This window comes from Bufo gargarizans, chromosome 2 (genome assembly GCF_014858855.1).
Source record: "Bufo gargarizans isolate SCDJY-AF-19 chromosome 2, ASM1485885v1, whole genome shotgun sequence".
NCBI classification, from domain to species: Eukaryota; Metazoa; Chordata; class Amphibia; order Anura; family Bufonidae; genus Bufo; species Bufo gargarizans.
Window position 1 is genome coordinate 343,769,054 of NC_058081.1, and position 243,793 is coordinate 344,012,846.

The 243,793-nt window shown below is 44.6% G+C and overlaps 3 protein-coding genes across 5 annotated transcripts; 2 read left to right on the plus strand and 1 right to left on the minus strand.

Annotated features, from left to right (window-relative positions):
• Positions 1–5,832: 5,832 nt before the first annotated feature.
• Positions 5,833–59,493, plus strand: GAS2L3 (growth arrest specific 2 like 3). 3 transcript variants are annotated; one of them, XM_044277387.1, is made up of 11 exons: positions 10,486–10,549; positions 31,801–31,859; positions 34,594–34,647; positions 39,031–39,074; positions 39,615–39,783; positions 41,009–41,127; positions 42,440–42,581; positions 44,906–44,969; positions 45,066–45,201; positions 46,703–46,810; positions 57,323–59,493. In XM_044277387.1, the coding sequence occupies exons 3-11, from the start codon at positions 34,629–34,631 to the stop codon at positions 58,589–58,591; spliced, it is 2,070 nt and encodes a 689-aa protein (XP_044133322.1). In that variant the 5' UTR covers positions 10,486–10,549; positions 31,801–31,859; positions 34,594–34,628; the 3' UTR covers positions 58,592–59,493. The 3 variants fall into 3 exon arrangements, with proteins under 3 accessions (XP_044133320.1, XP_044133321.1, XP_044133322.1); XM_044277385.1 differs by lacking the exons at positions 10,486–10,549; positions 31,801–31,859 and adding an exon at positions 5,833–6,334; XM_044277386.1 differs by lacking the exon at positions 31,801–31,859 and having other exon boundaries at positions 10,425–10,549.
• A 6,633-nt stretch (positions 59,494–66,126) lies between these two features.
• LOC122925887 lies at positions 66,127–219,094 on the minus strand. The gene is made up of 15 exons (XM_044277233.1): positions 219,009–219,094; positions 218,291–218,357; positions 215,974–216,107; positions 215,664–215,798; positions 205,251–205,321; positions 200,188–200,267; positions 194,728–194,793; positions 124,823–124,905; positions 122,166–122,285; positions 112,195–112,323; positions 99,448–99,624; positions 98,435–98,585; positions 97,431–97,555; positions 96,559–96,692; positions 66,127–67,196 (listed from the first exon to the last, which is right to left on the minus strand). The coding sequence occupies exons 1-15, from the start codon at positions 219,092–219,094 to the stop codon at positions 66,919–66,921; spliced, it is 1,836 nt and encodes a 611-aa protein (XP_044133168.1). The 3' UTR covers positions 66,127–66,918.
• Positions 219,095–219,900: 806 nt separating this feature from the next.
• Positions 219,901–221,913, plus strand: LOC122925994 (polyadenylate-binding protein 1-like). The gene has a single exon (XM_044277388.1). It carries the CDS (start codon positions 220,064–220,066, stop codon positions 221,900–221,902), a length of 1,839 nt encoding a protein of 612 aa, XP_044133323.1. The 5' UTR covers positions 219,901–220,063; the 3' UTR covers positions 221,903–221,913.
• The last annotated feature ends 21,880 nt before the right edge of the window (positions 221,914–243,793 follow it).

Below are 243,793 nucleotides of genomic sequence, written 5' to 3' on the forward strand. Positions count from 1 at the left end.
TTATGTATATAATTCCACATGTGTTAATTCATAGTTTTGATGCCTTCAGTGTGAATCTACAATTTTCATAGTCATGAAAAAAAAAGAAAACTCTTTGAATGAGAAGGTGTGTCCAAACTTTTGGTCTGTACTGTATATATATCAGTTAGTGTCAGCTTAGAATTTTACACGAATGCACCATCTGCGTACGTGCATTTTGCAACCACTGAGCACCGATCAGTAGTGTCCATTACTGATTGCGCTGCAAATTTTTTTCTCTTTTTTTTTTCTTCTAAATTTTATTTCAAATTTATTACAAGCCCCTTCACATGTGAAAACACAACATACACACCCCTAACACTAAATAAAGGTTTACACATTTCCCACGTTACACCCCAATAAAAAATAAATGACCTGTCCGTCCCAACGAGTATACTCAGCTGAAGAGGCATATGCCATGCTTGCCTCCGATACTGGGTCTGCCAGTGAGGGAGAAAAGGATGCCACTTTCCTCCACTCCTCTACCCCCTCATCATCATCCGCTGATGAGGGACACTCTAGAAGGTGCCCCAGGGTAGCAGCGGAGGCAGCCCCCCAGAGTGAACCCTTATGGACAGGGGCGTAGCTAAAGGGTCATGGGCCCTGGTGCAAGAGTTCAGCTTGGGCCCCCCTTCACTCAGCACTGGTGCACCTAGCTTTTCTGCTAATATAGAAATGCCCCTCCCCCCTTCCCATCAGTCCTACTGTTGAAGGGTTTGTCCTCTTTTTATTACTGATGATGACCTATCCTCAGGATAGGTCATCAATATCAGATCAGCCAGGGTCCTCCGGCACCCCCGACGATCAGCTATTTGAAGAGAGAGCAGCGCTCATATGAGAGATGCTTTCTCTGTTCTGTTCACATGCTCGCCGTAGCATTTGCAGTGATGAGCAGGTAAACAGAGCAGAGAAGACAGCGCTCATACAAAAAAAGCGGACAACCCTTTTAAAGACATACTTGGAAAACATTACATACAGCGCTACAGAACATACAGGGTAATACAGCGCCACATATGTACCTCTTACATCCAGTGACTTCTCTTCTCTGATGTAGATATTCTCTTTCCTTTTCAGCCGTGCCTCGTCTCTGCAGAGTTTAACAAACATATTACTTTCCTACTTTTCCATCCTCCTCCTCACCTTCTCAACATCCCCATCCTGCCACCCCCAATACTGTGCCTACTGTGCTCCCCAATACTTTCCTGCAGAAACAGTCCCCTTGAAAATACTGGTACCACACAGATAGTGCATCAGTACAAAAACACCCCTTTATATTGTGCGCTAGTTCAAAAAAAATTCCCCCTTCCTTTCAGATCAGACCCCCATATAAAACCCTAAATGAGATCCCACCATCTCAGACCAAAACCCCTTTAGACCTCTATATCAGACCACATATAAGACCCTAGTTTTAGACCTCGGATCAGACCCCCATTAGACCTCCATGTAAGACCCAGACCCAATATCAGACCTCAGATAAGACCCCCATTAGACCTCCAGACCCCCATATAAGACCCCCCATTAGACCTCCAGACCCCATATCAGACCTCCAGACCCCCATATCAGACCTCCATACCCCCAATCAGACCCCCATTAGACCTCTAGACCCCCAATCAGACCCCCATTAGACCTCCAGACCCCCAATCAGACCCCCATTAGACCTCTAGACCCCCAATAAGACCCCCATTTTACCTCCAGACCCCCAGTCAGCCCTCTCCAGACCCCCCAGTCAGACCTCTCCACACCCCCAAGTCAGACCTCTCCAGAGCCCCCAGTCAGACCCCCCTGTCAGACCTCCAGACTCCCCAGTCAGACCTCCAGACCACCCAGTCAGACCTCCAGACCCCCCATTAGACCACTTCAGACCCCCATTAGATCTCCAGACCCCCAGTCAGACCTCTCCGGACCCCAAGTCAGACCTCTCCAGACCCCCCCAGTCAGACCTCTCCAGACCCCCCCCAGTCAGACCTCTCTAGACCCCCCAGTTAGACCTCTCTAGACCCCCCAGTCAGACCTCTCCAGACCCCCTAGTCAGACCTCTCCAGACCCCCCAGTCAGACCTCCATAGCCCCCAGTCAGACTTCCAGGCCACCCCATTAGACCACTTCAGACCCCAGTCAGACCTCCAGACCCCCCATTAGACCACTTCAGACCCCCCCCATTAGACCACTTCAGACCCCCAGTCAGACCTCTAGATCTCCCATACACCACTCCAGACCCCCATTAGACCTCTCCAGACCTCCAGTGAGACCTCTCCAGACCTCCTATTAGACCTCCATATCAGACCTCAGATCAGACTGTAAAATAATAAAGTAACCTACCTCTCCTGCCGCCACTCTCCTTTTCCTGGCTGTCTTTTCTTCTCAGGGCCCGCGCTGCAGTCATCTGACCTCCTGCAGCGTCAGGTCAGAGTGCGCTCTGTATGTCCTAACGCTGCAGGCAGCCAGGACACAGCAGCACGGGCAGGAAGAGAGGTAAGTACTGTACAGTGCTCACAGAGCTTATATCCCCCTCCTCCTAAAGACTAGTGAGCGCTTCCATTATGGAAGCGCTCGCTAGTATTCCCTTTATAAGATGCACTGCATCTTAAAAAAGGGAAAATTACAGTACCACTGGCAAGGGGGGGCCCTGGCTTAGGGGCCCGGTCGCAACTGTAACTGCTGCGACCCCTATAGTTACGCCAGTGCTTATGGACCTCACCCGCTAACTATTACACCACGCGGCAAAAAAAACTTTTCGTCTGCTACTGGGCAAAAAACATTTGTCCTATACTAAATTGAGTGTGCGGATTACAAATCCGAAGTCAGAATTGTTGTAACACGCTTTGTCAGATTCTTGCGCTGATCATAAGTAGTGAATTTGCCACATATGTAGCAGAAATTGTCTGTATCGTTAACACGTTTATCCATCTTAAGTTTCAAAACTGATAGCACTATAACAGGTCACTTTATCAAAATCTGACCAGCTTGCCTTATATACTTACTGCTGACATCAGCCTGAGTGCGTCCGGACATGTCCATTGGAATATCTCCAATATAATGCATTAATATTATAACTGAATAGGCTTTGCTTGTATAACTTAAAATCTAGACATGTCAGGCAAATTCCGATTTCATATTTGTAATCAGCGCGCTTATTTTAGTATAAATCACAGTTTTTCTCTCAGTAGCAAAATCATTGTTGCGCATTTTGTGGGCAGCTCCGGAATACAGATAGACTGTGCGGGCTTCACTGAACTCGATTTTTTCAAAATCTTCTTCTATGAAGATTTTGTACATGTAATGGTGGCCCAAACCAATTTATACGCCCAACAATTGTCACTGACAGACATCTGAGAAGCTCTGACAGACGTTCTTCAGAACCTCCTGCTTGAGGTTCTTTTGTTTTGCTTTCGTTTTGTCATCTCGTTAGCCTCTCTCAGCTGTCATGTAGTTGCACTGATTGCATCCCTTTAAATCCCTTCCCATACTGCATCACTTTGCGGTTTATACAACTTCCTGGAGTGTGTACATGCTGGATGCTGCAACTGATCCTTCTACAGATAAGTCTGTTCATTGATTTGTGTTTTCCTGTTTGCTTGATCCTAGGTGACCCTGACTCCCTCCGTATTAAGTGTAGGGAGCCGGTGGTCGTGTCCCCTCACTATTATAGGGTGTTCAGGTGTCATACAGTCGAGGCACGAGGGCATGCAATTTTCTATCATAGAGATCTTTGCATGGGCTGAGAAGACAGGGAGAGTTTCAGGGCTTAAATAGGGGTCACCCTTTTGTTCCTTAGTTTCGGATCAAGCCAGTCGGATCCTTATTTGTAACTTCTTGTTTTCTGTTACACCATCCGTGACAACAATTCATTGATCAGAACCCTACATCGGCATACGCTAGATCCCTAGGTTGGACCCCAGTAAGTGCAGCTTAGATTATATAGTTTTGGGGACTCGTGCTGCATATGGGCGTTGTAAAGAAGGCAAACATTAGACAATATTGGAGTTCGGACATTTTCTACCAGACTCCAATTTACAGTAAGACCATGACCCGTAAACGATTTGAGTCAATTCAGAAATTCCTACACTACAACAACAATGCACAGTGCCTACCCAAAAACTACCCAACATTTGACCGTCTATTCAAGGTTAGGCCTGTCATTGACCACTTTAACACCAGGTTTGCTGAGGTGTACAACACAGATAAAATTGTCAGTGTAGATGAGTCCCTATTACTTTTCAAAGGGAGGATTATATTTCGCCAGTACCTGCATAGCAAACGGGCACGGTATGGCATAAAGATATACAAACTTTGTGAGAGTAGGGCAACCACTGAGAATGGGTGAAAGTAGGGCTCTCCTCCATGAGAACATGCTGGTGGTTAAGTACAAGGACAAGAGTGAAGTCCTTGTACTGACCACCATTCACACTAACACCGGCTCCTCTGCTCCTGTACGAGGTACCACAACCACTACCCCCAAACCAGTTTGTATCCTGGACTACAACAGGCACATGGGAGGGGTGGATCTTTCAGATCAACTTCTGAAGACCTACAGTGCCACACGAAAAACTAAAGTGTGGTACAAAAAGCTGGCGGTACACATTGTACAGATGGCAATGTGCAATGCGTACATGCTATTTCAAACTGCACGCTAAACAGGAACTTTCCTTCAGTTCCAAGAGGTGGTTATCAAGGCCCAAATTTTTTTAAGCCAGGCCGGGGAATGTCCCAGTACTTCTGGAAGTCATGGTGCCCGTGTTGTACCAGGGCAACATTTTCCAGGTCAAGTCCCCCAGACAGAAAGGAAGGAGAGGACCCCAAAAAGATGCAGGGTTTGTTCCAAAAGGGGAATAAGGAAGACACGATTTACCACTGAGAAACCTGCCCTGAAAAACCTGACCTGTGCATGCAGGAGTGTTTTAAAATCTACCTCAAATCCATGGAGTATTAATTTAATTTCACCCATGATGTACCCTGTAATTTTACCACCTTATATCTCTGATTTAGTCCAATTACCATTCCAGCTAAATCCGCTCTCCTAAACCCATATGTTGCACCTTCCACTCTGAAGACTGCTGTGCGCCCATACACCAGTTTTTGAGCACATATCGGGTGTTTCTGTAAACTCCAGATTCAGGGTAATAGATTTTGAGTTTTGTTTTGCTGTTAACCCTTGATGTGTTGCAATTTTTTTTATTTAAATGTAAAATCTGCTAAAAGAAGTAAAATTTAGAAATTTAATTCCCATTTTCCTTTAATTTTCATGGGGGCACCTAATGGGTTAACAAAGTTTGCAAAATTAGTTTTGAATAGCTTCAGGGGTGTATTTTCTAAAATAGGGTGATGTGTGGTTTCTAATATGTAAGCCCCACAAAGTGACTTCATAACTGAACTGGTTCTTAACAAAATTTGGCTTTGGAAATTTTCTTAAAAATTTTCCCCAAAAAAATAAAATGTAATTTTCAAAATGATACAAACTTGAATTAGACATATGGGGAATGTAAAGTAATAATTATTTTGGAGGTATTAATATTATAAAAGTAGAGAAATTGAATTTTTTTCGAAATTTTATGTAAATTTGGTATTTTTTATAAATAAAATATTTTGACTCAAATTTACCACTGTCATGAAGTGTAACATGTGTCGAAAAAACAATCTCAGAATGGCATAGATTAGTAAAATAGTTTTAAAGTTATCATCGCATAAAGTGACACATGTCAGATTTGCTAAAAATGGCCTGGTCCTTAAGGTGAAAAATGGCAGGGTCCTGAAGAAGTTAACTTTTCTTTTTCTTTCTATTTTTTATATATGTGTGAGATTGTGAAGCAGCTCTCACTGTTCACTGTGAAATATCAGACTGTAATTCTGTGTTTTGGCCATTAAATGCCGCTGTTTCTTAACATGGCTAACATTGTGCAAGTATTTGAATATTCAATTGTAGTTGGAGACTCTCTCAGTCTGGAGAAGAAGCAGGAAGCAGAGCAGTATACAACTTAGGAGAGAGGCAGAGGGGCTGGAGAACAGAAATCGGTCGCATCCAGGCGTCAGGGAGCCTGAGTTGCAGCTGAAGGAGGCTGATCGCAGTCCAAATCCCAGAGTCCGTCCGGAGAAAGAGGATCTGTCTACATATAGGCCTGGAGCGTTCTTCAGCAATCGGAGCTGCAGTTGAGTGACCTCACCATTTGTTCCAGAACCAGATTCTGTTCTGAGGAAAGAGCATCAATTTCAGGAAGATGACGAGAACGGAGGAGCAAAGTTACAAACCCGGCTGGATCGCATGTTGTGGCAGGGACTTGTTGTTTGGTCTGGACTCGCCAGCGGATACAGTACAGACCCAGGTTAGTAAATTCGTCTACGCACCTCATAGAAGTTTTGGCGCCTAGAAACTGAATTACGGCCTGTAGTTAGCTAGTTAGGGCCTCTATCTTGTGTCAGGCCAAAAGTGTTGTTATCATTCATCCTAGGAACTTCAGCCAGTTTAATGTGTTTGCCCAGGAGTGATTCTTAGGCACGTGCTACCTTATCAGTTAAGGGAAAGGGGGAAATTCTGTGTAATGTTGCAACATTGTAAGCTCTTGTGTTGCATCGCAGGCTATCCCGTCCTACTCACCCAGTTATTCGCATTTTCTTTGGGGTAATAACAGGTATGGCGAGGCAGAGTTAGCTCTGCTCGCAGTAGATAAATTGTTTAAGTGTTTTCCGGGTACCATCGGAGGGCGCTGTGCTGTGTGACACAGGAGTGTAAGTAATCTAAACTTATGTTTACTACATTTAGGGTTGTGTTTGATAACCCGTTACAGTAAAAAGTCTGTTTTACAAAAGCTGGTGTCAGAGTTGCTTTTCTCGTTCGTGACTTCGCTTACATATGTAGGTTATTATGATTATTTGTGCAATATATTTAATTAGGTAATTTTGTATTATTTTGCTTAAAAACTGTCTCTGAAGTCCTAATCCATCTTCTTCAGAGCAGTACTGTTGGCTGAAGACAGGGGCGTAGTGAGAGGGGGCAAGCAGGGCACATGCACTGGGAGCAGAGGGTTGAGGGCATGCCCAGGCAGTTCATTTAGATGGTGAAGCAGGGAGCGGATGGTTTCACAGTTCAGCAGAGCTTTACTGCTCCCCAGCAGGCCACACATCGTGCTGCTGGGCTATGAAGGTGGAGCAGGCAGGCCGGGGAATCAGCCTCCTCCTACACAGCTAAGCAAGGCAGTGTGTGTATGACCACATTGTGCTTCTGTTGCTGGAACCCCGGATGTGATCAGATCATCGGGGAAACAGTATTCTGTGTTTTTTTTAATTTATTTTTACTTTATTAATGGAGCTGGAGGAGGCACAAAAATGTGGGCATTACTATTGTGTGGGGGCACAATGTGGGCATTACTACTGTGAGAGGGCACATTGTGGGCATCACTACTGGGAGGGGGCACTGTATGGGCATAACTTCGGTGAAGGAGCACAATGTGGACATAAGTACTATGAGGGGGCACAATATGGGTATTACTACTGTGAGGTGGCAGAATGTGAGCATAGCCTTCTCACTGCTTCCGCAGGCCATGACTATTTCACTGGCCTGGGCGTAGCTCAGTCTTATTAATTTCAATGGGGCTGAGGCAGCAAGACGGCCACGGTGCTACTGCCAGCAATTTTCATCACAACTGAGCTGTGTACCAGCACCCTAAGGGGACTGGATGAGTATAGTTATGCATTAGGCGGAGTTAGAGTTGTGACTTACTATAAAATAATCTGCTGCAACATGCTATGTACTGTACTGATATTGCCCCTCTTGAGTGTGTGTGGTGGGGTGGGGGGGTTCGGCTGGGAGTGCCATACTGAAGCCTTGCCCTGGGTGCAGGAAAGCCTAGCAACTCCTCTGGCTGAGGATCCTGGCTCACTCTCAAAGTGGAATTACATATGTAGATAATCGGGCAGATTATTGGGAATGAACGTTGTTGTGAACACTTGTTCCCGACAATCTGCCCGTGTAAAGGTGCAGCAGATCACACTCTCGTTCATCGGGTGACCCTGTCGTACCTGCAGCACCTAAATTATTGTTTCTGGGCAGCAGATGTTGCTGTGTAAATTGTGATCTGCTGCCCAGAAACAATGCAGCTGTATGAGGACGAGCGATCAAAATAGGGATCCCGCATACTGTGGAGGTGATCTATGCATGTAGATGCAGCTTTCTCCTCCACTAAACGAGCAGCCGACTGTTGATAAAAAATAAAGCGCTTTCTTTGCGAGAATCTGCTGCTCGTCTGCCCTTATAAATGCACCTTTAAGGGTCTTTTACACTAGCTGAGAATCCACAAATCGCTAATGAGTATTCATAGGAACGCTCATTAGCGATTATTTGGCGGTGTAAAGGTGCCGCTGATTACCCTATGAACGAGAAAAACTCTCGTTCATTGGGTAATGGCATAATTCATGTTGTTTGCTGGAAGTAGATTGTGCCGTCTAAGCAGCCTCTGCTGCCAGCAATTAATGGTTCAGTATGGAGACGAGAGATGGCATTACTGATCGCTTCTCCCCATACTGTGGAGGAGATCTCTGCATTTACATACAGAGGTCTCCTCCACTGATGAGAAAACGTCAGAGAGTAATGCTGCGGCTGCAAAATTGGCCTTTACATGCAGATCCATCCTGCTGCCCTTACTGCCTCCCACACAATGACTGCCTGCACTCTTGGATCTCCCTGGCGGCTCGTTAGCATGTCGAGCATACAGAGCTCACCACTGACGGTATAGATATCAGGGAGGCAGGGCAGAGGTTTTTCTATAGTATATAAGGTCACAGATCTCTGTACGGGAGGGAGAAAGCAGCGGGGCGGCTATGTAGTGAGAGGGAGCCAGGCGCATCTTCTGCCAGTCCCGTCAAATGTGCACTGCCCTGGGATGAAAATGGGTGGGACTCACACAAACTCCTCCCAGAAATGGGTGCTTCTGTGCAGTGTCGGACTGGGGTACCGAGGGACCACCAGTAAAATGTATTTTGGGGGCCCACCCAGGGGCATACATAAAAATCATTGGGCCCCATAGCAAGAATCAGAATTCGGCCCCATAACTCCGCCCATTACCCATCCCTGGCTCCTCCCCGTCACACCCATTTGCTAATAAATAAAGAAATACAATGTATAAATAACCTTTTGAAACCGTTACGGATAAATCTTTTTGTTTTTTATTAGAGGGAACCGGATTCCTCTGCCTTCACTCACAGGTGCCGCGATCAGCATTGATCGTAGTACCTGAGAGGTTAAATGATGGGGCGGTGCACTGTCCTGAGTCCGAACAGGAGTGCTGGGGGGTCAGTGAGGCAACTATGGGGGTTTTTCTGGTCCTACTATGTGAGCTGATTTAAAGGTAATTGGTATTTGCTGGACCATCCCTTTAAGAGGTTTTTCAGGACAGACATTGGAGGCCGATCTTTAGAATATCAGTAGGAGATGACAGCGCCCAATAGTGTCCTCATCCAGTCTGACCCCATCACCCCTAGAAGGAGCACATTAACCCCCTCACTGCTGTAGACCCCCAGGGACGTCTCCCAATATTTTATACAAGTTAGGGAAAAACTGCAATATCTAGATCTATACACACGTCATCCCAACCTTGTACATTCCTCATACACTTATCTCAGCGTCCTCCCCACACAGCAGACGGGTATGTAGTGTACTAAATCTAATGTTATATGTACCACTTGTGCAGGGGTGGGAGACTAGGGGCCCACCTTGCTCAGGGGCCCACCGGGGGATTCCCCTGTGGGCCAGTCCGAGCCTGCTTCTGTGTAGGTATGGGGCATTCCCTGGGCAGGGCTTACATCCCCTGATTTTGCCAGCTGAAATGTCAGTAAGTAGGCATTGAATGAGGCTGCAGAGACCAGAAGTGGCAGCGCCCAGAATCACCCAGCTGTTTCGTGACCCTGCCTGCAGTACCGCTAGTACCCTGATGGGGGCCTTATACCGCTAGTACCCTGCTGCCAGGATCGCCAACTGTCCACAAATTTCTGGACAGTACCTAAAAATCTGCACTTTTTTCCTGTGACCATAAAAAATAAATAAAAATAAAAAGAGGCTGGGGGAACTGGACTGGATTATTTTGGAGGTAATTATCATTTCTCAGCTCACAGTAAATGCTGGTGATGAGTCCTTATCAGTATACTGAGCTGTTGACGTGTATCACTTATCATTCAGTATGGTTTTCCAATTTCTCCATAATACACATTGTCTGTCCGTGATTTTGAGAGACTTTGTCCACATTTTGGTTGGCAGCCCCGCTACTCTGCAGCACCTGTCCAGAAAGCCCCGCTCCCTCCAGCTGCTGCCGAGCACGCAGACACGCCCCTGGGCGGGGCTCACGGAGGAAGAAACACCCAAACCCTCATTGGACGGTTCGAAGCAATGTAGTGAGAAGCAGCCAGCGACAGCGCAGAGTGAGGAGATGGGCGGGGCCGGCGGTTTGTCCGAACTGGAGAGTGTGTGGGAGCTGCAGTGTACGGAGGGCGCTGAGAGCACAGCTAGTGGCCGGAATACCGCCCGTTACCGGGACTTAGCGGGAGCCGTGGTGAGTAGTAACCGGCAATAGTCTGGCGCCGTATAGAAGAAGCCATGTGGCGGGCGCTTCTGAGGTAACTGTGATTTATAAGTAGTGGAACAGCAGGTGGCGCTGTGTTAGGCTGGAGAGGAGCACGTAGCTGTCACTTCAGTTGCTTTGAGGGGGATTATATAACTCCCATTACTATGTGTGTATTGTGTCTATGTCCAAGGACCCTGCTCCTGGAAGATGACAGCAGTAGTCACACTTACCTCAGACAGGAAACTTACCACACAGCCATACATCCTCACCACTTATATAATGGACTGGGTCTGGCAGAACCAGCACTCTGGGGCTGTGAGTGTGGGGTCACCTCTGCCATTCAAATGGGCAGCTCAGATTAGGGCTCATTCAGACTAGTGAAGTCTGCTGATTTTCTGTCTGTGTATACTGTGCGGTATTTTAGCATTGTGGTATTGACCATGCTGATCCATCCAGGAATGGTGACGCAGGCGGCCTTCGTGTATACGTGGGGTGGCTGGACCCATGGATACGTTCGGCGGTGCAGTGTTATCATTAGTAGTATAGAGGCTCCTATTACATCCCCTCAGTTTGCAGTCAGGTTAGGATTTGGGGAAATCTTGGATGTATGAAGATTGTTCTAGTCTCTGTACACATTAGGCTACTTTAACATCTGCGTTTTTAATTCAGGTTTACATCCTGCAGAAGACCTCAAAACCTGAATTAAATGGATCAGTTTTGTTCCTAACTTCCCATTCATTGTCAGTGAGGACAAACCTGATAGGTTCACACTTGCTGCAGAGGATTTCGTCAGGCAGTTCCATCGCCGGAACTGCCTGCTGGATCCGACAATCCGGACGCAAACGGATGCATTTGTGAGACAGATCTGGATGTCACAAATGCATTGCAATACTGGATCTGTCTCTCCGGTGTCATCTGGAAAAAAGGATCCGGTAATTATATATATATATATATATATATATATATATATATATATATATATATATATATATATATGTTTGTTTTTTTTTTTAAAGGTCTGTGCATGCGCCGGATCTGTTTTGCTGGAACACTTAATGCCGGATCCGGCACTAATACACTTCAATGTAAATTAATGCTGGATCTGGCATTCTGGTAAGTGATCAGTATTTTTGGCCGGAGAGAAAACTGCAGCATGCTGTGGTGTTTTCTCCGTCCAAAAAAGGTAAGAGGGACTGAACTGATTGATTGCTCTCCATTCAGCATTCGTTAGGATAAAACTGATCAGTTTTTTTTTTCCGGTATTGAGCCCCGAGGACAGAACTCAATATCAGAAAACTTTAACGCATGTGTGAAAGTACCCTCAGTTCAGTTGCATTTTGGGGCCGACACAAAACCTCTGCAAGCAGCTTATGTGTCCGGTTTGCAAAATGCAACAAACCAGATCCGGCATGAAAATCAATTTAAGTCAATGGTACCGGATCCGTGTTTGGTTTTTGTTACCGGAAAAAAACAGATCCGGCACCCATTGACTTACAATGATTTTTATGCCACATCCGATTTGTTGTGTTTTGATTTAATACAACCGGATCCGGCTGAAACGGAGCCATCGGAATGTATTAAATGGAACGGATCAGTTTAATTCAGGTTTTGAGATCCTCTGCTGTATCTCAAACCCTGAAGTAAAATCACACAGATGTGAAAGTATGCTTAGGGCTCTTTCACACGAGCGGATGCAGTGCATGGAATCTGCTGTGTGAAAGACAGCCAAGCACCGCAGCGGACAGCAGAGACACGGAGCAGTAACATGATTGATAATGCTCCGTGCCTCTCTGATCTTTTTACTACAAAATCACAGTGAGATAAAGTTATCACCGTGATTTTGTAGTAAAAAGATCACAGAGAGGCAAAGAGCATTATCAATCATGTTACTGCTCTGTGTCTCGGCTGTCCGGAACGGGGCTTGGCTGTCTTGCACGCAGCAGATTACCCGCACGGCATCTGCTCGTGTGAAAGAGCCCATAAAGGGGTTGTCTGGGTTCAGAGCTGAACCCGGATATACCTCCATTTTCACCCCGGCAGCCCCCCTGACTTGAGCATCGGAGCAGTTTATGCTCCGATGCTCTTGTTTGCTCTGGGCTAAATCGTGCAGGGCAAAGGCATTTTTGGGGGGAATCCGTTGACGTACCGGGCTCTCCATGGGGCTGCCAGGAAGCCTTTAGAGCTGTCCTAGCCAGTAAAACGACTAGGGCAGCGCTAAAGCACGCCCATCAGAGCTGGTGACGTCACCGAACACACTGCCGGGCGGAAGCTTCCGCCCAGCAGTGTGTGATTGTAAACAAGAGCCTGTGCCCTGCGTGATTTGGTGCAGGGCAAAGGAGAGCATCAGAGCATGAACTGCTCCGATGCTCAAGTCAGGGGGCTGCCTGGGTAAAATGATGGGTATGTCCGGTTTCAGCTCTGAACCCGGACAACCCCTTTAAGGTGGATTTAGCCGCACCAATAATCGGCCAGACTATCGGGAGCGACCGTTCCTGTGAATGGTCCTTCCCGATCATCTGGCTGTCTAAATGTGCCATTGATCACCCAATGAATGAAAGAAACGCTCGTTCATCGGGTGATCCTGTCTATGCAGGCACCACCGATCGTGCAGACTAAACAGAGATCTGCTGCTCAGAAACCTTGATTCTGTATGAGGACAAGGGATCGCTATAGCCGTCCCTCGTCCTCATACAGTGAAGAAGATCGCTGCATGTAAATGTCTCCTTCACTGAGCGAGCAGCCGACTGTCGGGAAGGGACACTGCCTTCCTGACAATCGGCCTGTTACCTGCCTTTAGGGAGGCTTTCCTGCTGGGTCCAGTCAGTCTGCGTTCCCAGTGTATGTTAGAGGTATACATCAGGAGGATTTCACCACTTCATGGGCATATGCTGCCTATAGGTTCCGATATAAAAATAAAGGTCTCGTTCACATTTCTGTTTTCCACTGATGTGTGCTGTCTGCATTTTCCACGGACAGCACTTGTGCCCATTGATTTTAGTGTGTTTGTTCACCCACCAGCTTTTTTTTTTTTTTTTTAACAGTCAGTGAAAAAAAAAAAATCAGACGTACTACTTTGGTCCGTGATGTGGACCAAGCATGCCCAGTGAAGTCTATGGGTCTGACACAACACGGATGTCGTCCGTGTTTGGTCTGTTTTCCACTGCCCGCTAATAGGAGATGCAGTGTTCGTGGAATACAGAGGACACACGGACCAAACACGGATCCTTCATGGATGAAATATGAACAAATTTTCTTCCCAAACATCAAAAGAACATGGAAATGTGAACAAGGCCTCAGGGTCTGTTCCAGCTTTTCGGAACGTAACTTTGTGTAGCAGCGTGTTGTACCTGTTGCTCCCCACAGCTTCAGGACACATCACTGCTGAGGCCAGTTATTGGCTGTAACGCTACATGTGACCAGGTTTGTCTGGACAGTTACAGGACCAGAAGACGGGCTGAATGGAGCGAGACGGAGCAGGTGAGTATAATTTAGTGACAGGTCCCCACAGCAAAACACTGGGTCGCATTCTAAAAGTGACCCAGACTTTTTGCTAAAATCATTTAGTGAGCAGCCCAAACCAATGAGATCTAATAGTCATTAGGACCCAGCACTCCCCACTGCTGATTGTGGTGGCGGGGGGGGAGGGAGAGAGCCAGGACCTCATGAGTTTCGGGACTCGTTGGCTTGCACTCTGTATTGTAAATCTCCAGAACTTGAGATGTTCAATAGATTTTAGCAAAACTACTGGGCTAAGGAAAGGGACCCAGTGTTTTGCTAAGGGGACCTGTGAACGTCAGGGCAGTAAAACTAGTGACAGATTCCCTTTAAAGTATTAGATGACGACAACCAGATTGTAGCAACTCCTATTGTAATGTCATATAATACATGAAGGAATTTCTGTATTGTAATATATTTTATGGTTTCCTGCGTCTCGATCCCGGTTTCCTTACTTGTTGGCCGGTTTGAAAGGCAAATTACAGATGCCATTGCCTATTGTCTTCTGATCTCATCCAGAACATCCTCAAGTTGTGGCTATTTACAGCTTTTCATTGTATGACCTCCCTGCCTAGAGATGACCTGATGTTGGTTGTGCATGGAAATCCTCTTGTGGTATAGGCATCCTGTGACAACCTATGACAGTATCTTACGAAAACATTTTGGTTACTGGTGGCTCTCTGCCTCATAGACTATTATCATGAACAGAGGAACCCTTCTATGACGGCCATATTCCCTAATGGAGACTATGGAAAGACACTTGTTCCTCAGGGCCCACCGGCCGGCCATAGTTTGAGAATAACCCACAGAATGAATACCTGTTCGAAGTAATTATGCATGGGCACTATTATATCACCTGCTCAATACTTAGGAAGTCCTGAAAATATCACCGGCAGGTGGGCCCTGAGGACTGGAGTTGAGGTACCCTGGACTGATGGCGTGAGACAAACCCATTAATCTAATACTTGAAGTGGCAGCAAATGCAGGAAAGAGCTGTGCTCCTTTGGCCTCTCAGCTGGCTGAACTGGTAAATTTGCCATAGTTACTGGGCATATTGGAGTGATCCAACAAACCATCTTGGTTCTAAACTGGTAAAGAAGTTTTACACCTGGCATCAGGGCAGCTACAGGAGGGGCCACTAAAGGCACAAACTACCTCTTCTGCCAATTAAAGGGGTTGTCCAGGTTCGGAGCCAGGACATACCCTTATTTTCACCCAGGCAGCCCCCCTGAGGCTAGCATCGGAGCACCTTTATGGTCCGTTGCGCTCCCTTGTCCTGCGCTAAATTGCGCAGGGCACGCGCTCTTTTGTTTTCAATAATTACACTGCCGGGCGGTAACTTCTGCCCGGCAGTGTGTTCGCTGACATCACCGGCTCTGAGGGGCGGGCTTTAGCTCTGCCCTAGCCGTTTTACTGGCTAGGGCAGTGCTAAATCCTGCCCATCAGTGCCAATGCCGTCACCGGGGTTCCTGGCAGCCCCATGGTAAGCCCTGGTACGTCACCGGAACTCCAAAAAATGCCTTTGCGCTGCGCAATTTAGCGCAGTGCAAAGGAGAGCATCGGAGCAGTTCATGCAGGTTGGCTGCCGGGGTGAAAATGCTCTGAACCTGGACAACCCGTTTAAGGGGGGGGGGGGGGAATGCGGTGACATAGACCACTAGACACTGCCAAAACTAAAAGGAGACCAGGTTCATTTTTGGGGCATTAGCTGTGGCTGGCTGCAGGGCTGGGGATCTTCCTTCACATGTACAGTAGCTGTATAGTTTGTAATTTGATTTGTTGGGTTTCTGCTGGGTGATGCTAAGGTCTGTAAAGCGCTGCGGAATATGTCAGCGCTATATAAGTGCATAAAATAATTAGAAACATGACAGATTTATCAAATGCAACTTTAAAAAAGGTGCCTTCATACTTCAGTAGGGGAGTGGTGTAAAAAACTGAGCTACTTGTATAGACCAAAAATAGTTATTTATAAAGATGCACAAGTTATCAAATACTAGGGAAGATATGTCAAAACTAGTGTACCCATATGCCAGTCTTGATCTCCCTGCATTGGCATGAGATGCATCTAATTTAATTAAAGGGGTTATTCTGGTTACATTGTTTGTTATTCACTATCCACAGGATAGGGGATTACGATTAGATGTTGGGGGTCCCACCAGCCACTCCTTTCATTTGAGGGGGCTGCAGGAAGTGGCACAAAGGGGATGCGGGTACTGTTGAATGGGAGCAGCTTTTAATGGATTGTATAAATAGTAGAAGTAGCAGCATATAAATGACCAGGAGAGCAGCCCGAAGAAAGAACGTGTGAGGTCAGTGACTATTGGGAAGAGCTGCAGCAGAAGAAGAGCAGCCATCTGTGTCAGCTAAGGCTACTTTCACACTCTCGTTTGGTGCGGATCCATCATGGATCTGCACAGACTGAGCAGTTTAGATAATACAACAGTCTGCATCCGTTCAGAACGGATCTGTTTGTATTATCTGTAACATAACAAAGACTGATCCGTCTTGAACACCATTGAAAGTCAATGGAGGACGGATCAGTTTTTTATTGTCATAGAAAATGGATCTGTCCCCATTGAATTACATTGTGTGTCAGAATGGATCCGTTTGGCTCAGTTCCGTCAGGCAGACAGCACAATGCTGCAAGCAGCGTTTTGGTGTCCTCCTGCAAAGCAGAATGGAGACAGAACGGAGGCAAACTGATGCATTCTGAGCGGATCATTTTCATTCAGAATGCATTAGGGCAACACTGATCCGTTTTGGACTGCTTGTGAGAGCCCTGAACGGATCTCGCAAACGGAAAGCCAAAACGCTAGTGTGAAAGTAGCCTTAGAGAACCAAGGCAGTGCAGGGGGAGAGGAAGGCTGTCTTAGCTGACACTGACAAATATTCATGAAAAGAACGTCATGCCCTCCGCAGCTCTGCAACTGCGAAGGGGCCAGAACAGTACTAGGTATGTGCGGAAATAGGATTTTTCTTTTGCTCGACTTCATTTATCTTATGTGTATGTATGTATGTGTTTTCTTTTTTTTTTTTTTCTGTAACTCTGACATCCCCTTTTAAAGGGGTAATCCCATAAATAGGGCTGCAGTAAACGAGTATTCTATAAAAAAAAAAAAAATTTGGGGGATATAGACAGTTTTCCTTTTATAAAAACTTATCAGACCCCTTGCCATCAGTCCCCAACACCCTTCATTCCCCCATGTGCGATCTGCCCCAGTGCCATCAGCTCCTTTCCCCGCCCCCGTGCCTTCAGCTCTCCCCCCCCCCCCCCACCCCAGTGCCATCAGCTCCGTTCCCCCCCGTGCCATCAGATCTCCCCCACCCCAGTTCCTTCAGCTCCACTCCCCCAGTGCCATCAGCCCCTCCATGCCATCCATTGCCATGTCCCCCACTCCGCCAGTGCCATCACATCAGCCCCCTCCGTGTCCGCCAGTGCCATCTGTCCCCCCTTCAGTGCCATGTCCCCAGCGCCAGTGAAATAAAATACTTACCTTTCCTGTAGGGGCGCTGCTCCACAGCTCCTTCCTCTTCTCTGCACGCTGCAATGGATCCTGACGTCGCACAGCATCGTGTTATAGTGCGTGCTTACGATTCAGTCGAGTAATCGTTTCAGCCCTACCCATGAATAATGTAAAAAAAGGATTATCTGATATCATACAATGACAGTCTCTTTCTAACAAAGCTAGAACCAGCCATGTACCTTACATGGATCCAGAGATCTCCCCATTCATTGCGCCAATTGCTCTGCTAGATTTATTTCAAGCTGGCAGCTCACAGGGTATGTCCTTTCTCATGGATGTGTCCTTTCTGCTGGAGCTATGGTGGCCTTTCGGTGAGCTGGACAGAGAAATTAGAAGAAGAACAAACAGCAGGTGGCGCTATACTGATAGATTTCAATGAATAATAACTCAGTGGCTATAATACACTTTTTAACTACATACAATTACAAAAGTATTCAGATCCAGGTGCTGGTTTGAAGGACAACCCTTTTAAGCAGTGAGCTTCCCGTGCTGCGTTTGAACAGTATGATATCTGTTGCTTATGTTTTCCACATTGATGCTGGCATTTCTAGTTTGTGACAAAGAGGGCTCTGTTATAAAATGTCATAGGACAGTTTTCTGGTGCATAAATTCCTTGGCACTTGCGTTGCTGGCAACAATATCCAGAATGGAAATTCCTCCATTCTTGGGTAGCCCCTGTGGGCAGCAACACTGAGGGTCTGGCTGTATTCAGTTTCCTACGCCATATGACACTGCTTGATCACTTTAGGCTTCCAGTTCTGCCCAGTTCGTTGCTTTTCATTACTTCATGGCATACTTGCACGCGGCATAAATCTGATCATCTTGATGATGGTGCTTTGATAATACACAGATGCATTAGATTCTGGGGGTATGTACTCATACCAGCCAAACAAGAGACCCCCACCCCCCCCCCCCCAATCCAAATCTGGGTGCTTACTCCTCATCAACACAGAGCAGGGTGTTTAACTGGATGAGGTAGTTTAGATCAGGGATAGCAAACTCGTGGCCCTCCAGCTGGTGCAAAACTATAACTCCCAGCATGCCCTGATAGATGGAAGTTGTAGTTTTACAACAGCTGGAGGGCCACAGTTTAACATCCCAGACTTGGGGGAGGAAAGAACACTGTAAGAACATACGTCTTTGTGTAGGTGGTGGCCTTTTGGAGTCCAGTACTGGCCAGTAACTTTCCTACCTGATACACTCTCCTTCCCTGTTTCATACACCCCGATCCAGATGGACTTGTCAGAAACCAGGAAGGAAAAAGCACAACCACAAGAGTTCTCAATATTTTACACTAAGTCCAGTACAAATCTCTGGTACTGGTCCTTCTCGAAACTGCTTTGACAGAGTAACACAGTCTGCTTAAAATAATAACACACAAAAAATAACATGTTTTTATTGAACACACCATGTAAAAATTCACAGTGCAGGTGGAAAAAGTATGTGAACCCCTAGACTAATGACTTCTCCAAGAGCTAATTGGAGTGAGGTGTCAGCCAACTGGAGTCCAATCAATGAGATGAGATTGGAGGTGTTGGTTACAGCTGCCCTGCCCTATAAAACACACACCAGTTCTGGGTTTGCTTTTCACAAGAAGCATTGCCTGATGTGAATGATGCCTTGCACAAAAGAGCTCTCAGAAGACCTACGATTAAGAATTGTTGACTTGCATAAAGCTGGAAAGGGTTATAAAAGTATCTCCAAAAGCCTTGCTGTTCATCAGTCCACGGTAAGACAAATTGTCTATAAAATGGTTCAGCACTGCTGCTACTCTCCCTAGGAGTGGCGGTCCTGTAAGGATGACTGCAAGAGCACAGCGCAGACTGCTCAATGAGGTGAAGAAGAATCCTAGAGTGTCAGCTAAAGACTTACAAAAGTCTCTGGCATATGCTTACATCATTGTTAGTGAATCTACGATACGTAAAACACTAAACAAGAAAGGATTTGATGGGAGGATACCACAGAGGAAGCCACTGCTGTCCAAAATAAACACTGCTGCACAATAGCACCTGGATGTCCCACAGCAGTACTTGCAAAATATTCTGTGGACAGATGAAAGCAAAGTTGAGTTGTTTGGAAGAAACACACAACACTATGTGTGGCGAAAGAGGCACAGCACACTAACATCAATACCTCATCCCGACTGTGAAGTATGGTGGTGGGGGCATCATGATTTGGGGCTGCTTTGCTGCGTCAGGGCCTGGATGGATTGCTATCATCTAGGGCTGCACGATATGGGAATTTTGTGCGATTGCGATTAGGGCCCTAAAAATTGCGATAACGATATGCGATGCGATATTTTAAAGGAATTGTGCTAGAGGTCAATTTGCTTGGATTTTCCCATATAAGCCGCTGACGCGGCTGGGTATGACAGTTATGGGGATCTGTGGATGACGCTGAGTTGTGGGGGATCTGTGGAGGGTGCTGTTATATGGGGGGATCTGTGGAGGGCGCTGTTATATGGGGGATCTGTGGAGGGCGCTGTTATATGGGGGATCTGTGGAGGGCGCTGTTATATGGGGGATCTGTGGAGGGCGCTGTTATATGGGGGATCTGTGGAGGGCGCTGTTATATGGGGGATCTGTGGAGGGCGCTGTTATATGGGGGATCTGTGGAGGGCGCTGTTATATGGGGGATCTGTGGAGGGCGCTGTTATATGGGGGACCTGTGGGGGGCGCTGTTATATGGGGGACCTGTGGGGGGGCGCTGTTATATGGGGGACCTGTGGGGGGCGCTGTTATATGGGGGGCGCTGTTATGTGGTGGGCGCTGTTATATGGGGGACCTGTGGGGGGCGCTGTTATATGGGGGACCTGTGGGGGGGCGCTGTTATATGGGGGACCTGTGGGGGGGCGCTGTTATATGGGGGACCTGTGGGGGGGCGCTGTTATGTGGGGGGCGCTGTTATATGGGGGACCTGTGGGGGGCGCTGTTATGTGGGGGGCGCTGTTATATGGGGGACCTGTGGGGGGCGCTGTTATATGGGGGACCTGTGGGGGGGCGCTGTTATATGGGGGACCTGTGGGGGGGCGCTGTTATATGGGGGACCTGTGGGGGGCGCTGTTATATGGGGGACCTGTGGGGGGGCGCTGTTATATGGGGGACCTGTGGGGGGGTGCTGTTATATGGGGGACCTGTGGGGGGCGCTGTTATATGACAAATTATCTGACCCAAGAGAGAGTCAAAAAGAGCCACCCCATAAATGCACATCCAACCATAAAGGGATACAAAAATATATATAAAGTTTATTTAGACACAACAACACACACGCATTAAAAAATTGTATACAATAGGGAACAAAGTGCGGTATGCAATAAAATATATGTAACCGACACATACAGGTCCACTGAGTTTATCACATCTGAATGTATGTGTAATCAACCAGCATATAGAACAATACAATAAATCACATGTAGCAAATGTAAGGTAAGGTAAGACCACTAGAATTGAAAATGCAGACAGACCAACATAGGGTCCAATATCAAGAGCCAAACCTACATAGCCAGCTGGTGCAGTGGACCTGGAAACATAACAAGCGCCCAACACGTGTCGCCGGAGCAATCCGGCTTCCTCAGGGGTAAAGTTAGGGGGGGCGCTGTTATGTGGGGGGCCAGCTTAAGACAGATAGCATCTTATGCTGGTCCTCCTCATGTGTCCTAAACTGCGCACATAACTGCCTTTTGCGTGTAAAGTGTTTTACTAGTGTGTGTGTGTGTGTGGGTGAAACAATCTCTCTTCTAACAGGTCCGGCCTCTGTACTCACTATGAATGCAATGCACTGCAGCGAGGTGGCCGGCCGGCGCGTGACTAACGTCACTTAGTAACGCTCCTGCTTCCTGAAGTGGGAGGAGCGTTACTAAGTGACGTCAGTTACGCGCCGGCCCTATTATATATATTTATTTTTGCGGCATTTTCGGGTCGGCCAAATCGCCATATCGCATTTGGCGATTATCGCGATTCGATTATTTTTTCGATTTATCGTGCAGCCCTACTATCATCTAAGGAAAAATGAATTCCCAAGTTTATCAAGACATTTTGCAGGAGAACTTAAGGCCATCTGTCCAGCAGCTGAAGCTCCAAAGAAGATGGGTGTTGCAACAGGACAATGACCCAAAGCATAGAAGTAAATCAACAACAGAATGGCTTAAACAGAAGAAAATACGCCTTCTGGAGTGGCCCAGTCAGAGTCCTGACCTCAACCTGATTGAGATGCTGGGGCATGACCTCAAGAAAGCGATTCACACCGGACATCCCAAGAATATTGCTGAACTGAAACAGTTCTGTAAAGAGGAATGGTCAAAAATTACTCCTGACTCCTGATTACGTCTGATCTGCAACTACAGGAAACGTTTAGTTGAAGTTATTGCTGCCAAAGGAGGTTCAACCAGTTATTAAATCCAAGGGTTCACATACTTTTTCCACCTGCACTGTGAATGTTTACATGGTGTGTTAGATAAAAACATGGTAACATTTATTCTTTGTGTGTTATTAGTTTAAGCAGACTGTGATTGTCTATTGTTGTGACTTAGATGAAGATCAGATCACATTTTATGACCAATTTGTGCAGAAATCCATATCATTCCAAAGGGTTCACATACTTTTTCTTGCAACTGTATATGGGTCATGTAATAAAAAATACCGGTTTGTAATTTCAGGCAGCAAGAATCTCCTGACAGGTCTCCTTTGGGTCCATTCACGCGTCCGTTGTTTCGAATGGGTACAGAGCTGGTCCAGATCTGTTCCGCAAAAAGCCGAACAGATCAGGAAAGAAACAACGGACGTGTGAATGGACCCTTAGGCTTGCTTTGCATGGAGTGTCACAACTGTGCATACCTATGGTAGCCAACGGCCACACACATTGGCAGTATTAGTTGAGGTATTACCTTACAAATGTGTGTGCTCATTGGTTGCAGAAATCCAGCCTAAAGCCTTTGACTGCAGCTGCTGGCTTCTGTCCCAGCCTCTTGAACTAGTAGTGAACAAGCAGCCTGTGTGAGCTCACACACCATGTTCTCAGCCGGGCATTCTTCTGTGGTGAAATGATGAAGCATGGAAATTGTGCTACTAGAACAGATGTGGTATTATCTTCTGTGCTCCATTCCTGAAGATCTCACCCTGTGTTTCCCTGATATCATATGCTCGGCTCGCTTGTGTGGGTGTAGTGACATGCATGTTTCCAGTTCAGCTGAACCCTCTAATGTTTAGCACAAGGATTTCCAGTGTTTGCTACCAGATGCATGAATGGTGGGTTTGGTTAAAAAGGCAAGAAAAGCCTTTAAAAAATAAAATTAAAAAAGAAGTTAAAAAGTCCTAAATCGAACGTAGATGTTGAACTGAATACAAGCAGTGTAGACTGGGGAAAGTGCATCGGTTATTAGAGAGGGACACGCTGAGGAGCTCCTTATCCCCTTTGTTATAATGATCCGGATGGTCTGTGTCTTTAGGGTCTATGCACTATATGGCTAGGTACACACAGTGTAAAAATTATGCTGTGGAAGGGATCTGACAATCCGTAACTAAATCCTTGTTATATGCAGATTTTGGTGCGGATGTAGTTACTGATATCATTCTTTGCATTGTAATGAATGAATTCCCCAGAGAAAATCTGCAGCATTTCCGCAGCGTAGGGGTATGTTCTGTCCCTGTGCCAGAGAATCCAATCTATGCCAGCTTCTTGCTAGTGTAGCTTTGGACTACAATTTACATCCTTTAGGCTACTTTCACACTTGCGTTCAGAGCGGATCCGTCTGGGGTCTGCCCAGACGGATCCGCTCATATAATGCAGACGATGGGATCCGTTCAGAACGGATCCGTCTGCATTATATTGTAGAAAAAATTCTAAGTGTGAAAGTAGCTGCAGACGGATCCGTCCAGACTTTACATTGAAAGTCAATGGGGGACGGATCCGTTTGAAAATTGAGCCATATTGTGTCAAATTCAAACGGATCCGTCCCCATTGACTTGCATTGTAAGTCTGGACGGATCCGTTTGCCTCCACACGGCCAGGCGGACACCCGAACGCTGCAAGCAGCGTTCGGGTGCCCGCCTGCTGAGCGGAGCGGAGGCCAAACGCCGCCAGACTGATGCATTCTGAGCGGATCCGCATCTACTCAGAATGCATTAGGGCTGGACGGATGCGCTCGGGGCCGCATGTGAGAGCCTTCAAACGGAACTCGCAAGCGGAGCCCCGAACGCTAATGTGAAAGTAGCCTTACTTGTTTAAAGGGCATCTGTCAGCAGATCTGTACCTATGACACTGTTTGTCCTGTTACATGTGCACCTGGCAGCTGAAGGTATCTGTGTTGGTCCCATCTTCAAATGTGTCCACATTACTGAGAAAATTGTATTGTATGCAAATGAGCCACTGGGAGCATTGCCGTTACTCCTAGAGGCTCAGCTCTTTGCAACTGCTGCATCCTCCCTACTTTGATTTAGAGAGCCAGGTATAATGACTTTCACTGTCTGGCCCTGTCAATGATAGTGGAGAGGGTTTGTCAGTTGCAGAAAAACCAGAACCTCTTGGTGTAACGCTAACGCCCCTGTGGCTCCTAGAGGCTCATTTGCATCTTTTAAAACATCATTTTTCTCTGCAATGGGAGCACATATGAACATGAGACCAACACAGATGTCTTCAGCTGCCAAGTGCACAGGTATGCAGCATGGCTCTGTGGGGCTTCCTTCTGCTAAGCCCAACTAATGATAACTACAATATGCCATAGGCCATAATTTGCTTATTTATTTTTTTCAATCATAAAACCATTTTAAAACATCAATGCACCTTGTATTTTATACTGTATCTTAAAACAATTGTGCACAACCAGTCTGATGTTAAAGAAGCACTCCAGGATTTTTGTCTTTGCCTATATAAAACAGTCTCTTGTGTATGCTATGTGTATGTTATGTACACCTGCGTATTTTGTGGGTTGTCAGATATCTTGAGTTCTTCTTCCCTTCAGATATTGTTTTCATAATGAATACTACATTTCCCATCATGCCTGGCTATGCAGAGATAAAGGTCAGAGTCTCACCACACTGCACTGCTCTGTGTAATGGCAGCCATGACAGATCAGTGACAGTTTCTATCCCCTCACACTGTAGGATCTCCATGTTCTCCTATGTGATACAGGTTGAGCCTCTCTGCCCTGTCAGCTCTTACATGCAGAAGGCAGGTAGATTAGTGTGAAGCTACAAGTCATAGAACTATGATTATCACTACAATTGATCCTCAGGTAATTACACCTATACCTAACAGGAATACTAGTCAATAAGACAATGAGTAATACTAAATTCCTTTTAAAATAATTAATATTTTATTGAACATTATTAAAATACTGATTACTTAATAATACTAAGGGCTCATTCACACGGCCGCTAACCCGCCGTGCCCGTGCTGAGGTCTGCAAATTGCAGTCCACAATGCACGGGCACAGACCGTGGGCCAGCACATGCGGATCGCTGACCCAGTCACTTGAATGGGGTCTGCGATCTGTCCGTTCCGCAAAAAGATAGAGCAAGTTCTATCTTTTTGCGGTGTGGAGGCATGGAATGGAAGCACTCCGTAGTACTTCGGTGGGATTCCGTTCAGTGCTTTCATTCCACAACGCATCTCCGGATTTGCGTTCCCTTTCAAGTGAATGGGTCCGCATCCTTGATGGGGAATGCACACAGCCGGTGCTCCGTGTATTGCGGAACCGCTGTATGCAGATCGCAATGTGGCAACGGAGGGGCAACGGCCGTGTGAATGAGCCCCAACAGTAGGGAATCTACTCAATAGTGCCATATTGCAATCACCATTTACAGCTCTATAATAAAAAAGGTACCAAAAAAAAATATAGATAATCCACATCTATTTCATATACAAAGGATGATATCCTTGTATACAATATACGTTTATATATTTATCGGGCCATTAAGTGCCTCCTCTGAACCAAATTCCTGAAGAAGCAATACCGCTGAACGTGCGTTGAGGGGAAGTTGCCATCTTGCACCTGCACCTTGGTATGTTGTAAACAGGTCTTTTGTTTTGTCGCCATATCTAACTATATCAGCGAAAGGTATTCCTTAGTGAGGTAAAATCAGTTACTCTGAACATGGACCAAAGAAAGCTAAGGAGAGAGTTGTTTCAGGAGATTAGAAAGAAAATTATAGACAAACATGTTAAAGGCTCGAAGACCATCTCCAGCTTGATGTTCCTATTACTACAGTTGTACATATCATGCTGATGTTTAAGGACTACAGGACTGTAGCCAACCTCCCTGGATGTGGCTGCAAGAGGAAAATTGCTGAAAAATTTCAGAGAAACGAGGATAAGAGCTTATGCACACGGCCATCATTTTGGTCTGCATCTGAGCTGCTGTTTGCAAACCCATTCATCTCTATAGGGCCGCAAAAGATGTCCAGTCCACATCCATAAGTCCATTTTGTGGTTCTGCAGAAAAGTGTCCTATTCCTGCCGTTTTGCTTACAAGGATAGATTTCCACAGGAGTAAAAAAAAAATATGGTGGCAAGCACTTGGTTGGTATCTATGTTTTGCGGATCCTCAATTTGTGGACTGCAAAACGCTTACGGCTGTGTACATGCGCCCTAATACGAATGTTAACCAAGGAGCCCAGAACACCTTCCAAAGAGATTAAAGGTGAACGCCAAGGTAGATCAGTGTCAGATCACATCAACCAGTGCTGTCTTTAGGTGGATTTAGATGAGCAGATAATTGTTACGATTTTGACGCTAGCGATGGTAAATGAACGATTGTTTCATGTAAAATCTGTCTAATGACCAGAAACGCTCGCTCAACATCCGTGAAATCATTAGTGTGAACAAGTAGAATCATCGGTTGTCGTTAATGACATGCACAATGATCGTTTCATTTAAATGCTAGTTGTCTGCCACAATGTTTGGTTGTTTAGTTGCTGGTGCCTGTGATCGCTTAAGCGATTATTTGCTCATCTAAATCCACCTTTAGCCAAAGTTGACTAATGGAAGACGACCGAGGAGGAATTTGCCAAAATGAATATTGACAAGCCACAACTTCTGGGTCAATGTCCTTTGGACAGTTGAGACAAAATCTGAGCTTTTTAGCAAGTCACATCAACTCCATGTTTCACAGTACATATAATCCTTTTCCTTGTATGCTTCATTTTTGTGTCTGTGAACATAGAGTATTGGTTATGTTTTTGGGGCTGCTTTGCTGCATCTGGCGCAGGATGTCTTAAATCTGTGCAGGGTAAAGTTAAATCTCAAGACTATTAATGCATTCTGGAGCAAAATCTTGGTCTGGGTTGCAGGTCATAGGTCCTCCAGCAGGATAATGACCCAAAACACGCAGCTAAAAACGTCCAAGAATGGCTAAGAGCAAAGCATTGGACTACTCTGAAGTGTCCTTATATGAGCCCTGATCGAAATCTTATTGCTTATCCCTGGAAAGAAGCTGATAAATGCAGTCTGGACAAGGCACCCTTCAACCCTTGAGACAGCTCAGGTTACAGAAATCATTTGGTTGCAGTGATTGCCTCAAAATATTAAGTTGAGGGTACCATCGTTTTTGTCCAGGCCAGTTTCATTTGTTTGATTTATAAATCATTCTGTTGAACCACAATTCCAAAGCAATGTCAGGATTTTCAGTACATTATTATTTTCCCATATCATCACCATGACGGCCACAAGGAGATTGTCCCATGACCTCTGTGGGGGCAGGAAACAGAGAATAGGTTAAATTGCCCCCTCCCACCACCACACCTCAGTGTTCCTGTCCCCACTGTGGCCAGGGTTAGAGAAAAGTCTCCCTGCGGGCTGGCAGGGAGATGAAGATGGGAAATTGTTTCCTACACAACTTTATTTTTATTCTTCTCCAGGAGGGTCTGAGGACGGTCTCCTGGTTTACCTGAAGCTCAATCGGAGCTCCCTCAGTCCGCCGGCGGCCGTGTGCTTACGCTGGACTGAGGGGTATCGGGAGGGCTCGCTCTGGCTGGTTTGGAGCCTGCTCCCGGGCCGCAACTTCCTCCTCCTCCACCTCCACCATGGGCTGTGCAGCGGCTGGCGTGTGCGCACGCCGACGTCGAGACGTCACTTCCGGGTTCGGTCACGTGACGCAACCCAGAAGCAGAAGGCAGAGCTGTTTGAATAAAAGGCGGGACGGCTACGGAACGCTGATCTGAGGTCTGTAAGTACCGGTACCGTACCGTATACTGTCCCTACTACTAGAATGTCAGGTCCCGATCTGCAAACTTCCATGGAGCTTGATGCTTCCTCTCTGCCTCCTGCTGAAGAGGCTCAGAAAAAGGTTAAAAAAAACCTCCTCGCTGCATTTCTTGCGCTAAGATTGCCTGATGAATATGGAAAGAAGCTATGCAAAGAGTGTATTTCCGATGTGATCCAGCAGGAGCAACCCTCCCTTATGGATAGTATTAGATCCGTGGTTCAGGAAGAACTTAGGGTTGCTAAAGCCGCTCCATCTGATTCCCAGGGCCAGCCCTCTCACAAACGTTCACGTTCTAAGATAATTTCCTCCTGGATCTGATGACGCGGATGATAAGGCTTGCACTTCCATGCAATGGGAAGATGATATCTATATCTATATCTCAAAACCAGAGAAAAGACTTGGAATTTAAGAATCTGTTATGGTTTGACCCTTCTCAATCCAAACTATTCGATGAGACCCCTAAGATCGACGTGCAGGTGGCGAAAGTAAATAAAAAGACTGCCCTGCCGTTTCAGGATGCTGCTCAATTAAGGGATGCTATGGAAAGCAAGGCAGATGCCCTTTTGAGAAAGTCTTGGGAGGCCTTGATGTATAATGTTAAGACCAACATTGCAGCAACATCAGTAGCTAGGTCTATGTATTTATGGCTAGGAGAGCTAGAAAATCACCTGAGTAACAAGACTCCTAGGGAAGAAATCCTGCAGTCTATCTCTTTACTTAAGTCAGCTACAGGATTCCTTGAGGACGCCGCGGCTGAATCTATCAGATTCTGTGCTAAAGAGGCTGGACTTTCCAATGCGGCTCGCCGGGCTTTATGGATGAAGTCCTGGTCGGGTGATAGGATATCCAAACAGAAGTTAGTATCTATTCCCTTTTCAGGAGAATATGTATTCGGGCCTGTTCTAGAAAAGATGCTAGAGAAAGCGGCTGATAGGAAAAAAGGATTCCCCGAAGAAAGATTTTATAGAAGGAACCAGCCCTTTCGGTCATACGTTGGACAAAATAAGGCTGCTAGGGGGAAAGGCAAGTCAGGTCGTTGGGCTTATCCCAAGGGGGTAAAGGAAGAGGTTTCCTTAAGAGTCCAGGACCTGGTAAGAAAGGGAGCAGTAATCCCAGTTCCCGTGTCTCAAAGAGGTCAGGGGTACTATTCAACCCTATTTTTAGTAAAAAAAAAAAAAAAAAAAAGAGACTTTCAAACTATTATAAACCTGAAACAACTGAACAAGTTTTATTCTTTACAGGAAGTTCAAAATCTCCTTCCTTTGAGTCTCTGAAATCAATAGTACCTCTGATTAAAGCTAGGAGCATTCATGTGCTCGGTCGACCTGAAAGACGCTTACTTGCATGTTCCCATTCACCCAGATCACCAGAGATGCCTAAGGTTTGCGATCCCAGACCCTTTCAATCACATCCTCCATTTTCAATTCATAGCACTACCCTTCGGGATTTCAGCTGCACCAAGGCTGTTCACCAAACTGGTGATAGAAATGATAGCTCCACTCAGACAAGAGGGGTTAAATATAGTGCCGTACCTGGACGATTTCTTAATTATAGCAGACTCAAGGGAGCTCCTACTGTCAGACTTGGAAATATTTTTATCCCGTCTGTCACAGCTAGGATGGATTGTGAACAAACCCAAGTCTGTTAGTACCATCCACGAGGGTGAAATTCCTAGGGGTTACACTAGACTCCCTAACACAGTCTACTTTCCTGCCACAGAACAAGATCCAGTCTCTGGTAAGCAAGGTGAGGCACTTTCAACACCGGAAAAAATGGTCAGTGAGGGAAGCAATGAGCCTTCTCGGTCTTCTAACCTCCTGTATGCCTTCAGTCGAGTGGGCGCGGGCTCACTGTCGTGTGATACAGAATTGGCTATTGTCCCAGTGGTTTCCAGGGTCTCTCTCTCTCTCTCTCTCTCTCTCTCTCTCTCTCTCTCTCTCTCTCTCTCTCTCTCTCTCTCTCTCTCTCTCTCTCTCTCTCTCTCTCTCTCTCTCTCTCTCTCTCTCTCTCTCTCTCTCTCTCTCTCTCTCTCTCTCTCTCTCTCTCTCTCTCTCTCTCTCTCTCAGCAAATCTGGATGGTGAGCGAAAGTTGACAAAGCTTACTTCCAGGGAACTTGGCAGCATCACATATCAAATTTCAGGGAATTGTATGCGGTAAGGGAAGCTCTACTTTCAGCCAGGCAGCTGATAAGAAGGCAGCATGCGAGGGTCCTATCGGACTCCTACCTGAAACACCAAGGAGGTACTCTATCAAGGAGACTCCAGAATATCACAGAGGAAATTTTCTCCTTTGCAGAAAAAGAACTAAGAACCATATCAGCAATGCACCTGAAGGGGTCCCAAAATCTAGAAGCAGACTTTTTAAGCAGGCAAAAGATAGATCACACAGAATAGCCTCTGAATCAAGAGGTCTTCAACATGCTAACCCAGAATTGGGGACTTCCTCCAATAGACCTATTTGCAACAAAAAAAGGAAACAAAATTACAAACATTCTGCTCCCTTGGAGAATATATGCCTTCTGTCTGAGATGGTATTGGGATCTAGTGTACGCATTCCCTCCAATGCCTCTCATCCCGAGGGTCATTCAGAAGATTCTGGAAGGGAGAACCACAGTGATATTGATTACCCCGTTCTGGCCCAAGAGTAGTTGGTTTGCTCCGCTCCTGAGACTGGCAATAGATGACCCGGTGAGACTCCCACTCAGAGGGGACATCCTATACCAGGGCTCTTTACTACATCCTCATCTGGAATTCCTGAAACTCACTGCCTGGATCCTGAGGTCTCCATCTTAAAGTCACAGGGCCTGTCGGACAAAGTCATAGCCACCTTGAGATGCTCCAGGAAAAAGGTGACATCTGTGATATATTTGAAGATCTGGAAAAGGTTCTGCTAATGGTCAGGTGAAAAGAATCCAAACCTTGAAGGACCTAACATTCAAAAGATTCTGGATTTTCTACAAAATGGGCTTGAACTAGGTCTCTCTCCATCTACCTTTATTAAAGGTTCAGATTTCCGCATTAAGCGACTTCTTTGATACCAACCTGGCAGACCATAGATGGATTAAACGGTTTATAAGAGCTGCCCGTAGACTTAAACCCACCTTGAGATCTCGCACCCCGACCTGGGACTTAAATCTAGTACTCAATAACCTTATGTGTTCCCCATTTGAGCTGTTAGAGAACTGTTCAATTAAGTTACTTTCATTTAAGACCACTTTCCTTATAGCAATTACCTCTGCTAAAAGATTGGGAGAGAGTGTGCTAAAATTAGACCCAGGTTTCCTGCCAAAGGTAGCCTCAGACCGCAACAGAGGCCAAGAGATCTTTCTTCAACAATCCTAAGGATCAGGAGGGAAAATAAATTTCATTCCCTTGATGTTAGATGTACAGTCCTTTAAATATTTAGATGCCACTAAAGATTTCAGGAAGTCTGACAGCCTGCTTGTCCAGTTTGCTGGGAAAAATAAGGGATCCAAGGTCTCAAAATCCTCCATTGCAAGATGGATAAAAGACACCATTACCCTATGCTATAGGAATCAAAATCTGGATCCTCCATCCAATATTCGGGCACATTCTACCAGAGCTGTATCCACTACTTTTGCTGAAAGAGCAGGGGCTTCCCTGGACGATATATGCAGGGCTGTCTCCTGGTCTAGCATTCACACATTTTGTGAGACATTACCGCTTGGATTTATCCGGAACCTCTGGCCTCTCCTTTGGTCGGAAGGTTCTTCAGGCGGTTGCCCCCCCCCCCCCATAAGAAGTAATTTTATAACTCTCCTTGTGGCCGTCATGGTGATGATATGGGAAAACCGGAATTAGATTTACCGGTAATTCAGTTTCCATGAAATCACCATGACCGTATATTCCCTCCCCTTTTTTATGAAGTTTCACCTTTTATTTCTCCTGGTATGAAGTAATACTGGGAAATAATACATTTCTTGCACTTGATATCTTTGGAACACTGAGGTGTGGTGGTGGGAGGGGGGCAATTTAACCTCTTCTGTTTCCTGCCCCCACAGAGGTCATGGGTCAATCTCCTTGTGGCCGTCATGGTGATTTCATGGAAACTGAATTACCGGTAAGTCTAATTCTGGTTTGTCAGTTTCAAGTTGTTTCAGTGACCATTATGGGTTTTTATTTCTTTAACGGCAGGGTACATACAATTTTGTCCACATTTGTATCTGCACTCCTGGCCCTTTACTTATAGGAGACCTAATATCTTCAACAGAATTCAACAGAGGAACATGGAGAGTGGGTGTGGCCTGATAACTGCCAGGAGGGATTTGAATGGTGATGTCATCCTGTAGTTCACAGGAAGTCAGCCAAACTGGAGAGACAGAGTTCCTGTTTACACATTAGTGCCAGCTCTGGACTGCCGCTTGCACCTAGAATGTATGGGATTCTAGGAGAATGTAGCCACGCCCCCAAATTGTTGTAAGAACTAATGTTCTCAACCAAAACTACCCTTACTCTAAATGTATTCCTAATGCTAACACACACGAGACCACCCACAACATTTAGAAAGTTTTGCAGCCCCCAAAAAAACAATACTTACCGAAATGCTACTTTTCACCCCATCTCATACTCTCATGACCTCATGTGACATAAACCTGTCAGGAGCCATTACATTGTAGGACTGCTGGTCAGGCTTGAACCAAATTCTGAATAATGAAAAGGTTCAAAATATATGGATACAGCTGAGCTAGGGTGTAACACATGACACTGCTAGAAGACTGGTGGTGAGTTAGTAATACATGAAAACTAAAACTGAGTTCTTCAAGAGATGGATGTGGAGCTTTTACTGTTGTCAGGTTTTCCCTCCACTTACACTAATGGCGTATAATGGAGCTGGATGCTACTGTGTGGTTGCTGATTTCCTCTCAGATTTCTCCCTTGTGTAAGGTGAGAATGACCTTAGGACAGTGACTGCCTCAGAGGGCATATGTGGTCTGCATCCATATGTTCAAAGCTAAAACCAGAAGTGCATCAAATAAGAGAAGTGCACTTTCCCATTATACATCATCTGGTTTAGCTTGCACTCCTGGTTTTGCCTTTTAATTTCTTAATGTGAAATGACGTGCAGGAACATCATCTGCAGGGTGTACTTGCTGCAGATTCACATACATCGGTGTGAATACACAGACCCAGGAGTGCCTAGCTATAACTGACGGCCAGGATCAGCAATTGGGCCTCATTCACATCTCCGTTTTTAGATCCAACAGGCTGTTCTGGCACAGAGCAGCCTACCGGATCCATTTTGACTGTAATGGGCCCGGTGGTGATCCAGATGATAAATGCAGGGTTTCAGCCGGAAGAGAACTGTTGCATGGTTTGTCTGGCCGAAAGAGGGCATTTATGCTGGAAATCGTCCAGGTCACCATTGGACCCCATTGCAGTCAATGGGGATTGGGGGGTGAAGTAGAGGATCCAACAGGTGGCTCTGTGCCGGAACAGTCTGTTGGATCTGAACACGGAAATGTGAATGAGGCCTTACTCAGATTCCAGATTGATTTTTAGAATGGCTGGGTCTTCAACCTCTGAGAATAGAGTCCCCTCTCTGAAAGGAGCTGTAGTGCAGATATTGGTTCACTGCGCCATTTGTTTCTAGGAGACAATAGACCTGATTTATCATACCTTCACTCCAGAATTCTGGCGTCCAAAAAGCCACAAAAATAGGGCTCTGCGACTTTTTTTTTGCACATGTGCAGCACTCGTTCCAGTTTTGTAAAGTGGGTGTGGTTAGCTATGTTAGTTCACTCCAGATTTATCATCCAGACATTAATTTTTTTTTTCTTTAAAAGTCTCAATCTCGCTCCAGGAGGACAGTGGAGTAGGAAAACTGGAATAACTTCTGTAGACAGAACTGTTAGGTTTAAGGTTAAGAAAAAAAATGATCAAGCAACATAAGACATTTAATAAATGTGGCATAAAATACTCCAACGCAGACTCAAGCAAAACTGACTTCAAATATTTCCCCCCCCAAATGTATCAGTCCCAGTGAATGAAGTGATGGACCAACATGTGCACTACTGCTCCACTTCTGGTCAGACCCTCAGTGATTTCATATTTACCACCTAGCCTATTGAACAGCTGTTTTGTCACATTATTCCCTCTGAAAGTTTATCTGAAAATGGTGCCATTAACAAAAAACGAAAGGGGGGGGGGGGGGGGGGGAAGCAGCTCCAACTTGACTACAACACTTAAAGGCCTGGTAGGTGATTAAAATACAGATCAGTGGCCTTACAGCTATTTCCTATTTTAGTGACAAGCTAGTGCACAAAGGGTTAATACTTTTTGGTTACAGAATATATAGTTAGGAGGGGTATTCCCATCTGGAACATTTATGGCATAGAATAGATTGATAGGATAGACCAGTGGTCTCCAACTCCTGTCCTCAGAGCCGGTCATAATTTGAGAATATCCCACAGAATGAATGCCTGAGGTAAGTCCTGATGTACTGACACTAATTATATCACCTGCTCAATACTAAGGAAATCCTGAAAACCTGACCGGTAGGTGGGCCTTGAGCACTGGAGTTGAGGAACACTGGGATAGGCCATTAATGTTCAGTAGGTGCAGGTCTTACCTCTTGGCCCTGAAGTGCACGGAGAACACACTGCGCATGCACCACGTCCTCTCCATTCACTGCTATGAGACTTTCAAATATGGCCTAGCCAGCCAGGGCCCTGTCCTTGACATAGAATATGCCATAAATGACCTGTTTCTGTCAGTATACCCTAAACATCTCAGATGGGAATACCCCCTCAAGCATTGTCTGTGTACTTAATCTGTATATTCTTCTTTTTCTGAAGGTCATGGCGGCCAGAAACCATTTGTAACACAGCTCATGCTGGAAGGTTCCACAGGTGGGTTTTCTCATAGTTTCAGCTTTTAAAAAGTACTAGGTACTTGAACTCTTGTGGATGCAGGGCAGTAGTGTGCTATGTGGCTTGTATCCTGAAGCACATGCTTTTAGTGTGCGTCCCCCATACATTCAAGCTTCTGAAAGCTACACCTTCTCGGCTGTCACTTATGAGAAGCTCTACATGTTAGAAATAGAGTACTAAGAAGGTAGCCTTTTTGGTCCAGGTTTTACACATGCATGTAATATATCTGGGGTTTGTGAAAGTATTGTTGGGATAAAGCAGAATTAAAAACATTTTTATTTTTATTTTTTTGTAGATCCAGCTCGCACACTCCTGTGCCTTGACACAGTGTTGGTTACCTGTGCCTAATCCAAAGGTAGAAGGTAAGTCCAGCACCAGGTCTGCAGATAAGTCAGTCCGTTATTGAAACTTGATAAAGTCAACTGCAATCCTCAAAGTGCATAATCCTAGGCGTTTGGATGCGTTTCTGCTCACCTGGTGCTGGACTTATCACATACAATAGGTAGAAGGTGTTTTGTAGTATTGAGGTGCACTCGTGGGAGACTTGTTGCAGAGATTACTTCGTATACGTTCCATGAACATGAATGGGCCAGTATCTGCAGCATTGTGCAGAGATTTTTGCAAACTGAATTCATATGTATGGAAAGTTGCAGAATGTTCTGCAGCAAGTCTACCGTCTCTGAACGTACACTCCTGTAGTTTAAGATTTCTTGTATTATAAATTTTCTTAAAAGCTATAATTGTATTGATTACCAAAGATGATAAATGAAATTGGCCATGGGTGGTAAAAGTTTAGATTGTGTCCATAAGACCATTTTCTTCACATCTCTTTGGGGTTTTCTAGGATTAAACACTGACGACCTGTCCTTGGGTGTTTAATCCGTGGAGATCCGCTCTCCCAGGAACCTGCCGATAAGCACTATACATCTGAGTGTGTCTGGTACTGCTCACCGCTGCAGCCCTTCATTTTTGGAATTTGTGAGAGTACCCAGATGTCAGACCCCACTAATCATAAAGGGAGTGAATATCCTAGTCATAATCCATTGCTATTTACGATGGGAATAACCTATTTAGTCTCGGAAGCCTCTGTTAGTGTTTCTTGAAATTCTAGGAAACCTTCTACAGCCAACTCAATCCTCCTGGGATAAAATGATCTGTTATACTGTATATGTTGTATGTATGCCCTGGAAAAAGTGCTTGAAAAAGCAAGCAAAACGGATTTTATAAAACCCATCACTTTTACGTTTAAACAGTTCTAGTTTAAATGGAACCTGTCATCAACTTTACGCTGACCTCACTGAGTCAAAGAGTCAAATCTACTTGAGAGGAGTCATGGTTATTCCTAATCTCCTGCACTCTCACCCATCTGCTGATGATTGGCAGTTCTCTCCTAGAGAGAAAGGGAGAAAACTAGGTAGAAGACTGTCAGTCATCAGCAGGTGGACGGGGAGAGCAGGAATCCGTGACTCTTAGGTGGCCGTGAATCTTTTCCAGGCCTAGTCTGCAATGATTGTGATTAGGGATGAGCTAATCGACTTCGTATGAAGCATCCAAAGTCGATTCGCATAAAACTTTGTTCTAATACTGTATGGAGCAGGAGCTCCGTACAGTATTAAAATGTATTGGCTCCGATGAGCCGAAGTTATTGCTTCGGAAAGTCTCGCAAGACTTTGCACAATAACTTCATAAATTAATTTGTACTGTAAAAAGCAATTTCCCGAACTCTGGTTCGGTTCCAAGTGGTACCTGCTCCGTACAGTATTAGAATGAAGTTTAATGCTTATTGACTTCGGATGTTTCATCTGAAATTGATTTGCTCATCCCGAATTGTGATGTTGGTTCTTGGCAACCACTTACTTTTAACTTTCAAAATGACAGACCACTGAAATCAACTTACCTGTCTCTACTTTATGCTGCAGTTAGTATGGGCAGCATTAAAGTTGATGACAGGTTCCCTTTTAAATATACTGTCTGATTTGGGAGTTTCTCTTATCCCGGGAAATTTAGGATTTTTATATTCATTGCCTATCCTCATCATAGGCCATCAGCAGTGGGGGTCTGACACCCCGCACCCTGCTAAGGCTACTTTCACACTTGCGTTCAGGGCGGATCCGTCTGGTATCTGCACAGACGGATCCGCACCTATAATGCAAACGCTTAGATCCGTTCAGAACGGATCCGTTTGCATTAACATGAACATAAAATTTTTATATATATATATATATATATATATATATATATATATATATATATATATATATATAATTTTTTTTTTTTTATATATTTTTTTTTCATGGTAATGCAAACGGATCCGTTTGAAAATTGAGCCATATAGTGTCAAATTCAAACTGATCCGTCCCCATTGACTTCCATTGTAAGTCTGGACGTATCCGTTTGCCTCCGCACGGCCAGGCGGACACCCGAACGGTGCCAGACTGATGCATTCTGAGCGGATCCGCATCCACTCGGAATGCATTAGGGCTGGACGGATCCGTTCGGGGCCACTTGTGAGAGCCTTTAAACGGAACTCGCAAGCGGAGCCCCGAACGCAAGTGTGAAAGTAGCCCAATCCGTTTTTCCTAAGTAACGTTGGCTATGTCCACCACACAGTGGAGAGAGCTGTGTGGGCCTAAGATACTGGGAAACAGCTGATCGGCGGGGTACAGGATGTCAAATCAGATATTGATTTTCTATTCTGAGGATAGGCCATCAATATAAAAATCCTGGACAATGCCTTTTAAAAGGTTTCTGTCATCAGAAACATTCTTAGTAAACTAGCTGATATTGGATTCAGCTGACATTTTCTGGGTGTCTCAGTTTGGGCAAATTTCTTTTAACTTCTATTTTATGCAAATGAGCACCGTTCTCCCTCCTTTGGCAGTGTCCTCATCTTGATTTACATCCTGCCTGGTCCTGAATCTCACACCTCCGCCGTGACATTCATTATGCGGCACAGGTGTAGTAAAGGAATGAGGCTTGCCAGCCGGATGTAAATCAAGATGAGCAGGAAACGGCCAAAGGAAGAAGAAGAACGGAGCCTCTAGAAGTAGGGGCAACACCCCCATTGTTCCCAGAGGCTCATTTACATACAATAAAAGTAGAATTTTCTGTAAAATGGAGGCACCTAGAAATAGAGGCTAAAGGCCCTTTTCACACAGGTGAGATTTCCGCGCGGGTGCAATGTGTGAGGTGAATGCATTGCACCCGCACTGAATCCGGACCCATTCATTTCTATGGGGCTGTGCACATGAGCAGTGATTTTTCACGCATCACTTGTGCGTTGTGTGAAAATCGCAGCATGCTCCATTGTGCGTTTTTTTCATGTAACACAGACCTCATATAAATTAATGGGGTTGCATGAAAATCGCAAGCAAGTGCGGATGCGGTGCGATTTATTTATTTATTTATTTATTTATTTATTTTTTTTTCCTCTTTCCCTTCCTTCAGGCACGGTTGCTAGGTGACTATCGGGATGGGGACCCGATCATTATTATTTTCCCTTATAACATGGTTATAAGGGAAAATAATAGCATTCTGAATACAGAATGCATAGTACAATAGGGCTGGAGGGATTAAAAAATAAATAATTTAACTCACCTTAATCCACTTGTTCGCGCAGCCGGCATCTCTTCTGTCTTCTTTTGTGAGGAATAGGACCTTTGACGTCACTATGCTCATCACATGGTCCGTCACATGATCCATCACCATAGTAATGGATCATGTGACGGACCATGTGATGAGCGTAGTGACGTCATCAAAGGTCCTATTCTTCACAAAAGAAGACAGAAGAGAAATGCCGGCTTCGCGAACAAGTGGATTAAGGTGAGTTAAATTTATTTATTTTTTAATCCCTCCAGCCCTATTGTACTATGCATTCTGTATTCAGAATGCTATTTTCCCTTATAACCATGTTATAAGAGAAAATAATACAATCTACACAACCTTGAACCCAAACCTGAACTTCTGTGAAGAAGTTCGGTTCTGGGTACCACATTCAGTTTTTTTATCATGCGCGTGCAAAACGCATTGCACCCGCGCAATAAAAACTAAACAAGGGAACGCAATCGCAGTCAAAACTGACTGCAATTGCTTATCTACTCGCGTGGGTTTGCCGCAATGCATTGGGACGCATCCGCACCTAATCCGGACACGCTCGTCTGCAAGGGGCCTAACACTGTTACATTCAGCTGACATGATGCATGTCTAATGTCATCCAGTTTACTAAGCATGCTTCTGACAGAAACCCTTTAATGCTTCTAAATGTAACTCGGAATCTAGAATCTCAGAATACTATATGATAGCTTGAATTCATTTAGATTTGATGGCAATTATATTGTATACTTTGTTTTTATCTGTTTTTAGAAACGAGACATAATCTTCTGAGAAATATGAATCACGCAGTTCAGGTAAATATTACTTTCTATTATCTCCCCATTCCCACAATAGACACATAAAGTAAGTACTTCTGTAAAAGCTCTAGGCGTTCATACAATGATGCGGTTTTACTCCTTACACAGCTTGTTTTAAAAGAAACTTGTATTTATAAGGCAGGATTCTGATTTCCATCTGCAAAGCACAGATTATTTCTGGTTTTCCAGTCCAATTCAATAGGTTTACTTGCTATGTGGGCGCAGTATGGATAAGGCACAGATGGTAAACACTGGTTTCTAAATCAGGTCTTGGAACGGTCTTCCACCCTATACTCATGCTTTATCATAGTGGTCTCCAACCTGTGGCTTTTCAGCTGCTCTAGAGCTATAACTTTCAGCACATAGACTATCTCTGGTGTGTCAGGTCTGGTTTTCATTTCTGCCTCGTATGTTGTTGTCTAAGCTGCCATGGAGATTGTAAATGGACTCTATACATACTGTGATGCCCAGTAATCTTCAGTTCTTTCTCTTGAAACATAGTTACCACATACAATTTTAATTTCTTTTCTTGTCCAGGTTTGGTTTGGAGACGATCTTCCATTAAGTCCAAGAAGCCCTCTAACGCCAAGACATGGCCCGGGTCTGTCTGATGTTTCTCAGTATGACCAGTGGTTGGCTGTTCGCCATGAAGCCTCCCTGGTACCTATGCAGGAAGACCTGGCCATATGGTTAAGTAGCTTGTTAGGTAAGTATTAGTTGGTATATGTTCCACTGAGGGGCTACAATGTCATAATCGGCAACTCTCAAGGGCCGCAATAAAACTTAAGAGGATATTATTATCTGCCATGTTTTATGGTGTATGGTATGTGCTAGGTATCGGGAGAACAAGCATCCTCTTATCCCCAATTGGCACTCTGCATTGTTGGACTAACACTACAGTGGAAAGAGATGTTGAGAATTTTCACTATGGATTTCATTCTTTACAATATAGAGGCTGAAATCCATGGCATATATACAACGACTATATCTGGGACAGAATCTGAAGTAAAATATGCAGTTTTTGCTGCAAATTCTCTGGCAAATCTGCAATAGATGGTATTCAAGTTACATCCTCTGTAAATGTAGGATTTTGATACTGTTTGCTTATCCTGAGGAAAGGCCATCAATATTAAATCTGCAAAGGTCTGACCCCTGGCACCCCAGCCGATCAGCTGTTACTTTGTGGCGTTGACACCGGAAGCACACAGCTCTGGTGCTGACTACAAGGTAACTTCCGATCAGTGGGAGATGTGGGATATCAGACCCCCACTTATTTGCTATTGATGGCCTATCCTGAGAAAATCTTAGGGTACTTACACACTTGCGTTGTTTGGTTCCGGCAGGCAGTTCCGTTGCCTGAACTGACTGCCTGTTCAGGCAAACTGTATGCAAACGCATGTCATTTTTTCTGACTGATCAGGATCCTAATCAGTCTGAAAAATGCCTGATCAGTCAGAAAAATGCATTGCAATACCGGATCCGTTTTTCCAGTGTCATCAGGCAAAATGGATCCGGTATTTATTTTTTTCCTCATTTTTAAAGGTCTTGCCATGCACTAATACATTCCTATGGGGAAAAGTCTTCAGTTTTTTTCGCCGGAGATAAAACCGCAGCATGCTACGGTTTTCTCTTTTGCCTGATCAGTCAAAATGACTGAACTGAAGACATCCTGATGCAAACTGAATGGATTACTCTCCATTCAGAATGCATGGGGATAAAACTGATCAGTTCTTTTCCGGTATAGAGCCCCTGTGACAGAACTCTATGCCGGGAAAGAAAAGCGCTGATGTGAAAGTACCTTATCTGTATCATATTCCTGGAAAACCTCTTTGAAGTGATTGTGGCTTTAACTTTGCAAACATTTTTAGAAGACCAACATGTTAACAAAACCTTCACTTAGTAATATATCCAACCTGATGGTGTTTTTACAGGTGTAGAAGTTAGAGGGGAACGATTTATGGATGATCTTGACAATGGTGTCCATCTCTGCCAGCTGATTTATGTTGTGCAGCACACTATGAGACAATGCTGCACAGCTGAAGAGCTAGTGGTAAGTCTGACTTTTAAACTGTGCCTATATTCAGATGCGTAAATGAGTCATTAAAAAATTCCCGATCCACGTGTCGCCAATATAATGTATTTTCAGCAATTCTCTCCTCTACAGGCCTAATCTCTAATGGTCATTTTTTTTTCCTGAGCTCAGAACCAGAAAGGGTGGGCATCGTCTGCTTCAATGTTACACCTCACTCAAGTGCACTGCGCAGTGTTTCCCAGTCCTTAATGTGTGCCTACTTTAGATAAAATAGAAAAGGTTCTGATCACAGCCTTGATCGAGCACTGATGTGATATACTGGAAGCTGACATGTTTCGCTGGTAAAATAGCACCACTCCAGAAGAGACCTGTTTGGTGATCCTCTTGGGATGGTGCACACAACAGCCAGGAGCAGAAGGGAGAAATGAGTCGCCTCTGCATTTTGGATTGCTTGTGTCATGAGCCACTTCAGCTCAGTACCAACAGCATTTGGACTGGCATGATGGCCACTTTATACAAGGCCAGAATACTTCCTCTGCTGTCTGTCATGTGGCAGCTCCATAAAGAGCTTTTGCGGGTAGTGATGTCACTAGCGCTCTCTGAGGTGTCCGTTTAAAGGGAATCTGTCACCCTGATTTTGGACCATTATGTACAGTAATACACGAGTAGTACTGCAGATAAAGAGTTCAGATTACTATCTTTACTTTCCTACTGCCCCCAATCCCTTGCAGACATTGCTCAGTTGCCTTAAAATACATTCGGGACTGCTGTGCATGCGCACAAATCCTCTCCATTATGTTAGAAATGCACAGCAGTCTGGACTTTGTATTTCAGTGCAACTCTGAGCACTGACAGTGGGGGAACTAGGGCAGAAGAAAAACTAGTGATCTGGACTCCTTATCTGCAGTAATACGCGAGTAGTACTGAAGATAATAGTCCCAAATCAGGGTGACAGATTCCCTTTATTGGGGGCCAACGAGTGATGCAATACAGTGGTATAGGTCACCCATAGTCTGTGGTGGTTATTTTTCTTTCTGGGCATTGTGGAATGCAGTAGCCTTGCCTACTATGCTATTCCTCTGTGTGTGTGTGTGTGTGTGTGTGTGTGTGTGTGTGTGTGTTTTTGCGGGATACTGATGTATTTCTGACCAGGTGGATGGCCAAAAGGGCATTCTATGTACACATTTAGGTTCCTGACAGATACACTAACAGTAGGGTAACATGATGTCAGTGCAGCCTTAAAAATTGGTACAGGTGCTTCTACCCTTGTAGCAGAACAACATAATCTGCCAGCTGTGTCTTCTGCTGTACACTTCTCTGTATCTTCCAGAGAATGCCCATGAGGAGGGTGCCATGCAGAAAAGATGCTCCATCTGGCTCTTTCTTTGCTCGAGACAACACGGCTAACTTCCTTCGTTGGTGTAAGAGTATTGGGGTAGATGATGCCTATCTTTTTGAATCTGAAGGTCTGGGTAAGTCTAGAGTACATTTTTTATTTTATTTTTATATAAAATGTTTTATAAAAATTACTGAGATTCCAGCAAAACAACTGAAGTGTCTATAGAGATATAGGCATGAAGGAGGTAAAAAAGCAGGACGATGAAGAAATGGTAAGGTAAAAAAGTGAGGCCATCTTGGGAGAGTTTTGGGAAAAGGAAAACAGACTGTCTATACTACTCTGTGGAACACTTATGTAAACACAATTTTATTTTTAAACTTTATTTTTATTTTTTTTAGATTTTTTATTTTTTATGCCAAGCGTTTGTCAGGTTGTGGAAAAAAATTGTCCCAGGGCAGATGTTAGGACCACCGTTCTTAATAAAGCCTAATGCTGTGTTTCACGGCCGTGAGCGGTCCGTGGTAACCCGGCCTGGATTCCTGTCTGGTTGCTATGACGCCATGCAATTCATGCCGCCGCTGCACTACAGTAATACACTCGTATAGATCATACGAGCGTATTACTGTAGTGCAACGGCGGCATAAAGCGCACGGCGTCATAGCAACCAATGACGCCGTGCGCTCCTGCTCTCAGCAGGAATCCAGGCCGGGTTACCACGGACCGCTCACGGCCGCAGAACACTGCTGTGCACATTCGGCTTAAATCCTTAACCCAATTACTCTATTGTGCAGTAAAAACTCCATGCAGATGTTGTGCTCGGTCTAAACAGTGAATATCATTTCTGTGCCAGTGGTATTTTCTCAGTTTGATGACCAACAGTGTATCGCTTAGGGTAAAGGTTCCCAACTTTGTGAGCCATTTTGACAGGTGGTGTTGAGCCACACTAGGCATTAAAAGGAATAAAGTCTATTTAAGATGTAAAAGAGTCACATGTGGGGGCAGTTGTCAAACTGGTGTAAAGTAGAATCGGCTTAGTTGCCCATAGCAACCAATCAGATTCCACCTATCATTTTTGACAGCTCCTTTGGAAAATGAAAGGAGGAATCTGGTTGCTATGGGCAACTAAGCCAGTTCTACTTTACACCAGCTTAATAAATGAACCCAATGGTTTTTGCATGAATATTAACCAGCCACTATCATCACCTTCATGGTGTCACTAGGGCACAGTGGTTTCAGAGCTGCTGATCCAGATGAGGTGCTACATATGACTACCAAGCCACTTTTTGGGAAACACTGGTTTGGGTCATGAGTAGAAAAAATATGTAATATTTTATAAGTCAAAATAAGGTATAACCCTATGTTCAGAATTCTGTGTTGGTTGCTTTCATAATTTCATTGTCCTGTTACATAGCCAGATTTGCAGTATGGAGCTTAGCTGTTCACATATGTTTCTTGTCTGAAACCAGGGCTTCTTATCTAGCATGTGGCAGATGGTCTCTGTATTGTGTGTTTCTTTAAATAATCGCGTGATCCTTTGTTTATTGACCCAGTTTTGATCATTAATGATGGCTTTGTTACGAAGTTCCTATGATGAGTGACCAAAAATAACTTCCAACAATAGACTCCTTTCAGAGAGGCCATTTTGAATCCGCTAGCCACTTCAAATAGTAAACCTCGTGAACACATAGATGAAAATATTTGGAAACTGTTAAGAGGTGCAAAATCCTTTTGCTAAAACTTTATATACTTCCACTTACAACTCTACATCGTGTTCTTAAATATGCCTTCAAGGAGATGGCTGAGCGGCTGACCAGCAGCTGCTATGTAGCATTTGTCAGACAGTATCTGACAGCTCATTATGAGTGCTAATGTGTCTCCTACTGCAATTAAATTTGTCTGCCCCAGTAGTCCTTTTCAAGTCTTTTCTTCTAAAGCTATTCTATTTTGATTCATGAATAACGGTGTACAAAAAATATCTTTAAGGGGCTGTTCACACTGCGTTTTTCCCGGCAGAATTTTGATGTGGACACCACACCAAAATTCCACTGGAAACTGCATGGTGTCGATCTCCTATTATTTTCAAAGGGAGGAAACACTGACTATTGTTGAGTGGTGGTTTTAAATGTTGTTTTTTTTCCCCAGTATTTTGATACTGATGACCTGTCATCAGTATCTGATAAGTGGGGGTCTTACACCCTGGACCCCTGTCGATCAGAACTGTGAGCACCACGGCCTTCTCCATGGTCACCAAGCACAGCGCCGTACACTGTATAGCGGTTCTGTTTGGTATCGCGCTCAGCCACAAGTGTCAAAATATGCTGTGTGAATGGTCCCTAATAGTAGCTGCTTAATATAAAGTATTTGTATTTTTTTGCTTGCATGTCCGATAGTAGTAAGTAGCAGATCAGATGAGGAGACCACACTTTTAAATGGTTTGATGGCTTAAATGTCTTCTAGTTCTACATAAAGATCCCCGGCAAGTGTGTCTCTGCCTCCTTGATGTGGGCCGGATTGTATCCCGGTATGTCCCCCGACCCCTTTTTTTCCATCTTACAAACCGTACCTACCTGTCATAATATGATTTTTTTTTTTTTTTCCTTTCTTTAACCTGCTAAAGATATGGAGTGGAACCACCTGTTCTTGTAAAGCTTGAAAAAGAGATTGAACTTGAAGAAACACTGTTAATGGAATCTGGACCGCTAGCTCCTACCACTATTGAGAAAACCTGCTGTCATCACGAGCTGCATGAGGCTGTAAGATGCTGTTGGAATGCATATTCTTTCTTTAGCTGTTAGGGCTAATGATGAGTAGTGACTGAACATGTTCTCACTACAGAATCCCTGCCGAATTGGCATATCACATACAGGGTGTAATTTCTCTATTTAGGAACTTAGCTGTAAACTAGCTGCATATTGTATACTAGCTTATATACTGTTAAATCACCCACTGCTCCAGCGTTTAGTTTAGTGGGCTGCGATGGCATTTGATGATATCATGCCATACCAGCACATGACTGTGACCAATACGTACCTGCTTCCCAGCACTGGCTCCTTAGCTCCGCTGGGCTCCCTGGATGTAAACTTCCTGTTTGACGTGGCAGACAATGGTGACCTGCTCCACTTGCGTCTTGACAAATGGTCATGTGACTCAGGTCACTGTTGCGCCAAGTGCTTGGCTACAGCGGCATCAAACTGGAAATGTACATCCAGGGTGACTAGCGGAGCAGCAACGGCCATGAAGTAAAAGAGCTGTGACCCAGCGCCAGGATGCAGGTAAGTATGCTTCCCTTTGCAGGTCTGCCCATGAGGGGCGGCTTGCCAAAACCCAAACCCAAAGGTGTACACCTCCTTTTAAGAGTTGGTTTTCATGAACAGTAATGCATTGTGTGAACTTGTAAATGTTAATTAAACTTATAATGAGCCTGTTGTAATATATACTCGTGATATCGGTCATGACCAGGTAAGTGTTGCTGAGTAGTATGTGTTCAGCCAGCTGATCGTGCTGGGGAAATTGGGCAGTTTGTCATTCTGACACATTTATTTAATGTTTCTCATGGCATATAATATATTGTCATGAGCACGTACAGTTTTGAAATATCTGTAACGAGGGTATTACAGCCTGGAGTTACTTTCTGATCGTTTACTTCTTTTGCATTACACACATCCCGGGACTTTGATAATGCTTTGGGAGTTAGGACTGGAAATTTTGAAGCATCCTACCTATAGCACTAACTATAAAACTTTTGTGCTTCCACTTTTAGGCTCTATTCACACAACTATATCCGCTTTGCTGTCCGCGTGGATACCGGACAAGTGTGTCCCATATTTTCTGGTCCCGCACATTTTGCCCTATGTTACAAATGCCTATTTTTGACCACAAAACAGACAGGAATATGACATGTTCTATCTCACGGAGCTACCCCCAAACAGCACAGTATACCGTCCCCATCTTTTGCTGATCCATTGAAATGAACGGGTCCGCATCCGACCTGCAAAATATGCGGGTTGGATGCTGAATGAAAATATGTTTGTGTGCAAGGGGCCTTAGAAAAGGGTTAAGTGGAAAAGTAGACTAGAGATTAGTTTATTAAGCAATTAGATGAAAATCCGTTGTATTACAAAATGCTTTGGTGGGAATCTTTTGATTCCCCTCATACGTATATGGCGGCGTTAATTTAAATGTTTAGCTAATAGTAGTCACACTGTCAACTAACCATATTTTTGCACATGTTTGTTCATTGCATTCTCTTTGTAGGTGACCCATATTGCTCAAGATCCTCCCTGCAACTGCTCCCACAGATTCTCCATTGAATACTTATCAGAGGGCCGCTATCGATTAGGGGATAAAATCCTATTCATAAGGGTGAGTGAAGGGATGTAAAATGTGTGTGTATAGGTCACTCCTAAAATGTGTTCGCTAAAAGTCCATACGGATCCGTGCATTATTTATGAGGTGCCCATTAATAGGTCAGAAAGTACATCACTTAGAAAATTTCCAGCGTGCTAACATCCATTTGGAGCTGCCGTCTAGGAGTAGATAATTATTATGCAGCCACAAGAAACAATATAGTCCTTTTTAGAAATGGGTGCTGGTTTATTTATACTGTAAAAGAATATTAGAGGGCTGGTAATTTTAGAGTGTATTGTCGGAAAGGACAGTCTAAATGAAGTGGCAATGTACCTGATAGATATCCACGTGCACATCAGCCTTTTGTTTCCTTTCTATGAATTGCTGGGGCACCAGACAGTTTGCAGTTTCCTGGGGGAAACATCTGTTTCTGTAATCTGAATCTGAATACACAGTAGTTAAAGGAAATGGTTAATGGAGTGGTAAAGTTTTGGAAAATGAAAGCAATGCTCATGGTACTGAAGGTTTCTATCATATACAAGTCTACCATGTAAAGTCATAATTAAAATTTTTTGTTATCTGGCTAAAAAGGGTTGGTCACTAGCTACAATGTTGGTCGCTGTTACTGTTCTGCGGTGATCACATTCCAAAAATGTATATGTGACCGCTGCAGCTGGTCATGTGCCCACAATACTGTCACCCCTAAGAACAATGATTGGCTGCAGTGGCCACATGCAGTTGGTAGCAACAAAATTTAGCAAACCTAAAAAGGGCGGGCAGAACCACCAAAGTGGTGGCATTGAAGTGGCAGGGGATTTACCAGGTGAGTAATACTTATTTTATCACATCCTATGCTTTTAGCTGGTGAGTTAAATGTCCTGGGCAACCCTTTAGGCTTCATAGGGCTGTCAAGGGTATTTCAGGATTTTACCAAGTGATGGCCCATGCTCAGGATAGGCCATGAATCTCTGACTGGGGTCAGGCACACTGTGCCCCTGCAGAAGCAGGGAATGGGAGCAGCTTTGCAGTAACCAGGCCAATCCACTATACAATAGATGGAGCTGTGTTATGGCACGGAGCTACCCCAAAACAATTGTTTGGCAGAGTGTTAGACCCCCACCGATTTAGATGCTGATGGTTTATCCTGAGGAAAGGCCATCAAAGGTAAAATCCTGAAATATGCCATTAAAGGGATTCTGTCATGAGATTTTACCCCTATAACCTAAACATATGCTCATGTCCGTGAGTAATATGAATCCTAAGCTGGCATTATTAAACTTCACTGTGGCTTTATTTTTTTATAACCTAGTTTTTATGACCTGTCAATCACTCACTTAAGGTGCCCAAGGGGGGTCCATTAATACAGGGTGCCTGGCCAGACCCCTCGCTGTCCAGTGCCCAGCGCCGCCTTTCCTATCTCAGCACCGCCTCCGCAATCCTACCCGTCCCTCTGCCAGATCTCGCACCTGTGCACCTAGGCTCAGCCTGATGCGCTGTGGACTCCTGGCAGCAGCTTTGTTGAGCGAAGTGCGCATGCTGGGCACCCTGTATTAATGGACCTCCCCTTGGGCACCTTAAGTGAGTGATTGACAGGTTATAAAAACCTGCTTTTTGTGCAAATAGAGCCACAGTGAAGTTTAATAAGGCCAGCTTAGGATTCTTGTTATTACTCCGGACATGAGCATATGTTTAGGTTATAGGTGTAAAATCTCATGACAGAATCCCTTTAAGTATCCCTGGCTGATTTCTTTTATGACAGTAATTTATATTGAGAAACACGCTCAGCTTGGTGTAATAGTAGGATGGGTTTTTGGCCTCTGGACTTCTCCAGAATATTCCCTTTTGCAGACCACAAGTAAAGATGTTGCGGATAAGGAATTAAAACACAAAGTGGTAATTTTTAATCACTTGCATTTATGGCTCATTTAGACCAGCAGACAATTCACACACTAACAATTCATGTCTGTGATAATTGTATAGTGTAAATGTATGTACTGAAAGCGCTTGTTCAAAATAGTTTATGCAAACAAACTGCCGTTTGCCATTTATGAATGGTGGTAATGTAAAGATACATGGTTTGATCTTTCAACAATGTGATGTAGAAACAGGTAGATTATGTAAATTGCTGCTGTGTAAATACAGTGAATGATCCTGGATTAAGTGAGTAAATGATCGCATGTGAACAAATTTGTTTTCAATAATCTTTGATCGAAAATGCTAGTCTGTGATCAGTTTTAAATCGCTAAATTCCAGTGTTAATCGCTAAAACGATTATGCACCTGTCTAAAGTCACCCTTACCCTGGTGACTCCATTAGCGAGATAGTGACATTTACACTCACATAAAAATCTCAGAAAATGAGTGCCCTGAAATACAGAGAAAATTATGTGCTGCTCATTTAACACATTCAAAGACTTCATTCAGTTCCCTTGTGATTCCTCCTTGTGATAGGAAAATCCCATCAGGAAAACAAAAACCACCCACAAAACAGAACACATTGCTGTGTCCTCATTCTGTCCAGTTACAGGCACAATTGGAGACGCAGATGAATTCTGAATCCTATCAATTTGGTTTCTTTAGACACGGTTGCAGAGACGACAAATTTAGATCTGTAGCTAAATAATTTAAAAAACCCGACAATGTTTTATACTTGTAATAACATATATCTCCTAAATTTTTTATATATATATATATATATATATATATATATATATATATATATATATATATATATATATATATATATGGGCTGCATGATATGGGAATTTTGTGCGATTGCGATAACGGTATGCAATGCGATATTTTAAGGGAATTGTGCTAGAGGTCTATTTGCTTGGATTTTCAAGGCAAAAGCACACACAAATTACTGAATGCAGAAATGTAGTTATGCTTAACTGAACTGAAATGCACAGTGTTTTTAAAAATAAAACATCTTTTACTAAATTAAATAACATTTGCATTACTGCAAAAGTACAAAATACAAAACTTGCCATTTTCTTAATAGCACTGCACAGAACAGATAAATAAAATAGAATAAATAAAAGAACATTTGTTCATTAAATTAACGACTTGCCTCCAGCCCCTCCTCCCTCCCCATACTGTAACTGATGTATTGCCAGCCACGCTGTGCAGCATAGCGGCCGGCGATACATCCGTGTCAACCACGTAAAAAGCCAACCAGGCGCACTGCCATTTTCAACTTTTGGGGGGGGAAAAGTTTGTCTTATTAAGCGAAAAATATGGTAATATAATTGCAGCATTTTTGGGTCGGCCAATTGGCGATTGCGATATGGCGATTAATTGCGATTGCTTTGGCGATTAATGTGCAGGCCTAATATATAAATATATAATCTCATTCTATCTCAACTAATATACATGTATAACCTAATATAGAGATAGATGGAGACAAAAAAATAAACACACTAAGGAGTTGTTGGAATGGAATGAAACTTTATATTTGTGAATGTAATGATATATGTAAGGCTACTTTCACACTTGCAGCAGAGTGATCCGGTAAGCAGTTCAGTCGCCGGCAAAACTTATGCCAACTGATGGCATTAGTAAGACTAATCAGGATCCTGATCAGTCTTAAAAATGCCTGATCAGTAAAAAAAAATGCATTGAAATGCCAGATCCGTCTTTCCGGTGTCATCTGGCAAAACGGATCCGGCATTTATTTTTCCCTTATGCCCATGACGGCACTCTTGAGAGCCCGCCTCTATCCAGGACAGGAAACGGGAACTTCTATGGAGAGCTTCTTAAGGAGGGACCCGACATCTATCCAACAGTTCCTGTTTCCTGTCTTTGGAGAGCTTTTAAAGGGCTGCAGGTATCTTTGAATGTAGCCATAGGGGTTACCTGGTGCGGCGTAAGTCTCCTCTTGGAGCCGCCTGAAGTCTGGGCAAACACCCTTCCCGTTCCTGGCTGTCGCTGAATAACCCTCTGCTGGCAGTTCCGGCGGTACCAAGAGGTACCGCTGTCACATCGGATCCTCCTGGCGGTGTTCGGGAGGTTCGGGGCCTGTTCTCCCTGGCTTGCAACATGCCTGGAAGAATTACAGAGGGGAAGGCAGTGCAGAGCTTTCTGGGCAGGCGCGCAGTGCGAACCAGAAGTGATGCGTGCGCGACTTGCGGTAGTTGGAACGTACGGCATCCCGGAAGTCAGCGCTGCAGGCCGCAGAGTGGAGGGTGGTGAGGGCCAAACCTGGAGTATTTAACTCCGCTCAGTGCGCAGGTGGAGGGGTGCCAGCCAGAGGACGTCTGGAGATCCCTTTTATGGAAGACCCTCCATCACTGGACCTTGCCATGGAAGAAGAGGGTGGTCAGCGCACTGAAATCCAGGCCCATGATTCCAGATCGGTACTCCTGGTGGGATAAGGGGGCTAATCCCCAACTTTTTTTTATATACTTTGTACTAAGAGGGTCTTTTTCTGTTTGTCCCCAGAAAATAAAAAAGAGCCCCAGGAAAGCTATCGCTAAAACACGCTGGAAGGCATGTGCTACTTATAAGAAGAAGTTAACCCCTTCCTGACTTAAGCTGCTCTGCGGGCGTTGTATTGGGATAAGATGCTAGAGAAAGAATCTCCATCTTTCATGCAAAACATCAAAAGCATGGTGAAAACTGAGATAGTGGATTCTTTAAGAGTTTAAAAAAACTCCTTCCATCTACCCCCCCCCTTGGGCAGACAGTCGTACCAGTCGCTTCTCAGATCAGATTCTTCTGAGGTTGAAGCAGATCAGGGAGAGATCCGAGATTCTTCGGATTCGTCATCTGAGGAGGAGTCAGCGGGTAAACGGCTTTTTTCGCATGAAGATACAGACTCCTTACTTAAAGCCATTAGGGCGACAATGAAGGTGCAGGAGTCCAAAGAGCAGAGCTCTGTTCAGCAAATCATGTTCGGTGACTTGGGTCACAAGAGATCCAGAGTTTTCCCAATTAATGAGAATATAAAACTTCTAATACAAAAGGAATGGAAAAAAACTGAAATTCTTTGTCCTGAAAAATGTTAAAAGAAAGTATCCGTTTGATTAAGGGGAATGCTCTAATTGGGATAAACCGCCAAAATGTCCCAAAAAAATCAGCGTTGCCCTTTGAGGACCTCCACCCAGGCATTTAAGCCTAACATCGCAGCTACTTCCACAGCAAGATCCCTTAAAATATGGTTGCAAGACCTGGAGGCGCATAAAGAAAACAAAACCCCAAGGAAACAGCTGCTAGGTTTTCCCCACAATCCTTAATGTATGGACTTTATCTCAGATGCATCTGCTGATGCCTTAAAATTGAGCGCTAGGTCCGCAGCTTTAGCTAACTCCGCCAGAAGAGCGGTTTGGTTAAAAGGATGGTCAGGAGTCACAGGGTCAAAGAACAAACTATGTGCTATTACATGCCAGGGCAACTTTATATTTGGATCTGTTCTTGACGATCCTGTTAGAAAAAGCTGCGGATGACAAAAAAGGGTTCCCCTCCAGCAGACCCACAAATAACCGCCAGTTTTTTCGTAAAAACAAAATTTAATAATTTCTGAGATAAGAGACATTCTGGAGGGATAACAGAAATAAGAAAGAAAAAGGTCTCCCTTTCAGCTCCCAGTCTAGTAACCGTTCCAAGCCTGCACAACAATGACTGTGCCAGCCCAGTGGGAGGAAGATTGTCCCCTTTCCTTAACACTTGGGAATCTATTTCCGCAAGCCCTTGGATTCTAGGGGTAATAAGAGATGGATTTAGTCTAGAATTTGCCTCTTCCCCACCGGAAAGATTAAAAATGACGAAACTCGACGGCAACTCTATAAGAAACCAGGCCTTAAAACAAGAAGTGTTTTTCCTGTTGACAAAAAGTCCCAATAGATGTTCTGGAATCAGAAAGAGGGAAGGGGTTCTATTCCTCCCTTTTTCTGGTTCCAAAACCAGATGGAACCCTCAGGATGATAATAAACTTAAGACAGCTAAACCAGTTTCTCACGTACAAGAAGTTCCAAATGGAATCGATTTCAATCCACAATAAAACAGCTTTTTCTGAAATGTGTGATGTCAACTCTCGACATAAAGGATGCATATTATCACACCCAGGATCCATGCAGACTCCCAGAAGTTCCTGAGGGTAGCAATTCTCATTGATGGAGAAATCCACCATTATCAATACAGAGAGCATCCTTTTGGGGTATCCCAGGCTGTTCACCAAGTTAATGGCAGAAGTAATGGCGCATATGAGAGAAAAGGATATCCTAGCAATTCCCTACCTAGACAATATATTGGTAGTAGCAGAGTCAGAAAGCATTCAATCTTCCCACCTTTAAGAAGTAATCAAAATATTAGGGAATTTAGGATGGCGGATAAATCAAACTTAACCCCATCAAAAAGCTGTGTATTCTTAGGCCTAATTCAAGACTCTATAAACCAACGCTGCCTACTTCCCCAGAACAAAGTCTCCAAAATTTTAGGTGTACAATCTTTAATTACATCAAGACACAGAACAATAAGGCAAAGGATGGCGGTGTTGGGCAGGATGACGTCCACAATTCCGGTAGTCAAATGGGCATTACTACATTCTCAAACTCCAATGGCAAATTCTGAAGGAATGGCAGGGGCCCCTATCCCCCTTGGAGGCCCAACTGAATCTTCCATCCCACGTCATCCAATCCCTGCAGTGGTGGTTAGATCCATCAAACCTTTCTCAAGATCTCCTCTGGGATACAATTCTCAAAGAGAACAGATTCCAGTCCCATGGGTTGGGGTGCTTACTGCCAGGTAGAAGTTGCTCAGGGAGAGGTCTCCTCAAGAGGAAACAGACTCTCAAAACGCAAGACAATTAAGAGCGGTACTGTGGGCTCTGGTAGCGTTTCTCCCCAAATTAAAGGAAAAGTGGTAAAAAAAAAATTCAGACAACACCACGGTAGTGTCCTATTTAAACAGGCAGGGCGGGACAAGGTCCAAAGTCCTCATGTCCTATTAAAGAAGAAATCTTCTTTATAATCGTCCCTTCAGTCAGCTTCATAAAAGCAGTGCACTTGAAAGGTGCAGAAAACGGAAAAGCAGACTTTCTAAGCCGAAATCGCCTACATCAAGAAGAATGGTGTTTCAATCGGACAGTATTCAATCAGATAATACATCTCTGGGGCAAACCCTTGATAGACATGTTCGCAAACAGAAAAAATTGCAAATGTCATCTGTTCTTTTCTCTAACTCCAGAGGATTCGCCCACAGGCATAGACGCCTTCTCCTAAGCCTGTCCAGACAACCTTCTATATGCCTTCCCACCAATGAGTCTTATTCTGAGGGTCCTACAGAAACTGAGGCAGCACAGGATGAGACTAATCCTGCGCAAACTTTCGATAATGGAACCATGGATTCTGCCAGACACGCAGGACTTGCTACATCAGGGACCAGTGTACCATCCAGAAATGAACAACCTACACCTTGCTGCCTTGTATCTGAGAGGGCCATTACTAGAAAAGAAAGGCCTGTCCGGAGATGTGATCAATACTCTCCTGTTGTGTAGAAAGGACACTACTTCGTCCATTTACTTAAGGGTGTGGAAGAACTTCTTCTTTAAAATTTTCTGGTGTCCCAATAGACCCTTTGGACCCCCCCTCCAATGCCTGTGGTTCTTGATTTTTTTTTTTTTTTTTTTTTTTTGCAGAGCGGCCTAGACAAAAAACTGAGAATCAGTACTCTTAAGGTTCACGTATCAGCCCTTAGTGCGTATTTCGACTCCCCCTTAGCCAATCATGCTTGGGTAAGAAGATTTTTTTTAAAGCAGTCAATCGTACTAGGCAAATACCCAGAACATCTGCTCCTCCATGGGACCTTAACCTAGTTTTGTCCAGTATGATGAAGCCACCGTTTGAGCCTCTGCTAGACCTACCAGCAAAGATGATATCCTTCAAAACTGTTTTTTCTGGTGGCTATCGCCTCGGCCAGACGAGTAAGCAAAATATCTGCCCTTTCCACTTTACCTCCCTACGCTAAAATCTTGGACGACAGAGTAATTCTCAAACCAGACCCTTCCTTTTCTTCCCAAAGTAGTCTCCTTTTTTCATAGATCACATGACCTTGTCCTGCCCTCCTTATGCCAAAAGCCAATAATGAGAAAGAAATGAAATTGCACTTTTTTAGATGTCAGGAGATGCCTCCTAAGATATTTGGCGCTAACTGAACCCTGGAGAAAGTCTTTGTACAGTATGCTGGGAAGAATGATAAGGTTACTCTCAGAACTCTTTCCAGGTGGATTGTGGCAGCTTTTTCCTTGGCCTATTCCTCAGTAGGACAACCCTGCCCTTTAGGGTTTGGGGCACATTCAACTAGGTCCGTCTCCACTTCCTAGGCTGAAAAAGCCAAAGCTTCCTTGAACAAATCTGTAGGACCGCCACTTGGAAATCACCTACTACCTTTTTTCGTCATTACAAGCTGGATCTACGCGGCAAGGATCAGTTATCCTTTGGAAGAAAAGTCTTGCAGGCTGTTATCCCTCCCTAAGTCTAGTTTCTATTCTAGTCCTCTCTCAAGGGTGCTGTCATGGGCATAGGTGAAATACAAGATTACACTCACCGGTAATCACTTTTCCATGAGCCCATGACAGCACCCGCTATTATTCCCCCCCCCCCCCCCCCAAAAAAAAAGAAAAAAACTAACGGCAATACCCAATAGTACAGGAAAAGGAGTAGGACTGCACTCCGGAATAGTGATAAAAAACTGTAGTTTATTCACCCATATTATGGCAAGTCTTGCGACGTTTCGGCTCATAAGAGCCTTTCTCAAGCTTGAGAGAGGCTCTTGTGAGCCGAAACATCGCAAGACTTGCCATAATATGGGTGAATAAACTACAGTTTTTTTATCACTATTCCGGAGTGCAGTCCTACTCCTTCTTTTTTCTATATCGCAAATAACTGGTGGATAGATGCCAGGTCCCTCCTTAAGAAGCTCTCTATGGAAGTTCCTGTTCTGGATAGAGGCGGGCTCTCAAGGGTGCTGTCATGGTCTCATGGAAAAGTGATTTACCGGTGATTGGAATCATGTATTTTTCCGGATCCGGTATTTTTGAATGCACTAATACATTCCTATGGGAAAAATTGCCGGATCGGGCAAGTCTTCATTTTTATTTTTTTCCTAGTCAAAGACTGAACTGAAGACATCCTGAACCTATTATTCTCCATTCAGAATGCATGGGGATATAATTGATCAGTTCTTTTCCGGTATTGAGCCCCTAGGATGGAACTCTATGCCGGAAAAGAAAACCGCTGCAAAATCTAACTCTGAATGTGCATGTGTTTTTTCTTTCACTCGTTTTCAATGGTTTTTTTTTTTTGGTGATTTATTTTTTTTATTTATTTTTTATTTTTACCAATGGGTTTTTGCTTCAATACAAAACTGCATTTTCAGGCAGATCTGCGCCAAAAACTGTGCAGAATTCACACAAAAAACAGACTCTTAAAGAGCTTTTTTGCAGCTTCTTTTTTCCATGCTTTTTTTTGTGGGGGGGAAAAAAAGTGTTGCTTCCCATGGAATTTTGGAGCAGATTTTGAGGAACAAACGGTACCAAAAAAGTGTGTGAACCGTCTCTTAGAACGAAAAGATAGGATTATTGGAGAAAACTGTACAATTTAAAGGAGGCTCTAGTACCCTCATGGGCCACCTCTAGCCTGGACACAAGAAGAGATATGGTTGGGCATGAAGTCATACAGGTTCCATATGGTATCCTGTGGCACATTTTCCTAGAGATGTTACAGCAGGGCCTATAGATCCTGTACACTCAGGTTGCCGAAACTGGTGTTCCAGCTGGTCTCATAAGTGCTCAATTTGTGATTAAATATGGCGACCAGGTAGGACAAGAAAGTGTTGTAATCTGGAGGAGACATTCCTGGAAAATCCTTGCAGGTCAAACAATCCTCTCAACTGGTAGTCTGTCTAGGCCGTCAGGAGCCTGTTTGCTGTGTGAACTTGCCCTCGCATAACCTCTGCTCCCAACACTTGTTAACATCTAGATCGGAATGGCCTGTATGGCAGACAGTTCATTGAAACGATCATCCTGCTTCTCTCATTCCACTGATGTGCCCTCTCTCAAAGTCTGTCAACCAGGAAAATGGTCTACGACTGTGTCGTAGATATCTTAAAGATGGTACCCTACCCAAAAGTAGCCTCTGAGAGCCTTTTTTATAAAGCAGCGGGGGAAAACACTTTAAAACTGTAATAATTTACAAATGTGCCTGAAGCATAACTGCATGCCAGGTTTAGCGGCATTCTAACACTTCTATCTGGATGCGTTATTTTATTAGTTTGTGTTTGGCCCACATTTACTAATACTGTCTAAACTAGATTAGAAGGTAATAATTACAGTCTTCAACTGTGTCACATTTATCACAGTGACTTATACTGAATGATAAATCTAGCTTAGTTTAACTCTAAAGTTTGATCATAAATTGCTGTCATATGCTAACAATATAATCACTATAAGATGATGAGTACAGTATAGCCTTTTAATACTATTGGGTGAGTAAATGCAGTTTAATGTTTGTTTGTTGAATTTCTTTTCCAGATGCTACATGGAAAGCATGTCATGGTTAGAGTCGGAGGAGGATGGGACACGCTTCAAGGTTTTCTGTTGAAATTTGACCCCTGTAGAGTGCTGCAGTTTACAACTTTGGAGCAAAAGATTTTACAGTTCCAGAAAGGTGTACAAAGTGACAGTGTGCCAACACAAGCAAGCAAATCTCTACAGCCTCCTGTAATGAACCCCTTATCTGCAATCAATGGTTCACAAAAAACAGCCTCTACCCTAACCCCGCAAGTAACCCCTTCCAGTGGTATCCTCAAAAGTCAAAACTCTCCTATGTCGACTTCTAACAGGGGGACTAAGAATCCGCCAATTTCATCAGTACGTCCCAAAATCCAAGTCCTGCCAAGAAAGGGGTCTCCGTTACTTCCTGAGCCACAAAAGAAGGTAGCAAAGAAATCAAATTCCCCACCACATATTTCTACAGGTAGACCTGAAACCAGAGGTACACAGAAAAACACTACTTCACCTAGTAATGTTGGGAAAACCAATGGCTTACACACTACTAAAGTTGCACAGAATGGAGAACTTGTGATGCAGTGTGGGGGTAAGAACCAGAAGATACAGGCTCCTAAAAGTGCACCCACATCTTTGGCCTATCCTATAACAAAATCTAAGGGTGTGTCTGACCTCCGGGCAAAGCCAGGACCGTTAAAAACAAGTTCTTGTACACCAGCTATTACATCAAGTAAATCTGAGTCCTCTAAGAGGACTGAGGTTGTAAAGCAGAACTGCAAGAGCACTGCCAATCAGAAATGTGTCTCGGCCACTGTTTCCTCCAAGGATGTAAAGATAAGTAAAAAGGGAGACACAGCAAAGAACAATCTCCAGGAGAGGAAGCCCTTTGTGGTATCTTCACGTGTGCCTGACAAAGTCACGGTTTTTCCGTACCTTTCAAAACCTTCATCGAATTCGCCAACTGCAGTCCAGTCAAACACTGCTAAACCAGTCCAGACTGCCAGAAATGTCACTAATAAGACTGCGTCTGATAAGACTACAGCCTCTGGACGCACACCACTCTCTGTTGTTAAACTTCCACAATCTGCACCCAAAACACAGGCTATACCAAAGACAAAGCCCTCCTCAAAAACTCAGCCTATGAGCAGCACCTTAAAGAAAGATAAAGAACCAACTGCTTCTGATCAGCTTGGTTCAAAGGTAAAACTGCCTCGCCGGGCCGCTCCAAATTCCATGAAAGATAAATTGGCTAAGAGCAAGGAAGACCACCTTATTGTATCAAAAAATAAGTGAACAAAACACCTTACCAGGGTCATTGATGTAATTGATCATTTTCCATATTGTGTGCAAGTCCACTTTGGTTTTACTGCAGACATAATTTAATGTTTTTATTCTCAAGTACAATTATATGCTCTACCTAAAATAACACTATGCAAGAAACACATCTACAGGTGTCATTTACTGCTATTCCTCAGGTAGATGTGTACACGCCAACTGTGCTCTGTATGAATAATCCTGCTGGCGGGAAGCCATATAGTTTTTAGACTGCTACCAAATGCTGCCTTACTGTGGAGACAGAAATATTTAAGTGCCTTCATGTTAGGCTTTTAAAGGCATCTATAGGTGGGTAAATCACATTTCCAAGTGCATTTTAAACTGGAACTATGCAAAATGTAATAAAACCATGTCAAGACAGCCAGGTTTGTTCTCAATTACACATTGATGTTGGCTTATGTGGTATGGTGTGTACATAGGATTTTTTTTTCCAGAGTTGCGCAGTGACATTTGCAATGCTAACTTCTAGTGAATGGCGGAATCATGCCACATATTTGCTGTAATGTATAGAAACATATGCATTATTTTTTTAATGGCAGCTGTAGGAATTTAAAGGGTTTTCCCCAGGATTTTAATAGTGAGGTCATCAATATCAAATCGGCGGGCACCCCCCCCGATTTAGCTGTTTCTTTACCTGCTCACTATCGACAGCGCAGCGGTGAGCAGGTGTAACTACAAGGCTCCCATTCGCGGCTTGTAGTTGCACCTGCTCACCATTGCAATGTTGAACTAGGTAAGGCTGCTCGCACATGGTGTGGTCTCCTCTTCAACTAGATGATCGGCGAGGGTGCCGGGTGTCAAACCCCCACCAATATTTATATTGGTGACTTATCCTGAGGATAGGTCATCTTTTTTTTAAATCCTGGAAAACTCCTCCTTTAGGCCCCATGCACACGGCCGTTGTTCACAGCCGTGTGCGGGCCGTGGAACTGCGGCCTGGATCCCTCCTGAGAGCAGGAGCGCACGGCGTCACTGGTTGCTATGACGCCGTGATCTCCCTGCTGCCGCCGCAATACAGTACTACACTGGTACGATCTATACCAGTGTATTACTGTACTGTGCCGGCAGCAGGGGGCGCACGGCGTCATAGCAACCAGTGACGCCGTGCGCTCCTGCTCTCAGGAGGGATCCAGGCCGCGGTTCCACGGCCCACACACGGCTGTGAACAACGGCCGTGTGCATGGGGCCTTAAAGAGGACCTTTCACCAGAATAAAACATCGAAACTAACTATACATACATGGAGAGCGACGCCCAGGGATCTCCCTGCACTTACTGTTATCCCTGGGTGCCGCTCCGTTCTCCCGTTATTGCCTCCGGTATCTTCGTAGTTAGGCTCCATCCAGGGGAACCTGCCGTCAGCTCATTCTTCCATGCTGTAGCGCTGGCCAATCGCAGCGCTCAGCTCATAGCCTGAGAGAGAGAAAAGCCTCTCAGGCTATGAGCTGAGCGCTGCAATTGGCCAGCACTGCAGCATGGGAGAAGGAGGCGTCGGCAGGTTCCCCTTGGTGGAGCCTAACTACGAAGATACCGGAGGCAATAACGGGAGAACGGAGCGGCACCCAGGGATAACAGTAAGTGCAGGTGTGTCCCTGGGCCGCCGCTCTACATGCCTGTATAGTTAGTTTAGGTCCATCCACTAAAGGCCACACTGCACCCTCTATGACAAGACCAAGTGAGTGGCGTAAAGTGATGCGCTATTCGCGTAGAAATGTGTGAAATCTGCAACTGTTGGACTCCGCTTTTCTGGCACAAAGGCTGTAATTTGATAACTGCGAGCACATTGAAATGTCCTGGGGGGGGGGGGGGGGGACTGAAATATTAGTTTTGCAGTAGAAAAAAAGCTCTTTAAGGCAATACTTCTATTTCGTTTTTTAAAATGATGGTGTCTGTAGTATCATAACTAAGATTTTAGGATGATAAAATGCCAGCTATGTGAAAACTACCTTAAATGTAGAATTGGCCTTGGGTCTTCCATTTCCTCTCCCCTTCCTATACTATGACTCATTGTTTTGGTCCTTAAATCAGTATCGCCCTCTCTGACAAATATTGTGGGGGAGGGGAAGAGTCTTGCATATGTTAATAACATGGCGGGAGAACATAACCAGGCCCTGCACCAAAGATAACAGTTGACCCAAGGCTTGACAATTTGGGAAACTTAAAATATTAATGGAGAAAATGAGTGTTAAAGATAAGTACTGTATATACTAATACAGTTTTGGCAGAGAAATATTATACATAGTGCCTACTACCAGAGTAAAATATCTCCCAGGGGTGTATTACAATCATGTGGTCACTGTTTCCTGTAGGTATATGACGTGGACTACACCCCTATCTCTGCATATGGGCTCATTTATTACGTGGCCTCAGCTGGACAGCTTGTCCTATTGAACCGCACAGTAGTGCCATATAACTTATTACAGCAACGACTGCATTCACTTGTCATTATGTCCGTACTTAATGGGAGACTTAAAAAGTCATCTTACAGTAACGTGACCACCTGCTTTTAGCAACCCTAAATATGAACTTACATTTAAGATTTGGTTCATCATGGGGGGAAAAAACGACAGTACAATGTTAAGTAATCTAACAAACCGATTAGGTAAGATAATACACAAGGGTTGTTTTCAGCTTAGCAGTTAATGTTAATAAAATATAATTTTTCCTTTCTCTTGTCACTCCGAGCAATGTAATGTGGGGTTTTATTGTACGTCTCGGGTGTCTTGTACATTGTAGGTAGGTCATTAGTTTACTATATCACCAGTTTGCTTATATTTTATGCTTTATATGCTGAGCTTTACTCAGACTGGTGTCTCACATGCCAGTCTTATAATGTTAGTAAAATACACAACATTTAATAAGGGGTGCTGGTCTAAATAACTTTGGCACTTCTTGGCCTATCCTCAAGATGGAAAACGTAATCTACACCTGCTATGCGTAGGCTTAGATTTGTGCTTTAATTTGAAGCCTTTTCTGTCTTTACTGACCAGTCTGTTGGAATCTTGCCCTGCCCCTTACGGTTTCAAAGTTCCCCTACTTTTGTTGCCACTTTTGAAAAGGAAGAGAGAAAAGTTGTAGAGAACATAATCCCTGACATATAGCCCCAGAAAAACTTATTGTACTGTATGTAATGCCCCCACAGAGAGATGGCTATATATTTCTAGGAATATACTGTAGGAATTGGTGAATGAAGGCCACCAGGACAGCTTCACTAATGAGATCAATACATCGGCAAGGGAGCAGGGAAGATACTGAGCATATAGTCCACTTCTACCAGAGAGCAAAATGTAATGTGCATAAAAAATATTTTTATTGCATGTATTTTGCAATAATTTGCAATGCCCTTATTCAGTGCATAGTAATACTTTTTGTGGGATAACCAAGGGGTTTTGTGAGATTCTTATATTGATGACCTATCCTCAGGTTTGATATTTAATTGGTGGGGGTTTGACCGCTGGTGCCCCCTCCAATCTGTTGTTTTGAAGAGGCTGCAGACTCCTCACAGCTAACCAGACACTGTGCCATACATTGTATAGTGGCTGTGCTTGGTATTGCAACTCAGACCAATTCACTTAAATAACCGTCCATTCACACGTCCACAATTTTGGAATGTGCTGTCCGCATACGCATTTGGGGATCCGCACTTCCGCATCAGTGCTTCCATTTCCGCAAAAAAAAAGAACATATCCTATTGTCCGCAATTGCGGACAAGATTTAGGCATTTTCTATTATAGTGCTGGCGATGTGCAGTCCGCAAATTGCGGATGGCACATTGCCAATGTCTGTTTTTGCAAAACACTTACGGATGTGTGAATGGACCCTAAGGCTGAATGCACACGGCCGTGTTCCGCAGCCGTGAGCGGTCCGTGGTATGCCGGGCTGGACTCCTGTTCAGAGCAGGAGCGCACGGCGTCATTGATTGCTATGTCGCTGCTGCGCTACAGTAATACACTATACGGCTCCTGCTCTGAACAGGAATCCAGCCCGGGATACCACAGACCGCTCTCGGCCGCGGAACACGACTGTGTGCATTCGGCCTAAGACTGAGCTGCAAATGGGCATGTCAGTATATGCATCTTGGGAAAACCCCTTTGAAGGGGTTCTGAAACCGCCTTTGTAGTCATTATTCACAGCCAAGAGCTGTACGAAATGGGAAAGTATAACCTGCCTAATGAGATGCAGCAAATATTAATGTTAGTTTTTTACTGACTCAATTGATTTCTCATATAAAAAGCTAGCCATATATTCTATGTATTCTATAAAAAAAAGTTAGTCTAAATATTATAGAAATGGCACGAAGATGTTTTGCTGCAACGTCTGTAGTACAGCACATATGAGATCACATACACAATCGCAATCTGCTTGAATCTCTAACTACCATAAATTACAGTATGTCCAGTTAATATCAAATCTTGGACTCTACAGCAAGTAGTAAACGAGCCAATATTGTGAACATGTACCTTATTAATCTGATGCCTGTGCACACCGTGTGGGTGGTTGCACACGTCCAGTGTCTGTTTTTAATATAGCCAAAAACACCACGGCCAGATGTTAAATATTGGCCACTAAGATGTAAAATGCCCTACAAACACTGGGGATATTTTATTATTGCCCCCTGTGTTTTTATTTTTTATTTTTATTAATACTTGTGTACTTGTATTTAGGTGCCTGCAGCATTTCTACACCACCTTTATCACTGGGGAGTAGCCAGGGGGTGGTGTGAGCAGGGCCATCAGCACAGCTTACTGGTATAAATGACTGAAATTTACTCCAGTCAGGGGCCGGAGTAGATTTCAATCTAAGTGCACTGACTTGCGGTGCGTGCGCCTGCACCTCGTCATAAATTAAGCTCATCCTCCGGCAGTTTTTTATTTTTATTTTTTTGCTTCAAGTCGCAGAATGCTCTTGGTGTGGCTTTTTTTTTTATGTGTATTAATGAAAGTAAAACATGACTAAAAACACCACAACGAAAGAAAAACCTTGTAAAAGAAAAAAAATGTTAAAGTGAATTTCTTGCCATTTTTTTACCTGCCCAAAAAATTATTCTTTAAGGATTCTAATGCAACAATGAATACAAAATACAAATTTCCTACTTTTATTGTCACCAAATCTATTTCCCGTGTCTTGCTTGGTTACAGAAAAGTTATGTTTTTGGGTAGTTTCCTTATATGCACATCTCTTCTACTGGCAGATGCCTGGCTATGGCCTAGTTCTGTGATGGCTAACCTCTGGCACTCCAGCTGTCGTGAAACTACAACTCCCGGCATGCTGCATTTATTTCTATGGAGTTCTGAGAACAGCCAAACAAGTGTAAGTCTTAGGAGTTGTGCCGGAGGTTAGCCCTCACTGACCTAGGTGAATGGGAGAACTATTGTACTTTGGCTAGGGGTAAGGTCTATCGGCCACCAAACATCAATGTGTTTTTAGCAGCTGTAAGCCCATGTTTCCCCAAACCTCCCCAGATAGAACAGTAACCATATCTGATGTTTCCCGGCCATCCTTTATTGCGTTAACGTTAAATTCATGATTATCCTACCATCAATACATACTGTATAATAAAACTCTCTCGTTAACATATGCCCACATTGCTGATAATATATTTTTCATTTTTGGTAACATTTCTTCTTGAGCATATTCCTTGTAGTGAGTGTATTGAAAGTTGCACAAATGACACAACAGCCAGAACAACTGATGATTGTACGTATTATACTATATAATCACCCTAGTAAAGCAATGCACTAATCTTGGTAAGGCAGCAGTATGTGTTTTAACTGATCTTTATCTTATAACATTAAATCTAGAAATAAATGAGTAAGCAGGATATAAGCCTTGCAAATTTGCAGGAACAGTCTTGTATAAAGCCTGCAGGAACAGTCTTGTATAAAGCCTGCAGAGAACACGGGTTCCTTTTATTGACTGGGAAATGGCTGAAGGGTTGGTCCTGGCCACGGTGCTGTGCTTGGCAATCTTTTTTATCCTACTGCAGACAGGGCAAAAGGGGAGGCTCCAGCTGCAGCCAGCTGTCTTCCCTCCTCACCATCTTGTCTGGATGTGGCATAGCTGGTATCCTGGGATACACAGAGAAGGTTTCTCAGTTTTAGTTATGAGGCTCAATAAGCGCCAAGGAAATGGGGAGATTAAAGGGGTTTTCCAAGATTTTCATACTGATGACCTATCCAGGATAGCTCATCAGTAAGAATGAGCGAACTTCATATTTTGAAGTTAGTGTGCAGGTATATGCTGAATTGCGTTATGGAGTCTGTTAACACGGACCATAACGCCATCCGTCATGCAGGCCACAGACTTCTATTATGACAGAATAAATAATGGAATGCCTCTAAAGGCATTGCGTTATGGTCCGTGGTAACGGAATCCATATTGCAATTCAGCATATACCCGAACACTAACTTCAAAATATGAAGTTCGCTCATCCCTAGTCATCAGTTTCTGATATGTTGGGCTGAGCGTGATACCAAGCACCAGGGCCGTTTCTAGGGGCGGACGGGACGGGCGGCCGCCCGGGGCGCTGTCAGAAGGGGGGCGCCCTCTGTTTCTCGGCCATGCGCCCAGGCTCCCTCCCTCTGACATCTCGCCTGACCTGCGCCCGAGTGCCGAGTCCTCTCACTCTTCAGACAGTGCGGGCGGCACTTGCTGACGTCACGCGCCTGCTCCTCCCACTAGGCGGCGCAGGTGCGTGACATACAGTGAGTGAGTGAGCGCCGCACTGCCTGCCTGTTACCGCCCGCCCTGAGCCCCTGAGCAGTGCTGATGCCTGCTGTGAGGCGAGTGATGGTCTGGGGGGGGGGCGTTAATTACAATGGGGGGAATTAATTACAATGGGGGGGCCACTGTGGGAGACATGAAAATGGGGCGGGGGGGGGGGGGGGCACTGTCACTGTGGGGGACATTAAGTTTAATAAGGATCACTATGGGCATTATTTAGAATGGAGGCTGCTGTGGGTGCCATTACTCATTATAACTGTATAATGTCTGATAGGCCTAGTCCTGAGCTGAGTTATATTACCCTGCCCATGCCCTGTATAATAATGTACCCATCCCTGATACCCCTTAGTTATATTACCCCGCTGGAGTAATATAACTAAGGGGTATCAGGGTACATTATTATACAGGGCAGGGTAATATAACTCAGGACTAGGCCTATCAGACATTATACAGTTATAATGACATCCACAGCAGCCTCCATTCTAAATAATGTCCATAGTGATCCTTATTAAAAATAATGTCCCCCCACAGGCAGGCAGTGCGGGCGGCGGCGCTCACTCGCTGTACCTCACGCACTGCGTGACGTACAGTGAATGAGGTGAGCACCGCCGCCCACACTGCCTGCCTGTTACCGCCCGCCCGGAGCAGTGCTGAGAAAGAAGCCTGCTGTGAGTGAGAGCCTGAGTCTATGGGACAGTGGGTCACTGGGTGCGTCACTGTGACCGTCTGTGCAATGTGGTTCCACATTTTTTACAATGGGGGAGACACTTATTTCATCGAGCAGTTGTGGGGGGGGGGGAACACTCGCCCTGAGAGAAATTTTACCTAGAAACTGCACTGCCAAGCACATCCGCTATACAATGTGCTTGGTAAACTTCAAGATGGCAGTGGGGCTCACAGGAGAGCCAGTGCCTTCTCAAACAGATGATCAACGGAGGTCCCATGTGTCGGTCCACCACCAATCAGATACTGCTGACCTGTCCAGAGTATAGGTAATCAGTATAAAAATCCTAGAAAACCCTTTTAAGGCCTCTTTCACACCTCAGTGATTTGTGAGACAAAACCAGATGCAGGTGAAAAACACAGCACAGGAGAACATTTCTCTATTATACCATATCTATTTGGAGGCCCCATTACTGGTTTTGGCTCAGTCACTGACCAAACACTGATGTGTGAAAGAGGCCAGGCCTTAGGAAGGGATTACAGGGATATTTTTGTGCATGGTATGTTGTATTCTTTTCTTTTGAACACTACTATTTCTTGTCTTGCATCTCTCCAGCCATGAGCGCTAAATATTTTATTGTATTTACAATTGTTTTTCTTCTTTATTTGCTTTGATGTTTGAAGTATAGAAAACTGCACTTTAAGAAAAATGGTTTGAGGGAAACCTTTTCTTGTATTCTGAATAAAGATGACTAATATAAAAGCAAATAAAAAATTATAGAGGGATTATGTAACATCGCCTTATTTTTAACTCTATTGTAACAGGAAATCAATGTCCCCTGCACTGAGTCACAGTTACTCATAGGACATGAGGGCTGAGTAATGTTTTTTTTTTTTTTGCTTACATGTGTTTTTTCTTGGTATAAAATTGTAGGAAAGGAATGTAGTGAAAGTTTCCATCCAGACCAAGATCAAATGCTTGGCACAAGATGTCAAATTCAATTGGACCAATGCTGATTTGTAGTGTCAGGAAGATGGAACATATTTCGGAAAATGAGATTTGGCCTGTGCCTCTTGGATCTCTGCTTCTCAAAATTGACTTAATTTCTTTCCAATACTTGATAATATCTTTGGTGATTCTGGCCTGGATGACTTCCACAGGACTCTCTTTTCTGACTCCTGCAGACATAAGAGAAAAATAAGCTTAAACAGGGGGAAACTTTATGGATCACCTTTTGATTGTATTCAAGAGGCAATGGAAGAAATATGGACGAATAGTGTTTTCCATTGTCCGTAGAGTGTATATTATACAAATTATTACATACAAAATATTTCAAATCGCTACACGTTGTGGAAGAATAAAATATTTGAAGAATTTATAAAGTTATTTTTCTTCAACTTTTAAAGTGTTTTATTGGTTCTCCAGCCACATCAGAAATATACAGTGTGTTCAGGTTGTAGTGACTCCCACATACAGCAAAAGAAGTCTGGCTGGAAGGCACAGCATCATCCACCTCTGATGCAGGGAGTTTTGCTTATATAGGGCTGTCACAGATACCACACACACTCTTAAAAACCAGCCTTAGGGTATGTTCACATGGCTAAAATCTGCCACTGATTCAGCAGCAGAAAATGGGTGTTTTACACTGCTGAATCCATAATCAAAACTACAAATCGTTTTGTTTTGTTTTTCCTATAGCTGATTTGGAAAAAAAGTCAAGTGACAGGTTACTTCTTAGAATAAGATTTGACTGTGGATGTCATAGGTGTCAATGGGTATGCAGAAAAACCTCCACTCAAAAAACTTTTACAATGCTAGTAAAATCTCTGACAACAGTTTTCTGGAGTAGGAGCATGATAAATGACCCCCAATGTTGTGTAGGATGCCTGCAGGAGAATGCGTGTAAGTGTGCTGCGCATGCAGCAGAGATTGTGTGTGTGTGTGTGTGTATCTATGTATCTACTGTGCATGTAGTAGTGCTGTGTGTATTAGGGTTTTTTCAGCTGAGTGTGTGTGTGTAATGGATAGATAGATAAGATATATCTCTTATATCGATCACACACACACACACAAAAAAAAAAAGATCCATCACTAAATACATTTGAAAGTAAACGGTGACGGATCCAATTTTATTTTATTTTTTGGCTCCATTAAAAAAAAAAAAAAAACTATCCATCACAATTGACTTGCATTGTTTTTAGTGACTGATACGCTTTGTTCCATTTCGATGACTGGACACAAAACTGCAGCTTGCAGCGTTTTGGGTCCCGTCACAAAACAAAATGCTGCCGGATCAGAAGGCATCCTGAACGGATCTCTTTCCATTCAGAATGCATGGGGACTAAATGGAACATTTTTTATTTTTCCGGTTTTGAGATCCTCTGCTGGAACTCAATACCGGAGGAGTGTTTTAAGTGTTTTGAATGTCAAAGTGGGCAGGGCTACCAAACTGGTGTAGATTACACTTGGGTTGATAAACTATGTTCGACTTAAAAGGCGCAAAATATAGCGGTGGATTAAGCTTACTTTTGTAGTAGTGTAAATTGTCAAAGGCGCACAGTAGATCAAATTAGATGGACTTTTAAATAAAAGTCACAATTTTAGCGATTAAATGTTGGATATTGGCCTTAAAGTTGGATGTTCAAAATCCGTTGAGCATTGATGCATTGTGGCAAATACTATTAAATGTCACATTTCAACACGTCAGCGTAAAAATTTTTGCATTTGTTTATAAAATGACAGATTATTAGCCTACAATTACAAAAGACACATTTTAAAAATAACATGCACCTTTTGATAAATGAGGTGAAACAAATCACCACTTTTGATTCGTAATTTAAAGATTTTTCTGGTGCAAAATACAGTTATTGATAAATGTCCCCCATTTATGCCCATCATGTGACCATATGCGTCAATGCTATTTATTTCAATGGTCAGAAGATGACATACTAAAATTGGTGACATTGACCCTTCCACCTTCATTAACAGTGTTCCAGACAAAAAAAATAAAAAATCCAGGAGCCACTAGTTCCTAACCAGAAAAATTTACGAACTAAATTAAATTTAGTTGCCAAATTCAAAATGGATATAATAAAAAAAAAAACACGTCTTACCTTGTGTAGTTGCCTATTTTATTTTTTTTGTCTTTCCTTTTGATTCGTTCTTCTAACACCATCAATCTTGAGGGGTTGTGCACTAATTTCTATGAACTCTTAGGCCTCTTTCAGACGGGCGTTGCAGGAAAAGGTGCAGGTGCGTTGCGGGAACATGTGCGATTTTTCTGTGCAATTGCAAAACATTGTAATGCGTTTTGCACGCGCGTGAGAAAAATCGTCATGTTTGGTACCTGAACTTCTTCACAGAAGTTCGGGATCGGGCTTTGGATCGGTGTTCTGTAGATTGTATTATTTTTCCTTATAACATGGTTATAAGGGAAAATAATAGCATTCTGAATACAGAATGCATAGTATAATAGCGATGGAGGGGTTAAAATAATAATTTAACTCTCCTTAATCCACTTGATCGCGCAGCCAGCATCTCTTCGGTCTTATTTGCTGTGTGCAGGGAAAGGACCTGTGGTGACGTCACTCCGGTCATCACATGGTCCGTCACATGATCTTTTACCATGGTGATGGATCATGTGATGACTGCAGTGAAGTCACCACAGGTCCTTTTTCAGCACACAGCAAATAAGACGACAGAAGAGAAGCCGGGCTGTGCGATCAAGTGGATTAAGGTGAGTTAAAAAAAATGTAACCCCTCCAGCGCTATTGTACTATGCATTCTGTATTCAGAATGCTATTATTTTGCCTTATAACCATGTTATAAGGGAAAATAACAATTATCGGGTCTCCATCCTGATCGTCTCCTAGCAACCGTGCGTGAAAATCGCACCGCATCCGCACTTGCTTGCGGATGTTTGCGATTTTCACGCAGCCCCATTCACTTCTATGGGGCCTGTGTTGCGTGAAAAAAACGCACAAAATAGAGCTTGCTGCGATTTTCACGCAATGACAGGACAGACAGAGAGAGAGAGAGAGAGAGAAAAAAAAATTAAAAAAAAATAAAAAATTGGCATTTTTTCATATCTGTAACCTCTTACTCTTAATATATCCTGTTCTTTCTATTACACAGTTGGAGTTCATTAAATTTTCCCATTCTTTTATTGTTGGTAACTCGGTGCGCATCCATATTCTTGCTATCGGTAGACGAGCTATAAAACATGATTTATATAACATAATTTCATTCTCCTTTGATAACTCATAAGGAATTTCACCCAAAATACATATAGAAGCTGTCCACTGGATTTTAAGACTAAAAATATCCCCGATTAATTGGATCAGACTGCACCAAAATGGTTGTATCTTTGGACACCTCCACCACATATGAATAATGTCTGCTTTTCCCTAATGCCTCCACAACAGCACTTATAGGAGGGATGCCCCCGTCCCGGACAGGAAACGACGTAGAAGCAAAAGATTTAAGAGCCTCCTCCCCCTTACCTAGTCAGTCGTTGTTTCCTGTCCGACGGACGTACGTGGAAGCCGCTCCTGGAGCCCAGGAGAAACTCTTTTCTTTCCGCCCAGCCTCACCTCGGTCCCTGGGGTCCTTCCCCACGCTTATGTGGGAGGGCTGGAGCAGGTAACGGGTCCTCGGGGACGCATGGCCCCCCTTCCTGTTCCTGGGAATAAGCCCTGCTTGCAGGCATCCCCGCTCGCGTGCAATAGTTTCCGGGTTAACTATCGCGGGATCTGACGTCAGCGGGTGAGATTCTCCTTGGGCAAGAGAATCTCGCGAGAAGGCGGAGCGGAATTTAAAAGTTCCTTTCAAGCAGTACAGAGTCCTTATGCTACGCTAGACCATGCTGGGCCCTGGAGACATGGACACCGCCAGAAAGCCCGTGGATCCCTCTGTCTCTGCCCGGTAAGCCTCCTCCCCAGAGAAGAGATATGCTTAAAGCTGTATATCCTATACATTACTATACTTTATATTGCTGCACTTGGTGCCTGCTGCTTTCCACCACCAGTGAAGGGTCTGGCTTCTCAAATAGTTTTTTTTTGCTGGTCTCTAAATGTTCTCCCCATTGTGTTTTTCTGTGTTGATCTTAGGCCAAAGAGACCACGACCCCAAAACCGCCTGATGGAGATCTGGCACGAAAAAAAATTGCCATTTGTCGTAAAGCACTCTCCTCCAAATAAAAAAAAACATCTGTGCCCCAAGTGCACAGAAAAAAATGTCTTGGAGGAATCTCCTTCCCTTCTCGAGTCTAAGAGGTCAATAATAAAAGAAGTTAATGCGGCAGTAGACCTGAGAATGCCGTCCTCCCCAAGACCATCCACCTCTCAAAGATCTCTAGCCTCTGACACCGGGTTTGAGTTGGATGAAGGGGAAGTGTTTTTTGGGTCAGCTCGGGGAAACCCCTCTTTCAGCTGGAAGAAACAGATGGGCTCTTAAAAATCATCAGAGCGACTATGAAGAATGAGGAGGTGAAGGAGGCTCATTCTGTACAAGACCATATGTACCAAGAGTTAGGGGAAAGGAAGAAATAAACCTTCGCCATTCACAATAATGTTAAGTCTCTTATTGCTAGGGAGTGGAAAGATCCAGAAAAAAGGGTTGCTATATCAGGCGCCTTTAAACGCAAATACCCCTTTGATGACTCTGACTCAAACCTGTGGGGAAAAACCCCAAAGGTAGATGCACCAGTAGCCCGGATCTCTAAAAGAACCTCGCTACCTTTTGAGGATACTGGCCTCCTCAGGGACCCCATGGACAAAAAGTGCGAAAGCCTTTTAAAAAAATCATGGGAGACTAGCTATGCTGCGGCCAAGTATAGCTTCTAACTGTACTGCAAGAACACTCTCAGTTTGGCTGAACCAGCTAGAATCACCTGGCGGCTGGTACCCCACGAGAAGAAATCCTGGCTTCCCTACCAGCTCTCAAGAAAGAGTCTAATTTTATTGCTGAAGCATCGGCGGACTTAGTGAAACTCTCTGCCAGATCAGCAGCCTTATCAAATGCCACAAGAAGAGCTGTCTGGCTCCGCACCTGGTCAGGGGACCTCAAAGAACTGCCTATGCGCTATCCCGTGTGAAGGCGATAGATTATTTGGTACCACTTTAGATTATATTCTGGACAAAGCTGTGGACAAAAAGGGCTTCTGTATGGAGAACCGCTATTTTCATCATAAGCGTGCCTTTCAAAATCAAAGAAAGCCCGAAGGGGATCCTAAGAAAAGAGTTCGAAGAGATGGCAGCCCTCCAGAGGTAGGGGTAGAGGGTTTCTCTTTAACCCCGAAAATGCCTCATCCTCGAAACAACGACGCCAGAGGTCAAGTGGGGGGCAGACTAATCCGCTTTGCTTCCGTCTGGGAAAATATGGGAGCATCTCCCTGGGTGGTAGACACCCTAAGTCAAGGCCTAAGGTTAGAGTTTCTTTCAGTACCAACAGATCGTTTCATGATCAACAAAATTCAGCCTCATCGAGAGAAACAATCTTGCCTAGAGTCAGACATTATGTCTCTGATTCAGAAAGGCGTAATTCGTCAGGTTCATGCGGACGAACAGGGCAGGGGGTTTTACTCCCCTGTCTTCTTAATCCAGAAACCAGACAGAACCTATCGACTGATTATAAATTTAAAAGGCCTAAACAAGTTTATCGTTTACAAGCACTTCAAGATGGAGTCGGTGAAATCCACCATAAATGTCCTGCCCCAAGACTGCTTCATGGCGACCACCGACCTTCAGGACTAGGGGCGTAGCTAGAAATGACACGGCCCCATAGCAATATTTTTTTATGGCCCACCCCCTCCCGGATCTCCCACCCCCACATACCTCTCGGACCTCGCCGCCACATCCGCAGCTCATCATGCACTTGCGACGGTTACGCGTAGGACTGAGCACAGACAGTTGGTCACTGGCAACGCATTTGTGCCAGTGTAGGAAATGTATGAATCTAAATGTCTGTGTATTAAAGAAGATTGTTTAAATTGTACAGGGGTCTGTAACACAAGAAGGTGAAAGTACATATCGTGGGGTGTGTATGTGTATTAGACAGAAGGTAGGGATATGTATCTTGTGTAGTTTGGGTATTAGGGAGAGTAAGGGGTATACATCTAGTGCTGATACACGTGTAGGTGAAGAGCCGCCTATTGCACCGCCACTCGCCACATGAATTATTATTTTTTTAAATCCTCAGCCGGTGGCCCGGGCCCCCAGTGGCGTGGGGCCCCATAGCCATTGCTGTCGCGATCCCTACGCCAGAGTTCCGGACGTCTATTACCACGTACCAATTGTTATGATCCATCAAAAGTACTTAAGAATTGCTGTCTTTATAAAAAAAACGGCTCTGTCACTTTCAATTCACAGCCCTCCCCTTTTGGGCTCTCCTCGGCCCCAAGGGTATTTTCAAAGATCATGGCAGAGGTCGTCAAAACCCTTCACCTAAGAGGCATTCAAATTATACCTTACCTGAACGATTTTCTGGTAGTTGCTCCCTGTGCAGAGACCCTTCTGTCCCACCTAACAGACGTTCAGGAATTTTTTACCACTCTCGAGTTTCCCATTAATTAATGTACTTTCTTCCACAGAACAAACAGATCGAGCTCCAGGAAAAAGTCTCGCTATTCTGCAGCCAAAAATTCACAATGGTAAGAAACCTCATGACCATTCTAGGTATCCTTCAACGATCCAGTCAGTAAGGTGGGCAATACCACACAAGACTGCTTCAGGCGTTCCTCCTGTCTTCCTGGGATGGCACCTCCTCGTCCCTGGAAAAAGCGAGTAAAGATCCCGAAGTCGGTAAAAATCTCTCTTATGTGGTGGAGAATCAGAAAACCCCTTCAGACGGGAGGTTCCTGGAGACAAGGAGATCAAATGATCATAACCACAGATGCCAGCAGCATCGGCTGGGGAGGTCACTCAGACGGAAGAGTGGTCCAAGGCACTTGGGGAACAGATCTGCTACAAGCCTCCTCCAACTTGAGGGAACTCTCAGCGGTATACAACGTCATAGTCGCTCTCTTTACGCCTACATCACCAAGAAGTATAAAAGTCTTCTCAGACAACACTACAACGGTCGCCTATTTAAACAAACAGGGAGGAACCAGGAGTCGCTCCCTAGCAGCTGTAAGTGAAAAAAAATCTTCTCCTGGGCAGAGAGCAACCTTATTTCCCTTACAGCCCTAGGCCTCATGCACACGACCGTTTTTTTTTTAAGGTCCGCAAAAACGGGGTCCGTAGGTCCGTGACCGTTTTTTCGTCCGTGGGTCTTCCTTGGAGGATCCACGGACATGAAAAATGCAAAAAAAGTCAAGTTTGCCATTGAAATGAAAGGAAAAAACGGACACGGATGACAATCTTGTGTGCAGCCGTGATTTTTCACGGACCCATTGACTTGAATGGGTCCGTGAACCGTTGGCCGTGGAAAAAATAGGACAGGTCATATTTTTTTCACGGCCAGGAAACGCGGATCACGGATGCGGCTGCCAAACGGTGCATTTTCCTTTTTTTTTTTTCGCGAAAAAAAGACCGGTAAACGGCACAATGGCCACAGATGCACACAACGGTCGTGTGCATGAGGCCTTACATGACATAGGAGAAGAAAATTCTTTGGCCGACTTCCTCAGCCGAAAGAGGGAGCGTGGTCCCTAAATACTAAAATATTTCATCAGTTGTGTCTCAAGTGGGGGACTCCAAAAGTAGATCTGTTTGCGACAAAGATCAACAAACAGACCAAACAGTTCTGTTTCCACTATGGATAGATGCCCTGTCCCGACCATGGCCAAACTGTCGTCTTTACACCTTTCCTCCCTTCAGCCTAATATCGAAGACTCTGATAAAGGTGCAGGAAGAAAAGGCCAAGGTAATCTTTATAGCCCCTCACTGGCCGAGAATATCCTGGTTCCCCCTGTTACTTCATCTTTCGGCAGGGGAATCCTGGACTCTCCCATCCGTACCGGATCTCCTTCATCAAGGCCCAGTAAATCACCCAAACATCAAACACTTGAACTTGACGGCCTGGAGACTGAACGCAGTAGCTTTAAAAAAGAAGGGACTCTCGGATTCAGTTATCTCCACTCTTATGCTCAGCCGAAAACTCATAACATCCAGAATTTATCTGCGGACCTGGAAAGCCTTTAAAAAATTCACGGGTGATGTAATTTTGCCAGATATTCCTCAAATTCTGCACTTCCTTCAAGCTGGACTTGACAACGGCCTCAGGCCAGCAACCCTGTTGGGCTAAGGGCTCACTCCACCAGAGCAGTATCATCCTCATGGGCCGAGGCGGCATCAGTGTCACTAGAAAAGATATGTAGGGCCGCAACTTGGGCCAATCCTATGACATTCTTCAATCACTGCACCCAGGACTTACCGTATTTTTCGCCCTATAAGACGCACCGGCCCATAAGACGCACCTAGGTTTTTGGGGAGGAAAATGAGAAAAAATATATTTTTAACCAAAAGGTGTGCTGTGTGTTTGGTGGGTTTGGAACTAATGGTGGTCTGTGGATGGCACTATTACTGGGGATCTGTTGATGACTGACACTGTTATGGGGGGATCTGTGGATGACGGACACTGTTATGGGGGGGATCTGTGGATGACGGACACTGTTATGGGGGGGATCTGTGGATGACGGACACTGTTATGGGGGGGATCTGTGGATGACGGACACTGTTATGGGGGGATCTGTGGATGACGGACATTGTTATAGGGGGGGGATTCTGTGGATGACGGACACTGTTATGGGGGGATCTGTGGATGACTGACACTGTTATGGGGGGATCTGTGGATGACTGACACTGTTATGGGGGGATCTGTGGATGACTAACACTGTTATGGGGGGATCTGTGGATGACGGACACTGTTATGGGGGGATCTGTGGATGACGGACACTGTTATGGGGGGGATCTGTGGCTGGCACTGTTACAGGGGGGGATCTGTGGATGGCACTGTTATGGGCTGGGGGGATCTGTGGGTGGCACTGTTATGGGCTGGGGGGGATCTGTGGGTGGCACTGTTATATGTGCCATCCACAGACCCCCCAGCCCATAAGTGCGATCCACAGATCCCCCAGCCCATAACTGTGCCATCCACAGATCGCAATCCGTCCCCCCACGCCCTGCCCGCCGCCGCCATACAAATATAAGATGTCATATTGAATTAATAGTTATTAAACATGCCCCCTAACTCCAATTACTACCTTACATCCTAATCGCTGCTGTAAAATTCAGGCAGGCAGCCGGCGCGTCTCTCACTGACGTCACTTGCCTGCACCGCCTACTTCATTCATAAAGTAGGCGGCGCAGGCACGTGACAAGAGTTACGCTGCCGCCCGCCAGACCTGCCTGAATTCTACAGATGCGATTAGGATGTAAGGTAGTAATAGGAGTGAGGGGGCATGTTTAATAACTATTATTTGAATATGACATCTTATTTTAGTATACCGGAGCGGCGGGGCGGGGATACTACACTGACTGCACCGCCCCGCCGCTATTGCCGGCCCCGGCCCCAGCTCCTCCTCCCAGTCCCTCCCCGAGTCCCCGCTCGCATCTACATCGCAGCTTGCGATGTAAAACTGCAAGCATTCGCCCCATAAGACGCAGGGGCATTTCTCCCCCATTTTGGGGGAAGAAAAAGTGCGTCTTATGTGGCAAAAAATACGGTATATCCGGTAAACCACCCTCACTCATATGTACCAAATGGCTCAAAAAATCCACCTGTGTCCAATTCATCATTATTGCAATATTAGCTATTGCAATATTAGCTACCATATAGTACAGTCTGATATCTGGGACCTCTAGTCCTCCTTGTTCGCAAGATCTTGTAAGCCAATGTATCTTTCTCCTTACCCTTTTAGTTGACCAGATTAATACATTAAATAATTTCTGTGTCCTGAAAAACAAAGTTCCCCAAATAAATGGGACTGTTTCTAATGACATAGCAACTGGGACAACAATATAATTTTGATTAAACCAATTCCATCTGCTTTATTTATTGGCAATCTATTCCAAACTGTAATCCTCTCCTTCATCCTATCAAGTACTGGTTTAATGTTTAATGCTATAAACTTATTAGGGTCCTTGCATATTTCCAGACCTAAATATTTAAAACTGTCCTGGGGAGTAAGAATCTTTAATTTTTGCTTCTGAAATCACATTCTTATCACTCAGAGGGAGCAAGGTCGATTTGTCCCAGTTAATTAATATACCTGATTGTCTACCAAACTCTTCCACCAACAGCAAGACATATTGCAGATCATTCCCTGTATCCTCCAGAAAAAAAGCAAATCGTCTGCATATAGAGAAATTTTGTCCTCTCTCCCCCTCAGTCCGAAGCCCTGCAAATCCACAAACTATCTAACTTTAATAGCCAGGATTTCTATTGTCAGGGCAAAAACCAAGGGGGAGAGAGGACAATCCTGTCTCACCCCTCGTTCTATACGAAAGCTATCATAAAGTACCGTATTTTTCGCCCTATAAGATGCACCGGCCCATAGAACGCACCTAGGTTTTTGGGGAGGAAAATAAGAAAAAAAATTGGGGGATCTGTGGATGACGGACACTGTTATGGGGGGGGATCTGTGGATGACGGACACTGTTATGGGGGGGGGGGGATCTGTGGATGACGGACACTGTTGTGGGGGATCTGTGATGGACACTGTTACAGGGGGATCTGTGGCTGGCACTGTTACAGGGGGATCTGTGGCTGGCACTGTTACAGGGGGGGGGGGGGGGGTCTGTGGATGGCACTGTTACAGCGGGATCTGTGGGTGGCACTGTTATATATGATGTTCCCAATAAAAATGTCATCCACAGATCCCCCGCCGCTCCAGTATACAAATATAAGATGTCTTATTCAATTAATAGTTATTAAACATGCCCCCCAACTCCTAATAGTACCTTACATCCTAACCGCTTCAGTACAATGGAGGCAGGCAGGCCAGGTGGCCGGCAGGCGCGTCACTCGATGGCGCCACTTGCCTGCGCCGCCTGCTTCATTCATAAAATAGGCGGCGCAGGCACGTGACATCAGGGAGTTACGCTGCCGCCCGCCCGGCCTGCATTGTACTGAAGCGGTTAGGATTTAAGGTACTATTAGGAATGAAGGGGCATATTTAATAACTATGAATTTAATAAGGCATTTTATATTAGTATGGCGGGGCGGGGCTATAGTACAGTGACTGCACCGCCCCGCCGCTATTGCCGGCCCCCAGCTCCTCCTCCCAGTCCCTGCTCGCTCGTACATCGCAGCTTGCGATGTAAAACTGACAGCATTCGCCGTATAAGGCGCAGGGGCATTTTCCCCCCATTTTGAGCGGGGAAAAAGTGCGTCTTATACGGCGAAAAATACGGTATACCATTAACTGATATTCTGGCTTTGGACTCTTTATATATAATCTTCATCCAGTCTATCCTGGACCAATACCAAATTTTGTCATGGCTTCTCATACAAAGTCCCAATTCACAGAGTCAAATGCTTTATGCGCATCTAATCATAAAATAGAACATTGATCTTTATTAGTCTCTGTGAACTGGATATTTTGCAAAGACCCTAAGCAAGCCCAGTGTTGTAGACCTATCCGGAATGAATCCATTTTGGTCCTTATGAATCAAGTGTACTATGACCTTCCTCAGCCTTTTCGCCAAAATTCTAGCCATAATTTTACAGTCATTATTCATAAGTGAAATTGGGCGATACGAGGTGGGGTCCGATCGATCCTTATCCTTTTTGGGGATTAAAATAATTGTCGTGTCTCCCATAGACTCTGGTACACATCCTGTACATTTTGAATATTCAAATACTTCCATTAGTCCATTTGCCCAAAATTCTTTCTCTTTTATTTTTTATTTTTTTTATTTTATATAATTCATTTGGAATGTCTTACCAAGTGGTGCTTCATTTATTGCTACTAGTATCTCATTTAAGGATATAGGCCGGTCTAATGCTGCCTGTTGGTCAACGTTAAATTTTGAAATTCCTATTTCTCGCACATATTTTGCCATCTCTTCTCTATGTATCTGGGTTTTTCCTGAATAAAAGTCTTTATAAAAGGTATTAAATATATCCCGTATATTTTCCTGATCATTATATAATAGGCCATCTTTTCCTCTAATTACGGCAATATTCTCAACTACATCCATGTTCTTAATTATCTTAGATAAGACTTTTCCCGGTTTGCCTCCTTCCCAATAATTCCTAGTTTTGACAAATAATTCTTTATTCTGTGCCTTTTCCTTTATGTAATTATTAACTGCTTTTAACCACTAATTTTTTATTTCCGGTGTTTCTTACTTATCATCTGTACCTCCTTATTTGTAATTATAGTTCTTAAATCTTCCTCTTTTTTCTTATATCCTTTTTTAAGCTCAATAATCTTTTTGTTTATCTGTCCTCTTAAGTAGGCCTTAGCAGTAGGCCTTAGACCACATTCACTCCAGCTGTATCCCTATTAATTTGAAAAAAATATGTCAAATCCTTTTATTATTTGATCTTCTTTACCTATTAGATTGAGCCATATGGGATTTATCATGTAGTTTTTATGTTTCACTTTCAAATACTCGACTTTCAAACCCACCTTTACCAATACTGGGGAATGATCTGAAATACATCTCGGTTCGTACAAAACCTCTATTTTTTTTTTGTAGTGTTAACTGATTACCAAATATCAAGTCTATTCTTGACAAGGAGTTGTAACTTTTACTATAACATGAGTACTGTTTTTTGCTTCTGGGTTCTGAATGCTCCATATATCCCACCAGCCAACTTCTTGAGTTCGTTTTTTCAGCAGAGTATTTATTTTTTTGGGGTTCTCATTTTTTGTTACTCTATCTAAGTCATTATTCATTGTGCAGTTGAAATGACCCATTAATATTAATAAAGAGCCGCTTTTGTCTAGCAGGAACTCGTATAGTTGTAAGAGCACCTCGTGTCTATAAGGTGGAGGGATGTATACCCCAACTAACACACATTTTACATTTTCAAAATAACCATATAGAAACATATACCGTCTCTCCACATCAATGTTCTTCGAAATTATAGAACACATAATATCCTTATGAATAACAATACTAACCCCTCTGCTATACCCATTGAATACAGAGTGGAATTGATGAGCTATCCATTTTCTTTTAAACAAGTTTAATCTGTCTACTGTCTTTAACCATATGAGTCTCTACTAGACAAACCAGTGCTGGAAGATATCTCCCAATGATATCAAATACTTCAATTTTGTTTAATTTCTCTCCAAGACCTTTCACATTCCAAAATAAAATTTGTGTTGATCATATTTTTTTCCTTTCATAATATATATCGAAGGACCAATAATGGGAAGAAAAAAAAAAGGGGGAAAAAAACAAAACAAAAAAAAAACCTCTCCTTTAAACCTCCCCTTCATATCCACCCCCCCCCCCCACCCCAAACCTCACATGATGTCCTCGAACCGTATGGACTTGAACATCCTACCCAACTGGCGTATATTCCGTATCACCCCCCCCCCCCCCAGCCACCATCAACAAGTTACAATGTGCCATTTGTATTATGTTATCATAACCCATAGTTTCCAACCATTTCTGTACTTCTTGTGAGGAAGAAAAGAAATTAGCTTCATCTTTATACACCACTCTGAGTTTTGCTGGATACAGAAGGGCGTAATCTTTTTTTCACTTCTATAAATATTCCTTGTTCTCTTTGCGTTGTTACAGAATAGTCTGGGTATATTGAAACCTTTTAACCATTAATTTCAACCATTGTAATGGTCCTATTCTCCTCATAACCATTTCTTTATCCTTCAAAGGAAACATTTTTGCAATAATAATTCTAGGTAGGTTTCCTGGTATATTTTTCCCTGGAATTCTATGTGCTCTCTCAATTATGAACTGGCTAGACAAGTTTTCTATTCCTACCACTTCAGTAATCCAATTCTGGATGTATTGTGCACAGTTTGTACCCTCCTCTCAGTCTCAGAAATTAGTGTATACAAACCCTTAAGGAGTAAATATATTTTTTTTAAGGGGGTTTCAAACCGATGTTCTTCTATATGTGACACAAAATGGGTTAAAATGAACTATCCCCACTGCACTAATTAAAGAGGGGCGCCACTGCAACCAGTGACCACATCAGCAGGCATCAGCCCTGTCCATACCCCCCCCCCCTCCCTAAACAGACTGCGCTCCATGCATCCCCCCTCTACACAGATTGGGTGAATATGACTTTACACTGTCCCTGCTGCCCTGTACATAGTGCACACAGCAGCAGGGAGCTTACCATGGCAGCCAGGGCTTCAGCAGAGTCCTGGCTGCCATGGTAACTGATCGGAGCCCCGCAATTACACTGCTGGGGCTCCGATCAGATCCTACCACTGCACCACCAATTTGTGCCATCTGCAAATTTTAAGTCGCACTGCCGCCCATCTGGAGCGCTGATTAAACTATCCAGCAAGTTTTAATTAAAACAATATTCACTTTCTCTTATAGCCTAGAAAATGCAGTACTTCCTGCTGGATCCACCTCAGGCTTTGGCTCAAAAACTTCACTAAAAACTGTGTGTGCGTTTCTCAGGATTTTTGATTTTGATGGCCTATCCTCAGCTGTTAGTGTAGCTATGGTGGAGGAACTACTGCTCCATTGACTGTATAGTAGACAGAGCTGTTAAAGGGGTTGTCTGGGTTATATAAAGACTCAGGCAACCCCTTTTTAAAATGCCTAAAATAACAAATGACTGGATACTCGACTGTTTTCTCCTGCACTGTGCTCTGGTTCTCATTGCTGCTATTTTTCTTTATTTAAATTTTTTCTGGCTGCACTACTAATGCTCTGTGCATGCTGGTCACTGTGGTGGCCAAGCACTGGTCTCTGTAGAGACATACCATGCATGGCTGAGGCCAGTGATTGGCTGCAGGAGGGCTCGAAGAAACAGTGGGAGAAAAAGGGTGAGTACCTATTCATGTATTCTAGGCCATTTAAAGGGGTTGCCCATGTCTTTATATAAGTCAGATGACCCCTTTAATTGCAGCCAATACCCAGTAAAGTGAATGGGAGTAGCACTGCAGCTACCAGCTATATCCACTATCCACCATTTTTCGGGTTTAACATGCAAAGCTGGATCCGGTTTGACGGAACACACGGTGCCGGATCCGGCATTAATGCAAGTCAATGGGAAAAATGCCGGATCCGGCGTTCAGTCAAAGTGTTCCGTAATTTTGGCTGAAGGTAAAAATACAACATGCTACGGTTTTCTGAAAAGCCTGATCAGTAAAAAAGACTGAACTGGATGCGTCCTGAACGGATTGCTCTCCATTCAGAATGCTTGGGGATAAAACTGATCAGTTTTTTTTCCAGATTTGAGCCCCTAGAACGGAACTCAGCGAGAAGAAAAACGCATGTGTGAAAGTACCCTAAGCCCAACACTTACCTAGGGACGATCGCCTTAAGAAGGCACCTGGCCTCTCATCACCGAGCCCAGTGGGAGCAACACCCTCAGAACCCACAAAGCCACACTCCCCGTCCTGCCTCTTTTCCTTCTCCTCCCAGTTGTCCTCCACTCCATCTTCCACCGTGCCGTCGTCGCGTTCATCTGGCAAAAGGCAGGTTTCCTTGCCCCAAATGTTCGAGCGATAAAAGATGACGCCGGATAACCCTCTTGCCCAACGGCTGACCGCTGGCTTGTCAGAACTGCTAGCCTGCCAACTACTGCCATATAAACTGGTGGACTCTGAGGCCTTTAGAAAATTTGTGGCCATTGGAACACCGCAATCGAAGGTCCCGCGCTGAAACAGGGCAAAATGACACACGTGCCGTGCATGGCGCACGTCCTGAACTTAGTCGTGCATCGATTTGTTGCCAAATAGCCCGGGGTCCAGGACGCCTTGTGGCAGGCCAGGAAAATCTATTGGAAGAGAAAAATTATATATCCAGCTCACCATAAGCGCTCGGTGCACGGAGAGGACCGAACTCGTCCTTTTGTACAATCCCAATAAAAGCAAATTCTCCAGCATCCGTCAGTATTAGTCGTCTTTATTGTAGATCGGTATAAAAGTACATACTGCAATCTTCACCACCCTCCACCACAGGTTAACATGTTTCAAACTGGAAAGTTCTTAATCATAAATAAGGTTATAATTAAGACCTTTCCAGTTTGAAACATGTTAACCTGTGGTGGAGGGTGGTGAAGATTGCAGTATGTACTTTTATACCGATCTACAATAAAGACGACTAATACTAGAGAATGCTAGAGAATTTGTTTTTATCAGGAAAATCTCTAGCCATTTTAGAGGATCTTAGACTGCCATGGCTCGCCTTACTTACATGCAGCGGCGACACCACCTGCCCGTCAGACTTCTGATTTGTGACTGCCCGACGCAATGGAACTCCATCTTGTATATACTTGATAGGCTGCTGCAGCAGAAACGTGCAGTTAACGACTACCTGTACGAACTCTGCGGCAGGACAGGTTTTGGGGAGTTTTTTTTTACCACGCCAGTGGCTGCTCATGCGCGACGCATGCAGACTTCTGCGGCCTACGCCTTCTTTCTGTAGCGTGCATTAAGATGAGGAAGTTGCAATGCTGGATGAATTCCTAAGGGGGGCTACTCCATCTGAGACAAGTCAACAACAGGAGTCTGAAGAGGAGTCAGAGGTGGATGGTGCCGGGGCGGAGGAGGAGGAGCAAGAAGAGCATGCTTTGAATGAGGCATGGATTAAAAATGAATGAGGCATGGATCTCGGAGGAATTCAACACATGTGACGAGTCGACCACGTTTGATTGAATTTCCTCATGACGGCCCACAAATATCCACCACCACCCAGAACACATCATGGTCCCTGTCGTAGGTAAATACAGCGGCATAAAAGGCCTTTTATGTCCGTTGAATGCCTAATTTTTGGGGCCTGCACTGGCCGACAGTTACATATTTATCCTGTGGCCTAATGTGCCTCCAGCCACAGAATCCAAAGTTCTTTGCTGTCAGGTAATGCCTAGTGCCTAATTTTTGGGGCCTGTACTGGCCGACAGTTACATATTTATACAGTTATATATTTATTCTGACACTAGGGCTGGGTTTACATCCTATTTTTGCCATCCATTTAATGCATACCACAAATGTATGCGTTAACATGCCTCAGACTGATGCCGTCCAGTGGCGTCCGTTCACCATACAGTTCCATGGTAGAAAAAAAGAATTACGTTAACGTATGCATTTTTTTAATAGACTCTGCAGGATACAAAAACGTGGAGTGTTGCACATTTGTATACATGAAACCGATAAAAATTTTCTAGGCTCCAGCAGGGCACACTTTTGAGTTTCCCTTTAAGACGCATACAAATGGCCCCTGATTAAAATACATATTTTTTGTGGGAATTTTTGCCAATGATCCCCCTCTGGTATATCACTGTCCATGTTGTGGGACTATTTGTGTACTTCTAGTAAGTGTTTGGGGCCTGCCGCGAACTTGTGGGTCACAAAATTTGATTGCGTTTGCGAACCGTCCCGGCCGATATTCGTCCATCACTACCTGTTACGTGACCAGGGTGTGACTGCCAAGGGTCGATCTATTTCACGCACTCAGTCTCTTATGCCCCTACACGCAGGCCTCAGATTGAGCCTAGATCACAGACACAGCCGCTCATGCACCCCAACACGCTGCCACCATCTATGACATTTAAATTATTACACCGATTAATTAAGGGTTCATAGAAACAGTGCCCCACTGGCTCACAGTAACACAGGCCACACTTATAGTAAATACACGGTAATGCAAACCGCACTCATACACTTAAAAATTGAGGATACTGGGCTCATTCTGGGCACAAGGCAAAACTATTAAAGATGTGCTTTAATGTACTAAAAAGGTACAGCACTTGGTTCTAAACATTACAAGAAATAAGAAACATACATAAATATGCACAAAACAGTTATAAAAATAAAAGGATAAAAACAGAAAGGTTCTTACTCAATGAATTGTGTGATAAGGCTACTTTCACACTTGCGTTCGCAGCGGATCCGTCTGGTGTCTGCACAGACGGATCCACTCCTATAATGCAAACGATGGTATCCGTTCAGAACGGATCCGTCTGCATTATATTTCAGAAAAAAATCTAAGTCTAATTGTTAGTCAGACGGATCCGTCCTGACTTTGCATTGAAAGTCAATGGGCGACGGATCCGTTTGAAATTGCAACATATTGTGTCAACGTCAAACTGATCCGTCCCCATTGACTTACATTGTAAGTCTGGACGGATCCGTTTGGCTCCACACGGCCAGGTGGACACGAAAACGCTGCAAGCAGCGTTCGGGTGTCCGCCTGCTGAGCGGAACGGAGGCGAAACTGAGCCATACTGATGCATTTGGAGGCGATCCTTATCCACTCAGAATGCATTGGGGCTGTACGGATCCGTTAGGGGCCGCTTGTGACAGCCTTCAAACGGAACTCACAAGCGGAACCCCGGAACGCAAGTGTGAAAGTAGCCTAAGTCTGTTCTTATTTCCGGGGTCAGGAAAACGTGGAACACAACCCAGTGTTAACCGGATCTCCAAATGTCCTCAATCGTTCATTTTTATCCCCATTGAGCAGAGGGTGGAGTTGAGAGGAGTCTCCCTCCTCTTCTTGTCCCAGCCTTCTGGGAAGGCCTTATAACCCCTGCAGGCTTCACCTCTTACTCAGTTGGTAAACATTAAATATTAATAAAACCTGTCTTCCCCTCCACACTAATGGATATCCGGGCACTGACATGTTTTAATAACGCATATTTCATCAGGCTGATTTGAATCTAATCAAATGTGAATGTGTATTAGCTCCTACTGATCCAGATGGAACGGCATCATACAGAGTGACATGCAAACATATAGAGTCACACAACAGATATAAAAACATACACAGATAATAAGGTTATAAGAAATGTTATCCATTTCTCACGATGACCTTTCAACTGAATTGGTCAATGTTCAGTCTTAGCTTAAAAGGGGTATTCCGGTACGTAAAAGTTATCCCCTATCAGATCAGTGGTGGTCCTACCACTGGACCCCCACTGATCACGAGCGCTTGGCTACCTCCGAAATTCCCATAGAAATGGAGCGGCCACGAGCATGTGCGACCGACTGCTCCGATCATTTCTGTGGAGCAGCAGTTGGTACTGAGCCCTTTTCTCGTGATCTGATACTTATCCCCTATCCTGTGTATAGTAACATAGTATATAAGGCTGAAAAAATACATTTGTCCATCCAGTTCGGCCTGTTATCCTGCAAGTTGATCCAGAGGAAGGCAAAAAGAAAACTGTTGGTTAGAAGCCAATTTTCCCCACTTAAGGGCAAAAAAAATCCTTCCTGACTCCAATCAGAATAACTCCCTGGACCAACGACCCCTCTCTAGTAGCTATAGCCTGTAATATTATTGCACTCCAGAAATACATCCAGGCCCCTCTTGAACTCTTTTAGTGAACTCACCATCACCACCTCCTCAGGCAGAGAGTTCCATAGTCTCACTGCTCTTACCGTAAAGAATCCTCTTCTATGTTTGTGTACAAACCTTCTTTCCTCCAGGCGCAGAGGATGTCCCCTCATCACAGTCCTGGGGATAAATAGATGATGGTAGAGATCTCTGTACTGACCCCTGATATATTTATACATAGTAATTAGATCTTCCCTCAGTCGTCTTTTTCTAAAGTGAATAACCCTAATGTTGATAATCTTTCAGGGTACCGTAGTCCCCCCCCATTCCAGTTATTACTTAGTTGCCCTCCTCTGTACACTCTCCAGCTCTGCTATGTCTGCCTTGTTCACAGGAGCCCAGAACTGTACACAATACTTCATGTGTGGTCTAACTAGTGATTTGTAAAGTGGTAGGACTTTGTTCTCATCACGGGCATCTATGCCCCTTTTGATACAACCCATTATCTTATTGGCCTTGGCAGCAGCTGCCTGACAGTGGTTTTTACAGCTTAGTTTGCTGTTCACTAAAATTCCTAGGTCCTTTTCCAAGTCAGTGTTACCCAGTGTATTACCATTGTGGGGATGTGCTCGTGGTAGGCTACGGTAGCGGCGGCAGTATTGAGGCAATCATAGACAGTCTTTGTGATACACTGTGACTTTATTCACACCAACGGCATAACAGGCAATGTGCAGACCACACAGGTGCATATCCACATAGTGCATAGAACAAAAGTCCTTCCATAGAAAATAAACAGCAGGTTTGAGTCACCTTGTTTTGGACAGACCACAGCAGTTCTGCAGGCTTCTAGGCTATCTGCCTTTGTCTCCCTCAGGCCAGAGCCCCTTCGGCTTGTAGCACCACAGGTCCCAGGGCTATCCTTCAATGTGTGCTGCGCCCAGACTCTCCTTTATCAGCACTCACTCTGTCTGTGGAAATCTCCAGCTCAGCAAGACACACCCCACCCCCATCATCAGCAGGCTGGGTTCTTAAAGGCCCAGCTCCACCAAAAACCTGGGCTGGCCGTGGGGAACAGGCACCCCCCCCACTCTTTACCTGTTCCCAGTAAGAACCGGCCCGGACACGCTGCGCCAGCAGCATTCGCCGCTGTAACCGCAATGATCCGGTTCTTACTCCACCGAGGCCAGGACCTCTGGTGGCACGTATCGTCCATCCATTATTATTCCGGGGACTCTCCTACATATCCCCCCCTTTGTTCACCCCTGAGGGCTTGAACATACTGTTCAAGCCTGAGGGGGTGAACACACGCACAGCAGTGTACCCGGGATAGGGCATCTGCGTTCCCCTGTAAGCGGCCGGCCCTGTGCTCAACAGTGAACTTAAAGTTCTGGAGGGACAAGAACCACCTGGTAACCCGAGCGCTCCCCTCCTTAGCCCGACTCATCCACTGGAGAGGGGAGTGGTCGGTCACCAGACGGAACCTTCTCCCCAGAAGGTAATATCTGAGAGACTCGAGTGCCCACTTGATGGCGAGGCACTCTCTCTCCACAATGCTATACCGGGTTTCTGCTGGGGTAAGCTTGCGGCTTAGAAAAACCACGGGGTGCTCTTCCCCGTTGAGCTCTTGGGAAAGCACAGCCCCTAGTCCTACTCCCGAGGCATCTGTTTGAACTACAAACTCCCGCTTGAAGTCGGGCGTCACCAGAACTGGGGACTCACATAGGGCCGACTTCAAACGGGAGAACGCCTCCTCCTCCTTCTCCCCCCAGCGAACCATCACCGACTTTCTACCCTTCAAGAGGCCGGTTAACGGGGCTGCCAAGGTGGCAAAATGGGGAATGAACCTCATGTAGTACCCAATCAGGCCCAAAAATGACCGTACTTGCTTGGACGTACGAGGCCTGGGCCAATTCCGGATTGCTTCAACTTTATTTACTTGGGGCCTAATGACTCTGCGTCCAATCACATACCCCAAATAGCGAGCTTCCTCTAGTCCCACCGAGCATTTTTTTGGGTTGGCAGTTAACCCCGCCTTCCTTAGAGAATCTATCACTGCCTGAAGTTTTGACAAATGACCCTCCCAGTCTGGGCTAAACACGACTATATCATCCAGATACGCGGAGGTATACTGGTGATGGGGCTTGAGGACGACATCCATCAGACGCTGGAACGTAGCCGGAGCGCCATGCAACCCAAAAGGCAACACCCTATACTGAAAAAGCCCCTCCGGGGTGACAAAGGCCGTCTTCTCCTTTGCCGCCTCCGTCAGAGGTACCTGCCAGTAGCCCTTCGTAAAATCTAGGATCGAAAAATACCGGGCTTTTCCCAGCTGCTCTATCAACTCGTCTACCCGAGGCATGGGATAGGCGTCAAATTTTGATACCTCATTCAATTTCCTAAAATCATTACAGAACCGTAATGAACCATCCGGTTTGGGAATAAGGACAATCGGGCTAGCCCACTCGCTCTTTGACTCTTCTATGACCCCTAGACGTAGCATCGATCTTACCTCCTGCGAAATGGCCTGTCGCCGAGCCTCCGGTACTCGGTATGGTCTTAGGCGGACTTTCACCCGGGGCTCGGTGACAATGTCATGCTCGATCAAGGTGGTACGTCTAGGAAGGTCAGAGAATACGTCCCTATTCCGACTAACAAATTCTTTCACCTCTTGTGCTTGTTTGGTCGACAGTCCGTCCCCTATCGTCACCCCAGCGGCGTTCTCCGGAACACCTGGTGACCCCGGGTCACTCCCTGACGTCCCGACAGAGGGCGGGCTGTCTGCAAACAAATTCTCTCTGTCTCTCCAAGGTTTTAGTAGATTCACATGATATACCTGTTCGGGCTTCCGCCTCCCTGGCTGGTATATCCTGTAATCAACTGGGCCCACCTTCTCCTTAACTTCATAGGGTCCTTGCCACCAGGCCAAGAATTTACTCTCGACCGTGGGCACGAGTACAAGAACTCGGTCCCCCGGTGAAATGTCCTTACCCGGGCGGTTCGGTTATATACCCGACTCTGGGCCAGTTGTGCCGCTTCCATGTGCTCACGGACGATCGGCAACACGACCCCTATTCGGTCCTGCATTTTTCCTATGTGCTCTATCACACTTTTATGAGGCGTAGGCTGTTGCTCCCATGCTTCCTTAGCGATATCCAGTAGCCCACGGGGATGTCGCCCATATAACAACTCAAAGGGCGAGAACCCCGTGGACGCCTGGGGCACCTCCCGTACCGCAAACAAAACATAGGGCAACAGTAAGTCCCAATCCCTCCCGTCCTTAGCCACGACTCTTTTTAGCATGGACTTCAGGGTCTTATTAAACCGTTCTACTAACCCATCGGTTTGGGGATGGTAGACGGACGTGTGCAGGTGTTTAATATTTAATAGCTTACACAATTCCTTTGTTATTTTGGACATAAAGGGTGTCCCCTGGTCCGTCAGAATCTCCTTTGGTATCCCCACCCGGGCAAACATACTCATGAGCTCTTTAGCTATTACCTTGGCCGACGTATGGCGCAATGGGACCGCCTCCGGATAGCGAGTGGCATAGTCTAACACTACCAGGATGTGTTGGTGACCTCGGGCTGACTTAATAATGGGGCCTACCAGATCCATGGCGATCCTTTCGAAGGGCACCTCTATAATGGGCATAGGTACCAGTGGACTGCGATAGTGAGGTTGGGGGCTAGTCAGCTGACACACTGGACAGGACTGACAGAACTTCCGGACTTCCTCATATATCCCAGGCCAATAGAACCGTTGTAGAATTCGCTCCAGCGTTTTCTTAACCCCCCAGATGACCACCCAACACATGCGCATGCGCTAAATCCAAGACCATTCGCCGGTAAGGCTGGTGCACCACCAGTTGTTCCACCACCTCCTGCCTCACCTTGTCTACCCTATATAACAGGTCCTGGTTATAGGCCAGGTGAGGAAATACGGTATCGGCGCCGGGACGCTGGGCAACAGCATTAACCACCGACACACCTTCTCTAGCCCGCAATAACGTCGAATCCTGGAGCTGTGCGGTCCCGAAGGTTTCTCGGGGTACCTCCAGATCCAGGATGGACGAACTTTCTACTGTCTCACCCGCCAATACTTCTAGGGGAAACCGGTCAGGGTTACACTCTACCTCCTCTACGGTGACCCCTACAGCTGGGGTCCCTGCCTCGGGGTCCTCGGGCTCGGGACCTGGACATTTTCCTTCCCCATAGGTAGGCAACCCGTTCCTCCACAAAGTCCAGAACAGGGGAAAGTCCCTCCCCAATATTGCGGCATAAGGGAGCCGTCTCCCCACCCCGACGACATGTGGTACCTCCTTTCCACACACTGCCAGGGTAACCTTAGTGGTGGGATACTCCCTGCGATCCCCATGTATACAGACAATGGTAAGGGTTCGCCTTTCTGGGAGTTTTTCCGTTACCAGCGACTCATGGACCAGAGTTACCAGGCTCCCAGAGTCCAGCAGGGCCTGCACGGAGTGTCCATTAACAACGACATCACACACCGGAGGGTTGTCCGCCGCCAGCAGGGGGTCAGCTATATACACCGGTTGGGCATAAAAAGAGGACCGGCGAGCGAACCCGCAGTCCATGGGTTCGGATGCCCTAGGGCAGTTGGATGCCACATGTCCCCAGTCCTGACAATGCCAACATCTGATCCTCGCAGCCTCCCTCCTCCCCAGGGTATTCCTCCCACGGACTGGAGATCCACTCCCCTCCTTATGTGGTGGGATCCCTTTTTCAGGATCCCGGGTCGGCAGCGGGGGCTGACGTGACTTCGGTAGTACCGCTGAGTCCCGCCCCAAATCCTGAGTGGCCATATACCTCTCCACCAGGCTAACCAGTTGTTCCAGGTTGCCTGGATCGCCTTGTCCCACCCAGCGCTGTATGGCTCTCGGGAGGGTACGCACGAACCTGTCGACCACGACCCTTTCAACCATCTGAGAAGGGCTCAATATCTCAGGCTGAAGCCATTTTTTTACTAGGTGAAGTAAGTCATAGGCTTGTGACCGGACGGGTCGGGACTCGGCAAACACCCACTGATACACCCTGTGCGCTCGCACATAGGTGTTTACCCCCCAACCTGGCCAACACCTCAGCTTTTAGCCTCTCATAGTCCTTGGCCTCATCGCAGCTGAGGTCAAAATAGGCCTTTTGTGCGTCCCCCACCAGAAAAGGCGCCACCACCTCGGCCCACTGCTCCAACGGCAGCCTCTCTTGCTCCGCGGTTCTTTCGAATACCATCAGGAATGCCTCTATATCATCTCCCGGACCCATTTTCCTCAGGGCGGATCGGACTTTGTCCCTGGCGGTAGACACAGTCGGGGTTGTCGCAGTTAAAACTCCTTGCAGGGATGTTCGCACCGACTCTTGCATGGCTACCAGCTGCTGCATTAGGAGAGTGTTTGTTTGCTGCTGTGCACACATAGCCTCCTCATGTCTTTTTTGCTGTAGCTCATTACTTTCCCTCTGAGCCTGCAATGCCTGTTGCTGCTGTACATTACTCTGAATCAGGTGCTTAATGGCCTCCTCCATCTTGTCAGGAACCATAAAACTTGCAGGCCTGATATATGACATGCAGTCCAACACAACTTTTGCTTCAGGCCTGCCTCACTGCAGGAATGCCCGCATCCTCCACCAATTGTGGGGATGTGCTCGTGGTAGGCTACGGTAGCGGCGGCAGTATTGAGGCAATCATAGACAGTCTTTGTGATACACTGTGACTTTATTCACACCAACGGCATAACAGGCAATGTGCAGACCACACAGGTGCATATCCACATAGTGCATAGAACAAAAGTCCTTCCATAGAAAATAAACAGCAGGTTTGAGTCACCTTGTTTTGGACAGACCACAGCAGTTCTGCAGGCTTCTAGGCTATCTGCCTTTGTCTCCCTCAGGCCAGAGCCCCTTCGGCTTGTAGCACCACACGTCCCAGGGCTATCCTTCAATGTGTGCTGCGCCCAGACTCTCCTTTATCAGCACTCACTCTGTCTGTGGAAATCTCCAGCTCAGCAAGACACACCCCACCCCCATCATCAGCAGGCTGGGTTCTTAAAGGCCCAGCTCCACCAAAAACCTGGGCTGGCCGTGGGGAACAGGCACCCCCCCACTCTTTACCTGTTCCCAGTAAGAACCGGCCCGGACACGCTGCGCCAGCAGCATTCGCCGCTGTAACCGCAATGATCCGGTTCTTACTCCACCGAGGCCAGGACCTCTGGTGGCACGTATCGTCCGTCCATTATTATTCCGGGGACTCTCCTACACCATTTATAATGTACGGGTGACTTGCATTATTCCTTCCCATGTGCATAACCTTACATTTGTCAATATTAAACCTCATCTGTCACTTCTCTGCCCAAGCCTCCAATCTATCTAGATCCATCTGTAGCAGTAAACTGTCCTCTTCTGTGTTAATTACTTTACACAGTTTAGTGTCATCTGTGCAAGCCTTCTACAAGATCATTAATAAATATATTGAAGAGAATAGGGCCCAATACTGACCCTTGAGGTACCCCACTAGTGACAGTGACCCAATCTGAGTGTGTACCATTAATAACCACCCTCTGTTTTCTATCTCTGAGCTGGTTACTTACCCACATACAGACATTTTCTCCCAGTCCCAGCATTCTCATTTTATATACTAACCTTTTATGTGGTACAGTGTCAAATGCTTTGGAGAAGTCCAGATATACGACATCCATTGATTCCCACTGTCAAGTCTAGAACTTACCTCCTCATAGAAACTGATTAAATTAGTTTGACATGACCGATCACTCATAAAGTCATGCTGATATGGCGTTATTTGCTTATTTTCCTTGAGGTACTCCAATATAGCATCTCTTAGAAAAACTTCAAACAGTTTACCCACGACAGATGTTAAACTTACTGGCCTATAGTTTCCAGGCTCTGTTTTTAGACCCTTTTTGAATATTGGCACTTTGCTATGCGCCATCCTGTGGAACACTCCCTGTCAGTATAGAGTCTGTAAATTTCAGAAATAAGGGTCTGGCTATGACATTACTTAATTCTCTTATGATAGGGGGGTGTATGCCATCTGGTCCTGGCGATTTGTCTATTTTAATCTTTTTAAGACGCCGCTGTACTTCTTTCTGGTCCAGACAGGGCACTTTTAATGGGGAATTTACTTTTACATTATGCATTTCATCTAACAGTTTATTTTCTTCAGTCAATACAGTGGAGAAAAAAATATTTAATAGCTTTGCTTTCTCCTCATCACTCTCTGCAACTCCCCCCTTATTACTCTGTAGAGGGCCGACACCTTCAGATTTATACTTTTTACCATTACATAATTGAAAAACATTTTAGGGTTAGTTTTGCTTTCTTTGGCAATTAATCTCTTGGTCTCTAGTTTGGCTGTTTTTTACATATTCTATTTATAGTTTTTCAGTGCTTCCTCGCTACCCTCCTGTTTTAGTGATTTAAATGCTTTCTTTTTGTCATTTATTGCTTTCTTTACAGTTCAATTTATCCACATTGTTTTTTTTCTTGTATCTTAATCTTTTATTCCCATAAGGAATGTACCTCTAACAATTAGATTTTAGGATGCTTTTAAAAATATCCCATTTTGTCCCAGTTAGTTAGCTATAATTTAGCTTTTTTAAAGTTTGGTATTTTTGTTCCTCCCTGAAGTAACACTCTTTTGAATGATAATTTGAAGGTTATTACTTTATGGTCTCTGTTTTTCAGGTGTCCCCCGACCTGCACATCTGTTGTTCTGTCAGGTCTATTGGTTAATACTAAGTCCAGTATGGCCGTCCCTCTAGTCGGGTCCTGAACCAGTTGGGAAAGGTAATTGTGTTTGGTTATTGCCAAGAACCTGTTTCCTTTATGAGATATACAAGTTTCAGTTTCCAAGTCTATATCTGGGTAGTTCAAGTCCCCTATAATAACCACCTCATTATGATTTGCTGCCTCATCTATCTTGTAGCATATTTTCTGTGAACTCAGAAGTTTATTATAAACCACCTATATACCAGTTAGTAATTTATTATTGTTTTTGCCTCCATGTATTTCTACCCACAGTGACTCCACATGACTTTACATAAAGGCAGATCCCTCCCCCTCTCCGGATTTGGCGATCCTTTGTAAACAGACTGTAACCCTGCCCAGTCATAGCTATCATCCAGCCATGTCTCAGTTATTCCCAGTATGTCATAGTCCTCCTCACACATCACTAATTCCAGTTCACCAGTTTTATTAGTCAGGCTTCTGGCATTAGTATACATACATTTAAGAGGGTTATGTATATTTTGAACGGCTGATCTAGTCCCTCCTTCCATTTCTCCCCGAGTCCCATTACCTTGCCCCTAGTCTCTTATCTGCACTATCTTCCCATCCTATAACATAATTACCCTCCCCCAATCCCTAATTTAAACACTGCTCCAACCCTCTAGCCATCTTCTCCCTCAACACAGCTGCCCCTTCCCCATTGAGGTGCAGCCCATCCCTACGATAGAGCCTGTAGCTAACAGATAAGTCGGCCCAGTTCTCCAGGACCCCAAACCCCTCCTTCCTACACCAGTTCTTGAGCCATTTGTTAACCTCTCTAATCTCCCGCTGCCTTTCTTATGTGGCTCGTGGTACCGGTAGTATTTTGGAAAATACTACCTTTGAGGTCCTTGCCCTAAGCTTTTGACCTAAATCCCTAAAATCATTTATAAGGACACTCCAGCTACCTCTAACTTTGTCATTGGTTCCAATATGGAGCATGACCGCTGGATCTTCTTCAGCCCCTCCCAGTAATCTGTCAACCCGATCCGCGATGTGTCGAACTCTAGCGCCAGGAAGACAACACACTGTTCGACGATCCCGGTCTTTGTGACAGATTGCCCTATCTGTACCCCTAATAATTGAGTTCACCTGTCTGACCTGCCCTGCTCTGCTGGTTCCCTGCTTACTGGAGCTGACATTCCCCTGACTGGCAGAGGAAGTGTCTGGCTGCAGCAGTGCTCTCTCTGAACTGACATCCCCCTCATCTGCCAACTGTGCAAACTTGTTGGGGTGTGTCAGATCAGGACTAGCCTCCCTGGCACTCTTCCCCCTACCTTGCTTTCTAACTGTTATCCAGCTAGCTACCTCACTTTCCTGAGCCTCCTCGCTACCACCCTCCCCCACATCTACCCCATAGAGTACTTGCTCATTGAGCAGCAAACTCTTTCCCAAATTGTCAACGCCTCTTAGGGTTGAAACTCGCCCATTTTAGATACTCGATGTGCGATTCACATTTTGAACAAAGATATGCGCCCTTAAATGGCTGTTCCAGGACTGCATACATTAGACAAGATGTGCACTTGACTGCGCTGTAAATAATGGAACACATATTAAATGGGGATCACGCAAGAAAAGAGAAAAATACAATATAGTGCATTGATAAGAATCTAACTTACTGTAGTCCCCTCCTAAAGTCCCTGAATCTCAAGTCACGTGATCTAAAGTCACACACTCAAACATGCGAAAACTCTCAAACTCGCGTTATTTGCCTGCTTGTATAAATGCAGCTCTCAAACCAGACAGCTTTTTTTTCCTCTGGATTCAAAGGGGATAACTTTTACCTACCATAGTACCCCTCTAATGGGCTAGATTTGTTTGCATGTTGGTTGATTATTTCTAATAAAGGGAGTCTATCACCATGACGTTCAATGTTAAAACCAGCACAGTTCCTTGTAGGGCTGGCTGAACTAAATGTTCATCCCTTTTAACTCGGTAATCTGTTGCTTCATTCTGGAAAATAATATGTTTAATCCATATGAAAATGAGCAGTTAACTGAAATGTGTCAGCAAAAATTTTATCTGCCAGTTAAAACCAGAGCAACACATATGCTTTAGTTCTAATTTTTTTTTAATTTTCTGATTGCAGATTTCTTTATTTTATTTACTGAACATGATTATGGGGACGGTCATCTTGCCTGAGCTGTTCTTAACAGCATCTAGAAAGCATTAAGAAAATTGATTTATGGCAGCCCCATGGTCCATAGACACAATCGACAACAGGGGACCTCATTGACTTCTATGGGAGAGTTTTCTAGGCATGCACGGTAATCTTTGCAGAGGTCATTGAGCTTGCTCTGCAAGGCATAGTGCCTCATTTAACAGTGAATTTCATGGTGACAAATTCCTTCATGATTGCATCTTACCAAAATCCTTTGGTCTTCTCATATTCACAAAATATGAAAGCAGCTTTTGCAAGGAGATAGATTCAACAGGGTAAGTTACTGGTAAGCTGCGCCACAGGGTTTCCAATTCTTCAGGTAGCAGAATACAGTTCATTCTGCAAAATGCAATGCAGCATTCTTAGGGAACAGTGCCCTCTAGTGGGGAAGATGCACAAGTAACAGTCCACTCATCTAATTTAGAAGTTTTCCTGTTTTTATCAGCAAATTAAGGGCTCATGCACTCTACAGTTGGATGTTTTTTGCGGAATGGCCATATGGACATGGGATGCACACAGTCATTTCCATTTTTTTTGCAGCCCCACTGAAGTGAATGGTTGTGTGCTGCAAAAGAAACGGAACGGACACGGAAATAAAACAAGTTCATGAGTCCGTCTCCCATACCATATAGATTGTAGGCCCTCTCTCCTTCTGTACCAGTTTGTAACTCGTCTTGTTCATGCTTAGTGCAATTGTCTGTATTATGTATGTGCACCCCTTATCACATGTACAGCGCTATGGAATTAATGGCGCTTTAATAATAAATAATAATAATGTGCATGAGACCTAAGTGACTACTGTATAAACATTTCATGTGTTTGCCACGATAGGCAGTGATACAGTTTCTAGTTACATTATAAACTTTACTAGCCACCTCACTTTCTATAAAATCAGCATGGGACTGGTAGAGCACTATAATCTATATTCTGACCAACATTTGTTGTCTACTTTGTCTGCTAAGCATCTTCGGGCAGGCTGAAATCATTTCCCATCCCTACTTTTAAATGGACAGCACATGCTGCTATGTTGTGGAGGACCCCTGACCAAGTTTTACTGTTAGCTTCTCAAAGGCTTACCGAATAAACACTGCATCAAGTTTCTCCTTGTCTGCACTACATTCATCATTCCTACATTCACTGATGAAAGATCGGCAGAACTGCCAGAATTTATGCTGGAGAAGATCCCAGACCATCAAATGTATCTACATTATGGAGAAAAATATTCCACATTAACAAATTGCTATTTTGTGTCAGTATCAAATATTTATGGGAGACATGCAGAAGGCTGTAATTGTTATTTACTTAATAGTAGTCTCAGAAGCAGGGTACACAGTCAGTAGAGTTAGGGTCCATTCACATGTCTGCAACTGTTTTGCGGTCTTCAAATTGCGGATCTGCAAAACACGGACACTGGCCATGTGTGTTTCGAATTTTGCGGACCGCACATGGCCAGCACTATGATAGAAATGCCTTTCCTTGTCAGTGTCTGCGGACAAGAATAGGACATGTTCAATTTTTTAGCAGGGCCACGGAACGGAAGTGCAGATACGGACAGCACACTGTGTGCTGTCTGCATCTTTTGTGGCCCCATTGAAAATGAATTAGTCCGCACCCGTTCTGCAAAATTGCAGAACGGATGCGGACTCGTTTTGCGGACGTGAGAATGGACCCTTATAGGGAAAGGCAATGACCAAGACTTGAAGTTATTTTATATTGCTTTCTAGCTGCTATTTCCTAAGTAGGTGTCTATGAAATGAATGCCCGTACTCTAGTCTCAGGATTGATTACTGTCCATAAATGAGAAGCTGCCATCATCTATACATATTGCTATGCTTTTGGTTTCTCTTAAGACTGAATAATATAGAACTCTAGATAGCTCTACAAAGATGAAGAGTCCAGTAAACAAGTATACTGAAGAAGAACTCTAAGTACTGCATAACATTTTTCTCTGCAAATGAAAAGTCTACTTGAATTTATTCTAGGAAAAAGACTTTCACGTTTCTCTGTACGGATACCATTTTGATGGAAGCCAAAACAAGAAAAATGTTGAGCTACAGTATGGAAATATATGCTGGAATTACCTCTGGTAACTTTCTTGAGGTTTGTGCATGAGTATATCTTGATAAATCCATTTCAAAACTTTTTCGATAACGAATTTTGTCAATGCGATAATGGACTTTAATCAGGGATGAACATCGTTCCACTTCTTCCTTTAGCTCAAATGTTGAAGGCCTTACATGACAAAATGATAATATTGAAAGGAAACAAATGCACAGTGGTAAATTAAATAAAATATCTTAGAAACCTTTCTATGGTTCTTTAGTTTCAATGCCTCCAAACCCCTTCAACGGCTGTGCACCTGGCTATCTCCATTAACCCCCCATACACCTATATGATCAGCAGCATGTTTAGGTATCTTCAATGTGGAGAGATGAAAGCCGGAAGGGTAAATTTGCTTAGCAACTATTTTAATCAATAAAAATTCCACCTGTCCTACCAGTTTCACAGGGGATAACTCCCCACTTGTGCTGCTGTTAGGACTAAGGGAAAACACATTTGCAATTACTGCAAATTGTCACCTTTCCTGTGAAGCCCACCTTTTTACCATTAAACTATATCCACTAGGTGCACATCATTTCTGTAAACCTTGATGTGCCAAATTACATCACATTTTGGTGTAATTCATACCAAAATCTAAATGCACTCACAAAAGTAAATGTGGACCACTGTGTTAACCATCTAACATCACGGAAAAAAAAAGTAGCGTCACAGGACCGGGCTTCAATGCTGCAGAACAAGGTGCATCTATGGGCATTGCTATTACACACTGATGCATTGTAGAGGCAGCGGTGACACATCAAAGAAAGTATACTATAATCTTTTACATATATACATTTAAAAACTAAAGCAAAATAAGATGAAGGCAGCCGCCATCTTGTAGAAAATACTTGGAGAAATTTCTTAACCCTGGGGTTTCTGAAAGATTCATCATTCAAAGATTTTTTTTTTTTTATAGAATACAAAGGTGAAGCATTTCTGCAATTGTCAGTTTGTTAATAAATAAGCAGCGGTGTGATCACAGATTAAGATCTACCTGTCTTGAATAAGAACAAAAAACTTCATAAAAGGTATAGAAGTGGAACCCTCTTCTCCAAGAAGAACAGCAAAGCTTTTGACTTGCTCTGGCGTGAGTTGAGTTTGAACTGTTTTCTCAAGGAGTTCTTTAAATTTGTCTTGATGAATGCAGCCATCTCCCAGAGCATCAGCTTGGCTAAAATGCAAATACATGAACATACAGTGAAAAATAATGCATTTCTAAACAACCGATTAAGGCTACTTTCACACTAGCGTTCGAGCGGATCCGTTCTGAACGGATCCGATCATATAATGCAGACGGTGGCTCCGTTCAGAACGGATCCGTCTGCATTATAACTTAGAAAAATTTCTAAGTGTGAAAGTAGCCTGAGCGGATCCGTTCCGACTTTACATTGAAAGTCAATGGGGGACGGATCCGCTTGAAGATTGAGCCATATGGTGTCATCTTCAAGCGGATCCGTCCCCATTGACTTCAATTATAAGTCGGAACGGATCCGCTCGCCTCCGCACGGCCAGGCGGACACCCGAACGCTGCTTGCAGCGATCAGGTGTCTGCTCACTGAGCGGAGCGGAGGCTGAGCGCTGGCAGGCGGATGCATTCTCAGTGGATCCGCCTCCCCTGAGAATGCATTAGGGCCAGGCGGCTGCGTTCAGGGCCGCTTGTGAGCCCCTTTAAACGGAGCTCACGAGCGGACATCTGAACGCAGGTGTGAAAGTAGCCTAAGGCTACTTTTAAACTTGTGGTTTCCCTTTCCGCTTTTGAGATCAGTCATAGGATCTCAATAGCGGGGGAAAACACTTCCGTTTTGTCCCCATTCATTGCCAATGTGGAAAAAAATGAACGAAATGAAATGAACCAGAAAATGGATCCGTCGCCATTGCCTTACATTGTGTGTCAGGACGGATCCGTTTTCTCTGACACAATAGAAAACGGATCAGTTTTCTCTGACACAATAGAAAACGGATCCGTCCCCTATTGACTTTCAATGGAGTTCATGGTGGATCTGTCTTGGCTATGTTAAAGATAATACAACGGGATCCGTTCATGACGGAGGTAGGTGGTTGTATTATCAGTAACGGAAGCGTTTTTGGCTGATCCATGACGGATCCAACAAGAATGCTGGTGAGAAAGTAGCCTAATATATTTCATGAGAGAAGGCTTACTCAATGACCAGAGAGGTAGGAAAAGGTTCTAACAAAGAAACTAGAAACAGAGGGAAATAGTCTTAAACCACTTTTTAAGTGGAAAGGTCCAATTCCTAACTAAAAAACGATTACAATAAAAGTATAAAATCCCACGCTTAAGGCTGGGTTCACACGGACGTGACGGATTTGTTCAGGATGCGTCCCGGGTGTATTGCGGCAAACCTGCGCGAGTAGGTACACAATTGTAGTCAGTTTTGACTGTGATTATGTTCCGTAGTTCAGTTTTTATCGCGCGGGTGCAATGCATTTTGCACTCGCGTGATAAAAAAACTGAATGTGATACCCAGACCCGAATTTCTTCACTGAGGTTCAGGTTTGGGTTCAAGGTTGTGTAGATGTAATTATTTTCCCTTATAACATGGTTATAAGGGAAAATAATAGCATTCTTTAATACAGAATGCATAGTACATAGTCAATTGAGGGTTAAAAAATAATAAAAAATTAACTCACCTCCTCCAATTGATTACGTGATTGGACCTTGTGATGTGACGTCACCACAGGTCCTTTAGCCGGCAGCTCATGATTAAAGAAGTAAGAAGAAATCGGCAACTATGTGATCAAGAGGAGGAGGTGAGTTAATTTTTTTAAAAACATTTAACCCTCAATTGACCTTCTACTAAGCATTCTGTATTAAAGAATGCTATTATTTTCCCTTATAACCATGTTATAAGGGAAAATAATATAGTGAATAGACTGTCATCATAGCAACCATGCGTGAAAATCGCACCGCATCTGCACTTTCTTGCGGATTCTTGCGATTTTCACGCTGCCCCATTCACTACTATGGGGCCTGCGTTGCGTGATAAACGCACAATATAGAGCATGCTGCGATTTTCACGTAACGCACAAGTAATGCGTGAAAATCACCGATCATCTGCACAGCCCCATAGAAGTGAATGGGTCCGGATTCAGTGCGGGTGCAATGCGTTCACCTCACGCGTGGAAATCTCACCCGTGTGAACTCAGCCTAACTTGGAGAAGTAGAACTTTCATATTGTTTTTACATTGCAACTTGTGTCATTTTAGCAGTTTACTTAGGGTACTTTTACACTAGCGTTTTTCTTTTCCTGACATAGAGTTCCGTCCTAGAGGCTCAATACCGGAAAAGAACTGATCAGTTTTATCCCCATGCATTCTGAATGGAGAGAAATTTGTTCAGGATGCATCAGTTCAGTCACTGAACGGCGTTCTCTCTGTCCTAAATTTTGGATGAGTTGCCGGCATGCCGGACTTGGCATTAATTTACATTGAAATGTATAAGTGCCGGATCTGGCATTAAAAATACCGGAATGCCAGATCGGTCCTTCCGGTCTGCGCATGCACAGACTGGTAAAAATGTGAAAAAAAATTGAAACTGATACGTTTGTCTGTATGACAAACGGAGAGACAGATCAGTTCTTGCAATGCATTTGTGAGACGGATCCGGATCCGTCTACAAATGCTGTTCGTTTGCATGCAGATTGCCTGATCCGGCAGGCAGTTCCAGCGACAGAACTGCTTGCCGAATCACTCTGCCGCAAGAGTGAAAGTAGCCTTTGCTCTCATTTCACTCCAGCATTTGGCTGAATTTACAGGCATGAAAAAGCACTGCAGATTGCAAAAACTTTTTCTGCAAGTTTTTATTACATTCACAAAGAAGCAGGCAAAAACTGCATATCAAAAAAAAAAAACGTGAGATATATTTCGCCTGTGACTACACCTTAGGGGACCCCCTCCTATTCAGGTGGAGGGAGACATAGAGCATGAAGTGCAACATGTTGTTGATTCTCATACAGTCATCCCTTCATTACCTAATGGATTGTGGACCTGAAGAACGTTTTTGGGTGCCAGTCCGATCTGTACATGCAGCTCATCTGGTCTGATCTTTTCATAAAAAGTCTCCACTTAACCCTGGCCCTAAATGTAAGGATGCAGAGGCATCTCACAGAAGAAGGGTACTGTGAAGATTATACCCAGCCAAAATTCTGTGTATTATTGTGGCAGAAGGCACTGGCTGCTCGACCCATCAGTGAGGCTGGGAGCCAAACCAGTAAGATTCCTGTCTTGGCGTCGGAGGTTGCACTACATTTTTTTCTGGAAGAGTGAAAATAATTTTGAGGAGCACTTTTAGCCAAGGAAGAGTACAAATTTTGAAGTAATTCATATATATAATACACAGGCCTACATAATGTTATGAGGTTGCTATTTATGCAGAGAAACCATTACTATTCCTTCTATAATGTCTTCCATACATAAATAGCAAATTTATCCAACATAATACACTAAACAAAAGACCACTGCCGCCATAACAGAGCTAGATGCCGACATAATACTGCCATACACAGTGCTTCCATTTGCAGCTGCCTCATTATAGAGTCAGACATGGTGATTCCATATACAGTGTCCCCATAACAGAGCCATAAAAAGTGCTCCCAAGACTACTCTGTAATTATTTGGCTATAACTGCCCAGTTCCTGCTGTGTATTCACCTCTGACCCAGTCACCCCATCCATTAGTGCCCACAGCACCTCTTACAAGAAGCTGCTTACCGCACCAGGACACCACTCCACTGGCACAGGCGTCCTCCGCAGTGGTCTCAGAGTGGCGCAGCAAATGGCCTGATAGCCTGCCAAAACTGACAAATTAGCAGCCTCCTTACCAATAACAAAGCTTGATACGTAGCTCTGTTACATGCCCATTACATAAATAGCTATGCGATATGCACATTACATACACTGCTCTACTACATGCTCTTAACACAGATAACTCTAACTCTACTATATGCACATTACACACAGAAAGTTTTGCAATAGGCTCATCACACTTACCTAGTCCTGCTTTATACACGTGCTCCATAAGTGGGGTCATTTATCAAACTGGTGTAAAGTAAAACTAGCTTAGTTGCCCATATCAACCAATCAGATTGCTCCTTTCATTTTCCAAAGGAGCTGTCCAAAATAATAGGTGGGATCTGATTGGCTGCTATGGGCAACTAGGCCAGTTCTACTTTACACTAGCTTGATAAATGACCCCAAAAGTACCTTCAGATTCTCCAGCACAGTCCTATGCAAAACCTCATGTGTTCCCTTAACCACTTCAGCCCCGCTAGGTGAAACCCCCTTCATGACCAGAGCACTTTTTACACTTCGGCACTACACTCCTTTCACCGTTTATCGCTCGGTCATGCAAATTACCACCCAAATGAATTTTACCTCCTTTTCTTCTCACTAATAGAGCTTTCATTTGGTGGTATTTCATTGCTGCTGGCATTTTTACTTTTTTTGTTATTAATCAAAATGTAACGATTTTTTTGCAAAAAAATGACATTTTTCACTTTCAGCTGTAAAATTTTGCAAAAAAAACGACATCCATATATAAATTTTTCGCCAAATTTATTGTTCTACATGTCTTTGATAAAAAAAAAATGTTTGGGCAAAAAAAAAAAATTGTTTGGGTAAAAGTTATAGCATTTACAAACTATGGTACAAAAATGTGAATTTCCGCTTTTTGAAACAGCTCTGACTTTCTGAGCACCTGTCATGTTTCCTGAGGTTCTACAATGCCCAGACAGTAGAAAACCCCCACAAATGACCCCATTTCGGAAAGTAGACACCCTAAGGTATTCGCTGATGGGCATAGTGAGTTCATAGAACTTTTTATTTTTTTGTCACAAGTTAGCGGAAAATGATGATGATTTTATTTTTTTTATTTTTTCTTACAAAGTCTCATATTCCACTAACGTGCGACAAAAAATAAAAAATTCTAGGAACTCACCATGCCCCTCACAGAATACCTTGGGGTGGCTTCTTTCCAAAATGGGGTCACTTGTGGGGTAGTTATACTGCCCTGGCAATTTAGGGGCCCAAATGTGTGAGAAGAACTTTGCAATCAAAATGAGTAAAAAATGACCGGTGAAATCCAAAAGGTGCACTTTGGAATATGTACCCCTTTGCCCACCTTGGCAGCAAAAAAGTGTCACACATCTGGTATCGCCGTACTCAGGAGAAGTTGGGGAATGTGTTTTGGGGTGTCATTTTACATATACCCATGCTGGGTGAGAAAAATATCTTGGTCAAATGCCAACTTTGTATAAAAAAATGGGAAAAGTTGTATTTTGCCAAGATATTTCTCTCATCCAGCATGGGTATATGTAAAATGACACCCCAAAACACATTCCCCAACTTCTCCTGAGTACGGCGATACCAGATGTGTCACACTTTTTTGCTGCCAAGGTGGGTAAAGGGGCACATATTCCAAAGTGCACCTTTCGGATTTCGCAGGCCATTTTTTACACATTTTGATTGCAAGGTACTTCTTACACATTTGGGCCCCTAAATTGCCAGGGCAGTATAACTACGCCACAAGTGACCCCATTTTGGAAAGAAGACACCCCAAGGTATTCCGTGAGGGGCATGGCGAGTTCCTAGAATTTTTTATTTTTTGTCACAAGTTAGCGGAAAATGATGATTTTTTTTTTTTTCTCTTTTTTCCTTACAAAGTCTCATTTTCCACTAACTTGCGACAAAAAATAAAAAATACTAGAGGAACTCGCCATGCCCCTCACGGAATACCTTGGGGTGTCTTCTTTCCAAAATGGGGTCACTTGTGGGGTAGTTATACTGCCCTGGCAATTTAGGGGCCCAAATGTGTGAGAAGTACTTTGCAATCAAAATCTGTAAAAAATGACCGGTGAAATCCGAAAGGTGCACTTTGGAATATGTGCCCCTTTGCCCACCTTGGCATCAAAAAAGTGTCACACATCTGGTATCGCCGTACTCAGGAGAAGTTGGGGAATGTGTTTTGGGGTGTCATTTTACATATACCCATGCTGGGTGAGAGAAATATCTTGGCAAAAGACAACTTTTCCCATTTTTTTATACAAAGTTGGCATTTGACCAAGATATTTTTCTCACCCAGCATGGGTATATGTAAAATGACACCCCAAAACACATTGCCCAACTTCTCCTGAGTACGGTGATACCAGATGTGTCACACTTTTTTGCTGCCAAGGTGGGCAAAGGGGCACATATTCCAAAGTGCACCTTTCGGATTTTGCAGGGCATTTTGTACACATTTTGATTGCAAAGTTCTTCTCACACATTTGGGCCCCTAAATTGCCAGGGCAGTATAACTACGCCACAAGTGACCCCATTTTGGAAAGAAGACACCCCAAGGTATTCCGTGAGGGGCATGGCGAGTTCCTCGAATTTTTTATTTTTTGTCGCAAGTTAGTGGAATATGAGACTTTGTAAGGAAAAAAGAAAAAAAAAGAAAAATCATCATTTTCCGCTAACTTGTGACAAAAAATAAAAAATTCTAGGAACTCGCCGTGCCCCTCACGGAATACCTTGGGGTATCTTCTTTCCAAAATGGGGTCACTTGTGGCGTAGTTATACTGCCCTGGCAATTTAGGGGCCCAAATGTGTAAGAAGTACCTTGCAATCAAAATGTGTAAAAAATGGCCTGCGAAATCCGAAAGGTGCACTTTGGAATATGTGCCCCTTTGCCCACCTTGGCTGCAAAAAAGTGTCACACATGTGGTATCGCCGTACTCAGGAGAAGTTGGGCAATGTGTTTTGGGGGGTCATTTTACATATACCCATGCTGGGTGAGAGAAATATCTTGGCAAAAGACAACTTTTCCCATTTTTTTATACAAAGTTGGCATTTGACCAAGATATTTTTCTCACCCAGCATGGGTATATGTAAAATGACACCCCAAAACACATTCCCCAACTTCTCCTGAGTACGGCGATACCACATGTGTGACACTTTTTTGCAGCCTAGATGCGCAAAGGGGCCCAAATTCTTTTTAGGAGGGCATTTTTAGACATTTGGATCCCAGACTTCTTCTCACACTTTCGGGCCCCTAAAAAGCCAGGGCAGTATAAATACCCCACATGTGACCCCACTTTGGAAAGAAGACACCCCAAGGTATTCAATGAGGGGCATGGCGAGTTCCTAGAATTTTTTTTTTTTTTGCATAAGTTAGCGGATATTGATTTTTTTTTGTTTTTTTCTCACAAAGTCTCACTTTCCGCTAACTTAGGACAAAAATTTCAATCTTTCATGGACTCAATATGCCCCTCACGGAATACCTTGGGGTGTCTTCTTTCCGAAATGGGGTCACATGTGGGGTATTTATACTGCCCTGGCTTTTTAGGGGCCCTAAAGCGTGAGAAGAAGTCTGGAATATAAATGTCTAAAAATGTTTACGCATTTGGATTCCGTGAGGGGTATGGTGAGTTCATGTGAGATTTTATTTTTTGACACAAGTTAGTAGAATATGAGACTTTGTAAGAAAAAACAAAAACAAACAAAAAATTTCCGCTAACTTGTGCCAAAAAAAATGTCTGAATGGAGCCTTACCAGGGGGGGGGGGGGGGGGGGGGTGATCAATGACAGGGGGGTGATCACCCATATAGACTCCCTGATCACCCCCCTGTCATTGATCACCCCCCTGTAAGGTTCCATTCAGACATCCGCATGATTTTTTACGGATCCATGGATACATGGATCGGATCCACAAAACACATGCGGACGTCTGAATGGAGCCTTACAGGGGGGTTATCAATGACAGGGGGTGATCAGGGTGATCACCCCCCTGTCACTGATCACCCCCCCTGTAAGGCTCCATTCAGACATCCGCATGATTTTTTACGGATCCATGGATACATGGATCGGATCCACAAAACACATGCGGACGTCTGAATGCAGCCTTACAGGGGGGTTATCAATGACAGGGGGTGATCAGGGTGATCACCCCCCTGTCACTGATCACCCCCCCTGTAAGGCTCCATTCAGACGTCCGCATGTGTTTTGTGGATCCGATCCATGTATCCATGGATCCGTAAAAATCATGCGGACGTCTGAATGGAGCCTTACAGGGGGGTGATCAATGACAGGGGGGTGATCAATGACAGGGGGTGATCAGGGAGTGTATATGGATGATCACCCGCCTGTCATTGATCACCCCCCTGTAAGGCTCCATTCAGACGTCCTGCATGATTTTTACGGATCCATGGATACATGGATCGGATCCACAAAACACATGCGGAAGTCTGAATGGAGCCTTACAGGGGGGTTATCAATGACAGGGGGTGATCAGGGTGATCACCCCCCTGTCACTGATCACCCCTCCTGTAAGGCTCCATTCAGACATCCGCATGATTTTTTACGGATCCATGGATACATGGATCGGATCCACAAAACGCATGCGGACGTCTGAATGGAGCCTTACAGGGGGGTTATCAATGACAGGGGATGATCAGGGTGATCACCCCCCTGTCAATGATCACCCCTCCTGTAAGGCTCCATTCAGACATCCGCATGATTTTTTACGGATCCATGGATACATGGATCGGATCCACAAAACACATGCGGACGTCTGAATGGAGCCTTACAGGGGGGTTATCAATGACAGGGGGTAATCAGGGTGATCACCCCCCTGTCACTGATCACCCCCCCTGTAAGGCTCCATTCAGACATCCGCATGATTTTTTACGGATCCATGGATACATGGATCGGATCCACAAAACGCATGCGAACGTCTGAATGGAGCCTTACAGGGGGGTTATCAATGACAGGGGGTGATCAGGGTAATCAGGGTGATCACCCCCCTGTCACTGATCACCCCCCCTGTAAGGCTCCATTCAGACATCCGCATGATTTTTTACGGATCCATGGATCGGATCCACAAAACGCATGCGGACGTCTGAATGGAGCCTTACAGGGGGGTTATCAATGACAGGGGGTGATCAGGGTAATCAGGGTGATCACCCCCCTGTCACTGATCACCCCCCCTGTAAGGCTCCATTCAGACATCCGCATGATTTTTTACAGGATCCATGGATACATGGATCGGATCCACAAAACGCATGCGGATGTCTGAATGGAGCCTTACAGGGGGGTTATCAATGACAGGGGGTGATCAGGGTAATCAGGGTGATCACCCCCCTGTCACTGATCACCCCCCCTGTAAGGCTCCATTCAGACATCCGCATGATTTTTTACGGATCCATGGATACATGGATCGGATCCACAAAACGCATGCGGACGTCTGAATGGAGCCTTACAGGGGGGTTATCAATGACAGGGGGTGATCAGGGTAATCAGGGTGATCACCCCCCTGTCACTGATCACCCCCCCTGTAAGGCTCCATTCAGACATCCGCATGATTTTTTACGGATCCATGGATACATGGATCGGATCCACAAAACGCATGCGGACGTCTGAATGGAGCCTTACAGGGGGGTTATCAATGACAGGGGGTGATCAGGGTAATCAGGGTGATCACCCCCCTGTCACTGATCACCCCCCCTGTAAGGCTCCATTCAGACATCCGCATGATTTTTTACGGATACATGGATACATGGATCGGATCCACAAAACGCATGCGGACGTCTGAATGGAGCCTTACAGGGGGGTTATCAATGACAGGGGGGTGATCAGGGAGTGTATATGGGTGATCACCCGCCTGTCATTGATCACCCCCTGTAAGGCTCCATTCAGACGTCCGCATGTGTTTTGCGGATCCGATCCATGTATCCATGGATCCGTAAAAATCATGCGGACGTCTGAATGGAGCCTTACAGGGGAGTGATCAATGACAGGGGGGTGATCAATGACAGGGGGTGATCAGGGAGTGTATATGGGTGATCACCCGCCTGTCATTGATCACCCCCCTGTAAGGCTCCATTCAGACGTACGGGTGACTTGCATTATTCCTTCCCATGTGCATAACTTTACATTTGTCAGTGTTAAACCCCATCTGCCACTTATCTGCCCAAGCCTCCAGTCTATCCAGATCCCTCTGTAGTAGTATACTGTCCTCATCAGTGTTAATTACTTTACACAGTTTAGTGTCATCTGCGAAAATTGATATTTTACTATGCAAGCCTTCTACAAGATCATTATAAATATATTGAAGAGAATAGGGCCCAATACTGACCCCTGAGGTACTCCACTAGTGACAGTGACCCAATCTGAGTGTGTACCACTAATAACCACCCTCTGTTTTCTATCACTGAGCCAGTTACTTACCCACTTACAGACGTTTTCTCCCAGTCCGAGCATTCTCATTTTATATACTAACCTTTTATGTGGTACAGTGTCAAATGCTTTGGAGAAGTCCAGATACACGACATCCATTGATTCGCCGCTGTCAAGTCTAGAACTTACCTCCTCATAGAAACTGATTAAATTTGTTTGACGTGATCGATCCCTCACGAAGCCATGACGTCTTCTCTTTTGGTGACGTCATCGGCGCAGGTGCACTGAGGGAGTGCTGAGGAGGCGAGCCTCTGCGCCGAATCAACACAGGCGCGCGATTTTTGAAATGCTGACAGGGCCAGCCGGAGGAGGAGATCGCGTCTGGCCCTGTCAATCAACAGGAGGAGGGGGCGTTTTTTTGCGGCTGCTACCAGCAAGTAGACGCCCTGCATTTATGTCTTGCCAGCATAGTCAGTGTTATATCTGTTTGGTGCATTCTCTCTGTGTGTTCTATATGATTGCTACATTCTGTGTAGTTTGCTCTTGTGGTGCATGTGGACCGCGCCGATATCCTCCATTGTATGCATATTTTGCTGGGGTTAGTCGATTACTGCGGTCCACATGCGGTCGGGCTGCTCCCCTAATAAAAGACACGCCACAGTGTCATGGGCTGAGCAGCTCCTCCAGAATTGCCACAATTTTTTTGTTTTTCATTTTCTGCCTTGCTAGATTTGAGTGTGTTTGCCTTTACTTGGCACTCTAACACTCTTTTGCACCTGGTAACCTCCATCACATGGTCTGGTGTGGGTGTGGCTCGCGGCCTGGCTTCATCCACATCGCACAACCGCAGTATTCATGCTGGGCAATTGTGGGGAGCTTGGCTGTGAGCTGAATTATATCATCCCCAGACCGTGTTCACACCATAGTTAGAGCAGTGGTTAGGGCCCCTTGCCATGCTGAGAACCGTGACGTGGTGCATGATGGGCTCCGATATATCCATGACTGGAACATATTGGCAAAAGTCTCAGCTTTTAATACCTGCATTTATGTCTTGCCAGCATAGTCAGTGTTATATCTGTTTGGTGCATTCTCTCTGTGTGTTCTATATGATTGCTACATTCTGTGTAGTTTGCTCTTGTGGTGCATGTGGACCGCGCCGATATCCTCCATTGTATGCATATTTTGCTGGGGTTAGTCGATTACTGCGGTCCACATGCGGTCGGGCTGCTCCCCTAATAAAAGACACACCACAGTGTCATGGGCTGAGCAGCTCCTCCAGAATTGCCACAATTTTTTTGTTTTTCATTTTCTGCCTAGATAGGTAATTAGCATATTATAAAAGTATGTTTTTTTACATATCTACAGAACGAAAATGATTAACATCATGATGTATAGCTATATCGCAGGATAGGGATTATAAGTACCCCCAAAAAGAAAAATGAGTTTAGTGGGGTGACAGAAGCCCTTTAACACCTCCCACACATGTGGCTACTCACATGACTGTGACATCACCACAGGTCCTGTAACCGTAATGTGCTCTTTAGTATGGAGAAGTCAATGAGGGGCAGGGCTTCCTAGACCTCAGGCTAGAATGGAGGGTTTTGCCAGACTTCGCAGACTGTTGATATAGCACTTCAGGCTAGAAAACGATCATGCGTAGAATCTTTCTTCATAGAGTAACCTGAGCAGACGTCTGTGACGCTTGTACAGGCGTTATTGCGACCTCTACTCAGCGTAAAATCCCAGTACTAGGCGGGTTATTTAAAAGGAACCTGGTACCCGCACTATGCTGCACTCATTTCATCTGGCCTTGCGGCAGGCTCTGGTGGAGGACCTAGGGGTTAGTCTTAGCTTCCGCCCAACTGGAGTGGTTAAAGAGGACCTGTCCCCTCTTCTGATATGCCTGTTTTAATAGCTTCATACATCCCCAATGTAATACCAATTCTGGAGCATCTATTCTTACGTCTGTATGTTTTGCCATTCCTTTATTATTTCTACTAGAAGTTATGAATTAATTGCTATTAGCCTTCAGTAAGGGTACAGATGGGTGGTAACCAGTTGGGGGGGGGGGGGGGGGGGGAGTACCTGCACAGACTGACTCTATCCAATCAGGCTGCCATTTTCAGACTGTGTAGGTACACCCCCCCAACTGGTTACCGCCCCTCTGTACCCTTACTGCAGACTGCTAGCTATTCATTCACACAAGGAATCATACAATATAGTGCCATTACAATAGATGTTCCAGGATTGTTATTACATGAATGCATTAAAACAGGCATGTCAGGTGGGGTTACAGGTCCTCTTTAAGGAAGACTGGTAGAAATTTCAGTTTGCTGGTTGTGTTTCCAGAAGGTGACCATGATATTTCCTTACAATGTTGAGCTTTGTAGGCCTGTAAGTGACATACAAGCTCAGAATATATTTTTTTTTTTTACACAAGATGCATGATTAGCTGTAACCAAGGTGGGAGTATGGAGAATCATATGTAAAAAAATATAAAGAAAAAAATCTTTACAGTTTCTACTTCTCCAAAAAATGCAAGTTTATACAAATATAGCTAATTCACTTACCGAAACTGTGTAAGTAACTGAATAAAAGGGGCTTGGCAGAACTGGAAAAGCAGCCATTCCGCTCCTTCTGCTGATAAGCCTTCTCTTGTGCTATTGGAAGACCCGCTGATATTACCACCCTGTCTGAAACTGCAAATAAGTTAGATTCATCTATATATACTTTATTATTTTCACAAAAGATATTTTAACTTGCCTGCTCGAAACTGCCCCTCTGTGGCCTCTCTGCCTAATGACTTCAGTGCTCTCTGCTTTTAGGGCGCACACACACACACTCTCCAGCTTATAAAGCACAAACATCCAAATATCTCCACGGCCTATGGGTAGCATTCCCTGGGTGGTTAAGGCCCCTTCCTTCCCTTATGGAGGGTGCCAGAGCAATAGGTTTGCTAGCTTGCTAGTCCCTCCAAAGGTGCACTGTTATTCCATTTTTGATTTCTGCCTGCTTACTGGATTTGACTCTCTGATGCCTGACTTCTGTCTGACTCCTGTATTAACGGACTGTTTTTACCAGATTGAACTTACTTTGCTTGCCCTGACCTTGGCATGTTCATTGATTGTTATTTTTCCTGTCCTTTCTGTGCTAAAGGACTAGTGTCTCTTTTTTTTTAACTCGTTTTATTGAACAAATTATCAGAAAAGTTCAGAGAACATCAGTATACATGGAAGTCGATAAGACATTCATGAACATAAACAGTACCATATACAGTACAGACCAAAAGTTTGGACACACCTTCTCATTCAAAGAGTTTTCTTTATTTTCATGACTATGAAAATTGTAGATTCACACTGAAGGCATAAAAACTATGAATTAACACATGTGGAATTATATACATAACTAAAAAGTGTGGCAACAATAAAGGGTGCATGCTCCAACACGTATAACCACTTGGGCAGTATAATTAACGATTTATTCGTCCCGGCACGGAAAATGAGAGACCACCCCATACCCTAAATTTGTCTGCACTATAGTTCAGAAGAGGCTGTATGTTGAGGCTATGAAAAGAGGCCGCATCTTTAGTGATATGGATCCCTAGGTACTTAAATTCAGAGACTATAGGTAGCTCGGTGTTGAGAGAGGATGAGGGTAAGGCTCCTTTCACACCTGCGTTCAGGTGTCCGCTCGTGAGCTCCGTTTGAAGGGGCTCACAAGCGGCCCTAAACGCAGCCGTCTGGCCCTAATGCATTCTCAGTGGAGGTGGATCCACTGAGAATGCATCCGTCTGCCAGCGCTCAGCCTCCGCTCAGTGAGCGGACACCTGAACGCTGCAAGCAGCGTTCGGGTGTCCGCCTGGCCGTGCGGAGGCGAGCGGATCCGTTCCGACTTATAATGGAAGTCAATGGGGACGGATCCGCTTGAAGATGACACCATATGGCTCAATCTTCAAGCGGATCCGTCCCCCATTGACTTTCAATGTAAAGTCTGAACGGATCCGCTCAGGCTACTTTCACACTTTTTCTAAGTTATAATGCAGACGGATCCGTTCTGAACGGAGCCACCGTCTGCATTAATATGAGCGGATCCGTTCAGAACGGATCCGCTCGAACGCTAGTGTGAAAGTAGCCTAAGGAGTACAGCGGAAATAGAACAGATTTAGACCAATTTATCATTAAATCGGAAAATTTACTAAATGTCTCAATAAGAGCAGTAGCTTGAGGCAACGTGGATTCAACATCTGACCATGTCATCCGCGTATAGTCCCACTCTGTCCTCCTGATCACCTATAGGTATCCCCTTGAGGATTGGACCTAATGCGGATGGCTAAAGGTTCGATCGCTAAGGCAAATAGCGGTGGCGACAACGGGCACCCTTGCCTAGTCCTACGGCCCAGATCAAAGTTCGCAGAACACATATCATTCACCAGAATACCAGCTGTAGGCTGTTTATACAATATTGATATCCATCTAATAAATGCGGGTCCAATCCCAAAGCATTCAAGGGCGGCTAGTAGGTTTGGCCATTCCACTGAGTCAAAGGCCTTGGCAGTGTCCAGAGACGCCAAGGCCCATAGACTCCCCCATTGAAGGCCTATTTGAGTAACTACCTGTACTCTACGGATATTATCCGTTGTGGACCTACCTGTCAAGAAACCAGACTGATCCGGATAATTAAGGCTTAGAATAACCCTGTTCAATCGCTGTGCTAAAATCTTGGCCAAGATTTTATAGTCCAAATTTAATAGCGATATGGGCCTGTATGATCCACAATCAACTGGATCCTTGCCTGATTTAAGGAGTATCACAATGGTAGCTTCATACAGTGAAGGCGGCAGGATACCCTTCGAGAAGGAGTCATGATACATTTGTAGTAGACGAGGAGTTAATTGGTCAATGTACCTAAACTATACTTCTAGGGGGAGCCCATCTGGGCCAGGGGATTTCCCATTCACCAAAGACTCAATGGCCTCTAATATTTCCTGATCCGATATATGACCCTCCAAAGATTGAGCCATCTCATCAAAGAGTTTGGGATATTCTAATTCTTGCAAGTAAGTATTAACTGTCTCTGTATTATAGTCTACTCGGGCCTCATACAGGTCTTGATAAAACTCTCAGAAACGGTGAGCTATGGCCTCCAGTTCCGTTACCACAATACCCCCCTCATCTCGAATACGTAAAATAGCAGGAGAAGCCTGATTCTGGTGAACAATATGAGCTAACAACTTGCTAGACAGGTTGCCGAGTTCAAAATAAGATTGCTTGGTAAAAAACATTTTGCGATGGGCTTTTTCATGTAATAAAGTAAGGTATTGTCTACCTATTTGTAGCCAATTGTCCCTATTCTGAGGCGTCGGGTCCGTGACATACAGCCTCTTCATCCTAGCACATTCCACAGCCAGGTCCTTTTCCTGCTTAGCTGAGTTACGTTTGATAAAGGAGATATAAAATCTCAAGCACCCTCTTAAGTACTTCTTCAGCGTCTCCCACACTAGTGACTTATCATTATAAGAGGCATGGTCGGACAAGAACACAGACAGCTGGTCCGGTATACGATTCGAAGGCGGGAACAGTGTGAGCCAGAAAGGATGTACTCTCATGGATCGTCCCAGGCCCCTAACACTAGCCAGCAAGGACAATAGGATAGGGTTATGGTCCGACACCCCTCTAGCTCCATACATCACTTGATAAGGGAGTGAGCACACAGTGGAGTCACCAAATACATAGTCAATGCGGGATAGGGAGTTATGACTAGCTGACTGACATGAGTAGGACCGTTCATCAGGGTGCTTAAGGCGCCATAAGTCCTCCCACCCCACCTCCGTCATCAGTTTGGACAGTGACAAATCTGATTGAGCACTCCCCCGCGGCCACTCGTCACCATGGAATCTGTCTAGCAAAGGATGTAGGGTCATGTTAAGGTCTCCCATACAAATAATCCTTGCTGAGGGAAATGAAGCCACGAAACATATGGCTTGATGAATTACTTGGAGGGAGGAGGGGGCGAGGGATATAAATCCCCAATATAACATATAATATGCAATTAATATATGCTGCCACAAAAATGTACCTTCCCGCATTGTCTATCTGTATTTTCTCCACCTCCCATCTTAAGTATTTATGCACCATTAGGGAGACTCCCCTAGCCAGGTTAGAGTAACATGAATGGCGAGACCATTGAACCCAGGGCTTACACAACCTCCTGGTAGACACAAGATTATGAGGGTTAAATTAACCGACCACTGAAAACACCATGGTACGCTTCCTGACACTCCCAAGGCCCCTAACATTCCAAGACATTAACCGTATATATGCCATTGTAACATCTTAGAATAGACATGCCGCTCTTTACTCTCTAATACATGCGCCCACCTCCGGTTATACAGTACAGACCAAAAGTTTGGACACACCTTCTCATTCAAAGAGTTTTCTTTATTTTCATGACTATGGAAATTGTAGATTCACACTGAAGGCATCAAAACTATGAATTAACACATGTGGAATTATATGCATAACAAAAAAGTGTGAAACAACTGAAAATATGTCATATTCTAGGTTCTTCAAAGTAGCCACCTTTTTCTTTGATTACTGCTTTGCACACTCTTGGCATTCTCTTGATGAGCTTCAAGAGGTAGTCACCTGAAATGGTTTTCACTTCACAGGTGTGCCCTGTCAGGTTTAATAAGTGGGATTTCTTGCCTTATAAATGGGGTTGGGACCATCAGTTGCGTTGTGGAGAAGTCAGGTGGATACACAGCTGATAGTCCTACTGAATAGACTGTTAGAATTTGTATTATGGCAAGAAAAAAGCAGCTAAGTAAAGAAAAACGAGTGGCCATCATTACTTTAAGAAATGAAGGTCAGTCAGTCCGAAAAATTGGGAAAATGGGAAAACTTTGAAAGTGTCCCCAAGTGCAGTCACAAAAAACCATCAAGCGCTACAAAGAAACTGGCTCACATGCGGACACCTCTGCTGCGGAGGATAAGTTCATCCGAGTCACCAGCCTCAGAAATCGCAGGTTAACAGCAGCTCAGATTAGAGACCAGGTCAATGCCACACAGTTCTAGCAGCAGACACATCTCTAGAACAACTGTTAAGAGAAGACTGTGTGAATCCAGGCCTTCATGGTAGAATATTTGCTAGGAAACCACTGCTAAGGACAGGCTACAAGCAGAAGAGACTTCTGTGGGCTAAAGAACACAAGGAATGGACATTAGACCAGTGGAAATCTGTGCTTTGGTCTGATGAGTCCAAATTTGAGATTTTTGGTTCCAACCACCGTGTCTTTGTGCGACGCAGAAAAGGTGAACGGATGGACTCTACATGCCTGGTTCCCACCGTGAAGCATGGAGGAGGAGGTGTGATGGTGTGGGGGTGCTTTGCTGGTGACACTGTTGGGGATTTATTCAAAATTGAAGGCATACTGAACCAGCATGGCTACCACAGCATCTTGCAGCGGCATGCTATTCCATCCGGTTTGCGTTTAGTTGGACCATCATTTATTTTTCAACAGGACAATGACCCCAAACACACCTCCAGGCTGTGTAAGGGCTATTTGACCATAAAGGAGAGTGATGGGGTGCTGCGCCAGATGACCTGGCCTCCACAGTCACCGGACCTGAACCCAATCGAGATGGTTTGGGGTGAGCTGGACCGCAGAGTGAAGGAAAAAGGGCCAACAAGTGCTAAGCATCTCTGGGAACTCCTTCAAGACTGTTGGAAGACCATTTCAGGTGACTACCTCTTGAAGCTCATCAACAGAATGCCAATAGTGTGCAAAGCACTAATCAAAGCAAAAGGTGGCTACTTTAAAGAACCTAGAATATGACATATTTTCAGTTGTTTCACACTTTTTTGTTATGTATATAATTCCACATGTGTTAATTCATAGTTTTGATGCCTTCAGTGTGAATCTACAATTTTCATAGTCATGAAAAGAAGAAAACTCTTTGAATGAGAAGGTGTGTCCAAACTTTTCGTCTGTACTGTACATCTTCAAATATCTCACATGATATGATAGTACATATATTACATATATGCAGCAGGATACAAGGTGATAGATCCAGTGTGGCAAAGCAGTATACGGGGTGTGCTATTGGTTGACTTAACCCTTCGCACTAAAACGGACTTAAGGAAGTACGTAAAGAACTTGTACCCCAACTTTGTATTATTCGAGCACACCTATATAAAGGGAGAACCTTCCTCACTATACAAACAATCATAGCTCGTAAATCTGTGATTTATCTGAAGCATATCACAAAATAAACTTGGCATAAGTGCTGCTTTACCACAGCCAGCACAGATCAACAACATTGTACAATAACGCAATACTGAAAAGCAGGTGCTATGCAGTGAACATTAAATATCAGATATTAGAAGGACAAAGCATAAGAAGCACCAAAATATAAGATGAACAAAGCATTCACATGTCAAAGCATATCTTCAAAAATCCCAGAGATTAACGGGGAAATCCTTGACAAATAACGGCATCCAGGATTTGTGACGAGTGTTCATCTCGGGGATCTCGCTGGACGCGGTTTGCCCTCCAGCCAGGCCGCAGCTTCCGCAGTAGTGTGGAAAAATCTGATGGACACTCCGTCCACTACCCATAGCCTGGCTGGGTAGGCCATTGAGTATGGGAAGTTTAAATCCCGGAGACGTCTCTTCACCACTGTGAATGTCGATCTGCAGACGTCAGTAGTCGCGCCAATAATGGCCGCGGAGGTGCTCCAGGAGGCAATGGTTTGGCCGGTACTTGATGTGCCTTTCAATAATAAAGGCAGAGGAGAAGGTGGGGTCAGGGAAAGTGGCTTGCAGCCATGTAGACACAAATTCACATGGGTTACTGCCCTCTGCACGCTCAGGAAGTCCCACTATACGTAGGTTGTTGTGGCGTGTGCTATTTTCGTAGTCGTCGCACTTTTGCTGCCAATAATCCACTTTCTTTTCCAAGTCAGCCAAACGAGCCAGCAATGGGTTCAGTTGATCTTCCACCGTGGACACACGGGTTTCCACCTCCTTAATACATTCACGCATGTTTTGCATGTCAAGCCTCAGGAGACCAATGTCAATCTTAACCTCCTCCATCTTCCCAGAGAGAGAGTAGCGACAGGTAGCTATAGCCTGGAGCAATTGATCGGTCACCTGCTTGAGGGAGGGTTCGGTGTCTGGCGCAAGGTCCTCACTGGGAGCTGGAGAGGCACTCCGGGAGGCCGAGGGCCTGCGCCATCTTGGAAATCAGGCCGTGCAAACTCTTTGAGCTTTTCAGCGGTCAACAGCGCCTTGTTCCGTGCCATCCCGGTTTTGCGGGTGCGTCCCGACCTTCTCTCCTCCGTGGATGTTATGGTTGCGGTTTGTAAGTTCAGGATAATGGCAAAGTTAGGGCAACGATGACGGAGCTCAGCTAGACACGTCCGTCCATCTTGGTCTCAGGCCACACCCCCGGACCAGTGTCTCTTGACATCCTGGGTCAGCTGTCACTGGACTACTTTAAGAGGTAAGACCTAATTCCCATGCAGTTGAGTCCAGATAGCTTTAAAGGGGGCCACTAAGATAAAGCCTTTAGAAGCAGCCACAAACCAAAGCTGTTCAGTGACACAGTGGGTTCACACCACTTTGTCAAAAATGTATAAAATAATATTTAGCAAGTGTTTGTTTAAAGTAGAATGCCAGCTGTCCTAATATACTACAATCTGTCACTTTGTGCCCTTAATATTCTAGTTTTCATACTTGTGGCTAGTGCAGTTACAATAGGTCAACATTTCCTGTAGCTCAATCCTCTAGCTTTGCTGTATGACTGGAACACAATAAATGAGTCATGTATAAAAGACCTGCTGGCACAGCTGCAACTCAATAAATCCGGAACATTCACACAAAGGTTCACTTGTACCTCCTTTCTTTTCTACAGTATCGGCGGTACAAGCAGTCAATATAATTCACATAGAAGTGGAAGAAGAATAGGCAGCACTCACCAGATGTGAGAAAAATCTGAGTCATTTCATTATCATTAGATATCATTAGGTGGGCAGGCTAAAGTGGTTCTCCGGGAAAAGAAACTGTAGATAATTGTGGAAAAGAAGAGGAAAGATTTTGCCAGCTACTGATGCTGCAGCCACAGCCTGTGCCTCCAAAATCCTGTGACTGAGCACAACATGCATACTCAACTTTGCTGCTAGTCAGCCTAAATTGGGAACAGGAAGACTGTACTATGTCAAAACAATACCCTCCCATTCTAAGACGGTTTCTCACATGTAACATGGCAGCCACATATTGTTAAATAAAGGTATCTATGCATTTTATTATATTCACATGCCAATCATCACAATTTTAATAATTTAATGACAACTGTATTGTACTGCTGAAGGCTTAGATAATGCAGGTTGGTAACACTATGCACACAGAGCTCTGTATGCAGCTAACCTGTCTCTTGCAGGTCTCTAGGGAAGGGACTGTACTCCATCACTTCATGGACCCTGTAATGATCTCTAACATTTCTCTGTCAATTGCACTCCCATTCACTGCAGTTGTAAAGCACACATACCCTACTGCTCTGCCTATACAGGAAGGGTGTCTCTAATATCGCTAACCACAGGAACATTTTTAAAAATGAAAAAAGAAGTAGCTACAACATTTAACAAAAAACTGACACACTATTTTTTGTTCTACAGACCTACATCTAATTATTGAAATTAAAAATGACATCCCCTTTAAGCATTAGGCTACATCAGGGGTGGGGTACCTTTTTGCTGCCGAGGGCCATATGGATACAAAATTCTCAACTTAAAAATTTGACGGCTATATTTGGTCTAACATATAATTGACTTAGTAAGTTGCATAAACTGTGGTTCAATAAAAAAAAATCTAGAGCGCTGTATTTTTTCAGCACAAAATGGTGCCTGCGCTATATATTACATATAGTACAGCCACCATTTTGACCACACATAGCAGTCTAATTTTTAAGTTCAGAATGTATTTAGTTCTTTATTTGGTATTAATGGCAGCCAAGCTAAACCCAGGGGTGTTCAGAGAGAGGTTCACCCAGCTTTCTCTCTCCCTGCCACTGCCCCTGCCTCTTCCTTTACGACTGTCCCTGCCTTTATCCCTTTCTCAGCCTCAGATCTGCACCAACACCTCTATCAGCCTCCTATCAGACTTCCCAGCCTACATCAACCTCAGATCAGACTCCATCAGACCTTCCAGCCTCAGATCAGCCCCCATCAGACCCCCCAGCCTCAGATTAGACCCACAGCCTCAGATAAGACCCCCATCAGACTCCACAGCCTCAGATCAGACCCCAAGCCTCAGATCAGACCCCAGCCTCAGATCAGCCACCATCAGACCCCCCAGCCTCAGATCAGACCCTCCCTAGCCTCAGATCAGCCCGCATCAGACCTCCCAGCCTCAGATCAGCCACCATCAGACCCCCCAGCCTCAGATCAGACCCTCCCTAGCCTCAGATCAGCCCGCATCAGACCCCCAGCCTCAGATCAGACCCCATCAGACCCTCCCTAGCCTCAGATCAGCCCCCATCAGACCCCCCAGCCTCAGATCAGACCCCCAGCCTCAGATCAGACCCACAGCCTCAGATAAGACCCCCATCAGACTCCACAGCCTCAGATCAGACCCCAGCCTCAGATCAGACCCCCATCAGACCCTCCCCAGCCTCAGATCAGACCCTGCCCACCCTCCTTTAGCCTCAGATCAGCCCCTATCATACCCCCCAGCATCTAATCAGACCTCAAGTCAGACGTTAAAAAAAAAATATATATTATCTAACCAGCTCCGGATGGCGCTGCAACTTGGCAGATTCACTTACCCTCCCTGGTCTTCTTCCCGCCGAGCTGTACAGTTAGATGTGCACTACGTCTTACACTGTACGTGTCAGGACACAGAGCAGGACCAGAAGAAGACCAGGGAAGGTGAGGACAGCCAATGCAGTGCTATTCTCCTCTTCCCATGCCTCCTGCATGCTAATGATCACTTCCATAATGGAAGCGACCATTAGCATTTTCATTATGTGTTCTGGCAGGGTCTGGGGGCCACACCCCTGGGCTACATGGTGCCCTGTAGTTGAGCAGCATAAGATCGCAATGTCAGGCTACCCACATTGCAAATAATGATGGTGCATGTGGTCACGTTGCAAAGTGCTCTAGCCTTATTAGAGGGGTTGTCTCATCTCGAAGTTACTAAGGTGAAGTTACTAAGGTGTAATGAGACCAAGTCCCGACCACCAGCAGAGCAGCCCGACACTCGCTGTTTCAGTTCTTCACATAGCAGTGAATGGGAGCTACAGAAACAGCGCAGCTGTTATTAATTTGCTTGCTACAGTTTAGGATATAATACTTCAATCACATCTATATAAATAACATGTAACTAGCTCCACAGGATCTCTTTTTTTCTTTTTTTCTACTTAGTTTTTCATTTTAACATGAACACATGATCTATATAAAATGACTTTAACAATCATAATTAACACCTAGAATAGACACAAGGGCACACTGGTGACATGGAAATGGTGTGTGATATCTTCACCTACCCTGAGCCGTGATCTGCTTGTTCCACCATTCTTTTCATGAAGCTGAGCCTGGATCTGCTCTTCAGTTTATTCACAAATACCAGGAAGTCCACAAGACCATCTTTTCTTCTCATATTAAATCTATTGCCAGAAATATATATTTAATACAACTAATAAGTATGCCCACAAAATAAATCAAATATCTACAGACTGTTTTTCAATAGAAGAGGACAGTATACAGAGGGATCTGGATAGATTGGAGGCTTGGGCAGATAAGTGTCAGATGGGGTTTAACACTGACAAATCTAAAGTTATGTGCATGGGTAGGAATAATGCAAGTCACCCGTACATACTAAATGGTAAAACACTGGGTAACACTGACATAGAAAAGGACCTAGGAATTTTGGTGATACTGGCATTTTAAATAGTATATGTCACACGAAAAATGTTATGTTAACATATTATTTAACAATTTTGGGTGATTTTTGTTTTCATTTTCCATGTTACTACCTATATAAAAAAAAATACCTAAAATCATGTAGTTTTTGGACTGACCATTATCCTAAAAATGGTGACCTTGACGTGGTGAGTGGCTTATTACGCTTTGGCCAAAATGTACACCAATGCCTCATTCAACATCCAGCATAGAGGCAGGGCAGAGTGCTGGTTGCATTTGTGTTTTTGCATTTGTATGTGTATTTCGCCATAGAAATGTGCACCTGCATACAGGGTTGTGCTGACTGAACCCCCCACATTTTTTTCTTTGTAGTATATATTGGAGGCGTGGCGATCTCCATTCAGTCATGCACACCTGACCAGTTAGTCTGCCCTGGAGGCTGGTTTTAAAGCCAGTATAAAACTGAGTCTGCTTTTATAGCGCCTACCAGTAGCCATTTGGCTCCAGGAGAAGTATAAAGTGGCCTCAACATGCATGTTGGTACTTGCATCCCTGGATCCGATGGAAGCTGTTATGGCACCGGACGGGGTTAAAAGCAGAGTGTGCCTGGCATGCATGCTGTACCTGCGCTCCCTGGACTTTGTGTGGCTGTCATGGCCCATAACAGGTAGGAACTAGTGTTAGGCACCACTCATAGAGGCGACCTTGACGTGGCGAGTGGCTTATTACGCTTTGGCCAAAATGTACACTAATGCCTCATTCAACATCCAGCATAGAGGCAGGGCAAAGTGCTGGTTGCAGAGTGCCATTGCATTTGTGTATTTTGCGTTTGTATGTGTATTTTGCCATGGCAATGTGCACCTGCATACAGGGTTGTGCTGACTGAACCCCCCACATTATCCTAAAAATATGTTTTGTCTTGTACTGTACTGGTAACTTTTCACTAGTCACCGCATTGTCATCACAGGCAAAGTTTCAATGACAGATGATACCTCTGTATGGACAACTGAGGTTCCACCATTCACAATAGGTGATATCACAGCTTTTATGCTGCCTCTTGACTTCTGCACTGGTCACACAGCATGCCTAGAAAAATCTCTCATAGCAGTCTTTTGGCAATTTTTTGGTATGGAGAATCATGATACTACACTTATCGTGACAACCTTAACAGGCAGTACTTTCAATTAGACTCCATGTAAACGTGCAACACTTTCTATATATTACATTAATTGCATGGGATTGTACATTATTACATAAACACCAATGTATGTCGGGGAAAAAGATCCGTACGATCCGGATATAACCCCAATTGTCCTAAGATTATAGGATAATTGTATGGAATCATGTATTATTAAATATGAAATTGTATTTTATCGTTATATGGGGCATAATCCCCTCTTCTCACTTTTTATGCACTTTTTTATGCACCTCGTCTCACTGGCACTGTTCACTCTTTGCATGCGTTATTTGTTTAGTGTTTTTCATTTCTGTTTTTCACGCATTGATCATTATTTCTATACTAATGATGGATCTGGTATGGTCATCTATATATGAATTTATAATGGTGATGAATTTTGAGTGGATTCACATTCATGCTGAAATATATAATATATGGTACCTTGGTTGACATACACAGTCCGCTCACCATACGCTACGGTCCATTACATGCGTACTTGGAGCGTAGCGTTTGTTGACGACATAGGGGGAGGAGTTAAGGCACTTGCTGCCGGGCCGCACATTCCGGCCTTACATGATGACGTGTGTGCTCCAGTCTGGAGCGCAGGACGTCATTTCCGGTCCAGAGTTGGCGGCGGGAAATGGTTCGGCTGGAACATTCTCAGGTGGGATTTATGTTTTGTGATAGCGGAGGGTATATATATGTAGGGAGGGACTAGCCCAAATCAGCACTGCCCCTGATGAAGCATCAGGCGAAACGCGCGTCAGGACGAGGGAGATACAGACTTTAGTTACAGGTACATTCATGTTTATGTAGAGACTTGATGGTTTGGTACTCTTCATCCGCAGTCCAGCACTTTGCACTTTTTGCAATGTATTTATGATATGTTGTGCGGTGACCCCATATTTCTATTTATGTTTGTTGTACACTCATTGTTACTTCTGGCCATCTCCTGTGTGGCAATTTCCTTGCTCCATATGTGGTTGTACCACCAAAATAATTATATTGTGTTTTATGTAACATGTATGAATAAAGGAATTTATTGTTTCTTATCCGGACTGGCCGTTTTTGGTGTTCATTATTACATAAAGTCAAGGGACTTACCTGGCAAGTAAGTGTTCCAAATCTACAGCTGTCATAGGAATATTAAACTTTTTCAGTACAAGCCGAAATTCGGACCTGTTAATCTGAAATAAAACAACAATATGTATAATGTATTACATTTTGTTTTCTGAAAATCTTTCAAAATCAAGTTTACTTGTGGTTGGTCTGTGAGACAAGTTAGGACTGGACCTGTCCATCAGAGGCACTTTGGTTAACTAGAAGATAGTGTGTTCACTGGGAGAACACAGGTAGGCTGAAAGGCCCAAGTGGCTTGTCCACTGCCGAGGATGCAGTGGGCTGAAGGCCATGGTGTGTGATGCAGGGCCTGCAGAGTGACCTGCTGGTACACTTTGACGATACCCAAGGGCAAGAGCTGTCATCCTGACATTGCTAGGGGAGGCCTGGAGATTTAGAGAGAACTGATGCTGAGCTGATTCGTTGCCACAAGCTCCATAGCTATGCAGTACGCCAGTCCTTCAGGGTGAGCAAATGGAGGTCACGGGGGTCAGTTAACAGACCGAGGGTTGCTCTTAGTACTCAGAGTTTGTTGTATACCCTGGGTAGGCGTACAGCATTGATGAAGAGGCTGGCAAGTAGATCCTCTGGGGCACTCTCTAGATATAGGGACCAGGCCGGGTGATTGGTGAGGTGCCCTGGGTGTTGTAGGTTTAGCGTGCCTGCGGCAAGATCCCATACAGTTCGTGACGCCAGTGCCGGTTACGGTGGCACACCGATTGTTTGGAGAAATAATGGAGGTACACACGATTGTAGTGAACTAGAATTCCTCTTTACTGAACAGTTCAACTATGTACATACTCCAGATAGTTCCATAAGAAGAATAGTTGGTAACAGGCAGGCTTTACACAAATGGCAGGTAGAATCCTAGCAAGATAACTCAGAGGGAATAAAACTCACAGATCAGGCTGTACTTTCTGCAGAATCCTGTCTGGCTTTCTCCAAGGCCCGTATGCCTAATAGCTGGCTTTATCCTTGGGTAGGGAAACCTTCCTCTGGTATAAATTCTCTTGCTGTCAATAAACTTCTGCCCTTCAGCTTTCTACTTGGCTGGATAAGATTAGCACTGCTCTGTACTTTGCAAGATGCAGGATAACTTCAGGAGGAAACTTCTTCTCCTAGATGCAGGTTAGGAACCTGGGCTATCTAGCTGCATGTTAGAAGCTGCTCTTCAGCTACCACCTGGCTAAAGTGAACACTGGCTTCGAACCACACACACCCCTCTCCTGGACTAGACCCGTCTATATACAGTCATGTGAAAAAATTAGGACACCCTTTGAAAGCATGTGTTTTTTTGTAACATTTTTAATAAAAGGTTATTTCATCTCCGTTTCAACAATACAGAGAGATTAAAGTAATCCAACTAAACAAAGAAAACTGAAGAAAAGTCTTTTCAAGATCTTCTGTAAATGTCATTCTACAAAAATGCCTATTCTAACTGAGGAAAAAGATAGGACACCCTCACATGTATTCCCTCTTAAATTGGCTCAGATCTCACACAGGTATATCACACCAGGTGCACATAATTAGTAGATCGTTACTCTGCATGTTGAATGAGGCTTGCCCTATTTAAACCTCAGACATTTAGTTTGGTGTGCTCCTGACTGTTGAAGTGAGAGTGAGCACCATGGTGAGAGCAAAAGAGCTGTCAGAGGACTTCAGAAAAAAGATTGTAGCAGCCTATGAGTCTGGGAAGGGATTTAAAAAGATCTCAAAAGATTTTGAAATCAGCCATTCCACTGTCCGGAAGATAGTCTACAAGTGGAGGGCTTTCAAAACAACTGCCAACATGCCCAGGACTGGTCGCCCCAGCAAGTTCACCCCAAGAGCAGACCGCAAGATGCTAAAAGAGGTCTCCAAAAACCCTAAAGTGTCATCTCGAGAACTACAGCAGGCTCTGGCTACTGTTGATGTAGAAGTACATGCCTCTACAATCAGAAAGAGACTGTACAAGTTTAACTTGCATGGGAGGTGTGCAAGGAGGAAACCTTTGCTTTCCAAGAGAAACATCGAGGCCAGACTGACATTTGCCAGAGATAAAGTTGACAAAGACCAGGACTTCTGGAATAATGTTCTTTGGACAGATGAGTCCAAAATTGAATTATTTGGACACAACAGCAGAGGACATGTTTGGCGTAAACCAAACACAGCATTCCAAGAAAAGAACCTCATACCAACTGTGAAGCATGGAGGTGGAAGTGTCATGGTTTGGGGCTGCTTTGCTGCAGCAGGACCTGGTCAGCTCACCATCATAGAATCCACGATGAATTCTACTGTGTATCAGAAGGTGCTTGAAGAACATGTGAGACCATCAGTTAGAAAATTAAAGCTGAAGCGGAACTGGACCATGCAACATGACAATGACCCAAAACATACTAGTAAATCAACCAAAGATTGGCTGAAAAAGAAGAAATGGAGAGTCCTGGAATGGCCAAGTCAAAGTCCAGATTTGAATCCCATTGAGATGCTGTGGGGTGACTTGAAAAGGGCTGTACGTGCAAGAAACCCCTCAAACATCTCACAGCTGAAAAAGTTCTGCACTGAGGAGTGGGGTAAAATTTCCTCAGACTGATGTCGAAGACTGGTAGATGGCTACAAGAACCGTCTCACTGCAGTTATTTCAGCCAAAGGAGGTAACACTCGCTATTAGGGGCAAGGGTGTCCTATCTTTTTCCTCAGTTAGAATAGGCATTTTTGTAGAATGACATTTACAGAAGATCTTGAAAAGACTTTTCTTCAGTTTTCTTTGTTTAGTTGGATTACTTTAATCTCTCTGTATTGTTGAAACGGAGATGAAATAACCTTTTATTAAAAATGTTACAAAAAACCACATGCTTTCAAAGGGTGTCCTAATTTTTTCACATGACTGTATACTAGGGGTTCCCTAGCTCCCTCTACAGCTTGGGAGGAGAAACTACACCCCTAGCAGGCCTGATACACAGTAGATAACATGAAAATACACATTACAATGCGATACAAAATACCATGACCATGTTCCACAGGAGGTGGAGAACAACATGACTCAATAGACCCTTGAGTAGTGCCCATCTTTACGTAGTCGGACACTACAGCTATAAGGAAGGGGCCTGGGAGCAGTACTAAATGGTTTTGTCATGGCAGGCTCCCAGGAGCACAATTTTAACGAGGCAATGTCCTAACAGTGACAGGATGTTTGCAGGACCTTTGAGAACAAGCGCAGCAGGTCATAGCCAGACTCTTATTTCTGATATTTAAGGACTCTATACTGACAGGGAGTGTTCCACAGGATTAGCGCATAGCAATAATCGTGCCAGTATTCAAAAAGGGTCCAAAAACAGAGCCCGGAAACTATAGGCCGGTAAGTTTAACTAACATCTGTTGTGGATAAACTGTTTGAAGGTTTTCTAAGAGATGCTATCTTGGAGTATTTCAATGAAAATAAGCAAATAATGCCATATCAGCATGGCTTCATGAGGGATCTGTCATGTCAAACTAATTTAATCAGTTTCAATGAGGTGGTAAGTTCTAGACTTGACAGCGGCGAATCAATGGATGTCGTATATCTTGACTTCTCCAAAGCATTTGACACTGTACCACATAAAAGGTTAGTATATAAAATGAGAATGTTTGGACAGGGAGAAAATGTCTGTATGTGGGTAAGTAACTGGCTGAGGGATAGAAAACAGTAGTTATTAACGGGACACACTCAGATTGGGTCACTGTCACTAGTGGAGTACCTCAGGGGTCAGTACTAGGCCCTATTCTCTTCAATATATTTATTAATGGTCTTGTAGAAGATGACACTAAACTGTGTAAAATAATTAACACGGAAGAGGACAGTATACTGCTACAGATGGTTCTGGATAGATTGGAGGCTCGGGCAGATAAGTGTCAGATGAGGTTTAACACTGTCAAATGTAAGGTTATGCGCATGGGTAGGAATAATGCAAGTCACCTGTACATACTAAATGCACTGGGTAACACAGACATGGAAAAGGACCTAGGAATTTTGGTGAACCGCAAGCAGCTGCTGCCAAGGCCAATAAGATAATGGGTTGCATCAAAAGGGGCATAGATGCTTGTGATGAGAACATAGTCCTACCACTTTACAAATCACTAGTCAGACCACACATGGAATACTGTGTACAGTTCTGGGCTCCTGTGAACAAGGCAGACATAGCAAAGCTGGAGAGGGTTCAGAGGAGGGCAACTAAAGTAATAACTGGAATGGGTGGACTACAGTACCCTGAAAGATTATCAAAATTAGGGGTATTTACTTTAGAAAAAAGACGACTTAGGGGAGATCTAATAACTATGTATAAATATATCAGGGGTCAGTACAGGGATCTCTCCCATCATCTATTTATCCCCAGGACTGTAACTGTGACAAGGGGACATCCTCTGCGTCTGGAGGAAAGAAGGTTTGTACACAAACATAGAAGAGGATTCTTTACGGTAAGAGCAGTGAGACTATGGAACTCTCTGCCTGAGGAGGTGGTGATGGTTAGTTCACTAAAAGAGTTCAAGAGGGGCCTGTATGTTTTTCTGGAGTGTAATAATATTACAGGCTATAGCTACTAGATGGGGGTCGCTGATCCAGGGAGTTATTCTGATTGCCTGATTAGAGTCGGGAAGGATTTTTTTCCTTATAGTGAAGAAAATTGGCTTCTACCTCACAGTTTTCTTTTGCCTTCCTCTAGATCAACTTGCAGGATAACAGGCTGAACTGGATGGACAGATGTCTTTTTTCAGCCTTATAAAATATGTTACCTGACCTCCCAGCATGGTGACCTCATATGAGCATACTTGGAGCGTTAGGTCAGTAAGAGGATGTGCCTATCAGACAGCTTGTGGGTGCCACCAAGAAACAAGTGCAGGCCTTGAGCAGAGTCCTCTCCCACCAGCCATATTTGTATGTATGTGTATAAATATGTGTGCCTGTATGTGTCTAGTGTCTGTATATGTGTGTATGTATATATAAAGTGAGGAACAGAAGTATTTGAACACCCAGCGATTTTGCAAGTTCTCCCACTTAGAAATCATGGAGGGGTCTGAAATTCACATTGTAGGTGCATTCCCACTCTCAGAGACAGAATAAATAAAAAATGTCAGGAAATCACATTGTATGATTTTTAAAGAATGTATTTGTCTTGCACTACTGAACATAAGTATTTGAACACCTGAGAAAATCAGTGTTAATATTTGGTACAGAAGGCAAATGTTTCCTGTAGTTCTTGACCAGGTTTGCAAACACTGCAACAGGGATTTTGGCCCACTCCTCCTCTCCAGCCTTGTGGAGGTCCACCATTTTGTCTCTGGTGTCTTCTGACAGCACTTTGGTCTTGCCCATGGTAGTAGTTGGCATCTGACTGACTGTGGGGTGGACAGGGGTCTTTAAAGAGCTCAGACAGGTGCTACTAAGTTAGATTAATCAGTGGAGTAGAGATGGACTTTTTAAAAGGCACAGTAACAGGTCTTTGAGAGCCAGAATTCTTGCTGTTTCTCAGGTGTTCAAATACTTATGTTCAGCAGTGCAAGACAAAGAAATTCTTTAAAAATCATTCAATGTGATTTCCAGAATTGTTTTATTTTATTCTGTCTCTCAGAGTGGGAATGAACCTACAGGTGAAACTCAAAAAATTTGAATATCGTGCAAAAGTCCATTTGTTTCAGTAATGCAACTTAAAAGGAATTGCATTAATGCAGTTAAAATTATAATTTTGTGAAAAGGTTCAATATTCTAGGCTCAAAGTGTCACACTCTAGTCAGCTAATTAATCCATACCCCCTGATTAAAGGGTACCTCAAAATTGAGACTTTGGGGTTCCATAAGCAGAAAGCCACAATCATCCAAATTATAACAAATAAAGGCTTGAAATATCTCGCTTTGCATGTAATGAGTCTCTCATATGTTAGTTTCACCTTTTAAGTTGCATTACTGAAATAAATGAACTTTGCACGATATTCAAATTTTTCGAGTTTCACCTGTACAATGTGAATTTCAGACCCCTCCATGATTTCTAAGTGGGAGAACTTGCAAAATCGCTGGGTGTTCAAATACTTCTGCTCCTCACTTTATATTTATATGTTGTGGTAAAGTGCACGGTAGAGGTATGGTGGGGGGTGTATCTGACCTGTTTTTTCAGTTTAGCTGGGTGAGAACTGAAATCCAGAAATGGTATTGCTTCAGCAAGGCATAGTTGCTGGAGCTGTTTTTTTTTTAAGTTGTATAGGCTGGATTTCTTTGGACTGGGAGACAGGTTGGTAGTGGGAGTCTTTCAGTCCACACCCCTAGTCCATTACAGGTTCCCTAGCCCCAGGTGAGGCCAGCTGAGATAATCAAGGAGGGATAAAACAACCATCTGTGCATGAGTCAGGGGGAGAGGAAGTGACCCTAGAAAAAGAAGGGAAGCCTGTGAGGCTTGGTGTGGTCCGAGCAAGGAGGGCTGGAGGACCACGAGGCTGAGTGAAGCCGGATCTCTCCCCTGGTGTGGGACTTATGCCTGGTGAGCTGACCTGCTGAGTAGGCCTGCACAATATATCGCCAAAGCAATCGAAATCGCAATTAATCGCCATATCGCAATTGGCCGACCCAAAAATGCTGCAATTATATTACCATATTTTTAGCTTTATAAGACAAACTTTTCCCCCCCCAAAAGTGGGGGGAAAATGGCAGTGCGCCTTATAAAGCGATGGTTGACTTTTTACGTGGTTGACACAGATGTATCGCCGGCCGCTATGCTGCACAGCGCGGCCGGCGATACATCAGTTACAGTATGGAGAGGGAGGAGGGGCTGGAGGCAAGTCGTTATTTTAATGAACAAATGTTATTTTGTTTATTCTATTTTATTTATCTGTTCTGTGCAGTGCTATTAAGAAAATGGCAAGTTTTGTATTTTGTACTTTTGCAGTAACGCAAATGTTATTTAATTTAGTAAAAGATGTTTTATTTTGAAAAACACTGTGCATTTCAGTTCTTGAGTTAAGCATAACTACATTTCAGCATTATCAGTAATTTGTGTGTGCTTTTGCCTTGAAAATCCAAGCAAATAGACCTCTAGCACAATTCCCTTAAAATATTGCATCGCATACCGTTATCGCAATTTTTAGGGCCCTAATCGCAATCGCACAAAATTCCCATATCGTGCAGCCCTACTGCTGAGTGTCGGAACCTGATTCCCTGTGTGTGTACTGTGCTCTATAGGTGAGGTAGAGATGACACATGTATTAGGTAGAGCCCAGACGGGCACCTGTTTATTTTGGTTTATGTTTGTGTTGGTGCTTAGAAGTTTAGAAGTAAATCTTGAAAGTTCTCAGAAATTTTCAAAAATCTACTTTTTAAGGACCAGTTCAGGTCTGAAGTCACTTTGTGAAGCTTACATAATAGAAACCACCCAAAAATGACCCCATTCTAGAAACTACACCCCTCGAGGTATTCAAAACTGATTTAACCCTTTAGGTGTTCCACAAGAATTTATGGAAAATAGAGATACAATTTCAAAATGTAACTTTTTTGTCAGATTTTCCATTTTAATATTTTTTTTTCCAGTTAAAAAGCAAGGGTTAACAGCCAAACAAAACTCATTATTTATGGCCCTGATTCTGTAGTTTACAGAAACACCCCATATGTGGTCGTAAACTGCTGTACTGGCACACGGCAGGGCGCAGAAGAAAAGGAATGCCATACGTTTTTTGGAAGGCAGATTTTGCTAGACTTTTTTTTGGACACCATGTCCCATTTGAAGCCCCCCTGATGCACCCCTAGAGTAGAAACTCCATAAAAGTGACCCCATCTAAGAAACTACACCCCTCAAGGTATTTAAAACAAACGTTGTTAACCCTTTAGGTGTTCCACAAGAGTTATTGGCAAATAGAGATGACATTTCAGAATTTCAATTTTTGGGCAAATTTTCCATTTTAATCAATTTTTTTCAGTAACAAAGCAAGGATTAACAGCCAAACAAAACTCATTATTTATGGCCCTGATTCTGTAGTTTACAGAAACACCCCATACGTGGCCGTAAACTGCTGTATGAGCACACGGCAGGGCGCAGAAGGAAAGGAATGCCATACGGTTTTTGGAAGGCAGATTTTGCTAGACTGTTTTTTTTTTTGACACCATGTCCCATTTGAAGCCCCCCGATGCACCCCTAGAGTAGAAACTCCAAAGAAGTGACCCCATTTTAGAAACTACGGTATAGGGTGGAAGTTTTGTTGGTACTAGTTTAGGGTACATAGGATTTTTGGTTGCTCTATATTACACTTTTTGTGAGGCAAGGTAACAAGAAATAGCTTTTTTGGCACAGTTTTTTTTGTTTGTTATTTACAACATTCATCTGACAGGTTAGATCATGTTGTATTTTTATAGAGCAGGTTGTCACAGACGCGGCAATACCTAATATGTATACATTTTTTATTATTTATGTAAGTTTTACACAATGATTTCATTTTTTAAACAAAAAAAATCATGTTTTAGTGTTTCCATAGTCTAAGAGCCATAATTTTTTCAGTTTTTGGGCGATTATCTTGGGTGGGGTATGATTTTTGCGGGATGAGATGACAGTTTGATTGGCACTATTTTGGGGTGCATATGATTTTTTGATCGCTTGCTATTACACTTTTTGTGATGTAAGGTGGCCAAAAATGGTTTATTTAGCACAGTTTTTATTTTTTACGGTGTTCACCTGAAGGGTTAGGTCATGTGATATTTTTATAGAGCCGGTCGATACGGACGCGACGATACCTAATATGTATACTTTATTTTATTTACGTAAGTTTTACACAATAACAGCTTTTTTAAAACAAAAAAATGATGTTTTAGTGTCTCCATATTCTGAGCCATAGTTTTTTTTATTTTTTTGGTCGATTGTCTCACATAATAGATTCATCATCAAGTTACTGGAATATACTCTCACCCATAACTTCTTTTTATTCAATTCAAAATTCTACCACCAGCTCAGGGGGACGGCGATGGGTAGTCCTTGTGCCCCAACCTATGCCAATCTCTTCCTGGGCTGGTGGGAGGATACACATGTCTTCCCTGATCACGTCGTCTGGTGGTCCAGCAACATTCAGTTCTGGACCCGCTTTATAGACGACGTGTTTGTGGTCTGGAAGGGAGAACCGACTGAGTTCAAGCGATTTGTAGCCGACCTGAACAGAAACGAAATTGGACTCCGGTTCACCTCTGAACACAATCTCTCCAGCATTACCTTCCTGGATGTGAAAGTAACAAAAGTAGGTGATAGGTTATCAACAAACATATACAGGAAGACTACAGCCACTAACTCCCTCTTGCACTGGACCAGCTACCACCCCACCCCCCTCAAACAGGGTATTCCAAGAGGTCAATACCTCCGGGTGCGTAGGAACTGTTCCAGTGACGAGTCTTTCTTTAGAGAGTCTAGGGCTCTACAGAACAGATTCACGGCTAGAGGCTATCCACAGCCTGTCCTGAATGATGCCTTCAAGCATGCATTAACTAGGGACCGGAATGAACTACTAACGCCCAGAACCAGGATGACTCATGGCCCCCAACCGACCAGAATCATCTCCAACTTTGACGCTGCAAATCATGATGTGAAAAGCATCCTAGGCAAATACTGGCCCATACTGAAAATGGACCCTGACCTCTCTGAGATTGTTACGGACTATCCAGCCGTCTCTTATAGAAGAGGTAGGAGTCTGAAGGATCGTCTGGTCTCGAGCCACTTCACACCACCTGCCAAGGTTGGTACCTGGCTTGACCGGAAACCCACGGGCATTTTTAAGTGTGGTGGCTGCAAAGCATGTGAGTTCTTGAACACAGCGAAAACAATCACAGGTTCGGTGACGGGTCAAACATTCTTGGTTCGTGATTTTATTAAGTGTAGATCCAAGGGTGTTATCTATTTGTGTCAGTGTGGATGTCCTTTGGACTATGTTGGAAAGACAATAAGGGAATTTAGAAGGAGAATTTTAGAGCATGTTAATGATATAAGGAATCAGGAGGCCACACCCGTGTCGGCACACGTTAATGACGTCCATGGAGGTGACCCTAGGTCACTGAGCTTTACGGTACTTGAAATTGTACCTCCATCTCCACGCGGGGGTGATTGGGATAGGAGGATCCTACTGAAAGAGAGCGAATGGATCCATAGACTCCGGTCCCAATCCCCCCGAGGACTCAATGAAAGGCTAACTTTTTCATGTTTTCTGTGACTTGTGTTGTTGTTCTTTGATTGGGTCACTTGTCCGTTTACCGATTTTTTTTGGCCCGCTGCATATTTTGAATCCATCTGGACTCTGGCTACATCCTTTAACCCCCTCTACCCCTTTCCCTTCCCTTTATTTCCCTTGCAATCCTTAGGCTCGTTTGAATTTTGTGGCCCCCTTAACTGGGCTTGGTGTGCGAAACACCAGAATATTAATTATCGTGTTTAGTGAACATTATCTGTTTCACTGAGGTTCCAACAAGCCCCTGACTTATCATAATTAGGGCTTGTAGATATTGATGATCGCGACTATGTATTAGTTTCACTAGATGTTCTTCGCTCTCATGTCTCACCCCTCATATTTAATTAATTGCCCCCCCACCCCCTCCCCTGGATATGTGCCAATTATTTTCTTCCTTGTTATCTTGATCATCCTTTATGGGGGTCTTTTGATGCCATGTCATGGGGTCTGAATTGTATGAAGGACCTCTTTATTTGAACATAAACACTCATATAGATCCCTAAATTGGATCAATATTTATATACAATTAGGCAACTTTAATCATCCAGATTGTAAAGGAGATTATTTCCTGGTCTCCTGTACTCCTATGGTCGAAAATGTGATCTGCGATTTGTCAAGATGACATCAGCCTTTAGCCTTACCTGACCGCAGACACGTATGGCCAGCCGATGCGCTCCAGATCAAGATGCGCTTCAGACGGGAACGCACGGATGATGTCACTTCCGTGAACTACTTCCGGTTTTGGAGATCGCGGCGTGCGTTCCACAGTGGAACGCACGCTCTTTTCAGGAGCTACAGCCTTGACGCCTCCACCGGATATTCGGACGTGCGTTCCACAGTGGAACGCACGCCCACTTCGATGATCTACAAAGCAATTACCATTATTTGGCACATGCCCATACAGGGAATAGTTTATTGGGGTATAGGGTATATAAGGAGTGGATGTCCATGTGAGTTTTGACATTGGACCCTAGGAGGAGCAGCTTTGAGGGAAGCACCAGGACTGGCTCTTACTGTGAGTAATCTCCACACTTTGTCTGGCATAGGACTAGGCCACTGCTATTTGTTATGTTTGAACATACGTTTTCCGTTGTTCAGGAGACCTACAATGGACAGGCCACCTACCTGGGGCTGATGTTTATTCTATCAATAACGCATCAAAGGTATTCTTATCCCCTTGATGTCGGTGGTATCTCTTGGTGTTGAATGATTCATCAGCAATACTATATATGCTTTTGTTTTAGTTTATCCTAACATTAATCATATATGGATGCGGTGGACACCATTATCTGCATGGTGACGTATAGTCGGGAAGGCTTGCCTTGTAGGACAAACTGTTTCTATTCTATACACTGCACGATCCTTGGACACAGTGACTTATCCCCCTGATGGGGTTCATAACTGTGGTGGCGGTGTCTCACCTAATAAGTATTGGAGGTGTTTATATATCCGTGTATATATACATGTATGTGTGTTTGTGCATGTATATATATATATATATATATATATACATATATGTGTATCTTTTTCTCCTTGCAGATACCTACCTCTAAATCATCCTATGCGTGACTTGGACCCACATGCCAGTGAATGCGATATTAATTCGTCCTCTCTCCCCTCCTATGAGCACCAACTAATCCAATTTTTATTTTATTGTCGTTTGTGATTTGACACCACTGATAGTTGAACGGTCTCTAAGATCCAATATATGGATACCCTAGTATTTCTTGGGTCTCCATCCGTTCCACTTCTCTCAGTCTTTACTATTTTTCATCTATCGATACTATATATATAAAATTATTTACCCCCTGATGATCCCACACCGTGGGGGAAACGCGTTGGGGTTGTGCCAATTTATTTTGTCTGTGATATCAGATAATATCAGAATAGGGTGTCATTTTAACAAGTTAGTCTCATGTACTCTGTACCTCTTGGTGAATTTTACCACTAGGGCTGTATACAGTGTGCACATTTTGTTGTGTGTTTGGTCCATTTTGTCTGGATGTGCATTGGTCCACCGTTAGTCTGATAACTATTAGCCTATTTTCAATAGGGCATTATAGGAGTCGCTAGCCTAGGATCAAGGGAAGGGGGTCCCCACCACTAGGGGTCGCCCCTGGGCAGAGGGTCTAGCCTCAGGGCATGCATTCAGGGAAAGTTCCCCTATCAAGGTAATTAGCATGTCCTTTTTTGGTGGATCCGTGCACATCGGGACATCAGTGGATCTTTGGTTGTGGCATTTATTATTAAAAGTGTAATCTTTCTATAAAGGGTTATTGCCTAGCTGGACTATAAGATTGTCTCAAGTAGGGGCTCATTTTTTGCGGGATGAGGTGATGGTTAGATTGGTACTATTTTGGTGGGCGTACGCTTTTCTGATCGCTTGCTGTTGCACTTTTTGTGATGTAAGGTGACCAAAAAATTGTTTATTTAGCACAGTTTTTATTTTTTACGGTGTTCATCTGAGGGGTTAGGTCATGTGATAAGTTTATGGAGCTGGTCGATACGGACGCAATGATACCTAATTGTCTATTGACCATGGGGCAGCCGTAGTGGATCGCGGACCCATTCACTTTAATGGGTCCGCGAACCTCCCATTCTGCAAAAAGATAGAACACTCGGTAGTGCTTCCGTAGGGTTCCGTTTCGTGCTTCCATTCCGCATCTCCGGATTTGCGGACCCATTGAAGTGAATGGGTCTTTTCCCTATTTTTTTGGAAAAGGATGCATTTTTTTTTTTTTCTTGAAACTTTTTTTTTTTTTTTAAACTTTAAGGGTCTGATCCTTGTTTCAATACAGCACAATACATCTGTATTGTGCTGTATTGAACTGTTAGTGTCTTACACTGTAAGACGCTAACAGTTGCCTAGTAGGGATGAGCGAACTCGAACTGTATAGTTCGGGTTCGTACCGAATTTTGGGGTGTCCGTGACACGGACCCGAACCCGGACATTTTCGTAAAAGTCCGGGTTCGGGTTCGGTGTTCGTCGCTTTCTTCGCGCTTTTGTGACGCTTTCTTGGCGCTTTTTGAAAGGCTGCAAAGCAGCCAATCAACAAGCGTCATACTACTTGCCCCAAGAGGCCATCACAGCCATGCCTACTATTGGCATGGCTGTGATTGGCCAGAGCACCATGTGACCCAGCCTCTATTTAAGCTGGAGTCACATAGCGCCGCCCGTCACTCTGCTCTGATTAGCGTAGGGAGAGGTTGCGGCTGCGACAGTAGGGCGAGATTAGGCAGATTAACTCCTCCAAAGGACTTGATTAACTGATCGATCTGCAGCTGTGGATCATTGAGCTGCTGATCCTCAATTGCTCACTGTTTTTAGGCTGCACAGACCGTTTGTCAGTCTCATTTTTCTGGGGTGATCGGCGGCCATTTTGTGTCTTGTGGTGCGCCAGCACAAGCTGCGACCAAGTGCATTTAACCCTCAATGGTGTGGTTGTTTTTTGGCTAAAGCCTACATCAGGGTGAAGCTGTGACACCAAGTGCATTTAACCAGCAATAGTCTGTTCATTTTTTGGCCATATACAAAATCAGGGGCAAGCTGCGCCTGTCACCAAGTGCATTTAACCCTCAATGGTGTGGTTGTTTTTTGGCTAAAGCCTACATCAGGGTGAAGCTGTCACACCAAGTGCATTTAACCAGCAATAGTCTGTTCATTTTTTGGCCATATACAAAATCAGGGGCAAGCTGCGCCTGTCACCAAGTGCATTTAACCCTCAATGGTGTGGTTGTTTTTTGGCTAAAGCCTACATCAGGGTGAAGCTGTCACACCAAGTGCATTTAACCAGCAATAGTCTGTTCATTTTTTGGCCATATACAAAATCAGGGGCAAGCTGCGCCTGTCACCAAGTGCATTTAACCCTCAATGGTGTGGTTGTTTTTTGGCTAAAGCCTACATCAGGGTGAAGCTGTCACACCAAGTGCATTTAACCAGCAATAGTCTGTTCATTTTTTGGCCATATCCCAGTCTAATTCTGTCACTAAATCCATACCGGTCACCCAGCGCCTAAATACTAGGCCTCAAATTTATATCCAGCTAAATCTGTCCCTAGTGCTGTAGCTGGGCGAGTTATTTAGTGTCCGTTCAAGCACATTTCTTGTTCTGGGTTGAAATACAATTCCCAATTTAGCAATTTCATAATTTAGTGGTTCCTGCTATATCAGAGCTCTTTGAAATCTATCCCAAAAAGGGTATATAATATTGAAGGTGCACATAGGGTCATTCAGAGTAACTTCACACACACCCGCTACTGTGTATTTCCAAGTCTAATTCTGTCACTAAATCCATACCGGTGACCCAGCGCCTAAATACTAGGCCTCAAATTTAATTCCCTCTAAATCTCTCGTTACCCACCGCTGTACTGTTGTTGCTGGGCAAGATATTTAGTGTCCGTCAAAGCACATTTTTTGTTCTGGGTTGAAGTACAATTCCCAATTTAGCAATTTCATAATTTAGTGGTTTCTGCTATATCAGAGCTATTTGAAATCTATCCCAAAAAGGGTATATAATATTGAAGGTGCACATAGGGTCATTCAGAATAACTTCACACACACCCGCTACTGTGTATTTCCAAGTCTAATTCTGTCACTAAACCCATACCTGTCACCCAGCGCCTAAATACTAGGCCTCAAATTTAAATCCCTCTAAATCTCTCGTTACCGTTGTCCTGTTGTAGCTGGGAAAGTTATTTAGTGCCCGTCAAAGCACATTTTTTGTTCTGGGTTGAAGTACAATTCCCAATTTAGCAATTTCATAATTTAGTGGTTCCTGCTATATCAGAGCTATTTGAAATCTATCCCAAAAAGGGTATATAATATTGAAGGTGCACATAGGGTCATTCAGAATAACTTCACACACACCCGCTACTGTGTATTTCCAAGTCTAATTCTGTCACTAAATCCATACCGGTGACCCAGCGCCTAAATACTAGGCCTCAAATTTAATTCCCTCTAAATCTCTCGTTACCCACCGGTGTACTGTTGTTGCTGGGCAAGATATTTAGTGTCCGTCAAAGCACATTTTTTGTTCTGGGTTGAAGTACAATTCCCAATTTAGCAATTTCATAATTTAGTGGTTTCTGCTATATCAGAGCTATTTGAAATCTATCCCAAAAAGGGTATATAATATTGAAGGTGCACATAGGGTCATTCAGAATAACTTCACACACACCCGCTACTGTGTATTTCCAAGTCTAATTCTGTCACTAAACCCATACCTGTCACCCAGCGCCTAAATACTAGGCCTCAAATTTAAATCCCTCTAAATCTCTCGTTACCGTTGTCCTGTTGTAGCTGGGAAAGTTATTTAGTGCCCGTCAAAGCACATTTTTTGTTCTGGGTTGAAGTACAATTCCCAATTTAGCAATTTCATAATTTAGTGGTTCCTGCTATATCAGAGCTATTTGAAATCTATCCCAAAAAGGGTATATAATATTGAAGGTGCACATAGGGTCATTCAGAATAACTTCACACACACCCGCTACTGTGTATTTCCAAGTCTAATTCTGTCACTAAATCCATACCGGTGACCCAGCGCCTAAATACTAGGCCTCAAATTTAATTCCCTCTAAATCTCTCGTTACCCACCGCTGTACTGTTGTTGCTGGGCAAGATATTTAGTGTCCGTCAAAGCACATTTTTTGTTCTGGGTTGAAGTACAATTCCCAATTTAGCAATTTCATAATTTAGTGGTTTCTGCTATATCAGAGCTATTTGAAATCTATCCCTAAAAGGGTATATAATATTGAAGGTGCACATAGGGTCATTCAGAATAACTTCACACACACCCGCTACTGTGTATTTCCAAGTCTAATTCTGTCACTAAACCCATACCTGTCACCCAGCGCCTAAATACTAGGCCTCAAATTTATATCCAGCTAAATCTGTCCCTAGTGCTGTAGCTGGGCGAGTTATTTAGTGTCCGTTCAAGCACATTTCTTGTTCTGGGTTGAAATACAATTCCCAATTTAGCAATTTCATAATTTAGTGGTTCCTGCTATATCAGAGCTCTTTGAAATCTATCCCAAAAAGGGTATATAATATTGAAGGTGCACATAGGGTCATTCAGAGTAACTTCACACACACCCGCTACTGTGTATTTCCAAGTCTAATTCTGTCACTAAATCCATACCGGTGACCCAGCGCCTAAATACTAGGCCTCAAATTTAATTCCCTCTAAATCTCTCGTTACCCACCGCTGTACTGTTGTTGCTGGGCAAGATATTTAGTGTCCGTCAAAGCACATTTTTTGTTCTGGGTTGAAGTACAATTCCCAATTTAGCAATTTCATAATTTAGTGGTTTCTGCTATATCAGAGCTATTTGAAATCTATCCCAAAAAGGGTATATAATATTGAAGGTGCACATAGGGTCATTCAGAATAACTTCACACACACCCGCTACTGTGTATTTCCAAGTCTAATTCTGTCACTAAACCCATACCTGTCACCCAGCGCCTAAATACTAGGCCTCAAATTTAAATCCCTCTAAATCTCTCGTTACCGTTGTCCTGTTGTAGCTGGGAAAGTTATTTAGTGCCCGTCAAAGCACATTTTTTGTTCTGGGTTGAAGTACAATTCCCAATTTAGCAATTTCATAATTTAGTGGTTCCTGCTATATCAGAGCTATTTGAAATCTATCCCAAAAAGGGTATATAATATTGAAGGTGCACATAGGGTCATTCAGAATAACTTCACACACACCCGCTACTGTGTATTTCCAAGTCTAATTCTGTCACTAAATCCATACCGGTGACCCAGCGCCTAAATACTAGGCCTCAAATTTAATTCCCTCTAAATCTCTCGTTACCCACCGGTGTACTGTTGTTGCTGGGCAAGATATTTAGTGTCCGTCAAAGCACATTTTTTGTTCTGGGTTGAAGTACAATTCCCAATTTAGCAATTTCATAATTTAGTGGTTCCTGCTATATCAGAGCTATTTGAAATCTATCCCAAAAAGGGTATATAATATTGAAGGTGCACATTGGGTCATTCAGAATAACTTCACACACACGCTTCTGTGCATTTCCAAGTCTAATTCTGTCACTAAATCCATACCGGTGACCCAGCGCCTAAATACTAGGCCTCAAATTTAATTCCCTCTAAATCTCTCGTTACCCACCGCTGTACTGTTGTTGCTGGGCAAGATATTTAGTGTCCGTCAAAGCACATTTTTTGTTCTGGGTTGAAGTACAATTCCCAATTTAGCAATTTCATAATTTAGTGGTTTCTGCTATATCAGAGCTATTTGAAATCTATCCCTAAAAGGGTATATAATATTGAAGGTGCACATAGGGTCATTCAGAATAACTTCACACACACCCGCTACTGTGTATTTCCAAGTCTAATTCTGTCACTAAATCCATACCGGTGACCCAGCGCCTAAATACTAGGCCTCAAATTTAATTCCCTCTAAATCTCTCGTTACCCACCGTTGTACTGTTGTTGCTGGGCAAGATATTTAGTGTCCGTCAAAGCACATTTTTGTTCTGGGTTGAAGTACAATTCCCAATTTAGCAATTTCATAATTTAGTGGTTCCTGCTATATCAGAGCTATTTGAAATCTATCCCAAAAAGGGTATATAATATTGAAGGTGCACATTGGGTCATTCAGAATAACTTCACACACACGCTTCTGTGCATTTCCAAGTCTAATTCTGTCACTAAATCCATACCGGTGACCCAGCGCCTAAATACTAGGCCTCAAATTTAATTCCCTCTAAATCTCTCGTTACCCACCGCTGTACTGTTGTTGCTGGGCAAGATATTTAGTGTCCGTCAAAGCACATTTTTTGTTCTGGGTTGAAGTACAATTCCCAATTTAGCAATTTCATAATTTAGTGGTTTCTGCTATATCAGAGCTATTTGAAATCTATCCCTAAAAGGGTATATAATATTGAAGGTGCACATAGGGTCATTCAGAATAACTTCACACACACCCGCTACTGTGTATTTCCAAGTCTAATTCTGTCACTAAATCCATACCGGTGACCCAGCGCCTAAATACTAGGCCTCAAATTTAATTCCCTCTAAATCTCTCGTTACCCACCGTTGTACTGTTGTTGCTGGGCAAGATATTTAGTGTCCGTCAAAGCACATTTTTTGTTCTGGGTTGAAGTACAATTCCCAATTTAGCAATTTCATAATTTAGTGGTTTCTGCTATATCAGAGCTATTTGAAATCTATCCCTAAAAGGGTATATAATATTCAAGGTGCACATTGGGTCATTCAGAATAACTTCACACACACACGCTTCTGTGCATTTCCAAGTCTAATTCTGTCACTAAATCCATACCGGTCACCCAGCGCCTAAATACTAGGCCTCAAATTTATATCCCGCTGAATTTGAATACAATACATTGGGCCAAATAATATATTTGTTGTTGTGGTGAACCATAACAATGAGAAAAACATCTAGTAAGGGACGCGGACGTGGACATGGTCGTGGTGGTGTTAGTGGACCCTCTGGTGCTGGGAGAGGACGTGGCCGTTCTGCCACATCCACACGTCCTAGTGTACCAACTACTTCAGGTCCCAGTAGCCGCCAGAATTTACAGCGATATATGGTGGGGCCCAATGCCGTTCTAAGGATGGTAAGGCCTGAGCAGGTACAGGCATTAGTCAATTGGGTGGCCGACAGTGGATCCAGCACGTTCACATTATCTCCCACCCAGTCTTCTGCAGAAAGCGCACAGATGGCGCCTGAAAACCAACCCCATCAGTCTGTCACATCACCCCCATGCATACCAGGGAAACTGTCTCAGCCTCAAGTTATGCAGCAGTCTCTTATGCTGTTTGAAGACTCCGCTGGCAGGGTTTCCCAAGGGCATCCACCTAGCCCTTCCCCAGCGGTGAAAGACATAGAATGCACTGACGCACAACCACTTATGTTTCCTGATGATGAGGACATGGGAATACCACCTCAGCATGTCTCTGATGATGACGAAACACAGGTGCCAACTGCTGCGTCTTTCTGCAGTGTGCAGACTGAACAGGAGGTCAGGGATCAAGACTGGGTGGAAGACGATGCAGGGGACGATGAGGTCCTAGACCCCACATGGAATGAAGGTCGTGCCACTGACTTTCACAGTTCGGAGGAAGAGGCAGTGGTGAGACCGAGCCAACAGCGTAGCAAAAGAGGGAGCAGTGGGCAAAAGCAGAACACCCGCCGCCAAGAGACTCCGCCTGCTACTGACCGCCGCCATCTGGGACCGAGCACCCCAAAGGCAGCTTCAAGGAGTTCCCTGGCATGGCACTTCTTCAAACAATGTGCTGACGACAAGACCCGAGTGGTTTGCACGCTGTGCCATCAGAGCCTGAAGCGAGGCATTAACGTTCTGAACCTGAGCACAACCTGCATGACCAGGCACCTGCATGCAAAGCATGAACTGCAGTGGAGTAAACACCTTAAAACCAAGGAAGTCACTCAGGCTCCCCCTGCTACCTCTTCTGCTGCTGCCGCCTCGGCCTATTCTGCTGCTGCCGCCTCGGCCTCTTCCTCCGCCTCTGGAGGAACGTTGGCACCTGCCGCCCAGCAAACAGGGGATGTACCACCAACACCACCACCACCACCTCCGTCACCAAGCGTCTCAACCATGTCACACGCCAGCGTTCAGCTCTCCATCTCACAAACATTTGATAGAAAGCGTAAATTCCCACCTAGCCACCCTCGATCCCTGGCCCTGAATGCCAGCATTTCTAAACTACTGGCCTATGAAATGCTGTCATTTAGGCTGGTGGACACAGACAGCTTCAAACAGCTCATGTCGCTTGCTGTCCCACAGTATGTTGTTCCCAGCCGGCACTACTTCTCCAAGAGAGCCGTGCCTTCCCTGCACAACCAAGTATCCGATAAAATCAAGTGTGCACTGCGCAACGCCATCTGTAGCAAGGTCCACCTAACCACAGATACGTGGACCAGTAAGCACGGCCAGGGACGCTATATCTCCCTAACTGCACACTGGGTAAATGTAGTGGCAGCTGGGCCCCAGGCGGAGAGCTGTTTGGCGCACGTCCTTCCGCCGCCAAGGATCGCAGGGCAACATTCTTTGCCTCCTGTTGCCACCTCCTCCTTCTCGGCTTCCTCCTCCTCTTCTTCCACCTGCTCATCCAGTCAGCCACACACCTTCACCACCAACTTCAGCACAGCCCGGGGTAAACGTCAGCAGGCCATTCTGAAACTCATATGTTTGGGGGACAGGCCCCACACCGCACAGGAGTTGTGGCGGGGTATAGAACAACAGACCGACGAGTGGTTGCTGCCGGTGAGCCTCAAGCCCGGCCTGGTGGTGTGTGATAATGGGCGAAATCTCGTTGCAGCTCTGGGACTAGCCAATTTGACGCACATCCCTTGCTTGGCGCATGTGCTGAATTTGGTGGTGCAGAAGTTCATTCACAACTACCCCGACATGTCAGAGCTGCTGCATAAAGTGCGGGCCGTCTGTTCGCGCTTCCGGCGTTCACATCCTGCTGCTGCTCGCCTGTCTGCGCTACAGCGTAACTTCGGCCTTCCCGCTCACCGCCTCATATGCGACGTGCCCACCAGGTGGAACTCCACCTTGCACATGCTGGACAGACTGTGCGAGCAGCAGCAGGCCATAGTGGAGTTTCAGCTGCAGCACGCACGGGTCAGTCGCACTACAGAACAGCACCACTTCACCACCAATGACTGGGCCTCCATGCGAGACCTGTGTGCCCTGTTGCGCTGTTTCGAGTACTCCACCAACATGGCCAGTGGCGATGATACCGTTATCAGCGTTACAATACCACTTCTATGTCTCCTTGAGAAAACACTTAGGGCGATGATGGAACAGGAGGTGGCCCAGGAGGAGGAGGAGGAGGATGAGGAAGAGGGGTCATTTTTAGCACTTTCAGGCCAGTCTCTTCGAAGTGACTCAGAGGGAGGTTTTTTGCAACAGCAGAGGCCAGGTACAAATGTGGCCAGCCAGGGCCCACTACTGGAGGACGAGGAGGACGAGGATGAGGAGGAGGTGGAGGAGGATGAGGATGAAGCATGGTCACAGCGGGGTGGCACCCAACGCAGCTCGGGTCCATCACTGGTGCGTGGCTGGGGGGAAAGGCAGGACGATGACGATACGCCTCCCACAGAGGACAGCTTGTCCTTACCCCTGGGCAGCCTGGCACACATGAGCGACTACATGCTGCAGTGCCTGCGCAACGACAGCAGAGTTGCCCACATTTTAACCTGTGCGGACTACTGGGTTGCCACCCTGCTGGATCCACGCTACAAAGACAATGTGCCCACCTTACTTCCTGCACTGGAGCGTGATAGGAAGATGCGCGAGTACAAGCGCACGTTGGTAGACGCGCTACTGAGAGCATTCCCAAATGTCACAGGGGAACAAGTGGAAGCCCAAGGCCAAGGCAGAGGAGGAGCAAGAGGTCGCCAAGGCAGCTGTGTCACGGCCAGCTCCTCTGAGGGCAGGGTTAGCATGGCAGAGATGTGGAAAACTTTTGTCAACACGCCACAGCTAACTGCACCACCACCTGATACGCAACGTGTTAGCAGGAGGCAACATTTTACTAACATGGTGGAACAGTACGTGTGCACACCCCTCCACGTACTGACTGATGGTTCGGCCCCATTCAACTTCTGGGTCTCTAAATTGTCCACGTGGCCAGAGCTAGCCTTTTATGCCTTGGAGGTGCTGGCCTGCCCGGCAGCCAGCGTTTTGTCTGAACGTGTATTCAGCACGGCAGGGGGCGTCATTACAGACAAACGCAGCCGCCTGTCTACAGCCAATGTGGACAAGCTGACGTTCATAAAAATGAACCAGGCATGGATCCCACAGGACCTGTCCGTCCCTTGTCCAGATTAGACATTAACTACCTCCCCATAACCATATATTATTGGACTCCAGGGCACTTCCTCATTCAATCCTATTTTTATTTTCATTTTACCATTATATTGCGATGCTACCCAAAGTTGAATGAACCTCTCCTCTGCCTGTGTGCTAGGCCTAAATATATGCCAATGGACTGTTGCAGTGGTGGCTGACATGAAGCCTGATTCTCTGCTATGACATGCAGACTAATTCTCTGCTGACATGAAGCCAGATTGTCTGTTACGGGACCTCTCTCCTCTGCCTGGGTGCTGGGCCTAAATTTATGACAATGGACTGTTGCAGTGGTGGCTGACGTGAAGCCTGATTCTCTGCTATGACATGCAGACTGATTCTCTGCTGTCATGAAGCCAGATTGTCTGTTACGGGACCTTTCTCCTCTACCTGGGTTCTGGGCCTAAATTTATGAAAATTGACTCTTACAGTGGTGGGTGACGTGAAGCCTGATTCTCTGCTATGATATGAAGACTGATTCTCTGCTGACATGAAGCCAGATTGTCTGTTACGGGACCTTTCTCCTCTGCCTGGGTTCTGGGCCTAAATTTATGAAAATTGACTCTTACAGTGGTGGGTGACGTGAAGCCTGATTCTCTGCTATGATATGAAGACTGATTCTCTGCTGACATGAAGCCAGATTGTCTGTTACGGGACCTTTCTCCTCTGCCTGGGTTCTGGGCCTAAATTTATGAAAATTGACTCTTACAGTGGTGGGTGACGTGAAGCCTGATTCTCTGCTATGATATGAAGACTGATTCTCTGCTGACATGAAGCCAGATTGTCTGTTACGGGACCTTTCTCCTCTGCCTGGGTTCTGGGCCTAAATTTATGAAAATTGACTCTTACAGTGGTGGGTGACGTGAAGCCTGATTCTCTGCTATGATATGAAGACTGATTCTCTGCTGACATGAAGCCAGATTGTCTGTTACGGGACCTTTCTCCTCTGCCTGGGTTCTGGGCCTAAATTTATGAAAATTGACTCTTACAGTGGTGGGTGACGTGAAGCCTGATTCTCTGCTATGATATGAAGACTGATTCTCTGCTGACATGAAGCCAGATTGTCTGTTACGGGACCTTTCTCCTCTGCCTGGGTTCTGGGCCTAAATTTATGAAAATTGACTCTTACAGTGGTGGGTGACGTGAAGCCTGATTCTCTGCTATGATATGAAGACTGATTCTCTGCTGACATGAAGCCAGATTGTCTGTTACGGGACCTCTCTCCTCTGCCTGGGTGCTGGGCCTAAATATATGCCAATGGACTGTTGCAGTGGTGGCTGACGTGAAGCCTCATTCTCTGCTATGACATGCAGACTAATTCTCTGCTGACATGAAGACAGATTCTCTGTTACGGGACCTCTCTCCTCTGCCTGGGTGCCGGGGCCTAAATATCTGAGAATGGACTGTTCCAGTGGTGGCTGACGTGAAGCCTCATTCTCTGCTATGACATGCAGACTAATTCTCTGCTGACATGAAGACAGATTCTCTGTTACGGGACCTCCCTCCTCTGCCTGGGTGCTGGGCCTAAATATATGCCAATGGACTGTTGCAGTGGTGGCTGACGTGAAGCCTCATTCTCTGCTATGACATGCAGACTAATTCTCTGCTGACATGAAGACAGATTCTCTGTTACGGGACCTCCCTCCTCTGCCTGGGTGCTGGGCCTAAATATATGCCAATGGACTGTTGCAGTGGTGGCTGACGTGAAGCCTCATTCTCTGCTATGACATGCAGACTGATTCTCTGCTGACATGAAGCCAGATTCTCTGTTACGGGACCTCTCTCCTCTGCCTGTGTGTGTGCTGGGCCTAAATATATGCCAATGGACTGTTGCAGTGGTGGCTGACGTGAAGCCTCATTCTCTGCTATGACATGCAGACTGATTCTCTGCTGACATGAAGCCAGATTCTCTGTTACGGGACCTCTCTCCTCTGCCTGTGTGTGTGCTGGGCCTAAATATATGCCAATGGACTGTTGCAGTGGTGGCTGACGTGAAGCCTCATTCTCTGCTATGACATGCAGACTAATTCTCTGCTGACATGAAGACAGATTCTCTGTTACGGGACCTCCCTCCTCTGCCTGGGTGCTGGGCCTAAATATATGCCAATGGACTGTTGCAGTGGTGGCTGACGTGAAGCCTCATTCTCTGCTATGACATGCAGACTGATTCTCTGCTGACATGAAGCCAGATTCTCTGTTACGGGACCTCTCTCCTCTGCCTGTGTGTGTGCTGGGCCTAAATATATGCCAATGGACTGTTGCAGTGGTGGCTGACGTGAAGCCTCATTCTCTGCTATGACATGCAGACTGATTCTCTGCTGACATGAAGCCAGATTCTCTGTTACGGGACCTCTCTCCTCTGCCTGTGTGTGTGCTGGGCCTAAATATATGCCAATGGACTGTTGCAGTGGTGGCTGACGTGAAGCCTCATTCTCTGCTATGACATGCAGACTAATTCTCTGCTGACATGAAGACAGATTCTCTGTTACGGGACCTCCCTCCTCTGCCTGGGTGCTGGGCCTAAATATATGCCAATGGACTGTTGCAGTGGTGGCTGACGTGAAGCCTCATTCTCTGCTATGACATGCAGACTAATTCTCTGCTGACATGAAGACAGATTCTCTGTTACGGGACCTCTCTCCTCTGCCTGGGTGCCGGGGCCTAAATATCTGAGAATGGACTGTTCCAGTGGTGGGTGACGGGAAGCCAGATTCTCTGCTATGGAACCTCTCTCCAATTGATTTTGGTTAATTTTTATTTATTTAATTTTTATTTTAATTCATTTCCCTATCCACATTTGTTTGCAGGGGATTTACCTACATGTTGCTGCCTTTTGCAGCCCTCTAGCTCTTTCCTGGGCTGTTTTACAGCCTTTTTAGTGCCGAAAAGTTCGGGTCCCCATTGACTTCAATGGGGTTCGGGTTCGGGACGAAGTTCGGATCGGGTTCGGATCCCGAACCCGAACATTTCCGGGATGTTCGGCCGAACTTCTCGAACCCGAACATCCAGGTGTTCGCTCAACTCTATTGCCTAGGAGACCCAGCCTGGGGGCTGGGCCTCTTAGGCTTCCATACATAACAGGCCCCAAGCCTTGGAATGGCTTGGGGCTGCCATGGCAACGACCGAGTCCCCGCCACAGCAGAGCAGGGACCCGATGCATGAGGTGAGGGAGCGCAAACCTCCCATATGTCGCGGTCAGCACTGAAGGGTTAATCCACCGGCATCTGCGTTATCGCTGATGCTGGTGGATGCAGCAGGGATCCGGCGGTCAGTAACTGCCGGATCTCTGCTGCTGACCGGGAGGACCGCATGCGGGGGAGGAACGACTGCAGGACGAGAGCGCTCGTCCTCGAGCGCTAAGTGCCGGCGTTTGAGGATGAGCATTCTTGTCCTGGGTCGTTACGCAACACAGGGTTTGGTTTGACATGTTTACATTGTGGATCAATAGGTGTCTGTGTTGTTTCTGGTACTGGCTACACCCTTAACCTCCAGGTGTTGCTATTGTGGTCATTTAACATTCCCTTTTTAAAGTTGCCCTCCGGGACAGATTCTCTGGGGGACGTGATAATTTAATTTTGTTTAGGGAGGCATGCAAACTTTATCTGAGGATGAGAAACAGTGAGTCGGTGTCATTATTTCATTGCTTAAAGTGGATGCGCAGTCATGGGCTTTTTCTCTGTCAACTGGATCACAGTCTCTCCGGTCGGTGGATACATTTTTCGAAGCTTGGGTCTTATCTATGACGATCTGGATCGGACATCCCTGGCTGAAAAAAAGTTGCATTGCTTTCGTCAGTGAAATCGTTCTGCTGAGATTTATGAGTTTATGAGCTCTGAGTTTAGGACAGGGGTGGCCAACCCACGGCTCTCGACCGCATGCGGCTCTTTGTCAGTGAAATCGTTCTGCTGAGATTTATGAGTTTATGAGCTCTGAGTTTAGGACAGGGGTGGCCAACCCACGGCTCTCGACCGCATGCGGCTCTTTGCCTCTTCAAATGCGGCTCTGGCAGTGCAGCTAGGAAGCAGTCAAACCAGTGCACTTTCCACCCCATGCACAGATCTCCTTTCCTGATTGGGCACCGTTGCTACTCTGCAGCTCCAGCTCGCTACTACATCCTGATGCGCACAGTGTCAGAACATAGTATGTGGAGACGCGCACTATGATCTGACGTTGTGCGCATCAGGTCACAGTGGAGACCGTCTCAGATCTGCAGAGTAGCAGGTGCCTGATCAGGAGCCCGGTGCCCGGTCAGGAGTGGTAGGCGATTTCTTTAAATTATAGTACTGAGCATGGGAGTCTAATCTAAGTATGGGAGGTTCTGATCTGAGCATTTGGGGGGGGGGTGGGGGGGAGTCCTGATCTCAGCATGGAGGGTCTGATCTGAGCAATTGGGGTCTGATCTGAGCATTGGGGTCTGATCTGAGCATTGGGGTCTGATCTGAGCATGGGAGTCTGGTCTGAGCATGGGGGTCTAATCTGAGTATGGGGGGGTCAGGTTTAAGCATGGGGGGGCAGATCTGAACATGGGGGAGATCTTATCTGAGCAATGGGGGTCTGATCTGAGAAATGGGGGTCTGATCTGAGCATGGGAGTCTTGTCTGAGCATAGGGGTCTAATCTGAGTATGGGAGGGTCAGATCTGAGCATGGGGGTCTAATCTTAGCATGGGGGGTCTGATCTGAGCATGGGGGTCTGATCTGAGCATGGGGGTCTGATCTGAGCAAGGGTTCGGTCTGAGCATGGGAGGTCTGAGCTGAGAATGGGGGGGTCTGATCTGATCTGAGCACGGGGGTTCTGACACTGGGAGTCTGATTTATGTGGACTGATATAAGCATTGGGGGTCTTATTTTAGGGGTCTGAAGAGGATTGGGGATCTTATCTTAGGTCAGATGAGCATTAGCGGTCTGATGAAAAAAATTTTTTCTTTTCTTCTCTGCTAAAGCCTAGGTGCATCTTATAGGGCGAAAAATACGGTGAAAATGTTGTGTGTAAATGTATAGCTTGTGATTTCTCGTAGTCATACTTTTTTTTTCTGGCATATGCTGTGAAGATATGAGACGTGCAGCACCTGAAACTACGGATACTGGAAGCCTGTGCTAGCATTTCTCCTGCGGTGTTGCTATCAGTGTGTGAAGAGTGGGAGAATAGGGTTGCATTGACAATCCAACACAATGGGCAGCACATTGAACACATTTTATAAGTGGTCAGAAACTTGTAAATAACTCATGAAATAATAAAGTTACGTTAAAACCATTGTTTTTCTTGTGAAATTCCCAATAAGTTTGATGTGTCACATGACCCTCTTCCTATTGAAAAAACTAAAGTTGGATTCAAAATGGCCGACTTCAAAATGGCCGCCATGGTCACCACCCATCTTGAAAACTTCCCCCCCCCCTCACATATACTAATGTGCACAAACAGGAAGTTAATATCACCAACCATTCCCATTTTATTAAGGTGTATCCATATAAATGGCCCACCCTGTATATCCATTCTACCTCTCTCCTATGTATTTGTTTGACTGGATCACCTCCTCTCCATTTTTACTGTACATACTCCACCCATGTAAATTTCAAACCTGTAGGATTTCTTAAAGTGTGCAGAAACACTATATTTCTTATGTGTTCTCCAATTCTCACTTTTCTTAGTGTTCTGCCGACATACTGCATTTTACAAGGGCATTCTAAGACGTATATAACGCCCATAGGCCTCCTGCACCCGTGGGCATTTGCAAGCGCCATTCGGTGGGCATTCCGCATTGCGGATGCGGACCCATTCACTTCAATGGGTCCGCAAATCCGGAGATGCGGAATGGAAGCACTAAAACGGAACCCTACGGAAGCACTACTGAGTGTCCTATCTTTTTGCAGAATGGGAGGTTCGCGGATCCATTAAAGTGAATGGGTCCGCGATCCACTACGGCTGCCCCATGGTCAGTGTCTGTGCATTGCGGCCCGCAGCACGGCCACGGGGCGCACATGTTTGTGTGCAGGAGGCCATACTCTCACAGGTAAGGCTTCCTTTCACTTGTAGTTCTTTATGGTTTGCTGTTGCAACTATATTATTTCTAGTTCTGTTCCTTTTGTCTTCTTGTGACCTATTTCTACACAAAAATCGCACCATGTTTAGGTCTGGGGACGAACCCATGCAGTTAGGGGGAGCTACTCCTGGATCCACTTTTAAGCATACTGGTCATAAGAAGGGAGTGCGTTTTTTCTTCGGACAGAAGGGACATTTTATTGTCCATACATTTAGCATAAAAAAAAAGGACGTTTAATTCCCATCTGATTCTTGGAGGGGTGAGAGGAGAGTCAGAAAATGTGCATTTGTCTTTGACTGATTGTACCCGATTTCTCTTGACTGCTGAGGTGGCGCTGAAGTCAAGAACTGTGGGAATTGAGGTGTTTATTGACAGCGGGGCAAGGGTGAACCTGATTGATGCTCAGTTCGTCCGTATGCACGGGTTATCACAGAGTGCATTAGAAAAAAATATTTCCATTTTCGCTATTGATTCTGCACCTCTAACTCAGAAGTGTTTATCGCAAGTGGTGCATGATATCAGATTAAGGCCTCATGCACATGGCCATCTGCACTGCAAAAAAATAGAACATGTTATATTTCTTTGCGGTGCGGAGGCACGGACAGAAACACCACAGAAGCACTCCGTAGTGTTTCTGTTCTGCACAGCAGCTCCGGATTGCGGACCCATTCAAGTGGATGGGTCCGAATCCGTGATGCGGGGAGCACATGGTCGTTGCCCGCATATTGCAGACCCGCTGTTTGCGGGCTGCAATACGGGCATGGCAGGGCAACGGCTATGTGCATGAGGTCTAAGAATGCGTGACTTTCATCATGAATTTCTCGTGTTTTGTGTTGGAGGGTTTCCCTACTCTGGTGGTTTTGGGTTTGCCCTGGTGAGCAAGCACAATCCAACCATCGATTGGATTTTCTGAGAGTGGATGCCAGGATTTACCTCCACATCAAGAATATGATTGTCCTATCAACCTTATTCCCGGAGCTAAGTTGCCCAAATCTAGGTTGTATAACCTTTCTGTACCTGAAAGACTGGCCATGAGATAGTATATTACCAAGAGTTTGGCTAAAGGACACATAAGACCTTCCAAATCTCCCGTGGCAGCAGTTTTTTTTTTTTGTTTTGTCTTCGGCCATGTCTGGATTTGTGAACTCAATCGGATTACTGTCCGTGATCCTTACCCCCTTCCTTTGATTCCTGATTTGTTTAACCAGATTTTTGTTGCCAAGGTGTTTTGCAAGTTGAACTTAGGGGGGGCATATAATCTGGTCAGGATTATGGAAGGGGATGAATGGAAGACGGCATTCAATACTCCTGAGGGTCATTTTGAGAACCTGGTCATGCCTTTTGGGTTGGCCAATGCTCCTGCGGTTTTCCAGCATTTTGTAAATAACATTTTTCATCACCTGGTGGGGAGATTTGTAGTCATGTATTTGGATGACATACTAATTTATTCTCCAGACGTGGAGATACATCAGGATTACACTAGACAGGTGTTGCAGATCCTAAGGGATAATAAATTGTAGGCAAAATTTGAGAAGTGTGTTTTTGATGTACACGAGGTACAATTTTTGGGATACCTGTTGTCGTCTTCGGGTTTTCGAATGGTTCCGGAGAAAGTCCGTGTTGTATTGGACTGTGATCGACCCGAAAATCTGAAAGCTCTTACGTGGTTTTTGGGGTTCCCCGATTATTACCGAAAATGTATTCAGAACTATTTGAGAGTGGTGAAACCCTTAACTGACATGACTAAGAAAGGGACGGATGTCTCAGTGTGGTCTGATTCGATGTTGCAGGCTTTTTCTGCGGATAAGGAGTGCTTCTCTTCTGCCCCTATATTGATGCAGCCGGACCTTTCATTGTGGAAGTGGATGCGTCCGAGGTGGGAATAGAAGCAGTTTTATCACAGGGCCCATCACCTGGTAAATGGCATTCATATGCCTTTTTCTCTAAAACAAAACTCTCTTCCGCAGAAAGAAATTACGATGTGGATAACAGAGAGTTACTGGCTATTAAGTTGGTTTTCAAGGAATGGTGGCATTGGAAGGGGTGATTCATCCGATCATGGTGTTCACAGATCACAAAATCCTGGCTTACCTGGAGTCGGCTAAATGACTGAACCCAAGGCAGGCCAGATGGTCTTTTTTTTTCCACCAGATTCAATTTCACTGTCACTTATCATCCTGGGGTTAAGTACTATTCTATCGGAAGAGGTGGTGATATCTGCCCTATACCCTGATCTAGAGGTGAAGTTGTTAGAGGCCCAGGGAGACGCACCGGATTCTTGCCCCTCTGGGAAATAGTTTGTACCATCGGAATTGCGTTACAAGGTGTTTGAGGAACATCACTGTACAGTGCTTACTGGACACCCTGGGAGAAGATTTACTGCTGACCTCATCTCTCGTAGATTCTGGTGGCCGGGGTTGCGTAAATGTGTTGAGGACTATGTGTCAGCCTGTAGTGTCTGTGCACGCGCTAAGGTGACACATACTCAGCCTTCTGGATCCTTACCTCCGTTGCCTATGCCATCCAGAACATGGATTCATTGATCTATGGATTTTATCACTGATCTGCCTAATTCGTTAGGAAAGAAAGTCATTTTGGTGGTGGTTGATAGTTTTAGTAAAATGGTGCACTTTATAGCATTGTCTTCTGGCCTACATAATGCTAAAACACTTGCTCAAGTGTTTGTTGATAACATTGTGAAACGCCATGGCACTCCCTCTGACGTGGTTTCGGATCATGGGACTCAGTTTGTGTCCAGATTCTGGCAGGCGTCCTGTACGCGGCTGGGGGTATAACTGTCTTTTTCTTTGGCTTTTCATCCTCAGTCGAACGGACAGACGGAACGCACTAATCAGAGCCTGGAAACTTACTTAAGATGTTTTGTCTCTGAGAACGAGGAGGAGTGGTCCTCGTTTTTGTCTTTGGCAGAGTTTGCCATAAATAATCGTAGACAGGAGTCCACTGGTAAGTCGCTGTTTTTTGGGGCATCTAAGTTTTACCCGCAGTTTGTCACTTTTTCTGGTTCAGATACATCTGATATTCCTGAGGAGGAACGTTTTTCATCATTATAATTATCTATATGGTGGAAAATCCAAAATAACTTGATGAATATGGGCAACAAGTATAAATGTGTGGCTGACAGGAAACGTATGAAGGGTCCGTACCTAAGAGTAGGTGATTTGGTGTGGCTGTCCACAAGAAACATTAAGTTGAAGGTACCTTCTTGGAAGTTGGATCCAAGGTTTCTTGGTCCATATAAGATCACGGCCATTATTAATCCTGTAGCTTTTCGTCTTGAACTTCCTCAGGTTCTGAAAATAAATCTTTGTTGAAGAGCTATGTTGAACCTTTGGAGCCGTCTTGCTTGCCACCCCCTCCTGTAATGGTACACGATAGTTTAGAATTCCAGATCGCCAAAATAATTGACTCTCAAGCTCTTCGTAGTCTCTTGTTCACTGCAAGGGTTATGGACCTGAGGAGAGGATGTGAGTACCAGCATCTAACGTGAATGCCAGTCGCTTGGTGAAAGCTTTTCACAGGTATCACCTGGATAAAGTCGGTCCTGGGTGCCCGGATGTCACTCGTAGAAGGGGGGTACTGTCACGGACATAACGAAACTTACGAACGTCCCCCTGACAGTGGGTGGCAGGAGATCTTTGAGAATGGCAACACGTGGTTTGGTTTGACATGTTTACCTTGTGGATCAATAGGCGTCTGTGTACTGGCCACACCCAGGTCATTTAACTCTTCCTATTTATAGTTGTCTCTGCCACAATGCTGTGCGGTTTATAGCTTCAGTTGGACCTGTGGATAGCTGGTGTTTGGATCTCGGCTGAGTTCCTGGTGCTGCCATAGCTTCTTGGAAGTTAAGTGTTACCTTTCCCTTTGCATTTTGGCTTTTCTGTGTCTTGCATTTCTTTGTTGTTTTGTATTAGGCCTTAATTCCTTTTCCCTTTCCCTCCTATGTTTAGTGTGGTGGTTTCCCTCCCACACTAGAACGTGACCTATACACTGTTATATACTGCTACACACTGTTATATACTACTATACACTGCTATACATGGTTATATACTGCTGTTTGCTACACACCATTATATACCGCCTTATAGTGCTATACACTGTTAAATACTGCACTGTTATATACTCTCATATACATTATTATATACTGTGCGATAAAGTGGACAGTACAGGAAGGTGTGTATATCCCACGCAGATACCTCAGCTGGGTGGAATGACTAAAATCTGGAGTACAGTAGTCTCAGCAGCATGTAGGTTGCTGACACAATGTTGTTTATGGTATGTTCTGGGCTGGATTTTAGTTGGATTGGCGGATAGGACTGGTAGTGGGATCTGCCAATCCAGACCCTTCCAGGACGGGTGTTCCCCTGCTCCGGAGAGGATTGCAGGTGAGGTCTGAGATAATCAGGCTGGGATAAAGCACCTCCCAGGGTGTCAGTCAAAGAGTAAGAAGTGTGGAGTGGTGTCAGCAGGGTAAGAAGAGCCAGAAGCCCGGTGAGAGAGACTGACTTGTGAAAAAAAGATTTTTGGGGGTCTCTGGTTAAGGGGACTTGGTTGCCGAAATGTCTGTTACCGTGACTTGCATGACGGAATATGCTAGACAGTGGCAGCATATAAAAAGGCGAGAAAACCTGGCCAAGGAGCTGGGTTATGGCCCAAGTGAAATGGCTTGCTTGATGTAGAGCAGGAGGCTTTGAGAGCTCAATTGTAGTGGGCTTATTAACTAGCTTTAGATTGACCGTTCAAATTGTAAGGTACCTAGTGATTGTGTAGAAAAATACAAACCGGATTCCAAAAAAGTTGGGACACTATACAAATCGTGAATAAAAACTGAATGCAATGATGTGGCGGTGCCAACTTCTAATATTTTATTCAGAATAGAACATAAATCACGGAACAAAAGTTTAAACTGAGAAAATGTACCATTTTAAGGGAAAAATATGTTGAATCAGAATTTCATGGTGTCAACAAATCCCCAAAAAGTTGGGACAAGGCCATTTTCACCACTGTGTGGCATCTCCCCTTCTTACAACACTCAACAGACGTCTGGGGACTGAGGAGACCAGTTTCTCAAGTTTAGAAATAGGAATGCTCTCCCATTCTTGTCTAATACAGGCCTCTAACTGTATAATCGTCTTGGGCCTTCTTTGCTGCACCTTCCTCTTTATGATGCGCCAAATGTTCTCTATAGGTGAAAGATCTGGACTGCAGACTGGCCATTTCAGTACCCGGATCCTTCTCCTACACAGCCATGATGTTGTGATTGATGCAGAATGTGGTCTGGCATTATCTTGTTGAAAAATGCAGGGTCTTCCCTGAAAGAGATGACGTCTGGATGGGAGCATATGTTGTTCTAGAACCTGAATATATTTTTCTGCATTGATAGTGCCTTTCCAAACATGCAAGCTGCCCATGCCACACACACTCATGCAACCCCATACCATCAGAGATGCAGGCTTCTGAACTGAGCGTTGATAACAACGTGGGTTGTCCTTGTCCTCTTTGGTCCGGATGACATGGCGTCCCAGATTTCCAAAAAGAACTTCGAATCGTGACTCGTCTGACCACAGAACAGTCTTCCATTTTGCCACACTCCATTTTAAATGATCCCTGGCCCAGTGAAAACGCCTGAGCTTGTGGATCTTGCTTAGAAATGGCTTCTTCTTTGCACTGTAGAGTTTCAGCTGGCAACGGCGGATGGCACGGTGGATTGTGTTCACTGACAATGGTTTCTGGAAGTATTCCTGAGCCCATTCTGTGATTTCCTTTACAGTAGCATTCCTGTTTGTGGGGCAGTGTCATTTAAGGGCCCGGAGATCACGGGCATCCAGTATGGTTTTACGGCCTTGACCCTTACGCACAGAGATTGTTCCAGATTCTCTGAATCTTCGGATAATGTTATGCACAGTTGATGATGATAGATGCAAAGTCTTTGCAATTTTTCGCTGGGTAACACCTTTCTGATATTGCTCCACTATCTTTCTGTGCAACATTGTGGGAATTGGTGATCCTCTACCCATCTTGGCTTCTGAGAGACACTGCCACTCTGAGAAGCTCTTTTTATACCCAATCATGTTGCCAATTGACCTAATTAGTGTTAATTGGTTCCAGCTCTTCGTTATGCTCAAATTTACTTTTTCCAGCCTCTTATTGCTACTTGTCCCAACTTTTTTGGGATTCGTTGACACCGTGAAAATTTGAATCAACGTATTTTTCCTTTAAAATGATACATTTACTCGGATTAAACGTTTGATCTGTCATCTACGTTCTATTACAAATAAAATATTGACATTTGCCATCTCCACATCATTGCATTCAGTTTTTATTCACAATTTGTTTAGTGTCCCAACTTTTTTGGAATCCGGTTTGTATATGGAAGATCAATTGTAGTGGGCCAACACTGAGTGGACCATTTGCAAAAGTCCAAGGTGTCGGTGCTGCAGTTGGAGTTCCGGAGACAAAGGTGTGTGCTGTTGCCAAGGGCAACGCACGTGAAGAAAAGGAGGTGGAGAGTGGTTCGGTTCTCAGGAGTTCCTATATTTCCTGCATTTGTGCACAGAGTCCTAAAGGGTGCGACTGGAGTGACTGTCCGGTAAAGGTCTGGACTCCCGGCCATGTTGTTTCTTGTAGCAACGGTTGCATCACGGAGTCTGCAGATGTTCGTGGTACCAGGAACCAAGAGAAGGTTGGTGAACTCGGTAGAGATGTCCTGGCAATAGTCTCGTCTCCTGAGACTGCCGAACCCGTGACGTCACTGGGTAAGAACGTTCCTGTTGTTGATTGTTTGACAGGCCGAGTGACAGTGAGCTGGCGGCAGTTGCTACCTGCTGGGCCGGTAGGTGATAAGTCACCGAGTCGAGAAACTACAAAAATATGTGACAATGTGGAAAAAGCAGTGTCTGAACAGGTGGGTAAGCCTGTTGTGGTTGCTCCCTCACAGGAATCTGCAGGGGAGAAGGTTACTATGCTGCCTAAATTGCCCGTGAACAAAGCTAGTTTTGGGATGGCAAAACTCAGAGATCCTATGCTCGCTCGGGTAAGAGGTAGCACGATGGAGAAACCTGGAAGTGATAAAATGCTAAGTGTATGGGACAGTCATGTGGTTAATAAGAACTGTCCGGTAGGTCTCACTGAGCGTGAGACTGCATTGAGAACTGGGACTTATGGACTTGCTGGTAGAAATACGCTTATACATAAGGGAATGTTGGGCTGTGATTTTTCTGTTGTTCCGTGACTTGTGGGGAAGTGGAAACACTTCTGCAGTCAGTGATGAAACTCCTGCAGAACTGGTAGCTAACCCTTTAAGTGAAGTGACCATTAGTAACAATGGTGCGGATAAGGTGCAAGGTGATTGTGCCAGGTTGGCGGAAATGCATAATGAAAGTAGGATGTCATGTGAAATATGTGATGTTGATAACATGCCTTTTCCGTTGCAGGTTGTGGTCAGGGGAAAAGCGCCCCCTGGTGGTAAAAATGTAAATGACGATGAAGCTTTATTTTCTTCATCTGCTATTTTTCATGAAGAACTATATGACTTGATCAAGAGATTTGAAGAATTGCATATAAGTAGTGTGGAGCAAAGCACAGCTCCAACTCAGTGTGTGGAGAATGTGCAGTCTCTCCAGTGTTCTATGTTTAATAAGTAAATGTCCCAGGTGGGGATTAGCTCATCGGTGCCCCTAGAGGTCAGGATAAATAATGACACGAGCGGTAAATGTGACGTATGTGTTGTGACCGATAGCAACTCACAGAGTGAAGCTACCATGTCAAGGTCCTGCGAAACTAAGATGGTTACTAGTAGCGACCAGATGACAGTTATACCTGACGAGATAAGAGTTAAGTGGGGAGACGTCAGCCTAGTGTCTAAGACCAATACTCAGGCAGTGATGGATGACCTGACATGTCAGTACAGCTGCAGTCAGGAGGATGATTTCTCTCTCTCCACAAGGTCCCTAGATACGATAGAGAAGGGACTAGCTGTCTTCACAGAGCAACTGAAGAAGGCTTCAGAGGGGTCAAAGGAGGAGACGCAGAAAGAGATGAGTGAATTTAATGGTCTACTGCCTGATGTCCAGGAGAAGAGTAAAGACTCCAGAAAAACACAAAGGACTACAGTAGACATCAACAAATGGCTTGAAGGGTCCCTGAGTGGAACTCCCACAGGTTTGCCAAAAGAGAACGTGGGTACTCCTGTGTCTGCCAATGTTCAAGAGAAGGAGAATAAGGCTCTCTCTCTGGCAGGGGCCCTTGAGGAAGCACCTAAGGAGCGAAGTAAAGGTGAAGGACTGGAAAAACATCTTAGAGCACAATTGGAAGATATTATAAGCTCAAAGGATGACATCGTGAAGTTAGAAAAATACAAACCAGGACCTGTTAAGAATAGGTCTGGAAACAGTGACATTGCGCTGCCAGCCAAAGCAGAAAAGATGGAAGAGGTCTCTGCTGACCAAGTTGATGAGGCTGATAGGGCTGCAGAAGCCAAAAGACTCAGGATAGAGTGTAGCCCGGGCCTGAAAGACGTCCCCTCTGCCTACAAGCCCTTCCAAGTAACCAGTCGCTTGCTGGGGAAGAAATACTAGGAGGTGGACGACCAGTATGCGGTTCCTGTCTACTACGATGGGCTGGCTCTCCTGAATCCTGCCCAAAAGGAGAACAATATCCTGAGTGAGCCTATGGAGAAAATACCAGAACACTATGAGTCTGGTGAAGTCCCCGAAGGCTCCTACCTCGGTGAGGAAGAGGAGGAGGAATTAAGAGGGCAAGTATATGATGCCTATGCCCAAGAAGAATGAGAAGGCTAATAAAAAGAATGTAAACTCAAAAAAGACAAAGGCCGAAGAAGCTAAGACCGGTGTGTTGGAGGACATGAAGTCCCCAGGTGCTGCAGAGGCCAAAGTTATGACGAAAGGAGTGGCTGCTGAAGTGGGAAAAGCCACTGAAGACGCAGGAGACTCTGAATCAGCCCCCAAACCCCAAGAATGAAGTTGACACCATTTAGAGGTCTGGAGAAGAGATCAGAGAGGTCTGACACAGGCAGGAGCAGTGTGCTGTTGGATCTATGTCAAATACAACAGGACAGCCAACTATGTAAAGGATGTGACATCATCACTACAGTCAGGATATTTTTAAAGACAAGATTTTTTTTTATTTTTTTTTATTTGACATTACTCCCTGCCTAATTTTACAAAATCTTGTAAAACCCTTTTAACCCCTTTCAGTACCACACCACATTAACCTCTTATGGACTAATCCTATTTTCATTTTTGCATTTTAGATTTTTCTACACCACATAACCATAACTTTTTTATTTTTCAGTTCAATTAGACCTATAAGAGCTTGTTTTTTGCAGGAGAAGATGCATTTTTAATGGCACCACTTAATTTACCATGTCTTGTATAATTCTGTAGAAATAAGGTAAAACTGAGGCATACAGCATTATAAATCATGATAATGCCATGCACTTCTGCAAGTCCAGAACGGTGGATCACGCTCACACACGGAGCGTGATTCCCGCAATGGACTCGCTCATGTGAAACAGTCCTTAGCCAACCTGGGATCTTTTGATTCCTTGCCCCATTTACCCTAATAGAGTTCTATTAGGGTGAATGGAATTCTGACATGCTCCCAGCTATGCTGTGACTTGTGCACAGCTTAGCAGGAAGCTTACCATGGCAGGCCTGTGAACCTCCAGCAGGGCCCAGGCTGTCTTGGTAACCGATCGGAGCCCCGCAATTCCACTGCAGGGGGTCTGATAGGAAGACAGAATGAGTCGCATGTCTCTTCCTAACCTCACAGATGCCACAATCGCTTTTAAACGTAGCATCTAAGGGGGTTAGCCGTGACCGCCGTTCCCCATCATTGGGGCTGGTTGTCTGCTACATTATACAGCCAACACTCGCAGCATATGGATTCCTGGCACATAATGTGTACATGTACAGCATTATGCGTTAAGGGGTTAAAGGGATTCTGTCACCAGGATTTACCCTATAGAGATGGCAAGGTAAATTACATATACTGTACAAATATACATTACAAATTGCTTTTTGGAAGAATAAAAGACACACAGAGCAGTAATAGTGGGATCATTTAATACAAAACAAGGAGACTGATGGGCACATATAAATATCTCTATAGTGTAAATCCTGGTGACAGAATCCCTTTAAAGGCCCAGGCCCATTTTTGAAAATCTGACATATGTTACTTTATGTGGTAATAACTTTGGAATGCTTTTACTTATCCAACCATTCTGAGAAAGTTTTCTCGGGACACATTGTGCTTAATGTCAGTGGTAAACTCGAGTCGATATATGTTTTACCTTTATTTATGAAAAAAATTGATAATTTACAGAAAATTTAAGATGGATAGTGACACCTCATAAAATAATCATTACTGAACATTCCCCATATGTCTACTTCTACGTCAGAAGGCTTAGAATTTTAGAAGCATTTTTTTTAATTTTCAAGAAAATTTCCAAAACCCACTTTTTAAAGCACCAATTCAGTTATGAAGTCACTCTGAGGGGGCTTACATAATTGAAACTACCCATAAATGACCACATTTTAGAAACTAAATTTGTTCCACAAGAATTAAAGGAAAATTTAGATGAAATTTCAAAATGTCACTTTTTTCACATATTGCCGGAATAGTTTTTGGGCGCTATGTTTAAAAAGACCCTGACATACCCCTACAGAGGAAGCCTCCAAAAAGTAACCCCATTTTGTAATCTACACCCCTCAAATGTTTCTTTTTCACAAGGGGTGACAGGAAAACTGCACTCCACAATTTGTTACCTATTTTCTCCTGAATATAGCAACACCCCATATCTGGTCTGTGGCTCTGTGGTTAGCACTGGTGCCTTGCAGTGCTGAGATTCTGGGTTTGAATCTGACCAAAGACAACACAGATATGACATTTCAGAGCCCGATATGTTGTGCTCATTGTGTGAAAAGGAAGCCATCTTATTATTATACTGGGATTTATAAACAGTAAAACACCCTACATGTCACCCTAATCTTTTTCTTGGACATACAACAGGGCCCCTTGAGTAAAAGAGCACCATGCACATTCGGGGCCTAATGTGGTGATTTACGCATCTTGCGCTGACAACTGTAGAGGCTCTAAGGTGGAATACTAAATGGAAGCCCCTATATTGGAAACGACATGCCTCAAGGTATTTATTAAGGGATAGAGTGAGCATTTGACCCCACAGGTGTTTTGTAGCAATTAATGACCATGGTACTGTGCAAAATGAAAATTGCAAGTTTTCCACAGATACGACATTTTAGTGCCCAATATGTTGTGCCCAGCTCATACCACCTGAGATACACAATGCCCTTTAAACTGTTAGGCAGTTTCTACTAGGTACTCAAATTCCATAAATGTGAATGTTATGGTACACTGCAGGGTCCAGAAGGGAAAGACCAGCTTTTGGGTCTTGCAGCGCAGATGTTGATGTATTGGTTTAAGTGACCCCACCATCTCAGCACAGGGACCCAATGGATAGAGACAGGGAGTGGGCAAAATCTGCAAACCCCTTAGATGCACAGTCAGCATTGATCCTTTTCCTTGTATATGCCCAGCCCACTGTGTGTTTTAACATCAAAATGCTGGACTATTATTGATCCTTGTCCTCACACATGCCCAGCCCAGCACACCGAGTGTTTGAACATCAAAATAGAGGATTACTTTTGATCCTTCTCCTCACACATGCCCAGCCTAGCACCCTGAGTGTTTGAACATCAAAATGCTGGACTATTATTGATCCTTCTCCTCACACATGCCCAGCCCAGCACACCGAGTGTTTGAACATCAAAATAGAGGATTACTTTTGATCCTTCTCCTCACACATGCCCAGCCTAGCACCCTGAGTGTTTGAACATCAAAATGCTGGACTATTATTGATCCTTCTCCTCACACATGCCCAGCCCAGCACACCGAGTGTTTGAACATCAAAATAGAGGATTACTTTTGATCTTTCTCCTCACACATGCCCAGCCTAGCACCCTGAGTGTTTGAACATCAAAATGGTGGATTACTATTGATCCTTCTCCTCAAACATGCCCAGCCCACTGTACCGAGTGTTTGAACATCAAGATGGTGGATTACTATTGATTCTTCAAACACACGTGGGCTGGGCATGTGTGAGGAGAACATCAAAATGGTGGATTATAATTAATCCTTTTCCTCACACATGCCCAGCCCAGCACACCGAGTGTTTGCACATCAAAATGGTGAATTATTAATCCCTGAGTCATACAGGGATTAATAATCCACCATTTTGATGTTAAAAACTTGGTGTGCTGAGCTGGGCACCTGTGAAGCAAAGGATTAATAATAATCCACTATTTTGATGGTTAAACACACTTGGTGTGCTGGGCAGTGGCACCTGTGAAAAGAGAGGCAGAGCAGCAGTGGCAGAGAGACTGAGGCCAGCAGCAGCCATTTCAGTCAGATTAGAGCCAAAGCTGCAGAATGGCTGTAATCTGACTGAAATGGCTGCTGCTGGCCTCAGTGAGTCTCTCTGCCACTGCTGCTCTGCCTGAGTGCCTCTATTACAGTCACAGCCTACTGCCCTGCCCCCCAACATTGCGATTCTTTCAAAATTACTATGGAGCTTTGGCTGCTCACTCTGGCTCCTGGTGGCAAGATGGAGGTTGCTCTTTTGTGGTTACCGCGCATATACCCAGCCCACGGTCTGATAAAGCTGGCTGGCACTGAAAAGAGAGGGGCGGGCATTAGTGAGGTCACAGATGGAGCAGGCAAGTCGGAGGCCAGCGGGAAAAATCAGCTTCACCTTCTGTGCCGGAGGATATGTAGTCACGTGTCCACTCTGAGACAGTCCCCCTCACTCCTCCTTGCTCCCACCTAGCTTCCACCGCTGACAGGGGCGGGGCCCAACTGTTACTGCAGCAGGCAGCACGTGAGTGATGAGTGCGCCCTGCTGCACAAATGAGTGCTGCAGAGTCAGACATATTAATTTGTACAAATTGGGCTGTTCATGAACTTTGTGGTGGCGCAAATGGGGCGTCTGGGATGGCAAATCGGCGATGAGCCCTTCACTGACCCTGGGCCTGGGGCTGCCGACCCAACGCCCCTATTACAATCCGCCACCGCACCTGAATTTTCACCTATGGTGGCATATGCAACGGGGGCTCGGTTGTCAGTAACAGCCTGGCCCCTGCTGCTGATCGAGTGAGTGCAGCTCCTACACGCCTTTAGTATTTTGGTCAGTGATTTCCATCAGTGACTGTGAGCCAAAAGCAGGTGTGGGTCATAACAGAACTATTGAAAATCTTTCCATTATAGCTTACCTCTGTGTAGGATCCTCTCCTGTTTTTGCTCACAATAAAAAACAAACAAATACAAAGGTGTCCATAGCCGTAGAAAATGATAGTTACTAAAAAGTATTTTTGGGGGGATGGGAAGTATGGGCAGTCATAGGCTGATTCAGATTACTCTGCTCCACTGGCTTGGTTATTTTGTAAGGTATTGTGCATTATCTACTGTCTCAAATATTACAGGATTTTTTTTAAATAATAATTACTTTTAGAAAGCTTACTGCACTCTTAATACAACCATTCTGGCAGCCCCTTGAATTTGCAACCGCAGTTTGAAATGCCAGTAGAGCAGTATAAGGCCCCCTGCACACGGCCGTGTTTCACAGCCGTGTGCGGGCCGTGGAACCGCGGCCTGGATCCCTCCTGAGAGCAGGAGCGCACGGCGTCACTGGTTGCTATGACGCCGTGCGCCCCCTGCTGCCGGCACAGTACAGTAATACACTGGTATAGATCTATACCAGTGTATTACTGTACTGTGCCGGCAGCAGGGAGCGCACGGCGTCATAGCAACCAGTGACGCCGTGCGCTCCTGCTCTCAGGAGGGATCCAGGCCGCGGTTCCACGGCCCGCACACGGCTGTGAAACACGGCCGTGTGCAGGGGGCCTAAAGCCCTCACTTTGCACACTCAACATCTTTTAAGTAAAGTGACTGACATGTCTAGAGTAAAGGTTTTTTCTCTATTAATAAGCTGAATAAAGGAATGCAGTGTCTGTGCCATGTATTTGGAATTATTTATGTGCAGTTTTTAAGTTGCTGAATTCTAATTATTATTTAGTTTCCAAAAATGTAGAGATAAATGCATTTAGGAGGCCCTTAACATCCCCTCAGTAGGCATGATATTTATTGAGTGCACAGAAAAGGCTTTTTAAATCTGGCAAGGGAGTGACATTAACTCAGTTAATCCTGCTCTCTGGGAAGGTAAAAATGTTTCACAATTATAAAAATGAAAATCTATTGAAAAGCTAAATCATTAAAATGAATATATGCTGTAATGAATCAAGTATCTTTTTGTCTTCTCTAGATTTTTATTTCAAGAAGACTTCCTTTATTTCTTTCCTTGCACAGAGGAAACACGGGGGTTAAGGTTGAAATGTGCTTGCATATTACACTATTAATATATTTATAGAATATTTGTATTTTTTTTTAAAGATTTTGAAAAAGAATAAAAAAACAAAACTAAGGCCCCTTTCACACGAGTTTTCCACGTGGGTGCAATGCGTGACGTGGACGCATAGCACCTGCACTGAATCCTGACCTATTCATTTCAATGGGTCTGTGTACATGAGCTTTTTTTCACGTATCAGTTCTGCGTCGCGTGAAAAACGCAGCATGTTCTATAGGCCTCATGCACACGACCGCTGTGTGTGTTTGACTATAACTGCCTATTCTTGTCCGCAATACGGACAAAAATAGGACAGGTTATATTTTTTTTTGCGGACCACGGAACAGAGCAACAGCTGCGGACAGCACACTGAGTGCTGTCCATATCTTTTGCGGCCCCATTGAAGTGCATGGGTCCACATCCAAGCCGCAAATACGGCATCGTCTTCTTTCTTCTTCTTTCTGGACCTGCAACAGGACCTTTGATGACGTAAATGCGCTCACCATGTGGTGAGCGCGGTGACGTCAGCGCATGTCCTGCTGAATGAAGATTGAAGACCTTCCATATTCATTCAGCAGGACCTGCACTGAAGTCACCGCGCTCAACATGTGGTGAGCACGATTACGTCATCAAAGGTCCTGTTGCAGGTCCTCAAAGAAGAAGAAAGAAGACGATGCCAGCTGCACGATCAAGTGGATGTGAGTTAATTTTTAACCCCTAAAGCAACATTTTAGTAAGCATTCTGTATTAAGAAAGCTATTCATTTCTCTTATAACCATGTTATAAGGGAAAATAATATAATGAATAGAACACCTAACCCAAATCCGAACTTCAGTGAAGAAGTCTGGGTTCGGGTCTGGGCACCACATTCAGTGTTTTATCACGCGCGTGCAAAACGCATTGCACTCGCGCGGAAAAACTGAACATCGGAATGCAATCGCAGTCAAAACTGACTAAAATTGTGTGCGCACTCGCACAGGTTTCCCGCAATGCATTCGGAGCAAATTCGGAACGCCTGTGTGAAAGAGGCCTAATGGTACAGCCACAGCTGTACTGTGGATTTTCTGCATGCAATTCTGCTGTGGAAAATCCATTGTGTTTACACCATGAATGGCCATATCCTTTAAAGGGTTTCTACCACTTGAATATCACATATTTGGTGTTCAGACACTAGCGATTCGCTAGTGTCTGTTCTTGCCTACAAGCTAATTATCACATTAATCCGGGCTGCCGATACCTCAAAAAAAGCACTTATATCTTTATGCAAATGAGCCTCTAGGTGCTATGCAGGCGTTTTTCTAAGCACCTAGAGGCTCCGTCTACCTTGCATTTTGCCGCCCTGCGCCTCGCTCCAGCACGCCCATCTCTCACTGTAATCGATCCTCCCCCTGCTTCAGCCTTCCGAAATCCCGCGCCTGCGCCGTCCGTCGCGGCATTCGGAGGCATTCGGCGCAGGCGCAGTCAATGTCTGACCGCTCCCTGCTCAGACATTTCAACTGCGCCTGCGCCGATGACGTCACAGAGCTCCGTGGGACAGACGAAGCCCAGCAGCAAGCGGTCAGACATTGACTGCGCCTGCGCCGAATGCCTCCGAATGCCGCGACGGACGGCGCAGGCGCGGGATTTCGGAAGGCTGAAGCAGGGGGAGGATCGATTACAGTGAGAGATGGGCGTGCTGGAGCGAGGCGCAGGGCGGCAAAATGCAAGGTAGACGGAGCCTCTAGGTGCTTAGAAAAACGCCTGCATAGCACCTAGAGGCTCATTTGCATAAAGATATAAGTGCTTTTTTTGAGGTATCGGCAGCCCGGATTAATGTGATAATTAGCTTGTAGGCAAGAACAGACACTAGCGAATCGCTAGTGTCTGAACACCAAATATGTGATATTCAAGTGGTAGAAACCCTTTAAAGCCTTTTTCCAACCACAAACATTTGTCATATATATCAATAAGATATACTATCAATGTCTTATTCATGGCCAATGTATGAAGCCTCGTTTTCCCAGTGGATTTGCAGATTCAACCTTCCACTGCTCTTGCGACCTGGGGCTATGTAGCTGAAAAGCGCTGATATGTCAATGCACATGTGCAGTGTCACAGGCAGGTAAGAAAAAAGGGAGCATGTGCTACTCTTCTTTAGTTTATTCTTTATTATAAGGGATGGCAGGATGACGCATTTCACATCCATGATCCGATGAAGGAGCTAGTACAGCTCTGAAAAGTGTCATCCTGCCATCCCTTATAATAAAGAATAAACTAAGGGTCCATTCACACGTCCGTAGTGCATTGCGGATCTGCAATACACCCGGCCGACACCCCCAGAGAACTGTCTATTCTTGTCCGCAATCCCCCATTGATGCCCCCCCCCTCTCCTGGAATGTGCCTGCAGGAGGGAGAGGCCGACAACTGGATAATTATGTCCAGTTTCGGCCTCTTCAAAAGGACAGAGGATCAATAAAGATCCTCTGCACTTTGATAACATCTCCGGCAGCGCCGGAGATGGTATGCCTAACAGGGACAAGGGAACAAAGAGTTCCCATGCCCCTGTGTGCTGCTTACCTCTGCCGCTGTAATTACAGCGCCAGTCGTATGCATTATCTTCACAGGCAGGAGGATCAAAGGATCCCCCCGCCTGGAAGTGCACGCCAGCCCGCGTGGATTGGCCTCAGCAAGAGAAGACGGGAGCGAGCGCGGCTAGGTTTAAATACCCTGGCCATGCGACGCTCAGCAGTTCGAGCCTGCAACCCCGCAAGAGGAGGATCATCCCCTAGAAGAACGAGCACACTGGCTGAGTATCATTACCCCTATACCACCAGCGATTAACCCCTTTTTCCTCCCTCCCTATACCACCAACACATTCATTTACCCCTGCATTAACCCCTACATATTACCCCTGCATTTCCCTATACCACCAATGCCTTTACCCCTGCATTAACCCTGTATTCCAACCCCTAATATTGTGTTTTTAACTCCTTGTACCGCGTAGGGACAGTGAGTAGCCAGGCGGTGGGTTGCTGAGATATGTATGAATGTATGTAACTGTAATTGTAGTTAGATTCTAGGGAGGATTTGGGATTGTGTTACTGTAGTTAGGACTGTATTGTATTGTTATAGTGTGATTATATATATTACTGTGTGCTACTATAAGTTTTAAGGCCGATTTATTGGCCTGTATTTGTGGGAGGGGCTATGCCACGCTATTTAGGCTCTGTTCCCCCTCCCCTACATCCTACGTCTGCTCAACACAGATCGTGGCCATATCCGTGTGCGTCTGGTCAGTTGCCTTACTGCTCCTTATTCGCACCGTGCGCTGTGCCCACCGTTTCTACATCCAAACTCATTCGCCCGCATTCCCAGGTAAGTTGCCACCTCAGTCAGCGGCCCGTTGCTTAAAGTCCGGTCGGCAGCGCCGGCTCCCCAGGTAAGGGGGAGTCACGCTGCACCGGAGCGAACTGCCTGGATGCATCGGCTCCCACGCGGCAGTATAGGCAGGGTGCAGGGGTCAGCGTGGTCCCGAAATCGTTCGCAAATGTCTGGCACGGGCCGCCGTGCCATTAGTGAGGCAGGTTATTTGGTTATATTTGCTGTACTTACCTCTGTGTCTTCTCCTGCTGCTGCCGGCTGCTTGCTTCACTTCACTCGGCGTCCCAGGCTCCTTCCTGTCTGGCTCCATTCGCCCCCGGTGGCTGCACCTGAGAATGCAGGACGGGGAGCTCACTACACAGGGTGTAGCAGGTTTTCAGTATGAAGTTGAGAAAGAAAAAAAAAAAAAAAAAAGAGAAAACACATTTACTTACCTATGCCATTGTTTTACTTAGGCAGGAAAAAAAAAAAAAAAAAAAAAAAAGGGAAGAAGGTTGTATTTATTAACACGATGGGGTATGGGTATATATATATATATATATATATATACATACGTGTGTTTCAAAAAAAAAAAAAGGGGACAGAAATGCCCTGCACATTTTTCAGGTCATGTTCAGTCGCCTCAAGTACGCATTCACTACGTCAGTTCATTTTCAAACCTCCGTAGTTTACGCATATTTGTTCGTCAATCTCGTCCACATCTCAAGTCGTGTATAGCCGTTCCTTGTCTGTTTTATGTTTTCTCCATTTCTCTCCAGGAACGTTACTTTTCAGGTCTACCGTCGTTTCTCAGTGACCCAGTATCATATCCAACAGGTAGTATAGGGAACGTTTCAGTAGTAGTTCACCTTCTCATTTTGTCGTCTAAAAAATCTCACGGTTTTATTTAGATACTCTCCTCATTCCCGCTATTTGCTTCTTCCGTGCTGTGGGTAAGTCAGCTCAGTTGTCGGTGGCGGTAATCATTGATCACGAGGTGACGTTGTCCACGATGGCATGCGCACGCACACCACATCGTTCGGTGGTAGGGTTGTCACTGGTGTCCAGTCCCGGGTCCCGTGCCTGTGCCTCATTCTCACGTACTGTATCTACAGGATCATGTCTCATGCCTCTGACATCATGGAGGCCTCGGTCAACGAAAATACCGCCAGGTTGTCCGAAGCAGGTAGCATCCCGTCACTACGGAGTTGGACCGTGCCAAGGTTGATGGCAGAGCTGTCCAAGAGGGGTATCCCGTTTACAGCATCGGCCAGAAAAGCGGAATTATACCGCCTACTCATGTCTTCTGCAAGTCCTCAACGTCAGGAGGAAGTCTCGATGGCCACAGTCCAGACCTCGCTCGCTCAGATTCACCTCATGCTAAATAATCTTACGTCATCTGTCACGGACATCCAATCCAGACTGGACACAGTCGAGTCCCGGGGTGCCGTTCTCACTCCTTCGGGTCCAGAGCTGGCCATCCCGTCCACATCCGCTGCGGGGTGTTCCGGTACGACAGTATCTGTTCCTAATATCACCCCCGCTCATTTCATACCAGCCAACATCAGGAAAGATATTCTGGAAGGCAGGGACGTCAACCTGGCTTCCCTGTTGATTGCTACTCGGGATTTCTCTGACAGCAAAGTCATCGCGTGCGGCGATGTCTCAGTAGTACTCAGGGGCCGCGATCGCAGGCTAAACAGGAAGCTTACCATCCCGGAGTTCCTTTTAGCTTTCAGCCTGTATAGAGACGTAATTTGTTCCGTACGGCCTGATCGCAGGGAAGAGCTAGATCTTTATTTGTTTAGAGTGACCGAATTGGGGTACAAATATGGTGGTAGCTCATTTTACGATTATCACTGCTCCTTTTCAGCTAAAGCCGCGGCGGCCCTCAGTCAATTTCAGTTTCTCACAAACTGGGCTAATATCGACACTGAGATATTTTGCAGACACTTTGCTGGTCTTAGGGCTCCTGCTTGTTCTCTGTGTCAATCCATCTACCACACAGCAGAATGGTGTCACAAAGCCGCCTCTAGTGCCGATATTAGCCCTCCCGCAGAGCCGCCTAGGCACCCTGATCCCCTGCATGCCCCTGGTTTAGTCGACAAGTTGGGAAGGCCCATTCAATATCTCGGCAGATCACAGATCTGCAATAATTTTAACTTTTCCTCCTGCAATTATAGCCAGTGTAGGCTGTTACATGTGTGTGTGAATTGTTTTAGAGCCCATCCCAAGTTAGTCTGTACATTAAAAGCGGATAAGTCGTACCTCAGTGTCCGTAACGTTGATTGTCTGCTGCACTTCCTACGCAACCACCACGACCCTAGCTTCGTTCAGTTCCTCATTTCAGGGTTTAGATCAGGTTTCCAAACTGGTCTAGTCGCCTTGCCTGAATCGTCTTATGAGTGCAGGAATTTATTGTCAGCCCCCTAAAAAGGTGGAAGGTCCGTCCCCAGTTATTACTTTCTTAGGTATCGTTCTGGACACAGTAAACATGGTCGCTAAATTACCGGAAAACAAACTGGACAGGGTTAGGTTCACCCTCCACAATTTCACACAGACCAGGACCGTTAAAAAAAAAAAAAAAAAAAAAAAAAATTGTAATTACAGTCTCTTTTAGGCATGTTAAATTTTGCCGTGCGAGTCATACCCCAAGGTAGGCCGTTCGTGTCACGACTGCTAGCTCTCCTTCCTTCAGCTCCCTCCCAAGACAGCCTCGTATGCCTTGACGACCAAACAGTTGCCGACTTAGCCATGTGGGATTATTTTCTTATAACTGGAATGGTATTTCTTTCCTTATCCCGGTGGTGTCCAATAGTTCCCCTATAGTCTTTTCTTATGCAGCTCCCAGTTCTGGATTCGCAGCCATTTTTGGCACACATTGGCTAGCGGACGTATGGCCTGACGAAGTCAAGATACTGCCAGGGTTTCTTCAGTCTTCAGCTTCCTGTGAGATTTACCCCTTAGTCGCAGCCGCTCATGTGTGGGGTCGCGAGTGGACCGGTCACACAGTGTTGTTCATTTCCGACAATGCAGCAGTTGTGGATATCCTAAATTACGGATTATCTAAATCCCCGCAGGTGTTGCCATTCCTCAGACGGCTAGTGCTTTTTTCATTTCAATACCAGTTTCGTTACACATGCTCACATATATCAGGACAGAAAATGTCGCAGCTGATGTGCTGTCTAGAGCTAATTTTGGCCTTTTCTCGCAGGTATTTCCCGACGCAGACGCCAGCGGAGCCACAGTCCCTCCGTTCCCTTCACTGGTTTGGACATAAACTCTCACTTAGCTACAGCTCGTTCTCTACTGGCCAAGTAAGTCCCTGTCACCCAACACGGCCAGGGCTTATCAAACAGGATGGAGGGCATTTCTTAAATTTCAAGACAAATTTCCCCAAGGCGTCCTCGATTTTACCAACTACATCCTGGCCTTCATTGGTTATTGTCACTCTGAGTTGAATTTGTCGTACTCCACAGTCAAGTCTTACTTAGCCGGTGTACAGCATTTCCGAGCCTCTAGTCAACCGCAAGCTCCCTCACTGTTCTCCATTCACGTAGTCAAGGCTACACTCAGGGGACTTGAGAAATGTAATCCTAACACGCGGCCGGGCCGCCAGGCCATCACCGGGCAAATATTTTGTCAGCTGTCCGACATGTTAGACCATAGCCCTTTCGGAGCCCAGCAAAGTCTAGTGATAAAAGCAGCCATATACCTGGCTTTCTACGGCTTCCTGAGACCAGGAGAGTTTACCTCAGCCCGTAGCAGCCGCAGGTATCTGACTGTCGGACAACTGAAGACTGACACAGATAATTTCATTCTCTCGCTCATGTGCACCAAAACTTCACAGACAGGCCCTCCTACCCAGGTCACGTACTACCCAACCACTCACCGCTGGTGCCCCGTTCAAGTATTTCATCAGTTTTTAAGTAGTATTGACAGTTCGTCACCTCAGAGGCCACTGTTGCCTTTCAATGCCGCACACCTCACAAGCTCCCAATTTGTTTCACATGTTCGCTCCCTGATAGCCAACCTAGGCTTAGACCCGGCATCTGTCTCCGGCCACTCCTTCCGGATTGGCGCCGCTTCTGCAGCTTCCAAGAACAGAGTTCCTGCTCACGTCATCAGGAAATAGGGCGCTGGCACTCCTCCTGTTATTCACGATACATACCTCACCCGAACATTGAAATGTCTCACGCCTGTCAGAATCTCGTACTATAAATGCGGTTCGTAAATAAAGTTTCTGGTGGCTTGCTCTTTTGGCCTCCTTCAGTCATCCCTACGACGTTGCGGTTACGGCACAAATCAAACCGTTTAGTTAACTACTGGTTAGGGTCCCAGTTCAGGGGTAGCCCCGACCACAAGTTTTAAGGCCGATTTATTGGCCTGTATTTGTGGGAGGGGCTATGCCACGCTATTTAGGCTCTGTTCCCCCTCCCCTACATCCTACGTCTGCTCAACACACCCACCCTTCCCACCCTCCTTTTCATCATCTCACCAGGGGATGGCCTCCTTCAGTCATCCCTACGACGTTGCGGTTACGGCACAAATCAAACCGTTTAGTTAACTACTGGTTAGGGTCCCAGTTCAGGGGTAGCCCCGACCACAAATATATATATATATATATTCCATTGATATAGATATAATTATAAGCAATAATTAGACTGTAGACCTGTAGTGTGTTAATACCTTTTATTTAAGCACAGCGTGTAGTCTTTTTGTTGTATTAGGTGCCGCAGCAATAGCCGCAGGTAGTTCAGTATAGAGTTAGGCAATTGAGCAAATTGTATTCAGTATTTAAGGTATAAATAGGCGGAGGCCTAACCATTCCAGTATGAAAAGGATACATTTCCTGTTACGGATTTGCAAGGAGATCCAAATATACGATCCCAATGTAGATCTGTTTACTTCATGTGATGTCTTCGAAGGTCACTGTAATAAATATTCAGTGAATATCACATGGAGTTATTCAAGCTGTGGTTACCTACACACCTAAACCAAAGGTATGAGGTAACGGGGAGGATGCAACCCATGAATGGACAGTTTTATGATAAGGAGGAACGTCTCTCCATACTCATGAGACTGGCAATGGGCCATTGGGACGTCACTCCAGATATCCTGTCTAAGTTCAGACCCACTATACATGACGAACCTCTGTCTCTGTGTAGTCAGTTTGAAGCAATGTACAGGAGGGTTATAAAGGATCAAGGTATCGGAATTCCACAGGGTATGATCTGTATGTTTGTGGAAAAATTCCCATACCTTGACACTGCAATCCGGCTGAGTGCAGCTAGGGAGCCATCCCTCACGGATGCGGCTATGATTATTGAGCAGTGTAGACAGGATACACTGCACAATAAGAAATCCGTCAAAGTGAGGGAGCGTGTGCCTGTACACGTTACATCTCAAGATGAACGTGTACAGCACACCAAGTCTAATTCAGCTGTTCGCCCCACGGCCCCGCCATTGGAAAAGACAGGAGGCATTCGATGCTTCCTGTGTTTACAATACGGGCACATAAAGAGGAATTGTCCACAATGGCCATGTAATAACCGGACAAATCCTGAGAAAACGGGCAATAATAATGGTTTCAATATGAAACCTAATTTCGCCAAATCAGTGGGGGAATATGTTGATAAAAATCTGGGACATTCACAAGGCCAGACACCAAAACGTGTGGCTGTTGTGAATACCCCAGCGCTTTCAGTAAGGGATGTGGAATCCAAGGAATCCATACCAAGTGTCCAAGGTATACCTCACGGATACCTACTGGGAGTCTGGTAGAAATTGATTGAAGATCAGAGGTCCCTAAAGGTCTGGCGCTAGTATGTCCCATCATACTGGATTCTTCAAGGAGACCCCACATAAAAGCCAAAATAAAGAATCAGGATGCTGAAATCATGCTTGACACTGGTGCGGAAATCTCCATGACCAACTTCAAACATGATTTACATCCCAACAGTCCTCAGTGTGTGGTGATCAGATTTGATCACCAACAAGGGGGGTGAAGGCCCACAGAATCGAAGAGGTAATTGTCCAGATTACCAGTTACATGACCCTTAGGATCCCAATGTGGTATTACCCCGGTTCTGACAACATTATTGAAACCGACGTAATGACACAAAATGGGTGGATCCTAGATCTGGCAAATTTTGGGAAGGGTCCCAAACAATCCAAGGTGTTTGTCATCCAACGCCAGTGTCTGGAACCACCATTGCCAACAGTAGAGAATTCTACTGAAATACTCGAACACAAATGGCCGGAGGTCTCGCATAATCCAGACCTTGAGCCTATTGTGTATGAGAACCCCGATCTGTGGGCCCAGAGCAAAAATGATTGTGGCAGACTGATTGGACCAACCGACCCTCCACCTCAACGCCATTATCACTTTCTGCCAGAAGACACCAATTAATTTTGGACACCGTCCAGGAATTGAAAACTAGGGGTGTGGTCATAATTCTAAATGCAACAATGCCCTCTGGTCAGTAAAGGACACCAATGCGAGGAGGCTCACCATAGATCTCCGGGTCCTTAACAAATATACCCCAATGTCCGCTTCAGTGGTGGCACAGACTCCCGACATCATGGCCAGAATAAGCGGCAAAAGTCGCATATTCTCGACCATAGATGTTGCCAATGGGTTATTTTCTACTAAACTCACCAAAAACTGTAGGTACCAATTTGCCTTTACAGTGGGGGACAAACAGTACATGTTCGGTGTACTCCCCCAGGGGTTCCACAGTAGTCCCACGTATTTTCACCAGGCATTGGCAGCCGTACTGAGTGTGTTTTCACGGCCGGAATGTCTTCTGCAATAAATGGACGACTCGCTCTTGCACACAGAAACCATAGAAGAACACTTGGTTCTGTTGAAAGAGGTATTGGGACTCCTGGCCAGGCCAGGACTTATGTTGAGTCCCCACAAGGCAAATTTGGCCAACGCAGAGGTGACTTTCCTTCGGGTCCAAATTTATTTTGGAGCCAAAGAAATCATGGCAGCCAGAGTGAAAGCCATGGTAAAGTTACCTAGGTCTGGCACTCTACAGGATTTTAAAAAATTCCTGGGAGTCGCCAACTTCATGAGGGAGTTCATAGAGGATTTCGCTGCCAAAGCGAAACCTCTCTATAAACTCCTCCGAGGAGAAGAGCCTTCAATCAAAGGTTGGTCTGATGCACAGGAAGAGGCCTTTTCTACTTTGAAAAGGGACCTCTCTTCTGACCCTGTACTGGCCACTCCCCATCCTGAAGGGGACGGAGTCTATCTCAGCGGTCCTCCTTCAGCAGATAGGGTATGAAACTAGACCGCTGGGATACTTTCCAGGTTACTTTCGCCCGTTGAACGAGGGTTCAATGAGTGTGCCAAATAACTATGCTGTCAAAACCACCTAGCATATTGTAGGCTTCAGGCCCCTCACCTTGCAGACTCCACACTCTCCATTGGCCCTCTTGCTCCGTGATACACTCCCTGAAGTCTCCCAGCAGAGATTCGGGAGGTGGATTATGGATCTCAGTGGCCGGAGTATGCAGGTAAACCACAAAGCCAAGTATCTTCTGTCCCAGTTACTGAACCTGACTGGAACCGAACATGACTGTGGGCAACCAGCGCATATCAACGCGCCACAAATGTTCAGGACCGATAGACATCCAGGAGACAGTCATCTTTGTTGATGGCTCTCGATTCTACATGGATGGGACCGATATCACAGGTTTGCTGTGCTGGATGAGACCACAGGTACCCAGAGTCTCGTCAGGTTACCAGGTCACATGTCGGCACAGCGGGCAGAACTGAAGGCAGTCAAGGAAGCTCTGCTTCTTCAACCCCCAGGGAAACAAACTACGTATAGCGACAGTCCATATGTAGTTCGTTCTCTCACCCTGCACCTGGACACATGGAAAAGACGAGGATTTGTGGACAGCCAAAACGAACCTCTGGCTCATGTGTCGGTCCTGAAGGAACTATGGGAATGGGGCAATGCACACACGGCGGAAGCAGCCATCATTAAAATCGCTGCACAACAGAAAGGGGACAAGCCTTTGACGCTAGGCAACAACAAGGCGGATAAATTGGCCAAACTAGCGGCAGTGTCTGGGATCCTTTGGGAAACAGGCATTGAGCCGCTACCAGCTTACCGGATTGCAGTTCGTACCAATCTGAAAAAAGGACTGGTGTCATTTGAGGAGGAACAAGCCAAAGATCCTCTTCTAATGACCTCACATCACCACAGCATCCCTGGTCAACACAACAAAGGATCCTGTGTTACGATACCGGTACACAGCAACTTCCTCTTCCCGTGGTTCTGCAGCATCTGCAAGCAGAGCTGACGAGATTGAACCACAAACTGTTTGGACACCTTGGCCGGAATAAACTCTTGTCTCTCCTGAGAGACAAATTATACTGGCCGGGAATTTCCAATACAGTAGAGGAAGTTACACAACAGTGCCTGGTAAATGCTCAGGTTAACCCAAGGGCATCAGCCCTGAAGCTGGTGTTGCAGCGACCTCCTCCTGCAGATGGTCCGTGGTCCCCAATACAAATTGAATTTATCGGACCTTTACCAACAGGAAGTCGTAACTGTCGTTACGCACTGGTGGTAGTGGATGCCTTCTCTAAATGGGTAGAAGCAATCTCCCCGGTCAACGATTCGGCTACATCCACTGCCCGTGTTCTAGAGTCAGACAAAGGAACCCATTTCACGGGTAATGTAATGAAAGCGCTTTGTGGTCTTTTAGACATAAAGCAAAGGTTTCATGTGCCTTACAACCCCCAGTCTGCGGGCATCGTGGAGCAGATGAACCGGACCATTAAGACACAACTTTCCAAAGTGCTACTGGAGAAAGGTTCCTCAAGGGTAACCTCTCTTCCGGTTGTGCTAATGGGAATCCGAGCTACCGAGGCTACCAGTACCGTTATCACACTGTTTGAACTCATGACCGGAAGCAAAATGCCCCTATGCTTGCCCAATGAGCCTCTAGTGTCGGAGCCCATGAAGAACACCATCACTAGAGACATGTTTCTCCAACAGGTTTAACAGAACCTGAAAGAGTTATTGCCTCATGCAGCGATACGGCTGCACAAACCGTATCTACAGGGGGAGACACCGATGCCCTCTGTAGGAGAGCTGGTGATGGTTACAATCGTCAGTCGGGCCGGTACTTGGGACGCAAACTGGGAAGGACCCTAGGAGGTCCTTGAAGTAATAGGTGACACAATGCTGAAGGTGCAAAGGCCAATGACAACCAAGAAAAAATCACGTAGGCAGCAGGAAGATTTATGGATCCATATCGACCAAGACAATGCCACCCGAGCCTCTCCAACTCAATAACGTGTACTGAGGGGTGAGGGGGGAAGGGGGGGTCGATGGTGGAGCCATGTGTATTGATTACATATACACTGAATTGACAGATCACAGGAGGGAGACTCGCCAAGGTTCCGACTAGCCAGAAAAAATTTAGGGATCCTCTGAACATGGCACATCTCCAGCTTGTGGTACTGGTGGTAAGCATGATAATGGCAGGCTCAGCCTCTTCGAGGGAGGGCCTGGGAGTTAATAATGGTATGGCCAACATATCAGTTAGTAAACCCGGTCTTTTAATGGTGAAATGTTTGAATGGCAAAATCCTGGAACCATACGAGAACTTCTCCTGTACACCGGGACAGTGGTATCTGTATGGTTTCCAGAGGGAGGGTTTTGCCAAAGGTGTAATTCAACATGTGGAGATTGTGTCTGCCATGCAACATGACTTACATGCCCTCTGCCTCAAGGAATTCAGACATTTTCAAGACTCAGACCCTACATCTATCAAATCTTTAAGATGGGTGTCTAGGGACCCTCACTTGCACCCTTACACACAAGTGGAAGCCAACACTACCACGGTTTTGTGTACCAAGGAAGGGGTTCTGAGTCCTGAAGATGTCACCGGGGCAGAGTATAGTGGCTGGTATATCCTTAAAGCTACCTTCATAAGGAAGGATAGCCAAGATGGGCTGAGGGTAAGGACATATTTTTGATAGATCTATTCCAGTAAAGAGCACCCTAAAAGCTTATTGTATGTTGAGGGATTCCCAGATGAACATCACTAGGGAATCCAGTTATGTTCAGGGACATGTGTCCACAGATTATATGCGAACCAGTATAATGATGTTAAAGTTAAACTGCAGTTACTCTGGTCAGGCCCTATGGAATGACCAAAGTGGTCCGGTAAAACTGGAAGGCTTTTACCAAGCTACAGTTTTAAAGGTACGGACTGATGCCAAGGATCCTAGGTATGCTCAGTTACAGGGATCTCCATCCATACAGTCTTTCATGATCACCATCATGAGAGACAATTGTGTTCAGGAGGTGACTGGATACTATTTCGTCACCTATGCCCACTGGGAACAAGATACCCAGATGGTAATGTTGGACGCTAATCCCTGGAGTTGGGATTTAGTGTGCAATGGGGGTGGATACCCCTACTGTGGATGTATGGATAGACGGTACCCCTATGACTGAGGAATACCGGGGTAGGTATGTGTCTTCCGATTAGAAAGACCCTAGTGGCAGGTATATTAACTTTGACATCATTATAGATGGTTCGTTTAAATGGCCTTTTTGCGAGGCAGTAGACGAAGGGTGCTGGATGTTTACACAGTGGGTCTATCTGTCCAAATCCAAACCCGTAGGAAAACTAGTGTTACAGGCTGGAGAAAGTGACCAATGGTATCCGTTTAGAGGTAGAGGGCAAGTTTGTGTAACAGTGGTGAGGATACCCTATGAAACGACAGGTCTCCAACCTGTGAAACCACATTTGGACTCTTGCAAGGCCCCTATCCATCAATTGGCAGATCCTATAGCTCCTCAACTGTCATCCCCATGGAAGATCATCACAGGTGCAAAATTCATCCTATTTACCTGGAAAATTTCCGTGGATGACCTCAGAGTTGATCATTGGGATCACAGATGTGGGGAGTTTGTGAGGAACCAAATTGACATAATAAGAGGTTGGATAGAGGCGGGGCAAGAGGTAAGAAAGAACAACCTCAGACATAGAAAACACAGGGGGAGAAGAGATCTGGTAGCCATGGGACTAGGCGGAGGTGCATTGGGAGTAAGCGCCCTGAACACTATGGATATGGAAGTCCTGAGAAGTAAACTTGGGGATGTTGCGCGACATGCCGGGGAAGGATTCAAGACCCAGCTTGATGTAAACCACTTCCCAGAGGGTTTGCAGCATTCGCACATACTGTAGATGCCACTACCTCTCTATCTTCTGCTCTATGAGAGAAGTTTAGAAGGTTAGCTTTGGATCTCTTGGAGGAACAGGATAGAACTCAACTTGCTCTGGCATGTACGCAAGTCCAAAGTGAACTCTCGGACAACCTTAAACATATTGTATCATCATTGTACGGCGGCCACTTCCCATTCAACCTCCGCCAATGGGTAAGTCCTCTTATATCTCCTTTTGCAGCCAATCACACCAACTGGTGGGTAGTCCAGTGGCACGGATGTCGGAATCTCATTTGCACTGCTTTATCGTTGGCACCTGTATCGGGCCATCTTGGACAGGAATACAGTGCCATTAACCTAGGAATTGTTATAAATAACCGGACGGTACTGTGTCTAACAGATAGGGAGGCAATCCTTATCTGTTAGACACAAAGGAATGTTGGGAGAAAAAGGATGCTATCCTCTGTCAAGGTAGTCAGGATCGGGTGCTTAGACACCAGTGTTGGAACACCGAGTGGTCCTGTGAGATGAAGGCCAGCCCAATACCCTCCTCCCATCTGAAATTCTTCGGACAGGGGTATTGGTGTTGGTACCAAAGGCAAAATATGTCTTATGCAATTTTTTGGACTAATTGCACCGAGAGAGGAGAACTCCTCGCTGGAGCGTATTACACTCTTAGTCCCGTCCTAGGTTTAGACGTCGCAGAGCAGCAAGGAAGAACACTGATCGCCCCAGAGAAGAGAATCCACCCTGATGTTCCAGTGAGACTCTTTGGGATAGAACTCAAGCATCTCCTGCTAGACTTCAGCCAAGAGGACGAAATACTTCAGAATCTTTGAGAGACAGAGAAACAGGCAACCATTCAACTATCGCATGACAAGAACAAAATAACTGAGATTGCTACCGCCTTAGACAAGGACTCCAAGGTTTCCTGGTGGGAAAGTCTGTTCGGCTACAGTCCGAAGGCAACATCCTTCTTCAACCAATTTTTTTTTTAATCAGATAATTTTTATTTGACTTTTTTGAAAATCACTAAAATACAAAGGAAAATAGTCTGCACAGTATACATGCAACAGTTGATGACAAAAATACCATAGCATTACAAGATCGGACAAATAGTTACTTTCATGAGTACCCCAAGTAACATCAACCATGGTACAAGAAGTACATAAAATCACGTAATCTAGTTACAAAGTATACCTGGTACAGAACCGCATTTCCCATCCAATAATTTATAAACATAAAACCATCCCTCCCTACCCAACTAAAGCCCAATCCCCCCCCCCCCCCACCCGAGCGATGGAGCGGATCCGAACTCCAAAATTGGTCATCTTATTAATATATCAAAGGCATAGCCATTGGTGTACTCCTCCTATCTGTTTAGCAGACCTCTTCACACCCGACCTACATAGTACTATACACCTTCATACAGCATACGTCCAGAGCTAAATAGGATAGAGGAGATAGAAAGCACACATAAATAAGAACTGTGTCTCTACCTACCCCATAGTCCAACTATGAGGAGAGGCTAAACCGGACACTGTATCCTACATTTCTCCCAGTTATCCCATATTTTGTTAAACTTCACAACACAGTTTCTTTTAACATACACACCTTTCTCTAAGCGTATTATATCTGACATTCTATTGAGGAATTCTCCCCTAGTCGGAGATTGAGGTCTAAGCCAAAATCTAGCTATTAGTTTCCTAGCTTGAAATAGCAGACGCTGTACTCCCAGACGATGATGACTATTTTTGATGTCTAATATCCCGACCACACATGTTCTCGGTCCAGGCGGAACCACAATATTATATGCTTATTAGGGCCAAAAGTTCCGGATCTCCGCACAATCCCAGAACATGTGTAACAAGAATGCAGGGCCCCTGCCACATCTAGGACAATCCGCATCCTCCCGAACACCTATCCGGCATAAAAACTCTGGCGTCCTATACACCCGGTGTATTAAAAACAGCTGGGACATACGCTGCCCCTCACAAACTGACAGTCAACTGCTGCAACTGGGCCGAGATGTAATAAAGCCATGCATTCGGTACTGATAGCCCTCCCTCCTCTTTCCCTCTCTGCAGAGTGTCCAGTCTAATCCTCGCTTTTTTATGGCGCCAAATCAAATCCCTAAACAACCTATCAATTTTTATGAATATTCTGCGAGGAATCCATACCGGGGAATTATGCAGTGTATACATGAGTTTGGGCATGAGAATCATTTTAAGAAGGTTACTCCTCCCAATTTCAGATAGTGGCAACTTGCACCAAGCCTTCATTTTATCCAGCATTGCGATTAAGAGCAGCTCTACATTCAATTTAATATAACTGTTAGGATTTGCTGTAACCATTATCCCCAGATATTTGACCTGATGCGCAATTAGCAATTAACAAGATTTTGGGATAAGAGTTATAGAAGATTCATCTAGCAGTAGGAGAGTGGACTTATCCCAGTTGATACGGAGACCAGACCTATCACCAAACTCCCGTATAAGTGTCACGACAGGACCTACAGACTGTTCCACATTGCCCAAATAGATTAACATGTCATCAGCATAAAGGGACACCCTCTCCTCCCAAGTCCCACAGGGAAACCCCACAATCTTATCAGACGAACGCAACAAGCAGGCAAGCGGCTCAATTGCAATAGCAAACAAAAGGGGGGATAATGGGCATCCCTGACGGGTTCCTCTTCCCAATCTGAATGACTCCGATGTTCCCCCATTTGCCCGTATCCTAGCCGTGGGGCCATTGTATAACAACTGAACCCAGGAGATAAAGGTCGTCCCAAACCCCATGACTCGCAACACCTCCCACAGATAACGCCATTCAACACTATCAAAGGCTTTAGCCGCGTCCAATGAGAGGATGGCTCGCCCTCCGACAGACTCAACTCTTCTCTGAGTATTAAGAAAAAGGCGTCTAAGATTCGCCGAAGTAGATTTGTCCGGCATGAAACTCGCCTGATCACTATGAATAATAGTGGAAATGACAGACTGTATATGATTCGCTAACACTTTTGCCAGAATCTTAATATCAGAGGTTTACAATGAAATTGGTCTGTATGAGTCAGAGGATCTGGGATCCCTACCAGGTTTGGGCAGGACCACTACAATAGCCTCTTTCATAGAAGCAGGAAGGTTTCCTGATTGAAGGGACTCATTAAAAACTGACATTAACCACCTCCGGACCGCCTAACGCGCCGATGCGTCCGGAAGGTGGTTGCTTTTCTCCTCCTGGACGCATCGGCGCGTCATCTCGCGAGACGCGAGATTTCGCCGCAGCCGGCCCGCACATGCGCATCGCGGGCCGGCATTTCATAGAGGAGTATTTCGTCAGGACCTGCCAGCCAGCGATCATTGGCTGGCAGGTTGCTGATTTTCAAAAAAGCCAATCACAGAGCCATATAGCAGATCATATTTGTAAATATGATCTGTTATATGGCTGCCTGCTCCTCTGCTGGTTCTTTTCGTCGGTTGGATCCAGCAGAGGAGCAGGCTTCACAGTGAGTACACCAACAGTACATACTTAGCCCCAGATCACCCCCCTGAACCCCTATTAACCCTTTGATCACCCCTTCTAGCCCCTGTCAATCACTAGTGAAAGGAAAAAAAGTGATCAGTGCAAACTGTCACTTTTTTTTTTCACTGGTATTGACCGTTAGGTTTTAGGTATAGTTTAGGTCCCTTGGTTAGGTAGTTAGGGATCAGTTAGCGCCCAGCCCACCGCACCGCAGTCCGTTATTCGCTGATTAGCGTATCGCTAATCAGCATTTGTACTTTTATAGTATCTGGAAGTGATCAAAACTGATCACGGTCAGATCTATAACTGTATTAGTGTCACTTTAGGTTCGCCCTCCACCCAAAACGCAGTGTTTGCCCGATCAGGCCTGATCGGTCGCCCACACGTGCGTTCGCCCACACCCGCCCCACCGCAGTGACAAAAAAAAATTTTTTTTTGATCGCTGCACATCCACTTTACACGCACTGCGGCGATAAAAAAATCACTTTTGATATTTTTTATCAACCGCAGCGGCCTCCGGTACTTCGCTAGCCTCCCCTTTGTAAGACAGGCTTGCTTTTTTTACCTGGGTAGTCTCAGGGAATACCCCTAAATTTAGTTGCCCACATGTCAAACAGGGGGTATTCCTCTGAAGAGGCCTACAGGCTTCTGACCCAGTCGGATGAGGAGTGGGAACCCTCATCTGATTAATCCAGCGGGTCAGAATACGAACCTGTAGAAAGCAGTGGCTCTCTGACCCAAAGTTCGGACGAGGAGGCTGAGGTCCCTGATAGAACCAGGCGTACCCGGCCCCGTGTTGCTAGACCGCAGGATCCGCTTCAAGAGCATCAGAGTGGGGCTGGTGCTGCCGGATTACGTGGTGAGGCATACACCAGCAGACCAGCCCATCCTGGACCTAGTACCAGCACTGCCGTACAACCTGGTGAAGTAGCGAGCACCAGAAGGGCAGTTGAAGCTGGTACGGTGGCACGAGCAGTAGTGACCCCGTCGCAGCCACCGCAAAGACGTGCCCGTAGAGCCCCTAGAATCCCAGAGGTGCTGGCAAACCCTGATTGGCAGCCCCCAACTTCAGCCGCACCTGTAGTTCCCCCTTTCACCGCCCTGTCTGGAGTTCGGGTTGAGACAGCTCAGATCGGTTCGGCCCTGGGATTTTTTGAGCTGTTCTTGACTGCGGAGCTCTTAGACATAGTCGTGGCAGAGACAAACCGGTATGCCACACAATTTATAACCGCTAACCCGGGAAGCTTTTATGCCCAGCCTTTCCGGTGGAAACCAGTCCAAGTTTCCGAATTTAAAACTTTTCTGGGCCTCCTCCTCAACATGGGCCTGACAAAAAAACATGAATTGCGGTCATATTGGTCCACGAACCCAATTCATCACATGCCCATGTTCTCTGGTGCAATGTCCAGGACACGATTTGAGACCATCCTGCGTTTCTTGCACTTTAGTGACAACACCGCCTCCCGTCCCAGAGGCCACCCTGCTTTTGACCGGCTCCACAAAATTCGGCCCCTCATAGACCATTTCAACCAGAAATTTGCAGATTTGTATACCCCTGAGCAAAACATCTGCGTAGACGAGTCCCTAATACATTTTACCGGGCGCCTTGGCTTCAAACAATACATCCCAAGCAAGCGCGCCCGGTATGGGGTCAAATTGTATAAGCTCTGTGAAAGGGCCACAGGCTATACCCACAAATTTCGTGTCTATGAGGGAAAAGATCAGACCCTGGAGCCGGTCGGTTGCCCTGACTACCTGGGGAGCAGTGGGAAGATAGTTTGGGACTTGGTGTCACCCTTATTCGGCAAGGGGTACCATCTTTATGTGGACAATTTTTACACAAGTGTGGCCCTCTTTAGGCATTTGTTTCTAGAACGGATTGGCGCCTGTGGTACCGCGCGAACTAGTCGCGCGGGCTTCCCCCAACGGCTCGTTAGCACCCGTCTTGCAAGGGGGCAGAGGGCCGCACTGTGTAACGAAGAACTGCTCGCGGTGAAATGGAGAGACAAGCGTGACGTTTACATGCTCTCCTCCATTCACGCAGACACGACAATACAAATTGAGCGAGCAACCCGTGTCATTGAAAAGCCCCTCTCAGTCCACGACTATAACCTCCACATGGGAGGGGTCGACTTCAATGACCAGATGTTGTCTCCGTATTTAGTTTCCCGCAGAACCAGACGCTGGTATAAGAAGGTGTCTGTATATTTGATTCAATTGGCGCTGTATAATAGTTTTGTTCTCTACAGTAAGGCTGGGAGAACTGGATCCTTCCTCAAATTTCAGGAAGAGATCATTGAGAACCTCCTGTATCCAGAAGGTTCCGTGGCCCCATCCACCAGTGTAGTTAGCCGTCTACACGAGCGACATTTCCCCAATGTCGTTGCTGGTACCTCAACCCAACCGTCACCCCGAAAAAGATGTCGTGTCTGTAGCAGGAGTGGAATAAGGCGTGACACCCGGTATTTCTGTCCTGACTGTCCTGACCACCCTGCCCTATGCTTAGGGGATTGTTTCCGAAAGTACCACACACAGGTACACCTAGCATAGGGATCACATCTCACCAGGATAGGCACACAGGGCTATTAGGGCCCATTCACTCACACAGCTGCTGCAAACGTCTCCTTTCACATGGGACAAAGTGCATAACGCACTTCGCCACATCTTTGGGCGATTTGCGCTTTGCACATTGACCCATGGGGGAGGAGAGGTTTGTTCTATAAAGGTAAAAAAAAAAAAAAAAAAAAAAAAAAAACAGGTAAGCAAACAGGTTAATGTTTAGTTCCAAAAGTTAAAGTTACATGTTCTGTTCCAAAGTTAATAAAATTATTGCGTTGTGGCCTGGTTTTTTCTTTTTTTTTTTTTTTGTCTTTTTACCTTCCAGGTGGACCAACCGATCTACTAGCTGCAGCACCGATGTGCATTCTGACAGAAGCATTGCGCTGCTGTCAGATTACACGCAAGTCGGTGTATGCGGCGCTGCAAGACGGGATTTTCTCCTCTGCAGTGACAGATACGTTTGCCGAGGCATACGAGCTGAGGAGGAGGCGGCGTTCCTATGCTTTGGCAAGCATTTTGTATATATATATATATATATATATATAAAAAAAAAAATCCCGGCAATGATTTATTCATCCACATCGATTGATGCGAATGGAGAAATCTGGTTTGCCAGGGCATACGAGCTAAGTGGGTATGGATGTAGGGCGGAGCTCCTATGTCCTGGCAGACGCCTTTCCCCTCCATTTTTTTTTTTTGGCAGAGATTTTTTCATCCACATTGATCGATGCGAATGAAGAAATCTGTGCCGTTCATTTTTTTCTTTCAGCCCAGAAGCTGAACGGAAAAAAAAATCTCATTACCTGTATGCTCAATATAAGGAGAATAGCAGAAACTCCTAATGCTGGCCATACATGTAATGATTGCGGAGACCCTCAAATGCCAGGGCAGTACAAACACCCCACAACTGACCCCATTTTGGAAAGAAGACACCCCAAGGTATTTGCTGAGGGGCATATTGAGTCCATGAAAGATTGAAATTTTTGTCCTAAGTTAGCGGAAAGTGAGACTTTGTGAGAAAAAACAAAAAAAAATAAAAATTTCCGCTAACTTATGCGAAAAAAAAAAAATTCTATGAACTTGCCAGGCCCCTCATTGGATACCTTGGGGTGTCTTCTTTCCAAAGTGGGGTCACATGTGGGGTATTTATACTGCCCTGGCTTTTTAGGGGCCCTAAAGCGTGAGAAGAAGTCTGGGATCCAAATGTCTAAAAATGCCCTCCTAAAAGGAATTTGGGCCCCTTTGCGCATCTAGGCTGCAAAAAAGTGTCACACATCTGGTATCGCCGTACTCAGGAGAAGTTGGGGAATGTGTTTTGGGGTGTCATTTTACATATACCCATGCTGGGTGAGAAAAATATCTTGGTCAAATGCCAACTTTGTATAAAAAAATGGGAAAAGTTGTCGTTTGCCAAGATATTTTTCTCACCCAGCATGGGTATATGTAAAATGACACCCCAAAACACATTCCCCAACTTCTCCTGAGTACGGCGATACCAGATGTGTCACACTTTTTTGCTGCCAAGGTGGGCAAAGGGGCACATATTCCAAAGTGCACCTTTCGGATTTTGCAGGGCATTTTTTACACATTTTGATTGCAAGGTACTTCTCACACATTTGGGCCCCTAAATTGCCAGGGCAGTATAACTACGCCACAAGTGACCCCATTTTGGAAAGAAGACACCCCAAGGTATTCCGTGAGGGGCACGGCGAGTTCCTAGAATTTTTTATTTTTTGTCACAAGTTAGCGGAAAATGATGATTTTTTTTCTTTTCTCTTTTTTCCTTACAAAGTCTCATATTCCACTAACTTGCGACAAAAAATAAAAAATTCTAGGAACTCGCCATGCCCCTCACGGAATACCTTGGGGTGTCTTCTTTCCAAAATGGGGTCACTTGTGGCGTAGTTATACTGCCCTGGCAATTTAGGGGCCCAAATGTGTGAGAAGTACCTTGCAATCAAAATGTGTAAAAAATGCCCTGCAAAATCCGAAAGGTGCACTTTGGAATATGTGCCCCTTTGCCCACCTTGGCAGCAAAAAAGTGTGACACATCTGGTATCGCCGTACTCAGGAGAAGTTGGGGAATGTGTTTTGGGGTGTCATTTTACATATACCCATGCTGGGTGAGAAAAATATCTTGGTCAAATGCCAACTTTGTATAAAAAAATGGGAAAAGTTGTCGTTTGCCAAGATATTTCTCTCACCCAGCATGGGTATATGTAAAATGACACCCCAAAACACATTCCCCAACTTCTCCTGAGTACGGCGATACCAGATGTGTGACACTTTTTTGATGCCAAGGTGGGCAAAGGGGCGCATATTCCAAAGTGCACCTTTCGTATTTCACCGGTCATTTTTTACAGATTTTGATTGCAAAGTACTTCTCACACATATGGGCCCCTAAATTGCCAGGGCAGTATAACTACGCCACAAGTGACCCCATTTTGGAAAGAAGACACCCCAAGGTATTCTGTGAGGGGCATGGCGAGTTCCTAGAATTTTTTATTTTTTGTCGCAAGTTAGTGGAAAATGAGACTTTGTAAGAAAAAAAAAAAAAAAAAAAATCATCATCATTTTCCGCTAACTTGTGACAAAAAATAAAAAGTTCTATGAACTCACTATGCCCATCAGCGAATACCTTAGGGTGTCTACTTTCCGAAATGGGGTCATTTGTGGGGGTTTTCTACTGTTTGGGCATTGTAGAACCTCAGGAAACATGACAGGTGCTCAGAAAGTCAGAGCTGTTTCAAAAAGCGGAAATTCACATTTTTGTACCATAGTTTGTAAATGCTATAACTTTTACCCAAACCATTTTTTTTTTGCCCAAACATTTTTTTTTTATCAAAGACATGTAGAACTATAAATTTAGCGAAAAATTTATATATGGATGTCGTTTTTTTTGCAAAATTTCACAGCTGAAAGTGAAAAATGTCATTTTTTTGCAAAAAAATCGTTATATTTTGATTAATAACAAAAAAAGTAAAAATGTCAGCAGCAATAAAATACCACCAAATGAAAGCTCCATTAGTGAGAAGAAAAGGAGGTAAAATTCATTTGGGTGGTAAGTTGCATGACCGAGCGATAAACGGTGAAAGGAGTGTAGTGCCGAAGTGTAAAAAGTGGCCTGGTCATGAAGGGGGTTTCACCTAGCGGGGCTGAAGTGGTTAAGTGGGGCATTAGAACACTACTATACTTTTTAAAAAATTATATCGGTAGTCCTTCTATCCCCGGAGCTTTCTCATTGGGAAATGATTGTAAGGCCAATTCCATCTCCTTGAGTGTTAAAGGTCCTTTTAACCATGCTGCACTTGTCGCTGATAGTCTTGGAATCGCAATCTCTGATAATTAGCTATATTAGTAGAATCCACCTTCAATTTAGACCTATACAAGGATTCATAATAGGTGTGGAAAACTGACAGAATCTCCTCATCCGCCGTGGCAAGAGAACCATCTGCCCTCTGGATAGACAAGATTTTGGATGGTCCCTCCTGGGCTCTAATAACCCTTGCCAGTAGCTTACCAGAATTTTCCCCCGCCTCAAAATATTTTTGTTTTACAAAAAACCTGCGATTGTCCGCCGTTTGCAATAAATGCTGCTTTAACCCTGCCTGAGCTGCTATAATGGAGTCCTCACTTACCCTATCAGGTGTATTTACAAACCTTTCCTCTGCCTCCACTACTAAAGCTTGCAGCTTTTTCTGGGCTTCACGAGATTTAGTTTTATGTCTGCTAATTTTCTGAATATAAAGGCCTCTGGCGTATGCTTTGCAAGTATCCCACACCACACCCACACTTGCCGACCCAACATTTTGCGCAAAGAACTCTTTCAATTCCTCCACCACGCCATTCTCCCCATCTACCAATTGTAGCCAAAACGGGTTAAGTTTCCACGTCCCGATCCCAGGGAGATGCCTAGTGCCCGGATGTAATTCTATAAAAATCGGGGAATGGTCAGAGAGACATCTAGGTAAGTATTTAATTTCCGCCACCAGCGACAACACCTTCTTCAACCTATTGATACACCCGGTGATAGTTCTTCTGGTTCTGGTTATTATCATGTACATGAGACTGTGTCTAATTTACAGGAGGGTCAAGAGGCTTGCGGAACAACTAAACCAGAACTAGACAGAACTTCACGAAGTTAATCGTAGGAGGCTCAGGACATAGCTCCAACAAAGTCCTGAAGCCAGGGATCTCATGGATACACTGTTTCTTCAGAGGAAACAGGATGAAAATCCAAAGCCATCCTGAAACCCCGCGGTGTGGTGTGTGTCTGTGTGTGTGTGTATATATATATATATATATATATATATATTGTATTAGGTTTTACTATGAGGGTTCGGGATGTAATCCAATGTCCTCCTGAAGCCCCATAATATTGTACATATATTGATTTTGTATTTTTGTCGATTGTGTACCCATAGACACTCTAGGTACAAATGTGTGACAGCCTGTACCCCGGGAAACTCACCCAACGCACTGCGGTGAATTATCATTTGGCTGTACACATTTGCATCCTATAGTTGTTTCCCATTGACACAGGGGTCTGTGACTTACCTGTGTCTTTGGAAGTGTAGAGAGATATGCCAGGTTGCATGAGACTCTATGGGTACACACACTAAATCTAATTTGGCAGTGTTGGAAGGGATGTGACCTGTTTTGTGAATGGGGAAGAGTAGATTCCCTAGGGACAGGCCCCCTCCTTTACAAAGTTAATTTGCCACTTTAACCCCAACAATGGTGACGTTTGTAAGGGTTGGACTGAATGTAAGTAGTGCAGTGTTCTTTCCCACATTTAGAATTTAGGTACCATGACATCACCTCTTACCAGAAATTCTGACCTGCCTTGTAAAGACCTACGTATCTGTCCATAGGAGAACCTCCCCAACAACTGATTATTCAATCAAGATGGAAGTCGTACTTATGTTGAAAAGCAGCCAGCCTACGGTTGACCGTACCCCAGAAGGAGGTGCTACATGATTGAGGGTAAAGTCATTCCAAAATTATTGGGAGTGACTGATGCCGGAAGATTGGCACTGATATTGGGGGTGGCTGACGCCAGAAGAGAAAGAGAGAAAGAACGAAAGAAGGCCAGTCCACGGTTGCTGCGTGGATTGACCTAGAGACTGCAAGAGTGAAGCCACTTCCCTATATTACATTGGGAGTGGCTGATACCGGAAGATCATAACGAAAGATACCAAGAAAATTCCAGACCAAGATCCAGAGAGAAGACGGTGTATTCTCTGGATAGAGACGGCTGGTTACGGTGAAGGGCAGGTCAGAGGTGTCGGTCGCGATGGGTTATGTCTAGGTACCTAAGGGCCAGATTACTACAGTCCTTCCTGAACTGTCACCAAAAGTGAGTGCGGTTGAGGAGGCCTAACAGGGACATGGGAACAAAGAGTTCCCATGCCCCTGTGTGCCACTTACCTCCGCCACTGTAATTACAGTGCCAGAGGTATGCATTATCTTCACAGGCAGAAGGATCAAAGGATCCCCCCACCTGGAAGCGCACGCCAGGATGTGCGGGGTGCTGCGGTGATGTCATATCACTGCGCCAGCCCACGTGGACTGGGCTCAGCACGGGAAAACGGGAGCGAGCGCGGCCGGTCAGCAGCAGTGCGACGTTCAGCAGTTCGAGAGGAGGATCATCCCCTAGAAGAACGAGCACATTGGCTAAGTATCATTACCCCTATACCACCAACGATTAACCCCTTTTTCCTCCCTCCCTATACCACCAACGCATTCATTTACCCCTGCATTAACCCCTACAACGCCTTTACCCCTGCATTAACCCTTGCTCCCCTGCCCTGTATTTCCCTATACCACCAACGCTTTTAACCTCTGCATTACCCTATACCACCAACGCCTTTACCCCTGCATTAACCCTTGCTCCCCTGCCCTGTATTTCCCAATACCACCAACGCCTTTCCCCCTGCATTAACCCTTGCTCCTTCCCTGCCCTGTATTCCAACCCCTGATATTGTGTTTTTAACCCCTTGTACCCCGTAGGGACAGTGAGTAGCCAGGTGGGTGGGTTGCTGACATACGTATGATTGTATGTAACTGTAATTGTACTTAGATTCTAGGGAGGATTCGGGATTGTGTTAGTATAGTTAGGACTGTATTGTATTGTTATAGTGTGATTAAATATATTACTGTGTGCTACTATAAATATATATATATATATTCCATTAATATAGATATATATAATTATAAGTAATAATTAGACAGTAAACGTGTAGTGTGTTAAATACCTTGTAGCGTGTAGTCTTTTTGGTTTATTAGGTGCCGCAGGTAGTTCAGTATAGAGTAAGGCAATTGAGCAAATTGTATTCATAATTTAAGATATAAATAGGCGGAGGCATCAATAGACGACTCACGCCTATTTATGAATATTAATTATTGGTATTATCCAAAATATTAATAATTAATATTTCCCTTAACAATTGATATCTGTCAAATGACGAATACGACAGAGCACTGAGGCATCTGTTATATAGACAGAGCGTGGGATGACGCATATATAAAAGGAAATGAGCATATGGCTCAAACTGCATATTAAATTCAGCAACTAAATGGTGCTACAAAATGGGAATTAACATAGAAGTCAAAGGTGTTATGAAGGTATAAATACTCGAGATATACAAATATATACAATACGTCACCACAAATAAAATATAGTCACACAAAGTCTGCACAGATACTTACCAGGCCAGATTGTGCGCCGTTCATTTTACTGAATTCTTGCACCAATGACAAACATGCTTCATTTAACTGCAAAACAAGTCAGCGATTATTGAATACTGCATTGCTAATGGCTCTTGACCTTCAAAAACAACTACAGTACCTACAGTAATGAGATCTTCTGCCTTGGACTGTTTTTATTCAACCATGACATATCCTGACAGACTAAGGTAAGGTAAGCACAACAACAGAAACAACTGAAAATGAAAAGCAGCAGCATACTGTACTATACTATTGTATACTGTAAATCTTGGCACACCATGGACTAAAGTGGAAAAATTGGGTACAAAAAATTAGCCCCAGAAATCAATTTTTTTTTATGAAAACTGTAATCTGGTTGCTACTGCCAGCCGCTTCATTTTTATTGTGCACTGTTATTAGCTCTCATGTACTAGAACGTATTTTCATTCCGTGTCTGTTCCAGTTTTTTTTTTGCGGACCGTATACGGAACCATTAATTTCAATGGGTCCGCAAAAAAAAAAACAGAAGGTACTCTGTGTGCATTCCGTTTCCGTATGTCCTATTATTGTCCACATTACAGACAAGGATAGTACTGTTCTATTAGGGGCCAGCTGTTCTGTTCCGCAAAATACAGAATGCACGCTAACGTCATCCGTATTTCTTGCAGATCCGTTTTTTGTGCATGAGGCCTTAATGCCATGGAATTCTTCAGCGACACATAATATTAAGGGCTCATGCCCACGAACGTAAGAGCTCCGTTCCCGCGCTGCAGACCTCGGTTCTGCAATACACGGGTCACCGTGCCGTGTGCATTTCACATCATGGATGCGGACCCATTCACTTAAATGGGTCTGCAAATCCAGAGATGCGGTGCAGAAGCACGGATCGGAAACCCACGGAAGCACTACGGAGTGCTTCTGTGGTTTTTCTGGCCGTGCCTCCGCACCACAAAAAAGGAGTGCATGCACTACTTTTTTGCAGTGCGGCCCGTCGGATGTGGATCGCGGACCCCAATCAAGTGAATGGGTCAGCGATCTGCATGCGGCTGCACCACGGTTGGTCCGCAGCACGGGGCACGGAGCCCTTGCATTCGTGGGCATGAGCCCTAACACAAATGAACGGCTTTCCTGATCTCAGTGCAGGGAAGCCGTTTGGGCCTCAGGGTTGTCACAATACAAAAACTTTGATTCGGTTTTGATACCATAAAAAAGTATTGCGATACTCGATACCACGCCAAGAAAAAAACACCCCAAAAAGCCGCGTGCATTCCGCATCTTATGGAACGTCTGGCCCATAATCAAACAGTCCTATACTTTTTTTAGAGGGAAAAGGTGACAAAAAAATGGCGAATCGCGCGTTTTTTTTTTGTTTTTTTTTCTGTTACGGCGTTCACCGCATAGAAGATTTTTTTTATATTTTAATAGTTTGGACTTTTCGCACGTGGCGCTATGTAATATGTTTATTTATTGTTTATATATTTTATATGTAAAATTGGGAAAGGGGGGATTTAAACTTAATATTTTGGTGTTTATTTTCTTTTAAACTTTTTTTTTAAAACTTTTATTTACTAACTATTAGCCCCCTTATGGGCTAGAACCCTTGTCCTATTCAGCCTAATAGAGCGCTATTAGGGTGAATAGGACTTCACACTCTCCCTGCTGCCTTGTGCACATGGCAGCTGGGAGTTTACTATGGCAATCAGGGCTTCAGTAGCGTCCTGGCTGCCATGGTAACCGATTGGATCCCTGCAAATACGCTGCTGGGGCTCCAATCGGAACTGCCACTGCCACCAATGAGAAGAAGGGGAGGGGACCATATGGCCACAGCCAACAATGACTAACACTGGGGGGGGGGTCGGGGGGAGGCGCACTGTGCCAGCAATGTTTTTAATACTAGGGGGGAGGGGGGGCTAACTGCCACGGATCGCAGCTCTCTGTCATATCATAGAGGTTGGGTGCCGGCTATATGATTCTGCAGCCGGCACCCGCCTCATGTATTTGAATTAATGGCTGAGTTATATTCATTGGTGGCACAGTGGCCACAGCCCCTCCCCTCCGCCTCCCCTCTGTCTTCTCATTGGCAGCAGTGGCACAGGGGGAGGGAGAGTGACTCCTTCTCCCCTGTGCTGCTGAGGAGAACACGCTCGCCATGTTTTCTGATTACTAGGCTGCGCAATAATTTTTTGGGGGCTAAAAAGTGCGTCTTGTAAAGCGAAACATACGGAAACTAGCTGGGCGTTGTTAGGGGCGGTGCAGGAGTTGTGACAGACAAAGGAGAAGTGCATCTCGGGATTGCATGGATACAGCATCAGGACATGCTACATTCAGGATGTGAACCACCCAGAGTGATTTGTATACATGATTAAAATGGGTCAGGAGAGTCCAAATAAAAAATTTGGATGAGGTAAGAAATTACATGAGCATATCTGTTAACCACTTCAACCCCGCTAGCTGAAACCCCCTTAATGACCAGGCCACTTTTTACACTTCTGCACTACACTACTTTCACCGTTTATCGCTCGGTCATGCAACTTACCACCCAAATGAATTTTACCTCCTTTTCTTCTCACTAATAGAGCTTTCATTTGGTGGTATTTCATTGCTGCTGACATTTTTACTTATTAATCGAAATTTAACGATTTTTTTGCAAAAAAATGACATTTTTCACTTTCAGTTGTAAAATTTTGCAAAAAAAACGACATCCATATATAAATTTTTCGCTAAATTTATTGTTCTGTAAGGCTCCATTCAGACGTCCGTATGATTTTTATGGATCCATGGATACATGGATCGGATCCGCAAAACACATACGGACGTCTGAATGGAGCCTTACAGGGGGGTGATCAATGACGGGGGTGATCAGGGAGTGTATATGAGGTGATCACCCCCCTGTCATTGATCACCCCCCTGTAAGGCTCCATTCAGACGTCCGTATGTGTTTTGCGGATCCGATCCATGTATCCATGGATCCGTAAAAATCATACGGACGTCTGAATGGAGCCTTACAGGGGGGTGATCAATGACAGGGGGTGATCAGGGAGTGTATATGAGGTGATCACCCCCCTGTCATTGATCACCCCCCTGTAAGGCTCCATTCAGACGTCCGTATGTGTTTTGCGGATCCGATCCATGTATCCGTAAAAATCATATGGACGTCTGAATGGAGCCTTACAGGGGGGTGATCAATGACAGGGAAGTGATCAGGAAGTCTATATGCGTGATCACCCCCTTGTCATTGATCAACCCCCTGTAAGGCTGCATTCAGACGTCCGTATGTGTTTTGCGGATCCGATCCATGTAACCGTGGATCCGTAAAAATCATACGGACGTCTGAATGGAGCCTTACAGGGGGGTGATCAATGACAGGGAAGTGATCAGGAAGTCTATATGGGTGATCACCCCCTTGTCATTGATCACCCCCCTGTAAGGCTCCATTCAGACGTCCGTATGCGTTTTGCGGATCCGATCCATGTATCAGTGGATCCGTAAAAATCATACGGACGTCTGAATGGAGCCTTACAGGGGGGTGATCAATGACAGGGGGGTGATCAATGACAGGGGGTGATCAGGGAGTGTATATGAGGTGATCACCCCCCTGTCATTGATCACCCCCCTGAAAGGCTCCATTCAGACGATCGTATGTGTTTTGCGGATCCGATCCATGTATCCATGGATCCGTAAAAATCATACGGACGTCTGAATGGAGCCTTACAGGGGGTGATCAATGACAGGGGGGTGATCAATGACAGGGAAGTGATCAGGAAGTCTATATGGGTGATCACCCCCTCGTCATTGATCACCCCCCTGTAAGGCTCCATTCAGACGTCCGTATGTGTTTTGCGGATCCGATCCATGTATCTGTGGATCCGTAAAAATCATACGGACGTCCGAATGGAGCCTTACAGGGAGGTGATCAATGACAGGGAAGTGATCAGGAAGTCTATATGGGTGATCACCCCCTTGTCATTGATCACCCCCCTGTAAGGCTCCATTCAGACGTCCGTATGTGTTTTGCGGATCCGATCCATGTATCTGTGGATCCGTAAAAATCATACGGACGTCCGAATGGAGCCTTACAGGGAGGTGATCAATGACAGGGGGTGATCAGGGAGTGTATATGAGGTGATCACCCCCTTATCATTGATCACCCCCCTGTAAGGCTGCATTCAGACGTCCGTATGTGTTTTGCGGATCCGATCCATGTATCCGTGGATCCATAAAAATCATATGGACGTCTGAATGGAGCCTTACAGGGGGGTGATCAATGACAGGGGGGTGATCAATGACAGGGAAGTGATCAGGAAGTCTATATGGGTGATCACCCCCCTGTCATTGATCACCCCCCTGTAAGGCTCCATTCAGACGTCCGTATGTGTTTTGCGGATCCGATCCATGTATCTGTGGATCCGTAAAAATCATACGGACGTCTGAATGGATCCTTACAGGGGGGTGATCAATGACAGGGGGGTGATCAAGGACAGGGAAGTGATCAGGAAGTCTATATGGGTGATCACCCCCTGTCATTGATCACCCCCCTGTAAGGCTGCATTCAGACGTCCGTATGTGTTTTGCGGATCCGATCCATGTATCCGTGGATCCGTAAAAATCATACGGACGTCTGAATGGAGCCTTACAGGGGGGTGATCAATGACAGGGAAGTGATCAGGAAGTCTATATGGGTGATCACCCCCTTGTCATTGATCACCCCCCTGTAAGGCTCCATTCAGACGTCCGTATGCGTTTTGCGGATCCGATCCATGTATCAGTGGATCCGTAAAAATCATACGGACGTCTGAATGGAGCCTTACAGGGGGGTGATCAATGACAGGGGGGTGATCAATGACAGGGGGGTGATCAGGGAGTCTGTATGGGGTGATCAGGGGTTCATAAAGGGTTAATAAGTGACAGGGGGGGGGTGTAGTGTAGTGTAGTGGTGTTTGGTGCTACTTTAGTGAGCTGCCTGAGTCCTCTGGTGGTCGATCCAAACAAAAGGGACCACCAGAGGACCAGGTAGCAGGTATATTAGACGCTGTTATCAAAACAGCGTCTAATATACCTGTTAGGGGTTAAAAAAATCACATCTCCAGCCTGCCAGCGAGCGATCGCCGCTGGCAGGCTGGAGACCCACTCGCTTACCTTACCGCGCGTTCACAGGAAATCTCGGCTCTCGCGGGAGGACGCGTATATGCGTCCACCCAGAAGAGCAGGGCCGCCGGCAGGACGCAATCCTGCGTACGGCGGTCCTGTAGCGGTTAAAGACCAGAGTGATGAAGGAAAATCCCTTTAAGGCTTTTATCCTTGGAGAGTCATGTCACTTACATAAAGAATGCACTTTGTAGCCACACTCAGACTGAGCTTGTGTTTCTCAGTGCATCTAATAGTCATATATATATAGTAGGTTTGCAGTCATCACTGAACTAGATTACAAGCCATTAGATGAAAGTATGAATATTATTACGTCACCTTTTCTTTTATAGCGCAGATAACTTCCTCAATGCATTGAGTCATTTTATCATTACAAATGTTTCCAGCTTTTGCATTCACTGAAAAATAAATCATGTGTTAAAATAAATAATGACTACGAAATGCAATTATTTAAATTCCATTTCAATTTGCAATCATTAATTTCAGTTCACCACAATGCTGCGCAGAGCGATCTGTGGTAGGTAATTAATGTTCATGGGAACAGTCATTCCTGATCACTGACGATCATTAGCTGCACTTACATGCAGCAAGAATCGCTGATGTTTTTGGGCAACAGATCCCTGTTTACACAGGGCGATGCTCTGCCATCAAACAATGATATTTTGTGCAGCAAAAGGGAGGGTTTGCTTGTTTGTCGGAATTTACTTCAGCGCTGATGTAATCATCCTGGCTGCAGCAGTGACGTTCCTTCCACACCAGATCACCGTGCAGCCAATCACTGGCCTCAGCAGTATACATCATGGGGCTGCTGTGAATAAAGAGCCAGTGAATAAGGAGAGGGGCGCAATTTAACGGGAACACCCCCTTTAATCCAGACACTGTACAGTAATGTGATCTATGAAGAACGACCTGTGACATTACAGGAGATCAGTTATCAGGGATATGTCTAAATGCAGCTCTGGGGTACAGACTATCACTCAGGATCAGTGCAAGATAAATAAGGCAATGTTACTCCACATTTTACTTAGGTTATAGCTACAAATAATCTGGAATATTGTGCTAAATGGAAACCATATGCTTTGTGCAGTCAGTACCTAAAAGGGTTGTCCAAAAGTGTTAAAGTTATCCCCTATCCACAGGATATGAGATAAATAGGGCTGGCCGATTGTGGCAAAAAAATTATCTTCATTATTTCAACTTTTTGGACGATTATAATCTCAATTATTTTTTATTCTTTCTAAAATAACTAAAAAACAAGTCCAACTAGCCAGGCTACAGTCTGAAGGACATCACACCCCCAAAAGGAAGACATCATACTCAGGACAGTGGGTACACACAGGATGGAAACCATAATCTATATAACAGCTTCAGCCAAATTAAAGTGACACTGACAGGCCCAATTAGCATATTTAGGTATATATATCACAGTACAGGTCTTATAAAGTGTATTAAAATCATCTAAGTATCCCCCCTGTCCACCTTATAAATACAGAAAACTGAAGTTTTAAAACCTGCTTGAAGCGTCTTCAATCTGCCCAAGGGGCGGCGTTTCATCTCCACTTGCGCCCAGCCAGCCGCTCCCAACTGCCGTTTTAAAGCGCCGCCCAGCTCATCAATATTCACTTCGCTGGGCGGCTACTACTCTCTCCGACATCACAAGATCCGGCGCATGCCCAATACAATCCTATGGGCATCGGCCTCCGTCTCATCTTCAGCATGCTTGAGCTGGGCGGCGCTTCAAAACGGCAGTTGAGGGCGGCTGGCTGGGCGCAAGTGGAGATGAAACGCCGCCCCTTGGGCAGATTGAAGACGCTTTAAGCAGGTTTTAAAACTTCAGTTTTCTGTATTTATAAGGTGGACAGGGGGGAAACTTAGATGATTTTAATACACATTATAAGACCTGTACTGTGATATATATATACCTAAATATGCTTATTGGGCCTGTCAGTGTCCCTTTAAACTAGAAATCTACCACAAAAGTGACTGTTTTACCAAACTTGGTGCCTACTCGCAATATTTAATTCCTTTCCTCGCTGCATCGAAGAGTTTGTGTTTGGAGTGTACATTACAGGGACGAGTTATAAGAGGAGAGAACTGCAACTACCAGCAAGTAAAGGCTGTTATTATATGCGATCAGGAGACATTACAAAGAGGAGGTGTAAAAGGAGACAACTACAACTCCCAGCATGTCCAGTCCATTACATGTAGGGCTGAAACGATTACTCGATTAAATTGAGTAAATTGACACCAAAAAATCCTTGATGCAAATTTTTTGCATCGAGCATTCGTTTGTGTCATGTAACCACGGAGCGGGAGTGAAGCGCTTGCTACTACTCATCGCTCCACAGTCACCCGCTGGTACGTGCGGTGCACTGTCCTCCTGACATATCGTCAGGACATAGTGAATGTATGCGTGCACTATGACCTGACGCTGTATGACGTCAGGACGACAGTGCAGCGCGCGGAGAAGAAAGAGGAGTTGTGGAGTGGCGCCCGTACAGGAGAGGTAAGTATTAAAGGGCTGCTGGAGACTAGGAGTGGAGAAGGTGACACTGGGGGAGCCAAGGGCATGCTGGCATCGGAAGGAATGATGGCACAGAGGACTGATGGAACTAGGGGACTGATGGCATTGAGGGGTGATGGCACTGGGGGGAGCTCATGGCACTGGGGGGACTGATGGCACAAAGGACTGATGGTATGGGGAGCTGATGGCACATAGAGCTGATGGCACAGGGGGTGATGGCACTGGGGGGAGCTGATGGCACAGAGGACTGATGGCACTGAGGGGGGCTGATGGCACAGAGGACTGAAGGTATGGGGGTGATGGCACTGAGGGGGGCTGATGGCACGGGGGGGGGCTGATGACAATTTATAAAGGAAAACGTGTTTTTTATAAGTTTTTATCTTATTAGAGTACTCGATTAATCATTGGATTCAATCAATAGATTACTAAAATAATAGATAGCTGCAGCCCTAATTACATGCAATAGGCACAAGAGGAGAGCACTCCTAGCATGTCTAGGCTATTATGTGATATTAGAGGACATTAAAGAGAGGAGATATAGGATGAGAGAACTACAAATACCAGCATTTCCTTGGCACTTACTGGCTTCTCCTCAACACAAAGCTCCGCCCTCTCATGTCACATGACATCATCACAGGTCCTTCCCCACCACTTCTCTCCTGCACTGCTGAGCTCTGCCTCCTACTGCATTGATCACATGATGGTAACAGCATTACAGGTCCTTCCCCAACACTTCTCCACTGCTGAGCTCTGCCCTACTGCATTAATCACATGATGGTAACATCATTACAGGTCCTTCCCCAACACTTCTCCACGCTGTGCTCTGCCCTACTGCATTGATCACATGATGGTAACATCATTACAGGTCCTTCCCCAACACTTCTCCACGCTGTGCTCTGCCCCACTGCATTGATCACATGATGGTAACATCATTACAGGTCCTTCCCCAACACTTCTCCACTGCTGTGCTCTGCCCCACTGCATTGATCACATGATGGTAACATCATTACAGGTCTTTCCCCACCACTTCTCCCCTTCACTTCTGAGCTCCGCTCCTTCCTGCACTGATCACATGACGGTGATGTTATAACAGGTCCTTCAGCTCTTGTGCTGCACTATACCAATGCAGCCTGTGCAGGGTCTCTTCAGTCCCTGATGCCCACGTCAGGATTCATGATTCAGGCAGCAGGGACTGAAGAGACTACACAGTTTGCTCTGATACAGTAAAAAATTGTCAACACATCAAATGAATTTGATTAATCGTCCAGCCCTAGGGATAACTAATTTATCAGTAGAGGTCCGACCACTGGGACTCCCACTGATCCCAAGAATGAATGGAGTGGCAATGGGCATGCCATAACAGCTACTTCATCAGTACGGGGAATGGAGTTTCAGTAGCTGAACCCCTACCGATATCTTAACTTAGGCTATTATGTGATATTAGAGGACATTAAAGAGAGGAGATATAGGATGAGAGAACTACAAATACCAGCATTTCCTTGGCTCTCACTGGCTTCTCCTCAACACAAAGCTCCGCCCTCTCATGTCACATGATATCATCACAGGTCCTTCCCCAACACTTCTCTCCTGCACTGCTGAGCTCTGCCTCCTACTGCATTGATCACATGATGGTAACAGCATTACAGGTCTTCCCCAACACTTCTCCACTGCTGAGATCTGCCCCATTGCATTGATCACATGATGGTAACATCATTACAGGTCCTTCCCCAACACTTCTCCACTGCTGTGCTCTGCCCCACTGCATTGATCACATGATGGTAACATCATTACAGGTCCTTCCCCAACACTTCTCCACTGCTGTGCTCTGCCCCACTGCATTGATCACATGATGGTAACATCATTACAGGTCCTTCCCCCACCACTTCTCCACTGCTGAGCTCTGCCCCATTGCATTGATTACATGATGGTAACATCATTACAGGTCCTTCCCCACCACTTCTCCCCTTCACTTCTGAGCTCCACTCCCTCCTGCACTGATCACATGACGGTGATGTTTTAACAGGTCCTTCAGCTCTTGTGCTGCACTATACCAGTGCAGCCTGTGCAGGGTCTCTTCAGTCCCTGACGCCCACGTCAGGATTCATGATTCAGGCAGCAGGGACTGAAGAGACTACACAGTTTGCTCTGATACAGTAAAAAATTGTCAACACACAGAGAATGAATGGAGTGGCAATGGGCATGCCATAACAGCTACTTCATCAGTACGGGGAATGGAGTTTCAGTGGCTGAACCCCTACCGATAACTTAACTATAACTTAAAGCTTGGCACAACTCTTCTAATTCCTTGCACTTTGTGATCTCTTTGTCAGGGCTCATGCACACGACCGTATGGCTTTTTCAGTGTTTTGCGGGCCGTTTTTAACAGATCAGTTTTTCAGTTTTTTGTTTCAGTGTTTCCGGTTCCGTTCTTCCGTATGCCATACACAGTATACAGTAATTACATAGAAAAAATTGGGCTGGGCATAAAATTTCCAATAGATGGTTCCGCAAAAACGGAACAGATACGGAGGACATACGAAGTATTGTGTTCCGTTTTTTTGGCAGACCCATTGACTTGAATGGAGGCACGGAACGTGATTTGCGGGCAATAATATGTTCTATCTTTGAACGGAACAGAAAAATGGAATGCACACGGAGACACTTCAGTTTTTTTTTGCTGACCCATTGAAATGAATGGTTCAGTATAAGTAACGCATACTAAACAAAAAAAAACGGCCAGTATACTGAACATAAAAAACTTTTGTGTGCATGTGCCCTTAAAGTCTGCAGCAGTCTCTAGATATAGTAATAGCTTTACAATTCAATACATACAATAAATGCTTCATCTAAATTATACCTGGAAACTTTAATCCCAACTTTTTGAAAAGAAGAACAGCAGGCACAGCAGACCCTGTGACATTTCCAGTACTGCAAACAAAATAACACAGTGACTGAAATAATAAGAGGCAAGTTGTGGTACCATTATCCTAACATCTACCTACCTACTGTGTACATTTTCTAGCCTGATTTTACAGGTAAGTCTTTAAATTAGCTGTCATAATTGCATTCACGGTTACAGTACGATCGCCCAGCACTTGAATAATTCTTCCAACTTCTGACTCACACTGGTCTCTAAAAAGACTTCAACTATGATTTCTTAGATTTGTACCTCACAGGATTATATTATGTGAAGCTTTTTCTAAACAACAATAAGCTATTCATTGATTTGTATTGTCTGTTTTTCTTAGGAGAACTGGTTACTTTCAATCAGTCTTCATAGCAATTTACTTATTGTGTGCCAAACAGTCTAGCAATTTCATCTGTGCCTTGCTGAGAGTACTGAATGTGAGATACGGGGTAAATGTACAAAACTAATTATCAGCAACATACTGTATAACTGGTCAGTGGACTGGTAGAGGCGGCTACATGTGCACTGTATGCATCATGGAGGGACAGCCTGGGAATGACTGAGCTAGTAATGTATGTTCCTGCTTCCCTCTGTATTACAAGCTAAGGCTACATGCACACAAATGTTGTTTGTTTCCATGTCCGTTCCGTTTTATTTGCGGATAGGATGTGTACCCATTCATTTTAATTGGTCCCCAAAATCGCGGACAGCACACTGTGTGCTGTCCGCATCAGTATGTCCGTTCCGTTCCCCGCAAAAAAAATTGTGCATGTCCTATTTTTTTCTAGTTTGCAGACAAGGATAGGCATTATTACAATGGATCCGCAAAATAAACGGATTCGTAAAAAAAAAAAAAAAAGGATGCCATACGAAACGTCATCCGTTTTTTTTGCGGATCTGCCATTTGCGGACCGCAAAACACATACGGTCGTGTGCATGTAGCCTAATACTGCACACACCTCTATAAAGCACCAACATATTCCACAATGATTTTTAGGCTACATGCACACGACCGTATGTGTTTTGCGGTCCGCAAATTTTTTTTTATGACTTTCCATATGGCATCCGTTTTTTTTACAGATCCATTTATTTTGCCGATCCATTGTAATAATGCCTATCCTTGTCAGCAAACTAGAAAAAAATAGGACATGCACAATTTTTTTTGTGGGGCAACGGAACAGACATACTGATGTGGACCCATTAAAATAAATGGGTCCACATCCTGTCCGCAAAAAAAAAACAGAATGGACACAGAAACAAACAACGTTCGTGTGCATGTAGCCTTAGGCCTCATGCACATGACCGTAGTTATGGTACGCATCCAAGCCGCAGTTTTTTGTGGCTCGGATGCGGACCCATTCACTTCAATGGGGCTGCAAAAGATGCGGACAGCACTCAGTGTGCTGTCCGCATCCGTTGCTCTGTTCCGAGGCCCCGCAAAAAAAATATAGAATGTCCTATTCTTGTCTGTTTTGCGGAAAAACAGCACAGTCGTGTGCATGAGGCCTCAGAATAATAAAAAAAAAACCACAAAGTGAATGCTTAATTAGACGCACACCAAAAACCATGATTATAATATGTGCAAATTTTTAATAGGAACTAACCAACTAAAAACTATTAAACAGGAGATCCACAACCTGGTATAGAGAGGAATCTCCACATGCAGCAAAGTCATAGGTCAGACAATTACCGCAAATACATGATTTTCATGATATACCAAAAATTTTAATTATTCTCAAATCACTGAACCCTCGATTATAATAGTAATAACATGATTAGAAACATATCCTAATTCATACCAAAATCACATGTGCAAAAGACGACAAGGGTTAAGTGCTTGTAACAATAAAGTGCGAGTGCTATAACTGAAGTATGGAAGGTATATTGTGACCTGTGCAGTATAGAATCATCTCGGGGTCTCAGTAGTAGTGCCGCATGTGTAACCACCCCACGCGTATTGCCTCCATTGGATTTGGAGGCTGGAGGATATTTTTGGAGCGTGAGAGGAAACCAGTGTGCACAGAGGCAACCCACGCAAACACGGGGAGGACCCAGAAACTCCACACAGAGGTTGATCTTGCAGGGCCAAAGTGCTAACACAGTGTTTCTCATATACATGTAACAAAAAGTGCCTGGCTGCCTATGATCAACCCACTGCCCCTTTCTCCCTGCTGCCCACTTCTCTCCTCTATTTAAGGGCTCATGCACGCGACCGTATGTATTTTGCGGTGTGTAAAAAACAGATCTGCAAAAAATACGGATGACATCAGTGTGCATTCCGTATTTTGTGGAACGGAAGAGCGGGCCCTTCATAGAACAGTACTATCCTTGTCCGTAATGCAGACAATAATAGGACATGTTCTATTTTTTTGCAGAACGGAAATAAGGGCATACGGAAACGGAATGCACACGGAGTAACTTCAGTTTTTTTGGTGGACCCATTGAAGTGAATGGTTCCGCATACAGTCCGCAAAAAAAAAAAACGGAACGTACACGGAAAGAAAATAAGTTTGCTGCATGAGCCCTAAGTGTTAAAGGCCCATTTGGAGTCTGTTTGCATGTACACATGTATGCAAAACTATGTAGTTAATGTCAAAATTTGTATATGTATGTATTTGACTGTATACAGTCAAAGTGTGCATCCCTATACTATGATCATGTATAACAAAATGTACAGCGCCTGAGTGTGATTATGTATGTAGTGAATGTGCCAATGTAGGCTGACTATATGCAGTTTGCCTGTGGGTAAAGAGTGTTTAAAGGCTATGAACACCTTCGGGGGTAATTTTCTTTATGACTGCATTTTTAATTGGTGTTTATTAAAAATGTTCAGCAGGTTTTGTCATAAAGGTAATTTCAAATGTCAAGATGACTGGCACACACACTAGTTATAAAGGCCAAAAAGCATATCATGTACTGTATATTAGTAGTAGTGTTTATTAAAGTGTTTATTAATTAAATAGAAAATAGATATAGAAAATCAAATCACTGATAGATATATAAAACTCAATGAGTTACCATATAATATCACTAGTGGAATTGGTAAATTACATCAAAACGTACATAACAGATGTGAATTTGCGGGGCCCTCGCAATAAGAATCAAGATAAATAGTCTATTAAGAATCCATAAAAAATCCATAAAAGTCAATAGCCTTCAAGTACTGTATCGGTGGTAAAAATTCAGCGGCCGTGTTACTTTGGCCCTATGTTTGGATATTATCTGAGCTCATTATGCAGCTCTTTTCTTTCATACAAATGATCCAAGGCACCATAGGCTCCCATAAAACTCAATATTTTATTTAAATCTTCATAAAAAATGCCAATAGAGCAACGTTTTGGCCATAAATGCTCTTTTTCAAGACATACTGTACTAAAATTCAGAGTTTTATGGGAGCCTCTGGAATGATTTGTATGTTCCCGATACTTCACGGTTGGCGGAAGGCCATCCCAACAGGAGCACAGACCAGTTGAAGTGATGCAGGGGAATCCAGTTGTGAACTGTAGATCTTTTCTTTGTCAGAATCAAGCACATGCTGTTGGTCACTGGTATCCGAGCACTGTATAGCAGTATTTAGCACTTTATGGTTGTATTGGAAGACTACATGGCACCGTTTTGGTGACAGTATATTAGTGGTATTATTGCTATGTGGTGCATGTGTGGTGGGATTCTGCTAGTTTTGTATGGTTTCTATTATTTGAATATTTAACATTAATTCTATCTTTTGCGTAGTGGCAAATATGAACTTGCTAAATTATCTGTGCCTTCACTTGATATGCCAAGAGCCCCACATGTTGCCCTGCACTTTATCAACATCCAGTCAGTCTGAAATTGCTATCAGCAGAAAAAAAAAGAATTTAATATGAAAATAAATGATTCCAAATTACTTAAACACAGGCACAATGAAAGAGCACACCATGATCCATATTTGTAAAATGAGTTACATAAAAAAAAGAGGCAACCGGCTGTCCTGGCAGACAAATTAGGGGACAATAGAGCAAAGTAGGACATCTAAAAAAAAACATCCTGTTTCTAAATTGCTGTATTAAAAAACATCCAGTCATCACAAATGGAAAACAATGCACATTCTGCAGCGGATTCAGCAAGGATAAATACTACACATGAATCGATAGGCGGTAAGCATTAAGGGATAATGGATATAATTTACATCAACATTGCAGTGTGAACAAAGTCTGAGATATACTTTACCAAGCCCGAATCAAGCAGCACGACTTTTGTGTGACTGGCATGAAGAACATCTATATATATAACCATGTAATGAGATCTAGCAGGGTATACTACATATTTTGTTCTATTCAATATATTAAAGAGGGCCTGTCACTAGGAAATGCAGTGCAATCTGCAGGCAGCATGTTATAGAGCAGGAGGAGCTGAGCCGATTCATATATAGTTATATAGGAAAAGATTCTGTAAAACTTTAATTTATTCATTTAAACCTCTGCTCTTTCTATACTTAAAATAGTCCCTGTATACACACTTACACAGAGAATGCTATCAATCACTGATAATACCTCCCCTGTGTACAACTATCAGTGACTGACAGCTATATATGTATATACACCTACACAGAGAATGCTATCAATCACTGATAATACCTCCCCTGTGTACAACTATCAGTGACTGACAGCTATATATATATACACACTTACACAGAGAATGCTATCAATCACTGATAATACCTCCCCTGTGTACAGCTATCAGTGACTGACAGCTATCTATACATACACACTTATACAGAGAATGCTATCAATCACTGATAATACCTCCCCTGTGTACAGCTATCAGTGACTGACAGCTATCTCTGTATACACACTTACACAGAGAATGCTATCAATCACTGATAATACCTCCCCTGTGTACAGCTATCAGTGACTGACAGCTATTTATATATACACACTTACACAGGGAATGGTATCAATCACTGATAATACCTCCCCTGTGTACAGCTATCAGTGACTGACAGCTATCTATACATACACACTTATACAGAGAATGCTATCAATCACTGATAATACCTCTGCTGTGTACAGCTATCAGTGACTGACAGCTATCTATATATACACACTTACACAGAGAATGCTATCAATCACTGATAATACCTCTGCTGTGTACAGCTATCAGTGACTGACAGCTATCTATATATACACACTTACACAGAGAATGCTATCAATCACTGATAATACCTCTGCTGTGTACAGCTATCAGTGACTGACAGCTATCTATATATACACACTTATACAGAGAATGCTATCAATCACTGATTACAGTAAATTATATCAATCACTGATAACACCTTCTCTGTGTACACCTATCAGTGACTGACAGCCATCTATGTATACACACGCACTTATCAGAGACTGACAGCTAGGGCTGCACGATATGGGAATTTTGTGCGATTGCGATTAGGGCCCTAAAAATTGCGATAATGATATGCGATGCAATATTTTATGGGAATTGTGCTAGAGGTCTGTTTGCTTGGATTTTCTCATATGAGCCGCTGGGTATGACATAGTTATGGGGGATCTGTGGAGGACGCACTGTTGTGGGGGATCTGTGGAGGACGCTGTTATGTGGGGGATCTGTGGAGGACGCTGTTATGTGGAGGATCTGTGGAGGACGCTGTTATGTGGGGGATCTGTGGAGGACGCTGTTATGTGGGGGATCTGTGGAGGACGCTGTTATGTGGGGGATCTGTGGAGGACGCTGTTATGTGGGGGATCTGTGGATGACGTTGTTATGTGGGGGATCTGTGGATGACGCTGTTATGTGAGGGATCTGTTGAGGACGCTGTTATGTGGGGGATCTGTGGAGGACGCTGTTATGTCGGGGATCTGTGGAGGACGCCGTCATGGGGGATCTGTGGAGCACGCCGTCATGGGGGATCTGTGGAGGACGCCGTCATGGGGGATTTGTGGAGGACGCCGTCATGGGGGATCTGTGGAGGACGCCGTCATGGGGGATCTGTGGAGGACGCTGTTATGTGGGGGATCTGTGGAGGACGCTGTTATGTGGGGGATCTGTGGAGGACGCTGTTATGTGGGGGATCTGTGGAGGACGCTGTTATGTGGGGGATCTGTGGAGGACGCTGTTATGTGGGGGATCTGTGGAGGACGCTGTGATGTGGGGGATCTGTGGAGGACGCTGTTATGTGGGGGATCTGTGGAGGACGCTGTTATGTGGGGGATCTGTGGATGACGTTGTTATGTGGGGGATCTGTGGATGACGCTGTTATGTGAGGGATCTGTTGAGGACGCTGTTATGTGGGGGATCTGTGGAGGATGCTGTTATGTTGGGGATCTGTGGAGGACGCCGTCATGGGGGATCTGTGGAGGACGCCGTCATGGGGGATTTGTGGAGGACGCCGTCATGGGGGATCTGTGGAGGACGCCGTCATGGGGGATCTGTGGAGGACGCTGTTATGTGGGGGATCTGTGGAGGACGCTGTTATGTGGGGGATCTGTGGAGGACGCTGTTATGTGGGGGATCTGTGGAGGACGCCGTCATGGGGGATCTGTGGAGGACGCCGTCATGGGGGATCTGTGGAGGACGCTGTTATGTGGGGGATCTGTGGAGGACGCTGTTATGGGGGATCTGTGGAGGACGCTGTTATGGGGGATCTGTGGAGGACGCTGTTATGGTGGATCTGTGGAGGATGCTATTATGGGGGATCTGTGGAGGACGCTGTTATGGGGGATCTGTGGAGGACACTTATGGGGTGGATCTGTGGATGGCACTGTTATAGGGGATGTGTGCTATGACACATAGGGCCATGAGGGGGGCCAGCATAAGACATACATATAGCATCTTATGCTGGTCCCCCTCATGGCCCTATGTGTCCTAAACTGCGCATATAACTGGCTTTGTGTGTAAAGTATTTTACTACTGTGTGAAACAAGCTCTCTCCTATTGATAAAATGGCCAGCCTCTGTACTCACTTTCACAGTACTATGAATGCACTGCAGCGAGCGGTAGCGAGCTGGCCGGCCGGCGCGTGACTGACGTCACCTTTTAACGCTCCTCCCACTTCAGGAAGCTGGAGCGTTGCTAAGTGACGTCAGTCACGCGCCGGCCGGCCCGCTTGCTGCCATTCGCTGCAGTGCATTCATCGTGAAAGTGAGTACAGAGGCTGTGGAGGACGCTGTTATGTGGGGGATCTGTGGAGGACGCTGTTATGTGGGGGATCTGTGGAGGACGCTGTTATGTGAGGGATCTGTTGATGACGCTGTTATGTGGGGGATCTGTGGATGACGTTGTTATGTGGGGGATCTGTGGAGGACGTTGTTATGTGGGGGATCTGTGGAGGACGCTGTTATGTTGGGGATCAGTGGAGGACGCTGTTATGTTGGGGATCTGTGGAGGACGCCGTCATGGGGGATCTGTGGAGCAAGCCGTCATGGGGGATCTGTGGAGCACGCCGTCATGGGGGATCTGTGGAGGACGCCGTCATGGGGGATCTGTGGAGGACACCGTCATGGGGGATTTGTGGAGGACGCCGTCATGGGGGATTTGTGGAGGACACCGTCATGGGGGATCTGTGGAGGACGCCGTCATGGGGGATCTGTGGAGGACGCTGTTATGGGGGATCTGTGGAGGACGCTGTTATGGGGGATCTGTGGAGGACGCTGTTATGGTGGATCTGTGGAGGATGCTATTATGGGGGATCTGTGGAGGACGCTGTTATGGGGGATCTGTGGAGGACACTTATGGGGTGGATCTGTGGATGGCACTGTTATAGGGGATGCGTGCTATGACACATAGGGCCATGAGGGGGGGCCAGCATAAGACATACATATAGCATCTTATGCTGGTCCCCCTCATGGCCCTATGTGTCCTAAACTGCGCACATAACTGGCTTTGTGTGTAAAGTATTTTACTACTGTGTGAAACAAGCTCTCTCCTATTGATAAAATGGCCACTGTAGCGAATGGCAGCGAGCTGGCCGGCCGGCGCGTGACTGACGTCACTTAGCAACGCTCCAGCTTCCTGAAGTGGGAGGAGCGTTAATAAGTGACGTCAGTCACGCGCCGGCCGGCCAGCTCGCTACCGCTCGCTGCAGTGCATTCATAGTACTGTGAAAGTGAGTACAGAGGCTGGCCATTTTATCAATAGGAGAGAGCTTGTTTCACACAGTAGTAAAATACTTTACACACAAAGCCAGTTATGTGCACGGGGCCCCTTCATATATAATCGCAGCATTTTCGGGTCGGCCAAATCGCCATATCGCATTTGGCGATTATCGCGATTCGATTTTTTCGATATATTGTGCAGCCCTACTGACAGCTATCTCTGTATACACACTTACACAGAGAATGCTATCAATCACTGATAACACCTTCCCTGTGTATATTTATCAGTGACTGACAGCTATCTCTGTATACACACTTACACAGGGAAAGCAATCACTGATAATACCTCCTACATGAACAATGAAGTCAGAAAGAGAAGAGATTTAAAGGGGTTGTCCAGGTTCAGAGCTGAACCCAGACATACCCATATTTTCAGCCAGGCAGCCCCCGTTAGTAAGACACATAGGGCACAACTACACTGCAACATGTGTCGCGCAACATTGATGACGAGCAGCCATTTTTATAATGATAGTCTATGGTGTTGCACTGCGACATGCTGTGACTGCGACAATTGCAGAAAAATACATCTTGGATGGATTTTTTGCTACTGTCGTGTCGCAGTTGAACATGTCGCAGTGCGACACCATAGACTATCATTATAAAAATTGTCGTGCGACATTGGTGTGACAAAATGACGCACGACACATATTGTCGTGTAGCCCTAGCCTAAGTGTATAAATTACAAGTTTTATTGAATCTTTTCTGCTCAGCTCCACTTGCTCTATAACAGGGATGAACAACCTCCAGCACTCCAGCTGTTCTCAAACTACAACTCCCTGAATCCTCCATTCACTTCTGTGGGAGTTACAAGAGCAGCCTAGTATGTGTGAATGCTGGCAGTTGTAGTTTCACAACAGCTGGAGTGCCGAAGGTTGCTGATCCCTGCTCTATAACATGCTGCAGATCAGGGGCGGAATGGGAATAAAAAAAAACCTAAATTTCGCCACATGTTGTAGGCAAGTCCAAAAATGGCAGGGCAACACGAGTAGGTAGGGCCAACCGAAACCACAAGTAGGCAGGAACAGCAGAATTAGACAAGGCCAGCAATACCGTAGTGCAGCACAAAATACCGCCCCAGCAAAACTAAATACCTCAGTGCAGATAAAATATGTCCTATCACCATACTGAGGTCAGTGACACAGTTGAATTCAGCAGGGCACCTGGCTGCTGGGTAGCTGCATAACTACCTGATGCTTCTAGCATTATACCTGGACAGCGGCGGTGATAGGTGCTTGGGGCGGTAAAAGTGTTTGCAATTTTTTTAATGCGACTTTTAAAAAAAAAGTCGCAAGTGGTGTTTTTTACGCCACCCTTGCCACTGTTCCAAAGAAGTGTGGTAAGGGGACATGACCAGACCCCTTGAAAAAATGTATCTTCAGTTACGGCAATTTTCTGGTGCAAATGAAGTCAAACATCTACAGATCTTTAGGCACAAGAAACTGCAGGAGGATGCGCCTAAATTATGACGAGGCCTGCGTCTCATCATAAATTTCCCTCAAATACACCACTGGTCAAAAGACCAAAGAAAGTCCCTATAGGGGTCTACTAATTTGGAAAGTTTAAGACGAGTACTTTATTAAGTTCATTTAAAAAGGGAGTTTAGAGATACCCAAAAATACTATATTGACCAGTGATGTATTTGAGGGTTAATTCCCGAGGGTCTGACTAGGGCCTAATTTTTTGTATTCATCATAAATTTGGCACAATTGCCAGCAGCGCAAAGGATATCAAGTCCGACATTTTCTGCATTGGACTTAATAAATCTCCCGCCGTCCCCACAGCAGATGAACGTCTACTTAGGAGTCCATTATCGTGGCATCATTTGGACGCATTCTGCACCCTGGACGCAGACTACAGAGCGGTAGGAGTACGGGTTCCTCACGGGTGCCGCCGAGCACCCTCTTTAATTTATCTTTGGGTGCCGCCGTGCACGATTACCTGTCATACCGTCGCTCTGATTATAATTATATATGTATCTTTTGGGCCTATTTTTCTTAAACTCTCAAGTAAAAGTTATGTTTTAATACAACTAAGAAATCACTAACCTGTAGTTCATGATATTTGATAGACAGTGATCTATACAATAGGACTTAGTCCACAAACCTGTATAACCTAATAAATCTCCCCCATAGTTTGGAGAAATGGTGACTTTGTGTGCCTATGCACCTAATCCATGAGTATTACATCTATATTTTGCATATGCTTTGTACTTTACCTTGTCCACATTTTCAGGAGCTCCTCCTCATTGAACATTACGCCCATACACTTCACAGCCGCTGTAAACTGCTCTAATGTGATCAGTCCTGATGCACAAAGACAACATGGAGGGAGGAATTCTTCCAGAGATCCACTGGTAGAAGGTTACATGAGACATTACAATCCAGTTGGAAAAAAAGATGAGAACAGCAAACGGTATAGATAGCATCAACGGTCCAAAAATGACTTGTATAATTAAACTGATGAAATCGCTGACATTCATGGTTTTTCTAGCAATCCGGGTGCACACGTATGAGACTGTGAATTACCTTTCGTTGATCTCCTCTCCCAATATTCTCCATGCTCTGCCACTGTCACTACTTGCCGCTGTACACTTTTGCTTCTCCACATTTCTCTGCAGATGTTTGGCAGAAGTGGGCTTTATCCATTCTGTGTTATGGACCTAGATAAAGTAACCATGCATTTGAAAGGAGGGTGACTCTGCGTGCCCTGAGACCGCTCCATTCAGAAAAGACAAACTCTACTGCAAACTTGAAAATGGAATGGCAGCCATAAACCTTAGGTCATTCCTCCCGACCACCCCATATACATGTATGCTCTGTTGGCCAAGCATGCTTGTGGTATGAATGCGGAGAGGGGAGTAATCTGTTGCAGGGCACCCCTTCCAGCAGCTTATCTCCTGTGAGATCAATCAGGCGTGTTGTACTCAACATGCTTAATCCTTCCATTCTCCAATGTCGGACACCAAGGATTAGTGAAGACAGAGAGACCCCCATACACATTAGACCGCACTTCAGTTATTTGGCCAGTTCTTGCCATTAGTTATTGTGAGACAAAACCAGTAGTGAAGCCTACTCAGAGATCAGGTATAAGGGCTCATGCACATAAATGTGGACAGCAAATTGCGGTCCCCAATGCACGGGCTCTGTCAGTGTGGCTAGCGCAGGCACATGCAGACCCATTCAACTTGAATGGGTCCGTGATCCATCCGCACTGCAAAAAAATAGAATAAGTTGTATTTTTTGCAGTGCGGAGGCACGGAGAGAAACCCCACAGAAGCACTCTAAGTGAATGCGGTGCACAAGTGGCCGGTGCCCATATATTGTGGACCCACGTATTGCAGGCTGCAATACGGACCTGGCTGGCACATGTTCCTGTGCATGAACCCTAAGGGCTCCAAATACAGGCCATATTTTGATGATTCCGTATACGGAACCATTTATTTTAATGGGTCCGCAAAAGATGCGGACAGAACTCTGTGTGCTGTCCGCATCCGTTGCTCCGTTCCGTGGCCCCGCAAAAATGATGAGACATGTCCTATTCTTGTCCGTTTTGCGGACAAGAACAGGCATTTCTACAATGGGCCTCCTGTTCCGTTCCGCAAATTGGGGAAGGCACACGGACGGCATCCGTTTTTTTGTGGATCTGCAATTCGCGGACAGCAAAAAACGGCATGGTCGTGTGCATGAGCCCTAAGGGAAAGCTTTGCACCTATTCTGTGTTTTTGACCCACACCCGCTTTTGGCTTACAATAACTGATTGAAATAACTGAAGTGTGAACTTGGCCTTAGATCAGTGCTGGCAAACCTATGGCACGGGTGCCGGAGGTGGCACTCAGAGCCCTCTCTGTGGGCACCCAGACTCTGGAAAAAGTCTATGGTGTACCAATATGCCTTAGACTTTTCCTGCCATTCATCAGCGCAGGGCGCACTATGTACAACACAGGCAGCGCACTAAATATAGGCAGGCTATTATAGCTGAATGATAAAGTACATGGAAGATATACTATATTGGACTGCAGTATTCAGTTTAAATTGTTGTGTTGGCACTTTGCGATAAAAAAGTGGGTTTTGGGTTGCAGTTAGGTCACTCGTTCTGTAAAAGGTTCGCCATCACTGGCTTAGATGGTCCATATTGGTGGTTCAGCCAACAGTCATCTTAGGCTACTTTCACAATTGCAGCAGAGTAATCGGGCAAGCAGTTCCGTCACCGGAACTGCCTGCCGGATCTGGCAATCTGCATGGAAACGGACAGCATTTGTAGACGGATCCGGATGTTGATCCGTCTCACAAATGCATTGCAAGAACGGATTCGTCTGTCCATTTGTCATACGGACAAACGGATCCGTCCGGCATTGTGCGGCATTGCGGCACTAATACATTCCTATGGGGAAAAAAATTCAGGTAAGTGGTTAGTTTTTTGGGCCGGAGATAAAACTGTAGCATGCTGCGGTATTGTCTCCGTCCTGAGCAGTCAAAAAGACTGAACTGAAGACATCCTGAATGGATTACCCTCCATTCAGAATGCATGGGGATAAAACTGATCAGTTATTTTTCGGTATAGAGCCCCTGTGACGGAACTCTATGCCGGAAAAGAAAAACGCTACTGTGAAAGTACCCTAATCTGCTTTGCGGACAAGAATAGGCATTTATATTGCCGGCGCCCATTCCGTTTCGCAAACTGCGGAAGGCAACATGGGCGGATTCCGTTTTTTTGCGGATCCGCAGCTTGCGGACCGCAGAAAAACAGCACGGCCGTGTGCATGAGGCCTAAGTCAAAGTCTGCAATGTATAAAATAGCCAATACCCATTGGTTCACAATTGAGTTCATTCAGTGACATCTTACCTTATTACTCTGAAAACAGTTCCTGAAGTCATCAAAGGAAATGCTGGATTTCCCAGATAGATTCAGTCTGTAATAGAAATGTACAGAGAGAGATTAATCAGATGGACATTCCTGGCAGAAGGCGTTCTGTACAGGGAAAGCTGGGGTGCCCTGACTAGAGATGAGTGAATTTCATGTTATGAAATTTGTTTGCGCCTCGTTTGGTGGTGAAAGCAGAATTGCGTTATGGATTCCGTGACCACGAACCATAACGCAATTCTATGACTGAAGGCATAACGGAATGCCTTTAGAGGGAGAAGCTTGGCATTGCAGCCGATGAACATGATGTCACTGGCCTAGGAAAGGGCGTCTGCAAACAGCGGATTGGTGGGGGTGCAGTCAGACCGCCATCCATCCTGAGGACGGGTTATCAGTATCAAACGCCCAGAAAACCCCTTTAAGGCTCTTTCACACTAGTGTCCATCGTTTGCCTCAAGAGGGTTTCCCAACAGAAACAGTGGACCTATCAGTCATTCATAAAAACTGTTACTGGACGCCTCTGTATACAGTGCCATTCCATAAAGTAAAAAACAAATGAGTTATGCCCAATGGATACCTGCCCAATGGAGGACTAAAGAACACTTTTACCTTCCGTCAGCTGAATGGGGGCTTATGGGTCATTTTTAACTTATTTACTGGGAGATTTCCTTGAGACTCCATGTTGCATTTCAGATCATACTTTACAGCCCTCCCAGATGAAATGGAGACCTCCAAAGGAGGAAGATCTCCAGGACTTCCAGCAGGGTGAGATGGCCCCCACAACATCAGGGACTATATGCTTCCCAGAAGGGATCATTCACTGACTGCTCTGCCGGACGGACGAGTCCACACTGATCTCCAGGTTAGCCCCACGCATCCTGTATAGGGTTTTACATGGTTGGCACTGTGCATGCCTGTGTTCTAACACTACTTATGGGGGCATCCTCTGACTGGCGCTGTCATGCTTAGTGCTCTGGTTGCCACTATTATGGGGGCGCTCTCTGGCTGGCACTCTGCATGCTTATATGCTGGCGTGCAATATTTACTGGAGCCCTCTCCAGCTGGCACTCTCTGCATCCTTACACTAACTATGATAGCACTGTCTGGTTGGCACTGTGCAAGCTTGTGCTCTGCCTTTCACAATTTATGGGGCACATTCTGGCTGGCACTTCAGGAACTCTCAGGATGGCACTTCCATGCACATAATCTGGCTTGCCCTATTTATGGGGGTGCTCCCAGGCTGGCACTGTTATGATTGTATACCACTTATGGAGGTGCTGTACGACTGGCACTGCCATTCTTCGCTGTGGTCTGCACAGTTTCAGAGGCACTCTGGTTGGCACGGCCAATAGCTGCTGATGGGCTTTCTGTGTAAGGCGTTCTCTTAAATAAGGGGGGGGGGGGGTAAATGACAGACCTCACATAAGGACCGACAGTAAATTGCGCGGCAGTTTCTGACAGGCCGGCCGATGGCAGATGGTGAAGGGCCACGAGGTAAGATGGGCGCCGCTCCGCTGCTAAGATCTGCGTCCGCCGGTAGGGGAGGCTCGGTCAGCATGCAGCAGGTGTGTAAAAGTATATATAAAGTTTAATGTAACGTAACAAAAAAAAAAACGGCTCTGCCGCTGCCTCCAGTGCGCCTGCAGCCCTCCGCGCGCTAGTAGTAATGCAGGAGGAAGAGGCCAGTGACTGCGCCCGTGCCCAGAGGAGCCGCCTGCACCGGCCGTTATCCGACACCGTTATACGCAGCAGAAAATGGACCCTGAGCACCGCAAACCCACCGGGACCTCCCTGTACATAGCCAACCTGCACCCGGAGGTCTCTGAACTGGTGTTATTTGAGAAGTTCCGCCCCGTGGGCCCCATCATGTCCATCAGGGTGTGCAGAGACCCGGTAACTCGGCGATCTTATGGGTATGCCTACGTAAATTTCCAGTGTGCATTAGATGCCCAGCGTGTTGTGGATACCTTGAACTATGATGTCCTGTGTGGCAGGCCTATGCGCATTATGTGGTCCTTACATGACCCATCCCTGTATAAAAGTGGGGTGTTCATCAAGAACCTGGATTCCACCATTGATGATAAAGCCCTGCAGGAGACATTTTCTACTTTTGGGAAAATATTGTCCGTCAATGTTATGGGTGATGAAAAAAGCTCTGCATTGGTTCATTTTGAGAGCCCGGAGGCGGCAGCGAGGGCTATAGATCAAATGAATGGTGTGCTTCTAAATAACAGTAAAATATCGGTTGGGCGCTTCAAGTCACGCAGTGCACGGGAAGTAGAGTTTAGTGCCCGAGCAACCAAGGAGTTCACTAACATCTATATCAAGAACTTTGGAGAAGAAGTAGATGATGGACAGCTCAAGGATTTGTTTGATGATTATGGCCGTTTGGTCAGTGCCAAAGTCATGACTGATGAAGTCGGCAAGTCAAAAGGATTCGGCTTTGTCAACTTTGAGAGACATGAAGATGCGCAAAAAGCAGTGGAAGAAATGAATGGAAAGAACATGAATGGTAAGGTCATTTACGTGGGCCGAGCCCAGAAGAAGGCTGAGAGGCAATTTGAGCTTAAGAGAAAGTTTGAACAAATAAAGCGAGACAGGATAACCAGATACCAGGATGCCAACCTCTACGTTAAAAATCTTGACCTCGGTATTGATGATGAAAGGCTGCGAAAAGAGTTCTCTCCGTTTGGTACCATCACCAGTGCAAAGGTCATGATGGAAGGTGGACACAGCAAAGGATTTGGTTTTGTATGCTTTTCCTCCCCACAAGAGGCAATCCAAGCTCTCGCAGAAATGAATGGTAGAATTATGGCTAAGAAACCACTGTATGTTTCCCTGGCACAGCGCAAGGAGGAACGTCAAGCAAAGCTAACAGACCAATATATGGAGAAGTTGGCCTGCGGTAGAGCTGTACCCAACCCAGGCAGCTCTTATCAGTTACCTTTATTCAGCACCATGCCAACTATTCCACCAGCTCAGATCCAGGCTGCTTATTATAAAAATAGGCAGATCGCTCAAATTAGGCCAAGTCCCCCTTGGAAACTACAGAGTGATGGACTTCACCGGTTCCAGAATATGCCTAGGACCATCCAACTTCCTGCTCCAAGACTTCCAGCTGTTAACACTGATGCTGTGGTAGCCACTTCAACACAAACAGTAGGACTACAACCTACTGGCGCCACTGCACTAACAGGACATTCAGTCCGTCAGTATAAGTATAGTATTGGTGCTCGTAATCTCCATACGCTTCAGGAACAAGTTAATAGGCCACCATACCCTGCTGTGCAGCAGACTACTGTCCATGTGCAAGGACAAGGGCCACTTACTGCCACCATGCTGTCTTCAGCTTCTCCAGAGGAGCAGAAAGAAATGCTGGGGGAGCGCCTCTTCCCTCTGGTTCGGAGCATACAACCTACAAAAGCTAGTAAAATCACAGGAATGTTACTGGAGCTAGATAATTCTGAATTGCTCCACATGCTTGAGTCACCAGAGTCCCTCCGCTCAATGGTAGATGAAGCCATTGGAGTACTGCAAGCTCATCAGGCTGAGGAAAAGTCACATGAAACTGCTGATGAAACAGAAGCTGTGTAAAAAGGCTGAGAGTGAAAAGCTACGACAAAGAAGAAAAACAGCCGATACGGAATAGTGTGCCGATAAAAGATAATTTGATGTTTTTTCCTGTTTAATTTCTAAAGAGCTTAAATAACAGTCTAATAAAAGTCTTCATGATAATTCCAGAGTATTCGGTGTGTGAAGTGTGCCTATGTTATATTGGCTGGTTGAGAATATCGAGTGCGGAGTGTTAGATAGGGCTTATTTTGTATTAAAAATAATCTGTGTTTTGCACACTATTTTTTAATAAAACAGTGAAGACCAAATATCCATGTAGGACACAAACTGGCAACCACTGAAGATATTTGTCTTCAATGGTCTCCAGGTCTGTATTTCGTGAGGAAATGCCCAAAATAGGAGAAGCTCATAAGGCAAAGTTATGACATTTCATTCTATTTTTATTAAAAAAGTCATTTAGTAGATGATGCCCCTTTCTCATCACGTATGGGAGAAATCGCAGTACAAAGGAGACAGTAAACATTCCCCAAGGAAATACTTTGAATGTTTCTCCACTCCTGTGTGACACAGTTATGGTCTAAATAACATACGGGAGAACAGGTCTTCTGTACATGATGTAAAAGGTGCCTTAAAGAGGCTGTGGCAAGTAGGAACATTATCCCCTATACACAGGAATAGTGCTAACTTACTGCTGGGGCCCCCACCGATTCTGGGAACTGGGGTCCCGTGTTCCCGTCCTGATGGAGTGTGGGCCGTGCATATCACCTGCTGCTCTATTCATTCTTTCTGGCACTTCTGGAAAAATCTGGTGCATGTTAACCCTGCAGTTCCATCATGGCAGGAAGATGGGACCCCGGTTCTCAGGATCGGTTGGGGGCCCAGCAATCAGACATCCATAATCAGTTAGGGTACTTTCACACTTGCGGCAGAGGATTCCGGCAGGCAGTTCCGTCGTGGGAACTGCCTGCCGGATCCGTCAAAACGCATGCAAACTGATGGCATTTGTAAGACTGATCAGGATCCTGATCCGTCTGACAAATGCATTGAAATGCCGGAGCCGTCTCTCCGGTGTCAGCTGGAAAAACGGATCCGGCATTTATTTTTTTCACATATTTTGCGGTCTGAGCACACGCAGACCACAATTCCGGATCCGTTTTGCCGGGACACTCGGGGCCGGATCTGGCATTAAAAAAAATGATCCAGCATTCCGGCAAGTGTTCTGGAATTTTGGACGGAGATAAAACTGCAGCATGCTGCGGTATTATCTCCGTCCTGAAAAGTCAAAAAGACTTAACTGAAGATATCCTAATGCATCCTGAACGGATTTCTCTCCATTCAGAATGTATGGGGATAAAACTGATCAGTTATTTTCCGGTATTGAGCCCCTAGGACGGAACTCAGCGCCGGGAAAAAATAATGCTAGTGTGAACGTACCCTTAGTTATCCCCTATCCTCTGGATAGAGATTACTTCAATGCTTGGCACAAACCTCTTAAACTAGAGCTACATGTACTCTTTAAAGAGGTATTCCCATCTCAGACACCTCTTGGACCCGCTTCTATCTCCAGAACGTGGCCCCCAAAGTGAAGGAGAGAACACTGCTATGGGTGCTCTGAAAATAGCGTCGCGAGTGCACTCAGATATTTTCAGAAGTTCCATAACAGTGAATTGATAGGGCATCGTGCATGCATGGCTACCTCTCCATTCACTGTTACCGGACTGCCTGAACTAGCTATTTTTGGAATCCACATAGCAGTGAACAGAGGGTGGTCGTGTATAGAACTAGCGCTGTGCCATCAATGTCTGAGATAGAAATACCCCTTTAAGCGACAGTTTCAGCTACAACTTTTGCATAACTCGTGAGCACGCATGAGGCATTGTTTGCTTGCAACATGCATTAGACCCACGCACATGACCGTGGTGTCACCGTGTCCGTGTTGTGATGCATTGAAAGATAGCGCATGTTCTGTCTTTTGCGGTGTGGAGGTACGGACCCGGAAGCCCACGTGTGCCTCCCCACTGAAATAGATAGAACATGTGCTATCTTTCACAGCATCTTGTGGATCGCGGACAGTTTGAAGTCAATGGGTCCACACCGTGCAATGCAGAGTGCACGCGGCTAGTGCCTATGGTTTGCAGTCCAAAACACGGCAGCACCATGGTCGTGTGCATGGGGTCTTAAAGGGATTGTGCAGTGTCATGATACTGATGATGACCTCTTCTCAGGATAGGTCAGAAATATCAGATCCGTGGGTCTGGCTCTCTGCAATCATCATCTTTTGAAGGGATCGTGTGAGCGCTGGCTCCTCAATGTTTACCTGCACACGTCTAGATCGTAGTGGCTGTTCTGTGTAATAATAGCTTCCTCTCCAATTCATGTGATTACACTGAACCCTTGCTACAATCTAGACTGGAGAGTGCTTACATGAGCACAATGGCCTCTTGGCTGGAATGTCGGATCCTCACTTATGATATTAATGACAACTCCTGTAACCAAATGATGTACAGTTACATTGTCCACACACAGGGAGTGTATGAAGTCGGTGCCAACTGGGCAATACAATTGAAACGTCACCTGCCTGTTGCGGACAGGGTCAGAGATAACTGTTTTAGCTGTGTAACCCCCTCAGATCCTATGACATGTGAGCGTTAGATGGAGGGCACCCCCCACACACTGCATCAAAATAGAGACCAGTTGCTATGGCAGCCTTTGCCCAGTGAAGGCTCCGATGCCTGCCATTGTTAACTGCCTATTAAAGGGGTTTTCCAGTAATAATTATCTTTCATCAAGTGCCTGCAGCATGGCTCCTGAAACAAAAGATTCATACCTGCTCCACAGCACTCTTGTCCTCCGAGCTACCCCCGATGTTCCTATCTTCCGGTCCTTACACTGTTTGCATCCGGCTGGCTTTAGATATAGTCCAGGGCTGGCCAATCTGCGGCTCTCCGGCTGTTGTAACACTACAATTCCCACCATGCCCTGCTGTAGGATAATAGTTGTAAGCTGTCTGGGCATGCTGGGAGTTGTAGTTTTGCAACAGCTGGAGAGCCGCAGGTTGGCCAGCCCTGATATAGTCATTTGCGCCGCTCCAGCCAATGACTGGCTTCAGCAGTGATGTGCTGCTTGTGGACTCATCACTGCTGAAGCCAGTCATTGGCTGGAATAGTGCATGTGGCTATACCCATAGCCAGCTAGATGCAAACAGTGTGAGGACCAGAAGATGGGGAAAGGCAGGGCAAAGCGGAGGACCGGAGAGGTCTATAGTATGAACAATCGCATGTTAAAATCCCCTGGATGGAAGGCTTCTCAAAATAAATGTAAAAAATGTTTTTAAATATATTATAGAAACACACAAAGAATTAAAAGTTCAAATTTTGCATAAAAATATACCATAAAAAAAAAAACATAATTAGGCCTCTTGCACATGACCGTACGGCTTTTTCAGTATTTTGCGGTCCGCAAAAAAAATGAATCCGCAAAAAATACAGATGACGTCCGTGTGCATTCAGTTTTTTGTGGAACGGAACAGCTGGCCCCTGATAGAACAGCACTATCCTTGTCCGTTATGCGGACAATAATAGGACATGTTCTATCTTTGAATGGAAATACAGAAACGGAAGGCATATGGAGTACCTTCAGTTTTTTTTTGGTGGATCTATTGAAATGAATGGTTTCGTATACGGTTTGTATACGTAACACAAAAAACGGAACGTAAATGGTAAGGCCTCAGTATTACTGCATACAAACTATTAGAATATAAAACCATTTATCCTGGATGGTGAATGCTACAATAGAAAAAAATTTAAATAGCGAATCAATATTTTTTGGGATCACCTCACCCCTCAAAAAATAGAATGACAAATGATCAAAAAGTCATATGTATCCCCCAAATAGTTGAATGCACCCCGTCCCCCAATAAAAACTGTTTTGTTTCGCCGATATACAGTTCTGAGCATTCCTCATTGCACTGGACTGCGTACACAATGTTGTCCATCTTGTGTTTAGGCGTTGGGTCTTTGGGTGGGCCAACTTGATGAGAGCGTTATACACCAGGTCCATAATGACGTGGTGGTTTAGTCGCAGGTTTCCTCTATCAGTAGCCCTAACCTACAACCCGAGCAGGTACTTAAGACTCAATATACTCAAATTCCACCCGCTATTTCTAGTTGTTGGTGCACACTATACAGAGTGAAAAAGCAGTTCTACTTATTCTGAGTGGAGCCAAAAAGGCCAGGGTGCTCCGGAGAAATGAGTAGACCACACCAATGTGATGTTCTGATTTATACCTGCAACTTGATGGAAGATAATCTGTGCACCCAAGATTTCCCAATTTACACACTGCCACAAGTAGAAGCAGTATAGCCACAATTCAGCATCAATTCCCCAGTATCTCCAGCCATTTGAAAATTATTCCAATATAGTAGAAATTCTCCATGAAAAAACTCCACGTATTTGGGACTAACTAGTGGATTCTAATATACGTTCATGAAAAGAAAGGCTCTGCTTCAGAAATAAATTTTGAAGCAAATCATCTTTACAACATAGAAATGGGGCTGAAAGCAATTTGGTTGGGCAGGGTGGTCCAAAAGTATGGAGACACCTGAATAAATGGAAAAGAGTGGTTGGGAACGCCATCCTGTGTGTGTGACATGTTGCTAAGGGGAAGGGGGGAAATCTGTAAGGGACGGTGTCCAACACGGCGGACATTTTGAAAGCCGCCATCTTGGAACTAAGTCGATATTTTCAAATGGAAGGAGGTGCATGTGACATGTGTATCTGATAGAGAATATGATGAGGAATCAAAATCTGTGCTTAAAATATGACTTGCCTTTATTCCTGCCAAAGTTATTCATTTTCTCTTTGTTACAATCACAGATATGGATCAACAGACGAGGAGAGGACAGAGATTGTGATGATCTCCAGGTAGCACAATACTAAAGTCATTGCAACGGATTTCAATGCTTGGCACTCTAAGGCCTCTTTCACACGGGCGTCATGTTTTTGGGCCGGATAAGATGCTGGTGCGTCGTGGGAAAATGCGTGATTTTTCCGTGCGAGTGGAAAACATTTTAATGCGTTTTGCATGCGTGTGAGAAAAATCGGCATGTTTGGTACCCAGACCCGAACCCTGACTTCTTCACAGCAGTTTGGGTTTGGGATCGGTGTTGTGTAGATTGTATTATTTTCCCTTAAACATGGTTATAAGGGAAAATAATAGCATTCTTAATACAGAATGCATAGTACAATAGGGCTGGAGGGGTTAAAAAAAAAATTAGTAACTCACCTTAATCCACTTGTTCGCGCAGCCCGACTTCTCTTCTGTCTTCATCTTTGCTGTGCAGTAGGAATAGGAACTTTGATGACGTCCCTGCGCTCTTCACATGGTCCATCCCATGATCTTTTTTTACCATGTTGATGGATCATGTGACGGACTATGTGATGAGCGCAGTGACGTCTCCACAGGTCCATTTCCTATTGCTCACAGATGAAGACAGAAGAGAAGCCGGGCTGCGCGAACAAGTGGATTAAGGTGAGTTAAATTTTTTTTTATTTCTTTTTTAACTCCTCCAGTCCTATTGTACTATGCAGTCTGTATTCAGAATGCTATTATTTCCCCTTATAACCATGTTATAAGGGAAAATAATAATGATCGGGTCCCCATCCCGATCGTCTCCTAGCAACCGTGCGTGAAAATCGCACCGCATCCGCACTTGCTTGCGGATGCTTGCGATTTTCACGGAACCCCTATTCACTTCTATGGGGCCTGCTCTGCGTGGAAAACGCACAGAGAGGAGCATGCTGCGATTTTCACGCAACGCACAAGTGATGCGTGAAATTCACTGCTCATGTGCACAGCCCCATAGAAATGAATGGGTCCGGATTCAGTGCGGGTGCAATGCGTTCACCTCACGCATCGCACCCGCGCGGAAATCTCACCCGTGTGAAAGAGGCCTAACAGACCATCCATCTGCCATGGCACAGTTGGTAAATTGTTTGCCAAATTTCACAAAACAGGTTCTGTGACAAATGTGGGTCCCGTTGTTATTGCCGTGACACCCATTCCACAAATTCAACGTAGCAATCGGGATCGTCCTCATTGAGATGATGCAGCAACTGGATCTCGTACAGGTGCCATTTCTACGTAGCCAGTATCAGCTCAATAGGGTTCGATTCATCTTGCTCTCCTGTGACAAGCGCCAGGTGCTACAATGTGGGCTCTTGCTGAAGGATGCCAGGGCGGCCATTGCTTTGTCTGGGGCAGTTTTGTTGCATCCTTTTTAGCAGGTCCAAAACAGAGGCTATTTCGCAAAATTTGTCAAGAAATTTGCTAACTGTGGGATGGCGGATAGGTGGTCTTCTAGAGTGCTGAGCGTTGAAATCCGCTCTCCGGAAAAGTCTGTCCTCTTCTCACCTGTTAATTTCGAAGCCATATCTGTGTCTGTAACAATATCAGATACATATGTCACATGCACTCCTTCCTATTTGAAAATATCGACTTCATTCCAAGATGGCAGCTTTCAAAATGGCCATCGTGTTGGACACCGTACAGTACCTCACAAATTCTCCCCCTTCCACTTAGGGCTCATGCACACGACCGTATGTATTTTGCAGTCCGCAAAACACTGATCCTTAAAAAATACAGATGAACAGAACAGCCGGCCCGTAATAGAACAGTCCTATCCTTTTCTGTAATGCGGACAATTATAGAAAATGTTCTGTTTTTTTTTGCGGAACGGAAATATGGAAAAGGAATGCACATGAAGTAACTTCCATTTTTTTGGCGGACCCATTGAAATAAATAGTTCTGCATACGGCCTGGAAAAAAATAATAAACGGACATGGAAAGAAAATAAGTTTGTGTACATGTGTGAGCCCTTAGCAACATGCCACACACAGAATGGCATTCCCAACAGCCACTTTCCATGTGTTCAGGTATCTCCATAGTCTTGGACCACCCTGGATTCTGTTAGCAATCAATATTTTACAATGGAAGGGATAAGTCATAGAATCATCATTTTAAATATAGTAAAGGGGTTATATCGGGAAAAGTCCACAGGATTGGGGATAAATATTGGATCATTGTGGGTCCAACCTCTGGGATCCTCAGCAATCCTGAGAACACAGGGTTCACGAGTCTTTGCTATGAATGGGAGCGGTGGTGCGTAGGTTGGCCTCACAGAAGTGAATGGAGTAGTGGACCCATAAATTGGAAATTCAGGAATTGTTTCGGGATCATTAGGTGGTTCCAGAGCTTGGACCCCAGCAATCCAACATTTAGGATACATGCACACGACCGTTGTGTGTTTTGCGGTCCGCAAATCTCGGACAGCCTTTAATATAACTGCCTATTCTTGTCCGCAAAACGCGGACAAGAATAGGACATGTTCTATTTTTTTTTTTTGCGGGGCCACGGAACGGAGCAACGGATGCGGACAGCACACAAAGTGCTGTCCGCATCTTTTGCAGCCCCATTGAAGTGAATGGGTCTGCATCTGAGCCGCCAAAACTGTGGCTCGGATGCGGACCAAAACAACGGCCGTGTGCATGAGGCCTAAAAGTTTATATTTGTATGTCCCTGTTAAGTGATCAGAGGTCCCTTACCTTAAAAACAATGACATCCTTTAATAATTTATTGACTTCACTTTACAGCATAACCCTACTGTGACTTTCTTTACTGTAGATATATTAAATAAATGATTTTAACATGCTATCAGATTACAGAAAGTGGACAGAATGACAATAAATATCACCTTTTTGCTAAATAATTCATGCCATTCAGATCTCGAAGCACTAGTGAGTGTTTTTTTAGCCTGCTTTAAAGCAGCGGGCAATAAACCTTCTCAGTAACTATGCTATCAAGTAACAGAAAGAGGACACACAAGTAAGTCAGATGTGTGCTCCAGTGCAGCTCAGTCAAAGATACTAGATTGTTCTAGAAATAAAAAAGCTGGATTATAATTTTTACTTTTAGATATGAGTATGGAAAAGCTCCCAGCTACACTCTTTGGATCACTAACCTAATTTGTTCCATAAAGCAACACTCTGGGCATAACTGACGCAGTGGCAGACATTTATTATTACTGTCCTAGTGTTAAGGCCTCTTGCACATGAACGTATTTTCTTTACGTGTCCGTTCCTTTTTTTTTTCAATGGGTCCGCAAAAAAAACAAAACGGAAGTTACTCTGTGTGCATTCCGTTTCTGTATGTCCATATTTCAGTTTTGCAAAAAATAGAACATGTCCTATTATTGTCCGCATTACGGACAAGGATAGGACTGTTCTATTAGGGGCCAGCTGTTCCGTTCTGCAAAATACTGAATGCACACAGATGTCACCCGTATTTTTTGTGGATCCGTTTTTTGTGGACCGCAAAATACATAAGGATAAGGTGGCAGTTTTGTTGCTACTGTTTTAGGGTACGTATGATTTTTGGTTGCCCTATATTACACTTTTGTGAGGCAAGGTAACAAAAAATAGCTGTTTTGGCACCATTTATATTTTTTGTTATTTACAGTGTTCATCTGACAGGTTAGATCATGTGGCATTTTTATAGAGCAGTTTGTTACGGGCACAACAATACCAAATATGACAACTTTTTTTGTTGTTGTTTGTTTCAGTTTTACATAAAGCATTTCTGAAAAAAATGATTTTTTTAGTGTCTCCATATTCTGAAAGCCATAGTTTTTTTTTATTTTGGTCGACTGTCTTATATAGGGGCTCAATTTTTTCGGTATGCGAAGACGCTTTGATTGGTACTATCTTAGGGTGCATATGACCTTTTGATCACTTGGTATTACACTTTTTGTGATGTAAGGTGACCAATTGCCTTTTTGACCTAATTTTTATTTTTCATTTTTTTATGGTTTTATCTGAGGGGTTAGGTCATGTGATATTTTTATACAGCAGGTTCTTACGGACGCGGTGATGCCTAATATGTATACTTTTTTATTTATTTATGTTTTACACAATAACAGAATTTTTTTAAACAAAAAAAAATCATGTTTTAGTGTCTCCATATTCTGAGAGCCATTTTTTTTTTTTTTAAGCGATTGTCTTAGGTAGGATCTAATTTTTTGCAGGATAAGATTACGGTTTGATTGGTATGATTGTGGGGTGCGTATGATTTTTGGTCACTTGCTATAACACTTTTTGTGATGTAAGGTGACAAAAAAATAGCTTTTTGACACAATTTTTTTTTTTACCGTATTCACCTGAGGGGTTAGGTCATGTGATATTTTTATAGGTCGGACATGGCAATACCTAATGTGTCTACTTTTTTAAATTAATTTAAGTTTTACAGAATAATATTTTTGAAACAAAAAAATCTTATATTTTTTTGGTAGGTAGGGTATCATTTTTGCGGGATGCGATGACGGTTTGATTGGAACTATTTTGGGGTGCATATGACTTTTTGATAGCTTGCTATTACACTTTTTGTGATGTAAAGTTGCTTTTTTGACACCGTTTGTATTTGATCTTTTTTACAGTGTTTACCTGAGGGGTTAGGTCGTGTGGTATTTTTATAGAGAAGGTTGTTACGAACGTGGCGATACCTAATATGTCAACTTTTTTTTTTACATTTGACACACTAAAAGCATTTTTGAAACAAAAAAAATAATGTTTTAGTGTCTCCATAGTCCAGGGCTGGCCAACCTGCGGCTCTTCATCTTCCCACGATGCTCTGCTGTAGGCGGATAGTTGTAGGCTATCTAGGCATGCGGGGAGTTGTAGTTTTGCAACAGCTGGAGCTGCTTTTTGACACAATTTTTTTTTTTTACCGTATTCACCTGAGGGGTTAGGTCATGTGATATTTTTATAGAGCAGGTCGTTACGGACATGGCAATACCTAATGTGTCTACTTTTTTAAATTAATTTAAGTTTTACAGAATAATATTTTTGAAACAAAAAAATCATATATTTTTTTCGGCAATTGTCTTAGGTAGGGGCTCATATTTTGTTGGATGGGGTGATGGTTAGATTAGTACTATTTTGCAGGGCATGCGCCTTTTTGATCACTTTTAGTGATGTAAGGTGACAAAATATGTTTTTAGCACTGTTTTTATTTTATTGTTTTGACGGTGTTCACCTGAGGGGTTAGGTCATGTGATATTTTTATAGAGCTGGTCGATACGGATGCAGCGATACCTAATATGTATACTTTTCATTTTTTTTTTTGAAACTTTTAATGTTTTTTTGTAAAACTTTATTTTCGCTTTATTTTTTGCCGAACTCTGGGACTTCAACTTTTGGGGTCTGATCTCCTTTACAATGCATCACAATACAAAAGTATTGTGATGCATTAGCTGTAAGTGTATTACACACTGTAATACACTTACAGCCTGCTACCTTTGAGATCCAGAGGGCTGGATCTCACAGGCTGTCATGGAAGGCAGCCACAATGCCTAAGTAAGGCATCGGGCTGCCTTCCCGGCCATCGGGTCCCCGTCACAGCAGCTCGGGAACCCGATGGAAGCTCTCTCCCTCTCCACACATCGCACAGGCCGCGGTCATCGCTGATCGCAACACATCAAGGGTTAATGTGCCGGCATCACTGTTTTCACCGATGTCGGCGCATACAGCAGGGGTCCGGCTATCAGTATTTGCTGGACCCCTGCCGCTGATCGGTCGGGTGCAGGATCAGCGTGCCGTAATACTGCACTGAGTGGCACGTCACGTCCCGCTACGCTGTACTATTACGGCGCTGGTCGGGAAGGGGTTAACCCCTGACCAGCTGGATGTGAGTCCCAAATGCCGCGATCAGCGTAGAACATGCACCAGCTCCATACAATGGAAAGCGATTCATGATGGAGTACGGTAACTAGTAACAAATAGAATTTCTTGTCAAAGCTGGCAAATCAAATTTTTCTAAACTTCTCATCTCTACGTAATATATAGTTTTTATGGTAACATTTGTTTACACCCATTTGATTGTGTGCATTGTATAGACCACTCCATGAGCTTTAAAGTTAAATTACCTGTTGAGTAGATTATTAATTTGCTGTGTAGTTAAAAAACCACATAGATTCCATAGGACTCTTGTCAGGGCTTCTCTGAAGAACAAATCAGCAGATAAATGATGTCACAAACTATATGAATGAATATTATGTACACAGCTGCAAGAACTGTTGAAGAGGAACTTTAGAGGATCTTTTCTCAGAATTTTAAATTTTTCATTCCTTCTAAAAAATTGTGACTAGATTCACATTTGGTTGTTATCATCCCCCTAGTAAAAGAGGCACAGTCAGGTCCATAAATATTGGGACATCAACACAATTTTAATATTTTTGGCTCTGTACACCACCACAATGGATTTGGAATGAAACAAACAAGAGGTGCTTTGTCTGCAGACTGTCAGCTTCAATTTGAGGGTATTTACAGATAAATCAGGTGAACGGCGTAGGAATTACAACAGTTTGCATATGTGACTCACACTTGTTAAGGAACCAAAAGTAATGGGACATAATAATAATCATAAATCAAACTTTCACTTTTTTTAATACTTGGTTGTAAATCCTTTACAGTCAATTACAGCCTGAAGTCTGGAACGCATAAACATCAACAGACGCTGGGTTTCATCCCTGGTGATGCTCTGCCAGGCCTCTACTGCAACTGTCTTCAGTTCCTGCTTGTTCTTGTGGCATTTTCCCTTCAGTTTTGTCCTCAGCAAGTGAAATGCATGCTTAATCGGATTCAGGTCAGGTGATTGACTTGACCATTGCATAACATTCCACTTCTTTCCCTTAAAAAACTCTTCAGTTGCTCTTGCAGTATACTTTGGGTCATTGTCCATCTGCACTGTGAAGCGCCGTCCAATGAGTTCTGAAGCATTTGTCTAATTATGAGCAGATAATATTGCCCGAAACACTTCAGAATTCCTCCTGCTGTTTTTGTCAGCAGTCACATCATCAATAAATACAAGAGAATCAGTTCCATTGTCAGCCATACATGCCCACGCCATGACACTACCATCCCCATGCTTCACTGATGAGGTGGTATGCTTAGGATCATGAGCAGTTCATTTCCTTCTCCATACTCTTCTCTTCCCATAACTCTGGTACAAGTTGATCTTGGTCTCATCTGTCCATAGGATGTTGTTCCAGAATTGTGAAGGCTTTTTTAGATGTCGTTTGGCAAACTCTAATCTGGCCTTCCTGTTTTTGAGGCTCACCAATGGTTTACATCTTGTGGTGAACCCTCTGTAATTACTCTGGTGAAGTCTTCTCTTGATTGTTGACTTTGACACACATACACCTACCTCCTGGAGAGTGTTCTTGATCTGGCCAACTCTTGTGAAGGGTGTTTTCTTCACCAGGGAAATAATTATTTGGTCATCAAGCACAGTTGTTTTCCGTGGTCTTCCGAGTCTTTGGTGTTGCTGAGCTCACCGGTGCGTTCCTTATGTTTAAGAATGTTCCAAACAGTTGTTTTGGCCACGCCTAATGTTTTTACTATCTCTCTGATGGGTTTGTTTTGTTTTTTCAGCCTAATGATGGCTTGCTTCACTGATAGTGACAGCTCTTTGGATCTCATCTTGAGATATGACAGCAACAGATTCCAAATGCAAATAGCACACTTGAAATGAACTCTGGACCTTTTATCTGCTCATTGTAATTGGGATAATGAGGGAATAACACACACCTGGCCATGGAACAGCTGAGAAGCCAAATGTCCCATTACTTTTGGTCCCTGAACAAGTGGGAGGCACATATGCAAACTGTTGTAATTCCTACACCGTTCTCCTGATTTGTATATAAATACCTTCAAATTAAAGCTGACAGTCTGCAGTTAAAGCGCATCTTGTTTGTTTCATTTCAAATTCATTGTGGTGGTGTATAGAGCCAAAAATGGTAGAATTGTGTCAAGGGCCCAATATTTATGGACCTGACTATAAGTCTTTACACAGTGTAAGGGCTCATGCCCACGTTGCCGTTTTGCAGCCTGCATACGGCGGGTCCGCAATACACGAGCGTTGGCCGTGTGCAACCCGGATACGGGAAATGCGGAACGGAGGCACGGATAGGAAGCCCATGGAAGCACTACGGAGTGCTTCCGTGGGTTTACTGTACGTGCCTCCGAACCGCAAAAAAGTAGTGCATGCACTACTTTTTTGTGATGCGGGCAGATCACAGACTTATTCAAGCCGCACAAATGTAGCCATGCATTGAGGACCGCAAATTGCGGTCACCAATGAACGGAACGGCCAGCACATGGTAGTGTGCATGAGACCTTATACTATCAGCACTGATTGGACAGTGTCAGACTGTTAAGGGACACACTACAACTAGTAACATCCAGGTATGCATTTATTTATACATTTCTAAGAGGAATGGCACAACATGGAGTAAAGTAAAGATGCTTTACAATTGTAATTTTATGGAAATACAGTTATTCACTAAAACACTTGTTAGGACAAACAACAGATCCTCTTAAAAGTCTGATGGATAGAAATCCATTACAGAATAATGATTGCAAGTTATAATTAAAGTTAAAAAAGTTTAAAAAAATCAAATTATCTCTTTCCCCTAGAATAAAAAATGAATAAACAATAAAAAAATATAAACATCATGGGCATTGCCATGTCCAAAAACGCCTATACTATTAACCCTTTCAGGACCAGATTGTTTTTTTTTTTTGCGTTTTCATTTTGTTTGTTCTCATAGCCATATGAAGGCTTGATTTCTGCGGGACAAGTTGTACTTTCCAACGCCATCATTTTATATTGCATATGATGTAGTGGGAAGCGGGAAGAAAATTCCAAATGAGGTGAAATTGCTAAATAAAAAGCAATTCCACCACAGTTTTATTTTTATTTTTTATTTACGACATTCGATGTACGATAAAACTAACTGGTTACTTTTATTCTACAGGTCAGCATGAATCCGGCAATACCTTATATGTATAGTTTTTCTTGCGTTTTGATCTGTTTTTTTTGTCGCCATATTATGACCCCTATAACTTTTATGTAATTATGTGTACAGAGCTGTATGGGGGCTCATTTTTAGCGGGACGATCTGAACTTTTCATTTATACCATTCTGGGGTGTGTATGAATTTTTATTAAAAATTTTTTGTAGAAAGTGAAGCAACCAAAAACAGCGAATTGGCCATTTTGCTGTTTGCCATATGGGGAATATATTTTTATACTATGGGCATTTTAGCACATCAAAACACCCATGATGTGTTTTTTTATTTATTTTTTTAGTACTTTTATTTTTATCTTGGGAAAAGGGGGATGATTAGAATTTTTTTGTATTTAAAAATATATTTTTTTTACACTTTTTTTTATAGTTCCCATAAGGAACTATAACATGCAATCATTAGATCGCTATTCTCATAGACTCCAATGCACTAGCATTGAAGTCTATGAGAAAATTGCTTGTTTCCTATGGAGCCCTATTAGGCCTCTTTCACACGGGCGTTGCGGGAAAATGTGCGGGTGCGTTGCGGGAACACGCGCTATTTTTACGCGCGAGTGCAAAACATTGTAATGCGTTTTGCACTCGCGTGAGAAAAATCGTGCATGTTTGGTACCCAAACCCAAACTTCTTCACAGAAGTTCGGGCTTGGGATCGGTGTTCTGTAGATTGTATTATTTTTCCTTATAACATAGTTATAAGGGAAAATAATAGCATTCTGAATACAGAATGCATAGTAAAATAGCGCTGGAGGAGTTTAATTTTTTTTTTATAATTTAACTCACCTTAATCCACTTGATCGTGCAGCCGGCATCTCCTTCTGTCTTCATCTTAGCTGTGTGCAGTAACAGGACCTGTGGTGACGTCACTCCGGTCATCACATGATCCATCACATGATCTTTTACCATGGTGATGGACCATGTGATGACCGGAGTGACGTCACCACAGGTCCTGTTACTGCACACAGCTAAGATGAAGACAGAAGGAGATGCCGGCTGCGCAATCAAGTGGATTAAGGTAAGTTAAATTATTTTAATTATTTTTTTAACCCCTCCAGCGCTATTTTACTATGCATTCTGTATTCAGAATGCTATTATTTTCCCTTATAACTATGTTATAAGGGAAAATAATAATGATCGGGTCTCCATCCCGATCGTCTCCTAGCAACCATGCGTGAAAATCGCACCGCATCCGCACTTGCGATTTTCACGCAACCCCATTCATTTCTATGGAGACTGCTTTACGTGAAAAACTCAGAATATAGAGCATGCTACGATTTTCACGCAACGCACAAGTGATGCGTGAAAATCACCGCTCATGTGAACAGCCCCATAGAAATTAATGGGTCAGGATTCAGTGCGGGTGCAATGCGTTCAACTCACGCATCGCATCCGCGCGGAATACTCGCCCGTGAGAAAGGGGCCTTACAGGCAAGGGCTCCATAGGAAAACTATGCAGCAGCCTCCTGTCATTAACAAAGACAGGGCCTGCTGCACACATGCTCCGGCTCCTCCGATCGCCGGACAGATTGACCACGGCATTTGAGGGGTTAAATGTCCACGGTCTGCATTACTGCCGGTTGCGGGCATGAGGCGCGGGTGCCTGCTATAATAAGCAGACGGCCACCCTCGGCTAGGGTGCCCACAGCGCTCAGGAGCGGGTGCCATCGTTAAAGACCCGACCAGGTCGTTAAGGGGTTAAAATATAAAGTATTTATTCAATATGTCGAACAGCGTAACGGAAAAAAAATACAAATGTTTCCAATTTTTCATCACGTCACGTCAAATTTAATAAAGCGTGATCAAAAAATCATACACACTCCCAACATGAGTACTCATATGTACAGTTCTGTAGACATAAGTATAAAAATGTTATGGTGGTCAAAATATGGCAATAAAAAGATTTATTTTATTTTTTTTCAACTTTTTTTTCCAGTATTAGAACGCAAGAGAAACTATATAAGGGTGGGTTCACACTAGCGTTAGGGATTCCGTTTTGGCTTTCCGTTATAACAGTGTTATAACGGAATCCATAGGATAGAATGCAAAACGGAAGCCTTTAAGAGGCATTCCGTTTTACTCCATCCTAATTGAAGTCTATGTGAAAACATAACGGATCCGTCTGGGTCCCTTTATGCAAGACGGAAAACAAAGTCCTGTCGACAGGACTTTGTTTTCAGTCTTGCATAACGGTAACCAGACGGATCCGTTATGTTTTCCCATAGACTTCTATTAGGACGGAACAAAACGGAATACCCTTCAAAGGTGTCCGTTTTGCATTCCGTCATAATGCAAGTATATGGGCAGCAAAACGGATCCGTCCTTCCATCTTATGGATTCCGTTATGTTCTGTTATAACCCTGTTATAACGGAAAACCATAACGGAATCCCTAACGCTAGTGTGAACCCACCTTAAACGTGTTATCGTTGTAATTGTAGTGACCCAGAGAATGAAGGCACAAGTCAGTCTTACTGCATAGGGAACAACGTAAAAACAAAATCCATAGCAGAGTTGTTGTTTTTTTTCTCCATTTAGAATTTTTTTTCTAGCTTCCCACTACATTGTATGCAATAGTAAATGGAGCCAATAAAAAGTACAACTTGTGCCACAGAAAAATGTAAATGAAAAATAAAAACTTATGGCTCTGGGAAGGCAGGTAGTAAAAGGCAAAAACACAGAAACAGAAAATCGCAAGGGGTAAAAAAAAATAGCATTAGGTTGTTAGTATATATTCTGCTCAAAATACTGTACATATATATATATACACAGATTTAAGGTAGATTTACACTGCTCGATTTTCGGGCAGATTATCGGGAATGACCCGTTCCTGCAAACACTCATTCCTGACAATCTGCACATCTAAATGTGCTGCTGTTCACCCAGTGATCCTGTAGTTCATGCAGGCACAGCAATCACCGTTTCTGGGCAGCAGATTGTGCTTCCCAGAAACAATGTATCTGTATGGGGACAAGGGATCACAATATCGATCGTCCTCATACTGTAAAGGAGATCGCTGCATGTAAATGCATCGGTCTCCTTCACTGAACAAGGAGCTGAATATCGGAAAGGAACGATTCCTTCCCGACAATTGGTTATAGCATGGTGTGGTGTAAACTCTCTTTTACAGGTGATCAGAGATCTAAATGTAGAGTATGTATACCATGGCAAGACATGTTTAAAGGGAACCTGTCACCTCCAAAATCCATCCCAAGCCGCCAGCAGTACCCGAGAGTAGCCCACAGTGTTTTTCTAATGATCATTTTTGTTCAGCAGTCAGGTGTGGTAAAAGCTCTGAAAATGTTCTTTTATCTCCTGCCCGCGTTATTTTCTAGTCATGCTTGAAGTCAAGGGGGCAACGGCCTCCTTGTTTCACGTCAAGATAACCACGCCCCCTTTCCTGCCTCTTTGCTGTGACTGACAGCACTTATGCAGAGAGTTCGGCAAAGCCAGACGAACTGCCGGCTATCAGTCACAACAGAGGGGCAGGGAAGGTGTGTCACAGGAAGTACGGGGAAGGAAAGACAACCAAAGGGAACCACAATTAAACAACAACAGACTAGGCCCCAAACCTAGAGAATAAAGAGGTCACCTCCTAGCATTCCCTGATACTCACTCTAAGCTGCTAACAACATCAATGCAAATCTCAATGGTAGAAATGCACATGCACAGGAACCTGAGACTGCTGAAACACTGCACTAAACCCCCAGCTTAGGGAACAGGGAAAGAGACAACCCGGTCCTTCCAAACTGAAGGAGCTAGTGTCTCTATGAGGCCCAGTCAGGACAGACACACCAAGAAAAGGACTTAGCTTGAGATGTAACTGGAACAGGAGAACCACCAAACAAGCAGAGCACTCCACAGAAGAGCCATCAGCCGCAAGGAAACAAGTGAGAGGCGGAACATATAAAGAGCCACCTGACTGATAATGAGCAGCATCTGCGAAGGGTTGGAAACCTGTCAGCAACAATGGAAACAAGAGAGATCTGTCAGATAGACTTCTGAGTCTTCTGTCTATCTGAACTTCTAAGATCTCTCCCAGGGCCGGCGGTAACAAGGGGGCGTGGTTACCTTGACTTGAAGCAAGGAGGCCGCTGCCACCTTGACTTCAAGCATGACTAGAAAATAGCACCCGGGCAGGGGATGAAAGAACATTTAACCCACTCTGAGTCATATATAAAAAATTTAATCATGCTGGACAATGTATGTCCAGAGATTAGAATATGAGCCTCATAAAGGGCAGAAACTGATGAGTGGTGACTCAAACCTACTGTTTTTGTTGTGTTTCTTTGTTTGGCCCTTGAGTTTTTAAATTTTATTTTCATTTATTTATTTAGCAGTTAAATTTAGTCAGCTTCAAATTATAATTACAATCTATATATATTGTGAAAATTCAAAAATTATTTTCTTTTAAAAGGTGTTAAAATATTTTTTCTTACCTGGAAATTGTCCCTTTTCCTTTAGGATCATTGTTACAAAACATTTGGTGAATATACTTAGGAGAGTTGGTTAATTTCTCCATTATTACGGCAATTAACTAAAGTGCAAAGAAAAGTTAAATGTTGACATTCACATTAAAATAGTATAGTATTTCATTTCTGGAAATGCTGGACATTAGTAGTTAGTTGTCTTTGCTTGCCTTGCCACTCTTGATAACACTTCAATGACCATTGCAATCTGCAGTATTTTGAGATGTCTACCTAATTTCAAACTTGCATGTTATATATGTTCTAAATAGTAAAACATTTGGAAAAACTACCACTGAAAAAAGGATATTGGTGAACAGTAAACTTTAGTGACAGTTTTGGGCACTTGTGTATAAGAAGGACATAGTTGAATTAGATTAGATGTAGAGGAGGGGTGACCAAGGTAATGAAGGCCGGATTTCAGTACCAACACAGGTTATCAAATTTGGGTTTGTTTAATCTTGAAAAAAGATGGTTTAGGGGAGATTAACCCTTAGGATACGGATATTTTTTTGTTTTTGCGCTTTAATTTTTCATCCCTATCTTCCTTGAGCCATAACCTTTTAATATTTCCGTTGACATAGTTGTACTTTATTTCTTTTTTATAGTTATGTCCACTGAGCTGTATAGGTGGCTCATTTTTTGTGGGACAAAATGTACTTCTTATTGATACCATTTTGGAGTGTGTGTGACTTTTTCCCGTTACGCCATTCGCCATATTGGAAAAATATTTTTATATTTGAATAGTACGGGTGTTTTCTGTCACAGTGATACCCATGATATTTTTTGTTATTTAGGTATTTATTTTTTTATTATACGGAAAGGGGAGTGATTTAAACTTACATTTTTTATATATTTGTAACTTTAAAAAAAAAAAATGTAATGATTTAGAAGCTTATACATGAGCCTATAAAATCTGTTTTTAATTTTTCACTGTGAACAATCATGTATTTTTAAAATTAGTTTATTACTTTCAATTGCTCATTTCTTTGGTGGCCTGCCATTGCAGCATGAAGGCTGTGATTCTCTTCAGCGAGCCCTAGTGCATTGAAAGCAACTACTGACATCCTCACTGGCCACAGGGGATATCGGTAGGAAGCCCGTAAGTGCAAGTTTCCGGGTTTTTGACACTTTAGATGCCGTGATCTCACTTGATCATGGCATCTAAAGCCTTTTATTGCCGATCACGGTAATTAGCTGCAGGTCTCTGCTGTTTGAAACAGTAGAGACCTGCTGGCCATGACCCCCGCTGCACATGCGAGCGGGCGCCATGTTTACACATCGCTCCAGCGCAGTACATGTACGGCGAAAGTAGCAAAAGGGTTAATCACATTGTGCAAATATATGAATGGAAAGTACCGTGATCTTTATTATGATATTTTTATACCTAGACTTATAACCCTGACAAGAGGGCATCCTCTACACCTGGAGGAAAGAAGGTTTCACAATCATCATAGATGGGGGTTCTTTACTATAGGAACAGTGAGACTATAGATTTTTTTTGCCACAAGATGTCATGATGGCTGATTTCTTGAACAAGCTCAAGAGGGGCCTGGATTCCTTTCTTGAAAGTAAAAATATTGCGGGTTACAAGCACTAGATTTCTGGGAAAGGGACATTTGATCCTGGATTTATTCTGATTGTTATATTTGGTAAGAAATCTTTTCTCCCTTAATATGGGAAATTGGCATCTGCTTCACAGTTTTTTTTTTGCTTACCTCTGGATCAACACTGTAGGGTTATAAATTAGACTTGATGGACCTGCGTGTTTTTTCAACCATACCATCTATGTGCCTATGTAATAGTATTATATATGAAAATGAGTGCTCTAACTAGAGTCCTATAGACCCAACAGCAAATATTCTAGCACATTATACCCAATAATATTATGCTTACATTCACACATTTCTTATTCTCTTTCCCAGTCTGCAAGATGATTAAAGGGTTAAAGGGAGACATTTAATGAACCAAATTTAATAATGTCAAATGTAAATTCCTCAGTGAGCCCTCAGTCTAGTGTCTAGATGATGCTGCCTCAATACAATGTGGTGTGGCATTGTATATGTCACTGAAATCTACTGGAGGAGAACTACCTTTATTATGAGTTTTTACATTTCCCCAGAAACATATCTGCATATCTCTAGTACATCACCATAGGCTGTCATTTCCCAATGCACTGTATCACAGAGCAGGGATACTGGTGGTGCACTAATATTACGTGGCCTGGCCACCAGTGCATTGTACGTGACTGAGCCTGGATGGTGCTTGCTGTTCTGTCAGTGAAGTCTTGATCTGCCATGTGGTGGGAACAAGCGCCTCTTCCTGGCCGCTGTTAGTCCCCCCTTCTCCGAGATAACTATTGTTAGGTTGGAACCTTCCAGTAGATGTCGAAACGTTCCGTAACAGCAGGTTTATAGATGACTAGCATTAAAATTATTTTCGGTAGCAGCTTTTTTTTTTTTTTTTAGATAATGGTTGTATAGTACAGTTTTCATTATTATGGATGCGGCCAATTACCTTTGTTTTCTTGTATGGGGAGTATTTACAACCTCTCTTTACTGTGGATGCAGATTATTTGCTATAAGAGTTTCAAATGTATTTATTTCAAGTATATAGTGAAGTTATAAAGTTTTTTTTTAAGATACTAAAGTTAGTCCAGGTGGATAAAGCTGTAGGCTAGAGGTTTGAGGCATTTTGCACACTCTGCTTTACTTGGAATGCCCTTCAGAAGTAAATGGATCACAGGGTATATCACTGCAGGAACCCCTAGGGATCAGTTCTAATCTGCAAGGGAATGTGAAAGCAAGTGTTGAATTCCTCAGCAAGGGAAATTAAGTATTAGGCTAGTTCTACACAACGACATTTTGTCGCACCAATGTCGCACGACAATTTTTATAATGATAGTCTATGGTGTCGCACTGCCACATGTGACACGCTGCGACTGCGACGCAAAAAATCCATTTGAAATGTGCAGAGCGACACCATAGGCTATCATTATCAAAATTGTCGCACGACATTGGTGCGACAAATGTTGCAGTGTAGTTGTGCCCTATCTGTCACGCGACACATGTCATCGTGTAGACCTAGCCTTAGTCCTCTTGCACACGACTGTATGTCTTTTTCAGTATTTTGAGGTCCGCAAAAAACAGATCCGCAAAAAATACGGATGTGCATCCGTGTGCATTCCATTTTTTGTGGAAAGGAACATCTGGCCACTAATAGAATAGCACTATCCTTGTCCGTAATGCAGACAATAATAGGACATGTTCTATCTTTGAATAGAATGGAAAAACGGAAATGGAATGCATACGGAGTACCTTCCGTTTTTTTTTGCGGATCCATTGAAATAAATGGTCCCATATACAGTCCGTATACGGAACGCAAAAAAACGGAATAGAAAAAAACAAAACGTTTGTGTGAAAGAGGCTTAAAGGGATTGTCCGGGATTGGGGACATTGTTTTAAGTGTACAACAGTGGCACAAATATTACACACATGCCTGTCCTACCTTTGCCACCCATGTCTGAAGCCCCAT

Excerpts from the sequence above, each read along its gene's own strand:
- LOC122925994 (XM_044277388.1), top strand. The coding sequence starts at position 220,064 with ATGGACCCTGAGCACCGCAAACCCACCGGGACCTCCCTGTACATAGCC.
- LOC122925887 (XM_044277233.1), bottom strand. The coding sequence starts at position 219,094 with ATGTTGTGGGGGCCATCTCACCCTGCTGGAAGTCCTGGAGATCTTCCT. Across the intron at positions 200,268-205,250 it reads GTTGGGATTAAAGTTTCCAG|TGAATGCAAAAGCTGGAAAC; the intron begins GTATAATTTAGA and ends TTTATTTTTCAG. Across the intron at positions 98,586-99,447 it reads TTTGTTCTTATTCAAGACAG|GCCTTCAACATTTGAGCTAA; the intron begins GTAGATCTTAAT and ends TTGTCATGTAAG.
- GAS2L3 (XM_044277385.1), top strand. The coding sequence starts at position 6,274 with ATGTTGTGGCAGGGACTTGTTGTTTGGTCTGGACTCGCCAGCGGATAC. Across the intron at positions 41,128-42,439 it reads GCACAGCTGAAGAGCTAGTG|AGAATGCCCATGAGGAGGGT; the intron begins GTAAGTCTGACT and ends TGTATCTTCCAG. Across the intron at positions 46,811-57,322 it reads ATAAAATCCTATTCATAAGG|ATGCTACATGGAAAGCATGT; the intron begins GTGAGTGAAGGG and ends TTTCTTTTCCAG.